General features: G+C 43.2%; 1 protein-coding gene across 1 annotated transcript; it reads left to right on the forward strand.

Annotated features, from left to right (window-relative positions):
• The first annotated feature begins 94,455 nt into the window (after window positions 1–94,455).
• Window positions 94,456–202,924, forward strand: LOC126209867 (luciferin sulfotransferase-like). The gene is made up of 7 exons (XM_049938992.1): window positions 94,456–94,547; window positions 108,404–108,622; window positions 132,736–132,835; window positions 132,917–133,058; window positions 176,788–176,908; window positions 184,668–184,762; window positions 202,616–202,924. Exons 2-7 carry the CDS (start codon window positions 108,418–108,420, stop codon window positions 202,922–202,924), a joined length of 972 nt encoding a protein of 323 aa, XP_049794949.1. The 5' UTR covers window positions 94,456–94,547; window positions 108,404–108,417.
• Window positions 202,925–271,635: the final 68,711 nt, after the last annotated feature.

The raw sequence follows: 271,635 nt of genomic DNA on the forward strand, positions 1-271,635 counted from the left end.
AAATGAAACAGTTTCTCAGTAATTTACAGGAAGTGTGGACATTAAGATGTAACTGTGATTAGTGGGTCACTCGTTACAGTGCAAATGCTGCTGACGTGCTATGCAATGACCAAGGAATCCAGCGGACAATGGTTACTGATGGAAGCAGTATGGAGGCAGATCCAGCAAACGAAACAATCTACATGTTAAATATACCAAAGTAGATGAACAAACACAGAACAGATACTGTGGTGCTTTTAGTAGTATTAGTAACTGCATAACTGGTTAAGTGTTTTATTGTAGTTTTGTAGGTGTAGAAGTAGTTGTAGTATTTAAAAAATTAAGTATCAGTAACAAATGATTAATATATAAACATATCATTATTCAAGAAAATGAGAAATGTGTGGCATATTTTAGCTTTTCAAATAGGCTGTGATTGTGATGAAGAATAAATAACAATCCAAAACTATTGTACAACTCATCCTACAATTTTTCTCTAGTCTCTAGGGTGTGGGAGTGATACAATACAGGACTAAGAGGGGATACTGAACATGTATAAAGAAGTGTGACAGGTTTGTTTGACTCACAGGTGAATGTCACAGACATGTTGAATAACCTTAGTTGCAGACACTCAAGATGAAGGTAACTATGCTGTGAAAGAAATATTTTTTAAATTCTATTCTTCACCCTTCTTTCAAACAGTGTAAAATATTTTTTATGTATAGTCACTGTGTTTCCTAATGCTTTTCTAGACTGTGTCTCCTGAGAAAGGCTACCCTGGAATTAGTTATATACCAGAAAATGAGCTTATAACCAGAACCTGGGTCGTGCATTAACAATAAAGTTTGTGAAACAAGGCTAAAAACGTGTTTCATTCACTTAATAAAATTTACGGTGTTCTTCTAAGAGCCTACAGTTTAATTATTTAAAAAGCTGCTTACAGAGTTTCCAGAACCAGCATTAAATGAGGGGTCTAGGAATATGCTGCACCCCCCACATGTCATTCACATATGTAGGTACTGCCCATATCAGAATAACAAAGTCACTGACAACCAGTTTCTTACAAGAAAACTACCATAGCAACAACAAACCAGAAAACAAGGGTTGTCATGCCTTCCATGTACAACAATTATGACCTCAAATGTAACTTTCTGATATGTTTTTGCCATGTGTTTTGTTTCTTCATGCAGATTTTCTGTAATGCTGTACACAAAAGAAAGTCTGTAGCCAAAAGCAAAATAAGTATTGCAGGTTGATGGGAAACATATGAAGCAATTCAGTACTGAACCCCACAGCTGTTGCTGCCTTGGTCACACCCGCTGTGCAGCTAATGCCGAACTGACAATATCATCATCCATTTTCGTCAGTAATTTTGTTATTATTCAGGTATAATTACAATGTATACATAGACATTTAAACAGTCTTTCTTCCCAGACTCCATGAGTGAGTGAAATGGGAAGAATGCCTAATAGCTGGTACAATGGGATTCACCCTCTACTGTGCACTTGACAGTGGCTTGCAGAGTATGCATGCAGATACAGCTGAAACATAGTGAGTTACAAATTGAGCAGACAATTTGGGTGGTGGCATGGCTTCATCAGAATGGAGAAGCATTAATTGTGAAGTGCTACAAGGATCTATTCTTGGTCCTTTACTTGACTGTGCAGTGCCACAAGAATCTGTTCTTGGTCCTTTACTGTTCCCGGTACTTACAAATAATTTATCTCATTCTACAATGATACAATGTAATTTTACTATCTTTGTAAATTACACTAAGATAACAGTTAATGGTTGCAAATGTGAAAATGTTCAAGAGTCTTAATAATATTCTTATAGATTTAATTCAATGTTTTACTGCCAATGGTCTTTCACTAAACTTTAGTAAGACTAATTTCATTCAGTTCACCCCCAATGCCAAAACTGTGGAAGAAATAACTGTTAAATATGCCACATAGGTAATAGAAAGAGCTGAAGTAACAAAGTTTCTGGGTGTTGAGATTGACTGTAAAGTAAACTGGACTCATCGTATTTCATATATTTACAAGAGACTCAGCTCATCAATTTTTGCACTGTGATTTATCTCTTACAGTGGAAATTTAAGCACTAAAAGGCAACATACTATAGTTACTTTCATTCTTTGATGCCACATGGAATCATTTTCTGGGAAAATCAACCTCTATCAAAGAAAATAGTCATTGCTCAGAAGCACATTGTAAGTGTGATGTGTGGCATAGACCATAGACGTGGTTGCAGAAGCCTATTTCAGAAACCTGAAGTTATTACAACTCTTTCTCAATACATATATTCACTTATGTGATACATCAGTAAAACCCCTGTGATTCTTCAATTTCTCCAGGCGTATTTTATGATAAAATATATCTCGGATGAACAGCCTGGTATGAGTGTGCACAGGACACAATATTTCGGCAATCAACCACGTTGCCATCATCAGGTGCACTGATGTACTGACCGGTGGTGTGCCGGTGCCATGTGTATATAGGACAATCCCCCTCCCGCTCCTCCCTCAGGTGCTTCCTACGAATCGGTTCAGTCCACACCCCGTGTGCGGTCCAGGTACAGCATCCGTTCTCCCACCGTCTGGGCACTGCGTCCTAGGTCTTGTCGTTCAGGAGGGTCTGTCAGCACCACTATCGTTATTCTTCCCTCCTCCCCCGAAGTCGGTACACTCTGGGAAATATCCTTTTTCTTCTTAATCTGGGAGATCGCGGGTTCCCACACCTTGCTAAGGATGTAACCGCTGTCACGATTTAGTTGTGGCTCCCTTACTCTGATCTCCCAGTATTCGGAAGTCTGTGTCAGGACTTTGGTTTTGTCATAATTCATGCTGTGGAGTTCCAACAGGCTATGCTCAGCGATTGCCGACTTACTGGGCTGTTGCAGTCTAGTGTGCCATTGATGTTCTCGGCATCGGTCCTCAGTGGTACGAATGATCTGCCCAATGTATCCACTACCGCATTGGCAATGTACCTGATAAACCCCAGAGTTATGTAGACCAAGGTTGTCCTTGACACTACTGAGAAGGCTCTCGATTTGCTTGGAGGACGGAAGATGGTTTTCACTTGGCGTTTACGTAAAATGCGTCCAATTCTTCTGGATAAGGCCCCACAAAATGGAATAGTAGCCAAGGCCGCCTTCTCCTGAGGTTCATCCTCAGTTTCCACCATTGCTGCAGTTGTGGGATGTAGAGCCTTCCGAATTTGCCCTTTCTTGTAACCATTCCTCCGAAACACGGTCTTCAGATGGTCCAATTCTTGTTGGAGACTGTCCCTGTTGGCGATTGTGTGCGCTCTGTGTACAAGAGTTTTGAGCACGCCATTCTTTTGTGTCGGGTGGTGGCAGCTATCCACATGTAGGTACAACTCTGTGTGCGTCTTCTTCCTACACACGCTGTGGCCCAAAGTGCCATCAGATCGTCTTCTAATCAAAACATCTAGGAAAGGGAGCATCCCGTCCATTTTGATCTCCATGGTGAACTTAATATTCTCGTGTCTGGAGTTGAGATGTGTGAGGAAGTCTGCCAGTTTATCTCTTCCATGTGGCCAGATAATGAAGGTATAATCCACATATCTAAAGAAACAGGTGGGTTTTAGATGTGCTGATTCAAGAGCTTCCTCCTTGAAATGGTCCATGAACATATTTGCAACAACGGGTGAGAGTGGACTCCCCAAGGCTACTCCTTCTGTCTGCTCATAGTATTCACCATCAAATAAGAAGTAAGTTGATGTTAGAACATGTCTGAAAAGGTTGGTGGTCTCTTCGTCAAATTTCTGGCTGATGAGTTCCAAGGATTCTTGTAAAGGAACTTTAGTGAATATACCACGTCAAAGCTCACCAGTATGTCAGATTCCTGACGCATGAGGTTATTGATGCATCCCAGGAAATCCACAGAGTTACGGATATGGTGTGTACATCTCCCAACGCAAGGGCTAAGCAGTTGTTTGAGGTGCTGGGTGATAAGATACGTTGGGGCACCGATATTACTGACAATGGGATGTAACGGAATCGATTCCTTGTGCACCTTCGGCAGTCCGTAAAGTCTAGGAGGAACAGTGGCCCTCAGGCGTAGCTTCTTGGTAATCTCGTCATGGAAGCTGGAATCCTTGAGAAGCACCAGAGTCTTCCTCTTGACCCTCTTGGTAGGATCGGTGTCAATCTTGCAGTATGCGTTGTCACCAGGTAGGCCCCGGATCTTCTGAGCATAATCCTGTCGGGATAGGATCACTGTTGCGTTGTCCTTGTCTGCAGGTAATATTACTATGTCTGGATCTTCACTTAGCTCCCGTATGGCGGCCCTCTCCCTGTAGGAGATGTTCGGTTTCATCAGCTTTGTTTTGGTTAGCGCTCTGCAGGTTTTGCGATGAACTTCTTCAGCAGCTCACATTGACTGGAATTGGCAATGATCCTTTATCTTCAACCCTTACACTACTATCTGAACAACACAACAAAAATATTATGAAAAGGAAAGTTGCTACTCACCATATAGCTGAGCCGCACATAGGCACAACAAAAAGATTATTCCAAATAGAGCTTTCGGCCCATAAGGTCTTCATCAAAATTAGACACACACACACACACACACACACACACACACACACACACAAACACAACATGTGTCTGAGTTGCATTTGAATGAGTGTGTGTGCATGCACATCTCTGTGTGTGTGTGTGTTTACAAGGGTCGTTCAATAAGTAACACCCCACATCTTTTTAAAAAGCCATTAATATACATAGACAAACATCTTTATTGGCGCTTCACATTTGATCTTTGTTCTGTGCGCCAGTGAAGTTTTGAACCATTCTGGCAGATGGCAGAGTGTCAAAATGGGATCTAAATATGACTCACGTTACAGGCAGCATGCTGTTGTTGAATTCTTGTGTGCAGAAAGAGAAACTGTGGTAAACATCCATAGACATTTGTGTGCAATGTATAGCGATGCTGCAGTTGATAGGAGTACAGTTGTGTGATGGATAAAGAAAGTAACAGCTTCAGGAAATGCAGAAACAGGGCTCCATTATCAGCCACACTAATGCAGAAACAGGGCTCCATTATCAGCCACACTCGGGATGTCGTGACAAAACCACTGCTCCAGACATGCTAAACTGTGTGGATGCCATTATTTGTGCCAACAGGCACATGAGAACTTAACAATTGGCTCTACAGTTGTCTGTCATGCAGTGAAACATAGCTACCCCAACAGGACAAGATATTTTACCAGCGGGGAATACATGCTCTTCCACAACATTGGCATATGGCCATAGAACATGATGGAGACCATGTAGAAAAATAGAACATGGACAAGACATGTTGACATATATTGTCACCAAATTCTGACTCTTAACAATAAGTATGTTCTGAGGGGGAAAAAAAAAAAAATGTGGGGCATTACGTATTGAATGACCCTCGTATTTTTGATGAAGGCCTTACAGGCCGAAAACTTTATTTGGAACAGTCTTTTTGTTTTGCCTATCTGCAACTCAGCATCTCCACTATATGGTCAGTAGCAACTTTCCTTTTCATAACATTGTTACATTCCACCCTGGATTTTCCATTGTTTGATTTTTATTTTTATTAATAATGCAAATTATTGTTATTGCAACTGTTATGTAATATTTTTGTATGTGTTATTCCTGGTCAGATGTAAGAGAGGGTCTCATGGCCCTAATCTGGACAGGCTAAATAAGCAATAAATAAATTAAGTAGATTAACATACTGATATTTGACATATAAAAAACAGGACTGTTTACAGCACTGTCAAAAGTAGTGCAAAAATGAACCTAGTGTAGCTTGCAAAGATGTCAGTTAGCTTGATGGCATACTCCACACATTTTATTTTTTGCATATTGTTTTCAGTTGCATCAACAGAATATAGTAGGATATGACTGTGTACAGTATCCAATATTTCACATCTACTGGGAACATCTATGCTTTCTTCATCTTCTCCTTCTTCTTCCTCATCCTTGTGTTCTACTGTTTTACAACTCTCATTTTGTCCGGCATCGATGATGTCTTTATCCTTTGCGATGTCTGAAATCAGTTCAGTTTTGATGGGTGTCCATGGTTCTTGTCTTCAGTTCATTGTTGCCTGCAGAATATCATGTGCATACTGGATGTCACTGCTGCTGAAATCTGTAACTGCATTCTTGGCTTGTTGCATTTTCTTCAATAGAACACCTCTTTCAGCAATTTATAATAGTGGTCAAATTGATGTTTCACCAAACCACGCATACTGAATATGCAACAGTCTTCAGATTTATAGATTTCAACAACATTTTCAGAGTCTTACAATGATTATAAGACAAAGCCAAGGGTGAGTGCCATTATGCCTATCCATTTTGGTTATTGGTTTCAGGCCTGCAAGGCTGCAAATTATACCACAGAAATGCTACATGCAGACTGTAATAAGATTTTTGGCACCACATTATGTCTGAAACTGTGTTATGTCATACAGCAGTGTATCAGACTCTCACTGTAACAATACTATCATGACAAACTGAGCACCAAAATGTGCATACACCACACCATTGATAGGATCACAATGCCTACAAGTTTTCAAATAAAAATCAAGTGTTGTAAACTAAACTCAAGGCTTCATGCATTTAACTTCTGCACAGCGCAAGGAATAAAGCCAAAATTTCCAGATTCATGCATAGCTGAAGTAATGGAACAGAAATTCAACCAGTGTTTTGGAAATAAGCATCCTACATTGCAAAAGAACAATGTCTGGACCATTTAATGTTTTATTTGGATTGCTGGTTATGGCCTGAAAGACATCTTGAGATCTACATAATTATTACTGTGATCAAACTTTTTGATCTTTAACAGATGAATTACCTGTACAATTTCCATACTCATGAATCCTCACCTTACTGATAAGCTGTGCTACCCACCAATAAAGAATCGAGACATGCATGTGAAAAAATTGTACAAGAAGAGAAAAAGAAGAGCTGGATATGTTTCACAGAAAATTTACTGGAAATATTATGGGAAGCTACAGGGTTTTGAATGGATTGATAAAGAACAGAGCAAAAAAATAAGAAAGGTTGTTAAATCAGACACAGGATAGATACTGAGGTAAAGAGATGATACTAACATTTTCATTTCTCAAAATTGTTGAATGTTAAATACAGTGAGCCGATAGATGAAAAGGAAAAAGAAAACATAATTAAAGAAGAACAAAAAATGAAGTATCTACGGAGTAAGGAAACCCCGATGGCATTCGAAACAGTTTCCAGTCATCTCAGAACGGATAAATACAGATACTATGTAGTTTACAATGCAATCTTATACCATACTTACTACAAAATAGGGGTCAGTCCAGGTAATGACGATGGAGACGGATAGCATCACACACTCATCTCTTCAAAGTAGATCACAAAGGCTCAATAATATTGGGATATGGTGACTGGTGGCCAGGGGTGGTGCAACAATTCATCTCCAGCTTCAGAAAACAAATACTGGATGATGGAAGCTGTGCGAAGAGGGATCCTGTCTTCTTGGAACACAACTTCACCATTGGGGAACAAACATTGTAACATAGGATGAAGCTGATCAGGTGAAATGGTCACGTAAGCAGTGGCAGTAATGTGACCCTGCAGAGCAGCATCCCATTCTTGGGATGTAAACCCAGCCAGAAGTTGGAAACATTTTGATGCAAGACCCATTCAACACAGTGACTTTCTCCCATTGTGCCACAGCTCCGGTTTTATGGTTTCAACACCACATTTCCCTGTTATGGGTTAGATTAGATTAGATTAGTTTTTCATTCCATAGATCCATGCTGAGGAGATCCTTGTGGATGTGGAACATGTATTTTTTTTTAAGCTGAAATAATAATACTAATAGTATGAATATATACAACATTTGTTTCTATTAAAAAATTCATCAATGGAGTAGAAGGACTTGGCCACTGCTAGGGCTTTCAGGCTCCTTTTAAACTGATCTTTATTTGTACCTAAATTTTTTATGTTTGTTGGCAAATTATTGAAGATGAGTGTTCCTGTGTAGTGGACCCCTTTATGAACTAAAGTAAGTGCTTTTAAGTCCTTGTGTAGATCATTTTTGTTCCTGGTATTGTATGTATGAACTGAGATGTTTGTTGGAAAAAGAGATATATTTAGGGAAATTTTCATTAAGGAGTAAATATACTGAGAGGCAGTAGTTAGTATATGCAGTTCTTTGAAGAGGTTTCTACCGGACGTCCATGAATTTACTCCACAAATAATATGTATTACACGCTTTTGGACTCTGAAAACTTTTGTTTGATTTGAAGAGTTACCCCAAAATATTATACCATATGACATTATGGAATGAAAGTAGGCAAAGTATGCAAGCTTTTTCATTTTTATGTCGCCTATGTCTGCTAACACTCAAATTGCAAATACAGATTTGTTAAGGCGTTTCTGCATTTCTGTGGTGTGCTCCTCCCAACTGAATTTATCATCAAGTTGTAATCCCAGGAATTTAAGACTCTCAACCTCTTCTATCTGCTCTTCTTCATACTTTATGCATATGCTGGGTGGAAACCTATTACAGGTTCTGAATTGCATATAGTAAGTCTTTGCGAAGTTTAATGTCAGTGAGTTGGCCTTAAATCATTTATTAATACCCATGAAAATATCATTGGCAGATCTTTCTAGAACTACACTTGACATACTATTTATTGCAATACTTGTGTCATCTGCAACATTTGCATCACTGATGACTGACTTTGGAATTCCAGCTCAGCAATTCCCTGATTATGGAGCCTCCCTTAAGGTTGTTTTTGTGCTTACATTGTTCACGAGTGCAAACATTAGTTCTGAACCGACTTTTGTAACTGTCGTCGTCTTACTCTTCACATTATCTTCTTCAATGACTATCTGTTATAATCGCTCACCACATCCTTTTGTCCATGTTGCGACTTAGTGAATGATGTTCTTTCACTCTCCCTGGACAAGGTATAAATCTCTTAAAATACCAAACACTTTGGCTGCCTTGGTTATTCATTTCATTCATTCAGTTATTTATTCATCCAGAAATCTTGTTGTGTTATTACACACAGATGTAGGATAAGTTACATTTAACATGCTTTGATATATAAATATACTTATTTTGTAGGTATTCAGTTACAAGCATAAGTATAGACATTCTTAAGATATACATTTAAATAAATTATATGCTGTACATAGCGAATCATAACTTTCTTGGTATGTTACGTACAGTCATCAGATAATGATTACAGAGTAACACTACTTACATTGTGTTATCATTTAAGTGCAGATGAGCCATAACAAGGAACAGTTATATCTGTGAATAGAGTCATATAAGTCAGTTGAAAGTAATATTTTAACACATGCAGTAAAATACATTATAAAAATTGTTTTAGATTACTATTCATAAATTCTTCCACTGAATAGCAGTGCTTCTGTAGGATTGACTTTATTTTGGATCTGAATCCTTTCTGGCAAGACCTGACATTTTCAGGTAGCTTCTTGTACAGAAGTACTCCCCTGTGCCTTACACTACTGCGCCCTTTATGTAGCCGTTGATCAGCTATAAATAAGTCATTGGAATGACAAGTATCATGATGGTGAACATCTCTATTTTTTGTAAATATATGGAGATTTTCATGAATGAAACACACTGATTCATGAATATAGATACAAGGCACTGGCAAAATACTGAGCTCCTTAAAGAGATGTTTAGTGGTGGAAGACAGGGGTACTTGTTTCATTGTCTTAATTATTCGCTTCTGCATAATAAATACATTCTTATGGGAGAAGCCCCAAAAAGGAATACAGTATGTAATTATTGGGTGTACTAATCTAATGCAAAGTAGGCACATTTTAGGGTTTCGATATCACAGATTTTACTTAAAATACTAAAAGCATAGCATAAACTCTTCATTTTACTTAATAATTTATCTTTATGTATGTCCCACTATAGTGTGTCATCTATCCACACTCCAAGGAATTTTGTGGCTCTTTCTCATTGTATGGGCACATTCTCAATCCCAATATCATCTATCACAGGCGATACCTTTTGTGTCGAGCGGAAATTTGTATACACTGTTTTATCTTTATTTAGGAGAGGTTTGTTTTTGTTCAACCAGTTTACCAGACTACAATTTGTATCAGCAATTGTGGAGTTGAGTTGATGAAGACAGTGATTTGAAAACAGTATATTGGTGTCATCAGCAAACATTACCGGTAGACCTTCCTGAATGATTTGGGGGCAGATCACTGATGAATATTAGAAATGAAAGGGGACCAAGTGTAGAGCCTTGGGGAATACCTTGTCATACAACTTGCTCCTCTGACTGAGCATTTTCACCAATTTTTGATGTAATCACTACTTTCTGTACTCTGTCAGAGATATGACCTAAACCAGTCATTGCAATTTCCCCTAATCCCATAATGTAGTAGTTTCTCCAAAAGTAATTCATGGTTGACAAGACTTTCTGGAAAGTTAAGTAGAAAGAGACATTGAGGAAGACTCAGTAAAAGATGAGCAGACGAAGTGCCCATAGAAGAGGGGAGGAAACCAGAAGACATACTTACAAAACAGGAGAGAAGTGATGGAGAGACAGATAGCCAGGTGTGTTTAAGTGCCACTTCCAGGACGTGGAGGTGTGCCAGTCTGGGGTCTGTGTGTTGGCCAGTCTGGATATGGTTTTTAGGCAGTTTCTCACATCCTGCCTGGTACCAAAGTCTCACTGATTTACGACCATTTTGAAAAGATTTGCTCCGTTTCACACAAATAACACTACACGCAGACAATTGGGGGTGAACATATTCCATCCCCTGGGGTAACGGGATTGTGACAAATCCATTAATAACAGTGCTGATCCTTTGCTGACACAGCACTAAGGCACAAGAAAAAGAAGAATTGCTGGAGAGACAGGTAAGGTCCTTGATTCATAAAGTGACTTAGGAAACAGCAAAAGGGGAATGAAGAAGAAGCGATTCAGACATAGTGTTTTCTCGCTGTAGCTATAGTGATCATTTGAGCCTGGATTTTAGTCACAAGCTATATTTTTTCTCAACTTAAGGGAGAAATTTTACAACAGTTTGTGCATGAATCCAGGTATTGTAGTGTAGAATTGTTATTGTGCATATAAAGTCATATTTAGTAATAGGTCATATTTTGGCCAACTTTTGCCAAAAACGCTTAAAAACATGTAAATGTTGCTCACATGACAACATTTCAGGTGATATTGTCTCAGATTAATACAACAATATCTATAAAACTTTATTTATGAGAACTATAGTGGACAAGCAGCGTAACACACTAGTCGGCCACAGACATGAGACACTGTTGCACAGGGTCGACAAAACACTTCTGAAGCCAACAAAAGCAGCTTCCGATGCAATAAAATACCCACATCTGGTCACACTATACAATCTTAATATAAACTCAGTCTGGTTTGATATGCCAAAAGGAAACTGCTCTGACAGCCTGATTTTGGAGAGAAGTCCTTCAGCACAGATGGATAAATATTATTTTGTAAACTATGTGAAGTTGCAGTTAGTGCAGAAAAGCACTGTAATGTGCAACAATACTGTAATACCAACAAACATAGCAGCTGTGTGAGGACAAGCATAGAAAATGACAGTGTGTATGGGCTGTTATTTGAACAGACAAATCTATCTTTAACTGTGCAATCATTCATCAAAGACTTGTGTGAGAATCAACATCTCATTGCAGAAGCTGAAGAATCTATACTTCAGACAGTTCTTGGAGAAGGAGAAAACACGTCTAGTTTCAGATAAAACTGCATTGAGAAATAATTATTTATCTGTGTGCTATGAGGGGGTGCTCATAAAAACACAAATCAGTGTTGTAACCAAAAGATCTGGGTGTCCTTAGATGAAACTACCAATGCAGGTGAGTGTTATGTTGCAAAGAGTGTTGTTGGTATTCTAAAAGCTGATGGTCCTGGAGAAATGTTCCTCCTAATGCGTGAAGCTCTCGAGAGAGTAAACAGCTCGACAATTGCCATTTTGTTTGACAATTCTGTGAAGCTACTGTTGCCAGGTAGTATGAACAGAGACAATATTTTACTGCTAATAACAGATGGCGCTTCACACGTGGCTAAAGTAGCCAAGGGGCTTCAGGTTCTCTACCCCAGTATGGTGACTTGCACATGTATTACAGAGAGTCACAGAAGAGGTGCAAGCAAATTACCCTTATGTAGCCAAATTAATTTCCTTTGGCAAGAAAATCTCAGTGAAAGCTCTGCTATGGGTGCATCAATTCAAGAAACAAACGCATTCCCTGCCCCTCTCCCCTCAGCCTGTTCTCACATGATGGGGCTCTAGACTTAATGCTGCTGCACCAACTACACCAAAATCAACACAATCTTTTCTGAGCTTGACAGCAATGAATCAAGTGCTATCAAAGCTGTGAAAGAGGTCTTTACAGACACCTTGTCTAGAAACTTCGCATAGATCAATGCCAACATTTTAGTTGGTATCAAAAGCCATCACATGACTGGAAGTTACTGATACTCAACTGTGTCAAGCCCTGGATATATTACAACACATGGCGAGTGAGTTTGGCTGAGCTCATGGTCGTGTGGCTGACAAAGTGAGCAACAAATTGCAAAGAGTTCTCTAGCAAAATGCTGGATATTCTACAATGTGCAAAATTAGTAACAGTCTTCCTGGGAACACCACAACATATGAAGATAATGAACCACAGTGACCTCACTGCTTACAAAAACACTCCTGTGACATCCTGTAACGTGGACAGGAGCTTTTTACAGGTACAAAACTATCCACAGCATCAACTACGGATCTTCGAATATGGAAGACTGAAAATGCACCTTGTGATTGAATGCAACTCTGCAGAAACTGAAGATCGACAGGACATGCTAACTAATTAGGAATACTGTAAACAAGTGGCAAGCAGCAGTAAAATATGGTTTTATTGTTTGAATAGATGTTGTTATTTTCACTCTACTTCGTTTTATTTCAGGCATCTGCTAACATTTCACAAATAAGTGCTAGTTAGTTTCAAACACTGGAAAGAGTAAATACTATACTCAAAATTTGTTCAGAAATGAATTTTGTCTCACATGCTATATAAGAAAATCAACAAGAACATTTTTTAAATAAAATTATATAAAGTCATATTTCATTTTTAAGATCATAAATTTGAGGTCATAGACGCTTGCATATTTCACAGTTCCTTTAGGTCATTAAAATATGTGCCCTGGTGATCACAGTTGCCAGAAATATCATTTCTTCAACTCAGACAAACTGTCCTACTGAGTTAGGTGAACAGTTTAAAGATAAAAATACGTATGTATGCTATATCAGACAAAATGTAAGTCTATGACTGTTTTCAACTACTGCTTGCAAACACTATGGCAGTTTGCAACAATAAGGGCTACTTGTGATAAGTCAGGACAGATGGGAACCCTACCCACAAGGTAACAATCTTTATCGTTCTTTTCATGTGGAACAGCTATGGGTGGGGGCTGCTCACCTATCCATGCTGAAGATACTGCAGCAAGCACATGTCTGTTACCCTCCAGACAATTCAAGGATTGTTGACTGTCATCCACATCCACACAATTACTCTGCAGTTCACACTGAAGTGCTTCGCAAGGGTACATAGAACAGCTTTAACACTACATATCAGTTCCACTCTCGAATAACAAGTACGAAAATTGAACATCCAAATTATTCTCTGTGAGCTCTGATTTCTCTTATTTTATTATGATGTTCCACTCTCGAATAACAAGTACGAAAATTGAACATCTAAATTATTCTCTGTGAGCTCTGATTTCTCTTATTTTATTATGATGGTAATTTCTCCCAACTCAGGTGGGAGTCAACAAAATATTTTGGTATTTGGAGGAGAAAGTTGGTGACTGAAATTTCAAGAAGCTATCTCATCATGAGAAAAAATACTTTTGTTATAATGAATGTTACTCCAAGTCACTTATCTTGGCAAAGTGGCTGAGGGACTGCGTCAGCTTTCAGACAACACTACATACAAAGTTTGCCAAGGTAATCCCATTCCTGATGTCCAGGTGGAGCTTCAAGGAATCCTCAGAACCTTAGGTCCCCTACAAAACCTTTCACCTGACTCCATCAACCTCCTGACCCCACCGACACCCTGCATCCCTACCTTATACCTACTTCCTAAAATTCACAAACCCAAACATCCCGGCTGCCCCATTGTAGCTGGTTACCAAGCCCCCACAGAACGTATCTCTGCCTACGTAGATCAACACCTTCATCCCATTACATGCAGTCTCCCATCCTTCATCAAAGACACCAACCACTTTCTCAAACGCCTTGAATCCTTACCCAATCTGTTATCCCCGGAAATCATCCTTGAACCATTGATGCCACTTCCTTATACACAAATATCCCGCACGTCCAGGGCCTCGCTGCGATGGAGCACTTCCTTTCACGCCGATCACCTGCTACCCTACCTAAAACCTCTTTCCTCATTACCTTAGCCAGCTTCATCCTAACCCACAACTTCTTCACTTTCGAAGGCCAGGTATACCACCAATTAAAGGGAACAGCCATGGGTACCAGGATGGCCCCCTCGTACGCCAACCTATTCATGGGTCGCCTAGAGGAAGCCTTCTTGGTTAACCAAGCTTTGGACATACCAAAAAGAACAGACACCAGACACAACAATTACAGACATTAGCTGTGAGCAGGCATTGATTGAAATCAATGGCGAAGGTTGAATATTTGTGTTACATCGTGTTTCGAATCCAGGTCTCCTGCTTACTAGGCAGATGCTCTGACCACTAAGCCATCCAGACACATAAGATAAAAATCAGTATTAACTCCACTATACATTGCTCAGTTTTGAAATTTTTTCACACATATCTCACAGAATACTAATTATTTGGTTAATGTTCTGTTCCAATATCTATAAAAGTTTTTGAGTTATTATATTTCAGAGTACTAGAAAAAACTGCTGGCCATGATGTCCAAGCCCCCTTAGGCATTTCTGTAAGTAACTAGTAGTGCCCATAAGTTTTAGTCTTACATATACACAGACACACACAGCGATTGTTGCAACTGCGCCCCCCATCAGACCCAATTTTTCAACTGATCCACAAGTGCCCCTGTGGTGCCCCTTTACATTATTCACATTCCTTGTGGCATTTCACTGATTCCCATGACAGTTGGAGCCTGGTGTGCATAGGCACTGAAAAGACCATTGACCATCTTGCCATACATATATATTTGTTGGGGACAGTACATTTGCAATAAACAGATATACGCCAAGGTGACACGTCATGGGATAGTGATATGCAGGTATACAGATGGGGGTAGTATTGCTTCAGAAGTGCATTAGCAGAGCTGCCATTTGTACTCACATGATCCGTGTGAAAAAGTTTCTGAAGTGATTATGGCCACACAACAGGAATTAACGTGGAATGGTAGTTGGAGCTAGATGCATGGGACATTCTGTTTCAGGAATAATTAGGAAATTCAATATTCCGAGGTCTACAGTGTCGAGAGTGTGCAAAGAGTACCACATTTCATGTAGTGACCAATAGCCTTAGACAGCAACGGGGTTTGCGTACAGTTGTCAGTGCTAACATAAACGCAACACTGCATGAAATAATGACAGCAATAAATGTGGGACATATAATAAATATATTACTTAGGACAGCGCAGTGAAATTTGTCATTAATAGGCTATGGCAGCAGATGACTGATGCAGGTGCCTTTGCTAGCAGCACGACATTGCCTGCAGTGCATGTCCTGGGCTCACATAGCGAGTAATCTCTTCTACTCACTATAGAACTCATGCCCATTTCGGTTGTACCCGAGGCAGTTTGTAAACTGTGGTCTGACTCCTTATGTTCTATATTATTCATTCATCATTCAGCATTATTACATGCAATAGACTTCATCAGTTCACTTAACCTATTAATTTTATAAAATAAATTTTTACATATTTAAATTGATATTAGGTATCTCTAAAAATTCTTCTAATGAATAGAATGGGTTAGTTAACACAAAGTTGTGTTAACTTATTCTTAAATACTTTGATTGGCATGCTTGAGGCATGTTTAGACAATTTGTTACATATTTTAATTGCCATGTACTTATGACTAATGTTAGTTTTTGCTAATCTACCGGGTGATCAAAAAGTCAGTATCAATTTGAGAACTGAATAAATCACGGAATAATGTGGATAGAGAGGTACAAATTGACACACATGCTTGGAATGACATGCGTTTTTATTAGAACCAAAAAATACAAACGTTAAAAAAATGTCTAACAGATGGCCCTTCATCCGATCAGAATAGCAATAATTAGCATAACAAAGTAAGACAAAGTAAAGATGATGTTCTTTACAGGAAATGTTCAATATGTCCACCATCATTCATCAACAATAGCTGTGGTCGAGGAAACAGCACTGTAAAGCATGTCCGGAATTATGGTGAGGCATTGGCATCAGATGTTGTCTTTCAGCATCCCTAGAGACGTCGGTCTATCACGATACACTTGCGAGTTCAGGTAATCCCAAAGCCAATAATCGCACAGACTGAGGTCTGGGGACCTGGGAGGCCAAGCATGACGAAAGTGGCGGCTGAGCACACGATCATCACAAAACGTAGCGCGCAAGAGATCTTTCACGCGTCTAGCAATATGGGGTGGAGAGCCATCCTGCATAAACATCGTACGTTCCAGCAGGTGTTTATCAGCCAGGCTGGGGATGATGCGATTCTGTAACATATCGGCGTACCTCTCAACCGTTACGGTAGCAGTTTTTCTGTCCAGTGCCATCTGTTGGACATTTTGTGAACTTCGTTTTTTTTTTTTTTTTTTTTTTTTTGTTCTAATAAAACCCCATGTCATTCCAAGCATGTGTCTCAATTTTTACCTCTCTATCTACGTTATTCCCTGGTTTATTAAGTTTTCAAATTTATACTGACATTTTGATCACACTGTGTTTTGTGGCAAGAACAGAGAAGTACAGATTCTTGTATTGTAATCATGCCTTTGATTCATTACCCTTAAATTCAGTTGTTCAGAGAGTATACAGTTCAGTATATATATATATATAGGGAAACATTCCACGTAGGAAAAATATATCTAAAAACAAAGTTGATGTGACTCACCAAACGAAAGCGCTGGCAGGTCGACAGACACACAAACAAACACACAAAATTCAAGCTTTCGCAACAAACTGTTGCCTCATCAGGAAAGGGAAGGAGAGGGAAAGACGAAAGGATGTGGGTTTCAAGGGAGAGGGTAAGGAGTCATTCCAATCCCGGGAGCGGAAAGACTTACCTTAGGGGGAAAAAAGGACGGGTATACACTCGCACACACACACATATCCATCCACACATATACGGGTATACACTCGCACACACACACATATCCATCCACACATATACATGTATATATATAAACATGTATATATATAAACAAAGATGATGTGACTTACCAAATGAAAGTGCTGGCAGGTCGACAGACACACAAACGAACACAAACATACACACAAAATTCAAGCTTTTGCAACAAACTGTTGCCTCATCAGGAAAGAGGGAAGGAGAGGGAAAGACGAAAGGAGATACATTTTTCCTACGTGGAATGTTTCCCTATATATATATATATATATATATATATATATATATACTCCTGGAAATTGAAATAAGAACACCGTGAATTCATTGTCCCAGGAAGGGGAAACTTTATTGACACATTCCTGGGGTCAGATACATCACATGATCACACTGACAGAACCACAGGCACATAGACACAGGCAACAGAGCATGCACAATGTCGGCACTAGTACAGTGTATATCCACCTTTCGCAGCAAGGCTGCTATTCTCCCATGGAGACGATCGTAGAGATGCTGGATGTAGTCCTGTGGAACGGCTTGCCATGCCATTTCCACCTGGCGCCTCAGTTGGACCAGCGTTCGTGCCGGACGTGCAGACCGCGTGAGACGACGCTTCATCCAGTCCCAAACATGCTCAATGGGGGACAGATCCGGAGATCTTGCTGGCCAGGGTAGTTGACTTACACCTTCTAGAGCACGTTGGGTGGCACGGGATACATGCGGACGTGCATTGTCCTGTTGGAACAGCAAGTTCCCTTGCCGGTCTAGGAATGGTAGAACGATGGGTTCGATGACGGTTTGGATGTACCGTGCACTATTCAGTGTCCCATCGACGATCACCAGTGGTGTACGGCCAGTGTAGGAGATCGCTCCCCACACCATGATGCCGGGTGTTGGCCCTGTGTGCCTCGGTCGTATGCAGTCCTGATTGTGGCGCTCACCTGCACGGCGCCAAACACGCATGCGACCATCATTGGCACCGAGGCAGAAGTGACTCTCATCGCTGAAGATGACACGTCTCCATTCATCCCTCCATTCACGCCTGTCGCGACACCACTGGAGGCGGGCTGCACGATGTTGGGGCGTAAGCGGAAGACGGCCTAACGGTGTGCGGGACCGTAGCCCAGCTTCATGGAGACGGTTGCGAATGGTCCTCGCCGATACCCCAGGAGCAACAGTGTCCCTAATTTGCTGGGAAGTGGCGGTGCGGTCCCCTACGGCACTGCGTAGGATCCTACGGTCTCGGCGTGCATCCGTGCGTCGCTGCGGTCCGGTCCCAGGTCGACGGACACGTGCACCTTCCGCCGACCACTGGCGACAACATCGATGTACTGTGGAGACCTCACGCCCCACGTGTTGAGCAATTCGGCGGTACGTCCACCCGGCCTCCCGCATGCCCACTATACGCCCTCGCTCAAAGTCCGTCAACTGCACATACGGTTCACGTCCACGCTGTCGCGGCATGCTACCAGTGTTAAAGACTGCGATGGAGCTCCGTATGCCACGGCAAACTGGCTGACACTGACGGCGGCGGTGCACAAATGCTGCGCAGCTAGCGCCATTCGACGGCCAACACCGCGGTTCCTGGTGTGTCCGCTGTGCCGTGCGTGTGATCATTGCTTGTACAGCCCTCTCGCAGTGTCCGGAGCAAGTATGGTGGGTCTGACACACCGGTGTCAATGTGTTCTTTTTTCCATTTCCAGGAGTGTATATATATATATATATATATATATAACTGTTAATATTCTGTATTTAATGAACAATGTGTCCTACGAGGGCCATTCAGAAAGTAACCTCCGGTTGATTTAAAAAAATACACCAAGTTAAATAAAAATATTTTAATATATACATCTTACAACTACATCTTTGCACTATTTTTCTACATAGTCTCCATAGCGATTGAGGCACTTATCGTATCTCTTCACAAGCTTTGAAATTCCTTCTGCATAAAAATCACCCGCTTGTGCCTGGAGCCAGCCTGTGACCGCATCTTTGAGCTCTTCGTCGTCATCAAACCGCTGTGACCCGAGCCATTTCTTCAAATGCGTGAAGAGGTGATAATCACTTGGCGCCAGGTCTGGGCTGTAAGGTGGATGGTTGACAACGTCCCACTTGAAGGACTCAAGAAGGGCCGTTGTTCTGCGAGCAGAGTGAGGACGGGCGTTATCGTGCAAAAAAACGATACCGGAAGTCAGCATACCACGGCGTTTGTTCTGTATAGCCCGTCGTAACTTTTTTATTGTTTCACAGTACACGTCTTGATTAATGGTCGTACCACGTTCCATGAATTCAACCAACAACACCCCTTTGGCATCCCAAAACACTGTTGCCATCAGTTTTCTGGCAGAAAAATCTTGCGAGGCTTTTCTTGGTTTGGTAGGCGAATTTGAATGTGCCCACATCTTTGATTGTTCTTTTGTCTCAGGGTTCACGTACTTAATCCAGGTTTCGTCACCAGTCACGATTCTGTTTAACAATGGTTCTCCTTCGTCCTCATAACGTGACAGAAAGTCTAATGCAGAGGCCATTCTTTGAGTTTTGTGGTGGTCGGTAAGAATTTTGGGCACCCATCGTGCACAGAACTTACGGTAACCCAATCTTGCTGTCACTATCTCGTACAAGAGAGTCTTAGAAATCTGTGGAAAACCAGTAGACAACTCCGACATTGAGAAACGTCGATTTTCACGAACTTTTGCATCAACTGTCTGAACGAGTTCGTCAGTCACCAATGATGGTCTACCACTCCTCTCTTCATCATGAACGTTTTCTCGTCCACTTTTAAATAAACGTACCCATTCACGGACAACTCCTTCACTCATAACTCTTGGTCCATACACGGCACAAAGCTCACGATGAATAGCTGCTGCAGAATATCCTTTGGCTGTAAAAAACCTTATGACAGCACGCACTTCACATTTGGCGGGGTTTTCTATTGCAGCACACATTTCAAACTGCCACAAAAACTAAAATAGCGCAGGTACGACGTTCACTCGACCACGGCTTGATGCCGACTGACCTGTTGAGTGCGTGAACGCACAGATGGCATCGCTACTCCCCCCACAACCCGCACTGTGACCAATCGGAGGTTACTTTCTGAACCGCCCTCGTATTATCTAGTTTTGCCATTACTCTGATTGCTTTTCTCTGGATCGCCAAAATCTCAATCATTTTTTTGCTTTTTCCCCAGGTTATTAACCCATAACTTAAAACTGAAACGAAGCAAAGTACACCATCTGTACATATACAAATGTCACACAGCACATCAGTCTCTTCAGCAGATATATAACTCTTGACAGCCCAACCACTATGTGCTCAATATGAGAGTTCCATGTTAGTTTATTGTCAAGTACGATACCTAAAAATTTCACATTTTGTTTTTCTACTTTTTTTTTTTTTTTGCAGTTATAGATAAACTGAACCACATAGTCTGGGTCTTCTTCTCATTTAACAGTAGGTCATTTGCATTAAACCACGACATTGCATTTTCTGGTAAGATGAGTCCCGATTTGAGTTGGTAAGCGCTGATGACAGAATTTGAGTGATCCCACAAAGCCATGGATCCAGGTTGTCATCAAGGCACCGTGCAAGCTGATGGTGGCTCCATAATCGTGGGGGTTGTGTCTAAGTACCATATCACCAGGCAGTAACTGTTAACTACTGGTTTAAAGAACATTCTGCGTAATTCATGTGAATTATTTGGCTACCCAGATCATCCAACACGAATCCCATCGAACATTTATGGCACATAACTGAGAGGTCAGTTTGTGCACACTTTCTCAATTATCAACAGCTATAAAGGCAACATGGCTCGATATTTGTGCAGGTATCGTCCAAAGACTTGAGTCCATGCCACACCCTAAGCTACACTGGGCAAAGGTGGTCTGACACAATATTAGGAGGTATCAAACGACTTTTGTCAACTCAGTGTGTTATAAGCCTTTTACACTGATAAATATTACCAAAGGGAAATGAATTTTTAATTACAGACTTGATCAAGTAAGGAGAGCTGTTAAAAATGTGCTTTGCATGATGATATTGAGATTTTGTGTTCTGGATCACACTCTGTCTGTCAATTTGTAAGCAGTGGACAGTGTTATTCGTGCAAACTAAGTTCACACTCGGCACAGTGGCCGAAGGGAGCGATCATACAGCATTTCCCATTAGTCACTCCCACGAGCCACCGCACCAAACGTCGATTTAGTTTGTGCAAATAGTACTGTACTTGTGTGCTGTGCATTGCACAACTATGTACTGAGGAGAAATAAAGCATACGTATCTGGCTGTAGTTTTGACAGACAGGACCACGAGTTGAGCACTTGTGCCAGGTGACGTGTCAGTTGCAATCTCCGAGTGGATTGAAGAAGGGACAGAAATATGGTTGGTATTTATGGATTATTTTAACAGTGAGGGACCGGTCCCATTATAGAAAACAATGCTGAGAAAGAAATCGGGTCAAAATAGCAGAGCCCTGGTATACATATGTGTTCTGTTCCTGCTCCTGAGGATATCAGTTAATCCCTTGCAATAGTGAAATTAGTGTACAATCTTCAGAAGAGAAGAAGTCTTGAAATCCGCAGTACTATGCAAGTATCCCAGAAACTGGGCAACAATGTCAGTTGCACATTCCCTATTTACCAGCCTCCAGGAACAGAAAAATTTGGATTTCAACATTGTACATAATTATTGACATAATATTAACATCTATAATGCTATCATGATCTACTAATTAAAAGGTAAGATTAGCCTTCAAGGTTTAGCATGATAAGACAAACATTACAGTTAGAAGCTGTATATATGTCTTGGGGCAGAACAGCTCACTACAAGCAGATTGCCCCGAGTTTGCTCATTCAGCATTTGAGAATGAGTGCACTTAGCAACTTTCAACAGACTTTAACATAATTTCAAGGCTTTACAAAAATATTACTTGCTGACACTCGTCACAAAATTAAGAAAGGAAACGAGTTTACCATTATTACATTTTCGCCATTCATAGAGTACAATATCAATGCCAGGAACACTGTTTCAGTTTATTACTTCATTACTTTTAACTTGATTTAGAACACAGTTTGCAGACAGTATTGAGCCATGCTACAGTTCACGTTGGTGCCATGTGTAGATTTTTGCCAGACCGTATCATTTAGTTGGATGGTTGCATCGTTTGTCTTCTCCTTGTGTTCACTGGTGCCACTCGGTTTCGTAAGCGTTGCCTGTCCGCTAGTGGCAGCAGCGGTGCTTATCAATATGTAGTTCTTTTGCCCTATCTCAGGAGTGACCTCGTTCCTTTTCCGTGTGGTGGGAGTGTGCAGTTTGGTTGGGGATGCAGGAGCAACGGGTCTGCACAGAGCGGCAAAACGCCGGGACTGCTGGCGGCATGTACGGACTGCCGGATTTAAAGGCAGTGGTCACGAGGGTGCGTGACCTCGTCGAAACCAGATCCTGCACCTTTAAGTTGAGTGCATTGCAATTCACATAGAGAAACCTCCACCATTGTGACATCTCGTGATTCTCCAGTGTCTCGGGTTTGTGTTGCCGCTCGTAATGTCGCCGAGGCGAAAAGCCGCGAGTGGACTACCCGGGGAAGGCGGATCTGATAAGCCGTCCTGAGCTTCTAATTACTATTTACTATTTTTAGCTTCTTACATTGTTAAGTTCAACCAGTGGTATTTTTCTGTCTTGTGGCTGCAAACGTCCGTTACCTACCCTGGGGGCTACCCTCCCTGTTTTCCTTTCCGTGTTGCTTCATAACCTGGGTTGTGAGTAACTGAATCTACTTTTCCCTTCTTCCCTTTCTTTCCCCTCTCTCCTCCCTGATGAAGGAACATTTGTTCCGAAAGCGAGGAACGTAAATTTTCGGTTCTGTTTTTTGTGTATCTATCAGCTGTACTGAGCTGAGGTAAGTACTGGCCAGCCCCTCTATCTCTTTGTTAGTATTTGTTTCACATCTTTATATGAGATTTTACCATTAATCAGTTGTAAAATAGTCAGACATTTGAAGCTGTTGGTTGTGTGCTACTCACTGCAATCAGATCGCTGTTTTTCCTACAGGAATGTACTTACCTTCGTCAACTCTTTTTTATGTGCTGAACACATTTTCCAGTTTCTGCATTACTAACCAGTATGGTGTTTATTTATTCTTTTATTTATTAACATGTCAAGTTCCATAGGAACAAATTGAGGAGCAAATCTCCCAGGTGATTTAATGTGTCAGTACATGAAATTACAACAGAAAAGTAATAACAGATAAAAATAAAACGTTTATGTACTCGAAAAAAGTCAGTCCTTATTTAAGTAAAAGCAATCAACAATACAGCAAGAATCAGCTTACCTTTTCAAGGAACTCCTTGACAGAATATAAGGAGTGACCCATGAGGAAACTCTTCAGTTTCGATTTCAAAGCGTGTGGATTACTGCTAAGATTTTTGAATTCAAGTGGTAGCTTATTGAAAATGGATGCAGCAATATACTACTCACCTTTCTGCACAAGAGTTAAGGAAGATCAATCCAAATGCAGGTTTGATTTCTGCCAAGTATTAACTGAGTGAAAGCTGCTTACTCTTGGGAATAAGCTGATATTGTTAACAAGAAATGACAGGAAGGAATACATATATTGAGAGGCCAATGTCAAAATACCCAGACTCGTGAACAGGGGTTGACAAGAGGTTTGTGAACTTACACCACTTATTGCCCAAACCAACCATTTCTGAGCCAAAAATATCGTTTTAGAATGGGAAGAGAATACAACATAGGCAAATGAAAATAAGCAACGTAGATCACTCACTTCAGACACCGTTCGAATAATAAAACTGGCAGCATTAAGTGTTTGAAAAAGGTCCTGAAAGTGGACTTTCCATGACAGTTTACTATCTATCTGAACATCTAGAAATTTGAATGTTCAGTTTCACTAATCATATGCCCATTCTTTGAAATTAAAACGTCAGGTTTTGTTGAATTGTGTGTTAGAAACTGTAAAAACTGAGCCTTACTGTGATTTAGCGTTAGTTTATTTTCTATAAACCATAAACTTAGGTCATGAACTCCACTATTAGAAACCGAACTAATGTTGCACACAACATCCTTTACTACCAAGCTAGTGTCATCAGCAAACAGAAGTATTTTAGAGTTACCTGTAATAATAGAGGACATATAATTTATATAACTAAGGAACAGGAGTGGCCCCAACACTGATCCCTGTGGCACCCCCTCTTAACTGTACCCACTCAGACCCCACATCACAGTCATTTTCAATATTGTGAATAATGACCTTTTGCTGTCTGTTGCTGAAGTAAGAGGTGAGCCAATTGTGAACTATTCCCCGTATTCCGTAATGGTCCAACTTCTGGAGCAATATTTTGTGATCAACACAATCAAATGCCTTAGTTAAATCAAAAAATATGCCTAGCATTCGAAACCTTTTGTTTAACAAATCCAGTACCTCACAGAGAAAAGAGAATATAGCATTTTCAGTTGTTAAGCACTTTCTGAAGCTGAACTGTGCATTTGATAGCAAATTGTGCGATATAAAATGATCAATTATCCTTACATACACAGCCTTTTCAATAACTTTAGCAGACACTGACGGCATAGAAATAGGTCTAACATTGTCTACATTATCCCTTTATAACTTGTTATTAAGTGGCTTTACTACTGAGTACTTTAATCGCTGAGGAAATTGACCATTCCTAAAGGAAAAATTACAAATATGGCTAAATACAGGGCTAACATGTGCAGCGTACTGTACACATATCTGATTTATCAGTAACAGAAATATTTCTACTGCAAACTGACTTTATATTGTCAACCTTGTGCTGCTGACCAGACACTTCCATCACAACTGACCATATGGTTTTAATTTTACCCTGTGAACTAGCTATTCTATTTGCATACCACATGTTCTTTCATTCATAATAACATTTTTAAGCACCTTACAATACTGTCCCCCCCCCCCCATTAAACATGGACCTTGCCGTTGGTGGGGAGGCTTGCGTGCCTCAACGATACAGATAGCCGTACCATAGGTGCAACCACAACGGAGGGGTATCTGTTGAGAGGCCAGACAAACGAGTGATTCCTGAAGAGGGGCAGCAGCCTTTTCAGTAGCTGCAGGGGCAACAGTCTGGATGATTGACTCATCTGGCCCTGTAACACTAATCAAAATGGCCTAGCTGTTGTGGTACTGCAAATGGCTGAAAGCAAGGGGAAACTACAGCCGTAATATTTCCCGAGGGCATGCAGCTTTACTGTATGATTAAATGATAATGGCGTCCTCTTGGGTAAAATATTCCAGAGGAAAATAGTCCCCCATTCAGATCTCTAGGCAGGGACTACTCAAGAGGACGTCGTTATCAAGAGAAAGAAAACTGGCGTTCTACGGATTGGAGCGTGGAATGTCAGATCCCTTAATCGGGCAGGTAGGTTAGAAAATTTAAAAAGGGAAATGGATAGGTTAAAGTTAGATATAGTTGGAATTAGTGAAGTTTGGTGGCAGGAGGAACAAGACTTTTGGTCAGGTGAAAACAGGGTTATAAATACAAAATCAAATAGGGCTAATGCAGGAGTAGGTTTAATAATGAATAAAAAAAATAGGAGTACGGGTAAGCTACTACAAACAGGATAGTGAACGTATTATTGTGGCCAAGATAGACACAAAGCCCATGCCTACTACAGTAGTACAAGTTTATATGCCAACTAGCTCTGCAGATGATGAAGAAATTGATGAAATGTATGACGAGATAAAAGAAATTATTCAGGTAGTGAAGGGAGATGAAAATTTAATAGTCATGGGTGACTGGAATTCGACAGTAGGAAAAGGAAGAGAAGGAAACGTAGTAGGTGAATATGGTTTGGGGCTAAGAAATGAAAGAGGAAGCCGCCTGGTAGAATTTTGCACAGAGCATAACTTAATCATAGCTAACACTTGCTTCAAGAATCATGAAAGAAGGTTGTATACATGGAAGAACCCTGGAGATACTAAACGGTTTCAGATAGATTATATAATGGTAAGACAGAGATTTAGGAACCAGGTTTTAAATTGTAAGACATTTCCAGGGGCAGATGTGGACTCTGACCACAATCTATTGGTTATGAACTGTAGATTAAAACTGAAGAAACTGCAAAAAGGTGGGAATTTAAGGAGATGGGACCTGGATAAAACTGAAAGAACCAGAGGATGTACAGAGTTTCAGGGAGAGCATAATGGTACGATTGACAGGAATTGGGGAAAGAAATACAGTAGAAGAATGGGTAGCTTTGAGGAATGAAATAGTGAAGGCAGCAGGAGATCAAGTAGGTAAAAAGACGAGGGCTAGTAGAAATCCTTGGGTAACAGAAGAGATACTGAATTTAATTGATGAAAGGAGAAAATACAAAAATTCAGTAAGTGAAGCAGGCAAAACGGAATACAAACGTCTCAAAGGAAGTGCAAAATGGCTAAGCAGGGATGGCTAGAGGACAAATGTAAGGATGTAGAGGCTTATTTCACGATGGGTAAGATAGATACTGCCTGCAGGAAAATTAAAGGGACCTTAGAAGAAAAGAGAACCACTTGCATGAATATCAAGAGCTCAGATGGAAACCCAGTTCTAAGCAAAGAAGGGAAAGCAGAAAGGTGGAAGGAGTATATAGAGGGTCTATACAGGGGCGATGTTCTTGAGGACAATATTATGGAAATGGAAGAGGAGGTAGATGAAGATGGAATTGGAGATATGATACTGCATCAAGAGTTTGACAGAGCACTGAAAGACCTGAGTCGAAACAAGGCCCCGGGAGTAGACAACATTCCATTAGAACTACTGACAGCCTTGGGAGAGCCAGGCCTAACAAAACTCTACCATCTGGTGAGCAAGATGTATGAGACAGGCGAAATTCCCTCAGACTTCAAGAAGAATATAGTAATTCCAGTCCCAAAGAAAGCAGGTGTTGACAGATGTGAAAATTACCAAACTATCAGTTTAATAAGTCACAGCTGCAAAATACTAACACGAATTCCTTACAGACAAATGGAAAAACTGGTAGAAGCTGACCTCGGGGAAGATCAGTTTGGATTCCGTAGAAATATTGGAACACGTGAGGCAATACTGACCCTACGACTTGTCTTAGAAGAAAGATTAAGGAAAGGCAAACCTATGTTTCTAGCATTTGCAGACTTAGAGAAAGCTTTTCACAATGTTGACTGGAATACTCTCTTTTAAATTCTGAAGGTGGCAGGGGTAAAATACAGGGAGCAAAAGGCTATTTACAATTTGTACAGAAAGCAGATGGCAGTTATAAGAGTCGAGGGACATGAAAGGGAAGCAGTGGTTGGGAAGGGAGTGAGACAGGGTTGTAGCCTCTCCCTGATGCTATTCAATCTGTATATTGAGCAAGCAGTAAAGGAAACAAAAGAGAAGTTCGGAGTAGGTATTAAAATCCATGGAGAAGAATAAAAACTTTGAGGTTCGCCGATGACATTGTAATTCTGTCAGAGACAGCAAAGGACTTGGAAGAGCAGTTTAACGGAATGGACAGTGTCTTGAAAGGAGGGTATAAGATGAACATCAAGAAAAGCAAAACAAGGATAATGGAATGTAGTCGAATTAAGTCGGGTGATGCTGAGGGAATTAGATTAGGAAATGAGACACTTAAAAGTAGTAAAGGAGTTTTGCTATTTGGGGAGCAAAATAACTGATGATGGTCGAAGTAGAGAGAATATAAAATGTAGAATGGCAATGGTAAGGAAAGCGTTTCTCAAGAAGAGAAATTTGTTAACATCGAGTATTGATTTAAGTGTCAGGAAGTCGTTTCTGAAAGTATTTGTATGGAGTGTAGCCATGTATGGAAGTGAAACATGGACGATAAATAGTTTGGACAAGAAGAGAATAGAAGCTTTCTAAATGTGTGCTACAGAAGAATGCTGAGGATTAGATGGGTAGATCACATAACTAATGATGAGGTATTGAATAGAATTGGGGAGAAGAGGAGTTTGTGGGTCAACTTGACTAGAAGAAGGGATCGGTTGGTAGGATATGTTCTGAGGCATCAAGGGATCACCAATTTGGTACTGGAGGGCAGCGTGGAGGGTAAAAATCGTAGAGGGAGACCAAGAGATGAATACACTAAGCAGATTCAGAAGGATGTAGGCTGCAGTAGGCACTGGGAGATGAAGAAGCTTGCACAGGATTGAGCAGCATGGAGAGCTGCATCAAACCAGTCTCAGGACTGAAGACCACATCAACATACAATACTGCCTGTAACTGGCTACTGTAGCTTGATTGTGATTACTTATAACTTTTTGATATAATTCCCACTTTGTTCTACATGACGTACTTCCCAGTAGTCGGCCATCCAGGCTGCCTATTACTGCTAGTACCCCATTTAGAACCTCCTAATGGTAAGCAACTCTCAAAGAGCATGAGAAATGTGTTAAGGAAAGCATTATACTTATGATAATATGTTATCAGCACTATAAACATCCAGCCACTCTTGTTCCCTGACAAGGTTTAAGAAACTCTCTATTGCTCTTGAATTAACTTTCCTACATAGTTTGTAATTACATGTGACATTTGAGTACAAAAGCCTTTTAGTGTTAAAATTTGTGCACCACTGTCTGAAAGGCCATTCTCACTTTTACTAACAGAATGCCCAGCTAGTAATGAAGAATGAATAAAAATATTGTCTATGGCTGTGCTACTGTTCCACTGCACCCTAGTTGGAAAAAACACAGTGTGCTTCAGATCATATTATTTTAGGAGATCTACCAACAACCTCCTTCTTGCACCATCATAAACAAAATTTATATTGAAGTCAGCACATATAACTATTTCTGGTACTTCCTGCAAAGTGAATCAAGAGCCGTCTCCAGCTTGAGCAGAAATGCTCTGAAGTCAGAGTTAGGGGACCTATAAACAACAATTAGAAGTTTGGTTTCACTAAATTCAACTGTCCCTGCACAACATTCAAATATCTGCACAATGCACTGCTGTGACAGGTCTATGGACTCAAATGGAATATGTTTTTATGTACATAGCCACTCCCCCACCCCACAAGGAACTCCCTTGAAAAACAGCTAGCTAATCTGTATTCTGGTAAAGGAAGCCTCTGAATTGTCAAATTATTTAAGTGGTGCTCTGACATACCAGTAATTTCAGAGTCAACATCTGTAAGCAGTTCACTAACTTTGTCTCTAATACCTCTTATATTTTGATGAAATATGCTAATTCCTTCTCTACTTGGAAACATGACATCGTCTGAAGGTGAGCCGATAGTTAGAGGGACTTCCTTTAAGCAGGTATACCTATCAGCTGACTTCAATCTGAAAAAGGTGCACCTCTAACACCAACTACTACAGGAATTTTTCAATGAGTGATCTCACCACCACCCACTACATTGTCACCTATAAGCTTTGCCAGCCTCCCCTTCCCATACCTATTGAGGTGCAGGTCATGCCTACTGAAACCTGAACTGCTGATAGACCCAACTGGCACCACTGAAATGTGACCCATGCCCTCTGCCATCAGCGCCCTCTCCAGACCCATGTTAACGTGCCTAACAGTCACATTAAGATGAGGCCAATTGTGATGCTGAAACAGGAAGCAATGCAGCATTTCTCACTTCCCTTTTACAGAAAGGAGATATCTGTGCAACAGTGCATGTGAAAAGAACATTAAATTTCGCTAATAACTGGTTCATATGAATCCTATCACATTTAGATTCTACCATTTTTAGTACTTTGATTGAACAGACAAAGGCTTTGACAATAATAGGGCCACAGTAGAACTGACCATTGTTGCTGCAGGTGAAAACAATCTGCTTTTTGGATACCATGTCAGGCTTTCATAAACTGCTGGAAGTTTTTCACTGTATATTTAACTTTAGTGACAAGCAAGTTGTGGACACTAAATAACAAACATTTCATTGTTAGAGTAGGACAAGTGATTTATCACATTTTGGAAAGGAAATTTCTGGTATGCATCAAACATGGTTGCTTCTGGAACATTTTGCAGGAGCAACTACTTTTCTAGTTAGACAACCACACCCCACAAGGGGCTCATGTGAGCAACAGTCAGGGGCCTGAGTGGAATATTGACAGTTCACTGCCCTCAGTAAAGATGTAAGCCACAGGACAGCACAACAAAACTGGCTTTGGCTGTTTTCAATCAGCTCTCAGTTGTGCCTGGAGCATTGCATAGGCTGTTTCATTAAAATCTGAACAAAGAAAAAATATACTTGTCTTAATCTAAAGTTTTGTCTAAAATTGTCTGCTCAGCTTACAACTACTAGATTAGATGTTTAAGCATCACAGCATAGTACACCATAGAACAGATAGATGGCCCTGACAGTGGTGTTTCTTTTCTTTTTTTTTCTTTTTTTCTTTTTTGTTTTTTTACTCTGTGACATGTATTTTTAAAAGCTTAAGTCAGTAACAGAATTAAGCTCCGCAGTGTTATCTTTACAAATTCAAACCAACAGTGAATGGGATTTGTTAAGTTTGCTATGTGAACTGTGCACCTACTAACTGCATTCTGATTTTGTTTTGTTTATGAATAAAAATGACTAGAAAATGGTTGTCTTTCCGAATACATCAGAATGGCTAAAAGACTGAGGAATATGTGGTCTCAAGAATCCAATGAAAATAGTGAGTTGGGTTATTTTCGGGGAGGAGACCCGACAGCGAGGTCATCAGTCTCATCAGATTAGGAAAGGAAGTTGGCCATGCACCTTCAAAGGAACTATCCTGGCATTTGCCTGGCGTGATTTAGGGAAATCACGGAGAACCTAATTCAGGATAGCCAGACACAGGATTGAACCGTCATCCTCCCGAATGAAGATCGTGAGACAAAACTTGCCGTGGCTCTAGAAAATCAGGCTTCAAGCCACCCTTCGGAAACTCCTTCCAAAAATGAGGTGCATCTTCAACTCTGATTGAGAACATCATGCGCATCTCACTCCTCAGAATACTTCACTCGAAGGCTAAAGTTACATCACAGAAGCAGAAATTCTGACAGGAAGTGGCACAGACTAGAGAGTTCACATATCCTGAATACCAATTATTCCTCACAGTTTTCCATCTTGCTTTAAACATGTACAATGCCTGGTGAGCTTATGTTATGCCATGACCACAAACCCACAAACAAAGAACAAGGCCAGATGCTGTGTGTCGGGGTGCAGACCATAGTGCCAGTTGTTTTTTGAACAGTGAGCTCTCATGGCAGTTTCCTGTGTTAGTGAAGGAAACAAGCTCTTCGCTCATTTCCTTAGCTATATTATTTCAAATGTTGCAAGCCAAGCAGATTTATAAGCGAAAACTAGCTTCCATGTGCACATAGTCTTGATCACAGATATAGATATATAAATAGGCAACATCATGTTTCTCAGCTAGTCTGAAATAGTATTTGCTTGTCGATATACTCTTATCCACAATTACATCTGATCCTGATCATGAATGTTTATGTGATCTGTACCTAACTTGATCTGTCACTTGTGGTCACTTTCTGGTTTGATCATGTTATTCAAAGAACAGCATTACTGTTGGGCAATGAAGTATCATTGATCCAGTGTACATGATTTGTATACCTGTGGAACTCTGATGCTTCAGGATTCAATATGGATATGAAATATGGACTCAGTTTGCTCCATGCAATGAGAAGAAATAAAAATTGCCAGTACCTGATGGCACTTATGACAAAGTTCATCAACAGAACATACAGTTTGGCAATGAAAGAAATTCATCCATTTATTTGTAATAAAATAAAAGCCTTCTTCAGCTGTTAAATACAACAGACACTACAAGTGTAGCTAATACAAAATTTCTTGGGATCTAGCCCAAAGATAGCCTTAGATGGGATACTCACATTGATAGCATACATATAAGTGACTAATACCATGTGCTATTTATTGAGAGAGCTTGAAAACTGTTGTTTTAAGGGCTGTCTTATGACTCTCTAATATGCTAAAATAGTGCGAATCATGGCTGGAATAAAAAGGAACAAACTGTGGTGACTGCTGTTTAAAAGGATAGTAATTCTTCCTCTTCCACATATTTACGTCTTTGAAACGGTAACATTTATTAAGAAATGTTTAATAACAAATACTACTGTCCCTTTCAAAAACGAAAATCTGCACCATCACAACACAAGACAGAAAACTGACTTTCACATGCTTTAAATAAAAACCAATTGGTGCTGAAAAGGAACATTACACACAGTAAAATTATTTACAATAAGTTGTCAAAAGAAATTTAAGTAATAAATGATCTAAAAATTTAAATCAATATTAAAAGAAAATCTATTAATGCATTGCTCCAATAGCCTGGCAGAGTTCCTCCAAAATCTTTGACAGTCTAAGAAAGTTAATGTTAAGTTTATAAGCCACATTGTTTATCACTTACAAAACTATTGTGTAAATATGACTATTTGTAGCATACAAAGACTACAGTCATTAATATTAGTTTATTCATATTTTCAGTTGTTAATTTTCTAGCTAAAGTGCTTTAATTGCAAGTCTGAATGAAAGAAAATGTATTCATTAGTAAACATGACGAGATATTTGCATTGAACTGTCCACTATATGATATACTGTACTGTACTGTACATGTAAGATTTACTGGACCAAACAAACATAAATACAAATACAGAAACAGAATCAGGTGGAGAATTGGGCCATGGCTACATCTCACTGCTGCAATTTCTCAAAGTCTGGATGTACAATACTTCACATCATTCCCAGAGAGCTCCTGTACTGTTCATTATGCTGATCAGATTGTTTCCAACAGAGCTGTGGTGGGGGAAGGGGATGGCAGTTCCATTTCTGAGGAAGCATTGACATGGGTGGAATTAGTTCCTGAAATTTATTGTGCAGTATCTGCACAGAATAAATTATAATCATAAATTCAAGTATTACCCTTGATGAATGACCTTGTGGAACAACCACATTAACGTAAAGAACAAAACAACTGCAACAAATTGTGTTTAACCATATCAATATTTTGTAGTAACAAACATATCAAAACTCACTTGTTCTGCCTAGTCAGCATTTAACAGTCCCTTTGTGGGACCAAAAGTAGCCTAAATTTTGTCTGCACAACCAATGCACATACACTCCTGGAAATGGAAAAAAGAACACATTGACACAGGTGTGTCAGACCAACCATACTTGCTCCGGACACTGCGAGAGGGCTGTACAAGCAATGATCACACGCGCGGCACAGCGGACACACCAGGAACCGCGGTGTTGGCCGTCGAATGGCGCTAGCTGCGCAGCATTTGTGCACCGCCGCCGTCAGTGTCAGCCAGTTTGCCGTGGCATACGGAGCTCCATCGCAGTCTTTAACACTGGTAGCATGCCGCGACAGCGTGGACGTGAACCGTATGTGCAGTTGACGGACTTTGAGCGAGGGCGTATAGTGGGCATGCGGGAGGCCGGGTGGACGTACCGCCGAATTGCTCAACACGTGGGGCGTGAGGTCTCCACAGTACATCGATGTTGTCGCCAGTGGTCGGCGGAAGGTGCACGTGCCCGTCGACCTGGGACCGGACCGCAGCGACGCACGGATGCATGCCAAGACCGTAGGATCCTATGCAGTGCCGTAGGGGACCGCACCGCCACTTCCCAGCAAATTAGGGACACTGTTGCTCCTGGGGTATCGGCGAGGACCATTCGCAACCGTCTCCATGAAGCTGGGCTACGGTCCCGCACACCGTTAGGCCGTCTTCCGCTCACGCCCCAACATCGTGCAGCCCGCCTCCAGTGGTGTCGCGACAGGCGTGAATGGAGGGACGAATGGAGACGTGTCTTCTGCCTTGGTGCCAATGATGGTCGTATGCGTGTTTGGTGCCGTGCAGGTGAGCGCCACAATCAGGACTGCATACGACCGAGGCACACAGGGCCAACACCCGGCATCATGGTGTGGGGAGCGATCTCCTACACTGGCCATACACCACTGGTGATCGTCGAGGGGACACTGAATAGTGCACGGTACATCCAAACCGTCATCGAACCCATCGTTCTACCATTCCTAGACCGGCAAGGGAACTTGCTGTTCCAACAGGACAATGCACGTCCGCATGTATCCCGTGCCACCCAACGTGCTCTAGAAGGTGTAAGTCAACTACCCTGGCCAGCAAGATCTCCGGATCTGTCCCCCATTGAGCATGTTTGGGACTGGATGAAGCGTCGTCTCACGCGGTCTGCACGTCCAGCACGAACGCTGGTCCAACTGAGGCGCCAGGTGGAAATGGCATGGCAAGCCGTTCCACAGGACTACATCCAGCATCTCTACAATCGTCTCCATGGGAGAATAGCAGCCTGCATTGCTGCGAAAGGTGGATATACACTGTACTAGTGCCGACATTGTGCATGCTCTGTTGCCTGTGTCTATGTGCCTGTGGTTCTGTCAGTGTGATCATGTGATGTATCTGACCGCAGGAATGTGTCAATAAAGTTTCCCCTTCCTGGGACAATGAATTCACGGTGTTCTTGTTTCAATTTCCAGGAGTGTATTATTAAAAAAGTCTGTACCAAGAACTGTAAATCTCACTGCATAATCTGGTACATTACATTGGTCAGACTGTTGTCATGCTGTTAAGGCCTTCAGTTATGCAGATCACAAAATGTTATTTCACTGTAGCATTATAGCACTAAATGTATCCCCCTTGAATAGATTGAGACCCATCACCGGAAATGGTTGTCACTCACAGCAAACAGCTTAATTTTGCAATTCCAAACAAAGACCCATAGAGCCCAATGAGAACAAGACTTTGTAGGTGGGTGGCTGAGTGGGTGGGTGGCTGAGTGGGCAGATGGGAGGTGGATGGGCAGGTGGGTGGGTGGGTGGGTGGGTGGGCGGGCAGGTGGGTGGGTGGGTGGGTGGGTGGGTGGGTGGGTGATAATCTACAAAGATATTCATGTGTCAACATATTTACTCCCTAAATGGTAATTGTTAATATCAAGAGCAAAATTAATATCAATAGATACAGAATATTAAAAGACTAGCATAGCATCAAATACCAGCAGAAGGTGAATAAAAACTATTTTCAGTTCGTTTAAACCTGGGGTTGCTATACCTCAAAAATATTTTGTGTGTCTGGGTTTAGAAGAGACTCACATGCCAACCTGGATGTCTCAGTTCTGAAAATTAGCAAATTGAGGTCCATGGGAAAGAAACTTCACAGCCAAACAAGAAAGGAATACCACATTAACAGAACAAATGGAACAAAATAGGTAAGCAGTTCAGTACAGCCAACTTTTCTACAGATTTCAATACTCTTCACCATGGAGCAATTGTGCCCTTTAAAATCTGTCTAATAAATGAAGCAGGGAAAGTTGTTCTGTGGAACATCACACTTTAAATGTAACATGAGGTTATAAAAATGGAAACCCTCAAGCAAATCTCGTTGATACCACATAAAGATATGATTTTCTCACAATGTACCCTAACACAGGGCCATTGCAAAGATACTGTAAATCTGTGGCATTCCGTGTGCCAATCAGCACTTTTGTAGGCCATTTATGAAAATAATTTGGCAAGTGATCTGAACCAAAATCCATTTCTCTAACAAGGGAAATTAGCACTGAACATTTCCTGCATTTTTATCAGCATACCTCCAACCAGAATCAATTTATTTGATGACAGTGCTCTTAATGTAGCAGCGTTCGTAACATGGGAGACACTTATTAACAATTTGTTATTTCGGATTCACAATTCATTTTTCAAAATTTGCACAGTGAGGAGACGAATGTGTTATTATAGACTTGATATAGTGCTCTTGGATTTTTATTACACAGCTGGTTTTTATCTGGTTGCAAAATTGCTACCAATTAATGTGGAAATATGTTGAGGCACTTTCTGTAGCAATGCACAACACTGTTCACACATAGGCGAAAGCTCACAAAAATTTGCCTAACATAAAGTAAAGCACTGGGCTATGCAAATTTCCCAGAGGTGTCCCTATCTGGAGTGAGCAGAACACAGAATAGACAATGTTAATTTCACAGTACTGCATTTTGCAGTCTTTTCAGAAGTGACCTGTATGCCTACGGGCCATAATTGGCATATTAACAATGGGACAGTGAAGCTTTTCCTTTGGAAAGAAAAGTTATTCTGACAATGTACTCAATTGGCAACAGAACGGTGTCATGAATGACTGCCCAATTCACAGAGTTGCCTAATATTTTTTTAAAAAAATGAGGTTCATCAGTAACAATAGGTTCTGTTGACCATAGACAGCATCCAGTATACCCAAGCAATCTACTTTTAAACCAGAATAACAAAGCTTCTCCTAATAAAATTATAAACAGCCGACCAGTTGCAATGGATGAAGAAATTCTTTACCTAGGTTTCGACAAATATAAATGTGTCTCCTTCAGAAGGTAACCTAAGGACAATGAACATCATAGCTTACATTAGAAAAGTATGAAACTTATAAGCCAAGAATAAATTTTAACACAAATTAGAGAACTCTTGCACTACAGAAGTATGATAACGACGCCTGGCACTTACAATTTTACATTAGTAAGGACTAATGTACCATCGCCGTTTTTACAATTGTCGGCATAGATCCATGTGTCAAAAATAAAATATAGCCCTAGAATTAGGGTTTGTCACGTTAATATAAAATAGCTCATGGATCTTGCAGAGCTCACAGCCCATTGAGCGTAATTGGCAAGCGTAGTTGCTCTGAAAACAGGGTAGGTGTCGCTCGTGCTAAGAAACACGTGCAAATTGGCATACAAAGGCAACATGTAAATTATCAGTATTAATAACATCCTTAGATAGAGTAACAATAAAAAAGGAAGGAAATTAACACTCCCGTTATAATAGTATGGGAGCACTGGTACAAATAATGTAGTTATACATAAAAAAAAGACAGGTGACGCTTACGCTGAGAAACTCACGCCCAGTGGCATATACAGCCAAAATATAAAAAATTACATTACTATCTATATTAGTGAATCCCACAAACGGTATACATGTCAGAACTTTAAAATTGAAAATAATGGCTCTTGTCAAGAAAGAATTATGAACACTGGTACATGATCTTGTTAATACACATTCACAGGAAAAACCAAATTTCAGAGCCAGGCAAAAATCACATAAGGGCCGATGTAGTAGCAAACATACATCGCGACAAAACCACCATTACATAAGGGGCAGTGAGCTTAAAGCACTGAAGGTGCATCATAGCTTCCTGAGGAAATAAACCACTAAGGTTACCATCATTAATGTTATACCGTAAAAAGTACAGGTTTAAAGCCTTCGAAAAATTGTCTACAAGCAAGGTTCAACTGGTCGTTCAGCAATATTATACTGGCAATATGAGACTCTAGTTCTCAGTTTGTTGAGAGCATTCCAGGTTGTGGAGGATTTGTCACTTCCAGCCTCAAGTTCTTCCTTCAGCTCTGGGACAGGATTTCATTTTTCCTCCTTCCATAGCTGAAGCCTCATGTCTTTGATGATGACATTGACTGGCTCTGACGTCCAAAAGATGCTCTTCCCCAAGTGAAGCCAGCTGGGCTGTCGTTGATACCCATCTGGAGAGTGACGATTATCTGCCATTGGTTTCTTCATCTCCACATCAGCAGCTACTTGCTGCTTTACACTTGGGGGGCTTTCTTTATGAGAAGGCAGATCTTCTCTATCAGAGTGGGCCTCCAGCACCCTGATATGATGTGGGAGGACTCATTTATGGCTACATGAATGTGTTCCATGTTAGTTGAATTCTTCCACACAGGCACAGCATCTGTGGCTGCTGAAAAAACTGATTGCAATGGCTGTTGTTCAAAGAACTTGTGGGTCAGTACCCCAGTTTGTTAAGTCAGTTTATGACTGTTATTATTCCTATCACTGAACTTTTGCTTAGTGTCTAAACAGTGCTGTTTAAATGACAGAGTTCTGTCTACTTCACGTTTAAGTATTTGGGAGTTGTCCTTTCCAACTCACATGGAGCTTTCTTTCGGCTTCCTTATTCCTCATATGGAAACTGTAAACTTGTGTCTTTGCTGGGTTTGGTTTCAGGTGGTTTTGGTGATAGTAATACCCAGAACTTGGAGGCTGTTAGTTCTCCTCTACTTCCTCGAAGGTGCCTGCTTGGGCAGCCATGGCTGTGTCATCGGCGTATATGAACTACCTGGCCATCAGGATGCTTTGCCTGGTCATTGCTGTTTATATCAAACAGCAACACAGCTAATGCATTGTCTTGAGTGAGACTTTATTTTTTTTTTTTTTTTTTTTTTTTTTTACAGTTTCTCCACCACTATGCTTTTCTTACATGGTAACACAGAAGCTCCTATTCTGTAGTATACACTGCACAAATCTTGAAAATCCAAAATCCTTAGTCACCTGGTAAACCTTATACATCAGCCTACTGTGATTAATAGTATCGAAGGCTGCACCTGCACTCAGATCAATGAAAGCGACACCAGTTACCTCCCTTCTTTCATCTTCAATGTACTGGCTTAATTTCAAAATTTGCCTAGTGCATGAGCGTCCTGGTCTAAAGACAGCTTGTTGAGGCCCTAGGACCTCATCTACAAGTTTGGATATTGTGTTCAGTACCATTCTCCCTGGGGCCTTAAACAGGAGGCACAACAGAGATACTGGACAAAAGTTCTTAAAACTATTGGATCCTTCCCTGGTGTTAATAGGGCTACCACTCCTGCTTACTCCAGATCCTGTGGATCTGCGTGGCATTGATGCAGTTGTTCATTAGGTCCACTAGCCAGATAAGAGTTTTTGGCCTACAGTGTTTAATTTGTTCAATTCTTAAATCATCTTGGCCGGATGCCTCACCATTTTTCATTTTGTTGTAATATCTCTTTATATTCTACTAATTATCCCTGCACAATTCTATGAGTGAATTACATTTCCTACTTGACCATCTATATACTCGCATAATCGATGTGCGAAGTAGTACAGTACTATTACTGTTCCATGAACACATAATTACTCTTTGTAATATTCTCTCTGGTGTGTTGAGAGGACTTCTAGATTCTTCTCCGTGCCGAATAACCGCATTGAATAATTGTAATTTTGCCATCGAGATTACTGGAAGAAAGAGATTGAAAATATATTGTATGCTACTCAAGAAAATATATACTGAGCATTTACATCAATGGTGTGTAAGGAATTTCATTATATATGTATTCTCTAATTGGAAATTTGCACGGAGGTGTCATTTCATTGGTAATCAGAAGGGAACTTCTGATGAATTGGAAATGAACCTGCAATTATTAGATCTAAGAGATCCATTATTTCATCAGATAATTAAACTCTATCAAAGCAAACTTTCCGCTTGATCTGAGGTTTCCTGACTGACTACACAATGCAAGAAAACCAAGACATTTTATTTACACAGGATTGCAGGTCACTTCGAATCATCGAGACTGCAGACAAGGAGAGTCATCGTCCGATTCTGATTAAACAAATAAAGCTTAATTATAACTTTCTTGAGCGACTGTGATATGGCTGCTTATGAATGAGATCATTAATAAAATATTAATAAGTAACTTTCCTCCTCACCAGCAACCAGTATAAACACAATATTAATTAAATTGTCTGTTACCATCTGCAGCTCCTCAACTGTGAAAGGTGCATCAAGTGAATGGCATTCATTTTCAAGGTTTCTTATGGTAGAAAGCAGGGGCAATCTGTTGATGGTTTTCTCATTAAGTAGAAGCTAACTGGTGATCTGGTTTTGGTGAAACACCAGTCTCAAGTGTTTCGGAGCTTGTTGAATCATTGCCAAGATTCCTGAGTAGACTCCATGTTTGTGTGGTGTTCTGTTTCATGTCCAGCCATGTGACTACTTCTCCATTCTGTTAATGACTAAGATTCAGAGCATCTCCTCTCCAGTCTCCAAGGTGTCATCAGAGACGGGATCAGTATTGTAAAGCTGCTTATACTTTTCCAAGTTTGTCTGCACGTTACCATTAAGCCCAGCTAGGTACTGCTTCTAGCAACCTCTAGGGATGTATTCATCTGGTGAGCTGTCATAGGAGCTAGTCACTGGAAGTATCTTATCGTCCAGGTGTTCTGTGAAAAATCTCCAATATTCCTTCTTGAAGATTAATCACATTTTAAATGTGACATTATTTGGGCATGCTACAGCTTTTACAGTTAGTGTGAAGGCTCTGTCATATCTTCAGTAGCATGCCTTCTACTGACTTAACTGATTGCTTAGCTATCCGATATGTTGCAAATACGTTGTCAAGGTTGTATCCACATCCCCATTGTCCAGAGCTGAAAGAGGCTGATAATTTGAGACTGTGTAACAACTTGAGCTCAGATCTCTCTACCCACCTTTTGACTTCTTGCTTGTTGCAATCTGTCTCTTTGTAACCCCATGTTGTGCTGTGACTATTGAAATCTCTGATTATGAACTTGATTGATTGGTTTTTCAAGTTACTTTGTTTTCTGAACCTGAAATTTGCCCCAGGTGGCTTGTACAATGCTGTGCACAACTTTAGTGGAATTGTTAAAAGTTCTATTTGTGTCATCGCCACTGAGTGAACCGTAAGGCCGGACTTTGTGAATATTGCACTTCCATTTTGTTGGTGCAGTCTTTCTGAAACTAATGTTGCACCTATGGTTTTTAATCGGTGGGTAGAGTGTCCTCTATGGATTTCCTGCAAGATTAAAATATTGCACTTGCATTTGCTGCACATGTCAGAGAGTAAAAGTTCTTTATTTGCAGATAAACCTTCATTTTAAGGGTGGTTCTGAAACAGACCTTTTTTTCACATTCATGCTTCTCCTCAGTGTGCTGGTTTTAGAAGGATTAGCTGGCTACATGTCATTTCCAGGGACACCCAATCTTTATTTCGTCCACGAGTTTCATTCAAATGAAACCTGGTCAGTGCGTCTACCTTTGCCTTACATATAAGCTGGTACCACGTAACTCTGGGTATGGTGGCGCCATCTATTGATAAAGAGACTGATGTGTGCACACCGTTTGATGTTGCATAGCGCAAGTGTGGTTTCACTGCGAAGAGGTGGTGGTCACGCAAGTTACCGTCCACTACCGAACATACAGGCAAGTAAGCAGGAACAAGAGAGATTTGAGTTTTGGCAGTGGAGGGAGTTGGGGGACATGAAATGTATTGACGTATTAAGGCTGTGTACGGTGAGCAGAGTCTGAGTCATTCACGTGTTGTGGACTGGCGCAAACAATTCCTTGAGGGGAGCAAGTCAGTGGAAGACGATACTCATTCTGGACAGGCTCATTGTGTCATCGCACCGGAAATGGTTGCAAAAGTGAATGCTTTAGTCTTGGATGACCGCAGAATCACCTCTAAAACAAGCTATTCATGGACATCAATTCACAACAGACGAAATGTGTGACTGGGTCCACGCCTGGATCCGAGAGTAGCCTACTAGCTTCTTCATGGATGGAACTGACCAGTTAGTGTTGTAATGGGATTAATGTGCCAACAGTTTTGGCAACTATTTTTGAGTATGTGTACTGTGTATAACTACATTTTTGAGTTAATAAAATCGTTTACACTAGTGACCCGCTTTCATTAGAATGCCCATTATACTAATGGCTCCTTCTGTGTCCCCATAATTTTAATCATGTAGCATAAAGAAGTATCAGGAGATTTTTGCTCTATACTATATTAGTTGGATAAAGAGGAAAACCAAAAAGTTTGTCATCTGATCAAACTTATGCATTAGAAACTGAAGTATCACTAATACCCACGAAAATCCTGCTGACAAATTTCAAATCTCCCACTTCTCATTAAATCTGCTGTCTGCAAACTGTATTCAATATTCTGCAGTGATACACAGCACTAGAGTAACTTTGGTGAGAAACCTCAGATCAAGCATAACGGTAAGAGGACACTCTTCAGAAGCTTAGGAAAATCCTGCAGATTCCAGAGATGAAAGTGAAGGTGTAGACAGCCACATATTTCACCTTTTTCTTTCACTGCAGTTTCCTCAACAACACTGAAAATGCTCAAAAACATCAGTATGGTGTTCACCTCTAACACAAGTAACCACTTAGTATTCACAAGAGGTGGTATTAAAAAGCTAAGCCAGGTCATGGCTCTCGGTTTGCCAAGAAAATCTTTAAGAAAGAGCTTTCAAATCTAAGAAAACAGATATACAGCAGTGAAATAGCTCAATCAGACAATATAGCCAAGACCTCATGGAGAATTGTAAATCAATTTCGCAAAGCCACACCGAAGCCAGAAACTGAATTTTTAATTATAAGACATGAAGGAAACACAATTAAAGATCCTAATAAAGTCTGCAATGTTTTCAATAAATACTTTATATCTGCAGCTGTTAGTCCAATTAATAACACAGTTGTGAGTAGTGAGGTAAAGCTCTGCCCATTTGAAGAGCCGCCTTTTGAATTCAAACAAGTAAGTGAAAAAGAAATAGGCAGGATAATAAATAACCTAAAGAATAAGTTCTCAACTGGATGGGATGGTTTGAGTAGTATCGTGATTAAAAAGTGTAATAAGGAATTAGTTAAAATAATCACCCACCTGGTAAACTGCGGTATCAGAGAACATACATTTCCAAATGTATTGAAATGGAGCAGAGTTAAACCAGTGCATAAAAAAGGATCCAAGGAAGAGGTTTCAAATTTCAGGCCCATATCATTAATACCTGTCTTCAGCAAAGTATTTGAAGTTGTGCTGCTGACACAACTTAGTGACTATTTCTTGAAAAATAAGTTCCTAACAGAGACACAACACGGATTCCGAAAAGATCATAGTACTATGACAGCAATTACGGAATTTCTTCACAAAACGTATGGTGCCCTTGATCAAGGAATGCAAACAGCTGGCATATTTCTAGACCTTACTAAAGCCTTTGACTCGGTAAACCATGAGTTACTTTTAAGTAAACTTGAGTCATACAATGTAAATGCCGCATCCATGCAATTGCTGGCTACATATTTATTTAACCGCATGCAGTGTACAATGCTGACTTACAAAATCAATAATCAGATCATTAATTTTCAGTCCAAATATGAGACAGTCACACAAGGTGTACCCCAGGGCTCAATTTTGGGCCCTTTCCTTTTCCTAGTGTACATAAATAATATAGAGCAACCATTCAACTCCCAATTGGTAACCTATGCAGACGATACCTCACTGTTATTTCTTGGTAAACAAAATGATGAGTTAACGTTGGTAGCCACTGAGGGACTACAGCAAATAACTACTTATTTCCAAGATCAAGGTTTGAAAGTTAATATCAGTAAATCTCAGTTATTGCCATTTAAACTTACAAACTCACACCAAACCTCTATCAGTAACATAGGTGGAATTGAAGTAGTGGACACAGAAGGCTGCAGATTTCTAGGTATTCACCTAGATGAAAATCTAAGATGGGTAAACCATATCAAATTTTTATGCAATAAAATCAGCAGTTCATTACATCTAATCAGCCAGTTATCAAAGGTAGTTCCACATCAGACATTAAAAACAATTTATTATGGAACCATTTTTCCACAGATTAATTACGGGATAGAGATATGGGGTTGTGCTGCCGACATACATATGAACAGAATATTAACCCTACAGAAAAGAGCAATCAGAATTATCCATGGATTAGGGTATAGAGATTCATGCAGGGAAATCTTTGTCCATCATAAATACCTAACAGTCTACTCACTGTATCTTTACAAATTAATTATATTTTTTGTGACACATCAAAACAAAGAAACAAAGTGCTCTGATATGCATGCCTATAATACAAGAAATAAAGACTGCTACTACAGACAAAGAACAAAATTAAAAACAACAGACCATAGTCCATGCATTAGTGGTCAAATATGGTACAACAGATTACCGAGCTCTATAAGGTGCCACAAAGGGAACTTATTCAAAGTGAAACTGAAACATTTCTTGATTGACAAATGTTTATACTCTTTAAGTGAATATTAATATTAAACTAAAATAAGTTATTATATATATATATATATATATATATATATATATATATATATATATATATATATATATATATATATATATATAACAGAGGGAAACATTCCACGTGGAATAAATAAATCTAAAAAGAAAGATGATGAGACTTACCAAACAAAAGCGCTGGCAGGTCGATAGACACACAAACAAACACAAATATACACACAAAATTCAAGCTTTCGCAACAAACTGTTGCCTCATCAGGAAAGAGGGAAGGAGAGGGAAAGACGAAAGGATGTGGGTTTTAAGGGGGAGGGTAAGGAGTCATTCCAATCCCGGGAGCGGAAAGACTTACCTTAGGGGGAAAAAAGGACAGGTATACACTCGCACACACACACATATCCATCCACACATACAGACACAAGCAGACATATTGGTCTTTAAATATGTCTGCTTGTGTCTGTATGTGTGGATGGATATGTGTGTGTGTGCGAGTGTATACCTGTCCTTTTTTCCCCCTAAGGTAAGTCTTTCCGCTCCCGGGATTGGAATGACTCCTTACCCTCCCCCTTAAAACCCACATCCTTTCGTCTTTCCCTCTCCTTCCCTCTTTCCTGATGAGGCAACAGTTTGTTGCGAAAGCTTGAATTTTGTGTGTATATTTGTGTTTGTTTGTGTGTCTATCGACCTGCCAGCGCTTTTGTTTGGTAAGTCTCATCATCTTTCTATATATATATATATATATATATATATATATATATATATATAAAAAGAAAGAAAGATGATGAGACTTACCAAACAAAAGCGCTGGCAGGTCGATAGACACACAAACAAACAAACACAAATATACACACAAAATTCAAGCTTTCGCAACAAACTGTTGCCTCATCAGGAAAGAGGGAAGGAGAGGGAAAGACGAAAGGATGTGGGTTTTAAGGGGGAGGGTAAGGAGTCATTCCAATCCCGGGAGCGGAAAGACTTACCTTAGGGGGAAAAAAGGACAGGTATACACTCGCACACACACACATATCCATCCACACATACAGACACAAGCAGACATATTTAAAGACCAATATGTCTGCTTGTGTCTGTATGTGTGTGTGTGCGAGTGTATACCTGTCCTTTTTTCCCCCTAAGGTAAGTCTTTCCGCTCCCGGGATTGGAATGACTCCTTACCCTCTCCCTTAAAACCCACATCCTTTCGTCTTTCCCTCTCCTTCCCTCTTTCCTGATGAGGCAACAGTTTGTTGCGAAAGCTTGAATTTTGTGTGTATATTTGTGTTTGTTTGTTTGTGTGTCTATCGACCTGCCAGCGCTTTTGTTTGGTAAGTCTCATCATCTTTCTTTCTTTTTAGATATATTTTTTCCACGTGGAATGTTTCCCTCTGTTATATATATATATATATATATATATATATATATATATATATATATATATATATATATATATATATATATTGTACTAAACTTGTAAAAAAATGCTATGACGTTTGCAAAAGACACCAGTTGGTGTCTCCATGCAAAAAAAATACAATAAATAAATAAATAAATAAAAAATAAATCTAACAGCTTCCAGAGGCAATAAAATTTGTTTTTTTATATTTTACATAATTAACTAAAATTAAAAATTTGAAATACTCTCACGGTATGCTCATTGAGAGATATACCATCATGATCAAAGTTTAACATAGTAAGACAAGTTTTACAGTTACAAGTTGAACATTCTCGAGGTAGTGTAGGTCACAATGCACAAATTGCCTGTACTATACTCATCCGATAGTTGAGAATGGGAGCACTTGCTGCCTTTCAACAAACTTAAACGTAATTTCAAACCTTTTCTAAAATTTTACTCACTTTCATGCTTAATGCCAAATATTTAAGGTATTAACTCATTTCTTAAGCAAGCAAACATGTGAAGCTGTTTTAGACATGGTGCAAATATAGCAGATAATTATTGCAGTGCTCAATTATGTAGTTTAATGGAACTATAGCCTGCATAAATATTACCTGTATGACTAAAATGACACCACATACATACACACTTCAATGCACATAGTGACCTTGATCAATTCTCTGTGGTTCGCCAACTGGGTGGGAGTGGGGGTGACTTTGTCTATAAGTCATCTAAGTGTGCAATCTGACACCAGGTGAGTACCCTAACACCAGATGTGATGAGATCATTGTCTCAGCTTGAACTCGCCCTGCTATCCAACTGCTTACTGGTTGTGGTGTGTCGTATCACAAGACTGTATTGATAACACAGCTGCAGAAAATGATGTGGTGCCCCTACGTTTACCAATCCTAATACCAACTCTTTGTAACCACTCTCTTGTGTACAAGAATCAAACTGAGGAAGTCCAACTAATATAGACTGATCTTTCAGAAAGCAAAATGTCCCATGGTACCGCAAGTCTACACATGGATGAACTGGATGATGTGATCTTGATTTGTAAATCTGTGCCACCACAAATGTCGACTGTAGATAGGATAGAGTACCAAGCATGTTGAAAAAAAAGGTGAACTCTTCTCTCCTACAGAGTTTAAAAGTTTCCAGGAAGTGGCTAGCTGTCCTATAAAAAGGCCCTCCTCATAGCAAAATGACACAAAAAAATTTGTCCCCTAAAACTAGAGGTAGAAAAGAGAATCTCCACATTAAAAGATATTTAAAAAAAAGTTGCCACAGCTATCTCTTGCCCTGTAAATAGAAAGTCATCATGATGGACATCAGTTACATTCACATAAACCTGCAGACATACCGTGCTATTGCATATTACCTTTTGCGGTTTATACGATTTAGAAAAAAAGAACAGTAAAATGTTTTGCTAAACGATTTCTCTAAGAGTAAGAAATAAAAAATATCAAAGAAACATTTCACACACTTCTGAATGGTGCTAGAAACCGTGTATAGCAATTTGAGCAATGAAGTGAAAATGTGGTAGACATGCTTTGCAAAAGCAAATATTTAAATATTTACAATCATAAACAGAGAACTGTAGCAGGTGGAATGGCCACAGGTTCGTTATATGGGGTGAACACTAAGTAGAATGCACAGTCCAATTGTAAGTGTTCTCTGGTTTATGATTTCAATTTTTACTATTATCTGTATTCATTTTTTTTATCAGGAAAAGTGAGTGAACAAGAACAATGATGTTGACTGCACTTTTAAGGGGGACATTACTTCTCATACCTCACTCATTCTCTTTCCTGGTACTTGAATGATTCTTCCTTCAAACACAGATGATAGAAACATGTCAGAGCTACACAACAGCGAGACTGCACCATATGCTTAACCAACCAGACAAAAATATTCTTTAGGACTCTTTGGAATTCTGTCATTCTAAGTTAAGCATTGAGCTATAAGTTCTCAATTGGTACCTCATTTTCTGTACATGATTTCGAGCACTGTTTGAAGATACGTCAAATGTTTCTCTCATCTGTTTTATTTCTTACTTTTAGACAATTCATTTCACACAACATTTGGCTGTTTTCTCTAAATTTTCTTTTTATTTTCTACTTTCATGTTTAGTTCAGAAGGCATGAAACATAATATTTTAAAATGTTGATTACTAATTAATTAACACCAGTTGTTATTAAGAGTGTGTAGGTCAAGTTAAAGTAAATTAGGTGTTGGGAATTTAAAGTTCAATATTTAACTTGGAATTTTAAAGAAGACTTGAGGATATTTCTCTAGTGGATGTTTCTTAATTACCCTTATTTCAAACAATTAAATGTTTTCCAGTTTGAATTTTATTTCTGCAGTGGAATGTACATTGATATGAAATTTGCTGGCAGATTAAAACTGTGCACTGGACCAAGATTCGAATTTGGGACCTTTGCCTTCTGTGGGCAAGTGCTCTACCAACCAACCCACCCAAGCATGACTCCTGATCTGTCCTCACAGCTTTACTTCTGCCAGTACTGCAATATTCACTGGAAAACTTCTGTGAATTTTGGAAGGTAGGAGACGAGATACTGGTGGAGGTAAAGCTGTGAGGACTGATCAAGAGTTCAAAAATAGTTCAAATGGCTCTGAGCACCATGGGACATAACACCCGAGGTCATCAGTCCGCTAGAACTTAGAACTACTTAAACCTAACTAACCTACGGACATCACACACATCCACCTCCGACCATAGCAGTTGCGCGGTTCTAGACTGAAGCACCTAGAACCACTCGACCTCCGCAGCCGGCTTGATCATGAGTCATGATTCATGCTTGGATGACTGAGCTGGGAGTACACTTGCACACAAAAGGCAAAACGTCTGGGGTTTAGGGACTTACCTTGTAACGTGCCGGGACATTATCCTTACATTAGTGCCACTTAAAGTTCACATCACAACCGGATGTATTGAAACATTTCCTCAGCCGGTAAATAGTGCGCAGTGTTCCCGACCTACCTTGCTTTGTTTATTCAATATTGTCTTCCTGGTAGCTGCGTCCATCTCACCTAAATCACAGTGAAATTAAGAAGCCAGGATCCTAGATTAAGTTTTCCTAAATCAAAAGTCAAGACCGTATTCATTGTTGAACATTTATGACACCCACAGTGCGATATATTTGTTATCACTCACACACACAATATTCATGTGACCAGGCCTCTTGCACTTAATCGTCACATTAGGTAGGTCAAAAACTTCCAGTCTTTAACAATGTTCACAATTACACAATTTTGGTACCGACCGGAAAAATTAACCAACTTGCCCCACTTTTGCACCCAGAGAATGTAACCGAGAACTAACGGAGAACTGCACCAGCTCGGACATTATATAGACGAGCGCCTGAATATTTGACTATTTCTGTTAATATATTATAGTTTATAATTTCCCAGGGTTTAAATGATCCTTTCTAATTGGTTTTGAAGTTAACTATTGGATTTTATTACGTAAATAACATGAGTGAGCTGTATCAATTTAAATACGCGGAACTAACTTATGCTTCCGCAGTGGGAATTCCCGACTTATAACCATGGCAGCCCTCTTGAACAATAATTTTTACTTTTTCAAATTTACTTAATTATCAATTAATGCACTTACAAAGTTGATACTGGAGTCATTTTACGTAGAAAAATAAAGGCAGCAAAAGTATCGAAACAGATCTCGGAATTATTTAGTAGTTTGGTCACAATTGGCACTGAAAGTCATACCGGCTACAGATTTTAAGTCTTAATATCTATTTAACTAATAGACTTTAGGTTAATTTAAACACTTTGCTGGAATCAGTAAAATTTAGGCTTTCTTTTGGATGCAGTCTTATAGCTGAATTCGATCTATTAGCTCACTCGAATTTTTCTTAATATGTATCGCACAATATACTTCATTGGAGGGCAGCGTGGAGGGTAAAATCGTAGAGGGAGACCAAGAGATGAATACACTAAGCAGATTCAGAAGGATGTAGGCTGCAGTAGGTACTGGGAGATGAAGAAGCTTGCAGAGGATAGAGTAGCATGGAAAGCTGCATCAAACCAGTCTCAGGACTGAAGACCACAACAACAGCAACGTCATTGTTCGTAACTGTTAATATGATGCATTTCCAATAAAACTAATTAGCTCATTACTTTCCGAATAGACATTAGAATGTAATGAAATAATAGATTTTACTAGGAGAATTTTATTTAAACTATTACTGAATTCTGTACTATGAGGATGAAGGCCACAGAATCTGTAGTCAGAATCTGAGTAGTGAAAATGAAAAAAAAAAAAAGTTCATTGCTTAACTAAGTTACTGAAGAAGTGTAAAACCAAAACAGGATAGCAGTGGGCAACCCCGCTTCGTTACAATCTGACACATAGTTTTAAACTGTTAGTAAGTTTCAGTTAAATACACACATCAAAAAAAGTTTTGCATCACACTGATTCCCAAAACTCCTGAAGATAGGCGTTGACTCTGGATATTGCATCACAGACACAGTCCCTGTAACTGTTCAGATATGTCACTAAACACGCCCAAAGATGTAAACAACCACGCATGAGCAGCGCCTATTAGATGGAGGGGGTTCGACAGCCGATCAGTTCCAGTCATTCCACCAGGAAGGAGGTACACGGCTCGTGTTCTGTAGTTCAACAATGCCTAGACGGTCAATACCGTGGATCCATTGAGTCTGCATTGTTACTTTCTGCCAGGAAGGGCTCTGAACGAAGGAACGCCACCATGTTGAATAATGCTTTTCGTGCAGCCACAGGACACTCTGTTACAACTCAAACTGTGCGCAGTAGGTTGCATGATGCGCAACTTCACGCCCGACATCCATGGTGAGGTCCATCTTTGCAACCATGACACCATGCAGCGCAGTACAGACGGGCCCGACAACATGCCAGATGGACCGCTCAGGATTGCCATCATGGTCTCTTCACCGATGAGTGCCGCATATGCCCTCAACCAGACAATCGTTGGAGACGTTTTGGAGGTAACCCGATCAGGCTCAACACCTTACACACACTGTCCAGTGAGCGTAGCGAGGTGGAGCTTCCCTGGTGCTTTGCGATGGAATTATGTGAGGATGACGTATGCCGCTGGTGGTCATGGAAGGCGCCGTAATGGCTGTACGATACGTGAATGCCATCCTCCAACTGATAGTGCAACTATATCGGCGGCATATTGGCGAGGCATTCGTCTTCGTGAACGACAATTCGCGCCCCCATCGTGCACATCTTGTGAAGGACTTCCTTCAGGATAGCGACATCGTTCGACTAGAGTGGCCAGCATGTTCTCCAGACATGAACCCTATTGAAAATGCGTGGGATAGATTGAAAAGGGCTGTTTATGGACGACGTGACCCACCAACCAGTCTGAGGGATCTACGTCGAATCGCCGTTGAGGATTGGGACAATCTGGACCAACAGTGCGTTGATGAACTTGTGGATAATATGCCACGACGAATACAGTCATGCATCAATCCAAGAGGACGTGCTACTGGGTATCATAGCAATCTGGACCACCACCTCTGAAGGTCTCGCTGTACGATGGTACAAAATGCAACGTGTGCTTTTCATGAGCAATAAAAAGATCGGAAATAATGTTTATGTTGATCTCTATTCCAATTTTCTGTACAGGTCCCGGAACTCTCAGAACCGAGTTGATGCAAAGCTTGTTTTGATGTGTGCATTTTTTTGCAAAACTAGACATCGAACTCGTCAATTTCATATCGAATTTGTCCGTTTTCCATTATTCATTTGGCTACAAAAATTCGGACATGAAAGCATCAGCACCATCTCAGTGTACTGAGGAAAATATCCTATTATGAACAGCACGAAAAGATTACCTGTTTGTGTTTGGCTGAATAGGCCTAACACGTCCACCTCAATGAAATTGAACAGTTCCATTGTTTCTGGCATCCTCTGTAACAGTACCTCTTTCCGACTCAAATCCACTCACTGTGGACAATCCACACAATTCGTGACGTAGCGATCGACATCATGTTTCCTTCCCTTCCACGAACACTTTTCTGCCTGCCACTCTCTGATTTGTTGCCTGACATCCCCCATGACCTGATAAAATGTGATAGTGCAGCTCACGTAAGACTTCTCACTTCAGCTTGATTCGGTGCATCACATGATAATATGAACTTCTTTTCAAAGTCTGGAAACACCAACACCGGACTCGACATTTATACTTTCTTCATTTCGGCGAATGCTTCCTGACGTTCTTCCACCCATATTAACTCAATCCCCTTCTTTAGCACCTGCAAAAATTGAGAAAAGACTGTAATTCCTTGGTTGTTTGTGGTACCAAAAACTCTTGCACCCCTGTATTGACTTTGGCTAGGTCCTAACTCCATCCCTACTAATGATATGGCCCAGCTGATTAACTTCTCCCAGCGCAAAGTGACATTTTTCTGTGTCAGCTGTCAAATGAGCTGCTCGTAATCTTTTAAATACTTTCCTCAGATGTTGTATATGCACTTGCATATCCCTTGAAAAGATGATTATATCATCAAGATATCCAAGACATTGATGCGGTTTCAGTCCTGTCAGTGCTCCACCCAGCAACCACTGGAATGTTGCTGGTGCATTATTCAACTGAAAGAGCATCCTTATATAATGATAGTGTCCCAAAAGGTGCTGAAAACGCAGTTTTCGGTCTATCTTCCAGAGCAGCTTCTAACTGATGTCATCCACTCCTTAAGTACACTGAAGAATTACCAGCTTTGATGGGTAGGCATCTGTCGTAGTCTTACTATTCAAATGGTAGTAACTGCAACACTGCTGTTTCTTTGAGCCTTCCATACGCTTTTTTGGCTTAATCAGAATTTCTGTCCCCTCAAGGACTAGCACTCTATTCTATAATTCCATTAGCCAAATGTTGGTTTGTAAATTCCACGAAAACTGCTTGCAGTGATCGTGGGATTCTGTACAGACTCCAATAAAATGGTGTTCTGTTTCCTGATAGAATCCTGTGTTGTGTTGCTGGCATAGCAGGCAATGACCCTACAGCAAAAAACAGATCTTGAAATTCTAGCATCAGGTCCTCCATTTGCGACAAATCCATTCCCCTTAAATGCTTTAATTTCTCATTAAATGCAGGCCGGGCAGCATCCTATGCCTCATCACAGCCAACTTCCCCTGTGTGGCAGTCTTCCTCATCCGGAATCTGTAACGTACACAACAAAGTTCCCTTTAACAGTCTAACTTCTTCAGCACCAAAATTATACGTATTGACTGGTACTACTTTGCCTTTGCCCTCTCTTGTACACATACAATACTACGCTACACCAAACAACACACTGAAGACTATATCCGACTACCATCTACCTTTTCTATTTCACATAATGTATCAGCTGGTAATTCAGGCTTCACACTCAGCCATAGCGATTTCCCACTGCCTCCTGACACATAGTCATGTGAATCAGGCTTTAACGTCATTACTCACGTTTTAACTGGATTGTTTTGCACATCAGACAGTCCTCATGGCAGATCACATCAACAACAGTTTCCCCTTGTCGTAATGTCGGACAACATGATTGTGGAGATGAAGCAGCGATTAGTACGATTAATCAATTATTCAAAAACAGTCTTAATCGCATTTATTATTATTATACCGCCAACCGGTTTCAACCCGACGTAGGGGTCATCTGAGCTTTTACACTGTGAAATTATAGATATCCGTCAGAAAGATTCCATTATACAACAGCTAAAATTACGTAAATTTAAAATATGTTACCCACTGGTCGACTTCTGGTGGTGTCACTCCTGTCTACATAACGGCAGTAAACTATGCGAGACTAACCCTTCGTATGGGCTTAAATAGCGTGCTGAGATCACGTGAATAGAGGGCAACATCCCCAACGGCGATCAACGGCATTTAATACAATTTATTATACAGGGTGTTACAAAAAGGTACGGCCAAACTTTCAGGAAACATTCCTCACACACAAATAAAGAAAAGATGTTACGTGGACATGTGTCCGGAAACGCTTAATTTCCATGTTAGAGCACATTTTAGTTCCGTCATTATGTACGGTACTTCCTCGATTCACCGCCAGTTGGCCCAATTGAAGGAAGGTAATGTTGACTTCAGTGCTTGTGTTGACATGCGACTCATTGCTCTACAGTACTAGCATCAAGCACATCAGTACGTAGCATCAACAGGTTAGTGTTCGTCACGAACGTGGTTTTGCAGTCAGTGCAATGTTTACAAATGGGGAGTTGGCAGATGCCCATTTGATGTATGGATTAGCACGGGGCAATAGCCGTTCCGCGGTACGTTTGTATCGAGACAGATTTCCAGAACGAAGGTGTCCCGACAGGAAGACGTTCGAAGCAGTTGATCGGCGTCTTAGGGAGCACGGAACATTCCAGCCTATGACTCGCGACTGGGGAAGATCTAGAACGACGAGGACACCTGCAATGGACGAGGCAATTCTTCGTGCAGTTGACGATAACCCTAATGTCAGCGTCAGAGAAGTTGCTGCTGTACAAGGTAACGTTGACCACGTCACTGTATGGAGAGTGCTACGGGAGAACCATTTGTTTCTGTACCATGTACAGCGTGTGCAGGCACTATCAGCATCTGATTGGCCTCCACGGGTACACTTTTGCGAATGGTTCATCCAACAATGTGTCAATCCTCATTTCAGTGCAAATGTTCTCTTTACGGATGAGGCTTCATTCAAACGTGATCAAATTGTAACTTTTCACAATCAACATGTGTGGGCTGACGAGAATCCGCACGCAATTGTGCACTTACGTCATCAACACAGATTTTCTGTGAACGTTTGGGCAGGCATTGTTGGTGATGTCTTGATTGGGCTCCATGTTCTTCCACCTACGCTCAATGGAGCACGTTATCATGATTTCATACGGGATACTCTACCTGTGCTGCTAGAACATGTGCCTTTACAAGTACGATAAAACATTTGGTTCATGCACGATGGAGCTCCTGCACATTTCAGTCGAAGTGTTCGTACGCTTCTCAACAACAGATTCGGTGACCGATGGATTGGTAGAGGCGGACCAATTCCATGGCGTCCACGCTCTCCTGACCTCAACCCTCTTGACTTTCATTTATGCGAGCATTTGAAACCTCTTGTCTACGCAACCCCGGTACCAAATGTAGAGACTCTTCGTGCTCGTATTGTGGACGGCTGTGATACAATACGCCATTCTCCAGGGCTGCATCAGCGCATCAGGGATTCCATGCGACGGAGGGTGGATTCATGTATCCTCGCTAACGGAGGACATTTTGAACATTTCCTGTAACAAAGTGTTTGAAGTCACGCTGGTACGTTCTGTTGCTGTGTGTTTCCATTCCATGATTAATGTGATTTGAAGAGAAGTAATAACATGAGCGCTAACATGGAAAGTAAGCGTTTCCGGACACATGTCCACATAACATATTTTCTTTCTTTGTGTGTGAGGAATGTTTGATGAAAGTTTGGCCGTACCTTGTTGTAACACCCTGTATAGACAAGAGTGACACCACCAGCAGTCGACCAATGGGTAACATATTTTAAATTTACGTAATTTTAGCTGTTGTATAATGGAATCTTTCTGCCGGATATCTATAATTTCACAGTGTAAACACCCAGAAGATGACCCCTACGTCTGGTTGAAACCGGTTGGCAGTATGATAATAATGAAGGCGATTAAGACTGTTTTTGAATAATTGATTTCTTCCCTTTAAGTTCTACTATACGTCATCAGAGGTCAATTATGACATGATACTAAAGCAGAAAGTCGAACACTAGGATCACGCTGCAGCCTTCACTTACCCGAGAAACATTTGTACGCAGTGCTTTAACCTGGTTGCCCCAAACCAAAAACCCTTCACTGCTGACCACAATGGCTGTATATCACTATCCCATACCCCACACAAATTATAATGTGGCGGTCGCAAATACCTCATTCCTGCTAACTTCCTTGAGGTCATTGACACATGCACTCCCGTGTCTAACATATCGTTATATTTTATACCATCTATCACACCCATTTCACACATTCCGCCTCAACATTTATTCTAACTCCATTTGCTGTTACTGTGAACTTCTGTAGATGGTACCGGAGTTTCCTAAGTTTACTGCACCTTTCCTCTCCCCTGGAGCACCTCTATTACCGACCCTATATCCTTGCCCGTGACGTACGCCTACCCCATTACCATTTCCATTAAATTATTGCTCACTTTTATTAATCCCGTCACTCCTTTGTGGCTGGCGGCACTGTTTCTACATATGTCCTCTTTGTACACAATTAAAACACTTCACATTTTATGCAAATACCCGTATTTACTCGAATCTAAACCGCACTCGAATCTAAGCCGCGCCTGAAAAATGAGACTCGAAATCAAGGAAAAAAAAATGTTCCCGAATCTAAGTCGCACCTGAAATTTGAGACTCGAAATTCGAGGGTAGGGAAAAGCTTTAGACCGCACCTCGCAATCGAAGCAAAGTTGGTCCATTGTAGCATGAGACACAATTTAGGTCGAAAGGATGAAGATACAGCTACAGTAGTTTGGTTCGAGTCGTAAGCTTAACAGTAAAGATTTACCAAGTAGCCATTGCTATGTGTCAGGCGCTCCGTCCGTATTTATACGGGTACCCTTCCTTTTTCACGTGCTTCGTCTGGTTTGAATTGATTGCTTATTTTGCTTTGATCTGATATGTGTCGTTCTCTTTATTATTGGTGTTTACGTCACTCTAAGCTGAAAATGCATTATTGTACTGTGTCATGCATTGTTTGTCGCATTCTAATAATGAGTGTTTACGACCTGTAGCCGCTCGCGGCATGGCTCGCTTTTCTGTGCGCTACAATAAAAAAAAGAGAGGAATGTTCTCACAAGCGAAACAAAAGCAATAGACTGCTATTTGTTGTTACTTACACTGCTGCTTTCTTTGATAATGATCAACAAGAACCGAATGATAGACTGCGTATGATAGAAGATGTTCTGAACGAGAGTTTAGCGAAAATTTTTCTCCGTTTGAAAATCTTTGCAGACGCCTCTTTAGTACATTACAATCTGCACAGAAATTAGAGACATTTTAGATTTAAAAATCTAGTCAGTTGCCGTACTTCATTTCTGACTGTATCACTATTCAGCATAAGAATAATACGAATATAAACATGACATGATACGTAAATTCTTCCGCGTTTGCTGTTGTCTCACTCTAGCTTCGTAGTTTATTAGGCAGACAGGATTTAAATGAGATAGCAGCAAGCACGAAAGAATACACGGCATAATGTTTACATTCTTCTACCTTCTCTTTTAATTTATTTGCTAACGCAGAGGTTTTGGTGCAAATATTTATCTTTGTGCCTGCAAAGCATCCCTGTGTAGCGCTACATATATTCGACGGCAGAAGTTAACTTGTGGCGGCACCTACCAACATTTTTCAGAACTTCTGCTTACTTTGCACTCGATTCTGAGCCGCAGGCGGTTTTTTGGATTACAAAAACCGGAAAAAAAGTGCGGCTTAGATTCGAGTAAATGCGGTACATGTCTTCAGTCCTTCACCCCTGTTGATCTATCAGTTTCCTCGTTTTCCAATCTTTAGGCGCCTCATTACACACACCCCTAGACATCTTTGGTGCAAAAAGCCTCACAAAAGCGTACAGTTCTCACTGCTCGGCTTACTACTGCACCACTTTCTTCAGCTTCTCATTCTACGATAACTCATACATATACATAAACATTTAACTTCATAATCCTATCCGCAGAGCCCTCCACCGCCTCATTACACCTTCTGGACACAATACCGAACAGCTCCCAAAAACTCTACACACTATGATGATCCTTGTAGCGTTGTTCCAACCCCTGTCCCAGCTGATCAAAATTCTCTGCATTATGGAACGCTCCTGTTCACCTTATGAAGAACTTTGCTTCCCCAAAAATCTGCAATAACTGCTTATCCAACAACCCCCTAAATTAGCCAGTCACCTGAGCTCTTCCAAATATGCTACCACATCCTCAGTCGCCCTACCAGAGAAGGGAGAAACAAAGCAAGCCACATTATCCACTCTCAGCTGGGCTACCTGATACACTAACGATTGCAAAGTCTCCTCGATGGCGACGCCTTGTGTCTCTGATTTTCCCTGTCCTCAGTCTTCCTCATTTTCACGACCCAGACACACACAGCAATAACACAAGTAATATAGATAAAACAGGTAGTTAAAAAATGGTTCAAATGGCTCTGAGCACGTTGGGACTCATCTTGTGAGGTCATCAGTTCCCTAGAACTTAGAACTACTTAAACCTAACTAACCAAAGGACATCACACACATCCATGCCCGAGGCAGGATTCGAACCTGCGACTGTAGCGGTCTCGCGGTTCCAGACTGTAGCGCCTAGAACCGCACAGCCACTCCGGCCAGCAAAACAGATAGTAACAGAGTGGTCTATCTAGCTACTCCTTCAGTCTAATTATGACTCACCTGGACTCCCTACACTGTCTACATGTTAAGAAGTTCACTGCTAGCAATTCATTACACGGAGCAGAGAGCCCAACCAAGTTACAATGAGAGCACAGGTACCAAACACCCATCTCTAGAATTTCCCTTCAGCTCTGATAAGTGGGCTTGCTTTTCTGGTCCTGTAAAAGTAGACCCCATATAATTACATCTCCTTCATCTACATCTATATACATACTCCGCAATTCACCATACGGTGCGTGGCGGAGGGTACCTCGCACCACAACTAGCATCTTTTCTCCCTGTTCCACTCCCAAACAGAACGAGGGAAAAATGACTGCCTATATGCCTCTGTACGAGCCCTAATCTCTCTTATCTTTGTGGTCTTTCCACCAAATGTAAGTTGGCGGCAGTAAAATTGTACTGCAGCCAGCCTCAAATGCTGGTTCTATAAATTTCCTCAGTAGCGATTCACGAAAAGAACGCCTCGTTTCCTCTAGAGACTCCCACCCGAGTTCCTGAAGCATTTCCGTAACACTTGCGTGATGATCAAACCTACCAGTAACAAATCTGGCAGCCCGCCTCTGAATTGCTTCTATGTCCTCCCTCAATCCGATATGATAGGGATCCCAAACGCTCGAACAGTACTCAAGAATAGGTCGTATTAGTGTTTTATAAGCGGTCTCCTTTACAGATGAACCACATCTTCCCAAAATTCTACCAATGAACCGAAGACGACTGTCCGCCTTCCCCACAACTGCCATTACATGCTTGTCACACTTCATATCGCTCTGCAATGTTACGCCCAAATATTTAATAGACGTGACTGTGTCAAGCGCTACACTACTAATGGAGTATTCAAACATTACGGGATTCTTTTCCCTATTCATCTGCATTAATTTACATTTATCTATATTTAGAGTTAGCTGCCATTCCTTAAACCAATCAAAAATCCTGTCCAAGTCATCTTGTATCCTCCTACAGTCACTCAAAAACGACACCCCGTACACCACAGCATCATCACCAAACAGCCGCACATTGCTATCCACCCTATCCAAAAGATCATTTATGTAGATAGAAAACAACAGCGGACCTACCACACTTCCCTGGGGCACTCCAGATGATACCCTCACCTCCGATGAACACTCACCATCGAGGACAACGTACTGGGTTCTATTACTTACGAAGTCTTCGAGCCACTCACATACTTGAGAACCAATCCCATATGCTCGTACCTTAGTTAGGAGTCTGCAGTGGGGCACCGACTCAAACGCTTTCCGGAAGTCAAGGAATATGGCATCCGTCTGTAACCTTCATCCATGGTTCGTAAGATACCATGTGAAAAAAGGGGAGTTGCGTTTCGCAGGAGCGATGCTTTCTAAAGCCGTGCTGATGCATGGACAGCAACTTCTCTGTCTCAAGGAAATTCATTATATTCGAACTGAGAATATGTTCGAGAATCCTGCAACAAACCGATGTTAAGGATATTGGTCTGTAATTTTGAGGATCTGTCCTTCTACCCTTCTTATATACAGGCGTCTCCTGCGTTTTTTTCCAGTCACTCGGGACTTTACGTTGGGCAAGAGATTCGCGATAAATTCAAGCTAAGTAAGGAGCCAGTGCAGTAGAGTACTCTCTGTAAAACAGAACTGGAATCCCATCAGCACCTGGCGATTTATTTATTTTCAACCCATTCAGCTGCTTCACAACCCCAGGGACGTCTATCATTATGTCCTCCATACGGGAATCTGTACGAGACTCAAACGGCGGTATGTTTGTACGATCCTCCTGCGTGAAAGATTTCTCAAATGCTAAATTAAAAATTTAAGCTTTCGTTTTGCTGTCTTCCGTTGCCAGGCCAGATTCATCAGTGAGTGACTGGAGTGAAGCCTTCGACGCGCTTACCGACCAGAATTTCCTTGGGGTTTCAGCAAGATCTTTTGCTAAGGTATGACGGTGGCAGTGGTTGAATGCTCCGCGCATCACTCTTTTTACAGCACCACTAATCTCTACTAACTTTTGCCTGTCCTCATTCTCCCGATTTTTCTTGTACCGCGAGTGCAACTGTCTTTGCTTCCTAAGCATTCTGCGAATTGCGCTGTTAAACCACGTCGGTCTTTTCCGTCCGTAACCCACTTTTTCGGTACATACTTGTACAATGCGTGATTTACAATGTGTTTAAAATCTGCCCATAATTCTTCCACTTCCATCGTACCGGAAGTAAATGAAGTCGATTCATTTACTAAGTGGGATGCTAACAACTGCTTATCTGCTCTTTCTAGTAAGAATACTCTCCTAGCCTTCTTGACCGACTTTTTAACTTTCGTAACCATAGTCGTAATGACAACATCATGATCACTAATCCCTGTCTCAACACTGACACCGTCGATGAGGTCTGGTCTGTTCGTGGCTACCAGATCTAAAATATTTCCATTACGCGTTGGCTGTCGATATAGCTGCTCAAGACAGTTTTCGGATAATGTGTTCAAAAGTAATTGGCTCTGAGCACTATGGGACTCAACTGCTGAGGTCATTAGTCCCCTAGAACTTAGAACTAGTTAAACCTAACTAACCCAAGGACATCACAAACATCCATGCCCGAGGCAGGATTCGAACCTGCGACCGTAGCGGTCTTGCGGTTCCAGACTGCAGCGCCTTTAACCGCACGGCCACTTTGGCCGGCCTCAAAAGTAATCCACACGACGAGTTGTCTGTGCCACCTGTAATGAATCCATAGACATCCCAGTCTATACTAGGTAGGTTGAAGTCGCCTCCGACTAATATAGCATGATTCGGGTACTTCTGCGATACAGAATGTAGACTCCCTTTGAATTATTCTAGAACTGTCCCGGCGGAACCTGGTGGCCGGCAATAACACCCAACAACTAACTTTATTTCCCCTAGCCCTGTTAAAAGTGTCCAGATAACTTCACAATCACACTCTACTTTGACGTCAGTAGACACAATATTTTTGTCAACTGCAATGAAGACACCACCTCCTACGGTGTCTTATCTGTCTTTCCGATACACGTTCCAACCCTCACTAAATATTTCAGAACTTCCTATCTCAGGGTTCAGCCAGGTCTCAGTCCCGAGAATAATTTGCACGCCACACGCTTCCTGGAGGGCAGTAAATTCAGGAACTTTATTCCGAACACTCTGCAAATTTACTGCTAATATCTTGATAGCTGAAGTGTCTTTACACTGAGCGCGTCCTGATTTCCCTGCCTGCACGTCGACTGGTGAGTGTTCATCAGGACCCCTCGCACTACTGCCTAGCCTATACTTAGACCTCATTAGTATCACCACACACAAGGGAAAGAATCGTCTCACTCACCCTAATAGTGTGGACTGTGGCTCAGGTGATGCGCTGCAGGGGTGGCACCCCTCCACTGTCGATTTTGGGAATGTCAGACCACCTGACACCATTCTGTAGCGTGCTGACACACTGGGAGGATGAATGAGTGGTGGTGACAGGCCTTTGGGCCGAGGCAAGCAGTGTTAACAATCACAAGGAACTTAATAGAGCTGGGTATAAGGCTTACAAGGGGAGGCCGCCAATTGTGAAATTCAGATTCGATTCATACTGCGCATAATAAAAGCTCATGGCCAGAGGTGTAATGTGGCAAAGCACCAAGATGCACTTCTCAGCCGTTGTCGAGAAAATCGACAGTTAAAAGAAACTGTTGCGGTGAAATACTCTCTACGATTAATAATTTTCTACAGCGTCGTGGCGCAGCGGTAAGAGCTCGGGCTCGTAATCCGAAGGTCGCCGGATCGAATCTCGCGCCATGCAATTTTTTTTATTATTAGTTTTTTGTAATTCAAATGTATTAATGAATTGCTTATGCATGTTGGTGAAGGCGGATCGCTCTCCAATTGTACGGCCTCCATTTTTCCGTTTGTTCAACAGGGTGTACCAAAGCTCTCCCGTCCGCACTGATTTTCGACGATGTTATAAGTTGCGCTAGGGACCGCATCTACCTTCTTTCGAAGTTAGCAGGCAACTACGCTGTCATGCGACGGCTCGTTTCGGTCCATTCAATATCTGTCCTTCAAGTGTTACGAGCGAGTAACGGAGTTTATATTTCACACCTGCCACAGCAAATTTGTGTTCGTGGGGTTTCTGTTTTAATTCGAACGTTTGACTTACGCTATACGTATTAGTTTCGGAATATCGTTTCTACGTCTTCCGTTAACTATACGTGGTTAACATTATGAAGACAATTAATAACATTTGTGAAATACAACTTTGTTTGCGGAAAACATAATGATGTTCGAAGTCGCCAGTTTTTCCACGACAAACGACTTTCAACAACTTATTATATGCATAATTGTTGCAACTTGCAACTGATTGCCGGGAATTATATATATATATATATATATATATATATATATATATATATATATATATATATATATATATATACACACATACATTTGAATTACAAAAAACAATTACTAAAAAGAAAAAAAAAGGGTTGCATGGCGCGAGATTCGATCCGGCGACCTTCGGATTACGAACCCGAGCGCTTACCGCTGCGCCACGACGCTGTAGAAAATTATTAATCGTAGAGAGCATTTCACCCCAACGGTTTCTTTTAACTGTCGATTTTCTCGACGACGGCTGAGAAGTGCATCTTGGTGCTTTGCCACATTACACCTCTGGGCATGAGCTTTTATTACGCGCAGTATGAATTGAATCTGAGTTTCACAATTGGCGGCCTCCCCTTGTTAGTGAGGCAGGCACTCTTCTCACTGATCCTAGCTGGTGCCAATAAACAGGAGGCAGCTTCTTCCTGACTCTGGTGGGCCAGTACCTTGTGCTACTGAGCCCGGCAGCCTCTGTATGCCACAGGCGTCGAGATCAGTGGTGCGGCGTGTCCTGTTGCGATGGTGCACCACTTGGGAAACGGTCACTCGGCTCCGTACGTGGCCGCGGTGGCAGTGTGAGGAGATCGGCGTGCACTTCACTCAGTGTCGTGTAAGCCCAGTGGCCCCTCTCCGCACTCGTGTCACTGTGGCGAGATGTGAAGGTGGCTGTGCACGTGATATGACTCGCTGCTCTCAGACAGTAGTCGGCTGCTGACCAGTTTTGTGGCACCGAGTCCTACTACGAACCCAGAGTCGGCAGGAGCAGACGGCAGATTGGCGGGGCTGTGACACCGAGTACTGTTGGTTGGTTGGTTGATTCAGGGCGATGGGACTATACAGGGAGGTCATCGGTCACATTGGATTTGGGAAGGATTGGGAAGGAAGTCGGCCGTGCCCTTTCGAAGTAACAGTCCTGGCATTCGCCGTAGAGATGGGTAGTTTGCGAACGAACGGGTGCAAACGAACGGTTCACCAAGATGAACGAAAGGACCGAGGAACGAATTCCAAGGAACGATCGGTTCATAGTTCACTTCGGTCGCGGCGGTCTACTTATAGTTCCCGGGAACGAGGACCGATCGGTTCATATTTCAATTCGGTCTATAACACTGCAACTGCATTTACGTAGCTTATATAATCAAATACCAAGTTTGGCTTATTACGTACTATGCCTCAACAGAACAAATAGTCCTGTCACGGAAAAGCCACGTATAACACTCCTGTCTGCTACTGCTGTACCATAACCTTAAAGTTGTAGGCAGGTCGTGAAATAAAACTATCTCGTTAAAGCAATTATGGTATAAAGCAACAGAGCAGTGTTACCCTCTGAGAGGAATTTTGTTATGTTGACCGTGTTGTACCTAACGGGGGTGGCTTATCGGAAATGAAAGTCAGAATCACGTAAATATTTGAACAGTAACAAACAAAATTTTGCCTATCTGCACTGTTTAACGGATAAAGAAAACGGTCGCCAGCCTAACTAGGCAAGAGAATGATTAACATTCTCGTTCAAGAAAATAGTTATTAGTAACTTTAATGGATAAACACAACCTATACTTTGTCACACGCGAGTGCAGTGAACTCTGACACATACATATGTTTACGGTAAGATTGAAACTAACAGTTAGAGCAGCACAAACTATTTGCAAAATTATAACAGATACCGAAACACACTATTACTTTCAGGGCTTACACTAACTGAATGGTTTTTATAACATTATTACTAATCACTGCGGAATCATTAATTGGGTATAGGTTAAGTCTCTCTCAGTTAAATACTTTACTATTTAAAATGAAAGTTAATTGGAATCCACTAACAGGTTGCTTCTCACTATCATTTGAATAAAGAAATTATGGTTTTCATAATTAGTGGTCTTTCCGTTACTTGTTACCGAGCATTAACACAATAGACAGAGTGACAAACACTTAGCAAACATGAGTATATAACGTTTCAAAACTGCAGTTTTCCACTTTTACTACAGTGAGAGACAAAATTAACACATATGTAAGATAATGACTCACCTTCTGCGATTTACAACAGGCAGTAATGTGATCATTTACTAAGCAAAACTTTATAAGCCTCAGTCTTAAGAACTTTTAATTTGAAGTTGGCAACAACACATCAATAAGCAGTTTTACTAGGAAAATTATTTTCAGCAAGCATCATTAACTTTAACTCACTCTCTTGCCACATTAACTTTAACTTTCTTTTTACTATGTTCAAGAGGCATCAATTAGCAAAACACTGGCCTTTAATGTCCTTTCAATAAGGACACTCGGAAATCACTACAGTTCAAACGGAGAGGAACCCGAGAGGTGTTATGATAAGGAGAAAAATCAAGGTAGGTACATAAATTCAGTTATAAATTACCTTATATTTGAGCACACTAACACATCCATTAAGCTGATCCTTCACTGTACATATACTATAGTGCTCCATTACAGTGATTGCGCAATGAGGTGGCGATTCCATGTTGGTGGGTGGAATTGCAGGTAGAATTGCTGGACTCTGTCATTTCTAGGTGGCGATGATAGATACAAATTCCAGAATAGTTCCAGCTATTTATCCATCCATCCGAGGCATTGGAAAACGGCAGGAAAAGCCTCTCTCGGAACCAGCACAATATGCAACATTTATATGGCAGTGCACAGTTTGGTAGCTCGTACCCAACTGACTCTTGTTCCACCTTTTCTACCTAGGCCACCCACAATTTGCGCGCGCTACATAGTTTCGTTCCCGAGGGGAACCACAACAACTTTTACATACAGGATGACTAAGAACCCTAAGTGAGGATCAGCAGTTTACACTACAGCAAACAAACATTTTAAATAAAACAGAACATTTGCACATATTAGTATTTCTACAAAAAATTATTCACACAGAAATTACAATTATATATAGTTCCCTCCAAATGGGACAAAGAATTTAAATGACAGATATACCACAATGCATAGAATCCAACCATAACATCCAAAGTTTTAACAAAGAAAGGAGTATACAATTTTATGTTATCGATTCAATCAAACATACACTCCTGGAAATGGAAAAAAGAACACATTGACACCGGTGTGTCAGACCCACCATACTTGCTCCGGACACTGCGAGAGGGCTGTACAAGCAATGATCACACGCACGGCACAGCGGACACACCAGGAACCGCGGTGTTGGCCGTCGAATGGCGCTAGCTGCGCAGCATTTGTGCACCGCCGCCGTCAGTGTCAGCCAGTTTGCCGTGGCATACGGAGCTCCATCGCAGTCTTTAACACTGGTAGCATGCCGCGACAGCGTGGACGTGAACCGTATGTGCAGTTGACGGACTTTGAGCGAGGGCGTATAGTGGGCATGCGGGAGGCCGGGTGGACGTACCGCCGAATTGCTCAACACGTGGGGCGTGAGGTCTCCACAGTACATCGATGTTGTCGCCAGTGGTCGGCGGAAGGTGCACGTGCCCGTCGACCTGGGACCGGACCGCAGCGACGCACGGATGCACGCCAAGACCGTAGGATCCTACGCAGTGCCGTAGGGGACCGCACCGCCACTTCCCAGCAAATTAGGGACACTGTTGCTCCTGGGGTATCGGCGAGGACCATTCGCAACCGTCTCCATGAAGCTGGGCTACGGTCCCGCACACCGTTAGGCCGTCTTCCGCTCACGCCCCAACATCGTGCAGCCCGCCTCCAGTGGTGTCGCGACAGGCGTGAATGGAGGGACGAATGGAGACGTGTCGTCTTCAGCGATGAGAGTCGCTTCTGCCTTGGTGCCAAAGATGGTCGTATGCGTGTTTGGCGCCGTGCAGGTGAGCGCCACAATCAGGACTGCATACGACCGAGGCACACAGGGCCAACACCCGGCATCATGGGTGGGGAACGATCTCCTACACTGGCCGTACACCACTGGTGATCGTCGAGGGGACACTGAATAGTGCACGGTACATCCAAACCGTCATCGAGCCCATCGTTCTACCATTCCTAGACCGGCAAGGGAACTTGCTGTTCCAACAGGACAATGCACGTCCGCATGTATCCCGTGCCACCCAACGTGCTCTAGAAGGTGTAAGTCAACTACCCTGGCCAGCAAGTTCTCCGGATCTGTCCCCCATTGAGCATGTTTGGGACTGGATGAAGCGTCGTCTCACGCGGTCTGCACGTCCGGCACGAACGCTGGTCCAACTGAGGCGCCAGGTGGAAATGGCATGGCAAGCCGTTCCACAGGACTACATCCAGCATCTCTACGATCGTCTCCATGGGAGAATAGCAGCCTGCATTGCTGCGAAAGGTGGATATACACTGTACTAGTGCCGACATTGTGCATGCTCTGTTGCCTGTGTCTATGTGCCTGTGGTTCTGTCAGTGTGATCATGTGATGTATCTGACCCCAGGAATGTGTCAATAAAGTTTCCCCTTCCTGGGACAATGAATTCACGGTGTTCTTATTTCAATTTCCAGGAGTGTATTTACAGAAGCTCAACGAAGTAACATTAAATAAGAGCAAAAGGCAAAATAAATCCGTACAGCATAAGAGCTATGGTGTTACAGGTCGCGGCGGTCTACTTATATTTCCCGGGAACGAGGAACGATCGGTTCATAGTTCACTAGTTCACTTCGGTCGCGGCGGTCACTTCGGTAGCTCTCGTTCCAGCCTCGGTCGCGTGCTCCTCTCCGTCTCGGTCTCCCTCTGCCGCACTCGTCGTTCTTCGCATGACCACCTGTCTCAGTTCCACTGTCAACTGCTCCTAGTATCCAGTTGTTTGTTTCGTTCACTGCGCTCGCCCATTTTACATGTGCTCCAAACTGTTCTTGCACTTGGGTCTGGCTATTCAGCGTCCACGACCAGTAATCAAAAAGTATTTTATAGTTGCGTAAATTACATAAAAATTTCGTTGTAAGTAATAGGTACGTCTTTTCAGGTAACAAAAGGGCATATCAGCTCACTTCATTATATCGATGAACAGCAAAAGACATACTTATAACAAGGCAAGTTTTTTTGTTATTGATATATTTTTTGGTTTCATCGACTTGATTTAGCAACTAACTATCAATAATTTGCTTAATTTTTAGCGTAAGAAAATTCATACAAAACGATTCTCGTGTATCTTTCATATACAAAACATTACATTTAGGAATGCTCTAATTATGTTTAAGTTTGGTTGTTTCCAATTTGCTTTACCTGCTAGTTTGGTTTCTTTGAAAGAAAAAAAAGTGGGTTGTGGGTCATTTTGGCTCAGTTGGAAAGACATAGATGGCCATAAAATCGTATTTACTTATTATCTCAAAAACATTTGTTCAGAAGGAGCTTTCAAACCAAAAACTTTATTACTGTGAACTTAATTATTATTATTTTTGCTGCATTAACTTTAATAATGAAATATAAAAACCTAATTTTTACTAAGCGTGTGACGCAAGTATGACGAGAAAACCACATTTTATTTTATGTTTCCATAAAGTCTACTTCGCCTACGAACTCAGAGACAACATGAAGTATATATAGGGTGTAAACGGTTATTGTTTACAACGTAGCATAGCTATGTAGTAGAAGTCGAAACGAAGAATTTTATACAAGACACTTGTGGTCTGTTAAGTTGGGAAACAGCCACCAACTCGTCGCGTGAGATTTTCATGTTCTCTTCTCCAGCTCTCTACATATTGTCATCGATTGTTTCGCCATTGTTGCTTGCATTAACTTGTTATTTCTTCACTGCCTAATTATTACATGCTTGTCTGTTTGTTGTATCTGCTCGTAACGGGCAACACATCGTCCGTAATTGGCGAGCAGTCTGTATTCGGGGCCGGTTTTCGGTGCGCCACCCTATATTATTTCCCTGCGATCAGCCACACAACGCTACAGTTGGCTAAACGAGAGGTTCTGCAGAATCACAGAAATTACTTCTAAAAGTGTGTAAGAATTCTGTAATGAATAAAAACTCTATACTCCAGGGGGGGGGGGGGGGAGGCAAGTGCCCCCTCTTGGTGCCCTCCATCCTTCAGTCACCGACACTACTAGTTTTCAGTTTTTCATAAGAACCATATACCAAGCACAAATGAATGGTGGACGAGTAAAAATGAACCGTTCCCAAAAAAGAATGACCAGCAGTGAATTAGTTCCCAAGGATGAACGAGTTTGCCCATCTCTAATTCGCCGGAAGTGATTTAGGTTCAAATGGTTCAAATGGCTCTGAGCATTATGCGACTTAACTTCTGAGGTCATCAGTCGCCTAGAACTTAGTACTAATTAAACCTAACTAACCTAAGGACGTCACACACATTCATGCCCCAGGCAGGATTCGAACCTGCGACCGTAGCGGTCGCTCGGCTCCAGACTGTAGCGCCTAGAACCGCACGGCCACTCCGGCCGGCGAAGTGATTTAGGGAAATCACGGGAAACATAAATATGGATGTCCGGCCGCGAATTTGAGCCAACATCCTCTCGAATGCGAGTCCACCGTGCTAGCCTCTGTGCCGTCCGCCCCCGGTATCTGAGTGGTCAGTGCGAAGGACTGTCAATCCTAAGGGCCCGGGTTCGATTCCCGGATTTTCTCCGCTCTGGGACTGGGTGTTGTGTTGTCGTAAGCATCATCATTTCATCGCCATCGATGCGCAAGTCTCAGAAGTGGCTTCAACTCGAAAGACTTGCACTCGGCGAACTGTCTATCCGGCGGGAGGCCCTAGTCACACGACATTTACATTTATTTGCCACTGTGCCACCTCACTCGGTACACCGAGTACTGTGAAGGACTCGGTGCAGATGGCAGGCCCATCCCATTCTTGAACCTGTGGCTGCAGCTGGTGGGGTCCAGTTGTCTCGCTGTCCGGCATGGATCTGGCGTTGTGATGGTACTGCCCGCTTCCGTCGATGAGAATTGATCCCAACCTTAAAGTCCAGACTTATTTTTATGCCTCCAGTACCCATTTGTTCCACTAAAACCGAGCACCCAGTCACGTTGCCACACCAAGGGACTTGCCCGGGCGTGGTGACAATCCACTGATGGGTCTGCTTGTAACCCACACATTACTATGCTTGCAGCTACCGACCAGCGGCTATTAACGCAACACTCTATGGAACTTCCACTTTACCTTACTTTTGTTAAAGACATAACAATTTTCCAATCGTAGATTGTATTGCAGCATTAGATTTCGATGGGAACGTGTTGCAATAATAGCCCGCATCTCGTGGTCGTGCGGTAGCGTTCTCGCTTCCCACGCCCGGGTTCGATTCCCGGCGGGGTCAGGGATTTTCTCTGCCTCGTGATGGCTGGGTGTTGTGTGATGTCCTTAGGTTAGTTAGGTTTAAGTAGTTCTAAGTTCTAGGGGACTGATGACCATAGATGTTAAGCCCCATAGTGCTCAGAGCCATTTGAACCATTTTTTTTGCTGCAATAATAATCTCAAACAAAGGAATAAACGCAATATACCGGGTGATCAAAAAGTCAGTATAAATTTGGAAACTGAATAAATCACGGAATAATGTAGATAGAGAGGTAAAAATTGACACACATGCTTGGAATGACATCGGGTTTTATTACAACCAAAAAAATACAAACGTTCAAAAAATGTCCAACAGATGGCGCTTCATCTGATCAGAATAGCAACAATTAGCATAACAAAGTAAGACAAAGCAAAGATCATGTTCTTTACAGGAAATGCGCAATATGTCCACCATCATTCCTCAACAATAGCTGTGGTCGAGGAATAATGTTGCGAACAGCACTGTAAAGCATGTCCGGAGTTATGGTGAGGCATTGGCGTCGGAGGTTGTCTTTCAGCATCCCTAGAGATGTCGGTCGATCACGATACACTTGCGACTTCAGGTAACCCCGAAGCCAATAATCGCACGGACTGAGGTCTGGGGACCTGGGAGGCCAAGCATGACGAAAGTGACGGCTGAGCACACGATCATCACCAAACGACGCGCGCAAGAGATCTTTCACGCGTCTAACAATACGGCGTGTCTTTTTTTGGTTCTAATAAAACCCCATGTCATTCCAAGCATGTGTGTCACTTTTTACCTCTCTATCTACATTATTCCGTGGTTTATTAGGTTTTCAAATTTATACTGACTTTTTGATCACCCGGTAGTTGAATCAGTATTCAGATGAAGATACTGTGGTGGCAGAAATAACAATGAAACACTTACAGTTCTATGTGATTATCATGTATTTAGATATAGCATAGAGTCATATTTAGTAAAAACTGAAATCTGTTAACATTTCGCTGGACGCACGTCTCTTACAAATTTATTCGCTTGGCGCCGGCAGCGCTAATTCGGATTACTTGACTCGTCGTGACCGCTTGTCACCTTTCTGTTGATGACAAGCTACGAGTACAAACACATTGACTTTTGTGCGTTTTAATTTTTCCGGAAATCCTCTATTTTGTCGTAAGTTCCACAAACTTGAATTTTCTTTTCAAGTAACTTCTCTGCAAGTTCTACACTGTTATAATAATTATCCATGTAGACGTGATGCCACTTGCCATAAGAAGGTGTCAATAGTTCCATCACAGTTTTTGCTAAAGGTTGTCCAGGGCCGGAATATATCTTGAGTAAGGAAATGTATCCCGTACTCGAATCACACAGCATCTGAGTAAGTTTGCCATATTCCGTAATTTTCGACGGATTGTTAACTTTAAAATTTCACCGTCCACGCCACGGTATCATTCCTTCATCAACTGAGATGTTCTGACTTGGATTAAGCGTTTCTTTAAACGTTTTGGAAAAATAATCAATTACAAATTGCACTTTCAAAAGCCGTTCAGCATTATCCGGTATATTGTTGTTGTCGGATAAATGTAAAAGTGATAATATTTGTCTTAATCGGTTGCGGGACATCGTTTTGCAAAATATCGGTGTGTCTATCAACGGATTCGTTGACCAATTATCATCGAGCCTTGCTTTTTTTACAGCTTCCATAAGGATAGCAAGCCCAAACGATTTTCCAAGTTCGGGTCCCGTAACTTCGACAAATTTGTCATTCTTTTTATCCAGGTTCCTTCTACTGCAATTCTGACTGTAATACTTGTTGGTTTCGTTGCTAATATGTTCAAATAGATCGAACCCAATATATAATTCTACGATATGCACGACGCTTTGTGTACCTTTGGGAAATATGTGTGGACCCGGAGATCCTTCAAATTTATTATTGGGTCCTCAGTAAATTATAGGCTGTCTTCTATGTCTGATTCATCCAGATCAGTTGTGTTCGCCGAATTCTTCTTGAAGGTATTTCACTATCTTCCGACGATGCTGCTTCACTTTCATTTTTTTGATATGCAGTGTCTTCTTCAAATCGGCCAAGTCGTCCGGAATGTCAGACAAGATGCTCGCGCATTCATCGTAAATAATTGTATCGTCTCTTTCGTCCGCCATGATGAAAGTGCACAAGTACTTATAAAAACAAAAAACCTTGTTGACGTGTGTAACTTATTGTTACCTAAAAAAAACACAAACACAATGAAAAAAATACTAAAGTGGTGTCGCCAGCCACTGAGCGATACTATGCACACGATACCACTGTGGTGGCGCCGGACGGCGTAGTGTTAATAAAGAGTCTGGTATTTTGAATGCCACATAGAATAGCAAAGCAAGGTTGAGCGTGTGGCATGATTCTATAGCCAACAATGGAGGTAAAGACATGGAAAAAAAAAAACTTGAACGCCAGAGACTTGTTCATTATGAGTGAAACCAGTAGCACAACAACTTTCGAAAGAAGAGCTCTTATAGGATAACTCGGGCCCCTGCGTGAAAACACAGTCTCGCTCTCGAGAATGGGCGGGTCGACCAAACTGTTCTGAAGGCGTGACTGGCCACAATCAGTTTTCACCTGCCCCGCTGTGCACTTCCGTTGTGAACGAAAAATTCTGTCCCCACCTTGGCTACACGGCGGGAATGGAGGTGTGCGCATACTGGCTGCTCTACAAGGTTTCTCAAACCATTTTAAATAAACTATTTGGTAAGAAAAAATTGACTCACATCTCATTTCCTCACTCATCAGCTTTTCGATGAACTAGATTTCACTTCTTTGATGGTTGTAGTACTGCTATGAAAAATAGGGATCGCTATGATTTGGCATTTGGTGGATGTTATTTCATAAATTGCTGCATACGAAATGTATGTAATATATCGAATTTTCCTTTAAACTTGAGACAAGATCTACATTCATGTGGTGCATTTGACCTGCAGTCGTCGCACGGGGGCGCTGGCAGCAGTGTACATACGCAGAGGTGTGTTGGTGCATGTCAGAGTACGGTACAGCTAGTAAGTGTGCAGACGTTTTCAGACGTGCTAATGGTGACTGTGTGTTGAAAATGGCTCAGAGAACACATATTGATGACGTTATGAGGGGTAGAATACTAGGGCGACTGGAGGCTGGTCAAACACAGCAGGTCATAGCACGGGCCCTCCGTGTGCCACAAAGTGTGATCTCAAGACTACGGCAACGATTCCAGCAGACAGTCAACGTGTCCAGGCGCTACAGTACGGGACGTCCACAGTGTACAACACCACAAGAAGACCGATATCTCAGAAGCAGTGCTCTCAGACGGCCACGGAGTACTGCAGGTAGACTTGCTCGGGACCTTACCGCAGCCACTGTAACAGTTGTCTCCAGATACACAGTCTACGGTCGACTGAACAGACATCGTTTATTCGCCCGGAGACCTGAAAGGTGCATTCCACTGACCACTGATCACAGGAGAGCCTATAAAGCCTTGTGGCAAGAACACAGCACATGGTCATTGGAACAGTGGTCCCAGGTTATGTTCATGGACGAGTACAGGTATGGTCTGAACAGCGATTCTCGCCGGGTTTTCAGATGGCGTGAACCAGGAACCAGATACCAACCCCTTAACGTCCTTGAAAGGGACCTTTATGCAGGTCGTGGATTGATGGTGTGGGGTGGGATTATGATTGGTGCACGTACACACCTGCACGTCTTTGATAGAGGAACTGTAACAGGTCAGGTATATCGGGAAGTCATTTTGCACCAGTATGTCAGCCTTTTCAGCGGTGCAGTGGGTCCACCTTCCTCCTGATGGATGATAAAGCACGACCCCACCGAGCTGCCATCGTGGAGGAGTACCTGAAACAGAAGATACCAGGCGAATGGAGTGGCCTCCCTGTTCCCTAGACCTAAACCCCATCGAGCACGTCTGGGATGCTCTCGGTCGACGTATCGCTGCACGTCTTCAAACCCCTAGGACACTTCAGGAGCTCCGACAGGGACCGGTGCAAGAATGGGTGGCCATACCCCAGCAGCTGCTCGACCACCTGATCCAGAGTATGCCACCTTACAGATATGTGTCGTGTGTGTTCCCTATGTGCCTATGCTATTAGCGCCTGTTTTGTGTAGTGCCACGTTGTGTGGCACCACATTCTGCAAGTATCCTTAATTTATGAGCAGGAGTGTATATCTACAGTCTCGAGAAAATATGTTGTACGTACTCCACTCACTGTCTGTTGTGCACACAAATGGTAGAGTGGAAGTGAATTGTTCATAGCATCCCTCCTATCTCATAAATGGTTCAAGACGTTGACATGAATTTTTGGTAAATGGTAGCACACAAACTGCCATATAGTTAACATGCGCAGCTTTCGTACCTACTACAACATAAAAGGAACTCCTGATTTTTTTTCTGTGAAATGATGTAACTATTTTATGGGCCATCGATAGATGGTGAAATGAGAATTAGTGAGCTTTAGTAATAATGAAAGTGAAGAAATCACACATTTATTTTTGTACTGATTATGAAATTTTCGTATATTACTGACCTGCATTGTCCTCAGTTGTTTCTTCAATAATAGCCTGTTTCAGGATTTCGCCGCAATTGTAAATTCATCAAGAAGTTAGCGAGATAAAATTGTGTAAACCTCAATGTGTTTTTGCAAAAGAAGCTAACTGCAGTGTGGCGACAAGAAAAAGGAAAAAGGTTTATAAGACAGCCGACAATAAATAGCTTCTTGTCTTACAATTTCAGCGTAATCGTGTAACCATTGTGTTTCTAGTAATAAGCGGTCGACTTGTCAAACTACTAATCGTCCTGGCATAACCTGTCAATATCATCGTTTGCGGACTCAACAGCTTACCTTACAAGTTCTGTGAGGTAGGCGTTTGTGTGGGAAGTTCAGCTGTAGAACTACACCACCCCTACCGCGTTGTACCGTCGGGATAGCGCAGTGGTTAGCACACTGGATTCGCATTTGGGAGGATGGCGGTTCAAACCAACGTTTACCCATCCTGATTTAGGTTTTCCGTGATTTTACGAAGATAGTTACGGTTCTCGAAAGAACGGAGACCAGTGATGACCGTGCAGCTTCTCTAGAATAAATGGTAATTAATTGAAACCCTCAGGTGCCGACAGGTGTTGTTGACATATCTTGATGTGGACAGCTGAAAATGTGTGCCCCGACCGGGACTAGAACCCGGGATCTCCTGCTTACATGGCAGACGCTCTATCCATCTGAGCCACCGAGGGCACAGATGAATAGCGCTACTGCAGGGACTTATCCCTTGCACGCTCTCAGTGAGACCCACAACTGTCCACAATCTGCATACGTACTGCTCCGAATAGATACACTACTGGCCATTAAAATTGCTACACCACGAAGATGACGTGCTGCCGGCGCGAAATTTAACCAACAGGAAGAGGATGCTGTGATATGCAAATGATTAGCTTTTCAGAGCATTCACAAACGGTTGACGCCGGAGGCGACACCTATAACGTGCTGACATGAGGAAAGTTTCCAACCGATTTCTCATACACAAACAGCAGTTGACCGGCGTTGCCTGGTGAAACGTTCTTGTGATGCCTCGTGAAAGGAGGAGAAATGCGTACCACCACGATTCCGACTTTGAAAAAGGTCGGATTGTAGCCTATCGCGATTGCGGTTTATCGTATCGCGACATTGCTGCTCGCGTTGCTCGAGATCCAATGACTGTTAGCAGAATATGGAATCGGTGGGTTCAGGAGGGTAATACGGAACGCGCTCGATCCAAACGGCCTCGTATCACCAGCAGTCGAGATGACAGGCATCTTATCCGCTTGGCTGTAACGGATCGTGCAGCCACGTCTCGGTCGCTGAATCAACAGATGGGGACGTTTGCAAGGCAACAACCATCTGCACAAACAGTTCGACGACGTTTTCAGAAGCATGGACTATCAGCTCGGAGACCATGGCTACGGTTACCCTTGACGCAGCATCACAGACAGGAGCGCCTGCGATGGTGTACTCAACGACGAACCTGGGTACACGAATGGCAAAACGTCATTTTTTCGGATGAATCCAGGTTCTGTTTACAGCATCATGATGGTCGCATCCGTGTTTGGCGACATCGCGGTGAACGCACATTGGAAGCGTGTATTCGTCATCACCATACTGGCGTATCACCCGGCGTGATGGTATGGGGTGCCATTGGTTATACGTCTCGGTCACTTCTTGTTCGCATTGACGGAACTTTAAACAGTGGACGTTACATTTCAGATGTGTTACGACCAGTGGCTCTACCCTTCATTCGATCCCTTCGAAAGCCTACATTTCAGCAGGATAATGCACGACCACATGTTGCGGGTCCTGTTCGGGCCTTTCTGGATACAGAAGATGTTCGACTGCTGCCATGGCCAGCACATTCTCCAGATCTCTCACCAATTGAAAACGTCTGGTCAATGGTAGCCGAGCAACTAGCTCGTCACAATACGCCAGTCACTACTCTTGATGAACTGTGGTATTGTGTTGAAGCTGCATGGGCAGCTGTACCTGTACACACCATCCAAGCTCTGTTTGACTCAATGCCCAGGCCAGAGATGGTTGTTCTGGGTACTGATTTCTCAGGACCTATGCACCCAAATTCCGCGAAAATGTAATCACGTGTCAGTTCTAGTATTATATATTTGTCCAATGAATACCCGTTTATCATCTGCATTTCTTCTCGGTGTAGCAATTTTAATGGCTTGTAGTGTACTTTGCCCAGCCAGTGGTAACTCGCGCCCAGTTAAGTTGACGCTACCCGTAAGAGTTCGGACAACCTGTGCGCACTCGCGCTGAGAAGGTCAATGGCCGGGTAGCCATTTAACTGTATATGAAGATAAAAATCTCTCGGTGTACATGCCGCGTCAATTCAGGATAAAACTCCAAGCTTTCGACCACTACCTCCATGGTCGTCGTCAGGGCTAAAACTGACTGTCGTGAACTAGCGAGGTTCCCACTTTTATATGCCAAGGACGGCTTCTGATTGGCTGGAATACGTCATAGCAACAGCGATATGGCGCGTAGTGAAGTGGTGCCCTCTACTTCCATAGATGTAGTTTCTATCCAGCGTTGCTTGCAGCACCATCCCTTGAATCAGGAGGTAAAGTGCGGGAAGTTTTTCTCTGCGATTTTTCTTTATCCAGTGCACTCTTCCAAGTGTTGCTAAGTGCATAGCCGTTGTCTCTGTTAAAGTTATTATCGCTAAGTCTAATTTCGACTGCTTCCCGGATCACAGAGTCCCAGTAATTCGATGCGTGGGCTATTACTCTGGTTTCTTCAAATAAAATCTTATTCTTGTTAAGCAGGCTATGTTCAGCCACCGCTGATTTTTTCCAAATACCTGTATTTTAGGTGGCGCTGGTGCTCGATGCAGCGGTCGGCAACGGTTCTTACAGACTGGCGCACGTAATTCTTGCCGCATTCGCAAGGAATAGTATAAATTCCCGGCACTCTTAAGCCGAGACTGACTGATCTCAACATTTCCTTAATTTTCCTAGGTGGTCGGAAAACTGGTTTTATTCCTTGCCTCTTCAGGACTCTGGCTATCTGGTCGTTGCAGCACCGCAAAAAGGAAGCCGCGCTATGTGTTGGTCCTCTTCTTGTATATGGCCGGCATCGTGTCTTACTTTCTTGGACAATACTGATTTAATTTCAACGGCAGAATAACCATTCCTCTTAAAAACAGTCGTCAAATGGTTAATCTCGGGACCGAGGTGGTCCTTGTCGGAAATAGTCCTGACTCTGTGTACTAAAGTATTCAGCGTAGCTCTCTTCTGAGACGGATGATGGAAGCTATGGCTATGCAGATATAAATCTGTCGTCCACTCGGCTTTCGCTCTACCAACACATTTTAGCCCTGGCGACGACCATGGAGGTAGTGGTCGAAAGCTTGGAGTTTTATCCAGAATCGACGCGGCATGTACACCGAGAGATTTTTATTCAAGAAATACGTCGCGAAAGACTTCGTAGCCATATTAGTTTCCTCTACGGGGAGGATATAGCGCGCAGCGTTCGTCACCTGGAGAAGCTGCGCCTGAAACAGTCTCAGTTGCTGAGCAATCTGGCTTTTTTACAACGCTGTCGTGACAAGGAGGTAGTACCGAAGTTTGCAGTCGTCAAACACCACATCAGAACCGCTGCAGTAAACAGAATTTTACGAAAGACCAGCCATGCTATTGTGAAAGAGAGGATACGTCATACCAGGTATGAACTAGACATGAACGCTCGCCTGTTATTTAGTTGCCATTTACTTCTGGCCGGAGTCCTCTCACCATTGGACTGGGAATGGGTGGATATGACTTTGGCGGCACACCAACGAGCCAATTTAAGCAGGACTACGGCGAAACAGGCCGATAAATTTGAACGGCTTAACCGCGATCAAGAAACTACTGGGTCCAACGGCATTGACTGCACTGTTATCAACTTCTCTGACAAGGAACTTGATGAAGCTACCATCTCGGCTCTCGGTAAAGGATTGAACTTTGCCCCAGCTCCACGTAAGTTACCGGTGGTTGAGATTATTAGTGGAGTGGAACAAGCAGTTCGTCATCTTCCTCAAGAAGCAGCGGATGACGTAAGGTTTGCTACTAGCCGGATTTTAGCGACATCCAAGCCGCCTAAGTCAAACATCAGCAGAGAGGAGAGACAAGGACTGAAATTGTTGCAGAAGGATGAAGATGTAGTTGTTTTACCTGTTGACAAGGGGAACGCCACGGTAATCCTCAATGCTACAGATTACCACAAGAAAGTTGGATTATTACTGGTGGATAGCACATACCGGATTCTCAGACGGGATCCCACATAGACGCTCAGCAGGAAGACAAGGGAGCTACAAAAAAACTCTTGCCTCTCCGACGAACTGGTGAAGAACTTACGGCCGAGAGCACCTAGGCCACCAAGACTGTACGGTTTGCCAAAGGTTCATAAGGAGAATGTCCCGTTGAGACCGATTGTTAGCGCTATTGGCTCTCCTACGGACAGGCTTGCAAAACACTTAACTAAATTGTTGGTGCCTATAGTTGGTCACTGCCCACATCATATTAAGAATTCAAAAATGTTTGTTGATATCATAAAACAGATGAAGATAGGCCCAAGTGATATCATGGTCAGCCTCGACGTGGTTTCTGTGTTCACCAAAGTACCTGTGGATGACACCTTACAACTGTTGGCTGCTCATTTTTCCTCAGAAATTTTGAAGTTGTTCCGGCATACCTTGACGACCACTTACTTTTTATACAGTGGAAATTATTATGAAATGACGAATGGAACAGCCATGGGTTCCCCACTGTCACCAGCAATAGCGAATTTTTTCATGGAGGACTTTGAAGAACGAGCGTTGAGCAGTGCTCACCTCCGCCCATCATGCTTCTACAGATACGTCGACGATACTTTTTTAATCTGGCCACACGGCAGCGACACGCTGCAGCAGTTCGTCGAACATTTAAATGGTGTACATCCATACATAAAATTTACATTGGAGGTAGAGAAGGAAGGGAAGTTACCTTTTTTAGATGTGTTGGTAGAGCGAAAGCCGGATGGACGACGGGGCCATTCTGTGTACAGGAAGCCAACCCATACAGATTTATATCTGCATAGCCATAGCTTCCATCATCCGTCTCAGAAGAGAGCTATGCTGAATACTTTAGTACACAGAGCCAACACTATTTCCGACAAGGACCACCTCGGTCCCGAGATTAACCATTTGACGACTGTTTTCAAGAGGAATGGTTATTCTGCCGGTGAAATTAAATCAGTATTGTCCAAGAAAGTAAGACACGATGCCGGCCATATACAAGAAGAGGACCAACACACAGCGCGGCTTCCTTTTTGCGGTGCTACAACTAGCAGGACAGGCAGAGTCCTGAAGAGGCAAGGAATAGAACCAGTTTTCCGACCACCTAGGAAAATTAAGGAAATGTTGAGATCAGTCAAAGATAGTCTCGGCTTAAGAGTGCCGGGAATTTATACTGTTCCTTGCGAATGCGGCAAGAATTACGTGGGCCAGTCTGTAAGAACCGTTGCCGACCGCTGCATCGAGCACCAGCGCCACCTAAAATACAGGTATTTGGAAAAATCAGCGGTGGCTGAACATAGCCTGCTTAACAAGCATAAGATTTTATTTGAAGAAACCAGAGTAATAGCCCACGCATCGAATTACTGGGACTCTGTGATCCGGAAAGCAGTCGAAATTAGACAGCGATAATAACTTTAACAGAGACAACGGCTGTGCACTTAGCAACACTTGGAAGAGTGCACTGGATAAAGAAAAATCGCAGAGAAAAACTTCCCGCACTTTACCACCTCATTCAAGGGATGGCGCTGCAAGCAACGCGGGATAGAAACTACATCTATGGAAGTAGAGGGCACCACTTCACTACGCGCCATATCGCTGTTGCTATGACGTATTCCAGCCAATCAGAAGCCGTCCTTGGCATATAAAAGTGGGAACCTCGCTAGTTCACGACTTACCCTCCATCTCTACACCCTACATCTCCTTTCCCAAAGAGGCTTCCATCAACTCCCCCTCCCGGATGATGCCCTCTCTCCCTCCATTTATCCCTCACCTCCCTCCTTTTCTCTGTCCTTTTCCCGGACTCCGTCTCCCCCGTTCCATCCTCTTTCTTCTCCACCTCCCCTCTCTTGCCCCCTTCTCTCCTCCGAGTCCTTTTACATTTCCCTCCTCTGCCTCCTCTCATTCCCTCTCGCGTCTGCCCTTCTCCCCCTTTATCAGTCCTCTCCCTCCATGGTTCCCCCCCCCCCTTTTTTCGTTTTTTTTCCTTCCTCCCTCCTTGTTCTTCCCCCTCCTCCAGGTCCCCCTCCGCCATCTGCCTTTGGATCGGGAGTGTCATCTTTGTGCCGCCACTTTCTTGCAGTGTTCTACAGTGAGTGTTCTACAGTGCGTGTTTTACAGTGAGTGTTCCGTGTTGTGTTTTTTGGGAAGTGTTGCGAACAGCCATCATACTGTCGCTGGGTGTGCCTTTTATCTCTTGCGAACAGAAACCAGACTGTCACCGTGTTTTTTTAATTGTGTGTGTACTATCTTACTTGTCTGATTCCTGTGTCTTTTATTAACGTTGCCAACCCATTTTGCTTTCTGTTTTAACTTTCCGCATTTTTCCGCCATTTTTCACTTGACGTCACCGTTTTATCGCCTGTTTTTCTTGTTTCTTTTCTTCTTCGGTTCTTTAAAACAAAAGTCTGTAGGCTGTAGAGCAGCGTACTAAGCTGCTGCCAGCCAGCCCCCCTTCGGGGGGGATTGATAATCAATAAAGGAAAAAAAATAGTTCACGACAGTTTTAGCCCTGACGACGACCATGGAGGTAGTGGTAGAAAGCTTGGAGTTTTATCCTGAATTCAAAATTGTTGAGGCTTTCGTGGCCACTTGTTGACAAACTGCCTATTGGCTTCTGTCTCGGGTTCTTCGGCCGACGTTCATCTAATGATTTTTCTGACGTTTCGCCAGCACGAGTGGCTGGCATTGTCAAAGCTTCACCCTCCATTGCCGGTGGTGAACTGGAGCCGAGCTCGCGGGCGCAGGCTATATGTACCTGGCGCGCCAACGTCCGAGGGCTTCTCCGCGGTCATTTCCGGTGCGGTTCTCCTCTTGCTACCTGCGACGGTCGTTCGCTGCAGTACGGGAAGCCAGGATCCGTTGATCTTAAGGCTTTCCTCTTTCTTGTTCAAACTGTTCGCGTGTTTTTGTATTTCTACAGCTTCTCTGAACAAGCGCGTGTGATAGTGCTTCTCTACAGCCAGAACTGAATTGACGCGGCATGTACACCGAGAGATTTTTATTCAAGAAATACGTCGCGAAAGACTTCGTAGCCATATATATGAAGATAGTAAGTAACGGCTCTCGAAAGAACAGAGGGATAAGTCCCTGCAGTCGCACTATTCATCTGTGCCCTCGGTGGCTCAGATGGATAGAGTGTTTGCCATGTAAGTAGGAGGTCCCGGGTTCGTGTCCCAGTCGGGGCACACATTTTCAGCTGGCCCCATCAAGGTATGTCAACAGCACCTGTCGGCAGCTGAGAGTTTCAATTAATTACCATTTTTACCGTGATTTCTCGATTTCCCTAAATTGCTTAAGGGAAATGCCGCGGTGGATCCTTCGAAAGGGCACGGCCACTTCCCTACTCCATCCTCCCGTAATACGAGCTTGTATTCCGTCTCTAATGACACACTACCCTCGTCCTCCTTTGTCCCCTCCCCTAGCACAGCTTGGTGCCAAGTAATATTGTGCGGGCTCTGTCGGACGCAGTCACGTACTAATTATAATACTCGCACATCAATAGGAATGTGTCGAAGAAGAAATTTGTTCAGATCATAAACTCATCCGCTTCAGTTCAGGAAAACATGTACCTAAGCGTCATGAAAGCTTCATTCGAACACATTCATCGTCCAAAAAGAGAAATTCAGTGAATTTGCCTACAAATATTTCCGCACTAGCGTCGCAATGAATGTAACTGAAATACTGTAGCCAGTAAGATGGCCACTTAGTAGAAATTGCATTCTTCCATTCGCATCTGAGTTATGGAATACTATTATGGGGCAATTCCGTAGGCTCAGAGTTAGTATTTAAATGGCGAAAGAAAGCCATAAGGTGCATAGCAGAACTTGTTTGTTGTTGTTGTAGTCTTCAGTCCTGAGACTGGTTTGATGCAGCTCTCCATGCTACTCTATCCTGTGCAAGCTTCTTCATCTCCCAGTACCTACTGCAACCTACATCCTTCTGAATTTGCTTGGTGTATTCATCTCTTGGTCTCCCTCTACGATTTTTACCCTCCACGCTGCCCACCAATACTAAATTGGTGATCCCTTGATGCCTCAGAACATGTCCTACCAACCGATCCCTTCTTCTAGTCACGTTGTGCCACAAACTTCTCTTTTCCCCAATCCTATTCAACACTACCTCATTAGTCATGTACGCCGGCCGGAGTGGCCGAGCGGTTAAAGGCGCTACAGTCTGGAACCGCACGACCGCTACGGTCGCAGGTTCGAATCCTGCCTCGGGCATGGATGTGTGTGATGTCCTTAGGTTAGTTAGGTTTAAGTAGTTCTAAGTTCTAGGGGACTTATGACCACAGCAGTTGAGTCCTATAGTACTCAGAGCCATTTGAACCATTAGTCATGTAATCTACCCATCTAATCTACAGCATTCTTCTGTAGCACCACATTTCGAAAGCTTTTATTCTCTTCTTGTCTAAACAATTTATCGTCCATGTTTCACTTCCATACGTGGCTACACTCCACACAAATACTTTCAGAAACAACTTCCTGACACTTAAATCCATACTCGATGTTAACAAATTTCTCTTCTTCAGAAACGCTTTCCTTGCCATTGCCAGTCTACATTTTATATCCTCTCTACTTCGACCATCATCAGTTATTTTGCTCCCCAAATAGCAAAACTCATTTACTACTTTAAGTGTCTCATTTCCTAATCTAATACCCTCAGCAGCACCTGACTTAATTCGACTACATTCCATTATCCTCGTTTTGCTTTTGTTGATGTTCATCTTATATCCTCCTTTCAAGACACTGTCCATTCCGTTCAACTGCTCTTCCAAGTCCTTTGCTGTCTCTGACAGTATTACAATGTCATCGGCGAACCTCAAAGTTTTTATTTCTTCTCCATGGATTTTAATACCTACTCCAAGCTTTTCTTTTGTTTCCTTCACTGCTTGCTCAATATAAAGATTGAATAACATCGGCGATAGTCTACAGCCCTGTCTCACTCCCTTCCCAACCACTGCTTCCCTTTCATGTTCCTCGACTCTTATATATACCGAGCGAGGTGGCGCAGTGGTTAGACACTGGACTCGCATTCGGGAGGACGACGGTTCAATCCCGCGTCCGGCCATCCTGATTTAGGTTTTCCGTGATTTCCCTAAATCGCTCCAGGCAAATGCCGGGATGGTTCCTTTCAAAGGGCACGGCCGACTTCCTTCCCTGTCCTTCCCCAATCCGATGAGACCGATGACCTCGCTGTCTGGTCTCCTTCCCCAACACAACCAACCAACCGACTCTTATAACTGCCATCTGGTTTCTGTACAAATTGTAAATAGCCTTTCGCTCCCTGTAGTTTACCCCTGCCACCTTCAGAATTTGAAAGAGAGTATTCCAGTCAACATTGTGAAACTCTTTCTCTAAGTCTACAAATGCTAGAAACGTAGGTTTGCCTTTCCTTATTCTAGCTTCTAACATAAGTCGTAGGGTCAGTATGGCCTCACGTGTTCCAATATTTCTACGGAATCCAAACTGATCTTCCCCGAGGTCGGCTTCTACTAGTTCTTCCATTCGTCTGTAAAGAATTCGCGTTGCCATTTTGCAGCTGTGGCTTATTAAACTGATTGTTCGGTAATTTTCACATATGTCAACGCCTGCTTTCTTTGGGATTGGAATTATTATATTCTTCTTGAAGTCTGAGGGTATTTCGCCTGTCTCATACATCAGCAGATGGTAGAGTTTTGTTAGGTCTGGCTCTCCCAAGGCCGTCAGTAGTTCTAATGGAATGTTGTCTACTCTGGGGGCCCTGTTTCGACTCAGATCTTTCAGTGCTCTGTCAAACTCTTCACGCAATATTATATCTCCCATTTCATCTACATCTACATCCTCTTCCATTTCCATAATATTGTCCTCAAGTACATCGCCCTTGTATAGACCCTCTATATACTCCTTCCACCTTTCTGCTTTCCCTTCTTTGCTTAGAACTGGGTTTCCATCTGAGCGCTTGATATTCATGCAAGTGGTTCTCTTTTCTCCAAAGGTCTCTTTAATTTTCCTGTAGGCAGTATCTATCTTACTCCTAGTGAGATAAGCCTGTACATCCTTACATTTGTCCTCTAGCCATCCCTGCTTAGCCATTTTGCACTTCCTGTCGATCTCATTTTTGAGACGTTTGTATTCCTTTTTTGCCTGCTTCACTTGCTGCATTTTTATATTTTCTCCTTTCATCAATTAAATTCAATATTTCTTCTGTTACCCAAGGAGTTCTACTAGCCCTCGTCTTTTTACCTACTTGATCCTCTGCTGCCTTCACTACTTCATCCCTCAAAGCTACCCATTCTTCTTCTACTGTATTTCTTCCCCCAATTCCTGTCAATTGTTCCGTTATGCTCTCCCTGAAGCTCTGTATAACCTCTGGTTTAGTCAGTTTACCCAGGTCCCATCTCCTTAAATTCCCACCTTTTTGCAGTTTCTTCAGTTTTAATCTACAGTTCATAACCAATAGATTGTGGTCAGAGTCCACATCTGCCCCTGGAAATGTCTTACAATTTAAAACCTGGTTCCTAAATCTCTGTCTTACCATTATATAATCTATCTGAAACCTGTCAGTGTAATCATGCACCAAATCTGATCACGAAGTGAGTCAAAATACAGTAAGTTTGTTACGCAGCGAATCTTAAACATTAAGATGATTTGCACTAGTGAATAGAAACTGTACTTACCGCACACATGCGAGAGTCTCTTGTGGGCTGCCAGTTGGCTCTGCTGATTTTCATCACCTATATTCTCCTTCTTGTTACACCTGTACAGTTTTCCTACCGTTTCGTCTCGAAACGAACAGCCAAAAGCACAACACTGAGGCATTATTCTACTTAATACTTCGAAAATATACAACACTTCCTGTGCTTCACACGTAACGCTATGGCCCACAATGGCTGCTAATGTCACGTGACACAGTTTCAGCCAGTCCTGAACTGCGGGCAGGGGAAAGGATTTTTTTTTCCTTTATTGTGATTTCATTCCCCTGCCCCATATGGGTAGGGGAGGGCTGTCAGTGGCACAATCCGCCCCTCTTCAGCCGAGTGACATGACAACTTAAAATAAGAATAAAATGGTACATACATAAGGCGATAAAGGGAACTTAAAACAGAATAATGGGAGAAAACGGAGGTAAAAAAATATAGACAAACACGGAGACGTTCGTGGAGGACAGTTAAAAAAAGTCACCAGAAAGTTAAAAAACACAGTTGGCGATTCTTAAAAGACAGAGAAGACACTGAATGCACATGCACAGGTTAAAAGTCGGCCACAGTATTAAAAACACTCCAGAACAACACACTTAAAACCCACTTGGAGCACACACGACGAAGAATAAAACTGCCAGGTGGGACCTGCCGAGGGAAAGGTCAGAGAGGATGTGAAAAGGAGGGGAAAGCAAGGGGCATTAGGGGAAGCGGCAGGATGAAGAGAGGAGGGGCGTCAGCGTGGACACTAAGAGGCAGGAGACACGTGGGGTGCGAGGTGAAGAGGGAAGACAGGGCAGGAGGGAGTGCAGAGACACTGAAGTGGTGTACGAGAGAGGGAGGGGGAGTAGGAGGGGGAAGCCGCTCAGGAGGAGGGAGGGGGAGGAGAGGGAGCCCTGAGGAGGAGGCTGGAAGATGGGGTTAGAGTTGGTAGGAAGGGTCGATGTCAGGGAAAAGGATGGCCATACTTTGCTTTATACAGAGGTTTGGCGGGCAAAGCGAAGCAGCAATATCTGTGACTAGACACGCACACCAACCGAGCGGCGACGATTCCACTTCCACGCTTCCGCGACACCAAAAGGACTGAAGCACATCCAGTCCTGCTTCCCTCTGGCGACTGCAGCTTTGCGTGAGATGTACTAAGAAATGGCGAGTGTCGCAAAAAGGCAAAGAACAGGTGATCTGTGTTCTCAAGTCATTTAAATGCGATAAGAAAATGAAATTTTTATTTACAACAGTAGGTGAAAACAACTCACAGTGTTTGCTGTGCCGCTGAATAATAGGCGGTCAGCACAAGTTAACGATTGACCTTCCAACACCCAGGCAATCATCGAAGGTCATACCACTCACTCATTCCGGCTCCTGGATTTCTCCCTTTCCGTCTGCGCCCATCCTGTTTGGCTCGCCCCCACCCTCATCTACCTTGGCCTCACCATTGACCGTCACCTCGCCTGGATCCCTCATCTCCGCTCTATCCAATCCAAAGCCCACAACCGCCTCTGACTCCTCAAACTCCTCTCTGGCCGGACATGGGGATTGCACCCCTCTACCATCCTCCACACCTACAAATCCTTAATCCGTCCCATCCTCTGTTATGCCAGTCCCGCCTGGATATCTGCCCCACCCCCAAAATTCTATAAGTCCCTCCAGATTCTAAGTGCCATGCACTCCGCCTCAGCTTCCGTATAAGCTTCCTGTCCCCCACGCGGATCCTCTACGACCAGATTCCTATCCCCCATCTGTTCCTTTTCCATGAACATATTCGTGTGGTCTACACCTCCTGCCGCCTTGATCCTCCTCATCCCCTGGTTGCTCCTCTCCTCTCCAACCTCTGCCCTCTGCTGCACCTTCACCATTGTGTTCCCCCTATCCTCCACCTCTACACCCCTGCATCTCCTTTTCCAAAGTGGCTTTCATCGACTCCCCCTCCCAGATGATGCCCCCTCACCCTCCTTTTATCCCTCCTATCAACTCTGATCCTCATCTCCCCCTCCCTTCCTCTGTCCTTTTCCTGGGCTCTCTCCTCCCCCCCTCCCTTCCTCTGTCCTTTTCCTGGGCTCTCTCTTCCCCCCCTCCCATCCTGTTTTCTCCCTGCCTACCCTCTCTCTGCCCCCTTCTCTCCACCGAGTCCCTTTGCATTTCCCTCTTCTGCCTTTTCCCGTTCCCTCACGCATCTGCCCTCCCCCCCCCCTTATTAGTCCTTTAGCTCCTTCATTTCCCCTCCCTTTCGTTTTTCCTCTCCTCCTTGTTTTCACCCTCATCTGTCCAGGTACCCCCCCCATCTACCCTTGGCTATGGCGTGTCATCTTTGTGCCGACATTTTATTGCAGCGTTTGCAGTGAGTGTTCAGTGTTGTGTGTCTTTTCCGACGTGTTGCGAACGGACATCATACTGTCGCTGGGTGTGATTTTTATATCTCTTGCGAACAGAAACCAGGTTGTCGCCGGGTTTTTTTAATTGTCTGTCTATTATTTTACCTGTCTGCTTCGTATGTATTTTATTCGCATCATCATCCCTTTCGTCTATGTTTTAAGTCCCACGGTTTTTTCCCCATGTTACTATTTACGTCTCCGATTTTATCGTCTGTTTTTATTATTTATTCTCTTCATCTTTTTGAAACAAAGTCTGTAGGCTGTAGGACTTGAAATTCAATAAAGAAAAAAAATTAACGATTGACTGTCTCTGACTCCTCAAACTCCTCTCTGGTAGTACATGTGGGTTGCACCACTCTACCATCCTCCATACCTACAAATCTCATCCTCTGTTATGTCAGTCCCATCTGGATAAGGGCCCCCCCTCCCCAAATTCTAAGTCCTTCCAGATCCTCGAGCGCCATGCACTGCCTTGCCTTCCGAATACGCCTCCCGTCCCCCACGTGGATCCTCTGTGACCCGATTCCTTTCCCCCATCTGTTCCTTTTCCTCGAACATATTCGTGTGGTTTGCACCTCCTGCCGCCTTGATCCTCCTCATCCCCTGGTTGCTCCTCTCCTCTCCAACCCCCGCCCTCTGCTGCGCCTTCACCATTGTGTCCCCCCTACCCTCCACCTCTACACCCTTCATCTCTTTTTCCAAGGTGGCTTTCATCGACTCCCCCTCCCGGATGATGCCCTCTCTCCCTCCATTTGTCCCTCCTATCAACTCTGATCCTCACCTCCCCTCCCTTCCTCCCTCCTTTTCCTGGGCTCCCTCTCCCCCCTTCCGTCCTGTTTTCTCCCTGCCTACCCTCTCTCTGCCTCCCTTCTCTTCCCCGAGTCCTTTTTGCTCTCCCCTCCCCCGCCTTTCCTACCTTCTCGCGTCTGCCCAGCCTCCCTTTTTCTATATCCCCTCTCTCTGACGGCTCCCCCCTTTTTCCTTTCCTCTCCTCCCCCGTTTTTCCCCCCTCGTTGGTTCAGGTCCTCAAGCCCCCACCCCCTCCAATCTGCCGCCGTGTCGCCTGTATAGTGCTGTTTTAAGTGAGTGTTCAGTGTTGTGCATCCCCTATGTTGTGTTTTTTTTATCTCGTGCGAACAGAAACCAGACTGTTGCTGTGTTTTTTAATTGTGCCTGTCTATTTACTATGTGTTTTAATCAGCATCGCCAACTGTTTTGTTTTTATATTTTCTTCGTATCTTTTTCTCCATGTTTCAGTTTTTACCGTTTTATCGCCTGCTTTTATTTGTTTTTCATATCTCCTGATTCTGTTTTTTAAGTTTTCTGTAGGCTGCAGAGTGACATATTGTGCTGCTGCAGCCCGCCCTCCGGCCCCCCGACCCAGCCCCCCCGCTGGGGAGGGGAGGGGGGGATTCGAAATCCGACAAAGAAAAAAAAAGTTAACGATTGAGACACACTACAACTCATGTCGCAAAGACGAGTGTAGTGAAGAACGGCAAGTGAAATCAAGTGCGCCTAGAAAAATAGATGAGGCACATCAACAAGTTTTTAATATAAGTCACAACTGATAACTCTCGAAATCTTCGTTTTTTGTGTTGCATTCGTATCTGTTTTACTACACAATGAACTGTTTTCAATTTTTCATAATGACAATCAAAGATCATCTTCACTGCAATCAAGTTTCAAAGTTGCATTAAGGATAGCAAGAGCCGGGAAGGTGTTAACGGAAGATGTGTTTGTAAAAGACTGTCTCATTAATGCTACGGAACGTTTGTGTCCTACGAACGTTAACAGGTTTCAAGAAATCGGCCTTTCCAAGCAGTGACACGGAGTGTCAGTGTTATGGCCGGCAACGTGCACAGGCAGTTAATAAATGAGGCTAACTACTTTATTGCTTTCTCTGTTGCGTTGGATGAAGCAACAGATCTTACAGATACAGCTCAGGTAGTGATATACATAGGAAGTGTGTAATAGGGGGCGTTTTAAACTTCGTGTCTTTGAAGCGGACTACAGGTGTAGACTCGCTCCAAGCTATCGAGCAAGCTATTGATGTTATCGGTATGGACTGGATTCAGAGACCACGGATGGAACATCGGCAATGCGAGCCCATCGGAGAGGACTCACAGCACTGGTGGGCAAAAAGCTAGGACGCACAGAAGAGATGTTGTACGGAATCCACTGCATTCTACACAACTGGCCATTAAAATTGCTACAACACGAAGATGACGTGCTACAGACGCGAAATTTAACCGAGAGGAATCAGATGCTGTGATACGCAAATCATTAGCTTTTCAGAGCATTCACACAAGGTTGGCGCCGGTGGCGATACCTACAACGTGCTGACATGAGGAAAGTTTCCAACCGATTTCTCATACACAAACAGCAGCTCACCGGCGTTGCCTCGTGAAACGTTGTTGTGATGCCTCGTGTAAGAAGAAGAAATGCATACCATCACGTTTCCGACTTTGATAAAGGTCGGATTGTAGCCTATCGCGTTTGCGGTTTATCGTATCGCGACATTGCTGCTCGCGTTGGTCGAGATCCAATGACTGTTAGCAGAATATGGAATCGGTGGGTTCAGGAAGGTAATACGGAACGCCGTGCTGGATCCCAACGTCCTCGTATAACCAGCAGTCGAGATGACAGGCATCTTATCCGCATGGCTGTAACGGACCGTGCAACAACGTCTCGGTCGCTGATTCAACAGATGGGGACGTTTGAAAGACAACAACCATCTGCACAAACAGTTCGACGACGTTTTCAGAAGCATGGACTATCAGCTCGGAGACCATGGCTACGGTTACCCTTGACGCAGCATCACAGACAGGAGCGCCTGCGATGGTGTACTCAACGACGAACCTGGGTGCACGGCCGGCCGAAGTGGCCGTGCGGTTAAAGGCGCTGCAGTCTGGAACCGCAAGACCGCTACGGTCGCAGGTTCGAATCCTGCCTCGGGCATGGGTGTTTGTGATGTCCTTAGGTTAGTTAGGTTTAACTAGTTCTAAGTTCTAGGGGACTAATAACCTCAGCAGTTGACTCCCATAGTGCTCAGAGCCATTTGAACCTGGGAGCACGAATAGCAAAACGTCATTTTTTTCGGATGAATCCAGGTTCTGTTTACAGCATCATGATGGTCGCATCCGTGTTTGGCGACATCGCGGTGAACGCACAATGGAAGCGTGTATTCGTCATCGCCATACTGGCGTATCACTCGTCGTGATGGTATGGAATGCCACTGGTTACGCGTCTCGGTCACCTCTTGTTCGCATTGATGGCACTTTGAACAGTGGACGTTACGTTTCAGATGTGTTATGACCCGTGGCACTACCCTTCATTCGATCCCTGCCAAACCCTACATTTCAACAGGATAATGCACGACCGCATGTTGCGGGTCCCGTACGGGTCTTTCTGGATATAGAAAATGTTTGACCGCTGCCATGGCCAGCACATTCTCCAGATCTCTCACCCACTGAAAACGTCTGGTCAATGGTGGCCGAGCAACTGGCTCGTCACAATACGCCAGTGGTATCGTGTTGAAGCTGCGTGGGCAGCTGTACCTGTACACGCTATCCAAGCTCTGTTTGACTCAATGCCCAGGCGTATCAAGGCCGTTATTACGGCCAGAGGTGGTTGTTGTGGGTACTGATTTCTCAGGATCTATGCACCCATATTGCGTGAAAATGTAATCACATGTCAGTTGTAGTAAAATATACACTCCTGGAAATTGAAATAAGAACACCGTGAATTCATTGTCCCAGGAAGGGGAAACTTTATTGACACATTCCTGGGGTCAGATACATCACATGATCACACTGACAGTACCACAGGCACATAGACACAGGCAACAGAGCATGCACAATGTCGGCACTAGTACAGTGTATATCCACCTTTCGCAGCAATGCAGGCTGCTATTCTCCCATGGAGACGATCGTAGAGATGCTGGATGTAGTCCTGTGGAACGGCTTGCCATGCCATTTCCACCTGGCGCCTCAGTTGGACCAGCGTTCGTGCTGGACGTGCAGACCGCGTGAGACGACGCTTCATCCAGTCCCAAACATGCTCAATGGGGGACAGATCCGGAGATCTTGCTGGCCAGGGTAGTTGACTTACACCTTCTAGAGCACGTTGGGTGGCACGGGATACATGCGGACGTGCATTGTCCTGTTGGAACAGCAAGTTCCCTTGCCGGTCTAGGAATGGTAGAACGATGGGTTCGATGACGGTTTGGATGTACCGTGCAGTATTCAGTGTCCCCTCGACGATCACCAGTGGTGTACGGCCACTGTAGGAGATCGCTCCCCACACCATGATGCCGGGTGTTGGCCCTGTGTGCCTCGGTCGTATGCAGTCCTGATTGTGGCGCTCACCTGCACGGCGCCAAACACGCATACGACCATCATTGGCACCAAGGCAGAAGCGACTCTCATCGCTGAAGACGACACGTCTCCATTCGTCCCTCCATTCACGCCTGTCGCGACACCACTGGAGGCGGGCTGCACGATGTTGGGGCGTGAGCGGAAGACGGCCTAACGGTGTGCGGGACCGTAGCCCAGCTTCATGGAGACGGTTGCGAATGGTCCTCGCCGATACCCCAGGAGCAACAGTGTCCCTAATTTGCTGGGAAGTGGCGGTGCGGTCCCCTACGGCACTGCGTAGGATCCTACGGTCTCGGCGTGCATCCGTGCGTCGCTGCGGTCCGGTCCCAGGTCGACGGGCACGTGCACCTTCCGCCGACCACTGGCGACAACATCGATGTACTGTGGAGACCTCACGCCCCACGTGTTGAGCAATTCGGCGGTACGTCCACCCGGCCTCCCGCATGCCCACTATACGCCCTCGCTCAAAGTCCGTCAACTGCACAAACGGTTCACGTCCACGCTGTCGCGGCATGCCACCAGTGTTAAAGACTGCGATGGAGCTCCGTATGCCACGGCAAACTGGCTGACACTGACGGCGGTGGTGCACAAATGCTGCGCAGCTAGCGCCATTCGACGGCCAACACCGCGGTTCCTGGTGTGTCCGCTGTGCCGTGCGTGTGATCATTGCTTGTACAGCCCTCTCGCAGTGTCCGGAGCAAGTATGGTGGGTTTGACACACCGGTTTCAATGTGTTCTTTTTTCCATTTCCAGGAGTGTATATTCTATCATACATTTTTAGTCAGAATTCTGTGACCATGTTATAGAATATAAACCATTCTTTGACTTAAATTCTGAGGAAGACACTCCTAGCAGAGTCGAAACCAGGATAATTTGTTAAAAGTAGTCACCGAGGGCTGATTTTCTTTCAATTGTAACTATTTACGGTCTCTGAACGTGCAGCCATGTACAAGATTTTGCACTCCTCAAATCTTTTCTCGTGAATCATCTGAGAAGCCGACCTCGGGAAGATCAGTTTGGATTTCGTAGAAATATTGGAACACGTGAGGCAATACTGACCTTACAACTGATCTTGGAAGGAAGATTAAGGAAAGGCAAACCTACGTTCAAAGCATTTGTAGACTTAAAGAAAGCGTTTGACAATGTTGACTGGAATAATCTCTTTCAGATTCTGAAGGTGGCTGGGATAAAATACACGGAGCGAAATGGTATTTACAATTTGTACAGAAACCAGATGGCAGTTATAAGAGTCGAGGGACATGAAAGAGAAGCAGTGGTTGGGATGGGAGTGAGACAGGGTTGTAGCCTATCCCCGATGTTATTCAATCTGTACATTGAGCAAGCAGTGAAGGAAACAAAAGAAAAATTCGGAGTAGGAATTAAAATAAAAACTTTGAGGTTTGCCGATAACATTGTAATTCTGTCAGAGACAGCAAAATACTTCGAAGAGCAGCTGTACAGAATGGACACTGTCTCGAAAGGAGGGGATAAGATGAACATCAACAGAAGAAAAACGAGGATAATGGAATGTACTCGAATTAAGTCGGGTGATGCTGAGGGAATTAGATTAGGAAATGAGACACTTATAGAAGTAAAGGAGTTTTGCTATTTGGGGAGCAAAATAACTGATGATGGTCGAAGTAGAGAGGATAAAAAATGTAGACTGGCAATGGCAAGGAAAGCGTTTCTGAAGAAGAGAAATTTGTTAACATCGAGTATGGATTTAAGTGTCAGGAAATCGTTTCTGAAAGTATTTGTATGGAGTGTAGCCATGTATGGAAGTGAAACATGGACGATAAATAGTTTGGACAAGAAGAGAATAGAAGCTTTCGAAATGTGGTGCTACAGAAGAATGCTGAAGATTAGATGGGTAGATCACATAACTAATGAGGAGGTATTGAATAGGATTGGGGAGAAGAGAAGTTTGTGGCACAACTTGACTAGAAGAAAGGATCGGTTGGTAGGACATGTTCTGAGGCATCAAGGGATCACCAATTTAGTATTTGAGGACAGCTTGGAGGGTAAAAATTGTAGAGAGAGACCAGGAGATGAATACGCTAAGCAGATTCAAAAGGATGTAGGTTGCAGTAGGTACTGGGAGATGAAGACGCTTGCACAGGATAGAGTAGCATGGAGAGCTGCATCAGACCAGTCTCAGGACTGAAGATCACAACAACAACAACATCTGAGTCCATATGACATCTCCTTCAATTCGCTGTCCTTTCATACCTTGTGTTCGCAATACTACCCCCACCCATGTGTGTGCATACCGTTATCCCATGACTTCATTACCTCAATGGAAGTCACACGTCCTGGACTGTGATTGTGCACCCAGAGCAAACGAGTGGGACAATTACCCCAAGCGTCTTCATTCACAGAGGAAAATTACTGCGGCTGAATGGGGAAGCATTACAACACGCAGCAAACAAACACGTTGATGAGGCATCCTTGTTGACCGATAGTCTTTTGTTAGCCGCTCGCCTTTGTTTGATACGAGGAGCGACGGGAGGGCTGGGGTATTAAATAGCGCTACGCTTGAGAAACAACGTATGTGGGTGTTTTGTATGGCGTGAGATTCTGGGGGGCGGTATTTACTCGCGCTCGTAAATTAGCTACTTTGCCGCGATAAGATCTCTCGGGGTCATATTAAGGAACCAGAAGACGATTCACACCGGAGACCGACGGCGTTTCGTCGCATCAGTTTTTGGTGAGTGGAAACTACAGTTTTCGCTAGTCCTGAAGTGTGCTTAGATCTTTGGAACGTCTCGAATTATCCGTCTTTTCGATTTATTTATTAATAATCAACCTCTGATCATTGATATGATATGGGTTTCGCCGGTTAGCCAAGGGCCTTGCCGCAGTGGTAACACAGGTTCTCTACATCTACATCAACATCCGTACTCCGGAAGCCACCTGACGGTGTGTGGCGGAGGGTACCTTGAGTACCTCTATCGGTTCTCCCTTCTATTCCAGTCTCGTATTGTTCGTGGAAAGGACTGTCGGTATGCCTCTGTGTGGGCTCTAATCTCTCTGATTTTATCCTCATGGTCTTTTCGCGAGATATACGTAGGAGGGAGCAATATACTGCTTGACTCCTCGGTGAAGGCATGTTCTCGAAACTTCAACAAAAGCCCGTACCGAGCTACTGAGTGTCTCTCCTACAGAGTCTTCCACTGGAGTTTATCTATCATCTGCGTAACGCTTTCGCGATTACTAGATGATCCTGTAACGAAGCGTGCTGCTCTCCGTTGGATCTTCTCTATCTCTTCTATCGACTCTATCTGGTACGGATCCCACACTGCTGAGCAGTATTCAAGCAGTGGGCGAACAAGCGTACTGTAACCTACTTCCTTTGTTTTCGGATTGCATTTCCTTAGGATTCTTCCAATGAATCTGTCTGGCATCTACTTTACCGACGATCAACTTTATATGATCATTCCATTTTAAATCACTCCTAATGCGTACTCCAAGATATTTTATGGAATTAACTGCTTCCAGTTGCTGACCTGCTATATTGTAGCTAGATGATAAGGGATCTTTCTTTCTATGTATTCTCAGCACATTACACTTGTCTACATTGAGATCCAATTGCCATTCCCTGGACCATGCGTCAATTCGCTGCAGATCCTCCTGCATTTCAGTACAATTTTCCATTGTTGCAACCTCTCGATATACCACAGCATCATCCGCAAAAAGCCTCAGTGAACTTCCGATGTCATCCACAAGGTCATTAATGTAGATTGTGAATAGCAACGGTCCTACGACACTCCCCTGCGGCACACCTGAAATCACTCTTACTTCAGAAGACTTCTCTCCATTGAGAATGACATGCTGCGTTCTGTTATCTAGGAACTCTTCAATCCAATCACACAATTGGTCTGATAGTCCATATGCTCTTACTTTGTTCATTAGACGACTGTGGGGAACTGGATCGAACGCCTTGCGGAAGTCAAGAAACACGACATCTACCTGTGAACCCGTGTCTATGGCCCTCTGAGTCTCGTGGACGAATAGCGCAAGCTGGGTTTCACACGATCGTCTTTTTCGAAACCCACGGTGATTCCTACCGAGTAGATTTCTAGTCTCCAGAAAAGTCATTATACTCGAACATAATTCGTGTTCCAAAATTCTGCAACTGATCGACGTTAGAGATATAGGTCTATAGTTCTGCACATCTGTTCGACATTCCTTCTTGAAAAAGGGGATGACCTGTGCCCTTTTCCAATCCTTTGGAACGCTACGCTCTTCCAGAGACCTACGGTACACCGCTGCAAGAAGGGGGGCAAGTTCCTTCGCGTACCCTGTGTAAAATCGAACTGGTATCCCATCAAGTCCAGCGGCCTTTCCTCTTTTGAGCGATTTTAATTGTTTCTCTATCCCTCTGTCGTCTATTTCGATATCTACCATTTTTGTCATCCGTGCGACAATTTAGAGAAGGAACTAGTGCAGTCTTCCTCTGTGAAACAGCTTTGGAAAAAGACATTTAGTATTTCGGCCTTTAGTCATCCATCGTCTGTTTCAGTACCATTTTGGTCAGTGTCTGGACATTTTGTTTTGATCCACCTACCGCTTTGACATAATACCAAAATTTCTTAGGATTTTCTGCCAAGTCAGTACATAGAACTTTACTTTCCCGTCAGATCACGGAAGTTAAGAGCTGTCGGACTTGGCTAACGCTTGGATAGGTCACCAGCGAGGTCTGTCAAATGCTGTTGGCAAGTGGGGTGCACTCAGCCCTTGCGAAGACAGTTGAGGAGTTACTTGGGTGAGAAGAAGCGAACCGGTCACGAAAACTGACAACGGCCGAGAGAGCTATGCGCTGACCACATGCCCCTCCCCATCTGCATCCGATGACGCCTCAGGGTTGAGGATGACGCGGCGGCCGGTCAGTAACGTTGGGCTTTCAGAGCCTATTCACGATTTTTTTGTTTGTTTTGTCAGCTACATCTATATTTTTGGGTATATGCCTATGTGAAGCATACATACCAGTTTGTAGATTCCTATATCCGAACTCATTTACGAACAGGGGTTGCACAAAGATATGGAAACACCGAGAGAAATGCTTGTTTGAACATAAATGCAGATGCTACCCGAGCCTGTAGGTTGTGCTGTTGCACTGGATCACAAATTGCACCTGTACAATGTTCTCAACACGTTGCAAGTGTCAACCGTGATCAGAACAGTGTCGCCGGTATAGTGGCCGAGCGGTTCTAACCGTTTCAGTCCGCAACCACTTTGCTGCTACGGTCGCAGGTTCGAATCCTGCCTCTGGCATGGATGTGTGTAATGTCCTTAGGTTAGTCAGGTTTAATTACTTCCAAGTCTAGGAGACTGATGACCTCAGATTGTTCAGTCCCTGTATTGTTTTCTTTCAATTGTTGCGAGCCAGCGATGGTGCAATACTGTTCGCTTTCAAGTCTACACGTTTATAAAAATCAGGTCCAGGAAACACTTTTGTGATCGTGGTTGTGATTTAGACGGCATTAGCGTAATTGTACTGATTAAGAGTTATCATTTCCGAAGGATACAGGTTCGATTAAAACTGTGTGCCCTTTTGGGCGTAACAAAAAGTAACATGCGAATCACAATCGTGCTCAAACGAAGAAAATATATGACATAAATGTTCTTCGCTGTTATTTAGGACAGGTTTAGATTAAACACCGCAATTTTCAGTCTTTAGAAATCACAAGACGATACACTTTAGAGATATTTGTTTTGAATAACTTGTATTTATCTTTACTTATACAATATGGTGATGTCCGCAAGGATTATCTCTCTCTCTCCTTTTTATAGCCTTTATGCATTCACATTGCATACATCGATTAAGAAACTTTTCTTTCTCAACCGACCAGTACGAGAACAAAATCCGCCCAGACAAAATGTCTTACATAGAATCAGTTGTCACTTAACAATCATATATAGTTTCGTAGTACAAACAATGCTAGTTTATTCCGTGCACTAGAAAGTCTTTGATTCACTGCGCACAAAAATTAAAATAATAAAATTATAATTACATTTTAATATCGTCAGTTCCTCTTTATATCATGAAAATAAGGTTTGACATCGTCGTAATATTATTTTTCATCGTTGTAGCACAATACAACCCCCCCCCCCCCCCCCCCGTCTCATCTAAGACAGTTTTTAGGAAAAAAATTATCGCTTAATATATCCACTGGAAAACAATTAGAACATTATGTGCACGTATATAAAATATCTGGGCATTATAAATTGTCCAATTCCAAAGAAAGCAGTTGCTGACAGGAGTGAATATTACCGAACTATCAGTTTAATAAGTCATGGTTGCAAAATACTAAATTCTTTGCAGAAGAATGGAGAAACTGGCAAAAGCTGATCTCGGGGAACATCAGTTTGGCTTTCGGAGAAGTGTAGGAACGCACAATGCAACACGACCCTACGAGTCATCTTAGAAGATAGGTTCAGGAAAGGAAAACCTACGCCTATAGCATTTGTAGGCTTAGAGAACGCTTTTGACAATGTTGACAGGAGTACCCTCTTCGAAATTCTGAAGGTAGCAGGGACAAAATACAGGGAGCGAAAGGCAATTTACAGCTTGTACAGATACCAAACGGCAATTATAAGAGTCGATGGGCATGAAAGGCAAGCATCGTTTGAGGACGGAGGGAGACAAGGTTGTAACCTATTCCCTGTGTTATTCAATCTGTACATTGAACAAGCAGTAAAGAAAACAAAGCCGGCCGTTGTGGCCGAGCGGTTCTAGGCGCTCCAGTCTGGAACCGCGCGACCGCTACGGTCGCAGGTTCGAATCCTGCCTCGGGCATGGATGTGTGTGATGTCCTTAGGTTAGTTAGGTTTAAGTAGCTCTAAGTTCTAGGGGACTGATGACCACAGATGTTAAGTCCTATAGTGCTCAGAGCCATTTGAACCAAAGAAAGAAAACAATAAAACATTGGAGTAGCAATTAAAGTTCAGAGAGAAGAAATAAAAACATTGAGGTTTGCCGATGACGCTGTAATTCTATCAGAGTCAGCAAAGGTCTTGAAAGAGCAGTTGAAGGGAATGGACAGTGTCTTGAAAGGAGAACATAAGATGGACATCAACAAAAGCAAAACAAGTGTAATGGAATGTTGTCGAAGTACATCAGGCGATGCTGAGGGAATTAGATTCGGCAATGAGAGACTTGTAGTAGTAAATAAGTTTTGTTATTTCGCTGGGAAAATAACCGATGACGGCAGGAGTAGAGACGATATAAAGTGTAGACTGAAAATGGCAAGAAAAGCGTTTCTGAAGAACAGAAATTTGTTAACATTAACTATAGACTTCAGTGTTAGGAAGTCTTTTCTGGAGGTATTTGTCTGGCGTGAGCCATGTACGGAAGGGAACATGGACGATAAACAGTTTGGACAAGAAGAGAATAGAAGCTTTCGGGATGTGGTGCTACAGACGAATGCTGAAGATTAAACTGGTAGATTACGTAACTAATGAGGAGGTACTGAATAGAACTGGGGAGAAAATAAGTTTGTGGTGCAACCTGACTAGAACAAGGGGTCGGATGTTAGGACACATTCTGAGACATCAAGGGGTCACAAAATTGGTACTGGAGCGAAGAGTGTAGATAGGGAGACCACGAGATGAATACAGTAAGCAGATTCAGAAGGATGTAATTCCAGTAGTTATTTGGAGATGGGGAGCCTTGCACAGCATAGAGAAGCATGGAGAACTGCATCAAACCAGTCTTCGGACTAAATATCACAACAACAACATAAGTATGATAAGGTGCACACCTTTTATCTTTCGTCCGCAAAAGTCATCCTTGGAGCCGCGCTGGATTAGCCGGGCGGTCTCAGGCGCTGCAGTCATGGGCTGTGCGGCTTGGTCCCGGCGGAGGTTCGAGTCCTCCCTCGGGCATGGGTGTGTGTGTGTTTGTCCTTAGGATAATTTAGGTTAAGTAGTGTGTAAGCTTTGGGACTGATGACCTTAGCATTAAGTCCCATAAGATTTCACAGACATTTGAACATCATCCTTGGAATCGAAGGAAGAAATCCTTGAATCCACCATGTCAGAATCTGAAACCTTGTACAATAAATTATTATCTGTAACACCAAATGCATTGTTGATTCCATACTTCTAAAACAATTTAATCACTGTTTCAGTTTTTATAGAGCACCATGAAGCTTTGACCCACGTACAAACTTGGGAAATGCTATGCCTCTTACTCCTTCCTGGCGGTGTGGTTTCAAAATCTGCGGACTGCATCCATCTGCTCCACTCCTCTTTCGTAGGTCCCTTAAATGGTCTGTTGATAAATGGCTCTAATGTTTGAAGTAAACTAGCTAGCCCTCCTGGAACTGAGTCTTCATTTCGATCAGTCTGTTTTTAACGTCTTTTGTTCTGTGAGAATACAGTAAAGCTGATTCGTTACAGACAGGGCAGGTTTCTCCAGTAGGCCTCCAGGTCGGCTGGACCAAATTTTATCTGTCCACAATCTCTTTCCTCCTCAATCGATGCAATCTTTATTGCGTTCATGGACAAATACTACTTTCGGCAATTGTTCCTTAGGAAGCGTCTTTCTTTTAAGAATAAAAAAATGGCAGTAATTTTTTTTCTGTCAGCACAGTGCGGGCTTTCAAGAAAAAAAATGGTGGCTGTAAACTACGTACCCTCAGACTCAGAGTTGAAATATTAAAACTTTTGGCTCGTTTCGTTGTCTAGGGGCTGGGATACGTAGTTGCCGCATTACAGGCCAAATACTGCTGAGTCTACAGTATACAATATGAATATACACATGAATCGAGTGGTCGAAGGTTCCTATCACTCCGCAATTGCGAATTTTGAATGTAACATAGAAATTTATAAATGGAATACTGCAATTAAATAAAATCTGCAGGTACTATTTTAACGAATATAAATGATGAGTACGATAGCAGAAATACCTTTAAGAATGCCCTTTATTACTGTAAAACACTTACTGGTGTCGATGGTCCAGCAATTAAATAAAATATAGGTTGAATAACAGGGAAACAATAGATTCCTACTTCACGTAATTAGTTATGAGCAACAACATATCTCACGAGATATTCACTTCTAAACGCATACTACGTCTTCACTGCAGAAGCCATGGAAATCTCAGAAGTGCACCTGTCGGCACTAGGAACTATTTCTATCTCCCGCGACCATGTGTAAACTGCTCAACACTCTGGAGGTATTTACCGCGACCGTCGGTTGCGCCTTCCCGTGCAGCACTCCCCCGTCTCGTGCGAACCGATACTCCTCCCCCACTTCCATACAGTCTCTCCATTGCCTTCGGTAATTGCCTACTGTAGTAAGGAGCGCTGGGATTGGCTAGAGCGCTCCCGCCATGTCTCCAAGCCAATGCACACCCACAAACATATTGAATGGATTTACATTTAAATAACTTGAAATTAAATAAATATTCCTGTGGCTGGACCATAAACACGCACTAGCAAATATTATTAAATACATAAACAAATTAATTAAACATATATCAAAGGAACAGAAGCAAAAGTAGCTCAGTAGCCTAATGCCCCTGCGCTTTCTAAAACACAGCAAATATTTGACCAATTTCTTCATGAATAGTATATATCGGATATAAACAAAGACATAGACGAATAAATATATTTATAAGCACGCTGCTACCGTTTTTTCGAGTAACTGTGGAGTCCTTATGGCCTGACGCGATCAATAATAATCGGGCACTTTGACCTCCAATAACTCATGTACTATTCAAGTTACATGCCTGTAATTCATACGAATTAGGTTTACACTAATAGCTTTCTAGAGACATGTCGATCGACAAAATCGGATGAACCGTTGCTGGGTGTTACTTGTATAATTTACAGTCAGATTGTTTGTTGTTGTGATCTGCAGTTCTGAGACTGGTTTGATGCAGCTCTCCATCCTACCCTATCCTGTGCAAGGTTCTTCATCTCCCAGTACTTACTGCAACCTACATCCTTCTGAATCTGCTTAGTGTATTCATCTGTTGGTCTCCCTCTACAATTTTTACCCTCCCTGCTGCCCTCCAATACTAAATTGGTGATCTCTCTATATCTCAGAACATGTCCTACCAACCGATCCCTTCTTCTAGTCAAGTTGTGCCACAAATTCCTCTTCTCCCCAATTCTATTCAATACCTTCTCATTAGCTATGTGATCTACCCATCTAATCTCCAGCATTCTTCTGTAGCACCACAGTTCGAAAGCTTCTATTCTCTTCTTCTCTAAACAATTTATCGTCCATGTTTCACTTCCATACATGGCTACACTTCACACAAATACTTTCAGAAACGACTTCCTGACACTTAAATCAATACTCGATGTTAACAAATTTCTCTCCTTCAGAAACGCTTTCCTTGCCATTGCCAGTCTAGATTTTATATCCTCTCTACTTCGACGATCATCAGTTATTTTGCTCCCCAAATAGCAAAACTCCTTTACGACTTTAAGTGTCTCATTTCCAAATCTAATTCCCTCAGCATCACCCGACTTAATTCGACTACATTCCATTATCCTCGTTTTGCTTTTGTTGATGTTCATCTTATACCCTTCTTTCAAGACACTGTCCATTCCGTTCAACTGCTCTTCCAAGTCCTTTGCTGTCTCTGACAGAATTACAATGTCATCGGCGAACTTCAAAGTTTTTATTTCTTCTCCATGGATTTTAATACCTACTCCAATCTTTTCTTTTGTTTCCTTTACTGCTTGCTCAATATACAGATTGAATAACATCGGGGAGAGGCTACAACCCTATCTCACTCCCTTCCCAACCACTGCTTCCCTTTCATGTCTCTCGACTCTTATAACTGCCATCTGCTTTCTGTACAAATTGTAAATAGCCTTTCGCTCCCTGTATTTTACCCCTGCCACCTTTAAAATTTTAAAGAGTTTTCCAGTCAACATTGTCAAAAGCTTTCTCTAACTCTACATATTGCCTTACGTGTTCCAATATTTCTACGGAATCCAAACTGATCTTCCCCGAGGTCGGCTTCTACCAGTTTTTCCATTCGTCTGTAATGAATTCGTGTTAGTATTTTGCAGCTGTGACTTATTAAACTGATAGTTAGGTAATTTTCACATCTGTCACCACCTGCTTTCTTTGGGATTGGAATTATTATATTCTTCTTGAAGTCTTAGGGTATTTCGCCTGTCTCATACATCTTGCTCACCAGATGGTAGAGTTTTGTCAGGACTGGCTCTCTCAAGGCCGTCAGTAGTTCTAATGGAATGTCGTCTACTCCCGGGGTCTTGTTTGGACTCAGGTCTTTCAGTGCTCTGTCAAACTCTTCACTTAGTATCGTATCTCCAATTTCATCTTCATCTACATCCTCTTCCATTTCCATAATATTGTCCTCAAGTACATCGCCCTTGTATAGACCCTCTATATACTCCTTTACAGCCAGATACTAAACTTTAAACCAATAAAGATATTGAAAATCTGATTACACCACCAGAATCGTCACGCAAATAATGGTAATGTACCTGTTTCCTATTAAGGTATCGTGATTCCTCTGGCTATTATTAATTTCTACATGAACTGTGAAATGTCTGCCATTATGGTTTCACAAAGTCCGCCATCTTTGGCACTGCCGGCATACAAATCTCCGTAATCACGAAGCACAGTTCTCGACACAGCGTCAGCATGAAATTCCCCGCCACGCAGTCAGCCTGGAGCACGCGCTGGGGACTACCCCTCTTGCTCCAACTATTGTTCGGCACCACATGGTTGCTGACGAGCCAGAGCTTGCAGAGCCCCGTGCGGCCACGCCAACTCCGAATTTAGAATAATTTCAGGTCGCCACAACTCGCCCGTTACCTCATAACAGCAGGGTAAAACCACCGTGTAATGAGACTTTGCTTACCCGTAAGTTTTAACAATAAAGCATTTAGTGTTCTTGGAATCCACATTTCTGTTAGAAGGCACAGAAAAGGTTAGCAGAGTCTCGTCCATGTTTCCAATTTTTCCATGTCTTAATGGCAAGTAGATGAAATTCAACAATTTGTTCTTCCTACTCGGCTGACATCTTCTGTGATATTTTTGCCTTGGTCCGCATACGAAACCGATACCTTTTCATCAATCTTGAACACCATGATGTCCCAATTACATCGGCGATTCTTTTGTTACTGGATACTGTTTTGACTTTATGAATGATCATTTTCATAGAAACTGAAATTCCAGCTTGTCTTTTCTCTAAAATCCAAGAACTTACTTCTGCTTTACGCTATAGCCATTTAACAGTTACAATTCTCAGAATATGTTTACTGCGATGTGCTTTCTTTAAAACATCTTCCTGATTCCGCCAAGTTCTTATTATTTTATCAGTTACAGGTGACCCAAAATGCCTTTCTGTAGCCCCGTTTCCATGCTCGTCAGCAAATGCAATCACTTACAGCTTAAATGCAATAGAGACGTCATTTTTCAACCATAGTTTGCAAATAAAACCACAATATAGATACCACGCAAGTGGATCACCACACTAAACACAATAAGTGAAGCTTGAACGAACAATACAAAAACTGTTAGCGACGGCATAAGTGCATCCACTGGACTTTTCAGAACTGGAATGCTCGAAATTCGCAAGAAAGCTAACAATAAATTTCTTCAAGCTGCAACGTAGAAATTTTGAAGAAATGGAGCTTACAAGGTACGTACCTTAACTTGCTACCAGCGTATATGACACACCCAGCTCTTGGACCTATTTTCGAAGGAATAATGTGCTACTTATACGTCGACAAATACGGTCTTTCCTCTGTTTACGCATATTTTTGTATTGTGTGGTATCATCTGTGAGGGACTTTTGTTTCTTGTGTCATGGGATTGGCGATCGAGGATTTTGTTTAGGGGGTCTAACTGCTGCATTGTGAAACAAGTCGAACTAATTACGCATAGGCGTGCTAAGGGCAGGATTTTAAGCCGTTTGAAAAGTGGCTTACATCGCTCATTCACCTTTTCAAAAGAACTCTCATTGCTTGCGTCTGTAATTTAAAAATTGCGTGATATTCAGAGATATTTCCCCAGAAAATGAGGACATAGCCAATAACAGACTCAAAGAAGTGTCTACATTATATTATGAATGAAAACATACACAACACTGGTGTAATACCCTACAATATTTATTATAGGCTAAATGGTTGAAATGGCTCTGAGTACAATGGGACTTAACATCTAAGGTCATCAGTCCCCTAGACTTAGAACTTCTTAAACCTAACTAACCTAAAGACGTCACACACATCCATGCCCGAGGCAGGATTCGAGCCTGCGACCGTGGCAGCAGCGCGGTTCCAGACTGACGCGCCTAGAACCGCTCGGCCACAACGGCCACTTATTATTTTCCTTTACAAACAGGTTTCTGGCTGTTACGCCATCATCAGGTACAAACATATAGATGTGTACCAGTGAAATTCTGTGGGATGAAAGATTTTAAACTAGCGCGTTTAAACAGGTTTCTGGCTGTTACGTCATCATCAGGTACAAACATAAATATGTGTACCTGTGAAATTTTGTGAGATGAAAGATTTTAAACTAGCGCGTTTACTGGGTACGGCAGCTTGTTACCAAACATGACAGTTGTTATTTAGGACTAACACGAGAGGAATTATTTCAGTAAACATGCGGTATATAACAGATGAACGTTGATAAAATACATGACACATTATCTAATGAACTGTATAACAAATTACAACTCTTCTGAGAAGGAAATGTATTGAACAATAAAATTTGGGGACGTGTTCCAAGTCAGTTACTGAACAAAGTAATCTTGTCTTTATCAGGTTCAAAATTGGTTAGATATGGAAGTGAGATTAAGCAGGTAAGTGAGCAGCTGTTGTTATACAAAGCAAGTTTTTTTAACGAGGCAAATGCAAGTATAGTAGAAGAAATAAAAGAAAAATAAGGCACGCAAGTAGGAGTTATTTGCAACATGGTCTGACAGGAATGGTGAGTAGTATCTGCAGCTATAAATGGCGAGAAGGGAAACTGTGGCTGCTTATTCAGTTTTGGCATATCTTTATTAATTCTTCCTCCATTTATGGATGTGATGTAGGTCTTCAAGTTGTGCCTTGTAACTATGGCCTTCTTTAACCACATGGTCTGCCAAATTAGAGTCTCCTAGGTTTCCAGCATCTATGGTGTTCCTTCAAGCAGGTGCATATTGTCCTCTTGGGCTGACCTATATAGGGTTTGTCTCAATTACAAGTGATTTTGTATATTACACTGTCTTCTAAAGCTGAATTTCTGTTTGTATACCATTGGGCAAAAAGTAGTCACATTGAGAGAGACTTTTCCGAAAAGTGGAGTGTGAAAAATTTATTGAGATATTGAGATGGTGGATCGAGAACAGGGTAAAGAAGAGAGGAGATGTATTTCTGTTTTTTATGCAATGTATAGTCCACCAACGAGACAGTGTGGCCGTTGTTTAATGCTACTTGTATGATGGTATTTAATTTGGTGTAGAAGTTGTTACCACTCATGGGGATGGATACTGAATGATGTATCATTGAATGAAATGCAGGAACTACAAAGTCTGTAGTGATAGGTTTCATGTAAACAATGAAAGTATCAATGTGATCACTGATATCTATGGTGAGATCTAAATAATTTATGGAGTTACCTCCAAACTCCATTGTGAATTGGATACTGTTGTGTTTAGAGTTAAGCTACGCGAGGAATTTTTGGCGTTGTCTGGTAGTACTTCTCCATATGCACAACACATCATCAGCACAGTAGCGAACCTTGGAAGAGAGTGAATTATTTTCCAATAACTTTTTTCAAAATTTCCCATATCTGTATTAGTTACATCTCTTACTGATCGCAGTAAGAAACCGACTTTGCATACAGACACGCTGTCAAAAAGGCTTAGCAGTTCCCAGCTTAGTATCCCACTGATGTGCAATCCAAGAAATTTCGTGTAATCTACCGTGGAAATGTGGTTTCCAGCAATATGTACACCTGGACCGGATCGAATCATATTTTTTCTTGCGTGAAAGCTCAGGTTTATTGTTTTTGTGCATTTATCAATAGTTCATGACTTGAGGTGGATAGCGTTTTCCTGGCTTATTTTATGGAGTACTCCCTTGCAGCCAGTTGTCAGTATATTTGTGTCGTCCGTTTATACGAACGAATTGGCTTTCGGTATGTGTTCTGGAAGATTGTTTACAAACGGTATAACGAGAACAGGACCAAGAACAGAGCCCTGTGGGATAACATAACTTGTAGCTTCTTTAGAGTTATGGATTTCAACGAACTGTCTCCTTCCATTTAAATAGTTTCAGAACCAGTTGTAAGTAGTGCCTCAAACCCCATATCTCTCAGTCATTTTAAAGAACAGTCCATGCTTAACAATGTCAGTTGCTTTTGATTGGTCAATAAATATGCCCACTGCCAGCTCCTTGTGATCCATTAAACTTGCACATATGTCAAAAAGTCATGCGTGGCATCGATGATGGAACTACTTTTGCGAAATGTGCATTGAGAAAGTGAAATAATGTTGTTATTACGCCAAGCTAATAAGCTAATAGATTTTTAATCTTTGAGATAGAATGTCTCTAAAATTGATTATGTTGCTTAAAAGATGCATATCGCCTTCTTTGAGCACAATGTCTCAAAAAATAATTTCTGTCGTAATAGATGTCTTTGTAAAATGAACCTTTTCATAAAAACCGAACAAAAGTAAAAAGACTGAATTAAAGGGTGGGAGAGCAGTGCATGCTTGACAATGTCAAATGCTTTCGTTTGGTGAAGAAAAATGCCTACTGCCGGCTGCTTGTGATCTATAAAACTTGTACATCTGCCAAAAAAGTCATGCATGACACCGATGGTGGAACTACTTTTGCGAAATCTGCATTGGGAAGGTGAAATAATGTTGTTATTATGCCAAGCTAATAGATGTTTAATCTTTGAGATAGAATGTCTCGAAAACTGATTATGTTGCTTAAAAGATGTATATCACCTTCTTTGAGCACAATTTCTCAAAAAATAATTTCTGTCATAATAGATGCAATGAAACTTTCCATAAAAACTGGAAAAAAGTAAAAGGGCTGAATTAAAGAGTGGGAGAGAGAACTTTTATATTTCTTATTACTATATCCCTTATGTGTGTTTTGTAAATTATTTCCGCCATTTTTCATAATTTGCCTGGGGTACGTGGCGACACAGCATCCTCTACCCTCAGTGACAGCAGGTGCTGGCTCTGCCCACAAAAACAGGGTGCAGACTGTGGCCCAATTTCCACGAAAACTTCCCACCTCCCTTGGGAGGCTTCCTTTCCTAACGATATTCATTGATTGCCTTCCGCCAACAAACAGGAACTTGAGATCACATGAGGAGCGCACCTTCTCAGTGGGAAAAATACAACGCATTCCTCCCTAGACAATTGTACATACAATAAAATAGCCTCATAATAATGGAAGAAGAATGAAATAATATTGCTTGGCGATTTCTGACAGCAATGTCACAACGTTTTTCACCGTACTTTTATCCTGCAGCATTTAATTGAATCACGGTGCAAGATGCCTCTGTACTAATTGCTGTGTCTATAGTGAATGGTTATACGTGAATGTTTTCACACAGGAAGTTGAGCAAGCATGTCGTCAGTGAAGGCGGAGTTGCTGACGTCACCGGCAGCCGTCAAGTTCAAGGACAGCATGGGGGGCCAGTACGATGAGGGCTACGTCAAGATCTCGCCCCCAGGACACGTGCAGCCGGCTGGCTTCATGGACGACCTGCCCAAAATCCTTGACTTCCAAGTCAGGCCCGATGATGTCTGGGTGGTCACATTCCCAAAGTGCGGTGAGTGCGCGCTCAGAAGTTGCTCATATCTAACGCCATAACCTTTGTTCATACATGGTAGATACAAGTAAAGAGTACAATGGTATCAGCGCCATCATCATCATCATCAAATATTACAGTGTCCAGCCGCTAGGCAGGTCTGTCTGGAACGTAACCCTCTCCATTGTCTTTTGTCTTCCCACCATCTCCACATTGATCGAATCTCCTCCTATCTTTCGCATTTAGTCCTTTACTCCTTTCAACCATCTTTCTCTTGGTCTTAATCATTATCTTCCCCCCCCCCCTCCCCCCTCGTGCCCTTGTATCTCATGCATCTTTGTGGGTCTCTTCTTCTTCTCCATTCCCTCAATCTGTCCATACCTTCTAAGCCTCGCTTCCTCTGTGCAATCCGGTAATGGCTTCCTCCTTCCCTATTTCCTTGATGCTCTCATTCCTTAACCTGTCCATCTTTGTCACTTAAATACTATTTATCAAGAATTTCATTTCACTAGTTTGTACTTTGCTTCTATATATATGAGTCATGTCAGACTCGGATCGTAACATGCCTGATATACAATCGTTTTGCTGTGGGGACCCCTTTGCTCGATATTACGCTTCTAACACTCTTCGGGGATGCTTCTGCTTGTCTCATCTGCTCATTTATACCTCTGTCCTACCTTGAATCCTCCTTTATGAAGCTTCCGAGTTACTTTAATTCCTCCATCTTTCTCAGTCATTTTCCAACAGTTGTTATTGCAGATGTGACCCTCCCCTTCTTCGAGGTTGTGATCGTCATTTGACACTTACGCTAAATCTATCTATCTATATTCGGATCCCGCTCCAGCTACTGCCGGGTCTGGGTGCTGACGAGTCCTCTCCATTTGGCTCGGTCCTCCCACCACTTTTCTTCCTCCACTCGCTTCCAGGTGACACCTCTCCTTTCTACAGGTATGACTCCCATTTTCCACCGTGTTCTTGGGCGCCCTCTAGGTCTTTTCCCATCCATCTTTAGTTCTTCCATAATTTTGGGGAGTCGCTGCCCATGCATCCTTTTAACGTGCCCATACCATCTTAATCTCTTTTTTCAATTTATTCTCTCATACTTTCTTATTTAAGGTCCTTTCTAATCTCTTTCGTCCGTAATGCGAAAATAATGACTGCTTCAGTCTGAGTTAGTGTCCAAAAATTAGAATACACCACTTGTGAAAATTTAATGATCTACAATGACATGAGAACACAGTTCAGTTCAAGCGAAGCGATTTGACTTCAACATATGACACTGATTTAGCGTTCTGACTGATCATGTAGTAGTTCAAATATCACAAAATTAGCATTTGCATCATATGATGGCACACTAGTATAAAAACAAGATTCATACCAGTCACTTTCATGAAGCTCATACACATCACTATGTGTACCTGAACATTGTTGCACACAAAATTGCAACACAAAACTGAGTCCAAATGTCTTTAGAAAACAGATGGTCCCACATTCATTATTTATTCACGCACATCATTTCACTATATAAACAGACAATAGTACGCTAAACTACAACAGATATTTGCATGATTTGCAGCTCTAGTTTTGTATGTACACTCCCATGTCGAAGTCTGCTGACTCTTCCTACAGAGGTAGGTTCCCTTGCAATAAAAAAGGAAACTAAAGAGAAAAGGATAGACAACTCACCATGGAATAACTGTCTTCTTTTATTTAATAGACAGATATAGAAGGTAAAGAAATGAATGATATGTGTCGTAATTTGGTAAGAAGTGCATATGCTGTGTGTAGGTTACGTAGGAACAGGTTACGTATAATCTTCACTGACAGGAAAACCTTAATGTTACTGACTTAAAATTACGTAGAAAATAATATAAAACGAATTCTTTGTAACATTGCTACATGCTCATAAGATTCTATTTACATGCTACATATGATAACGTAATGATCAGTGGCATTGCACCATCTAAACTTCTGTATATGTCTGTATTTGCCAGCTTTGACAGGCAGAGAAAGAAAAAAAAGTTGACGCTACCTCAAACTGCCCCCCATGAACCATTGACCTTGCCGTTGGTGGGGAGGCTTGCGTGCCTCAGCGATACAGATAGCCGTACCGTAGGTACAACCACAACGGAGGGGTATCTGTTGAGAGGCCAGACAAACGTGTGGTTCCTGAAGAGGGGCAGCAGCCTTTTCAGTAGTTGCAAGGGCAACAGTCTGGATGATTGACTGATATGGCCTTGTAACAATAACCAAAACGGCCTTGCTGTGCTGGTACTGCGAACGGCTGAAAGCAAGGGGAAACTACAGCCGTAATTTTTCCCGAGGACATGCAGCTTTACTGTATGATTAAATGATGATGGCGTCCTCTTGGGTAAAATATTCCGGAGGTAAAATAGTCCCCCTTCGGATCTCCGGGCGGGGACTACTCAAGAGGACGTCGTTATCAGGAGAAAGAAAACTGGCGTTCTATGGATCGGAGCGTGGAATGTCAGATCCCTTAATCGGGCAGGTAGGTTAGAAAATTTAAAAAGGGAAATGGATAGGTTAAAGTTAGATATAGTGGGAATTAGTGAAGTTCGGTGACAGGAGGAACAAGGCTTTTGGTCAGGTGACTACAGGGTTATAAACACAAAGTCAAACAGGGGTAATGCAGGAGTAGGTTTAATAATGAATAGGAAAATAGGAATGCGGGTACGCTACTACAAACAGCATAGTGAACGCATTATTGTGGCCAAGATAGATACGAAGCCCACACCTACTACAGTAGTACAAGTTTGTATGCCAACTAGCTCTGCAGATGACGAAGAAATTGAAGAAATGTATGATGAAATAAAAGAAATTATTCAGATAGTGAAGGGAGACGAAAATGTAATAGTCATGGGCAACTGGAATTCGAGTGTAGGAAAAGGGAGAGAAGGAAACGTAGTAGGTGAATATGGATCGGGGCTAAGAAATGAAAGAGGAAGCCGCCTGGTAGAATTTTGCACAGAGCATAACTTAATCATAGCTAACACTTGGTTTAAGAATCATGATAGAAGGTTGTATACATGGAAGAACCCTGGAGATACTAAAAGGTATCAGATAGATTATATAATGGTAAGACGGAGATTTAGGAACCAGGTTTTAAACTGTAAGACATTTCAAGGGGCAGATGTGGACTCTGACCACAATCTATTGGTTATGACCTGTAGATTAAAACTGAAGAAACTGCAAAAAGGTGGGAATTTAAGGAGATGGGGCCTGGATAAACTGAAAGAACCAGAGATTGTACAGAGTCTCAGGGAGAGCATAAGAGAACAATTGACAGAAATGGGGGAAAGAAATACAGTAGAAGAAGAATGGGTAGCTTTGAGGGATGAAGTAGTGAAGGCAGCAGAGGATCAAGTAGGTAAAAAGACGAGGGCTAGTAGAAATCCTTAGGTAACAGAAGAAATATTGAATTTAACTGATGAAAGGAGAAAATATAAAAATGCAGTAAATGAAGCAGGCAAAAAGGAATACAAACGTCTCAAAAATGAGATCGACAGGAAGTGCAAAATGGCTAAGCAGGGATGGCTAGAGGACAAATGTAAGGATGTAGAGGCTTATCTCACTAGGGGTAAGATAGTTACTGCCTACAGGAAAATTAAAGAGACCTTTGGAGATAAGAGAAACACTTGTATGAACATCAAGAGCTCAGATGGAAACCCAGTTCTAAGCAAAGAAGGGAAAGCAGAAAAGTGGATGGAGTATATAGAGGGTCTATACAAGGGCGATGTACTTGAGGACAATATTATGGAAATGGAAGAGGATGTAGATGAAGATGAAATGGGAGATACGATACTGCGTGAAGAGTTTGACAGAGCACTGAAAGATCTGAGTCGAAACAAGGCCCCCGGAGTAGACAACATTCCATTGGAACTACTGACGGCCTTGGGAGACCCAGTCCTGACAAAAAACTACCATCTGGTGAGCAAGATCTATGAAACTGGCGAAATACCCTCAGACTTCAAGGAGAATATAATAATTCCAATCCCAAAGAAAGCAGGTGTTGACAGATGTGAAAATTACCGAACAATCAGTTTAATAAGCCACAACTGCAAAATACTAACACGAATTCTTTACAGACGAATGGAAAAACTAGTAGAAGCCGACCTCGGGGAAGATCAGTTTGGCTTCCGTAGAAATACTGGAACACGTGAGGCAATATTGACCTTAAGACTTATCTTAGAAGAAAGATTAAGGAAAGGCAAACCTACGTTTCTAGCATTTGTAGACTTAGAGAAAGGTTTTGACAATGTTGACTGGAATACTCTCTTTCAAATTCTAAAGGTGGCAGGGGTAAAATACAGGGAGCGAAAGGCTATTTACAATTTGTACAGAAACCAAATGGCAGTTATAAGAGTCGAGGGACATGAAAGGGAAGCAGTGGTTGGGAAGGGAGTAAGACAGGGTTGTAGCCTCTCCCCGATGTTATTCAATCTGTATATTGAGCAAGCAGTAAAGGAAACAAAAGAAAAATTCGGAGTAGGTATTAAAATCCATGGAGAAGAAGTAAAAACTTTGAGCTTCGCCGATGACATTGTAATTCTGTCAGAGACAGCAAAGGACTTGAAAGAGCAGTTGAAGACTTAGAGAAAGGTTTTGACAATGTTGACTGGAATACTCTCTTTGAAATTCTAAAGGTGGCAGGGGGTAGCATAACAAAGTAAGACAAAGCAAAGATGATGTTCTTTACAGGAAATGCTCAATATGTCTACCATCATTCCTCAACAATAGCTGTAGTCGAGGAATACTGTTGTGAACAGCCCAGTGGATTAACGATGAGGGCCGGTATGCTGGCTAGCCTGGATGTGGTTTTTAGGCGGTTTTCCACATCCTGCTAGGTGAATACCGGGCTGGACCACAGGTTCCGCCTCAGTTACATGGCTCGCAGACATTTGAAAATGTTCGGCCTATTCCATAGCTTACAGTAGACATTGACAGCTGGGGGTACATTCATTCTGTTTGGAATGACATGGTGTTTTATTAGAACCAAAAAAATACCAAAGTTCAAAAAATGTCCGACAGATGGCGCTTCATCTTATCAGAATAGCAATAATTAGCATAACAAAGTAAGACAAAGCAAAGATGATGTTCTTTACAGGAAATGCTCAATATGTCTACCATCATTCCTCAACAATAGCTGTAGTCGAGGAATACTGTTGTGAACAGCACTGTAAACCATGAACAGAGATATGGTGAGGCATTGGCGTCGGATATTGTCTTACAGCATTCCTAGAGATGTCGGTCGATCACGATACACTTGCGACTTCAGGTAACCCCAAAGCCAATAATCGCACGGACTGAGGTCTGGGGACCTGGGAGGCCAAGCGTGACGAAAGTGGCGGCTGAGCACACGATCATCACCAAACGACGCTCGCAAGAGATTTTTCACGCGTCCAGCAATATGGGGTGGAGCGCCATCCTACATAAACATCGTACCAAACAGTAGTGTATGGAATGCCGGTACGGCGTGCGACTGCACGAGCGCTGACTTTCCCGTGCATAGACGAACCCGCTACAGTCTCCATTTCTTCCTGAACTGCCTCAGCAGCATTACGCCATGTGCTCGGTCGGCTACTACGGGGTCTATCGTCTAAACAACCCGTGGCTTCGGACCTCGAAATCATTCTCGCCACAGCTGCATTTGTCAACGGACCTTTACCTGTTCGAATCCCCTTCCTATGGCGATAGGATTGTAACGCTCAACTAGAACATTCCCAATTCTGATAATACAGCTCCACTAAAAGCGCCTTTTCAGGTAACGTCAACATGCTGCGACTGTTGGCGCGTCTGATTCTCTCTTACATTACAGCTCCTTTTATACACGATTGTCATGTGCAGTCACTGACGTTTTGCTGTCCTGCGCCATCTGTCGGACATTTTGTGAACTTTGTTTTTTTTTGTTCTAATAAAACCCCATGTCATTCCAAGCATGTGTGTCAATTTTTGCCTCTCTATCTATATTATTGCGTGGTTTATTAAGTTTTCAAATTTATACTGACTTTTTGATTGCCCGGTATACTGAAGTCAAATCGCTTCGCTTGAATTGAACTGTGTTGTCATGTCATTGTAGATCATTAAATTTTCACAAGTGGTGTATTCTAATTTTTGGACGTTAACTCAGACTGAAGCAGTTATTATTTTCGCATTCCGGACGAAGGCACTGTACTCTGAGATTTTTCACCCAACTGAAATTTCCACAGTAGATGCTGCACGATTCTCTGGAGATTTGGTATGTGACAATATCTTCCAATCTTCTTTGTGTACAGAAAGATTTCACAAAGACCCTATACTATAGAGGGTATCCCATTTACCTTGACCACCCTAAATAACTGTTTGTCCAGATGAAAATTACAAAATGTTTCAAGCAAACGTTCTTTAGCCGTCAGGGGGACATCAATCAGCGTGATTGCCTTCGTCGTAGCTTTGTTTTTTACAATGACACGCTGCATTTTTTATTCGGTAATTCATTTCCTGTCCTAAGGACCTGTTCAAAAATGTATCGCAGTCTACCATTCACTGAAACACAACGTTATTAATTACATAAAACAATATTGATGTAGATGTTCCGAGCGCTTAGTGCAGGTACTCGGTGTAATGGAACACGTCCACGTGCTGACATTACAGAGGACAAATGTAAACCATCATTCCGTCAACCATCCTCAGTTGAAGCGTTGTGTGAGTAGAACGTACACCAACGAAGAGAAGGTAGAAATGCTACGCATCTGTGGGGGATGTAAGTTATCAGAACAGTAATTGCAACACCGTTTTCTTATGTACAGGTACATTTAGTACACTAGTTTAGTCCTTTAAAATACTGTAGTGTACAGTAGGCATACAGTAAAGGCTGTCCTTCCTACAAACAGCATCGACATAACGTTTCTTTTATTGTTGTTGTTGAAGGTAGGCGAAATGCTACGCAGGCAGCGGAACTGTACAGAGAGCGATATCCTGACAAGAACCCACCTTCCCGGCGGATGTTTTGTCGTCTTGTTTCGACGCCTCAGGAAACGGGAAGTTTCAACCCACGACAACGCAATCGTCGTAGCACTCGCACAGACGAAGCTGCCGAAGTTACTGTTCTCGCTTCCGTTGCTATGAATCCACATGTGAGCCCACGACAGCTTGAACACGAGACTGGCATTCCAAAAAGCAGTGTACATCGTATTCTTACAGGTCACCGGTTCCATCCTTATCTTGTACACCTACATCAAGAATTGCATGGGAATGATTTCCAGAATCGTGTACAGTTCTGTTAGTGGGCACAGCAGCAAATCCTCGCCAACCCGAACATCTTCTCCAATGTTCTATTTACCAATAAATGTTCCTTCTCAAATAAAGGACCGGTAAATACGAGGATTATTGGTCCCGCGACAACCTACGATGGCTTAGACGAGTGGAACATCAGCGTCAATGGAGAGTTAATATCTGGTGTGGGATGCTTGGTACTACAATTACTGTACCTTATTTCATGAATGGTAGTCTAAACAGCACAGCGTATGCCACCTTCCTCAGATGAATTCTTCCTCCTATTTTGGATTAAGTGCCGCTAGGAACCAGAATGCTTATATGGTGTCAACGCGATGGATGTCCAGCACATAATGCCTTGCGTGCACGTCGTGTTCTGAACCGAAGGTATCCTGCCAGATGGATTGGTCGAGGAGGAACAGTTACTTCGTCTGCTAGGTCTCCTGATTAAATCCTCTGTATTTTCTGTTTGGGGATGCATTAAAGACGTTGTCTATCGCGGTAGTCCAACAACTCTACCGAGCGAGGTGGCGCAGTGGTTAGCACACTGGACTCGCATTCGGGAGGACGACGGTTCAATCCCGTCTCCGGCCATCCTGATTTAGGTTTTCCGTGATTTCCCTAAATCGTTTCAGGCAAATGACGGGATGGTTCCTTTGAAAGGACACGGCCGATTTCCTTCCCAATCCTTCCCTAACCCGAGCTTGCGCTCCGTCTCTAATGACCTCGTTGTCGACGGGACGTTAAACACTAACCACCACCACCACCACCACCACCACCATCAACTCCAGAGGACATGAGGGAACGTATCGTGCTTGCTTGTAATTCTCTTCAGCAGGCAACACTGGAAGCAGTAAATAGTTCTTTCATTCAACGAGTGCACCAGTGTTTCGGTGTCCAGGGTCACCACTTTGGGCACCTTTGAATGTTCTACTCCTGGGCAATGGTACAGGAGGGTCAAAGTCAATTTAGTGTTATGTTTTTACGTGGTTTTCATCTGTTTTCTGACAACTCCAGCAAGTGGACAAGTTTGTGAACCCGGGCTCAAAGTCAATGTTGTGTTATGTAATTAATGACGTTGTGTTTCAGTGAATTGTATACTGTGATACATTTTTAATAGGTCTTTACGAGAGGAAATGAATTACCGAATAAAAAATACAGGGTGCCATTTAAAAAAGTCATACCACTACAACGAAGGCAATCATGCTGTTTGATCTCCCCCTGATGGCTAAAGAACATATGCTTGAAACATTTTGCAATTTGCATCTGGACAAACAGTTATTTAGGGCGGTCATGATAATGGGACACCCTATATATATATATATATATATATATATATATATATATATATATATATATATATATCCAAATTAACTTTTAACATACTCATCCGGAATGCAAACATACCAATGCTCTGTAAGAGGACTCCTCCAGTGAAATAATGCAATCTTTGGTTTGCAGCTTGTTTGAATTTGTTGGATGAACTCAATATTCCGAGATCCACAGTGTCAACAGTCTGCCAAAAATGCTAAATTTCAGGCATTAACTCTCACCACGGACAATGCACTGGACGGCGACCTTCACTAATGGACCGAGAGCAGCGGCGTTTGCATAGAGTTGACCGTGCTAACAGAATAACAACACTGCACGACGTAACCGCAGAAATCAAGTGGAACTTACGACGAACATATCCGTCTAAGTATCTACCTGGCTGAGTGTGGATGAAGAAATTTACAGGCACACAAAAAGCTCAGTGCTTCGTGATCATAGAATACTTGGATATAATATAAGATAATAATGAAACTTACTAAATTGTCATAGAACTGCCAGTGCTTCTAGCTCTGCAGTAGTGCACAGACGTTCACAGTTCGCAAGAGATCAGCTGGCAAATGCTATGCACACAAGTGATCCATTAACTAATTGAACCTGGAGCAGGAATGACCCTAGTCCATATGATGACACATCAATCATTACTCCAAAATGTAGCGCCATATCTGGGTGGTGTAATATTTGCACATTGACTCAGGCATTTTTGGTTTTGTCAAATGCCAACTGACAATCATGAGTCTACATCTACATCCATTGGCATGACAATTTTTTCTTCAAATTCAACTACGTCTCAGAGTTTAAGGCTTGAGTGGGAACAATGTAGAACAAAGCAAATTCCAAAAATCCTTTTAATTGATTTCTATATGGCATTGATCTTTTTAGCTGGCAAAATGCCATAAGAAAAAAATTAACCGATCCATGAAGTTAATCTCTATGAGGGCAAACTTTGAGTTGTTTAAGTTGGTAGCAACATATAGATATTTTGCAGTGTGTGTTAAGACAATACCAGCATTCTGACGTTACTGCCAAGTTTGGGTTGCAATTAACTTCTCATCTATTAACAGTATTACTAAATCACATAACTCATGACCCATGACTATGTTTAGTGCAGAAATAAAGACACCAGAGCTAACATTAAGGCCAAACGGTAAATGTTAACTGCACCCTGAGTGGATAAATGCAGTGTATTTTCTTTAGTCCAAATGTAAAAGTTCTTATGAAATGTAAAAATTTTAACACCACGCAATTTTTGAATGAGCTCTTCAATGTTTGGAGGTCTTGTCTTCACAGGAATAATGACTTTATTTGTATCCCTCAAACACTTCCGTCTAATTTTGTACCATCAGTAATGGACTACAATATAGACTATCTGATGGGTCTGTAATGCCTAGATAAGCATTCGCTTGATTTCAGAGTTGGTGGCATAGCTTAGCGCCCTGGGGATGCAGTAGTACCTGTGATAGTAAGTTTTGTGCGGTGTCACAGTTAGAAGGCATCCTTTTATTAAACCTGGATTGTTATCGAATCCAGTAGCACAATACTGTAGTAACTGTCGTATCTACATATATACTCCGCTAGCCACCTATAGTGCGCATCATTTACGACGGCGGCCGAGTTTAGGTTCGTTCTGCGCATCTGACGTCACAAAACACAGTCAGCCAATGAACAGAGAACGACGTTGCCAGAGCTCGATTGCAGTGCAGAGCACGGACGAGTGCCTTCAGTTTTAGAAACGTTCAGTCATAAATAAAGTAATTGAACAAAAGCAATGTCTTGATAGCAGACTTTCTTTTACAAAAAGTTTGAAAAAAGCATTCTTTATACCAATTGCTTCATATTCTATTAATTAATTAAACCAAACAAGCAATAAGATTTCCTAATTCAGGCAATAGCAAGAAAAGATGTTTGTATAGTTCTCACGAACCGCTTTTTCGCAATAAAGAACGGCGGTAATTGTTTATTTCCTATTGTACTCCGACGAAACGTCAGTCCTACGAACAGTGTTTGTCGGTATTTTGTGTGGTGTTTTTACAGGCCTCCAGGAGTTCCATTGAATGACGAGCTGTGTTAGCGTAATGGTTAAGGTGTTGGCCGGCACGGTAGCTCAGCGTGTTCGGTTAGAGGGTTAACAGCCCTCTGTAATAAAAAACTGAGCTAATCGATCAAAAACGAACTTAAAAGGATGTCTTACGACGTTCGCCCCGAGCAGATGCAACGAACAAAAGCGAACAAAATGAGATTAAAAAAAAAAAAACAAAAAAAAAAACAAAGGAAAGGTGTTTGGTTGCCAAGTGCAAGGTTCAGAGTTCAAACTTTGTTCAGTACTTAATATTTTCTTTATTTAAAAACAATATCGAAGTGTATAAAGTCACGAATTTTATGCGTTTGTGCGTAATTTTTTGAAATATCTAATGCTTTATCTCTTCATTATAATCATAATAAGTTTTCGGTTTTTCTAATTTTGTCCTACAATATTTCTTTTCACAGCAATTAAAAACAATGAAAAGGCACACATACAATATTCATGCTATCTGTTTTGTTTGTATATCTTCTCTTCCGCAGTCGCTGTTTTACTATTCATATTGCCGGCCGAAGTGGCCGTGCGGTTAAAGGCGCTGCAGTCTGGAACCGCAAGACCGCTACAGTCGCAGGTTCGAATCCTGCCTCGGGCATGGATGTTTGTGATGTCCTTAGGTTAGTTAGGTTTAACTAGTTCTAAGTTCTAGGGGACTAATAACCTCAGCAGTTGAGTCCCATAGTGCTCAGAGCCATTTTTGAACTATTCATATTGAGATATATAATCTTTTGCGGTAGTATTAAAAGTATTATGTAGAGCAGAATTTCGGCTCGTACGTTGCCGAGCTACTTGATTGTCTGACGCAATTCTTTGCTTCGCTGCTTTGGCAAGATCATAGTCAATGTTTTCGTCGACCTATGTTTTCGCAAGTATTTGCTGTTCGTTGTGACAAACACAAACTGTTTACGCACTGCGCCTCACTGACACTATTTTAGTTTCTATGTTTTATTACGTCCACAATTCAGTTTTGTGTACTTCGCCAACTTTGTTTTAATCACAACGTTTTAGAAAAAATCGAAATGACTCTGCTATAAATAAAAGTTTTATTACAGTCGCGAAAGACGGAATGTTTCTCAATATTACATACGACACCTATATGGTACTTAAATTAAATGAGGTATTGTTATACAGTAAATTTTATATGAAATTTAGGTATCTTCTCCACATTTCATTCTCAACATTGTGGCAACTAAAATCGACCATACGCTATGGACTTTTACCTCTGCAAACTCTTCAAAATTTCGTGCAATGGTTTACTACAGTTAATGCTGCACAATACCTGCGTTGAACATCGAAACAAAATTAAGTCATTTATGGGGGGAAGGCATCAGTCAAGAAGATGTGTAAAAATCAAATTTTTGGGCCAAATAGTTTTTGTGAAATCGAATGATAAGTGTGTCAAAGCAGTCGGAACACCATGTGTCTGCGCAGGCGAGCAGTGCAGTGATGACAAAATCGCGCACAGCGCGGAATGCGGGGAGCACGTCTCTGTAACAACGAAAGGGTTAATGCGGCCATGGTGGCTTTACTTCATGAACTGCGCGCTTCCCCCTAAACGTAAGTTTGCGAACTATACTATACTACGGCGCTGCATCTCTTGGCGCGTGCGTCGTTTGCAACTGGCAATGCAGCAATCTCCCGCGTTTGGGCGGGCATGCGCGAGCCGCCAAGATAAAAGAATTGAACTATAGCGGTGTGTGACAGAGGGCACAATTCGCGCCAAAGTCAATTACCCCTCCCCTCCCCCCCCCCCCCCTCCCCCTGTTCCACTCGCGGATCGCGCGAGGGAAAAACGACTGTCTCAACGCCTCAGTACGAGCTCTAATTTCCCTTATCTTTGAATGGTGATCATTGCGCGATTTGAAAGTTTGTGGTAATAATATATGCTCTATATCCTCGGCGAAGATCGGATTTCGGAATTTAGTGAGCGCCCCCTTCCGTTTAGCGCGTCGTCTATCTGCAAGTGTGTCCCACTTCAAACTTTCTATGAAATTTGTAACGCTCTCGAAATGGCTAAATGTACGAGTCACGAATCTTGTCGCTCTTCTTTGGACCTTCTCAATCCTTTGAATCAGACCGAAATGGTAACGGTCCCATACAGACGAAAAATACTCTAAGACTGGACGAACTAACTAACTGTAAGCTACACTCCTGGAAATGGAAAAAAGAACACATTGACACCGGTGTGTCAGACCCACCATACTTGCTCCGGACACTGCGAGAAGGCTGTACAAGCAATGATCACACGCACGGCACAGCGGACACACCAGGAACCGCGGTGTTGGCCGTCGAATGGCGCTAGCTGCGCAGCATTTGTGCACCGCCGCCGTCAGTGTCAGCCAGTTTGCCGTGGCATACGGAGCTCCATCGCAGTCTTTAACACTGGTAGCATGCCGCGACAGCGTGGACGTGAACCGTATGTGCAGTTGACGGACTTTGAGCGAGGGCGTATAGTGGGCATGCGGGAGGCCGGGTGGACGTACCGCCGAATTGCTCAACACGTGGGGCGTGAGGTCTCCACAGTACATCGATGTTGTCGCCAGTGGTCGGCGGAAGGTGCACGTGCCCGTCGACCTGGGACCGGACCGCAGCGACGCACGGATGCACGCCAAGACCGTAGGATCCTACGCAGTGCCGTAGGGGACCGCACCGCCACTTCCCAGCAAATTAGGGACACTGTTGCTCCTGGGATATCGGCGAGGACCATTCGCAACCGTCTCCATGAAGCTGGGCTACGGTCCCGCACACCGTTAGGCCGTCTTCCGCTCACGCCCCAACATCGTGCAGCCCGCCTCCAGTGGTGTCGCGACAGGCGTGAATGGAGGGACGAATGGAGACGTGTCGTCTTCAGCGATGAGAGTCGCTTCTGCCTTGGTGCCAATGATGGTCGTATGCGTGTTTGGCGCCGTGCAGGTGAGCGCCACAATCAGGACTGCATACGACCGAGGCACACAGGGCCAACACCCGGCATCATGGTGTGGGGAGCGATCTCCTACACTGGCCGTACACCACTGGTGATCGTCGAGGGGACACTGAATAGTGCACGGTACATCCAAACCGTCATCGAACCCATCGTTCTACCATTCCTAGACCGGCAAGGGAACTTGCTGTTCCAACAGGACAATGCACGTCCGCATGTATCCCGTGCCACCCAACGTGCTCTAGAAGGTGTACGTCAACTACCCTGGCCAGCAAGATCTCCGGATCTGTCCCCCATTGAGCATGTTTGGGACTGGATGAAGCGTCGTCTCACGCGGTCTGCACGTCCAGCACGAACGCTGGTCCAACTGAGGCGCCAGGTGGAAATGGCATGGCAAGCCGTTCCACAGGACTACATCCAGCATCTCTACGATCGTCTCCATGGGAGAATAGCAGCCTGCATTGCTGCAAAAGGTGGATATACACTGTACTAGTGCCGACATTGTGCATGCTCTGTTGCCTGTGTCTATGTGGCTGTGGTTCTGTCAGTGTGATCATGTGATGTATCTGACCCCAGGAATGTGTCAATAAAGTTTCCCCTTCCTGGGACAATGAATTCACGGTGTTCTTATTTCAATTTCCAGGAGTGTATATTTGTAGCATAGTCAACATATAATCTTACGGGGAGACCATCTGGGCGAGGTGCCTTCCTGGCGTCTAAGGATCTTAACTGTTAACAATCTCAGATACACTAAACACTACGTCAGCCATCCTTGCGTTTGTTAGATAATTGAAAGGGGAAATGGAGCTGCAGTCCTCTACAGTAAACGAGTTTTCGAAAGCTAGGTTTAGAATTTCGGCCTTCTGTTTATCATCATCCGTTACAATACCCGCACCGTCAGCAACAGAAGGTATTAAATTATTTGTAGCATTCATAGATTTTACGCACGACCAAAATTTTTTGGAGTTATTTTTAGAATCTGCAGATAAAATATTGCTTTCAAATTCATTAAATGAATCTCTCATTGACCTTTTGACAGCTGCTTTCATTTCGCATAATTTCTGTTTGTCAGCGGGGCAGTGACTACGTTTAAAATTCTCTGCTTTCTCAGCAACTTCCTAATATGTCTGTTGTACCAAGGTGGATATTTTAGCTAGGCACATACTTCTCTAGCACGTGGTGAACAACACTTTTAAATTCCTGATGTTGTTCTGGCACTACAACATTCGATTTAGCAGCTTTTTTGCTCACGTACACTCAAAACAGAAACACTAGCAGGTCGTTCTTCTATCTGTCACGAGTCATCATTTTAATCATGATTCCTTGACAGTAGAATCCATGTAATTTGTCATTTTGAACTAAGTGTTACGGGAACTCAATCTTTCGTTAACATCACTTTTCTGGAGGCAAAGTCTATTAGTTCATTCATCTCTCTTAGTAAATCATGTCCTACAATCAAGTCCACCACAAGATTTGGTACTGCTTGGTAAGTGCATTCATCACTCAATTACTGAAGACAATGTTAACACTTTGTCTATAGTTTAATGCAAAAGAGCGTCCTCCGACAGCACCTAGTATCCCACAGGTTGCCAAGGGAAAGGTCGGCAACTTTGCTCGTTCCTGAAGTCTCTTGCAAAGAGCCATGAATACATCTTCAGCTACCATATGGTGTATGGTAAAGAGTGCTGCGTACTGTTACTAGCTGTTTCCCTTCCTGTTCCACTCACAGTTAGAAAGAGGGAAAAACTACTGTACATATGCCTCCACATGAGCTCCAATTTATCGTATCTTATCTTCGTAGCCCTCAAGCTAAATGTATGTTGGTGGCAGTAGGGTTTGATGCAATCAGCTTCAAATGCTGGTTCTCTAAATTTTCTCAAAAGTGTTCCTCGAAGAGAACGCTGTCTTCCCTCCAGGGTATTCCATTTGAGCTCCCAAAGCATCTCTGTGGTGCTGGAACCTATTGGTAATAAATCTACCATTGTGACTCTTCAAGGCTTTCCCGACGGATCTGTTGCGAATACACTTCTCGGGTTTCCCGGCGCATTGTATCGTGTAAATCCCCCAATATTTCATCGATGCAACTGCTCGACATCTTCAGGTGATGATAGCTGGTGCTGTCTCTGCTGCAAGACGTGTCTTGCAACAGTGATAGCAACAGCTACCGCCACCTGAAGATGTCGAGCAGTTCCATCAATGAAATATTGTGTGATTTACACAATACGATCCAGTAGCAAACCCGAGAAGTGCATTTTCAAATCTATCACTCTACCTCTGAATTGATTCGATGTCTTTTTTTAATCCGACCTGGTGCGGATCCCAAACACACAAGCAGTACTCACGAATAGGTCACACTAGCGTCTTCTTTACAGATGAACCTCATTTTCCTAAAATTCTCGCAATAAACTGAAGTCAACCGTTCTACTACCCTACGGCAGTCCTCACACGCTAATTCCATTTCGTATTCCTTTGCAACGTTAAGCCCAGATATGTAAACTATGTGACTGTATCAGGCAGGACATAACTAACGCTGTATCCGAACATTACAGGTTTGTTTTCCCCACTCATCCACATTTAGAGCTAGCTGCTGTTCATCATACCAATTAGATATTTTGTCTAAGTCGTCTTGCATCCCCCTACAGACACTAAACTTGGACACCTTCTCGTACAGCACAGTATCATCACCAATCAACATCCATTGCTGCCGACCCTGTTCACCAGATCATTTACGTATATAGAAAACAACAGGAGTCTTATCACACTTCGCTGGGGCACTTCTGACGATACCCTTGCCTCAGGTGACAACGTACTGAGTTCTGTTACTAAGAAGTCTTCAAGCTACTCAGATATGTGGGAACCTTCATTAACAGTCTGCAGTGAGGCAGCGTGTCAAATGCATTCCGGAAATCTAGGAATATGGAATCTGCTTGTTGCCCTTCCTCCACGTTTAAACGGACGGACATATTCAACGATCAATGTAAACGTCTTCCATCGTATTTAGAAGATGTTCCTCTGTCGGTCCGCCAGGTGATGTGATACCAACATGGCGGCACACAACCGCCCAGCGGAAGCCTCCAGATGCTGATGTATCCGCAGAGGTGGATTAGTCGAGGTGGTCTACTTCCCTGGTCAGCTCGTTCACCACATCTTACCCCTCTAGATTGTACGAGGTGCATTCAAGTTCTAAGGCCTCCGATTTTTTTTTCTCCAGACTGGAAAGAGATAGAAACATGCGCATTGTTTTAAAATGAGGCCGCGTTCATTGCCAATACGTCCCAATGATGGCAGCACCGTACGGCAGATGGAATTTTACCACCAGCGGCGAGAATGAGAACTGTTTTAAATACTTAAAATGGCGACGTTTTCCTTACTTGAACAGCGTGCAATCATTCGTTTTCTGAATTTGCGTGGTGTGAAACCAATTGAAATTCATCGACAGTTGAAGGAGACATGTGGTGATGGAGTTATGGATGTGTCGAAAGTGCGTTCGTGGGTGCGACAGTTTAATGAAGGCAGAACATCGTGTGACAACAAACCGAAACAACCTCTGGCTCGCACAAGCCTGTCTGACGACACGATCGAGAAAGTGGAGAGAATTGTTTTGGGGGATCGCCGAATGACTGTTGAACAGATCGCCTCCAGAGTTGGCATTTCTGTGGGTTCTGTGCACACAATCCTGCATGACGACCTGAAAATGGGAAAAGTGTCATCCAGGTTGGTGCCACAAATGCTGATGGACGACCACACGGCTGCCCGTGTGGCATGTTGCCAAGAAATGTTGACGCACAACGACAGCACGAATAGGACTTCCTTTTCGTCGATTGTGACAATGAATGAGACGTGGATGCCATTTTTCAATCCAGAAACAAAGCGCTAGTCAGCTCAATGGAAGCACACAGATTCACCGCCACCAAAAAAATTACGGGTAACCACCAGTGCTGAAAAAATGATGGTGTCCATGTTCTGGGGCAGCGAGGGCGTAATCCTTACCCATTGCGTTCCAATGGGCACTACGGTAACAGGTGCATCGTACGAAAATGTTTTGAAGAACAAATTCCTTCCTGCACTGCAACAAAAACGTCCGGGAGGGGCTGCACGTGTGCTGTTTCACCAAGACAACGCACCCGCACATCGAGCTAACGTTACGCAACAGTTTCTTCGTGATAACAACTTTGAAGTGATTCCTCATGCTCCCTACTCACCTGACCTGGCTCCTAGTGACTTTTGTCTTTTTCCAACAATGAAAGACACTCTCCGCGGCCGCACATTCACCAGCCGTGCTGCTATTGCCTCAGCGATTTTCCAGTGGTCAAAACAGACTCCTAAAGAAGCCTTCGTCGCTGCCATGGAATCATGGCGTCAGCGTTGTGAAAAATGTGTACGTCTGCATGGCGATTACGTCGAGAAGTAACGCCAGTTTCATCGATTTCGGGTGAGTAGTTAATTAGAAAAAAAATCGGAGGCCTTAGAACTTGAATGCACCTCGTAAATATGGGGGCATGTGAGGAAACTTGCAGACCTTATAACAAATTTTACATTTTTCAGGAGATCGAAAAAATGTAATAAATGGTTGCATAACATCTTGCCGTCAATATGACACTGTAATAACTTATCTTTCAGCTTAGCTAATATGTATTTACTATACAGAAGAGCCAAAGAAACTAGTATACGTGAGTAATATCGTATAGGGCCCCCGCGAGCACGCAAAAGTTCCGCAAAACGATGTGGGATGGACTCCAGTAATGTCTGAGGTAGTGCGTGAGGGAACTGAAACCATGAAGCCTGCAGGGCTGTCCAGAGATCCGTAACAGTACAAGGGTGTGGAGATTTCTTCTGATCAGCAGGTTACAAGGCATCCTGAATATGCTCGATAATGTTCATGCCTGGGGAGTTTGGTGGTCAGCACAAGTGTTTAAGCTCATAAGAGTGTTCCTGGAGTCACTCTGTAGCAATTCTGAACATGTGGGGCTTCGCATTGTCCTGCTGTCCTGCAGGAAGTCCATCTGAAAGCACAATGGACATGAATGGATGCAGGTGAGCAGGCAAGATGCTACCTATGTATCACCTGTCAGAGTCGTATCTAGACGTGTAAGGGGTCCCATATCACTCCACCTGCACACACCCCACACCATTACACAGCCTCCACCAGCTTGAACAGTCCCCTGCTGATACACAGGGTCGATGGATCCGTGAGGTTGTCTCCATACCCGTACACGTACACCCGCTCGATACAATTTTAAACGAGACTAGTCCGTCCAGGCAACAGGTTTCTAGTCATCACCAGTCGGATGTCGGTGTTGACTGGCCCAGGCGAGGCGTAAAGCTTTGTGTCATGCCGTCATCAAGGGTACAAGAGTCGGCCTTAGGCTACGAAAACCCATATCGATGATGTTTCGTTCAATGGTTCGGACGCTGACAGTCTCTAATGGTCCAGCATTGAAATGTGCAGCAATTTTCAGAAGGGTTACAATTCTGTCACGTTGGACGATTCTCTTAAGTCGTCGTTGGTACTGTTTCTGCAGGGTCTTTTTCCGGCCGCAGCAGTGTCGATGATCTGATGTTTTATCATTTTCCTGGTTTTCACAGAACAGTCGTGAAATGGTCGTAAGGGAAAATCCCCACTTCATCGCTATCTCGGACACGCTGTGCCCCGCCGCTCGGGGGCCGACTATAACACCACGTTCAAACTCAAATCTTGATAACCTACTACTGTAGCAGCAGTAACCGATCTAGCAACTGCGCCAGACACTTGTCATATGCAGGCATCGCCGGTCGCAGCGCCGTATTCTGCCTGTTTACGTACGCTACTGGCCATTAAAATTGCTACACCACGAAGATGTGCTACAGACGGGAAATTTAACCGGCAGGAAGAAGATGCTGTGATAAGCAAATGATTAGCTTTTCAGAGCCTTCACACAAGGTTGGCACCGGTGGCGACACGTATAACGTTCTGACATGAGGAAAGTTTCCAACCGATTTCTCATACACAAACAGCAGTTGACCGGCGTTGCCTGGTGAAACATTGTTGTGATACCTCGTGTAAGGAGGAGAAATGCGTACCATCACGTTTCCGACTTTAATAAAGGTCGGATTGTAGCCTATCGCGATTGCGGCTTATCATCGGGTCGACATCCAATGACTGTTAGTAGAATATGGGATCGGTGGGTTCAGCAGGGTAATACGGAACACCGTGCTGTATCCCAAGGGCCTCGTATCACTAGCAGTTGAGATGACAGGCGCCCGCATCTCGTGGTCGTGCGGTAGCGTTCTCGCTTCCCACGCCCGGGTTCCCGGGTTCGATTCCCGGCGGGGTCAGGGATTTTCTCTGCCTCGTGATGGCTGGGTGTTGTGTGCTGTCCTTAGGTTAGTTAGGTTTAAGTAGTTCTAAGTTCTAGGGGACTTATGACCACAGCAGTTGAGTCCCATAGTGCTCAGAGCCATTTGAACCATTAGATGACAGGCATCTTATCCGCATGGCTGTAACGGATCGTGCAGCCACGTCTCGATCCCTGAGTCAACAGATTGGGACGTTTACAAGACAACAACCATCTGGACAAACAGTTCGACGACGTTTGCAGCACCATGGACTATCAGCTCGGAGACCATGGCTGCGGTTACCCTTGACGCTGCATCACAGGCAGGAGCGCCTGCGATGGTGTACTCAACGACGAACCTGGGTGCACGAATGGCAAAACGTCATTTTTTCGGATGAATCCAGGTTCTGTTTACAGCATCATGATGGTCACATCCGTGTTTGGCGGCATCGCGGTGAACGCACATTGGTATTCGTCATCGCCATACTGGCGTATCACCTGACGTGATGATATGGGGTGCCATTGGTTGCATGTCTAGGTCACCTCTTGTTCGCATTGACGGCACTTTGAACAGTGGACGTTACATTTTAGATGAGTTACGACCCTTGGCTCTATCCTAAATTCGATCCCTGCGAATCCCTACATTTCAGAAGGATAATGCACGACCGCATGTTGCATGTCCTGTACGGGCATTTCTGGATACAGAAAATGTTCGACTGCTGCCCTCGCCAGCAAATTCTCCAGATCTCTCACCGAATGAAAACGTCTGGTCAATGGTGGCCGAGCAACTGGCTCGTCACAATACGCCATTCACTACTCTTGATGAACTGTGGTATCGTGTTGAAGCTGCATGGGCAGCTGTACCTGTACATGCCATCCAAGCTCTGTTTGACTCAATGCCCAGGCGTATCAAGGGCGTTATTACGACCAGAGGTGGTTGTTCTGGGTACTGATTTCTCAGGATCTATGAACCCAAATTGCGTGAAAATGTAATCACATGTCAGTTCTAGTATAATATATTTGTCCAATGAATACCCGTATATCATCTGTATTTTTTCTTGGTGTGACAATTTTAATCGCTAGCAGTGTATACCTGTATTGGAATACGCATTCCTATACGAGTTTCTTTGGCTCTTCACTGTACAAGCATCAGCCACGGCTATGTCAAGCTGGTACCCGACCTCTGTCAGGGGGAGTCTCCGGACAGGTCTTCACTCGTCGTTGGGGACCAGCCGGCGCGGTATAGGTTAGGAGAAACTATGGGCGTTATAAATAGGAATACAGAGTGTCCTAAAAAGAATGTCCCGATTTTAAATAGAATTGTTTATTAGGAAGAAGGGCTTAACACCAACAAATTGCATACTAAATTACTCAGAAAAGACAGAAGTTCATAAATGTTCATTATGCCCTCCGTTGGCTGCACGGATGACTCTAGCTGATAGCGGAATTCATCCTAAAATGAGCGTAAGGTGTCTTGTCACTGAAGCTAAAGCAGCTGATATTCTGGTTGTTAGTTCATCAATGTCACGAGGTAAGGGAGGAACGTAAACACATTAACATATCCCCACAGGAAGAAATCACATGGTGTTAAGTCAGGGGACCTAGGAGGCCGAGAGTGTAAAACCTGGCCTTGCGATCCTATCCAACGTTGAGGCACGCTGGCATTGAGGAAACTGCGCACATTGTTGTGCCAGTGCGGTGGTGCTCCATCTTGCTGATAGATGAAATTGTCAGAGTCACGACCCGTAGACTTGCGAGGGCTCCGCTCGAATGCTCGTCGGATTTGTTCCACTGTATGTTGAGGAACGCTTGGCCGGCCAGGACTTCGGCCTTTACAGAGGCACCCTGTTTCTTCAAGCTGTTTATACCACCGTCGAATGTTCTTTGGTGATGGTGGTTTAGCACGAAATCGAATAAGAAGCGCCCGCTGAACTGCGATCACTGATTGAGTACGACTAAATTCAATAACACAATACGTCTTCTGATGCGCGGACGCCATATTGCGTGAGACTGGCTGCACGCTCCAGGTCAGCGCTCGTAGCGACGTCTAGAGGATTTTTTCTGAAACTCTAGACCATGCCGATTACATCTAGCTCTGTTTCAGTTACCTAGTGACATTAGTCTCAATATTATTACCTGTTAAAATCGGGTTATTCTTTTTGGGACACCCTGTATATCTCAGATGTGACTATTATTTTTACCGATTGTCTTTCAATAAATGTTTTCCTACTTTTTATCCCAACATTCCTTGTTGTCATTCACCATTTGTGTGTCCGCCAAGAGCTGTTAACCGTCTTGCCGCCAGGAAGACGCAGCACGCGGTGTCATCGCCTCTTGCTATTACGTATAAACCAGAGAAGCGGAATGTGAGGTTTTCAGGTTCCACTTTACGTCAGTAACTGTTTACTTGGTTTTCGTCCAAGTAGAACATCCCTCCATTTTATTTTATTGCGCCCACTTCTTGGTTTTTCATGCTAGCTACAAATCAGATTTTAATAGTTTTTCATTTAATTTCATCTCAAAAATGAATCACTCTAGTATAATTTGTTTAGGACTAATCCACCACATTGGACTGAGATCCGGCTGTTTTATTCAATGATGTACCGTCTTTTACCGGTGTTTTGTTGTGACAGACAACAAAGCTCTAAGGTTTCAGTTAGTTGGTGGATTGATTGATTTACGGGAGGGGACCAAACAGAGAGGTCATCGGTCCCATAGGATTAGGTAGAGGTTGGGAAGGAAGTCGACAGTGCCCTTTCAAAGAAACCATCCTGGCATTTGCCTGAAGCGATTTAGGGGAATCACAGAGAACCTAATCAGGATGGCTGGATGCAGGTTTGAACGTCGTCCTCCCGAATGCGACTCCAGTGTGCCAACCACTGCACCACCTCGTTCGGTAGTATTTTAGTTATGTGAGTACAAATATTTAAAATTTCTCATCTAAACGTTTTCAATGTTGTTGTTGTTGTTGTGGTCTTCAGTCCTGAGACTGGTTTGATGCAGCTCTTCATGCTACTCTATTCTGTGCAAGCTTCTTCATCTCCCAGTACCTACTACAGCCTACATCCTTCTGGATCTGCTTAGTGTATTCATATCTTAGTCTCCCTCTACGATTTTTGCCCTCCACGCTGCCCTCCAATACTAAATTGGTGATCCCTCGATGTCTCAGAACATGTCCTACCAACCGATCCCTTCTTCTGGTCAAGTTGTGCCACAAACTTCTCTTCTCCCCAATTCCATTCAATACTTCCTCATTAGTTATGTGATCTACCCATCTATTCTTCAGCATTCTTCTGTAGCACCACATTTCGAAAGCTACTATTCTCTTCTTGTCCAAACTAGTTATCGTGTATGTTTCACTTCCATACATGGCTACACTCCATACAAATACTTACAGAAACGACTTCCTGACACTTAAATCAATACTCGATGTTAACAATTTTCTCTTCTTCAGAAACGCTTTCCTTGCCATTGCCAGTCTACATTTTATATCCTCTCTACTTCGACCATCATCAGTTATTTTGCTCCCCAAATAGCAAAACTCCTTTACTACTTTAAGTGTCTCATTTCCTAATCTAATTCCCTCAGCATCACCCGATTTAATTCGACTACATTCCATTATCCTCGTTTTGCTTTTGTTGATGTTTAGCTTACACCCTCCTTTCAATAGGTTTTTAAATTTTTTTTAAAAACTCTTAAAATAATTTTAGGAAATTATCAAATCAGTAGATGTTTCACGGTTTTATTCCTTCTGGGTTTTTTTGATATACAGATGTTTCTCCTGAAGATGATGTCATGAAATCGGTAGTGATCTAAAAGTAAAGGACTAAATACAGCTGAATCGACTTATTAGTACCCAAGGTAATTACTCATAGCTGTCGTTGTCTGCAGAATATCATTTGATTTGTTTTCATAAACTCTGTAATGATCACAGTGTGACGATGATGATGATGTTTGGTTTGTGGAGTGCTCAACTGTGCGGTCGTCAGCGCCAGTACAAAGTCCCAATTTTTACGCAGTCCAATTAGCCACTGTCACGAATGATAATGATGGTGATGAAAAGATGAGAAGAACACAAACACCCAATCTCCAGTCTGAGAAAATCCCCATAGCGGCCGGGAATCGAACCCGGGACCCCATGATCCAGAGGCAGCAACGCTAGCAACTAGACCACGAGCTGTGGACTGATCAGTGTGTTCATTGTGTGATGTGATTGTTGCAGGTACCACATGGTCTCAGGAACTTGTGTGGCTGCTCATGAACGACCTGGACTTCGACCAGGCGAAGAAAGTTCCGCTAATCGACAGATTTCCTTTCCTGGAGTAAGTCTAACACCAGACAAACGAGCGTAGCCGAAAATGAAGTTAGTGAATTTCGCTCAGATTTCACCGTGACATTTTCAGGGCGTCGACGATCATCCCTCAGGCAGTGAAGAAGCCGCCACACTCGCTGGACGTGGTCGGTGGCATGAAGTCGCCGAGGCTCATCAAGTGCCACCTGCCCGTGGAGCTGCTGCCCAAGCAGATCTGGTCGGTCAAGCCCAAGGTACGGCTCAGCGGCGTCTACAGCGTGGTTATAATTAAACACGTTATAACTCGGAAACTAATTGCCGCATGGGTACCAAACTTGGCGGCATTAATGTCATGGGGAAGGCAAAAAATGCAGAATCAATTCAATTGAAGCACTTTTAATATGCTGCTACGGTACATCATACCATCATGTACTGGGACCATTACTGCTACAAAGGGGGGTCAATATGGCGCCCATCAGAAGAGTCTGAAAGCGCTGGATTGCATTCAGCACAGCAGAACGAAGTTTGTCCGTATGTGTGTTGGCTACCTCTTTCGATATGCTGCGTTGCAGATCAGCACATTTGTGAATGAAATTACAATGAAATTAACACCCTTAGCTGCTTACAGGCGTTGACATACGTCAGCGGGTACAGATGAAAATGTGTGCCCCGACCGGGACTCGAACCCGGGATCTCCTGCTTACATGGCAAACGCTCTATCCATCTGAGCCACCGACGACACAGAGGATAGCGCGACAGCAGGTATTTATCACTGGCACGCCTCCCGCGAAACCCATATTCTCGACGTATTGTCCCGCACTACATTCGTAGTGCCCCCGCCGATTATATTCAACACTCGCGGCGCGTTGCCGATTCCCGTAAGATTTCGGAAGATCCCGGGTTCGAGTCCTGGTCGGGGCACACATTTTCATTTGTCCCCGTTGACGTATGTCAACGCCTGTAAGCAGCTATGGGTGTTCATTTCATTGCAATTTCATTCTAACGGACATGTCCGAAAGAACAGATACCATCTTAGTATATATACATAGTTAAGGCTCACCGGCCACTTGGCCATCTTCTTATTCTGTGCGAATGCACAAACAGTGCCCGAACTATTACGGGAATCGGCAACGCGCCGCGAGTAATGAGTATAATGGGCGGGGGCACTACGAATGTAGTGCGGGACAATACGTTGAGAATGTGGGTTTCGCGGGAGGCGTGCCAGAGATAAATCCCTGCAGTCGCGCTATCCTCTGTGCCCTCGGTGGCTCAGATGGATAGAGCGTCTGCGGAGATCCCGGCTTCGAGTCCCGATCGGAGCACACATTTTCATCTGTCCCCGTTGACGTATGTCAACGCCTGTAAGCAGCTAAGGGTGTTCATTTCATTGTAATTTCATTCTAACGAGCTGCATGGTCACCGATGGTATCTGTTCTTTCGGACATGTCCGTAAGAACAGATACCATCTTAGTATACATTTGTGAATGTTCCCTGGTAAAGCCTGTCCTTCAGATAGCCCCACAACCAGAAAGAACAGGGAGTGAGATCAGGTGATCGCGCCGACCAAGCATTTGGAAACGATCGGCTGATAATTCTATCGTTTGCAATGTGTTTCTGAGGAGCAGGTGAACTACACGAGCTATGTGCCGTGGGGACCCATCTTGCATTAAAACTGTTGACTTCGATGCGTCTCTCTCCTGTAGGGCTTGTACGACATGCTGGCGAAGCATGTCGCAGTAATGCTGGCCAGTCACACTGCACGTCTTTGGTTCTTGAGCGCCAACCTGTTCAAGAGAGATTGGGCCGAAGACGAAGATAGCTGCGAAGCCACACCTGTGACACGTTCACAGTACAGAGGAACTCCATGCACAGTGACTGGAGGTGAAGATCCCCACACTCGGCAATTCTGTGTGCTCACCTCACATGTCAGAGAAAAATGAGCTTCGTCTGTTCATAGGATGGTCCTGGGCCAGCCCTCGTCAACTTCAATCCTTGTGAGAAACTGGAGAGCAAAATCAACACGTCGTTGTGTGTCCTTAGGTGCAAGCTGCTGTACGATGTGGATCCTTTATAGATACTATTTGAGAATGGTTTGAAGCACCTTCCATACAGTGGACCATGGTACGTTCAACTGTCGTGACACATCATGCGCACTGCCTAACAATCGGGAATTGCGCGCAGCGTTGTCTGTCATAGCAACAGCGATTTTATCAACCATCTGTGGTGCAACCGGTCGTCGACCTCTTCCCGGAGCGACGGCAAGTTCACCAGTTGATTCAAACTTCTTCATAATGCTCCGCATAGCACGTGGAGAAACAGGACCCTTCTGTCATCCTTCCAGCCGGCGATATTCTCGAAGTGCAGCTGCAGCATTGCTGTCGTTTTGGCAATAGAGCTTCACCAATAATGCCGTGCTCGTTTTGTCCAAGCTCATGTTGACACGTCAACAAGTGCACTGTGACTGGTCAGGTGTGTGAGACTGTGAATCACGATGACTGATCACGGCAATTGGTGGCCATAACTGGAACTGGACGGTGGCGCTGTGATTCATGGAAATCATGCACCCCATATTCTGGACATTAATGCTGGCAGGTTTAGTACTCGTACGGTAATTAGTTTCCGTGTTAAACAGGGACAGTTTAATTATAACCAAATCTACACAAAACGGTGTACACTGCAAGGAGGAGGGTTCATCCTACCAATAACATCGATAATGATCGAAGCAGATGAATGAATTAAAATTTGTGCTGCGGCCGGGACTTTTGTTTGCTAAAGAGAAATGCTAACCATTACACTACCACAGCCGGATGGTCAACACTGCTGCATGAACTACCTAAGCCGAGTGCCGTCCCCAACACAAACTTCATTTTTCCCTTATACAGTATATTGTCACTACTGCCAGGGCTCTCCGATATTGACAATATAATGGTTGCCTAGTCGTAGATATTGCTATAATCGCACTATTTCACTCCCATTTACGGAGCTTGTTAGCACTTGATGTTAGGTTGGCGCCATTAAAATGCATTGTAGTAATCGCTGCTGCTTGCTGGATCGCTGCTGTGTGTCGATGCTAATGCTGGCTCTAAATCTGGTTGTCTAGCGGTAAAAAGATGAGGTCCCGTGTTTTTGATGATAAATAATGAGCGAAACCAACAAATATTTAAACTTCAAATATTTATTACTCTGGTGGCCATCTTAATTCCACTGTCCACCAAAGACAATGACAACACAAAGTAGCACTTCTTTTACATGTTCTTTGCAATGTTTTCCACCCCGAATAATAACACACACACACTTTACCAAAGTGACATTCAGACTCCGCTCCCGACCCTTCTTTCTGCTTGTATTTATAACCTTGTCAAAGAACTACTAAAACGAGATATAGTTTATAAGTCACATGTACATCTGTTATCGTAATTTGTGCAGAAAAGTTATTAATTTATATCGAGTGACATAATTTAACAGGTTATTAAAATGACAGATTTGTTGACTTGACAGCATTATTCTTTGTTACAAAAAAGCCGTTTTTTAGAAGTTTCTTCTCTAATTTGCATAAATAAGTAAATAACATGAATTATTAAGAATTACATTGGTTTTCGTCTAAAATAAGAGTGTTTACGTGAATACTGAGTGAAAACCCTCCTAGTGAACAAATAGGTTTCACTGGGTGATTTTTATTTAAGGAGATCCAAAATACCTAAGTTGGCCACTATTTTTCGTACTTCATATTAATTATTTAAGATGAACTTAGTGTTTTTACATGATGACATTTGCTGTATCAGTGATCAAGTGATATTAACTTTTGTGTGGGTCAGTTATTCAGTATAATTTAATGGGTTGACTGTTTATGGAGACATGTTATGCAATCATTGTTAACATACACAATAACTTTTCTATTAATATAAATACTCGTTAAACTGGTTGAATTTGGAGGGTATCGCATACTTCGGTAAAGTAAAGCCTTTAATAGGTTCCGTTACAACAAGAACCCCAGCATTGGACGTAATGGGTCATCCTTGTACCATTGGTGATCTTATAGATCTTATGATTATTATTGTAGATAGTAAAAAGAGATTTAAATGTCTCAGGGAAACATTTAACTGTAAGATCTATAATAACATCGATGTTCTTTCCTATTTCATTCGCATATTGACCGAGGGAAAACTGCTCTCTGTGCAGTAGCTGATCAAAAGTATCGGGACACCCAATATAACATGGAATGGGCCAGTAGATGTCACGAGATATGGACTCTCAAGTACAGGGGAGGCGCAGTTCGAAGTAGCCCGCCTCCACTTTGAATACGGATGCAATATTTCGACTTCTGGAATAAACAGCTACAACAAAATGGCTCTGAGCACTATGCGACTTAACTTCTGAGGTCATCCATCAGTCGCCTAGAACTTAGAACTAATTAAACCTAACTAACCTAAGGACATCACACACATCCATGCCCGAGGCAGGATTCCCCGAGGCAGGATTCGAACCTGCGACCGTAGCGGTCGCTCGGTTCCAGACTGCAGCGCCTAGAACCGCACAGCCACTCCGGCCGGCAAACAGCTATAACAATGGACGGTTTTGTGCAATAATCTATTGTTAGCATTCTTCTGTCAGCATTTCAGTTTATTTCATCAGTGAAGATATACGAGGGCCGTTCAGAAAGTAACCTCCGGTTGATTTAAAAAAATACACCAAGTTAAATAAAAATATTTTAATATATACGTATTACAACTACATCTTTGCACTAATTTTCTACATAGTCTCCATAGCGATTGAGGTACTTATCGTATCTCTTCACAAGCTTTGAAATTCCTTCTGCATAAAAATCACCCGCTTGTGCCTGGAGCCAGCCTGTGACCGCATCTTTGAGCTCTTCGTCGTCATCAAACCGCTGTGACCCGAGCCATTTCTTCAAATGCATGAAGAGGTGATAATCACTTGGCGCCAGGTCTGGACTGTAAGGTGGATGGTTGATAACGTCCCACTTGAAGGACTCAATAAGGGCCGTTGTTCTGCGAGCAGAGTGAGGACGGGCGTTATCGTGCAAAAAAAACGATACCGGAAGTCAGCATACCATGGCGTTTGTTCTGTGTAGCCCGTCGTAACTTTTTTATTGTTTCACAGTACACGTCTTGATTAATGGTCGTACCACGTTCCATGAATTCAACCAACAACACCCCTTTGGCATCCCAAAACACCGTTGACATCAGTTTTCTGGCAGAAAAATCTTGTGAGGCTTTTCTTGGTTTGGTAGGCGAATTTGAATGTGCCCACATCTTTGATTGTTCTTTTGTCTCAGGGTTCATGTACTTAATCCAGGTTTCGTCACCGGTCACGATTCTGTTTAACAATGGTTCTCCTTCGTCCTCATAACGTGACAGAAAGTCTAATGCAGAGGCCATTCTTTGAGTTTTGTGGTGGTCGGTAAGAATTTTGGGCACCCATCGTGCACAGAACTTACGGTAACCCAATCTTGCTGTCACTATCTCGTACAAGAGAGTCTTAGAAATCTGTGGAAAACCAGTAGACAACTCCGACATTGAGAAACGTCGATTTTCACGAACTTTTGCATCAACTGTCTGAACGAGTTCGTCAGTCACCAATGATGGTCTACCACTCCTCTCTTCATCATGAACGTTTTCTAGTCCACTTTTAAATAAACGTACCCATTCACGGACAACTCCTTCACTCATAACTCTTGGTCTGTACACGGCACAAAGCTCACGATGAATAGCTGCTGCAGAATATCCTTTGGCTGTAAAAAACCTTATGACAGCACGCACTTCACATTTGGCGGGGTTTTCTATTGCAGCACACATTTCAAACTGCCACAAAAACTAAACTAGCGCAGGTACGACGTTCACTCGACCACGGCTTGATGCCGACTGACCTGTTGAGTGCGTGAACGCACAGATGGCGTCGCTACTCCCCCCACAACCCGCACTGTGACCAATCGGAGGTTACTTTCTGAACCGCCCTCGTATGTTTCACTTTGCGGTCTACAAAAGACTTTCTCGGCAGAAGAAAGAATTCAAATTGTGGAAGCACATGTGAAAATAGGTTCGATTAAGGAAACTCGCGAAATTTAGAGGGTCAAGTATCCGGATACAGGACTGCCAGCAAAAAAAGCAGTTCGGAGTCCGTATAAAAACTGGCGCACCTACGGATCTGTGTAAAACGTAAAACGACAAAGAATTCCTTCATCTGTGCTGATCCGTCATCGACAGGGGGCATCGGTTAGTTAAGTAACTGTCAATATCTATTAAATTTTCGAACATCCGTGTAAATGAGATGTTATTTTATTTCATTTTGAAGGCTACCAGTTTCGGCATTCCGCTGTGCCATCAGCAGGTCCCATATGCATCTCTCCACATCAACGATGCCATAAATCCCTGGATGTTGTGAATTCAATCCTTTCAGTAGTCTTTCATTCGAAGACTTGATAGCAACTCATCTCAAATCAACTTTACAGTTGCTATCAAATCTTGGAATGAAGCACTATTGAAACTCCTGAATTCACGACATACAGGGATTTATGGCACTATATGACAAGACAGAGATTTAGGAACCAGGTTTTAAATTGTAAGACATTTCCACGGGCAGATGTGGACTCTGACCACATTCTATTGGTTATGAACTGTTGATTAGAACTAAAGAAACTGCAAAAAGGTGGGAATTTAAGGAGATGGGACCTGGATAAACTGAAAGAACCAGAGGTTGTACAGAGTTTCAGGGACAGCGTAAGGGAACAACTGACAGGAATGGGGGAAAGAAATACAGTAAAAGAATGGGTAGCTCTGAGGGATGAAGTAGTGAAGGCAGCAGAGGATCAAGTAGGTAAAGACGAGGGCTAGTAGAAATCCTTGGGTAAAAGAAGAGATACTGAATTTAATTGATGAAAGAAGAAAATACAAAAATGCAGCAAGTTAAGCAGGCAAAAAAGGAATACAAACGTCTCAAAAATGAGATCGACAGGAAGTGCAAAATGGCTAAGCAGGCATGGCTAGAGGACAAATGTAAGGATGTAGAGGCTTATCTCATGAGGGGTAAGATAGATACTGCCTACAGGAAAATTAAATAGACCTTTGGAGAAAAGAGAGCCATTTGCATGAATATCAAGCGCTCAGATGGAAACCCAGTTCTAAGCAAAGAAGGGAAACCAGAAAGGTGGAAGGAGTATAAAGAGGGTCTATTCACGGGCGATGTTCTTGAGGACAATATTATGGAAATGGAAGAGGAGGTAGATGAAGATGAAATGGGCGATATGATACTGCGTGAAGAGTTCGTCAGAGGACTGAAAGACCTAAGTAGAAACAAGGCCCCGGGAATAGACAGCATTCCATTAGAACTACTGATAGCCTTGGGAGGGCCAGCCCTGGCAAAACTCTACCATCTGATGAGCAAGATGTATGAGACAGGCGAAATACCCTCAGACTTCAAGAAGAATATAATGATTCACATCCCAAAGAAAGCAGGAGTTGACAGATGTGAAAATTACAGAACTATCAGTTTAATAAGATACGGCTGCAAAATACTAACGAGAATTCTTTACAGACGAATGGAAAAACTGGCAGAAGCCGACCTCGGGGAAGATCAATTTGGACTCCGTAGAAATGTTGGAACATGTGAGGCAATACTGACCCTACGAATATCTTAGAAAATAGATTAAGGAAAGGCAAACCTGCATTTCTAGCATTTGTAGACTTAGAGAAAGCTTTTGACAATGTTGCCTGGAATACTCTCTTTCAAATTCTGAAGGTGGCAGGGGTAAAAATACAGGGAGCGAAAGGCTATTTACAATTTGTACGGAAACCAGATGGCAGTTATAAGGGTCGAGGGGCATGAAAGGGAAGCAGTGGTTGGGAAGGGAATGAGATAGGGTTGTAGCCTCTCCCCGATGTTATTCAATCTGTATATTGAGCAAGCAGTAAAGGAAACAAAAGAAAAGTTCGGAGTAGGTATTAATTGGAAGAGAAGTTGAAAGGAATGGACAGTGTCTTGAAAGGAGGATGTAAGATGAACATCAACAAAAGCAAAACGAGGATAATGGAATGTAGTTGAATTAAATCGGGTGATGCTGCGGGAATTAGATTAGGAAATGAGACGCTTAAAGTAGTAAATGGGGTTTGCTATTTGGGGAGCAAAATAACTGATGATGGTCGAAATAGAGAGGATATAAAATGTAGACTGGCAATGGCAAGGAAAGCATTTCTGAAGAAGAGAAATTTGTTAACATCAAGTGTAGATTTGTCAGGAAGTCATTTCTGAAATTATTTGTATGGAGTGTAGCCATGTATGGCAGTGAAACGTGGACGATAAGTAGTTTAGACAAAAAGAGAATAGAAGCTTTCGAAATGTGGTGCTACACAAGAATGCTGAAGATTAGGTGGGTAGATCACATAACTAATGAGGAGGTATTGAAAAGAATTGGTGAGAAGAGGAGTTTCTGTCACAACTCGACTAGAATAACGGATCGGTTGGTAGGACATATTCTGAGGCATAAAGGGATCACCAATTTAGTATTGGAGGGCAGCGTGGAGGGTAAAAATGGTAGAGGGAGACCAAGAGATGAATACACTAAGCAGATTCAGAAGGATGTGGGCTGCAGTAGGTACTGGGAGATGAAGAAGCTTGCACAGGATAGAGTAGCATGGAGAGCTGCATCACACCAGTCTCTGGACTGAAGATCACAACAACAACAGGACATATCGTTCATTTGGAGAGACGCATAAGGAACCTGAAGATAGCATAGTGAAATGACAAAACTGGTAGCCTTCTAAATAAAATAAAATCTTAGTTACACGGCTGTTGGAGAATTTAACTGATATTGACAACTAAGAATTCCTTCAGTTGTCACAGCTGTACTTATTGTAGACATTCGCCGAAGAATTATACGGAGCCCAAAGAAGCCTGCACGTTAATCGGCCCAACAGGCGCATGTAAGTTAGAGGAGTTGCCAGCGGATATCGTAAAGACTTAACCTAAAATCTTATCGTGTGACTGTTGTGAAGTAATCGCGGAAAAATGACAGTCAGAAACGTGTTGGTTACTGGATGTGGCTTTTGAGTAACATCAACGATGGTTTGTTGGTCACTTTCCATTGCTTCACGACTGATGAAGCATGGTTTCATCTTTCCGAAAATTGTGAATTCACAGAACACGAGGTACTGGATAACGGAGAATTAACATTGTGTATCAGCAATCAAACCACGATGCACAATCAGCATCTTGTACAGTGTAACAGGAGCTCTCATCGTTAGACCGACATTTTTTGACATTACACTGAATATGGTTACATATATTGAAAGTTTTGTTACATTTTATGCTCAGCTCACTGAATATGTAAGGCAATACTGCTTCTTCCAGAAAGATGGAGCAACGTGCAACACATCTAAGATATCCCTGAAACGGGTCGGTGATGTTTTCACTGAGGGACGAAACAAACATTTATGGCCACCACGTTCGCCTGATGTGGTAACATGTGATATTTTCCTGTGGGGACGCTTGAAGAGCAAGATTTATGAAAAAAATCCACACATAATACAGGAACCGAAAGACAACGTCACCCGTGAAGTTGCCGCTATCGATATCCGAACTGTATGCCGGGTGTGGTGTCACCGCTAGACACCACACTTGCTAGGTGGTAACTTAAATCGGCCGCGGTCCTGTAGTACATGTCGGACCCGCGTGTCGCCACTGTGTGATCGCAAACCTAGCGCCACCACATGGCAGGTCTCGAGAGACTGAGGAGACCTCGTCCCAGTTGTACGGACAACATAGCTAGCGATTGGACGTGCTAAGCCTTGCTCTCATTTGCCGAGAGATAGACCGTAGAATAGCCCTCTGCTAAGTTAACTGGCGACCACCTAGCAAGGCGCCATTTGTATCAGTGCCTATAGCTTACTAATATTCAAGAGAGATGTATTCCAAGGACTAATTAAAAGTTAAGTAACAAGCATCTACGTACTTTTCTTCTTATTCATTTATAAGTCTCATGTTCCAGACTTCACGCCCGTCTGCGTTAGCATTGCGTGCCCTATCGGCTACAGCATTGTGTCTAGGCTGTATGGTCTAGACACAACACCGGGTGTGTCTGAGTATGCTTAGACATGCACAGCCGTGTACTGATGTTGCAGGGGGTCACTTGGGACATCTTCTATAAATTTGTTTTTCACTGTATTCTTCATTGTAAATAAATGGTAAGTCCACTTCAACTACTCGTTTCTGTAATTTCACTGCATTTCCTTTATACACTACGTGATCAAAAGTATCCGGACACCCTCAAAAACATACTTTTTCATTGTGCTACCGCCTGCTGCCAGGTACTCCATATCAGCGACCTCGGTAGTCATTAGACATCGTGAGAGAGCAGAATGGGCCGCTCTACAGAACTCACGGACTTCGAGCGTGGTCAGGTCATTGGGTGTCATTTGTGTCATACGTCTGTACGCGAGATTTCCACACTCCTAAACATCCATAGGTCCACAATTTCCGATGTGATAGTGAAGTGGAAACGTGAAGGGACACGTACAGCAAAAGGTGTACAGGCCGACCTCGTCTTTTGACTGACAGAGACCGCCGACAGTTGAAGAGGGTCGTAATGTGTAATAGGCAGACATCTGTCCAGACCATCACACAGGAATTCCAAACTGCATTAGGATCCACTGCAAGGACTATGAAAGTTTGGCGGGAGCGAGAAAACGTGGATTTCAAATACTAGCGACTGCTCATAAGCCACACATCACGCCGGTAAATACCAAACTATCACCTCGCTTTGTGTAAGGAGCGTAAACAATGGACGATTGCACTGTGGAAAAACGTTGTGTGGATTGACTAACTACGGTACACAATGGGGGGGATCCGATGGCAGGGTGTGGGTATGGCGAATGCCCGGTGAACGTCATCTGCCAGCGTGTGTAGTGCCAACAGTAGAATTCGGAGGCGGTGGTGTTATGGTGTGGTCGTGTTTTTCATGGTGGGGCCTTGCATCTCTTGTTTTGCGTGGCATTGTCACGGTACAGGCCTACATTGATGTTTTAAGCATCTTCTTGCTTCCCATTGATGAAGAGCAATTCGGGGATGGCGATTGCGTTTTTCAACACGATCGAGCACCTGTTCATAATGCACGGCCTGTGGCGAAGCGGTTACACGACAATAACATCCGTGTAATGGACTGGCCTGCATAAAGTCCTGACCTGAATCCTATAGGACACCCCTGGGATATTGTGGAACGCCAACTTCGTGCCAGGCCTCACCGACTGACATCGTTACTTTCCTCAGTGCAGCACTCCGTGAAGAATGGGCTGCTACTCCCCAAGAAAACTTCCAGCATCTGATTGAACGTATGTCTGCGAGAGTGGAAGCTGTCATCAAGTCTAAGGGTGGGCCAACAGCATATTGAATTCCAGCATTACCGATGGAGGACGCCGCGAACTTGTAAGTCATTTTCAGCCATGTGTCCGGATACTTTTGATCACATAGTGTACTTACACGGGTTACTTTTATCTGCGCCACCCGATATAAAAGGAAGTGGAAGGACAGAATTGGTCCATCAGAAGAGCTTAGTGACTTCGAAAGTGAACTAGTCATTGGATGTCACCTGAATAACAAATCCATCAGCGACATTTCATCCCGTCCAAAGCTGGCTAAGTGGACTGTTCTGATGCCGTTGTGAAGTGGAGACGTGAAGGAACAACGCATATTATGTCAAAACCAGGCAGGCCCCATGTAGTAACGGATAGAGACGGTCGAGCTTGCAGAGGGCGGTTGTAATAAATCGCGCGAAATCAATGTCGTGAGTTCTAAACTGCTATCTGCGGTCCAGCTTACACAACTACTCTGCGTAGGGAGTTAAAAACAATAGTGTGCAATGGTCGAGTAGCTCCGAACAAACTATACATTTCTGTAGTTAGGCATGAGGTGGTGTAACAACCTACGCCATTGGACAGTGGGTGAAAATGATTTGGAGAGATGAATCACGCTATACCCCATGGCAATCCGATGGAACTGTTTGGGTTGGCGCGTGCCTGGAAAACGTTAGCTGCCATCATCTGTAGTGGCAACAGTGAAGTACGGAGAATGTGGAGTTGCGCTTTTCGTGGTTGGGGATGTAGTCCCCTTATTGCGGTTAAGGAAACACTAAATGCAGAAGGATATCAAGATATTTTACAGTATTTCCTACTGCGTTCACAGGAGCAAGCGTTTGGAGACGATGATTGTACCAGCATCCTGTCATAAATCAACATCTGTGAGAATGTGGTATGTGGACAATGACATACCTGCCCTGAACCCAATGGAACACTTTTGGGGTGAGTTAGAACGTCGACTCCGCACCAGCGTCCATTATCACTACCTCCTCTGGTATGGGCTCTCCAATCACTCCGTTGAACGAAACTGTCCCCCGGAGAATTTCACCCGTCATAAAGCGAAGGATATGAACCCGTGGCCTGGGGGTAGCGTCTTTCATCATTAATCAAAATGTCATCGTTCCCAGGATCGAGACCCGCCACCCCTCAAATTTTGATTAATAATCAACATTGGCGGCCGAAGACGTCAGGCATAAGAGGTCACCCTCATTCTGCTGAGGGCAGATGAGGGTACAGAGGTTCTGAGCACTCTCTTGTCCTTGTGGTCGGAAACTGCCCCTACAGGCAGAAATGATCAATGTCATGGGGATGAAGAGGCAATGGAAACCACTGCATTAAAGAAACATAATGTGGATCCGCAGGACATGAGGCCTGTAATTGAAGAAGTGTCATGATGATCTCGCCATTGGTAAAAGATTCCAGAATAGTCCCCCATTCGGATCTCCGAGAGGGGGAGGTGACCATGAGAAAAAGACTGAAGAATCAACGAAAGCATAACGTTCTGCGAGTCGCGGCTTGAAATGTCAGAAGCTTGAACGCGGTACGGAAGCTAGAAAATCTCAAAAGCGAAATCCAAAGGCTCGGTCTAGATATAGTAGGAGTCTGAAGTAAAATGGAAAGGAGACATCGATTTATGGTCAGATGAGTACAGGGTAATATCAACAGCAGCAGAAAATGGTATAATGGGAGTAGGATTCGTTATGAAGGCGGGGCAGAGTTACTGTGAACAGTTCAGTGATTGTTCTTATCAGAATCAACAGCGACAATGATAGTTCAGGTATACATGCCACGAAATGAAAATCTAATTATCATGGGGGACTGGAATGCTGTTGTAGGGGAAGAAGTTGAAGAAACGGTTACGAGACGTGGGACAAGGAATGAGAGAGGAGAAAGACTAATTGAGTTCTGTAACAAGTTTCAGCTAGTAACAGCGATTACTCTGTTCAAGAATCACAAGAGGAGGAGGTATACTTGGAAAAGGCCGGGTGATACGGGAAGATTTCAATTAGATTACATCATGGTCAGACAGAGATCTCGAAATCAGATACTGGATTGTAAGGCATACCCAGGAGCAGACATAGACTCAGATCACAATTTAGTAATGATGAAGAGTAGGCTAAAGTTTACGACAGAACGCAAGGAAGTGGGAGAATTACTAAGGAATGATGACATACGCTTGAAGTTCTCTAAGGCTATAGATACAACAGTAAGGAATAGCTCAGTAAGCAGTACAGTTGAAGAGGAATGGACATATCTAAAAAGGGCCATCACAGCTGTTGGGAAGGAAAACATAGGTGCAAATAAGGTAACTGCGAAGAAACCATGAGTAACAGAAGAAATACCTTAGTTGATTGATGGGAAGAGGAAGCACAAAAATGTTCTGGGAAACTCAGGAATAGAGAAATACAAGTCTCTTAGTGTTGTGTACATAGTTCCGCAAAGTCAGCGCGTACACAACTTTCCCACTAGAGCACGCCCCGCTAAGCACAACAGCGCGGGCGCACGCTCGTCCATCTCCGCACTACGAGATGGCGCTGCCTTAGAGACGGACCAAATTCTGCTTCCGCCGATCCGCGTATTAATATGTAACGCAACCAATGAGATTGCTGCTAACGTAGAACCTTTTCTCCTCGTGGATCACACTCGCGCAGTGATAGATGAACGCGCGAGGTATTATAACGAGTGTACAGACCTCCGATTAATCAGTCTGCATTTGTCTGCATTAGTCTGTACGAGTCCTACATTTGTCTGTACCAGTCTATAGTCACGTTTCAGTCTGCGCCTAATAATATTACCATATTCCTGTATATAGCCATGAAGATAAATGTATAGACACTTTTGTCAAGTATCAGAGATATATGTGAGAATAAGATTAACGTACCAATACCAAAGGAACTTCAGATTGTCAATTGTAAATAGCATCCAGAACCAAGTTAAGTAATTTTTATGCTTGTTATTATTTTAATAAATCTGTGTGAAAATTAATCAAGTTCTGTTTAAAGTTGGTCACCGTCAATCTGCTACTCTAAGCGTGCAAGTGGCATTTCTATCGTCTGACCTAACGGCAGAAGATAAACACGCCATGATAAGGCCACGAGACATATTGCTGACACTCGCCTACTTCGTTTGAGCGACAAGTCAAATAATCTGATGGTGTGTGTACTGAAGGTCTTACAGTACGCACACCACACTGAGGAATGAAATAAATAGTGAGTGCAGGGAAGTTAAGACGAAATGACTATATGAAAAATGTGAAGAATTCGGAAAAGATATGATTGTCGGATGGACTGACTCAGCAAACAGGAAAGTCAAAATAACCTTCCCTGAAATTAAAAGCAACAGTGATAACATTAAGTTTCCAACGGGAATTCCACTGTTAAATGCAGAGGAGTGAGCGGGTAGGTGGAAGGAGTACATGGAAGGCCTCTGTGAGGGTGAAGATTTGTCTGGTGTGATACAAGAAGAAAACAGGAGTCGATTTAGAAGAGATAGGGCATCCAGTACTAGAAACAGAATTTAAAAGAGCTTTGGAGCACTTAAGATCAAATAAGGGAGAGGGGATAGATAACATTTCGTCAGAATTTCTAAAATCATTTGGGTAAGTGGCAACAAAACGACTATTCACGTTGGTGTGTAGAATGTATGTCTGGAGACATACCATCTGACTTTCGGAATAATTGCATCCACACAATTCCGAAGACTGCAAGAGCTGACAAGTGCAAAAATTATTGCACGATCGGCTTAATAGCTCATGCATCCAAGTTGATACATAGAATAATATACAGAAGAATAGAAAAGAAAATTGAGGATGTGATAGATGACGATCAGTTTGGCTTTAGGAAAGGTAAAGGCACTAGAGAGGCATTTCTGACGTTGCGGTTGTTAATGGAAGCAAGACCAAAGAAAAATCAAGACACGTTCATAGGATTTGTTGACCTGGAAAAAAGCGTTCCCTATTGTAAAATGGTGCAAGGTGTTCAAAATTTTGAGAAAAATAGGGGTATAGGGAGATGGGTAATATACAGGTTGATCGAAAAGTCAGTATAAATTTGAAAACCTCTTAAAGTTGATACCGCTTTTCAGACCAATAATACGCTGCGGTTTAAACTAACAAGGGAACCTCCCTATCGCACCCCCCTCAGATTTAGTTATAAGTTGGCACAGTGGATAGGCCTTAAAAAACTGAACACAGATCAATCGAGAAAACAGGAAGAAGTTGTGTGGAACTACGACAAAAATTAGTAAAATATACAAACTGAGTAGTCCATGCGAAGATACGCAACATCAAGGACACTGGGAATCAGGGAGCGCCGTGGTCCCGTGGTTAGCGAGAGTAGCTACGGAATGGGAGGTCCTAGGTTCAAGTCTTCCCTCCAGTGAAAAGTTTAATTTTTTATTTTCAGTTTATGTGACAAACTCTTATGTTTTCATCACTTTTTTGGGAGTTATTATCACATCCACAAGAAAACCTAAATCGGGCAAGGTAGAAGAATCTTTTTACCCATTCGCCAAGTGTACAAGTTAGGTGGGTCGACAACATATTCCTGTCATGTGACTCACATGACGTCACCAGTGTCGTATAGAATATATCAGACGTGTTTTCCCTTGGAGGAATCGGTTGACCTATGACCTTCGATCAAATGTTTTCGGTTCCCATTGGAGAGGCACGTCCTTTCGTCTACTAATCGCACGGTTTTGCGGTGCGGTCGCAAAACACAGACACTAAACTTATTGCAGTGAACAGAGACGTCAGTGAACGAACGGACAGATCATAACTTTCGGAAAATAAAGAAAGTAAAATTTTCAGTCGAGGGAAGACTTGAACCAAGGACCTCTCCTTCTGCAGCTACTCACGCTAACCACGGGACCACGACGCTCCTTGAGCCGCGTTCTCCTTCATGTTGCCTATCTTGCGCATGTACTACTCAGTTTGTATATTTTACTAATTTTTTTCATTGTTCCACACAACTTCTTCCTATTTTCTTGATTGATATGTGTTCAGTTTTTCAAGGCCTATCCACTGTGCCAACTTATAACTAAATCTGAGGGGGGTGCGATGGGGAGGTTCCCTTGTAAGAAATAATTTACAGCAGGAAAGCGATAAATGTGAGAGAGCTGGGGTCTATAAAATTCAGTGTAACACGTGCAAGGCAAGCTATGTAGGCCAAACTGGTAGGTCCTTTGAAGTACGTTACAAAGAACATAGCGATGCTTTCCGGCTTAATAATTTCGAAAAGTCTGCTGCAGCCACGCATATTTTGCAAAAGGGATCAGGAAACGGAGATCAGTATCTCGTTATTTTACACAGACAGGACAAAGACAAAAAGCTGGATCTACTAGAACAGCTGGAAATTACGATACATAGCGTAGATAATCAGAACACTGAATGAACAGCTAACTGCTGATACAAATAACCTTTTCAAACATTTCACTGGTTTCTTTTAGTAACTACATTTTTAGCAATTGGCAAGATACCATCATTTCGGCCGGCCGAAGTGGCCGTGCGGTTAAAGGCGCTGCAGTCTGGAACCGCAAGACCGCTACGGTCGCAGGTTCGAATCCTGTCTCGGGCATGGATGTTTGTGATGTCCTTAGGTTAGTTAGGTTTAACTAGTTCTAAGTTCTAGGGGACTAATGACCTCAGCAGTTGAGTCCCATAGTGCTCAGAGCCATTTGAACCATACCATCATTTCATGAGGTCCTTGGAACATGTATACGTTATCTGTTTGTATAGATATCTCTGTGACTTCCTTGTTTACTTGCGCGTGAGCTCACTCGCGTTTCAGCGTCGTGTGTGGTATCAACGAAGACGCACGGGCGGTTTACGACGATAGAGGAGATAGCCACGTAGTTAGATGTTGAACGCCATAGGCGACACTGTTTTAGAATTTTTTATATTTGGACGACTATGTGGAGATGCACCTTGGAAGACACGGCTGCAACAAGGGAAGTAGCCACGCTGTTTTAATTTTATTATCAGTTTTATTGTGCCTGGTGCATGTTCCATTTTAGCGAGTTTTAACAGGTTCTTTTACTTTTCATTATTCTAATGATGGAAGCTTGACTTCCGAAACGAGTCAATCTTAGTGTTTTATGCTATAAACAAGTGGTTGAGCCGATATATTTTTTAATATTGACATTCACAACGACGACCTCTCATCCAGTATGGATAAAATCAACTGCGGACATGCTTTACAGTGCTGCTCACAACATTATTTCTCGACTACAGCTATTGTTGAGGAATGATGGTGGACATATTGAGCGTTTCCTGTAAAGAACATCATCTTTGCTTTGTTTTACTTTGTTATGCTAATTATTACTATTCTGATAAGATGAAGCGCCATCTGTCGGACATTTTTTGAACGTTTGTATTTTTTGGTTCTAATAAAACCCCATGTCATTCCAAGCACGTGTCTCAATTTGTACCTTTGTATCTACATTATTCCGTGATTTATTCAGTTTTCAAATTTATACTGACTTTTTGAATACCCGGTACAATATGTACAATAGCGAAGAGGGAATAATAAGCGTGGATAATCAAGAAGGAAGTATTGGGATTAAAAAGGGTGTAAGGCATGGATGTAATCTTTCGCCCCTAGTGTTCAATCTGTACATCGAAGAAGCAATAATGGAAATAAAAGAAAGGTTCAGGAGTGGAATTAAAATTAAAGTTGAAAGGGTATCAATGATACGATTTGCTGATGACATTGCTATCCTGAGTGAAAGTGAAGAAGAAAAAACATGATCTGCTGAATGGAGTGAACCGTCTAATCAGTACAGAATATGGATTGGGAATAAATTGAAGAAAGACATAAGTAATCAGTAGTAGCAGAAATGAGAACAGCGAGAAACTTAACATCAGGATTGATGGTCACAAAAGATATTTCGTTAAGGAATTCTGATGCCCAGGCAGGAAAATAACCAATGACGCACGCAGCAAGGAGGACATCAAAAGCAGACTATCACTGGAAAAGAGGGCATACCCGGCCAAGAGAAGTCTACTAGTATCAAATATCGGCCTTAATTTCTGAGAATGTACGTTTGAAGCATAGCATTGTATGGTAGCGAAACACGGACGGTGGGAAAACGAACAGAAGAAAATCAAAGCATTTGAGATGTGGTGCTACAGACGAATGTTGAAAATTAGGTGGACTGATAAGGTAAGGAATAACGAGGCTCTGCGCAGAATCGGAGAGGAAAGGAATATGTGGAAACCACTGACAAGGAGAAGGGACAGAACGATAGGACTGGTACGGTGGTCTGATCATTTAATATTAAAAGACTACGGCCAAGATGTAAACGAGGCCAAGGAACTGACATACCAGACGTGATTTAACACATAAATAATTTATTCATAACATACAGTACATAACACCAACTACGTAAATCCTGCTTCGATGCTTACAATTGCCCAAAATGGGAGGGCCACCACTTTCGAATTGGAAAGGCTTTAATTTAAGAAATTAAAACGGCTATTATAATTTTTAAAAATAATAATAACACAACACGTAAGTAAGCGCTAAGTGAACGCACTCTTAAATCTTTAATTATTAATCACAAAGCGTGGGTTTACCACATTTAAATTCTCATTGCAATATAAAACATAAATACATGAATTCACAACACAGCATGGCTTCAAAATTTCTACCTGGACAACCTATGGTCCTAAAACTTTCGTATTACATTCCAGCCAATCACATTCAAATGGTTCAAATGGCTCTGAGCACTATGGGACTCAACTGCTGTGGTTATCAGTCCCCTAGAACTTACAACTACTTAAACCTAACTAACCTAAGGACATCACACACATCCATGCCCGAGGCAGGATTCGAACCTGCGACCGTAGCAGTCGCACGGTTCCGGACTGCGCGCCTAGAACCGCGAGACCACCGCGGCCGGCGCCAATCACATTAATAACTTATAAACACGGTTGATAAAGTACAAACGTTTGCACTATAATCTATTTTAATAATCCACAATGGGACTAATGACCTCAGAAATTGAGTCCCATAGTGCTCAGAGCCAATAATCCACAATCACTCAAAAACATCAGAAGTTCGATACGGAGTATGTAAGCCTGTTTATACAATCTTTCGGACCAAAATAGGCACGAGGGCCACCATAACAGAAGTGCGCTAGTTGCTTTTGGGATAGGTGCTCCCATTAGCTTAATCACTGAGCAGATATTTACTTAAGCGACAGGTAAGATAGTTAATGCAAATAGAAGGTATTTCGAAAGTTTTTTTTTCCTTCCTCCCTTTTAACAAGAGGGGTTTTAGTAAAGTGGAAATTACACTTTGAGGAGACGCAATAGCAATCTAGCGGGCAAGCCTTCACGAGGATGCCATGCCACTACACACGTACTAAACTAGCCGCGTATCCACTGTTCAAGCCAAACATTAACAACACAGTTCCATATTCCTCACACCCAAATAGTCGGCATCAAAACAAAACCAAAAATCACAAGAGCGCAAGATCCAGCATAGTTTCAGAACAGATCTTACTTCATGCGGTTGCCTTCACAAATACAGATATCGAAATGAAAACAAGAACATTTAACAACATTCCCTAATCAGCACAATGTTCTTCTTTAGGTCCCGGTAGCGCTAGACAACGCTGACATGCCAATGTTAAAAAACCTCTAAGGCAACACCCTCCAACTGACAAGCCGAAACCAATGTTACCCCTTATCAGCTCCGTGACAGGACACGAACCCCCAACTGTCAGTGCCACTCACTTAGAATAAATACAGCGCAAATAGTATGGCGGACACATATACCCAGGGATTAACAGAACACTAGACTGAACTAGAATTAACCTTAATAAGACACCACTAGATCTTGGGAGACAAGGACTAACTCCCCACCGCCGGCCGGTGTGGCCGTGCGGTTTTAGGCGCTTCAGTCTGGAACCGCGTGACCGCTACGGTCGCAGGTTCGAATCCCGCCTCGGGCATGGATGTGTGTGATCCCTTAGGTTAGTTAGGTTTAAGTAGTTCTACGTTCTAGGGGACTGATGACCACAGATGTTAAGTCCCATAGTGCTCAGAGCCATTTGAGCCAACTCCCCACCCGAAATACTGCAACCACAAAGCGGGAGGATGAACTACCAAAACATAGAAGTGTAAACGTACACAAATAACTACCAAAATACACCACTACACCGGTTAGCAACGATGCGTGGAGGAATCTGCACTGTCAGAATTGCACCAGTGAACAGAACAGAGGATTGCCACAGCGGTGGCCACAAGGCGGGAAAGACGATCCTGGATGAACTCAATCCCAATGGACGATCAACTTGAAACATTCACACTTAACTTCTTTTCTCTTTTCCCTCGGCGCACTTCGTCGTTTGTCCGGGACTGCTGTGCACAATTCTGAGCCGTCCCCAGTCGTCCCGGCAGACACCGACCCAGCCGAACTGCTCCCGGACTCAAACCCTCGCCGAACGGCGGCTCCACTGCCCCATGATGGTTACTGTTTGTTTGCCTTCGTCGACGCATGCGATGATTAGACTGCCATCCGCCTCCCGCGGACAACCAGTGAAGAGCGGACAGAGGGGCCCAATCCGGCCGGTGTTCCTCCACGGATAGAAGTGCGGGTTCGATAACAACACCCGTACGCAGAAGGCAGGATGTCGACGTCACCAGAGCTGACACGAAGGCCACTGCGCGACAGCCTCCTCCAGCTTTTTTTTTTATATTTTTTTCCTTTATTGAAATTCAATTCCCCCCGAAGGGGGCGGGCTGGCAGCAGCTTAGTATGCCGCTCTTCAGCCTACAGACTTTGTTAGAATGATGAAGAGAAGAAATAATAAAAACAGGCGATAAAATCTGAGACTTAAAGAGTAACATGGCGAAAAGAAACCGTGGAACTTAAAACAAAGAACAGAGGGATGATGACGCGAAGAAAATACATACAAAGCAGACAGGTAAAACAATAGACAGACAATTAAAAAGACACGGCGACAGTCTGGTTTCCGTTCGCAAAAGACATAAAATTCACACCCAGCGACATCATGGTTTCTGTTCGCAACACAAGAAAGACGAACAACACTGAACAGTCACTGGAACACTGCACTAAAAAGTTGGCAAATGTGACATACCACAGCCGAGAACAGGTGGGGGGAAACTGATGATGGGAAAATAAAAAAAGGGGGGTGGGAGCCGGGAAAGGAGCTGATGGAGGATGAGGACCCATAAGAGGGGTGGGGGGCGCTGGGCAGACGCGACAGGGAGTGGGGTAGGCAGAGGAGGGGAATACAAAAGGACTCAGGGGGGGGGGGGAGAAGGAAGGTAGGGAGAGGTTTAGTGGGGAGAAAACAGGACGGAAGAGGGGAAGAGGGAACCCAGGGAAAGGACAGAGGAAAGGAGGGGGAGTGAGGATCAGAGTTGATAGGAGGGATAAATGGAGGGAGAGAGGGCATCATCCGGGAGGGGGAGTTGATGGAAGCCACCTTGGGAAAGGAGATGCAGGGTGTTGAGATGGAGGGTAGGGGGGACACAACGGTGAAGACGTGGCAGGGGGCGGGGATGGGAGAGGAGAGGAGCAACCAGGGGGTGAGGGGGTTCAAGACGGCGGGAGGTGTAGAGGATGCGGATATGTTCGAGGAGTAGGAGCAGATGGGGGAAAGGAATGAGATCATAGAGGATCCGTGTGGGGGACGGGAGGTGTATACGGAAGGCGAGGCGGAGTGCATGACGCTCAAGGATCTGGAGGGACCTATAGAATTTGGGGGGGGGGGGGGACAGATATCCAGGCAGGACTGGCATAACAGAGGACCTCCTCCAGCTTGACCGCGCTCGCCTATAAATAGTACAGGCCAAGGAGTCTGCTGCAGTAAACACGTGGATCGGTCGTGTTACCAACCTACGGTTTCTAAGTACACCAAAGACAGAACTCGCAATCGATAGTGGGTACACTACGGGCGGGAGTTCAACGAAAGAGCTCCATAAAAGACCAACCCTGAACAACCGCGGAAAAACGAAATAGAAACGAAGCAATAAAAGACAGCAACGAGATGCTAGAGCCCGATCGCGCCCAATCACCGTCGATTACCAAAGATATTGGCTCCACACGACGCTCAGGAAACGAGCCGTGGAAAGATGGAAGTATACACGGTTCGAGAACATCTGTTAAGACATCAGGGAATGACTTCCATGGTACTAGAGGGAGCTGCAGAGGGCAAAAGCTGTAGAGGAAGACAGAGATTTTTTTTGTTTCTTAAAAAAATTATTTATTTTCATAACAATAATAATGATACAAAATGACCCACCACCTTAATGATTAGTGGGTCCTATATTTCTTAGTGTTACAATAGCAGCTTCTACATTCTACTTGACTACAGACAGTACTATATTTATTATTAGGCAGACTACTTCTAATTTTACTAGTGTTAGCATAATTTCTAGTATCTACGAACAGTTAGTATTGACTGCCTGCAGCGTTACAGTTGTGCCAGTGTTACCTACTTGTGTGCCTAGCCCATAGAGCTAATCCCTATGAGCATGCCCCTGGCACAGGGCAGGCAAGAAGTTATTTATCGCTGCAGGTTCCTAACTTACTATCCTATTCTATTTAACTGAATCTACCACCTATTCTACGTCATAGTTGGTGCGTTGTCTCAGTTCGTGATGAGGATCATCCCAGTCCCACTAGTCCTGCACGTGGCGGATTCCAACTGTAAGTCGACCTATCCACGAACAGGCGGTACGGGACTGGGGTGGTGGTCGCAATCGGTGATTTCTAGTTATCTAGTCACGAAGGTCTCTCAGAAAAGTTGTTAACACTTTTTGTGATACCTCGTTGGCGTCTCTGAAAGGTCTCCTCTTGTCTTAGTAGGTCACAAGTGTCTGTACTTGGTAGTTGTCGTCTTAGTGTGTCTGCTACATCATCGAAAAGGGGGCACTCGTAAACCACATGGTCAGGAGTGCCCTCCGATGCGCCACAGTCACAAGCGTGCGTAGCCCTTTCCCCAAACCGACATAGATAAGTCGGATAGGGGCCATGACCAGTGAGAAAGTGGAACAGTCCCCGAGATGGCTCGAAATATTTCATTTTCATTTATTCCTTAACATCTGGTAGGAACTGACAGGTTCTTCTACCAGCTTCATCTGACTCCCATAACTCCTGCCATAGATCTTCACCCCTTCCCCTTAACTCCCCTTTTTCCCTAACTGGTGCCCCCATAATTTCCTCCACTTTTGTGATATTATCTTTGCTGGTCCAGTACCATGCGGCCTGTTCCCTTATCTTTATATACAGGGGACAGAGCCCCATTATGATTAACAGGGCTCCTCCCGGAGATGTTCTGTATGCTCCCACGGACCTTAGTAGCATGTTCCTTTGTACTCTTCTCACCGTCACGGCGGGCACCACCCTCGTCAGCCTGTGAGCCCAGACTCCCGAGCCGTAACCCACTATTGACGTCAGTATACTATTATGATAAAGATTAATTAGATGAGGCGGAAGGTGAAATCTATGTCCGATGGAAATCAGGTTATTTAGTAGTTGTAATGCTTTCTGGGTTACGGTTTCAATGTGCCTTGCAAAGTTCCACCTTTCATCGATGATGATTCCCAAGTATCGCGTTTCTCGTCTCCGAAGAACCGGCGTACCGTCAATTCTCACGGTCGGATTTCTCATTAGCTGTCCTTTGAGTACTAGATAAGTCGACTTGGTTGGTGAAATAGTCATCTTGGTGTTGCGGCACCATAGTTGTAGTTTGTCTATTACTCTCTCTATTTTCGGTTCTATGTCCTCGCGACTTCGGCCGCCGACCAGCAGGAGGAGGTCATCAGCGTAGGCTATCACCTCTAGCACCTCTTTGCTCTGTTGCAGGCTGTCCAGAAGAGGCTCCATGTGGAGGTCCCAGAAAAGGGGACCCAACACAGAGCCCTGGGAGCAACCCTTGGTGATAGTTTTCCCGACCTTCCCGCTAGGGGATGATAGCCATACCTCCCGATCCTCACAATAGCTCCTCAGACAGCCATATAGTAGCCCTGGGCACTCTTTCTCCCGAAGGCAGGAGAAAAGCGAAGGCCACCACAGGTTGTCAAAGGCGCCACTGATATCCACCATGATGCCAACAATATACTTACACGGGACTGAGCCGCAGACCTCGGCCGCCAAGGCGATTGCATCAGATGCCGATCGCCCTGGCCTGAAACCGAATTGCCTGTTGCTCATCCCATGCAGCATGCAGTGTGCAGTCAGTCTGTCAGCTAATAATTTTTCGAGAAGTTTGCCAAAGCCATCCAGCAGACAGATGGGCCTGTAGGATTTGGCCTCAGCAGGGTCCTTCTCAGGGCCCTTCTTAATGATCACCACATTTGCGGCTTTCCATATTTTTGGAAATCTGCCCTGCCTGAGGCATTCGTTGAAGAGATGTGTGAGCGGCGCATCTAGCTATGGGGCTAAGAACTGCACCACCTCCGCCACAATGCGGTCTGGCCCGGGGGCTTTTCCTTTCTTTAGAGACTTAATGAGAGCGGCAACCTCTTCCTCAAAGAAGGGGAGGACCGCTTCATCATTTTCATACCTAATAAGGTCTTCATTCCGTAATTGACGCTGCTCTTCAGTGTTGTCATTCCTGTCATCGTCAGGCAACAGGGACCGGAGGAGGACCTCGGCAGTTTCCTGCCAGGATTCCGTCATCCCGTCCCCGTGCCTGATCGTTGATATCATCGTTGGGGAGCGGACCTTCTCCCTCACCAATCTATATGGTACACCCCAAGGGTCGAGGGCCAGCTGGTTGGTTACAAAAGTTTCCCAACTTTTTATTCTGGTCTTCTGTAGCTCTTTTTGGAAGTTATCTTTTGCCTCCCGGTATAACTGCAGCCATCTTTGCTTTTCCCACCAGACGACACTGCGCTGGTAGTGATTCCTCAGTCTTCTGACAGACTGACGCAGTTCTTGTAGCTCGGCTGACCATGGTGCCGGTGTGGCCGCCACGGCCCTCCTCCTGGTTGGTACGGCCGCCTTAATCGCCCTTGTTATTGCGCGTACCAGCCCCTCGGCTCTGTCGTCCACGTTAAAGTCCTGTCGTGCGTCCCCTTCTGGTAATGGAGGAATGTCGCACTCTCTGGCTAGGCGTTCCCAATAGAGGGGATTTGGCGTTTATGTCAGCAGTTACGATGATTTTGCGTCCCCGCAACGCCGTGGCCACACTCACTAGATGGCCTATGTGCTGTTCGATTCTGTCTCCGTACTGGAAGTACGTGTTAATGGTAATTACAATTCCAGCAGGAGATTGTATCTCCACGACGTTGCAGTGACTATTGGAGTACTGTGACACAGGTGTTACGCGCAGTGCGGTGTTTGTTACCAGGATGGCCGCTCTGGTGGTATCCGCACTGCTGACGGTTTGCCATGTTGCGGCAGTGAACGCAACTTTTCCAGCCAGAGAGTACGGCTCCTGTAAACAGAGTATGTCCAGTCTCTTTTCCACCACTCCCTTACGGAGCTCCTGCATTACTAGTCGACTGTTGTGAGTATTGAGTTGTCCTATTGTTATTTTGGTCGTCATGGAAAGTAGGTGTGTATGTGATCATGTGGCCAGGTTTTTTTCCAATCATATGCTAGTCGTCCGTTTGCCATCACTGATTGATGGTAGATTTCATCCAGGTCAAATTTTTCTCCTCGTCTTTCAGAAACCTTTTTGAGTAGGTCGCGCAGTGCTCCGAAGTCAGTGGGGAGGTTCACTGACTTTAATTGTATTTTGTCCACAGCCTCCATCACCGAGAAGGTTACCCTCCGTCCGTTCTCATGTCCTACTCGGACCACATGTCGTAAGGCAGTGGTCAGGGTAGTCGGCTGCCCCAGCCTGGCTAGTTGCACGGTGTACTCGAGATTCGGGTGCACCCTCACCGGATCTACAGGTGGCAACCTGACCACCGGGCTGTGTTGTGTGACGGAGCTGGCGGTGGAGCTTGTTGTCTTGTTTTCTTGAAGAGGTTTTGCAGCTTTATCTATCGCTACCACAGGATGCTCTTGCCGTTCTGGATCTTTAGTCGGCAGCGTGTCCCGGCATTGGGAGGAGGGTGCTCTGACCACTGGAGGGAGCTCAGTTTGAATGCCAATGTCCCCAGTGGGGGACTCTGTTTGTATTGATTTGTCGACTGTTGGTGCGTCAGCGCTGGAAAGCGACTTAAGGAATTTCCTGAATCTGCTTGCTCTCATAGCATCCCTCCTCCTTTTGCTCGGGGATTTATGCTTTGGCATCCTGCTTGGTATGCCGTTTTCAACCATAATCAATTCGTGATATTAGTCTTTGTTCGAGCATCCTGTACGTAGGGCAGTTCCGTCCTGTGGCTCCACAAGACTTTTTGCCACGACTCTTGCAGGGGATGCAGACGCCTGTGGCCTTGCAATCTTTTCGGGTGTGACCACTATCACCACACTTGGAGCGGGCCGACCCCCTGGTGCAGTGCCTCAGAATGTGGTCCAAGTCGCCGCAATTGTGACAACGAGGTACCACAATGTGGTCTCTGGTGTTTGTTGCGTGGAATCCCTCGTATAGTCTGCCCATAGCTGTAATTAGCTTCCACATTGTTGCGGAGACCTCGGCAATATGATGTACGACATCATGGTCCCCAGGACCCGTCTTAAATCTCAATTTGAAGCTGTTTTTAAAATCATTTTCATTCATGCTCTCAAAGTTTTGCTTTCTAATTGCTTCACATAGTTCCTCGTTTGTCATTACTGTAGGAACATCGTACAGTATGACTAAGGGGTTCCTCTTTTTTGATGGTTCACACTTTACAACTGCGTTTCATTTCGGGTTCTCAAGCAGCTTGTTTTTGTCCTCCTCATACGCTACTTCTACAATCACCGAGTTTCGGCTTGGTTTGACTCGCTTAATCTTTATTTTGTCTTTTGCAGAGTCAATCGTGATGGTTAGGAGTTCCTGGATTCTTTTGACGCTTGTATTTTGTCCAGGCAAGGTCCTGAGAAAGACCGCCGTCTCTTGTTTCTTAGTCACCCTGTCTATGGTCTCTTTCGTGTTGCTCTGTTTAATGGGGGCTTGTGCAGGCACAGCCGCCCAGGTCTTGCTCTGTTGTTGTTGTCTCAATCGGGTATTCTCTTTCTCTAGCTCCTCTACACGTCCTTCGACATTTGCGTGAGCAATTGCCCATGCAGCTAATTTATTTTTTATTTGCGAGATTGCTGCCTGGCTTATTTTTCCATTTTTTATGCTTTGCCCCAGGAGCAGCGTAATTTTAGCGTGCCTCTTCATTACTGTGTAATCCTCCTCTGCCTGTCCCACCTCGTCCTGTGGAGAGGGGTCAGGCGCAAGAGAAGCTCTCGAAATAATCGCACTTGTATCACTCGTTTCTGGTGTCACCATTTTGTACGAGTGATAAAAAGGAGGTGGGAGCCCGTCTCTTACCCCGGAACGGCTTCTCTGGCATGGGGGTGGGGGGGGGGGACTTTCGCAGCTCGCCCACCGACCTCGCCCCTAGGTCAAGGGCACTTCCGAACTGCCGGGTTCAGCGCACCGTCGCCAGTGCACTGGTCCCCCTCGGTGACCCCGTCATCGACGATTTCACGCGACGCTCGTCGGCAACTGCACCCCGCACTCCGGAGAGGCAGATGCGCCCCTCGCCCTTCGCCGCCTACTTGCCCGAGCTTCCACCTGACGGCCAAGGACACACACCTACTCAGGTGGTGGGTCGGTCACCCAGTCGTTCGGCGGTCTGGACCCATCTAACCTGGCCCAGGCGATGTCACCACCTCCTGGGTTTGGCAGAACACGCCACGGTTACCCAGGGGTGCGCCGAAGCACCCTTGCCTACTCGCGCCGCGATCCCTCGCCGACAAACGAGATCGCCGGCATGCAGAGCACCTGCTGGTCTGTGCCCTGCGAACACAAAGGCACTGGTGTTCGGTCCCTCGACACAGCTCCCCCTGTGCACGCACCCTTCGCTTTCGCATCGGGTTGGGTCGCAGCTCTCCCTTTTGTCGCAAGGCAGAATGCCGAGCTTAACATCTGGCACCACGGGAAGCCGGAAAGAGCCACTTGGGAAGGAGAGGCTATGAGAGACGCATCACTTCCCCTGTGAGGACTGCCGCGGCACGCCCGACTGGAAGCGATACGCCCCAGTGCGAGCCTCCGTGCCTTACGGCGAGCCGGCAACGGGCAGGGCCGCGCCGAACGCGCCGTCAAGCGACCGACCTCACGCCAGACAGAGATTGGAATACATCCAGCGAATAATTGAAGAAGTAGGTTGCAAGTGCTACTCTGAGATCAAGAGGTTGGCACAGGAGAGGAATTCGCGGCGGACCGCATCAAACCACTCAGAAGGCTGATGACACAAAAAAAAAAAAAAAAAAATTATACAGTTCTGTCTTATGTCAGTACTTTGCTGTCATGTGTTTCGTAAAGACATGCACTTTATTCACGATGAAACCTATCAACAAGAGAAAAAAAAAAGCGAAGGTAGTAAGTGAACTGAGAGAAGACAAAAACGGAGAAAATGAGAAAGTTGTAACATACCTTTCCAGAATAGGAAACTAAAACCTGTTAATATAGTTAAAGTCTATAAAATAATATTATAGGGGTTGCTCCATACTGTAGGTATATGTGCTCTATGCCCCTGTGAGCCTCTTCCCCAAGAAATAAAAAGCAGCGCCCTCTGAGATGGTCAAAGAATTTGACGTCCTTTGGATGCTCAACACTAGCGAATCATCGGCCATAGAAAAAAAAAATGTGTAACGTAAAGCTTAATAATAATAATTACAACAAAAATAACACATTAAACATGGAAGATCCTGATAAGGTTCATACGTGCATATGACTTAAAGATTTGTGCACCGTGTACCTATAAGCTCCAATGCAGCACAGGGTGGCAAGAGGGTCCACGGTGATGTCACAGGTCACAGCCTACCTGCGCGTGACCCATACCGTGTATGTTGGTGGAACCAATAGGGATCCTTGAAAACCGTCCGACGAAATTTGAATGTGACTCATAGCAGCAAGTCGGCTCTCAGCCGTGGCAGCGTGCGGACGGCCCCGCGCGCCGGCCAGTGCTCCGCTGCAGGGTTTGTTTACTTCCGCGTCGTAGCTTTAAGGCTTGTGTCCGTCCACCGTGAACAACATGTCGAGCGCTTACCGCCGTGCGACCCTTAAAGTTTCCTTCCCAGCTGAACATGCGCGACCTCGTGCACATGAAGTTGAAACGTTCATACGTGAAGAAGTTCGTTTAGATCCTCACCACGTTATCGGAATCCATTTTTCGATCACGAGTAGTGTCGTTCATATTAAAATGACAAACACCGAGGTGTGTGAAGATGTTATTCGCCGCCATGCCAATGGACTTAAGTTCAAATACTCTGACGGTCACGTTGGAGCTGTAACACTTGAACTCGCAGAGTACGGTCAACGCACGATTAGGGTGTTTGAACTACCTTTTGAAGTGCCGAAGGACGAAGTTGTCTCTGCGTTACAACCATACGGTAACGTCATCGGTTACGTAGAGGAAAAATGGCAAACCTTCACGACCTACCATGTCCTTAATGGTGTGCGTCAGGTCAAAATTGAACTGAAAAAACATATTCCATCTTACCTGACCATTGGCGGGGTGCGAGCCATTGTCATGTACGACGGCCAACCCCGAACATGTGCGGGTTGTGGACAAGAAGGCCACGTCCGATCCGCCTGCATGCGACGCCGCCTGATCCAGACGCCGGTCGGCGAGGAAGCGTCCCCAGCGGTGATGACTCAGATCCCTCTCACATACGCCAAGGTTGCCCAGGAAGGTAGCACGTCTACACAGAGTCTTCCTGCTCCGTTGACGTCGTCTGATCAGGTAGATGCAACCGCTCCTGAGATTCCTTCTGATGTGCCCCAGACGCCAGATCCTAACCTGCCGAATCATCGCAGCACTGTGACTGAAAATGCTACTGAGATGGACGTTGATCCGGGAGTGGTACCTACTTCTGCTTTCCTTCAGACTGGTCCAGAGTCAGACGAAAGCTACCCGCAATCGGACTCTGAACGACATGTTAGAAAACAAGGGTCGACACGAAAGAGAAAGAAACGTAGCCGTACACCCCCTGATGAATCCATTCTACGGATGGATACCAGGGATGCAGACCCGAAGATGGACGACAAACCGCTCTTTGATGACCAAAAGTCTGATGCGAAAGACCCGCCACAGGCGACCACTGGCAACGAACACCCCTCCTTACTGGCGCCGTCGCCCCCACAGGTCGACGTTGAAGAGAGCCTATCCGATGAGACGAAAACTACGTCTCCTCTCCACGTGGATGACGTGCACAGCCGATGCCCTACCGCAGTATCAGTCTCCTGGGCAGACGACGTGGAGATCGAAGGGACTGGGGTGGGCGCTGATGATGATGGGGCACCCCCATCGGTTGCGCCCGCGCCCGCAAACTCTCCACAATAGCAGCCTCTTCAGCGGACCGGCAAGATCGACGACCTCTCGCTCCTGAAGAAGAAGCCCCACCTGTGCCTGTGGGACTCCAACACCAGCATTATCGTGTCGCAACGGTTAACCTCGCGACCATTCGTGCGCCCCACAAACTAGCGCTGCTCCGCGATATGATTTATGATGCGGACATAGATATTGCGCTTTTTCACGAAGTGCATGTCGCCGATTTTTCACCACCACATGGCTTCACGGTGAATCTTTCTCCCGCTTCGGACACCGGTAGTGGTGTTGCCATCATCTTACGCGAAGGTCTTCCTGCCGAAGATGTCCTATACCTCCCCAGCGGCAGAGGTATGGCCCTTACTCTCTTTGGTGTACGCGTCGTCACCATTTATGCGCCGTCGGGCTCCAGCTACCGTCGTGAACGCAATGCCTTCTTCGCGAATGAAGTCACACCCCTTTTTATGGGACCACACGATGACTGGGTCATGGGTGGAGACTTCAACTGCACCCAGCGACCTCAGGATCAATTGCCGCGTCACTCACCATGCGCAGCTCTGGAAACAGTCGTCACGCGGCTCCAATTTGTCGACACGTGGAGACATGTTCACGGTGATCTTTTGGGCTTTACGTACTACACTGCGCACTCCTCTAGCCGACTGGATCGCATCTACATCTCGCGATCCCTAATTCAACACACTCGACAGGCTGAAATCTGGCCTGTTGCTTTCTCAGACCATGAGGCTTACTTCTGTGATGTTGTTCTCACAAGACAGGCAGTATGGCACGGACGTGGTTTATGGAAACTGAACACGGCACTTCTTAATTCACCTGACTGTCGACTTCTAATAGAAGACACTTGGATTACATGTAATAGACGCCGACCCACGTATCCGTCTACCATATCCTGGTGGATCCAGTGTGCAAAACCTGCTCTTCGAAAAACTTTAATCCGGTATGGCAAAGATGTTGTCGCCTGGAGGAAGAGCACTATGGACTTTTACTACAGGGTCCTACGAGAATGCTCCACGATGCCAGCCTCCCCTGAGCGCCATACAAGGATGAACCAAGCTAAGGCCCAAATCTCCAATCTCATGCGACGGCATTTGGAAGGAGCGATAGTACGATCTCGTACTGCTGATCGCATGCCTCATGAACATCCGTCGATGTACCATATCATCCAAGAACGACAAAATCGACGCCGAAAATTGATTCACGTCCTAACGGATCAAGAAGGGCGTCGCTACGTAACCCAATCTGCAATAGGGAATGTGCTTCACGCCCACTACCGGCAGTTCTACGCCGCAATTCCACATTCCCCAGAGTTGATCGAGGAAGTCTCACAGCTCAACTTCGGTGGTATCCCAGGAGATGCGGCGATTGACTTGATGTCGGAGGTGACTGATGAGGAAGTCCGCGATGCGATCCGGGCAGGCACCATCAATCGCTCCCCAGGACCCGACGGTCTTCCCCTTGAATTTTATCGCACCTTCCGTGATTTGTTAGAGTCCACCTTCACCTCCATCTGTCGAGAAATGATGTCTCCGGAAGTACCCGTGCCGTACGCTTTCATGGAAGGAATTATTATTCCTGTACATAAACCGCACGGTGGCAACAATATCAGTGATTATCGGCCCCTCACCCTCCTTAACAGTGATATGAAAATCTTCACTCGCGTTTTGGCAGCACGACTTAAAAACGTTGCCCGATATGTTGTGTCGCCAGACCAAGCATTTTTGGGAGGAGATAATAACATTCGCACGGCTTTATGCCGCTACAGGGATATAATCGCCGTTACCCAGGCACAACGCCTCTCTGGGGCACTTGCGTCTTTGGACTTTAGTCAAGCTTTTGATAGGGTTGACCATTCGTTCCTTACGGCCGTTCTCCACCATATGGGTTTCCCAGTCGCCATCATGGTAGTGATGCGCCTTCTGCGGGGTGCCTCATCCAGGATTATGTACAATGGCAGACTCACTCCACCGATAATAATAGGTCGATCTGTACGTCAAGGTTGCCCTCTATCGGCAATTTTGTACGCCTTTTCCTTGGAATCCTTGCTATGTGGACTAAGACAACGTTTGGTAGGGTTGTCCATAGATCGCTACCGATTCTGTTGCACGGCCTATGCTGACGATTTAGTCATCTGTTTACGTCATGCCGACGAGGTTCGAGCTGTTTTGACGTGGGTAGCGACTTATGGTGAGGCGTCGGGTAGCTCTTTAAACCTACGTAAGTCACAAGTTATGTTCATTGGCACGGGACTTCCCGTGGAGTGCGTTACACCTCTCACCATCGTTGATACCATTCGTTGTTTGGGAATAGATTTTTCATCTGATCTCCGGCGTTCAGCCACCATCAACTGCCGACGCCTCCTTTTAATGATCAGAGCAGGTCTTATGGACCATCGCCTTCGATCCCTAGATATTCTCCAACGAGCTCGATATGTCAATACATATATCGCATCCCGAGTTCCCCATGTAGCGCAAGTTCTACCTTTCCCGCTTACTGTGGCACGTCGCATGTTGGCAGCGATGGCATCTTTCCTCAGCTCTGGGATGTTGTTCAAAGTTAACTATACAACCCTTACTCTTCCCCGTGAACGAGGTGGGATAGGTCTGTTTCACGTGCCGGATAGAGCTCGCGCCCTATTTGTCAGCTCCCAGATGACGGTATGGACACGTTGCCCAACGAGCCTCACTGGTCTCCTCCTGTCGGCATACTCGCCGGTCTCACTGTCAGCCCCAGTGATGATCTCGGATGTTCCGGCCCAGTTCCATTATATACGGTACTTCTTTCTGGAACTCAGTTATCTACGCCTCACCTTACTAAGACAGCTTTTACTCAAGACAAAGGCAGTATACAATGTCCTCCAATTAGGTCGTCCGCCTAACCCGATTGAACAAAAGTTCCCCCAGGTTGACTGGCGTCATGTATGGCGCGCGGTGTTCGCCTGTTACCTTGACACGAATGTTCAATCTGTCTGGTACCTAACTGTCAGTGGTAAGCAAATCAACCAATTTCGCCTTCATCGTATCCACCTCGCCCAATCACCTCTATGCTCCACGTGTGGAGTGCCAGACAATGATGAACATCGGTTTGTTTGCGGACCGGCGGCGGAGGTTTGGCACTTGGTTCGACGTATTGTGGCTTTTCTAACGCGGGACATTCCGGATCGGATTACTCCCCTTTCATTATTATTTCCGGAACGTGGATATTTTCCTCGGACAAAGACCAATGCTGTGAATTGGATTCGCAGACATGCCATTCACTACTTATTTGGACAAACTGTAGACTCTGTACTCGATTTTTGGACATACCTCAATGACCGTCATTATGTCGTTGTCCGTCACCCAAAATACAGACAATTTTTCTCGAACTTCCTTGGGAGTGCTTTCCACGAGCCGCCTCGCAGCTGGAATGTGTTAAGCCAAGAGAGAAGAAGGTTTCCTGTTTGAACCAATGAACATTTCTGAACAATTGAACGGAACACATCAATTTCGAGAAGACGTGACAAAACATATTACCAGCGGGGCGCAGAAGGCCTCTGATCAATTAAAAAAATAAAAAATAAAAAATAAAAAAAATAAATAAATACAAAAAAAAAATTAAAATAAAATTCAGAAAAAGGAAGATTTTGTTTTGTTTGTAAGGATAGCCCTAACCTTGATTTCCCATATTTCCCCTGGTATATAGGCAGCTCTCTGGGGTAGGTTTAGTCAGGAGCCAACGCCTGAAGTGGCCCAGATTTTTTTGTTATAGGATTAAAAGTGGCGGTGGCACTTGTTTTTTTTAGTTCCATTTTATATAAAAAAAGAGGTTTCCTTGTAAAAAAAAGAAAAAAAGAAAAAAAGTGGTTAAGGCGAAAATAAAAAAAATAGCAGCAAAGCGTGTTCGTGCTTTTTCATCACCGAAGTTAAGCGCTGCCGGGCGTGGCCGGCACTTGGATGGGTGACCATCCGGGCTGCCATGCGCTGTTGCCATTTTTCGAGGTGCACTCAGCCTCGTGATGCCAATTGAGGAGCTACTCGACCGAATAGTAGCGGCTCCGGTCACAGAAAACCAGCATAACGTCCGGGAGAGCGGTGTGCTGACCACACGCCCCTCCTTTCCGCATCCTCAGCTGAGGATGACACGGCGGTCGGATGGACCCGATGGTCACTTGTGGCCTGAAGACGGAGTGCTTTTTGCTGTAATCATGGGACGGGGAGGAGAGAGGGGTGTGTGATTGACACATGTGTGAGTAGAGTGGCAAAGGGTCCCTCTGAGACCCATCAACTCAGCAACACTCTCGGGGCCACCTGCGCGTCTTTGTTGGGCCCTTTAAAAACGTACCTACACAGGGACAGACAGCTATTGATTCCCAGGCGCCGGCATGACAGGCATACCTTTCAACATCCCTTAGATCCCTCATGCGCCCAGTAAACGCTAGTTCAGCGATGGTCCATGGTCCATGGATGCAAATTTATCGGGCCTCTTTCCAATGAGCATAGCAGTCCTGAAAACCATGAATTCGATACTATTATCGGTCGTTATCGATTATGTTTACACGTCACAGCTTCTCGCTCCCATACTGTGTTAGGTCTGTAGGTCGATTTTGGAATAACTGTGCTGGGAGACAGCTCAACAGCTAACACAAAGAGTATGAAACGGCATGAAACTTATGTAATGAGAGATAATTACTACTTGCAGTACTGGAATTAAAGCATGAATTCTTGTTGTAACTAAACTGGTTCCATGAACAGTCTTCCTCGCAGCGTAAGAAATATACAGTGCAACATACCAACACTGAAGTCACACAAACCATATTTTGAAGCAAACTTGGTGCTTGACAAAAAGTCAATTGATCTGATTATTACACACACATTATATAAATTTGTCCAGCTATGGACCGCATACAACTTAAGACTTATGGTGTTTCTTTTTCTTCCGTTCTTCCCAGTACTTCTTCATTTTCTCGCCAACTGCTCGTCTCTGCTCATCTGTCCACATTCTCTTGGGTCGAGGTTTTGCCTCATCTTCTTCATAGTTTGCGTTTTCTATAAGTAGCCTAAAGTTATTCCTGTCACGTATTATTTCTTCTGTAACACCTATTTCTGTAACACCTATTTTGTTGGCGTCTTTCTTTACTGCTTCTATCCATCCTACAGTTTTTTCAGCTTACTAACGTAATTAAAAATTTTCTTTGTAATCCGTGTTTCTTCCATTCTTTTAAATGTCCATAAAATTTTAGCCGTCTCTTCCTCATTGTATCTGTGATCTTTTCTGTATTTTTGTATAGGTCTTCATTTCTCCTTTTAATCCACCTATTTTCCTTGTTTTTCTCAGGACCTAGAATTTTTCTTAATATTGTTCTCTCTCTTTTTTCTAGTTCTCTTCATTCGCCTTTCTTATTCAATGTTAGGCACTCTGATCCATACGTTGCTTGTGTCCTAACAACTGAATTATAATGTTTAATCTTTGCTTGTATGGATATTGATTTCTTATTGTAGCAGTTTTGTGTTAATTTGTATGCAAATTCTAACTTTTTTATTCTTTCTTTATTTGTTGTGTTATCCAGTCCATTGGCTTGGATCCACTCCCCCAGGAATTTGAATCTATCAACTCTTTTAATTTTTCCATAGTTTGTTTTGATAAACTTTTCTGTATGATGTTTGTGTTCTATATACTCGGTTTTTTCATAGGATATTTTTAGCCCAGTCTTTTCAGCAATCTCGTGTAACAGATCAAGCATAACTGTTGCGTCTGTTCGGTTTTCAGTTATCAATGCCATATCATCCGCGAAGGCTAAACATTTCACTTCAAATTTGTTCTTTCCTTGGCCCATGCTTATACCCTTTGTGCCTCGGTTTTTTTAATGTGTTTTCCCATATATAAATTCGCGCACTCGGGCTTCGCAGCGCGGCTCCTCACAGGCCAACGATAAAAACATGTCGCTCACAAAATTTCGTCCGGCGAGTACATCCGGCAGGAAAAGAAGGACATTAGAGAGTGGCAATCTGGCAAAACTTTAACCACATATATGGTAACTATCTCTGTCGGCATAGATTAGTTGTGCTGTACAGTTGGTGCAATAGCCAGAGTTTTTTGTGTTAGCGTATAGGAGGTCGAGGGTTCGATCCTGCGTTGGAGGGCCTTTTTTTATTTGTTAATTTCATTCTGTCATTTACTGCTGTAATATACACCATTTCTTTGGTTACATGTCTCCTAAATTTACATTTTGTAGCCAGCCGGTGTGGCCGAGCGGTTCTAGGCGCTACAGTCTGGAACCGCCTGACCGCTACGGTCGCAGGTTCGAATCCTGCCTCGGGCATGGATGTGTCTGATGTCCTTAGTTAGGTTTAAGTAGTTCTAAGTTCTAGGGGACTGATGACATCAGAAGTTAAGTCCCATAGTGCTCAGAGCCATTTTTGAACATTTTGTACCGCTGAACATAACAAATACGTGGTTAGTCAAATAAGAAGTAGAGAATTGAAACAAATAACCTGTCATACGACAGAATAACTACAAAATCAATATTAGTTTCGAGATGTTAAAGATGATAGCACAATACAGTAGCACAACATTTGCTTCTCATTTATACTACATGTAATATGAGCGCTCAGATGTTGTACATTAGCAACCAGTGACAATAATAATGTCCATATTAATGACTGCATGACCTTCACAACAGAATACGTTGTCCTCAGACCAATAGATGCTCAAAGAGACCTCCCCACACGTCCACACATTGCGCAACCCGCCGGATCGTACAGCTCTGGACCCATTGCAGCAAAGGGGCGTCCACAGTAACAAGAGCAGCATGAACACGCCCTACCAATTCTTGCACATTCGAAGGTGGAGTAGAGTACACGTGCTCGTTCAGGTGTCCCCACAGGAAGAAACCCAGGGGATTTGCGTCACGTGAACGTGGTGGTCATGCAACTGGACCTCCACGTCTGAGCCATCTCCCTGGAAATGTTTTGTCCAAATACTGTTGTTGTTGTTGTTGTGGTCTTCAGTCCTGAGACTGGTTTGATGCAGCTCTCCATGCTACTCTATCCTGTGCAAGCTTCTCCATCTCCCGGTACCTACTGCGGCCTACATCCTTCTGGATCTGCTTAGTGTATTCATCTCATGGCCTCCCTCTACGATTTTTACCCTCCACGCTGCCCTCCAGTACTAAATTGGTGATCCCTTGATGCCTCACCAACGGAGCCCTTCTTCTAGTCAAGTTGTGCCACAAACTCCTCTTCTCCCCAGTTCTATTCAATACCTCCTCATTAGTTATGTGATCTACCCATCTAATCTTCAGCATTCTTCTGTAGCACCACATTTCGAAAGCTTCTATTCTCTTCTTGTCCAAACTATTTATCGTCGATGTTTCACTTCAATACATGGCTACACTCCATACAAATACTTTCAGAAACGACTTCCCGACACTTAAATCAATACTCGATGTTAACAAATTTCTGTTCTTCAGAAACGCTCTCCTTGCCGTTGCCAGTCTACATTTTATATCCCCTCTACTTCGACCATCATCAGTTATTTCGCTCCCCAAATAGCAAACCTCATTTACTACTTTAAGTGTCTCATTTCCTAATCTAATTCCCGCAGCCTCACCCGATTTAATTCGACTACATTCCATTATCCTCGTTTTGGTTTTGTTGATGTTCATCTTATATCCTCCTTTCAAGACACTGTCCATTCCGTTCATCTGCTCTTCTCTTTGCTGTCTCTGACAGAATTACAATGTCATCGGCGAACCTCAAAGTTTTTATTTCTTCTCCATGGATTTTAATACCTGCTCCAAACTTTTCTTTTGTTTCCTTTACTGCTTGCTTAATATACAGGTTGAATAGCATCGGGGAGAGGCTATAACCCTGTCTCACTCCCTTCCCAACCACTGCTTCCCTTTCATGCCCCTCGACTCTTATAACTGCCATCTGCTTTCTGTACAAATTGTAAATAGCATTTCGCTCCCTGTATTTTACCCCTGCCACCTTTAGAATTTGAAAGAGGGTATTCCAGTCAACATTGTCAAAAGCTTTCTCTAAGCCTACAAATGCTAGAAACGTAGGTTTGCCTTTCCTTAATCTTCCTTCTAAGATAAGTCGTAAGGTCAGTATTACCTCACGTGTTCCAACATTTCTACGGAATCGAAACTGATCTTCCCCGAGGTCGGCTTCTACCAGTTTTTCCATTCGTCTGTAAAGAATTCGCGTTAGTATTTTGCAGCTGTGACTTATTAAACTGATAGTTCGGTAATTTTCACATCTGTCAACACCTCTTTTCTTTGGGATTGGAATACTGTCACACATTAATTCCAGAGTGTGGAGGTGCACCATCATGTTGGAACCATATCCTCTGCCGAACATGTAGTGTAACATCTTCCGGTGCATCAGACAGATAGTTTGAGACGAATGCATGATTCCTTCGTACAGTCAACCAGTCAGGCAACATGTAGGGGCCCAAACGCCTATCGCCCAAATTCCGGCCCGGATGTAGATGCCAAATCGAACTTGCTATCCACGGTCGCGGGTAACGTCCAGGTTAACCTCACAGAAGTGGTGGGCATTGTTCATATTAAAGATACCCTCACGAGTGAATGCTGCTTCATCCGACCGTATTACGCTGTTCGCAAAGTCATCGTTGGCTTCCTGGTGTTGTTGGAATCATTCACAGAACTGCATCCGCTGATGGCGATCTGTAGGATGCAGGTGTTGCGTGGAAGCATAATGATAGGGGTGCAGCCCATGCTCGTGCAGCACCTTAACGACCGTGCGTTGCGAGACACGCAGCTGCCTTGCTACGCTACGTGTACTTCTCTGAGGTTCTTGGTACGAGGTTTGTCCGGAAAATACGTATAAAAGTTGAATCACAACTTTATTTTGCAATTATTCAGGTATTACAATATGGTCTCCTTCAAAGTACTCGCCCTGAGACGCGATACACTTCTGCCAACGCCGTTTCCACTGTTGATAACATTGCTGAAAGTCTTCATTTGTGATGTTGTTCAGTTGCCGTGTCGTTTCGGCCTTGATGGCTTCCACATCTCCCAAGTGCCGCCCCCGAAGCACCATTTTGCATTTCGGGAACATGAAGAAGTCACACGGGGCTAAATCGGGTGAATAAGGCGGGTGGTCTGTCACGGTGATTGAGCTTCGGGCCAAAAACTCGCGCACAACGAGCGAAGTGTGAGCGGGCGCATTGTCGTGATGAAGCATCCACCTGCTCCCTTTTGCCAACTCCGGTCGAACTCGGGCCACACGAGTCAGAACTTCAACGTAAAAATTTCCGTTCACTCTCTGGCCGGGAGGGACAAATTGCTTGTGAACAATGCCTCTGGAATCAAAGAAAATAATCAACATTGTCTTCACATTGGATCTTGATTTTCGCGACTTTTTTGTTCTCGTTTCTCCTGCTAGTTTCCGTTCCTTGCTTTGAGATTTGAGCTCCACATCGAATTCGTAAAACCAGGACTCGTCTCCAGTGATGACTCAGTTGAGAAAGTCCCCTCGTTCCTCTGCTTCCAACCAATCCTCACAGCACTCGACCCTCTTTGCTTTCTGTTCTGGCGTCAAGAGATTCGGTACGATTTTCGCACACAATTTCTTCATTTCGAGTTTTTGTGTCAGGATTTCGTGAACGATTGTTTTGGGGATTGACAGCTCGTCAGCAATCATTCTGACTGTCAATCTACGGTCTTTAAGAACACAAGCCCGAATTCGTTCAACATTTGCATCGGAACTAGATGTCGACGGGCGTCCTGGGCGAGGGTCATCGTGAACTTTTCTCGGCCATCCCGGAACCTTTTTAACCACTTGTTCACGGTTGGTTCCTTCAGATAATTGTCTCCGTAAACTTGTTTCAAACACTCAAAAATCTCACGGCCGTTCTTGCCTAGCTTTGCAAGAAACTTGATGTTGACGCGCTGTTCCTCAATCAGAGAGAGCTCCATGGCGACGGCAGGAGACAAAGGGTGACTGTCAACAAGCTGCCGCACACTCCCACCTTCACGCAGAGTGCTCTGACTCGAACTGAGCGTTGATGGGATTGATTACAGCAGTAGTCCCACCTGGCGGTGACTGCAACCTGTAACATAAAGACATTATTCAACTTTTATACGTATTTTACGGACAAACCTCCTATATGACCTCCAGAATAGCTTCCTCAGTAGCTGGAGTATGGCGAGTCCGTGGATGACCTCTGTCACGCGATGGTGGAAGGAGAGAACCTGACACCCGAAGGCGCAGCTCCAGACGCCGAAACACATTTTATCTGTATGGCGTCGATTAGGATATCTAGCAACATATTCACGAGTGGTAACACCAGCCTGGTTATCAGATGCACCAAAAAACGGAAGCATATCCACATAATCATCGTTTGTGTATGCCATACGTCTGTCGGGAGTACCGCAAGGAAGCGTGATAGGACCTTTATTGTTTACAATATACATAAATGACTTAGTTGACAACATCGGTAGCTCCGTGAGGCTATTTGCAGATGACACGGTTGTCTACAAGAAAGAGCAACATCAGAAGACTCGTACGTACTCCAGGAAGACCTGCAGAGGATTAATGAATGGTGCGACAGCTGGCAGCTTTCCCTAAACGTAGATAAATGTAACACAATGCGCATACAGAGGGGCAGAAATCCATTCCAGTACGATTATGCCTTAGGTGGTAAATCATTGGAAGCGGTAACGACCGTAAAATACTTAGGAGTTACTATCCGGAGCGATCTGAAGTGGAATGATCACATAAAACAAATAGTGGGAAAAGCAGGCGCCAGGTTGAGATTCATAGGAAGAATTCTAAGAAAATGTGACTCATCGACGAAAGAAGTAGCTTACAAAACGCTTGTTCGTCCGATTCTTGAGTATTGCTCATCAGTATGGGACCCTTACCAGGTTGGATTAATAGAAGAGATAGACATGATCCAGCGAAAAGCAGCGCGATTCGTCATGGGGACATTTAGTCAGCGCGAGAGCGTTACGGAGATGCTGAACAAGCTCCAGTGGCGGACACTTCAAGAAAGGCGTTACGCAATACGGAGAGGTTTATTATCGAAATTACGAGAGAGCACATTCCGGGAAGAGATGGGCAACATATTACTACCGCCCACATATATCTCGCGTAATGATCACAACGAAAAGATCCGAGAAATTAGAGCAAATACGGAGACTTACAAGCAGTCGTTCTTCCCACGCACAATTCGTGAATGGAACAGGGAAGGGGGGATCAGATAGTGGTACAATAAGTACCCTCCGCCACACACCGTAAGGTGGCTCGCGGAGTATAGATGTAGATGTAGGTGTAGATGTCAAACTGGTTTAGAGGTTTATGATGAGAAAATTCGATACGTGTACGCATTTACGTTGCAATCTGTCACGGGCGCGTTAATTCTCTCGCAACTAGTCCATGTCTGGTGGACAGCACATGCAGTATAAATACGCCATCAGCCCTCAACACTGTTCCACATAACGCACATTACCGCTCTGACAGATATGATTCTGTATGATTCATCCCGACACCGCTAATTGTGAAATGTTCAGCTTCAAATTACGTTGTTCCCTAATGGTAATAGACGATGTCACCACAATCCCATCGATAGAATAATAATAATAATAATAATAATAATGCATTGAGAAACGGACTAAACAGCATGCGTTTACCAGAATCAGTGTTGAAAGGCATAATTATTGGGACCATGGTGATAACACATAGAAACAGTAACCGAGTTTGGACATTATTCGCAAAGCACGTTCTAGACCTAATGGTAATGAATCCAGGTTCTGTTTACAGCACCGTGATGGTCGCATCCGTGTTTGGCGACATCGCAGTGAACGCTCATTGGAAGCGTGTATTCGTCATCGCCATACTGGCGTATCACCCCGCGTGATGGTATGGGGTGCCATTGGTTACACATCTCGGTCACCTCTTGTTCGCATTGACGGCACTTTGAACAGTGGACATTTCAGATGTGTTACGACCCGTGGCTCTACCCTTCATTCGATCCCTGCGAAACCCTACATCTCAGCAGGATAATGCACGACCGCATGTTGCAGGTCCTGTACAGGCCTTTCTGGATACAGAAAATGTTCGATTGCTGCCCTGGCCAGCACATTCTCCAGATCTCTCACCAATTCAAAACGTCTGGTCAATGGTGGCCTAGCAACTGGCTCGTCACAATACGCCAGTCACTACTCTTGATGAACTGTGGTATCGTGTTGAAGCTGCATGGGCAGCCATCCAAACTCTGTTTGACTCAATGCCCAGGCATATCAAGGCCGTTATTACGGCCAGAGGTGGTTGTTCTGGGTACTGATTTCTGAGGATCTATGCACCCAAATTGCGTGAAAATGTAATCACATGTCAGTTCTAGTATAATATGTTTGTCCAATGAATACCCGTCTATCATCTGCATTTATTCTTGGTGTAGCAATTTTAATGGCCAGTAGTGTAGTATAAAATAGCAACAGACTTCTGAATTTCACAGGTATTTTTCATTTTTCAATGTCTAAACACTTTAATCACATTTACGATCATTTTCGGTGTTGCAAATCGGACTTTTGAGAAGTATCATAAATTTTCAGGTGTGTAAGTTCATCATCACTGTAAACACGGTGACATACTCATACAATTTATGAATTTTTTAAATAAAATGTGGAACGCTGAAAAAGTAATGAGTTGTTACACGAATCATGTAAAAGTAACTGATGCCCCTTACAAAGCAAAACGTAGTGTTGTTGATTCAAATCTGTCTGTTCTCGGTCAGAGTATTGAAATGTGATAGAAGTTAATATAATACAGGGTAGCTAACACCCATATATGAAATGTGCGTTGCATCGCTACTTGAAAAATTAAGCCGACCTCTGTGGCCGAGCGGTTCTAGGCGCTTCTGTCCGGAACCGCGCTGCTGCTGCGGTCGCAGGTTCGAATCCTGCCTCGGGCATGGCAGCGTGTGATGTCCTTTGGTTGGTTAGGTTTAAGTAGTTCTAATTCTAGGGGACTGATGACCTCAGATGTTAAGTCCCATTGTGCTTAGAGCCATTTGAACCATTTGAAAAATAAAAATGAACTGTTCGATGCCCCTTCTCGACAACCTATACTGGATTATACTGTACTACTGATAATCGTACAACTTTGAAGGGTTATAAATCATAGAAGGAGTATTTCTTGTCAAGGTTTTTTTATTCTGTTCATCTCGATAAACAGCCTAATTTGCTATTGTATTGTGTTACAGATAATTTACGTGGCTCGCAACGCAAAGGATGTCATAGTATCTTACTACTATCACCATCGCCTGTGGAATGAGTGTACACTGACACTAGACGAGTTTGCAGAATGTTTCATGGAAAACGTAGGTAAGTAATCGACAGTACATCCAAAACACTCAAATTAAGAAAAAAGCTAATGAAGATGTCTACCCGTACTTCTAGGCCACGAGTCTTGGCTATTTTCTAGGTAAATTTGATGCAAACCTGAGCAATTTCCCAATATGAACAGGCTGTCTATAATTAAAGTTCCAGATTGAAAACGCCGTAGAAAGAGAACCAATGCTCGGAATGACGTTAAATTTGAAGAGCATGTTATTGATGCAGGGGGTAACGTCATGGAAAAAAATAATGAAAATTTTACCAACGGATGATGCTGTAAGCGTCTTAACATAAACAAACCGAGCGAGGTGGCGCAGTGGTTAGCACACTGGACTCGCATTCGGGAGGACGACGATTCAATCCCGTCACCGGCCATCCTGATTTAGGTTTTTCCGTGATTTCCCTAAATCCTTTCAGGCAAATGGCGGGATGGTTCCTTTCAAAGGGCACGGCCGATTTCCTTCCCCATCCTTCTCTAACCCGAGCTTGCGCTCCGTCTCTAATGACCTCGTTGTCGACGGGACGTTAAACACTAATCTCCTCCTCCTCCTCCATAACTTAAACAGTGCTTGACAAATGAACCACAATAAAACAGCTATGGTTTGAGTTGGACACCACACCAATCGGGCAGGTCAGTGTGCATAACTGCCAAATTCCAGAGTCAACAGTTGTGACAGTTTTACCTAGGTAAGCCAGTCCACCACGCCTATGCCGTACCAGAGCCAATTGGAAAAAATAGGTTTTTAATTATCCTGGGGCCAAAAATCGCATAAACAGCAAAACGACATCTGTTTCTACGAGGGTTGAATGAAAAGTAATGCCCTCACTTTCGTTAATTGAGATTGGATGGGAATAGTTTAATAAATCAAACGCAGATATAATCCTTAGAGTGCGATCTTTAATTACCGGTATTCTCTTTTCCACATAATCGCCAGCCAATACATTTCTGACAACGATGAACAAGTTTTCTAAAGTCGTCACGGAAGAAGTCGATACTGTGTTTCCGCAACCACAGTCTCGCAGTTCTCTCAACATCTTCATCAGAAGCATAATGATGTTCCCACACATCGTCTTTCGTTATAGGAAACAGATGGAAGTCAGACGGTGCTAAATCTGAACTGTATGGAGGATGCCGTACGGTGGTGAGATTCAGTCTCTGAAGTACTGCATCCGGGGTACCCATCGTGCACAGATCTTCCGATAGCCAAGCAAAGCAATAATGTGAGCCACACGTTCTTGTGAAATGCCAATAGTGCTTCCAGTTTCTCTGTGAGTGATACGACGATCGTCCTGAATCAATCTGTCAACATTTTGCTTGTGAAACTCGCCTGTTGCTGTCACAGGACGTCCAACTCTTTGTTTGTCACTTGGATCAGATGTTCCCACCTCAACATCTTTAAACTTACTCGCCCAACGACGCACAGTACTCACATCAACACAATCACCATAAACTGCTTTCATTCTCTGATGAATGTCCTTTGGGGTGACACGTTCTGCTGTGAAGAATTCAGCGGGTGCACGTTCCTTAAGGGGCTCCGGAAAGGCTCAAAATCATGAAAAGTTCAATTTTTACTTTTTTGCGTTTTCTGAATCTGCAGACTATTACCTTTTAATAGATATTTATACAATTCCGAAGACTACAACTATTTTTAAATTTTTTTTTAAATGTGTTCTACATGGGCGTGACCCACTGTGGCGCTGTTAAACTGCTGTCAAATGGTGTTATTATTAACGTCCGTGTTCATCAGGTACATTTTAGTGATGTGAGATAAAGTATGTGTTGTGGCTAACCTGTGATGGTTCAATATATATCGCTGGTGTGATTGTCGATTGTTTCATGTTTATTTACTCTGTCGTTATCTCGAAAATATTCGTAATTAATTCTGTTTCTTGAGTCTCTGTTTTGTTGAAGTATAATAATGAGTAAAAGTAAAGTTATTAGAAATCCTCTGAAGGCTTTTAAGAAAAGGAGAAATGTTGGAAAGCCAAAGGTATTTAGAAATATGGGAATGAAGATAGGTTCTAACATGGTACGAGCGATGCTTGCTTTAGACAAGGAACGCCTTCGGGCTGCAGACAGGGCTGTAAAGAGTCTAGAAATACAAGCAAGAGTAAACAGGAGGAGGAACAAGAGGAAGCTGGAGGAGGAGTTTGCAGAGGATGAAGATAATCCATCCTATGGACCTGGAATGCACTAAAAAGTTAATCCAATCTTTGTCGCTCGATTCCCAAAACTTTTATTTTCTCATACTAATTACATGTTTTCTAAGGATCTTCCAACCATATTTGTTTCAAACTTTCAGTAAATGTTACACAGTACCTTCTGCATAATTTAACACAGCCTTTTTCCAAAAAACTGTATATTTTTGACTATAAATAAAAAATTGCAAAAAAATGTTGTGAATTTTCATTACAATTGAAAAAAAAATCATCTTTAATAACTGAACTAAAATTTTGTAAAATCCCTGTGTTAAGTTGTAGCCCATATTCCAATAAATAATCTGTAAAAAGTTCAACTTCCTACCTCAAATACTTTGTGAGGAAAGATGTAATTTATAAGCGTTATTTTAACATTGCAAATATAGGGCGTTCCGGAGCCCCTTAAATCGCATTGACCGACCGCCTGCACAGAGTTCCACACTTTTACATTGTAACAACACAACCGTTCGATGCTAAGGCTTCCCGACTGGGAAACCGTCGCCTGGTCAGATGAGTCCCAATTTCAGTTGGTACTAGCCGATGGCAGGTTTCGAGTGTGGCGCTGATCCCACGAAGCTTTAGTCCCAAGTTGCCAAAAAGGCACTGTGCAAGTTGGTGGCGGCTCCATAATGGTATGGGCTGTGTTCACACGGAATGTACTGGGTCCTCTGGTCCACCTGAATGGTTATGTTCGGCTACTTGGAAACCATTTGCAGCCATTCATGGACTTCATGTTCCCAAACAATGTTGGAATTTTTATGGATGACAATGTGTCACATCAGTGGGCCACAACTGATCGCGATTGGCTTGAAGAACATTCCGGCAGTTCGAGCGAGTGATTTGGCAACCCATATCGCCCAACATGAATGACGTGGAACATTTATGGGACATAATCAGGAGGTCGCTTCCTGTACTAAACATTCATCGCCAACATTGTCGCAATTATGGACAGCTATAAGAGAAAGCATGGCACAATATTTCTGCAGGGGACTGCGGGCTCTTAAAATAATAATTGAAATGATGGTGTGGTGGTGGCCCTCAACTACGTACCCTCCGACTCAGAACTGAAATATTAAAAGTTTTGGTTGGTCTCGTTGTCTAGGGGCTGCGATACGTAGTTGCCACATTACAGGCAAAATACTGCTGAGTGTACAGTATACGATAAGAATACATACATGAATCGAATGGCCGAAGGTTTCTGTCACTCAGCAATTGCGAATTATGAATGTAACATATAAATTTATAAATGAAAAAATTGCAATTAAATAAAATCTGCAGGTACTATCTTAACGACTTTAAATGATGAGTACGGTAGTAGAAGTACTTTTGAGAATGTGGTACATTTCTGCAAAACACTTATTGGTGACGGTGGTGCAGCAATTAAATAAAATATAAGTTGAATAACAGGGAAACAATAGATTCCTACTTCACGTAATTAGTTATGAACAAGAACATAGCTGGCGAGATATTCACTTATAAAAGCGCACTACGTCTTCACTGCAGAAGCCACGGAATTCACACAAGAGCACAGGTCGGCACTCTGAAATATTTCTCTCCTCCGCGACCACGCGCAAACTGTTCCACTGTCCAAGTCTTTCCACCGACCCCGCGTCCTTCGCATCGTCGCGTCCAGCACTTCCTGTGTCCTGTGCTGAACTCTCCATCGCGCCGCACTGTTCGAACTACCTCGTGTCCTCTCTGGAATCGATGCTCCTCCCAAACCTCCGTACGTCTCTCGAAGTAACGAGCGCTGTGATTGGCTACAGCGCTCCCGCCATGTCTCCAAGCCATCATCCACTCATAAACATATTGAAACACACACCAAATACTGGATTTACATTTAAATAACTTGAAATAAAATAAATATTCCTACGGATGGGCCATAAACACTCTCTAACACACATTATTAAGTACCTAAACAAATTAAATTAAACATATATCAAAGGAACAGCACCAAAAAGTCGGTCAGTAGCCTAATGTGTCTGTGCTTTCTAAAACACAGTAAATATTTAACCAATTTCTTCGTGAATAGTATATATCGGATATAAACAAAGACACGCCGGTCGGGTTGGCCGAGCGGTTCTAGGCACTACAGTGTGGAACCGCGCGACCGTTACAGTCGGAGGTTCGAATCCTGCCTCGGACATTGGTGTGTGTGATGTCCTTGGGTTAGTTAGGTTTAAGTAGTTCTAAGTTCTAGGGGACTGATGACCACAGAAGTTAAGTCCCATAGTGCTCAAAGCCATTTGACCCATAACGAAAGACATAGACGAATAAATATATTTATAATCATGCTGCTACCGTTTTTTCGTGTAACTGTGCAGTACTTATGCCCTGACGCGATCGATAGTCATTGGCACTTTGACCTCCAATAACCCATCTACTATTAAAGTTACATGCCTGTAACTTATACCAATTTAGGTTTATACTAATAGCTTTCTAAAGACAAGTCGATCGACGAAATGGGATGAAGCGTTTGGATTTTGGAAATTCGTTGCTGGGTGTTACTTGTATAATTTATCGTCAGATACTAAACTGTAAACTAATAAAGATATTGGAAATCTGATTACACCATCAGAATCGTCGTGCAAATAATGGTCATGTACATGTTTCTTTTTGAGGTATCATGATTCATCTGGCTACTATTAATTTCTATACGAACTGTGAAATGACTGCCACTATGGTTTCACTAACTCCGCCATCTTTGGCACTCCCGGCGTGTCTCCTCCACCTACACAGCTTCACCATGGAATTCCCATCCGCGTGGTCCGGCCGTTGTGCGGCATCACGCGGTTGCTAAGTCAACGTTCGGCACCACGTGGCTGCTGCTGGGCCGCTCGGCCACGCTGACTCTGAACTTAGAATATTTTCAGGGCGCTACGACTCGCCCGTTTCCTCACAGGACTTCCAACGACTTGTTGAGTTCATGCCACGACTCTCCACTAAGCCGGGCAAAAGGAGACCCAAGGAGGTATCCCATGATTTCTGCCACGTCAGTGAAGTTAGAACAATATTTCTGCAATTAATTGATAACCTCTGTAGTGAAATTTAGTGAGCACACTGGCGCCGTAAGCTAGCAACATGCGAAATATGAACATATTCCAGAGTTGGTCTTCTTTAGAGTGAATCTGCTGATCTACTGATGGCTTTTTGCTGAAATCCCCTCGGCAGTTTATCACGCGGTTAGATCTGTTCGTGTAGCGTAGCGCGCAGAGCGATACCTTTTGGGACATCGACCAAGCGAGGTGCTCCACTGGTTAGTACATTGGACTGGCATTCGGGAGGACGACAGTTCAAACACGTCTCCGGCCATCCAGATTTAAGTTTCCGTGATTTTCCTAAATCGCTCCAGACAAATGCTGGGATTCTGCTCTGAAACGCCGGCCGGGGTGGCCGAGCAGTTCTAGGCGCTACGGTCTTGAACCGCGCGACCGCCACGGTCGCAGGTTCGAATCCTGCCTCGGGCATGGATGTGTGTGATGTCCTTAGGTTAGTTAGGTTTAAGTAGTTCTAAGTTCTAGGGGACTGATGACCTCAGAAGTTAAGTCCCATAGTGCTCAGAGCTATTTGAACCTTTGAAAGGACACGGCATATTTCTTTCGCCATCCTTGATACAATCCAAGCTTATAGCTTGTGCTCCGTCTCCAATGCCAATCTCGACGGGGCGTTAAACCCACTCTTCATTCCTTTTTTCTTTCGTGGGACGCGGACGTAGGCTGGGAACAGTTCCCCGGTGGACTAATGACCGTCATTCTGGTACACCGGTTCCCCACGGTCGTTTAGGCAAAGGGTGGACTGCTACCAAAACGCTAACTGAATACATACGATACACGAACAGCTACAACACGATAACACAAGAGACAAAGTTCACACGATTCATAGCCAGATGGTGTCCTATCCTTAGGTTCATTAACCACTACGGCACCCGACCAAAAAGTTAAACAAAGATAAATTTTGCCAAATCGTGAAAAAAGCGGATCGTGTGCTAGACGGAATAGACGCTAAAGAAAAGTGTGAAAGACTGAATCGTACGTTCGTTTTAGGGTATAAGGGATGTCATACAGTACTGGCCATAAAAACTGCTACACCACGAAGATGACGTGCTACAGACGCGAAACTTAACCGACAGGAAGAAGATGCTGTGATATTCAAATGATTAGCTTTTCAGAGCATTCACACAAGGTTGGCGCCGGTGGCGACACATACAACGTGCTGACATAAGGAAAGTTTCCCACCCATTTCTCATACACAAACAGCAGTTGACCCGCGTTGCCTAGTGAAAAGTTGTTGAAATGCCTCGTATAAGGAGGAGAAATGCGTACCATCACGTTTCCGACTTTGATAAAGGTCGGATTGTAGCCTATCGCGATTGCCGCTTATCGTGTCGCGGCATTGCTGCTCGCGTTGGTAGAGATCCAATGACTGTTAGCACAATATGGAATCGGTGGGTTCAGGAGAGTAATAGCGAACGCCGTGCTGCATCCCAACGGCCTCGTATCACTAGCAGTCGAGATGACAGGCATCTTATCCGCATGGCTGTAATGGATCGTGCAGCCACGTCTCGATCCCTGAGTCAACAGATGGGGACCCTTGCAAGACAACAACCATCTGCACGAACAGTTCGACGACGTTTGCAGCAGCATAGACTATCAGCTCGGAGACCATGGCTGCGGTCACCCTTGACGCTGCATCACATACAGGAGCGCCTGCAATGGTGTACTCAACGACGAACCTGGGTGTACGAATGGCAAAAAGTCATTTTTTCGGATGAAGCCAGCTTCTGTTTACAGCATCATGATGGCTGCATCCGTGTTTGGCGACATCGCGATGAACGCACATTGGAAGCGTGTATTCGTCATCGCCATGCTGGCGTATCACCCGGCGTGATGGTATGGGGTGCCACTGGTTACACGTCTCTGTCACCTTTGTTCGCATTGACGGCACTTTGAACAGTGGACGTTACATTTCAGATGTGTTACGACCCGTGGCTCTACCCTTCATTCGATCCCTGCGAAACCCTACATTTCAGCAGGATAATGCACGACCGCATGATGCCGGTCCTGTGCGGGCCTTTCTGGGTACAGAAAATGTTCAATTGCTGCCCCGGCCAGCACATTCTCCAGATCTCTCACCAATAGTAAACGTCTGGTCAATGGTGGCCGAGCAACTGGCTCGTCACAATACGCCAGTCACTACTCTTGATGAAGTGTCGTATCGTGTTGAAGCTACATGGGCAGCTGTACCTGTACACGCCATCCAAGTTCTGTTTGACTCAATGCCCAGACGCATCAAGGCCGTTATTACGGCCAGAGGTGGTTGTTCTGGGTACTGATTTCTCAGGATCTATGCTCCCAAATTGCGTGAAAATGTAATCACATGTCAGTTCTAGTATAATATATTTGTCCAATGACTACCAGTTTATCATCTGCATTTCTTCTTGGTGTAGAAATTTTATTGGCCAGTAGTGTACTTTTAAAAGACTTTATATAAAATTGCTGCTTTACTATTTCATTCTGTTCGTGGTATGTTCTTTTGCTTCATGTTCCAGTTTCGTACCTGCCTTTCTGGGACCACATCCTCGCATTCTGGCGGCTGAGGAATGAACCAAACATCTTGTTCTACAGTTACGAGGATATGAAAACCGTACGTACATATGTACATATTATGCACCAGAAAAAATAACTGCCGGCCGAAGTGGCCGTGCGGTTAAAGGCGCTGCAGTCTGGAACCGCAAGACCGCTACGGTCGCAGGTTCGAATCCTGCCTCGGGCATGGATGTTTGTGATGTCCTTAGGTTAGTTAGGTTTAACTAGTTCTAAGTTCTAGGGGACTAATGACCTCAGAAATTGAGTCCCATAGTGCTCAGAGCCATTTGAACCATTTTTAGCCAAAAAATAACTTATGACGAGAGATACAGCATAGACGGAAGAAATCTTTTCTTTCCTTTCAGAAAAACTCTTTATTCGTCCTTCTCACTACATATAAAGACAATTAGGTTGTCAACTAACGTTGCCCACATCAAAGTATTTTGAAACTCACCATTTATCTAAACATATCTGCTACGATGGCGTGAGTGCGCCTCTTTCTGCGTGAGCTTAGTTTAGCACACACCAGGAGAAGACAACTTAATTTCCGTCTGCTCTCTTCATTCATGTAAGACAACTGATAAAGAGATGGCACCGGAGATAAGATTGCTCAAGTGAGCGACTAATCCGTGGTAAAGGATACCTAGCGAGGAAAATGACGGCGGCAGATAAAACATGAAAACTACATGGAAAGTTATATACGCTGCAGGGAGGTGCCATGTATTGCAGGGTCCACCTTTGCAAAATACAGCTATTTATGCTTTTGCTTTTATTTCCGAAACATATTTGAACACAGCTGCGTCATCTTCTGTTCGTGCTGTTTATCGATTGATACGTAATTCTATTCGGGGTGCTGCATCAGTGAAAGCATTCAAATACACTGAAGCGCCATGGAAATTGGCACACGCATGCGTATTCAGATACAGGGGCATGTAAACAGACAGAATACGGTGATGAAGTCTACAACGCTGAATGAGACAACAAATGTCTGTAGCAGTTGTTAGATCGGTTACTGCTGCTACAATGGACGGTTATTAAGATTTAAGTGAGTTTGAACGTGGTGTTATAGTCGGCGCATGAGCGATGGGACACAGCATCTCCGAGGTAGCGATGAAGTGGCGACTTTCCCGTACGACCATTTCACGAGTGTACTGTGAATATCAGGAATCTTGCAAAACATCAAATCTCCGACATCGCTGCGGACGGAAAAAGATCCTGCAAGAACGGGACCAACAACGACTGAAGAGAATCGTTCAACGTGACAGAAGTGCAACCCTTCCGCAAATTGCTGCAGATTTCAATGCTGGGCCATCGACAAGTGTCAGCGTGCGAACCATTCAACGAAACATCATCCATATGGGATTTCGGCACCGAATTCTCACTTGTGTACGCTTGATGACTGCACGACACAAAGCTTTACGCCTCGACTGGGCCCGTCAACATCGACATTGGACTGTTGATGACTGGAAGAATGTTGCCTGCTCGGACGGGTCTAGTTTCAGATTGTATCGAGCGGATGGACGTGTACGGGTGTGGAGACATCCTCCTGAATCCATGAACCCTGCATGTCAGCAGGGGGCCGTTCAAGATGGTGGAGGCTCTGTAATGGTGTGGGGCGTATGCAATTGGCGTGATATGCGACCCCTGATAAGTCTAGATACGACTCTGACAGGTAACACACACGTAAGCACCCTGTCTGATTACTTGCATCCATTCATGTCCATTCTGCATTACGATGGACCTGGGCAATTCCAACAGGACAATGCGACACCCTAAACGTCCAGAATTGCTACGCAGTGGCTCCAGGAACACTCTTCTGAGTTTGAACGCTTCCACTGGCCACCAAACTCGCCAGGCATAAACATTATTGAGCATTTCTGTGATGCCTTTGCAATGTGCTGTTCAGAAGAGACCTCCACCCCCTCGTACTCTTACAGATTTATGGACAGCCCTGCAAGATGGTGTCAGTTCCCTCCCACACTATTTCAGACATTAGTCGTGTTGCGGCACTTCTGCTTGCTCGAGGAGTCCCTACACGATATTAGGCAAGTGTACCAGTTTCTTTGGCTTTTGACTATACGTTTCGCGATTAATTTAATTAATTCGATAAAATGTGGAATTTGGCAGTGCTAATAGTTAGCCATCATAGACAACAACACTGTCCCCTTTGTCGACCATAATTTGACACACATCCTCTACAGAGAGAGCAACGGTAGCGTAGGAGGTGTGTTCAAAAAGTGACGGCAATTTTTTGATTTCGTTGGCTTTCCCATATTTTTATATTTTGTTGGTACACGTTTTCCTGATATACGTTTGCATTTTCAGCTGTTTTGAATATTTAATTTATTGTTGACATTCGGAAAGGTTATAGGTGTTTTCCTACGATCGGTGAAATATTAATTTCGAAAAAAATGGATCTTTGCAGTTAATTTTGCTTTAAAAATGGCATAAAGTGCTGCACTGCATTCGAAATGTTGACTGTGTTTTTTGGCGAATGTAAGGCAAGAGTATACGAGTACTATAGAAGTTTCTAAGAGGGTCGAGAAGACGTTGAAGAGAACGACCACCCTGGTCGCCCTAGTATATCAGTTACTGACGACAATGTGCAAGAAGTACCGGAAAGAAAATGGTTCTGGAAAATCGCTGAATCAGCATCAGAGACGTTGCTAATGACGCTGGCACATTCTTTGGCTCATACCGAGCAATTTTTTCGGATGTTATGGGCACGAAACGTAAACAAAATTTGTTCCGAAATTGTTGAAGTTCGACCTAAAGCGATATCGTATAGGCACCGCTCAGAAATTGCTCAATGAAGTCGACAACGATCCATAACTTCTAAAGAAGGTTATGGCATGTGAGGGAACATTGGTATTTGGGTATGACGTCGATATCAAGGCCCAACCGCCCCTGCCGGCCGCGGTGGTCTAGCGGTTCTAGGCGCTCAGTCCGGAACCGCGCGACTGCTACTGTCGCAGGTTCGAATCCTGCCTCGGGCATGGATGTTTGTGATGTCCTTAGGTTTAAGTAGTTCTAAGTTCTAGGGGACTGATGACCACAGATGTTAAGTCCCATAGTTCTCAGATCCATTTTGAACCCAACCGCCCCAATCGAAACTGCTTGAAGAGCCAGAACCGAAAAAAAAAGAAAAAATCGGCAACTTCGATCACATGTGAAGGTTCTTCTCACTGTTTTCTTCGATTACAATGGGATAGTGCATCAGGAGTGTCTGCCTTATGGTTGTACAGTCAATCAGGAATACTAGCTGGAAGTTAGGTGCCATTTGCGTGAAGCAGTCCGAAGAAAACGGCAAAAATTGTGGAAAAACCACTCGTGGAAACTACATCACGATAATGCTCCCACTCACACATCAACGCTTGTTCGTGGTTTTTTGCAAAAAAAAAAACAAACATGTCACCTTTCGTTAGCCACCGTATTCACCGGACATGGCCCCCTACGACTTTTTATCTATTCCCGAGACTGAAGAGAACCATGATAGGATGTCGTTTTTGATGATACAGAAACAGAATCACTAAAGAAGCTGAACATTATAACGAAAAGTGAGTTCCAGAAGTTCTCCCAAGATTGGAAAAAGTGCTGACACAAGTGTATTATATCCGAGGGGGATTTCTTTGAAGGGGACGAAGTTGATGTCCATGAATAAATATAGGTTCTTTAAGATAATCGTACATTTACATTACTTTTGATCACTACTCGTATATCTCTCGTGCCCATTTCTTCCGTTTTCATCTTTCGCGTACGCCAGCCCACTTATATCGCCCTACCAGTATAGGAGGTGGAAGGGAGAGTTCTCGGTATCAAACTGGACGAGAGGTTGACATTTGAAGATCACGTCACTGACATTTTCAATAAAAGATTCGGCTTGCTCTTTAGCCTATCGCCTTTTATTAGGGGAGAAAGTTTTATCACTACAAAAAAGATAATTTTCGAAAAAATCCTCCTACCAGTAATTATGTATGGTCTCGACATAAGGTCGATGGCCTCCGATACTATCATCTAGGTTCAACGAATCCAAAACAGCTTTATCAGAAATACCATGGATGCCAGTTGGTACGAACCCAACAAAACTGCTACATAAACCTCAACATTGACAAAATGCTTCAAATCATTCAGGCTACGTCACAAATCTTTTTCAGTAGAACACAATTATTCCCTTTACCCTCCCCCGAAATATAGAAATCAGTCCCCCTGACATCAGATAATTGTTTCCCAAAATGACGACAACAGACTCTTTTGTATTCCGTAAATCTTCAGTCCAACTATAGACCAAGTAACACTCATGACGCTAGCATAGAGTCATTTTCGTACCCGAATTAATTAGATAATAATGATGGATATAAATTGATGTGACTGCGATCGTTCGAGACAACAGAGGTCCTAGACCCATCAGACAAGCGATTCGTTCTCCCCCCCCCAAACTCTTCGGTCACTTTTAAAGCTCGCTCTGAAGACCATCTTACAGCTGGAAGTTTTATGTATTACATAAATACTAGTTTTCTCTCGTCCCGTAAAAAACTTTAATATTTGTGAATGACTATAGGACAGGCGTCTTACATTTTGTAGTCTCCAACAGCAATGATTTAGTTTACATTATTTAGACGAGGAAATGTGCGGTAACTTTGAATTTCATTGCTCGTAACAGAGATTTAAAATCAGAAGAAGCTTCAATACGTTCTTTTTACTAAAATCCAATAATATCAAATACCAAAATAGTTGCAAATGACAAACTGCAATATCGAGAACATTGCCAATGAAACAGAGACTTAATTCAATTACTTGAAGAAACAGAGAAACACTTTTTGTTTAGCTTTATTTTATGAAACGACGCATGGCTTTCATCCATTTTCAACTTCCGTAATCCATTTAGGTCTTCATCGTTTTTCTGGACTGCAATTTCAACCTTGCAGCCGCCCTCTGGATAGGGATGGGGTGTACCAGTTCTAGAAATGTTCATAGACCAATCATTTGATTTTCACCAGACCTTCTGTGTTGTACCAAAGCTACATAATTTCAGCAATCCCTTGTAAGACGCAATCCCTCCACCATCGTAACTTTCAACAGTTGGCAGCATTGGTATGCAGCAGGTACTGGCTTGTTCCGTAGTCTCTTCTCTACAGCTCCAGTTGGCGGGAAGTCTTAGCATTGAAAGGTTGTGTTGTTACAGTGTCAAGTATGGAACACATCGCAGACGGTCGGGCAATGCGATTTAAGCAATGTGCACCCGCTGAATTCTTGACAGCAGAAGGTGTCACCCCTAAGGAGATTCAGCATAGAATGAAAGCAGTTTATGGTGATTGTGTTGATGTGAGTACTGTGCGTCGTTGGGCGAGTAAGTTTAAAGATGTTGAGGCGCGATCATCTGACCTACGTGACAAATAAAAAGTAGGACGTGCTATGACAGCAACCAGCGAGTTTCACAAGCAAAATGTTGACACATTGATCCAGGACGATCGTTGTATCACTCAGAGAGAAATTGAAAGCACAACTGGCATTTCACAAGAACGTGTGCCTCACATTATTGCTTTGCTTGGCTAATGGAAGATCTGTGCACGGTGGGTACCCCGGACGCTGACTACTGAAATGAAACCGCACAGACTTGAAACTTGCCAGGAACTCTTCTCGCGTTATGAGAATGAAGGTGACGCCTTTCTCGGTTCAATTGTGACAAGAGACTAAACGTGGGTACACCATTACGACCCGGAGACGAAACGTCAGTCTAAGGAATATCGACACGAAGACTCGCCTCAGGAAAAGAAATTCAAGACGCAGCCCTCAGCTGGAAAAATCAGTGTTCTGGGACGCAGGTGGTGTTATCCATGTTGATTTCCTTGATCGTGGAACAACGAAAAATTCAGAGTATTACATCATAACGCTGCGAAATATGAAACGACGGCAAACAAGGATCCGAAAGGAAAAGGAAACTTCCTGGCAGATTAAAACTGTGTGCCGGACCGAGACTCGAACTCGGGACCTTTGCCTTTCGCGGGCAAGTGCTCTACCAACTGAGCTACGATTCACGCCCCGTCCTCACAACTTTACTTCTGCCAGTACCTCGTTTCCTACCTTCCAAACCTAACAGAAGATCTCCTGCGAACCTAGCACTTCTGAAAGAGTCGTGCTTGTGTAGCTCAGTTGGTAGAGCACTTGCCCGCGAAAGGCAAAGGTCGCGAGTTCGAGTCTCGGTCCGGCACACAGTTTTAATCTGCCAGGAAGTTTCATATCAGCGCACACTCCGCTGCAGAGTGAAAATCTCATTCTGGAAAAAAGAAATGTTTTCTTGCAGCCTGACAATGTCAAACCACACACGTCACGTACCACGACAGCAGAACTTCAGAGACTTAATCTTCCATACAGTCCAGATTTAGCACCGTCTGACACCCATCTGTTCCCGATAATGAAAGACGATCTGCTGGGACATCATTATGCTTCTGATGAAGACGTAGACAGGACGGTGAGACGGTGGTTGCAGAAACAGAGTGTCGACTTCTTCCGTGACGGCTTCAGAGAAGTTGTTCAGCGTTGGCAAACATGTATCCAATTGGCTGGTGATTATGTGGAAAAGTGAATACTGGTAGTTAAAAATCACATTCTAAGCATGATGTTTGCGTTTGATTTGTTAAAATATTCCAGCCAAACCCAATTACCGAATGTGGAGGCATTAGTTTTCAGTCAGCCCTCGTACCTTTCAACCACTGAGATTAAGAAAAGAAGAGTATATCCTTTTATGAGCAAAGCACACAAAAGTTCAAATAATGTTTTGTTTACCAGTGATAACTACTACATTCCTCATATTTTAGGTCTGAATATACACTACTGGCCAGTAAATTGCTACACCACGAAGATGACGTGCTACAGACGCGAAATTTAACCGACAGGAAGAAGATGCTGTGATATGCAAATGATTAGCTTTTCAGAGCATTCACACAAGGTTGGCGCCAGTGGCGACACCTACAACGTGCTGACATGAGGAAAGTTTCCAACCCATTTCTCATACACAAACAGCAGTTGACCGGCGTTGCCTGGGGAAACGTTGTTGTGATGCCTCGTGTAAGGAGGAGAAATGCGTACCATCACGTTTCCGACTTTGATAAAGGTCGGACTGTAGCCTATCGCGATTGCGGTTTATCGTATCACGATGTTATTGCTCGCGTTGGTCGAAATCCAATGACTGTTAGCAGAATATGGAGTCGGTGGGTTCAGGAGGGTAATACGAAACGCCGTACTGGATCCCAACGGCCTCGTATCACTAGTAGTCGAGATGACAGGCATCTTATCCACATGGCTGTAACGGATCGTGCAGCCACGTCTCGATCCCTGAGTCAACAGATGGGGACGTTTGTAAGACAACAACCATCTGCACGAACAGTTCGACGACGTTTGCAGCAGCATGGACGATTAGCTCAGAGACCATGGCTGCGGTTACCCTTGACGCTGCATTACAGACAGGAGAGCCTGCGATGGTGTCCTCAACGACGAACCTGGGTGCACGAATGGCAAAACGTCATTTTTTCGGATGAATCCAGGTTCTGTTTACAGCATCATGATGGTCGCATCCGTGTTTGGCGACATCGCCGTGAACGCGCATTGGAAGCGTGTATTCGTCATCGCCATACTGGCTTATCACCCTGCGTGATGGTATGGGGTGCCATTGGTTACACGTCTCGGTCACCTCTTGTTCGCATTGACGGCACTTTGAACAGTGGACGTTACATTTCCAATGTGTTATGACCCGTGGCTCTACCCTTCATTCGATCCCTGCGAAATCCTACATTTCATCAGGATAATGCACGACCGCATGTTGCAGGTCCTGTACGGGCCTTTTTGGATACAGAAAATGTTCGACTGCTGCCCTGGCCAGCACATTCTCCAGATCTCTCACCAATTGAAAACGTCTGGTCAATGGTGGCCGAGCAACTGTCTCGTTACAATACGCCAGTCACTACTCTTGATGAACTGTGATATCGTGTTGAAGCTGCATGGGCAGCTGTACCTGTATACGCCATCCAAGCTCTGTTTGACTCAATGTGCAGGCGTATCAAGGCCGTTATTACGGCCAGAGGTGGTTGTTCTGGATACTGATTTCTCAGGATCTATGCACCGAAATTGAGTGAAAATGTAATCACATGTCAGTTCTAGTATAATACATTTGTCCAATGAATACCCGTTTATCATCTGCATTTCTTCTTGGTGTAGCAATTTTAATGTCCAGTAGTGTACTTTGGACGAAACCGACGAGCACAAGGTAAAAGACTCACGATTTTCACTGTGCTTCAATCATACAACCACAAAACAAGGCAATTGTTTTCTCCTGTTAACAGCGCCACTTGTCTCTAAAAGAAGACCCCTTTATTTTACTGCATATCGCAGGGTTTTTTCCTGGGTTTTAGCTATGGCACTAAGAATATTGGAAGACGGAGTGTTACTGGAATGCTTTAGAGTATATTATCAGCATACAGATGATTAGTCCCGAATAAAACATTACCAGACTTCTTGCCACTTCAATGCTGGGTATACGCTTTCGGCGATAACCTAGGGACATAAACTCGACCAGAATCTGGAAATAGTATGAAACAAGACTTATCTGGCCAAATTACTTTACCGAGCGAGGTGGCGCAGTGGTTAAACACTGGACTCGCATTCGGTAGGACCACGGTTCAATCCCGCGTCCGGCCATCCTGATTTAGGTTTTCCGTGATTTCCCTAAATCGCTCCAGGCAAATGCCAGGATGGTTTCTTTGAAAGGGCACGGCCGACTTCCTTCCCTGTCCTTCCCTAATCCGATGAGACCGATGACCTCGCTGTTTGGTCTCTTCCCCCAAACAACTCAACCCAACCAAATGACTTTCTTCCATAACTCTATAGTACAGATTTTATAGCTTCTGCACCACGTTTTCCTATTATGGGCAATCCAGCATGTTCTTCAGTTCCCAGTTCATGGAGCTCCGTTCGTGTTCTGGTGCTGACAGGTTCGCGAGCGCGACATTCAGTTCTGTAGCGACTCTTTCAGCTGTTGTCGTCTTATCTATCTTCAAAAGCCCCTGCAATGACCGTTTGTCATCATCACTCGACACACAATATCGTACACGTTCCCTAAACGCAGTGCGAGTCTTCGATATGGTGCCTCTTGAAAATACCAATCACTTCCATTGCCTTGGTTGCGGGAGCAGCCATCACACGGGACCCAATAATTCGCCTACATTCGAATTTACTTAGATCCGACACAACGCACTCACAACTTCACAGAACAGTGTTCTGACCGCGACCCACAGTTGCACCGTGTTGATGACATCTCACAGGTGCTGCTCGTGGTCCCTGCAGCGTTGGCTAACAGCTCCGTTTATTTTGAACCGTGGATTTCTCGAGGAGTTCCCATATTTTTGTCCAATCACTGTACACTAGCCACCACCCAGTCCAATGAAATTCTTCATGCAACACAGTTTTATTTTATAAAACATAACATATAATCAAAATATCCACGAGTGTACTGCCGGTCTATAGTGTCCAACGGGCACAATATTTCGGCGATCATACATGTCGCCATCATCAGGTGAACTAACGGACTGAGCTCCTGTGAACGTGCCGGCACGGAGATCCGTACGCTATGGCTGCTCAGAGGGAACTGGGTTCGGTCGCGGCGGCCGCCGATTTAAATACCCTCCGCCCGCGGCGCGCTCCCTCCGCCGTCCGCGCTCCGCGCCGCGGTCGCCCGGTGCAACAGATTGCGACGGCGTCTGAGATGACGTCGGTGTGATGGCTCTGTCCGCCGTGGTCGTCACAACTATACGTTTGCTCGATTTACTCTTGATTAACCCAATCGCTGGTTCCCAAGCCTCGCTAAGATTATAGTCGTCATTGGTGCGAATTTCGATGGCCTCTCTAACAACGCTGTCCCAGAATCTCGATGTCTGTACCAGAATCCTCGTGCGTTCATACTCCATAGCGTGATTTTCCGACAAACAATGTTCAGCGACCGCCGACTTGCTCGGATACATCAGTCGAGTGTGCCTCTGGTGTTCACGTCATCGATCCTCGACGGTACGCATCGACTGACCAATATACGACTTGCCACTTTCACACGGAATCTGGTACACGCCGGCCTTCCTCAGACCGAGGTCATCTTTGGCGCTTCCCACCAGTGCACGTGTTTTATTAGGAGAACAAAACAGAGTTCCGACCCGGTGTTTCTTCAAAATGCAGGCGATTGTCCCCGAGAGTGCGCCTGTATATGGAATAAACGCTGTGCCCACCTCCTCCCTCGTCATTTCATCCATCTCCACAGGTTGTGCTGTAGTGGTTGGGCGGAGGGCACGTTGAATCTGCTCAGTCCGTCAGTTCACCTGATGATGGCGACATATATGATCGCCGAAATATTGTGCCCGTTGGACACTGTAGACCGGCAGTACACCCGTGGATATTTTGATTATCAAATACGCCGGGAGAAACTCAAGAATCATAAATAACATATAATTCGTTTATATTGACATATAAAAATATGCAACGAAAAGTTGTTTTAGGTAGAACTTTGTTGTACTAGCAAATTTTTCTCAGACTTGTTTCACACGCTGATGAGCCAAAACATTATGACTGCCTGCTTGATAGCTTGTTAGTCCATCTTTGGAACGAAGTACTTCACTGATTCTGCGCGCCAGGATCCAACAATTCGTTGGTACTTTTGTGGAGGCATGTGGTATTAAATGTCTGCGCACAGGTCACATAATTGGCGTAAATAACGGGCCGGTAATTTGCGTATGCGGTGACGGCGCCCGATAGTGACCCACATGGGTTCCACAGCATTTACATCAGGCGAATTTAGTCGCGGAGACATCAACGTGAGTTCACGATAATGCTCCTCAAACTACTGCAGCACTGTTCTGGCTCCGAGACACGGACAAGATGAATCGCCGTCGGGGAAGACATCAAGCATGAAGGGATGCAGATGGTTCGCAGCCATCAGCGTGCCTTCGATTACTACCACAGGTCCCATGCATCTACATCTACATCTACATCTACATGATTACTCTGCAATTCACATTTAAGTGCTTGGCAGAGGGTTCATCGAACCACAATCATACTATCTCCCTACCATTCGACTCCCGAACAGCGCGCGGGAAAAACGAACACCTAAACCTTTCTGTTCGAGCTCTGATTTCTCTTATTTCATTTTGATGATCATTCCTACCTATTTAAGTGGGGCTCAACAAAATATTTTCGCATTCGGAAGAGAAAGTTGGTGACTAAAAGTTCGTAAGTAGATCTCGCCGCGACGAAAAACATTTTTGCTTTAATGACTTCCATCCCAACTCGCGTATCATATCTGCCACATTCTCTCCCCTATTACGTGATAATACAAAACGAGCTGCCCTTTTTTGCCCCCTTTCGATGTCCTCCGTCAATCCCACCTGGTAAGGGTCCCACACCGCGCAGCAATATTCTAACGGAGGACGAACGAGTGTAGTGTAAGCCGTCTCTTTGGTGGACTTGTTGCGTCTTCTAAGTGTCCTGCCAATGAAACGCAACCTTTGGCTCGCCTTCCCCATAATATTATCTATGTGGTCTTTCCAACTGAAGTTGTTCGTAATTTTTACACCCGGGTACTTAGTTGAATTGACAGCCTCGAGAATTGTACTATTTATCGAGTAATCGAATTCCAACGGATTTCTTTTGGAACTCATGTGGATCACCTCACACTTTTCGTTATTTAGCGTCAACTGCCACCTGCCACACCATACAGCAATCTTTTCTAAATCGCTTTGCAAGTGATACTGGTCTTCGGATGACCTTACTAGACGGTAAATTACAGCATCATCTGCGAACAACCTAAGAGAACTGCTCAGATTGTCACCCAGGTCATTTATGTAGATCAGGAACAGCAGAGGTCCCAGGACGCTTCCCTGGGGAACACCTGATATCACTTCAGTTTTACTCGATGATTTGCCGTCTATTACTACGAACTGCTACCTTCCTGACAGGAAATCACGAATCCAGTCGCACAACTGAGACGATACTCCATAGACCCGCAGCTTGATCAGAAGTCGCTTGTGAGGAACGGTGTCAAAAGCTTTCCGGAAATCTAGAAATACGGAATCAACTTGAGATCCCCTTTCGATAGCGGCCATTACTTCGAGCGAATAAAGAGCTAGCTGCGTTGCACAAGAACGATGTTTTCTGAAACCATGCTGATTACGTATCAATAGATCGTTCCCTTCGAGGTGATTCATAATGTTTGAATACAGTATATGCTCCAAAACCCTACTGCAAACCGACGTCAATGATATAGGTCTGTAGTTCGATGGATTACTCCTACAACCCTTCTTAAACACTGGTGCGACCTGCGCAATTTTCCAATCTGTAGGTACAGATCTATCGGTGAGCGAGCGGTTGTATATGATTGCTAAGTAGGGAGCTATTGTATCAGCGTAATCTGAAAGGAACCTAATCGGTATACAATCTGGACCTGAAGATTTGCCCGTATCAAGCGATTTGAGTTGCTTCGCAACCCCTAAGGTATCTACTTCTAAGAAACTCATGCTAGCAGCATGCAAGCACAGAAAACTGTCTGAAGTATCCCACCAGTCTGTCTCCTTGGCACGCAACACATTTCTGAGGCGCCGTTCACCTCTTGACGGCGTTTATGGAGACGACCATCCACCAAATGCAGAAAAAATGCGATTCACCTCGAAGATCCGATATATTTCCATTGACCAACGCTTACGGTCTATCCGATAACATATGCGGTTGGACAGAAAGTTTTCTAACAGGAAGCAGTATGTCCTCCTGAACGGGGTGACTTCAACAGAAACAAGAGTAACTTCAGGTGTGCCCCAGGGCAGCGTAATAGATCCTCTGCTTTTTACGATTTGCATAAACGATCTGGTTGATGGTATTGACAGCGGCCTTAGGCTGTTTGCCGATGATGCTGTAGTCTACAGGAAAGTAGTGTCACACGAAAGTTGTGAACAAATCAGTGAGGATTTGCAGAAAATAAATGCGTGGTGTAATGACTGGCAGTTATATCTCAATATTATTAAGTGTAAATTACTGCGTATAACGAGGCGAAAATCCCCATTAATGTACGAGTACAAAATAAATGCCCAGTCTTTGGAAGCGGTAACGTCCGCCAAGTATCTGGGTGTGACTATTCGAAATGATCTCAAGTGGAATGATCAGATTACACAAGTAACGGGTAAGGCGAACTCTAGATTGTGTTTTATTGGTAGAATCCTGAAGCGATGCAGTCCTTCAACAAAGGAAATAGCTTACAATACGTTAGTTCGTGCAGTCTTATTGTTCGTCTGTATGGGACCCTTACCAGTTGGGTCTGATTCAAGAGATTGATAAGGTGCAAAGAAGAGCGGCAAGATTCGTGACTGGTACATTGAGCCATCGCGAGAGCGTTACAAATCTCATAGAAAGTTTGAAGTGGGACACACTTGTAGATAGACGACGCGCTGAACAGAAGGGGCTGCTCACTAATTCCGAAATCCGATCTTCACCGTGGATATAGAGCATATACTATTACCACAAACTTTCAAATCGCGCGATGATCACCATTCAAAGATAAGGGAAATAAGAGCTCGTACTGAGGCGTTCAGACAGTCGTTTTTCCCTCGCGCGATCCGCGAATGGAGCAGATGGGGGGGGGAATATGACTTTGGCGTGAATTGTGCCCTCCGCCATAAACCGCTAGGTGACTAGCGGAGTATACATGTAGATGTAGAATGCCGATGGTCCCTTGGCCACTGCACTCGTAACTGACGATGTCGTTGTGACGACATGTGAACACGTAGGAGTAGTCTGCTGCGGAGATCCATGTTCAACCATGTACGATGAAAGGTGTGCTCCGAAACACTAATGCGTGCCCCAACATTGTGCTCTTTCGGCAGAAACACGACAGATCACCATCTGTCCTAATTTACAGAGCAGACAAGCCTTCGAAGCCCACGTTCTGTGAAGAGATGGACGTCCAACCATTTAGCGCCTAGTGGTAATTTCACTGTCCTGCTACCTCTTCCCTTGGTGCTGATGACAGTAGCACGTGAACATTTGACCATCTTCACCATCATCATCATCATCATCAACACCATTTAAGACTGATTATGCCTTTCAGCGTTCAGTCTGGAGCATAGTCCCCCTTATAAAATTCCTCCATGATCCCCTATTCAGTGCTAACATTGGTGCCTCTTCTGATGTTAAGCCTATTACTTCAAAATCATTCTTAACCGAATCCAGGTACCTTCTACTCGGTCTACCCCGACTCCTCCTACCCTCTACTGCTGAACCCATGAGTCTCTTGGGTAACCTTGCTTCTCCCATGCGTGTAACATGACCCCACCATCTAAGCCTGTTCGCCCTGACTGCTACATCTATAGAGTTCATTCCCAGTTTTTCTTCGATTTCCTCATTGTGGACACCCTCCTGCCATTGTTCCCATCTACTAGTACCTGCAATCATCCTAGCCACTTTCATATCCGTAACCTCAACCTTGTTGATAAGGTAACCTGAATCCACCCAGCTTTCGCTCCCATACAACAAAGTTGGTCGAAAGATTGAACGGTGCACAAATAACTTTGTCTTGGTACTGACTTCCTTCTTGCAGAAGAGAGTAGATCGTAGCTGAGCGCTCACTGCATTAGCTTTGCTACACCTCGCTTCCAGTTCTTTCACTATGTTGCCATCCTGTGAGAATATGCATCCTAAGTACTTGAAACTGTCCACCTGTTCTAACTTTGTTCCTCCTATTTGGCACTCAATCCGTTTATATCTCTTTCCCACGACATTACTTTCGTTTTGGAGATGCTAATCTTCATACCATAGTCCTTACATTTCTGATCTAGCTCTGAAATACTACTTTGCAAACTTTCAATCGAATCTGCCATCACAACTAAGTCATCCGCGTATGCGAGACTGCTTATTTTGTGTTCACATATCTTAATCTCACCCAGCCAGTCTATTGCTTTCAACAAACGATCCATAAATAATATGAACAACAGTGGAGACAGGTTGCAGCCTTGTCTTACCCCTGAAACTACTCTGAACCATGAATTCAATTTACCGTCAACTCTAACAGCTGCCTGACTATCTATGTAAAGACCTTTAATTGCTTGCAAAAGTTTGCCTCCTATTCCATAATCTCGTAGAACAGACAATAACTTCCTCCTAGGAACCCGGTCATATGCCTTTTCTAGATCTATAAAGCATAGATACAATTCCCTGTTCCACTCGTAACACTTCTCCATTATTTGCCGTAAGCTAAAGATCTGGTGCTGACAACTTCTAAGAGGCCTAAACCCACACTGATTTTCATCCAAGTTGTCCTCAACTAATACTCGCACTTTCCTTTCAACAATACCTGAGAAGATTTTACCCACAACGCTGATTAAAGAGGTACCTCTGTAGTTGTTACAATCTTTTCTGTTTCCATTTTTAAGGATTGGTGTGATTACTGCTTTCGTCCAGTCTGATGGAACCTGTCCCGACTCCCACGCCATTTCAATTTTCCTGCGTAATAATAATCTACCCTTCGTCAAAGTCGTCTATCTCGAAGGATTTCCTCATTTGCAGCCCATATCTTCGCTTGTCATCCCCCGGCCCTTGTCTGCTGCACTTACATACTTTTGTTACCGCGCCAAGTGCTTCGTCGTTTCAGAGATTCTCGTTTTCAGCCGCAGCGCCACAACAATATGCCCTTTGTGAAAACCGCTTAGATCAGTGCATTTCCGCATTTGCGGCCCGTATCTTCGCTATGGCTGCCGATCCGTCTCTCCCGCTTGCATTCTTTCCTTACAGCGCACGTGTCCGCAACACCTCCAGGAGGCATTCATAATGTCTGAGCTCATCATTGCGGTCCTTGTGCGTCTTCTTCCTATAGACGCAGTGACCCAACGTACCGGCCGGATTTCTCTTGGTCAAAGTGATCAAGAAGAGTTGGCATCCGTTCTCTTCTGTCTCCACAGTGATATTGCCACGTATCAAGCTGACTAGAAGGTCCGTCTCGTCCATGCGTAACCATCAGAACAAATTCTGTCGAGTTCTTGACACGATGTGGTCAGTGAACAACGAGTGGTTTTAGTAACTGCGCTAGATGCTTCGCTATCCCATATGTCGGTGAATTTATGGTGTTCAGTATAAGACGCAGTGGGACATTCTTCTTATAGATCTTCGGGAGGACATCCAGGTGCCAGTGCCTCCTGATGCTGTTTATGTCAAGTCCTGAGCTGTTGAGAACACGCCGAGAAAGCGTGCAATCACAGGTTCGGTTTAATTATTGTTTTCTAATAAAAGTGTCATTTCTTTTCATCTCATTGCTTATTTATTTCAGTTACATTCTGCACTATATTTTAGCAGTTCTTTCTATGTGTGGTCCAAGTTTCATCGAGGTATGTTACATTCCAGTGAAACATCACGCGAAAGTTAATTTCGTCGTTAAATTTTGGACACCAGTGTATTTACGTACACTACTGGCCATTAAAATTGCTACACCAAGAAGAAAAAAAATGGGTCAAATGGCTCTGAGCACTATGGGACTTAACATCTGTGGTCATCAGTCCCCTAGAACTTAGAACTACTTAAACCTAACTAACCTAAGGACATCACACACATCCATGCCCGAGGCAGGATTCGAACCTGCGACCGTAGCAGTCGCGCGGTTCCGGACTGAGCGCCTAGAACCGCTAGACCACCACGGCCGGCCACCAAGAAGAAATGGAGATGACAAACGGGTATTCATTGGACAAATATATCATACTAGAACTAACATCTGATTACATTTTCACGCCCTTACAGTACCTGCAACATGCAGTCGGGCATTATCCTGCTGAATGTAGTGTTTCGCAGGGATCGAATGAAAGGTAGAGCCACGGGTCGTAACACATCTGAAATGTAACGTCCACTGTTCTAAGTACCGTCAATGCAAACAAGAGGTGACCGAGACGTGTAACCAATGGCACCCCATACCATCACGCCGGGTGATACGCCAGTATGGCGATGACGAATACACGCTTCCAACGTGCGTTCACCGCGATGTCGCCAAACACGGATGCGACCATCATGACGGCTTAAACAGAAGCTGGATTCATCCGAAAAAATGACGTTTTGCCATTCGTGCATCCAGGTCCGTCGTAGAGTACACCATCGCAGGCGCTCCTGTCTGTGATACACCGTCAAGGGTAACCGCAGCCACGGTCTCCGAGCTGAAAGTCCATGCTGCTGCAAACGTCGTCGAACTGTTCGTGCAGATGGTTGTTGTCTTGCAAACGTCCCCATCTGTTGACTCAGGGATCGAGACGTGGCTGCACGATCCATTACAGCCATGCGGATAAGAGCCTGTCATATCGACTGCTAGTGATACGAGGCCGTTGGCATCCAGCACGACGTTCCGTATTACCCTCCGGAACCCACCAATTCCATATTGTGCTAACAGTCATTGGATCTCGACCAACGCGAGCAGCAATGTCGCGATACGATAAACCGCAATCGCGATAGGCTACAATCCGACCTTTATCAAAGTCGGAAACGTGATGGTACGCATTTCTACTCCTTAAACGAGGCATCACAACAACTTTTCACCAGGCGACGCGGGTCAACTGCTGTTTGTGTTTGAAAAAAGGGTTGGAAACTTTCCCCATGTCAGCACGTTGTAGGTGTCGCCACTGGCGCCAACCTTGTGTGAATGCTCTGAAAAGCTAATCATTTGCATTTTACAGCATCTTCTTCCTGTCGGTTAAATTTCGCGTCTGTAGCACGTCATCTTCGTGGTGTAGCATTGTTAATGGCCAGGAGTGTATATCTGTATTGGAATACGCATGCCTATACCAGTTTCTTTGTCGCTTCAGTGTAAATACGCACTGTGGTGAGGTTCCCACGAAGCTATACGGGTGTACGTCTGACCTTGCAGGACCTGGCTGCCGTGGTCCGCAAGGTGGCGGACTTCCTGGAGAGGCCGGTGCCGGCCGAGAAGCTGCCGCAGCTGCTGGACCACCTCAGCTTCCAGAAGATGCGCGACAACCGCGCCGTCAACTTCGAGGGCCTGGTGGACGACCAGCGCGTGGGGGTCGGACTGCGGCCCACCTCCTCCGACCAGACCTTCATGCGCAGCGGCAAGGTGGGCGACGGCCGCGAGAAGCTCTCCCCGGAGATCCAGCAGCGGGTGGACGCCTGGACGCGGGCCTGTCTCGAGGGCTCCGGATACGATGGGCCACGCTGACACCGGCCGACGTTCCGATCCTCACAACGCTTCCAGCCTTTCACCCTCTCCTATTTATATTAACAAACGCAAATAAAAGTATTTTCTGTAAACAATGGTGCACAAATTCAGTATACACAACTGGACATTAAAATTGCTACACCACGATGATGACGTGCTACAGACTCGAAATTGAAGAAGATGCTGTCATATGCAAATCATTAGCTTTTCACAGCATTCACACACGGTTGGCGCCGGTGGCGACACCTACAACTTGCTGACATGGGGAAAGCTTCCAACCGATTTCTCATACACAAACAGCAGTTGACCGGCGTTGTTGTGATGACTCGTGTAAGGAGGAGAAATGCGTACCATCACGTTTCCGACTTTGATAAAGGTCGGATTGTAGCCTATCGCGATTGCGGCTTATCGTATCGCGACATTGGTGCTCGCGTTGGTCGAGGTCCAATGACTGTTAGCAGAGTATGGACTCGGTGGGTTCAAGAGGGTAAAACGGAACGCCGTGCTGGATCCCAACGACCTCGTATCTCTAGCAGTTGAGATGACAGGCATCTTATCCGCATGGCTTTAACGGATCGTGCAACCACGTCTCGATCTCTGAGTCAACAGATCGGGACGTTTGCAAGACAACAACCATCTGCACGAACAGTTCGACGGCGTTTGCAGCAGCATGGAGTATCAGCTCGGAGACCATGGCTGCGGTTACCCTTGACACTGCATCACAGACAGAAGCGCCTGCGATGGTGTACTCTACGACGGACCTGGATGCACGAATGGCAAAACGTCATTTTTCCGGATGAATCCAGGTTCTGTTTACAGCATCATCATGGTCGCATCCGTGTTTGGCGACATCGCGGTGAACGCACATTGGAAGCGTGTATTCGTCATCGCCATACTGGCGTATCACCAGGAGTGATGGTATGGGGTGCCATTGGTTACACGGTCACCTCTTGTTCGCATTGACGGCACTTTGAACAGTGGACGTTACATTTCAGATGTGTTACGACCCGTGGCTCTACCTTTCATTCGATCCCTGCGAAACCCTACATTTCAGCAGGATAATGCTCGACCGCATGTTGCAGGTGATGGTACTCATTTCTGGATGCAGAAAATGTTCGACTGCTGTCCTGTCCAGCACATTCTCCAGATCTCTCACCAACTGAAAACGTCTGGTTAATGTTGGCTGGGCAACTGGCTCGTCACAATACGCCAGTAACTACTCTTGATGAACTGTGGTATCGTGTTGAAGCTGCATGGGCAGCTGTACCTGTACACGCCATCCGAGCTCTGTTTGACGCAATGCCCAGCCGTATCAAGGCCATTACTACGGCTAGAGGTGGTTTTTGTGGGTACTGATTTCTCAGGATCTATGCACTCAAATTGCGTGAAAATGTAATAACATGTCAGTTATAGTATAATATATTTGTCCAATGAGTACCCGTCTATCATATGCATTTCTTTTTGGTGTAGCAATTTTAATGGTCAGTAGTGTACTTAAAGAACGGCAACTTGAAACCACCAGAAGCTGCATTAATGTGTGTTTATTTATAAACAAACAATCTGTGGTAAAGCGACCATCTTCAAGTCACGCAAGTACTAACAAGGAGCCTCTTGAGTGTGAGATCGCAAAAGGGAACTGATATTTACGCCTTTCGAAGCCCCAGATATTGTCTACCACGCTACCACAATATCGGCTGCTAATGGCACAGAGGAGGGAACTCAAGGTAATCAGTGGTGAGTACAGCATGAGGCTACGGAGCGTAGCTGAACTGCTTAGTCTACTAGTAACTCATAACAGCGATACAGTGCTAGTGGCGGTGATGCGAAGCAGAGGAATAGCAACGATAAAAAAGCAAACTTTGCATTGCATCTTGTAACACTCCCTTATAATTTGGTGTATCCGCTCGTTCGCGGTTCTGAATAGCAGCCCAAATAAATAATTAATTAATGTGACCGTGTACCTAATGGGGCTGGCAAATCGGAATGGACTGCTACGGAGATGTTACATTCCATCTTTGTCCTTCTCAAATGCTGTAATAATGAACTGTCTGTTGGCAAGAAGAACAGCAAACACAGCTTCACTAATCAAGACCTATATTCGTATCAAAAACACAAAAATAAGGAGACAGCCACTGCCTTCGTCATACACTGTTAATAACGGCTAATCTCAGCACAGGTTTCTTCGTTATTCATAATCGTCACACGCAAAATACAATCACTGTAATCCAACACTGCAATCCAAATAATGCCGGCGCGGTAGACGCGGAATCTCAATAACGGCACCCAAATATCACTGATTACACTTGTAATTAAACTTCTTCACTTTCCCGTATAATACTAACACAAAGGGGTTAAACCGCGGCGATGGGCACTCCCTTTGTCGGTAATTTGCATTATTTCAACTGCTGGCTTCTGCACAGCTCTGCCCGCCTCGCGGGAACCTACCCAACACACACTGACTACTACTCCACCCTCGCTCTCGCGACCTGACACACTAATCGATAGTTGCCCTGTCGACCTGTGTGAGTGCAAACTTAGTAGTAAGGGCCTGCGGACCCCTTACATCCCCGCCCTCGAAAACTTCTTTAGAGCCGCAGGCGAAAAAGAATCGGCAAGGGATTTAAACATTGCTACATTTGAACAAACACACAGTGTAAATAATTAATGAAATTACAATTCACTAAATAATCCCTCGACTCCGGTAGTGGGCTGCCTCCACAATAATTTTACCAAAAGGTTATACATCTCATAAACATGGCATTGTCCAAATTACAATTTTTATATCAACCAGCAATAGTCCTCTCTAGTCCAATATTGAATGAAACACACAACATATACACTCAAAAATTATTACTTAAACACAGGACATATGAATTACTATACTACAAATTAGTTATTACAGGTTTTATACTCATTCTTAGATAATTTTCGACATGAAATATGCAATTCTAATTGTAACACATCACAAAACACAATGCAAATAAACCTTTCCCTCTTTCAAATGTGCATTTTACATCTAAATGTTCTAACCATGTCCTACCCCACTACATCAAGGAGCTTGAACACTCTCAGTTCAGACATTGGCCCTAATCGAGTTCATCTCGTCTGGGTTATTTCTGCTCTCGTGTGAGTAGTACCTTTTTATGTTTTCCACATGCTCCTTACCATGCACTCTCTTTGTCCGTGCATATTCCAACTCCACAGTGTTAGGATGACCAATTTTTATAATCCTGTACGGTCCCTTATAAACGTGGTTAAACTTATGTATTTCAGAGTTTATTTTCTTTGATCTAGCATGAACCTTTACTAATACCAGGTCTCCCACTCGGTAAGTTATCGGTTTCACTAGCTTGTCGTGTCTTTCCTGTCTTTTCCTAGCCTTCTCCTTCATACTTAATTCCACCAGCTCCAATTTCCTTTCCCAGGTCAATGAACTTCCTGGTGGGTAGACTACCAACTCACGAAAAATACTATCGGGTTCTTGATTGAGCAATACTTCACATGGGGCAAACCCCGTAGAATAATGTGGGAGGTGATTCCTAACCCGCTCAAATTCTTCCAGATATTCTTTCCATGAACCATGCTTCCTATGACAGTAGGTTCGGCATAAACGGTTCAAATCCTTCATTGTTCGTTCCGCCGGGTTAGAAGCTGGCCTATACCTAGAAATGGCAATTTGCTCTATTCCGTGCTCCCTTAGCATCTCTGTCCATTCCTTTGACCTGAACTGTGACCCATTATCACTCAAAATTCGCTTAGGAATACACAGCTTTTGAAAATAGTCTTTCTCAAAATGGTTAATGATGGCTCTACTAGTAGCTTTCTTCAATGGGTAAAATTTTATATACTTGGAAACCAGTTCTTCCACTACTAAGATTTGTGTGTAATTCCCTCGTGAGGCAGGAAGTGGCCCAAAGAGATCCACTGCAACTATATCCTTAATTGCTGTTGGTACAATTGGATGCATATATCCTTTGTGCTGTACTGTCGTCGTTTTAGATTTCTGACAGGTGTCACATGTACTCAGTATTTTACGTATACGCCTTCCCATGTTGTTGAACGCACAATCTAACTTCAACTTTTCCAGACACTTCTTCGGTCCATAATGCGCATTACTATAGTGCGTATACCAAATTAATTTTTCTACCACATGCTCAGGCACACAGAGTTTCCAGTTCTCCTCACTCTCCCTGTTTCTTTTATAAAGTATCCCATTGTGAATATAATAAAATGTGCGAATTCTTTCCTCTCCTGCACACCTGTATTTGTTTTTAATTGTCTTTAATTTCTCGTCCTCGTTCTGTTCCCTGTGCACATTCTTTAGGAACTTCCTTATGAATTCTTCATACTGTACTCCCTTCATTAGGTTAATCCTAACTTCTTCTCCTTCTGGCCTGTCCACCAACATTCCCCTCGAGTCAGCTGGCAATCTTGACAAAGCATCAGGTATTATGTGTGTTGCTCCTGGTTCATAAATTATCTCGAAGTCATAGTCCTGCAATGCCAGGGCCCATCGCGTCAGTCTGCTATGCCTCAACTTGCTTGTAGTCAGAAATGTAAGGGCCTTATGGTCAGTCACAACTTTCACATGCCTCCCGGCCAAATAATACCGGAAACGCTTAAACCCCCACACAATTGCCAATGCTTCCCTTTCAGTAATCGAATATTTCCTCTCCCAAGCATTTAAACTTCTGCTACCTAACGCTATTGTTCTTACACTCTCACCATTTCCGCTCCTTTCTATTTGGTACAAATGTATTCCTAGTCCATAGTCAGAGCTGTCTGCTCCTAAATAAAAATCCTTGGAAAAATCCGGGTGGTACAATATATCTGCATTATATAGTGCTTCCTTGATATTCTCAAACTCGGTTTGGCACTCTGCACTCCAATGCCACGGCATCCTCGCCTTGGTCAATTCCCTCATACTCGGGGCATTAAGTACAGATCCTTTGACAAATTTTCTATAAAACTCACAAACCCCGAAGAATGCTCGCAACTGTTTCTTACTATGGGGGGTCGGAAAATTTCTAATAGCCTCCATTTTACTGGGATCAGGATAGATACCCTCCTCGGATATTATATGGCCCAGAAATTTTATCTTTGATTTGCCAAATTCCGACTTGTCCAGGTTTACAGTTCCCCCGGCGGTTTCAAAAGCTGCCAAGATTGCATCCAGTCTATTCAAATGTTCTTCCCATGATTCGCTTGCTATCAAGAGGTCATCCATGTAGACGGTGACCTTCTTAAATAACTCCTCGCCTAGTATCTTATCCATCGCTCTTATAAATTCAGACACCGACACATTTAGCCCAAATGGCAACACTCTAAATTGATAGCACCTTCCTCCATAAGTAAATGCCGTATACTGGCGAGACTCTGTGGCCAATGGTATCTGCCAGTAACCAGCAGTCAAGTCGATACTACTAAGCACCCTTGCCCCTCGAAATTTTTGAATCAGTTCTTCTATAGTCTCTGGTTTGTCCCTCTCCGGTTCGATGATTTTGTTCACTGTTCGTGCATCCAAAACTATCCTCACCTTTCCATCCTTCTTATCAACGACAAATAGGGGGTTGTTGTATTGACTATTGGCCCTTTCTATAACACCAAGGTCCATCATCCTCTGTATTTCTTCATCTACTGCTCTTCGTTTCGCCTGGGGAATGGAATACTGTTTTATATTGAACGGTTTATGGTTCTTTATCTTTAGCTTACACTCCACCCCTTTCATGATACCTGGCCGTTGAGAAAATACTTTACAACGCCTGTATAATACTGTGGCTAATTTCTTCTTAGTCCACTCATCTAGGTGTGTCATCTCCTCCAACTTTTTACTGATCTTATCCTCTTTATGTTTCTCCTCTCGTACTAATCCCTCAAGGTATATCAACACTTCTTCTCCTAGTTCCTCTTCCCCGTATCCCATGGTGGGTTCCTCTTCATGACACAAATTTATTCTTCTGAATTCTTCCTCTTCTTCGATTGCACTCCCCTCAGCAAACTTTAACCTCTTCTCTTCTCCTTTTCTTCCTTTGACTTTGATAGTACCTTCATCAAAACTCACTACTGCATCAACTTCATTCAACCAATCTATCCCTAAAATAATTGATGTGTTCAATCCGGCCACCACCAGAAATGTTGCTTCGTATTCTTCTCCCTCTATCTCGAAGGTAATCAACACTTGTTCTTTAATAGGTTTACTCCTTGCACCCAACGCGTTCACAATTCTCACTCCACTCACTGGGAAACTAGGCAAGCTAACATTCGCTTTTAGTATCTGTTCATATAACCTTTTGGATATTGCACACGCTTCACTTCCAGTATCGACTAATGCCTCGATATTCAGTCCACATAACTTGATCCCTATCATGGGTAGCGTGGGTTCTTTGGGAATCCCACTTCTTTCCTCCAGTAGATCTTCTCTTAGGTCTCCACCATTGTCGTGTCTTAGTAGGTTTACCCTAGTCCTCGTAGCTCTCACTCCCGATCGGACTCATCTGGAGTGTCATTCAGTTTTCCGGTCTCTCCACCTCTTCTATATGCACTGTGTCATTCATTCGCCTATCCCATCTTCTCTCATGATCTCTTGGTTCTTCACTCCTTCTCCAATCATTTCTCCATTGACGTTCACCACCATGGTTCCTGTATCTATGACTGCCACCTCTTCCTCTATAATTAGACGAATTACCAAAATGATTCCTTGGGTCATTACTTCCCCCTCGGTTTTGATCATTAGCCTGATTGTGTCCCTGTGATCGAACAGATTCCAACTGTTCCAGTATCTCCATCAGGGCCTCCCTATTTTTAATTAGGCTCCCAGATATCGTTTCTTGCATTTTCTGATTCAATCTTCTTTTTATCGCCGATATCACTCAGGGGTTGTTCCAAGGTCACGTTCAATTCCCACAAATGTTCGGCAAACTCTCTCAACGTTCCCCTCCATGTACTAAGTGATTTGCGATGGAGTAGGTCCTCAATTGCTGCACATTGATGATTTGTGGACCAGTATTTCTTCAAGAATTCCTCTTCAAACTGATCATAACTAGTAGTCCCTTCCTTCTTCCTGACTCCCCAAGTGAAGGCCTCACCTTCCATTCTATCTATTGCAAATTGAATCTTGTCTGAGTCCTTAAGATGTGCTGGGAAAACTCCTTTTAGCAATTTCATAAATATCATTGGGTGCAACCCTCCTTTCGGTCTAAATTTCTGCCCTGTATTATTTTGGATGCACCGATTATCACTGCTCATCAATGTAACGATCTTACCTCCCCCAATGGCTAAGGTGGCATTGCTAATTCGTTTATCAATTTCTTCTGTCTTGCTCTCCAATTGCTGCACTCCCTGTTGTAACTGCTTGACCTCCATTTCAACCCTCTTGTTATCCTCTTCCCGTTGCACGGCTATAGCACTTCTCAGATTGACAGCTAGTTGGTTCTGCCTATCTCCTATCCCCTTAACCGCCTCATTGCATTGTCTCTGCATCTGCGTCACCTCAGCGATTCGATGATTGCAATTTGTTTCCACTTCGTTAATTCTTTCTCCCAATTCGGCTTTCGTTTCTTCAATATCGTCTTCTATCTTTTTTGTTAACTTTTCTTCCACCTTCTCCACGTCTTCCTGGATTTGGTCTATGTTCTTCTGTAGCTTCCTCTCTCTCTCGTCGATGTCCATCTTCAGTCGTTCTTGCAACTCCTGCATTTCCTTCTTCAAATTACATTCCATCTTCATTTGTGATGTTTTGATCTCTTGTAAATCTTCCTTTAGTGATTCTCTTGTTTCTTGTGAACTCTTCTCTAACGATGCGTTAGTTTCTTGTAAACCCTTCTCTAACGATGCGTTAGTTTCTTGTAAACCCTTCTCTAGCGATTCTCTGAGACCTTTCTCTAATAATTCTCGGGATATCCTTCCCTCTTCTCTAGTTTCTTGTAAATCTTCTTTTAGTGATTTGGTCCCCTTTAGCAACTCTGCTAACATCCACCGCATATCTGCATCCTCTGAAATTGGCTTATCTCTCGTCGTTTGTCTCGGTGTTTCGGGATAATTAGTTGAATGTGCTGATGGGCTTCCTAATGACAATCCACAATCACTAATTCCTGAATCATCTCTGTCTTCCTGTCCTATCCCTTTCCTTTCAACTACTGCCTCACAGACCTGCTTATCTTCCGTAGACATGTTTGGTTTATTTTTAATACACAGGCAAGTAATACAAAATAACCTCTAGTAACCCAAAAACACTCCTAATTACCATGAAACTAATCAAACAGTACCTGCAGTCTTTTCAGTTAATCCTCAAAATGATACAACATGCATGAGTACCGAACATCACAACTCTCAAAAACCTGATACTTTCCAATAACAATTTTCACATTCACCGTTTATGTAAAAATGTTTTAAACCAGATAATCACAACACTCACAAAATCTATAAATGTAAAATCCCCAAAAACAATTATCATTTAGACAGTGCAGTGTGCATAAATAAGTATGCAATATTTAAAAGTATGTGGCGCAAACTTTTCGGAAATTACTATAATTGGGCACTTTTCCTAATGTGAAATTCAGTTAAAAACTTTTTATTTATCGCGAAGACTGCACACTGCAATTTAATGTTATGTCAACCAGTCGTCTTCACTCACCAACCGACGTTACCGCGAGTCGCGATGTTTTGACGTTTGAGGTGGGCGTGGCGCTGTACTGCCGCCGGAGCTGCGTGAAGTTGAAGATCTGCGGCGAGACGACGTAGTTCTCCGTCGGCCGCTCCGTGGCGCTGCAGACGGGCGTAGTTTGTAGTTTGGCCGCTAGATGCCGGGACTGCGCTCGGTGTCTCGAAGTCGCGTCGCTCCGTGGTGGGATGTCGTGTGAAATCACCTCGCGGATCGAAGCTCTTTGGTGCAACTGCTATACAGGTCTGCGTGACGTCACTCAATAATTGCGTCGCCACAACACATTGTCGTCTGCCTAACAGTTTGTGGGTCCACACGAAGCTGTCCGATTTTCACTGTTCAAAAAGCAATTTCAGTCAAAATACTACCGCTAAACCCTTTTCTTAACAACTTTCGTGACGAAATCTTAGTTTGTTTTGCTATTTTACTGTTCACACGTGTCTTTCTTTGGCGTTTACTTTTCACAGTTTTTCGCGCGGATTTACGCGTTTGCACATTATAACATAGTCTATTGACACTATTATTCTCATCTAATATGACAAGAAAAAAGTTTAGTCACAATCGTAAGATATTATTACTTCGTATTGTTCAAAAATACACTGTTCTTTGTCGCGATTTTAAAGTTCCTACTCTGTCTCGATCCAAATTGAGAAAACACTTTCTTGCGTTAAGCAAAGTAAAATTACCTATTGTTCTTTATGATTCGTCCGAAAATTGCACTTGTCCTTTCACGGTAAGCCAAGGGTGTAACACTCCCTTATAATTTGGTGTATCCGCTCGTTCGCGGATCTGAATAGCAGCCCAAATAAATAATTAATTAATGTGACCGTGTACCTAATGGGGCTGGCAAATCGGAATGGACTGCTACGGAGATGTTACATTCCATCTTTGTCCTTCTCAAATGCTGTAATAATGAACTGTCTGTTGGCAAGAAGAACAGCAAACACAGCTTCACTAATCAAGACCTATATTCGTATCAAAAACACAAAAATAAGGAGACAGCCACTGCCTTCGTCATACACTGTTAATAACGGCTAATCTCAGCACAGGTTTCTTCGTTATTCATAATCGTCACACGCAAAATACAATCACTGTAATCCAACACTGCAATCCAAATAATGCCGGCGCGGTAGACGCGGAATCTCAATAACGGCACCCAAATATCACTGATTACACTTGTAATTAAACTTCTTCACTTTCCCGTATAATACTAACACAAAGGGGTTAAACCGCGGCGATGGGCACTCCCTTTGTCGGTAATTTGCATTATTTCAACTGCTGGCTTCTGCACAGCTCTGCCCGCCTCGCGGGAACCTACCCAACACACACTGACTACTACTCCACTCTCGCTCTCGCGACCTGACACACTAATCGATAGTTGCCCTGTCGACCTGTGTGAGTGCAAACTTAGTAGTAAGGGCCTGCGGACCCCTTACAATCTAAAACAGTTGCCGAACTTGACATTTCGTCAGAAAGGTACCCAAGTAATACCACAGAGTGAGAAAGACATGGCAGATGAAATATTAGCATTTCTGCAAGATTAGTCAGTGGAATGTATGATGTCGTATACCTTCGACTGTACTGACAATGTGCAGGAGGAGTACAATGACGACGATACGTGCTTAACAAGTGAAGGTGAGATTGAAGCAGGCGTCGAGCCAAGTAGTTCATTAACAAGGGATTTCTGATCGATTCCATATTTCTCGATTTCCAGAAGGCTTTTGACACTGTACCACACAAGCGGCTCGTAGTGAAATTGCGTGCTTATGGAATATCGTCTCAGTTAAGTGACTGGATTTGTAATTTCCTGTCAGAGGGGTCACAGTTCCTAGTAATTGACGGAAAGCCATTGAGTAAAACAGAAGTGATTTCTGGCGTTCCCCAAGGTATTGTTATAGGCCCTTTGCTCTTCCTTATCTATATAAACGATTTGGGAGACAATCTGAACAGCCGTCTTAGGTTGTTTGCAGATGACGCTGTCGTTTATCGACTAATAAAGTCATCAGAAGATCAAAACATACTTCAAAACGATTTAGAAAAGATATCTGAATGGCTGTTGACCCTAAATAGTGAAAAGTGTGAGGTCATCCACATGCGTACTCAAAGGAATTCGTTGAACTTCGGTTACACGATAAATCAGTCTAACCTAAAAGCCGTAAATTCAACTAAATACCTAGGTAGTACAGTTACGAACAACTTAAATTGGAAGGAACACATAGAAAATGTTGTGGGGAAGGCTAACCAAAGGCTGCGTTTTATTGGCAGGACACTTAGAAAATGTAACAGACCTACTAAGGAGACTGCCTACACTACGCTTGTCCGTCCTCTTTTAGAATACTGCTGCGCGGTGTGGGATCCTTACCAGACAGGACTGACGGAGTACATCGAAAAAGTTCAAAGAAAGGCAGCACGTTTTGTTTTATCACGAAATATGGGAGAGAGTGTCACAGAAATGATATAGGATTTGGGCTGGAAATCATTAAAAAAAGGCGTTTTTCGTTGCGACGGAATCTTCTCACGAAATTCCAATCACCAACTTTCTCCTCCGAATGCGAAAATATTTTGTTGACACCGACCTACATATGGAGAAACGATCGTCACGATAAAATGAGGAAATCAGAGCTCGCACGGAAAGATATAGGTGTTCGTTCTTTCCGCGCTGCTATACGAGATTGGAATAATAGAGAATTGTGAAGGTGTTTCGATGAGCCCTCAGCCAGGCACTTAAATGTGATCTGCAGAGTATCCATGTAGATGTAGATGTATTTCTTCCTTGTTCGGAGCCACAAATCCCATCTCCAGTAAAGGACAATCGCTATCCATGAAGTAGGTACTAAACATAATTATGTACATGGAAGTTCGTCCGAAGCATAGTAAAAGAACAATTATGAACAGATTTTGAATAAGTCAGCAACAATATGACCGTGGAGTGCATAAGAGAAACTACGGATATTCAAGGGAGGACAGGGCGCACTTGTTACAAAAACTGATGTTTGCGCGTTTCAAGGATGCTCAACAGGCCGGCCGGAGTGGCCGAGCGGTGCTATGCGCTACAGTCTGGAACCGCGCGACCGGTACGGTCGCAGGTTCGAATCCTGCCTCGGACATGGATTTGTGTGATGTCCTTAGGTTAGTTAGGTTTAAGTAGTTCTAAGTTCTAGGGGAATGATGACCACAGCAGTTAAGTCCCATAGTGCTCAGAGCCATTTGAATCATTTTGATGCACAATATAGATGTGGAAGACGTAAGATAACGAATTTTCAAAGTGTCAACTTGGCGCTACACAGAAACTACGGAATCGACCCGAAAATTTTTAGGAAAGGTAAACAAACTTATTCCATCGTTCAGCAAGGAATTTGTTTTCAACTCCGACCATTCAGGATTTGAAAAGGAAATGTATATGAAAGGACACCTGGAAATTAAAGATACCATGAGAAGTGTATCAAAATCAAGTAACACCAATGCCTCAACGCTTTCATATACAATTATGCCGCCTGTTAATATCGATGGTGAAGGAGACCTGGCAGTTAGACCTACTAAGAGAATTGCACCAAGATCAACTAACATCGATCCTTTAACACTTTCGTATACAGTTATGCCGCCTGTTATTATGGTGATAAATTGCCTGGACAATTGTTTATTGAGCTGCAACAAGTTGGAGGTGTTCTGACCCTATGATTCTTTCTCGTGTGTCAGTAGGGAAACTCTGGGTCGCAACAAGAAAGAGTGGGAAAATGGGCATAAGGGAATTATAACTATGGTATGAGCACTGATTTTGGCCAATTACTGGTCAAAAAATTCGCTTTTGCTTGATTCCTGGTCTGTGTATAAAAATCACATTCCTTTAGAGCAAGGCATCCCTCCTGGAAAGTATGTGACGTTGAGTTTCATAACACCTGGAACCACTGGATAAATTCAGCCTTTGGATGTTCGCTTTTTCCCGTGCCTATAAAACACATTATCGCACTATCCGCAGCTGCGCGTTAAAGGATAGCCAGTTTCACTATAAACTCCACGGCAGACTGTGTTGCATACGGTTGCATTCCATCAACTCCCATTACCCCGTCACACCAACATGATACCATCTGTATTCTGTAAGAGTGGCGTCTTAGCTGAACGCCCTGCACCCCAAGGAGTTCGCCTCCGCAGTTCATGGTGGGAACCCTTGTGATCACCGTGGCGCGCCAGTTCTTATTCGGTGTTCACGATGCAAGTTAATGGTTTGTTTTGAAGTTTCCTTGAATGTTGACGACGTGCATGTTGTTAAGTGTAATGCATCCATCGCATCTCTGCACCTCCTGGATAGCCATTGTCTCCTGATGCACCTGGTGAGAAATCAGCAGCTACCATCTTACTGTCGTAGTTGTTAACACAACGCCTTCAGATGAACCTCACTAAAGGGTGAACTTATGATCTCGCACGCAAGGGGCTCCTTGTAATTACCTCTGGGATTTGATAAGACGACTGCACAAAAGACCTAGAAAACATACCAGAGGTAACAGCATCTCTCCAAGTTCGATTTGTAACATGTGCCGTGTGCCACAAAGTGTGATCACAAGATTATGGCAACGATTCCAGCAGACAGGAAACGTGTCCAAGCCCTACAGTACGGGACGTCCACAGTGTACAACACCACAAGAAGGCCGATATCTCACCATCAGTGCCCGCAGACGGCCACGGAGTACTGCAGATAGCCTTGCTCGGGACCTTACCGCAGCCACTGGAACAGTTGTCTCCAGACACACAGTCTACAGACGACTGAACAGACACGGTTTATTCGCCCCGAGACCTGCTAGGTGCATTCCACAGCCTGTAATGCCTGGTGTCAAGAACACAGTGCATGGTCATTGGGACAGTGGTCCCAGGTTATGTTCACGGACGAGTCCAGGTATAGCCTGAACGGCGATTCTCGCCGGGTTTTCATCTGGCGTGAACCAGGAAACAGATACCAGCCCCTTAATGTCATTGAGGTCGTGGTTTGATGGTGTGGGGTTGGATTATGATTGGTGCACGTACACCCCTGCATGTCTTTGACAGAGGAACTGTAGCAGGTCAGGTGTATCGGGACGTCATTTTGCACCAGTATGTCTACCTTTTCAGGGGTGCAGTAGGTCCCACCTTCCTCCTGATGGATGATAATGCACGGCCCCACCGAGCTGCCATCGCGGACGAGTACCTTAAAACAGAAGATATCAGGCGAACAGAGTGGTCTGCCTCTTCTCCAGACCTAAACTCCAGCGAGAACATCTGGGATGCTCTCGCTCGACGTATCGTTGCGCGTCTTCAAACCACTAGGACACTTCAGGAGCTCCGACACGAATTGGTGCAAGAATGGGAGGCTATACCCCAGCAGCTGCTCGACCACCCGATCCAGAGTATGCCAACCCGTTGTGCGGCCTGCGTACGTGTGCATGGTGATCATATCCCATACTGAGCCCTCTATCCCCCACCCACGACGGAAACAGTGGCGTTTTGTAGCACATGTGTTTCAGGACAGTTTTCTCAACTTATCGCCAATACCTCGGACTTACAGATCTGTGTCGTGTGTGTTCCCTATGTGCCTACGCTATTAGTGTCACGATGTGTGGCACCACATTCTGCAATTATCCTTAATTTATGAGCATGAGTATGTATAAACGTTTTTCCCCTCCACATTCCTCTGAACATTCCCTTTCCCCCTCTCTCAGAATATCTCCTCCTCCTCTCTCTCTGCCCCTCCTCACCTCCATTCTCTCTCTGCCCATCGCCTTCTCCCTCTTCTCTGTTTTGTCCACCAGCTAGGTGGTTCTTATCGCACAATACTTATCAGTATGCGTGCCAAATTTTGTTGACATCGAGCTAGTGGTTTAGGGGGAGATGTGGAACACACACACACATTTTTATACACAGGGTCATTTTTTCAACCGTGTACAAACTGTAGAGATTGATGTACGAGAGGATACGGAACAAAAAAGGTCTAAGGAAATTATGTGTGGAAATGCATGGTTTCCATGCTAGAGACCATCTATTCAATCGCACTTTGTTACAGAGGCTGCGGTCTAATACACATGTACCATGCATCCACAGTTACAGTATGCTTGGTTTCCTCCTAGAGGATGATACTGTTCCTCATACGTCATGCCCTAGAGCCCTCTCCTGACACAGCAATTGGCAATGTTGTGTCCGATCCACTTCTCTTGCTAACTCACCTTGTAGCGGTTGTGACACAGCGTTGTACACAGTGGTTCCGTATTCGAATCGAGAGCTTCCCGACATGGTGTTTGCTTACGGAAAGACAAATGGCAACGGGCGGCAAGCAGCAAGGTTGTATCAGGAGACCTATCCCCGCCGACAACAACCACAGCATTCAATGTTTGCAACAGTGTTTCGCCGTTTCTCTGAGACAGGGTCGTTTCGGGAAGCAGGAAATCACGAAAGACGTATGCGAAATGTTCGGACACCAGACTTGGACGAGAATGTGATTAGCACTGTGGGAAGGCGACCGCCGTGTCAGGACCAGGTAGTTGGCCTGCCAGTACAGGGTAAGCCAGATGACCGTGTGGAACATTCTCCACGATAATTGTTACTACTCGTATCACTTTGTACAGGGCTTGCTAGCGACACATTTTCCACATCGTGAGCAGATTTGTCACTCGTTTCTTCACCAGGCAGCCACGATTCCAGGATTTGTGTCATCCCTCCTATTCACAGATGAGGCCACCTTTATGCAGAGTGGTATCTTCAACTTTCATAACAGTCATCTGTGGGATAGTATGCAGAACCCCCCTGGTATGGTGACAGCGAATCATCAGCGTCAGTGCAGCCAGAATGTGTGGACCAGGATAATTGGTGACTGTATTTTGGAACCAGTCTTGCTTCTACGTCGCCTAACCAGTCGGAACTCTCACGTTTCTTGGAGGTAATTTGGCTCCTGCTGGAAGTGCCATTGATGATTCGAAGGGTTATGTGGCTACTACATGATGGTGCTCCAACCCACTTCGCCATTAACATCTGGACGCTTCTCAGTCGCGTTTTCCCTGGTCAATGGACTGAGTGAGTGGATCCAGTTGCGTGCTCTACTCGTTCACTGGACCTCAACCTGTGCGATTTCTGGTTATAGGGCCATCTCAAAAGTATAGTGTATCCAGAGCCCATTCCAGTTGTGGACACACTGGAGCAGCGTATTCATGGTGCCTTTGACATTGTTCAGATGCAGCTCGGCCGACGTGTACGTGAGGGACAAAAATACTACGTCTCATACATGCATGTATTGATGCACACGGAAACCATTGTCAGCACATACTGCAACTGTGGCTGCATGATACAGCGTATATTAGACTGCAGTCTCTCTAACAATGCATTATTGGTCTCTAGCATGGAAGCCATGCATTTCCGGACATAAGTTCATTAGACCTTTTTTGTTTCTTATCCTCTCATCGATCAATCCCTAGAGTTTCTACACGCTGGGAAAATCACCCTGTGTAACCCGTGAACGATAAAACTTGAAGAGGTAGGGTAGATTGCATGCTTCTGTGATACAGGTAGCTGTACAGAAGGTTCAGCCACAATGGACAGATATCTGTTGAGAGGTCAGACAGATATTGGTTCCTGAAGAGGAGCACCAGACTTTTCAGTACCTGCAGTGGCAACAGTGTGTATGGTTGACTGGTCTGGCCTTGTGAGATCAGCCAGCACGGACTTGCTGTGCTGGTACTGAAAACAGCTGTAAACACAGGGAAACTACAGCTGTTATTTTTCCCTGAGGGCATAGAACACTAGTGAATGGTTAAATGATGAAGGCATCCTCTTGAGTGGCCGCCCAGTTAGCCATCAGGTCTGGTCCCCGGCGGACTCGTGTCGAGGTCCGGTGAGCTGGCCAGTCTGTGAATGGTTTTTAGGCGGTTTTCCATCTTCCTCAGTGGATGTGGGCTGGTTCCCCTTATTCCACCTCATCTACACTATGTCGGCGATAGCTGCGCAAACAAGTTCTCCACGTATGCGACACCACCATTACTCTACCATGCAAAACATAGGGGTTACACTGGTCTGGTGTGAGACGTTCCCTGGGGGGGGGGGGGGGGCGGGGGAGGGGGGTCCGCTGGGGGCTGAACCGCATAATAACCCTGAAAGAGTGGTTTGGTGTGGGTCAGTGGAGGGGTGAAGTGGACTGCGGTATTCGTCGTGGGGTTGTGGACCACTGCAGCTGCAGTGGGGATGGAGCCTCTCCATCGTTTCTAGGCCCCGGTTACCATACAATGCAATACAATTTTCTTGAGTAAAATGTTGTGAAGCAAAATAGCACCCCACATGAATCTTCATACATGGACTACTCAGGAGGATGTTTTCATCAGGAGAAACAAAGTTGGCACTCTACAGGTCAGAGTGTGGAATGTTATATCCCTTAATTGGGCAGGTAAGTTAAAAAATTTAAAGTGGGAAATTGACTGGCTGACGTTAGATACAGCAGAAATAATTTAAGTTCAGTGTCAGGAGGAACAGGACATATGGTCAAGTGAGTATAGGGTTATAAATACAAAATCCAATATAATTAATCCAGGAGTAGGTCTAATAATCAATAAGAAAACAGGAATACAGGTAAGCTTCTATTAACAACATAGTGAACACATTATCATAGCCGAGATGGACATATAACCAACACCAATCACAGTACTACAAGTTTTTATGACAACTAGATCTGCAAATAATGAAGACATTGAAGTAATGCATGACAAGGTAAAATAAATTATTCAGATAGTTAAGGCAGAGGAAAATTTAATTACAAAGGGGCACTGGAATTCTGCTCTGAGCATAATTTAATCATTGCTAACTCTCAGTTAAAGAATCATGTAAGAAGGATGAATACGTGGAAGGGACGTGGAGACATCAAAAAGCTTTAGATTGATTACACAATGATAAGACGGAGATTTAGGAACCAGAATTTAACTGTAATAAACTTCCAGGGGTAGATATGGACTGACCACCATTTTTTGGTTATGAACTATAGATCAAAACTGAAGAAACTGCAAAAAGGTAGGAAATTAAGGAGATGGGACCTGGATATGTTGAAAGAACCAGCGGTTGTTGAGAGTTTCAGAGGGAGTAATAGGGAACGATTGCCAGAAATAGTGGAAAGCAGTACAGCAGAAGACGGTTGAGTAGCTTTGAGAGATGAAACATTGAAGACATCAGAGGAACTAATAGGTAAAATGACAAGCCTAGTACAAATCCTTTGATACCACCGGAGATATTGAATCTAATTGATGAAAGAAAAAAATATAAAATGCAACAAATGAAGCAGGCCATACAGACGTCTGTAAAATGAGATTGACAAGGGGTGTAGAATGTCTAAGCAAGAATGGCTAGAGAAGGGGAAGGATAGATATCACCATAAGTAAATTAGTCTTTGAAGAAAAGAGAAGCAGTTGTGTGAATATCAAGAGTTCAGATGGAGAAACAGGACTAAAGCAAACAAGGGAAAGCTCAAAGGTGAAAGGAGTATCTAGAGTCGCTGTACAAGGGAAATAAGTTTGAAGGCAATATTACAGAAAAAGAATAGGACGTAGATGAAGGTAATATGGACGATGTAGTACTGCAGGAAGATTGTGACAAAGGACAAGAAGAGATCTAAGTCGTTCTGTCAGTACTACCCCATCTGGGAGAGCCAGCCATAAGAAAACTCTTCTATCTAGTGCGCAAGATGAATGAGACAGGAGAAATACCTCAGACTTTGCAACTTCTCTTACAAGGGAACCTCCCCATCGCACCCCCTCAGATTTAGTTATAAGTTGGCACAGTGGATAGGCCTTGAAAAACTGAACAGAGATCAATTGAGAAAACAGGAAGAAGTTGTGTGGAACTGTGAAAAAAATAAGCAAAATATACAAACTGAGTAGTTCACGGGAAGACAGGCAACATTAAGGACAATGGGAATGCAGGAGTGCCGTGGTCTCGTGGTAACGTGAGCAGATGCGGAACGAAAGGTCCTTGGTTCAAATCTTCCATCGAGTGAAAAGTTTAATTTTTTATTTTCAGTTTATGTGACAAACTCTTATGTTTTCATCACTTTTTTGGGAGTGATTATCACATCCACAAGAAAACCTAAATCGGGCAAGGTAGAAGAATCTTTTTACCCATTCGCCAAGTGTACAAGTTAGGTGGGTCGACAACATATTCCTGTCATGTGACGCACATGCCGTTACCAGTGTCGTATGGAATATATCAGATGTGTTTTCCTGTGGAGGAATCGGTTGACCTATGACCTTGCGATCAAATGTTTTCTGTTCCCATTGGAGATGCACGTCCTTTCGTCTACTAATCGCACGGTTTTGCGATGCGGTCGTAAAACACAGACACTAAACTTATTACAGTGAACAGAGATGTCAATGAACGAACGGACAGATAATAACTATGCAAAAATAAAGAAAGTAAAATTTTCACTCGAGGGAAGACTTGAACCAAGGACCTCTCGTTCTGCAGCTGCTCACGCTACCACGGGACCACGGCGCTCCTAATCTCACGTGTCCATAATGTTGCTTATTTGGCCCATGGACTACTCAGTTTGTATATTTTGCTTATTTTTTCACAGTTCCACACAACTTCTTCCTGTTTTCTCAATTGATCTGTGTTCAGTTTATCAAGGCCTATCCACTGGGCCAACTTATAACTAAATGTGAGTGGGGTGCGATGGGGAGGTTCCCTTGTTAGAATGTAGGTTAAGGAAAGGTAAACCTAAGTTTACAGCCTCTGTAGACTTAGAGAAAGTTTTAACAATTCAGACTGGAACAATCTCCTTTGAAATTCTGAAGGTAGCAAGGGAGGTTATTTACAACTTGCACAGAAATCAGACCCCATTTGAGAGATTCATGGGGCACGAAAAGGGAGCAGTGATTGAATAGGGAGTGACACGGGATTGTAGCAATCCCCACTGTTATTCGATCTGTGCAATGAGTAGCCAAGGAAAACAAAGAAAAATTTGGAGAATCAATTAGAGTTCAGGGAGAAGAAATAAAAACTTTGAGGTTTGCCGAAGACGTTGCACTTCTGAAATAGAGTACTTTGAAGATCAGTGGAACGGAAAAGACAGCGTGCTGTAAGGGGGCAGAAGCTGAACTCAACAACAGCAAAACAAGGGTAACGAAATTTAATCGAATTAAATCAGGTGACGCTGAGAAAATTAGATTAGGAAACGAGACACTTAAAGTAGCAAATGAGTTCTGCTGTTACGGCCCACAGCGAACCAAGGTAACAAAGTTTTAAATCTTGACAAGTTCGCTTCCTTACTTAAGTAAGGAAGCATCTGGCTGCCATGCAGCGCGCACGGGTTCGATTCCGGCCGGGTCGTAGATTTTTCTCATCTCGGCGAATGGGTGACGCGTTGTCCTCATCATTTCGTTCTCATCGACACGCAAGTCGCCCTATGTGACTCAACTGAAAAGACTTGCAACTCGGCGGCCGAACTTCTCCAGATAGACACTCCCGGCCACCGGACGGTCACTTCATTTTTCGGCCGCGAAAATATGTAATCGAGCCAGTTTATCCGAGACAGTAACATTTTTTTCTTACAAATTTTACATCCGTTGATTTTTCGTAAATTTACGAGATTTGTTCAAAAAATTCCAGAACGTTCGTAATTTCGCGCCAGTGGTTTCTTGGAGCTAAATCCAACTGACATCTCTGCACACGGCTGTGTTTAAGGGGCTACGGAAAGGCTCAAAATCATGAAAAGTTCAATTTTTACTTTTTTGCGTTTTCTGAATCTGCAGACTATTACCTTTTAATAGATATATAATTTATTCAATTCCGAAGACTACAACTATTTTTAAATTTTTTTGAAATGTGTTCTACATGGGCGTGACCCACTGTGGCGCTGTTAAACTGCTGTCAAATGGTGTTATTATTAACGTCCGTGTTCATCAGGTACATTTTAGTGATGTGAGATAAAGTATGTGTTGTGGCTAACCTGTGATGGTTCAATATATATCGCTGGTGTGATTGTCGATTGTTTCATGTTTATTTACTCTGTCGTTATCTCGAAAATATTCGTAATTAATTCTATTTCTTGAGTCTCTGTTTTGTTGAAGTATAATAATGAGTAAAAGTAAAGTTATTAGAAATCCTCTGAAGGCTTTTAAGAAAAGGTATTTAGAAATATGGGAATGAAGATAGGTTCTAACATGGTACGAGCGATGCTTGCTTTAGACAAGGAACGCCTTCGGGCTGCAGACAGGGCTGTAAAGAGTCTAGAAATACAAGCAAGAGTAAACAGGAGGAGGAACAAGAGGAAGCTGGAGGAGGAGTTTGCAGAGGATGAAGATAATCCATCCTATGGACCTGGAATGCACTAAAAAGTTAATCCAATCTTTGTCGCTCGATTCCCAAAACTTTTATTTTCTCATACTAATTACATGTTTTCTAAGGATCTTCCAAACATATTTGTTTCAAACTTTCAGTAAATGTTACACAGTACCTTCTGCATAATTTAACACAGCCTTTTTCCAAAAAAACTGTATATTTTTGAATATATAAATAAAAAATTGCAAAAAAATGTTGTGAATTTTCATTACAATTGAAAAAAAATCATCTTTAATAACTGAACTAAAATTTTGTAAAATCCCTGCGTTAAGTTGTAGCCCATATTCCAATAAATAATCTGTAAAAAGTTCAACTTCCTACCTCAAATACTTTGTGAGGAAAGATGTAATTTATAAGCGTTATTTTAACATTGCAAGTATAGGGCGTTCCGGAGCCCCTTAAAGTGTAACTGCCGGAAGTTTCATTGTTATGAGTCATTTAATTATTGTTCAGTGCTGTATTGAATGGTACGTTGTGTTGCAGAGTTTGCAAATTTCGAGATGGCAGAGCTAGAGAAGCAACGCGTCTGCATTAAAGTTGGCGTGAAACTCAAGAAACCCTTTACAGAGACACACTAAACAATGCAGGAAGCCTGATGTGTGCTTAAGCCGTAGTCGGTGTTACGAATGGTTCACACGGTTTAAAATTTGCCGGAGTAAGTTAAAGATGGCCCTCGTCCAGGACGCCCTTCGACTCCTACCGACGACGCTCATGTCAGAAACGTCAACGAAACTGTACGTGCCAATCGAAGGCCGTCTGTCCGACAGATTACAGAAGAATGTAACATTTCAATTGGACCTTGTCATGAAATCCAGACGCAGCAACTTCGAATGCATAATTGAAATGTGTTTTCTTATAGGACAACTATCCAAGGAGTTCCACCCAATAATATCCAAACAGCAGACTCTGTACACAATTTATTAAATTGCCAATACTAAACTCTTTTAAATAACAACAAATTCATATAACTTACAAAACTTAACAAATGGTTAAAGAGTGAGCTTTAAAAACAATAACGGCGGCTTGCCACCATAAAATCAAGAACGTTTTACAATAGTGCTTTTAGAGTTTATCCAAAAGACAAAATCCAATAATAAGTTAACTTGGCATTACAATTTAAAATGATTTATATAAAAAACTTTGAGAAAGATAATGGTACTTGGCACCATAAGATTAAAGAAGCGCAACACACAACCAATAAATATAATAACAAAATGAGAATTTGATACAACCAAAGGGCGGGGGCAACTCCCACGCAATCACAGACGAGCGAGCTCTCAACACTTCGGAACCTTCCCACGAGAAACGGTCCCCGAAATAAACCGCGGAGAGCTCCCCGACATGCCTCCCACAACTGCCCATCACTTACGCACCTCGGTTATGTTCTGTAACACACGATAGATAATATCAACATAAGATAAAATTCAAAAATACAGTATAACCACAGCGCCGTCAACTCGGACGCTCTTAACAAGTGCTGGAAGCCAACACACACAAATCTCAAACAATTCTCGCTTCCTAAAACGAAACATTAATAGTCAAACCACAGTCTTAGAAGTGCCTTAACGACACCAAACGCGACTATTCCACCACGTTAATAATAACACAGTAAAAAAATACAGAACATACCATCCTGGGACTTCTGCTGTTCCTGATCTATATAAATGACCTGGGTGACAATCTGAGCAGTTCTCTTAGGTTGTTCGCAGATGATGCTGTAATTTACCGTCTAGTAAGGTCATCCGAAGACCAGTATCAGTTGCAAAACGATTTAGAAAAGATTGCTGTATGGTGTGGCAGGTGGCAGATGACGCTAAATAACGAAAAGTGTGAGGTGATCCACATGAGTTCCAAAAGAAATCCGTTGGAATTCGATTACTCGATAAATAGTACAATTCTCGAGGCTGTCAATTCAACTAAGTATAATATTGTGGGAAAGGCGAGCCAAAGGTTGCATTTCATTGGAAGGACACTTAGAAGATGCAACAAGTCCACTAAAGAGACGGCTTACATTACACTCGTTCGTCCTCTGTTAGAATATTGCTGCGCGGTGTGGGATCCTTACCAGGTTGGATTGACGGAGGACATCGAAAGGGTGCAAAAAAGCGCAGCTCGTTTTGTATTATCACGTAGTAGGGGAGAGAGTGTGGCAGATATGATACGCCAATTGGGATGGAAGTCATTACAGCAAAGACGTTTTTCGTCGCGGCGACATCTATTTACGAAATTTCAGTCACCAACTTTCTCTTCCGAATGCGAAAATATTTTGTTGAGCCCAACCTACATAGGTAGGAATGATCATCAAAATAAAATAAGAGAAATCAGAGCTCGAACAGAAAGGTTTAGGTGTTCGTTTTTCCCGTGCGCTGTTCGGGAGTGGAATGGTAGAGAGATTGTGGTTCGACGAACCCTCTGACAAGCACTTAAATGTGAATTGCAGAGTAGTCATGTAGGTGCTGTTACACAACCAAATTGACTAGATCGTGTTGTTCAGGTCCCAGAAGACCACATATACCAAGCAGCAGTAATCCACTATGTATATACTGTACAAAACTGCTCTTCTTAGGCAGACTTTACCTAACACATCGACTGCCAAATGTACCATACGTGAACGCAACTCCAGGCAGGACACCAGTTAAGCAAATAAATTAGTACCAACAAATATCATAACGAGACACACACACAGCAAAAAGTTCCAACAACACCGTCCCACATCACAAAGTTCAGAAACCACTGCTGGAGCTTCCAGGGAAAAATCTGAAGAGCCAACCCAGCCCACACCCTAACCTGGCAGACGACTCCAAAATTCAGCAACTAGTTGTTCAAATGGCTCTGAGCACTATGGGACTTAACATCTGTGGTCATCAGTCCCCTAGAACTCAGAACTACTTAAACCTAACTAACCTAAGGACATCACACACATCCATGCCCGAGGCAGGATTCGAACCTGCGACCGTAGCAGTCGCGCGGTTCCTGACTGAGCGCGTAGAACCGCTAGACCACCGCGGCCGGCAGCAACTAGTTGTCTCCGGGCCAGAGTATCACAGGACCCCACCGACGTGCACATTAGACAGGCAGGTAGAACAAGTACGCCGACTCCAATTAATCACCGCCGCATGGCCAGCACAGCGGCGAGTCGCCTCCGCCCCAGACCACTCTGCTCATATTGCGAGGCACAACAACCTTAGCGCGTCACCAGCAGGTCAGGCAGAGCGAACTTCACGTTCCGTGCAATACCCGGAAAACCGACTACCCTCTCGCTTTCCGCCGGCCATCGCAAACACACGCCAGCGACGTCATAGCAAATCGCCACAGGAGCGCCACCCGCATCAGGACAGCGAACTAAAATCGATTATACTGCGCGCTCTAAACAAGATCACAGGATAGCGGCGCGCGCCATATCAATAATGTTGCCACCAAGTTCGACCCACGGCGCATGAATCAAGACCAGAAAAATCTTCGCCTCGCAATCTGTGAAGAACTTTTGGATAACGCAAATGAGAACGAGATGTTCCTCAAGAGAACCATAACTGGTGATGAGATGTGGCTCAACGGTAATGGGTCGGGAAAGGTTCTCCAAGACCAAAAAAAAGCTCGTTAGGTCAAGTCAAATGTCAAAGCCATGAAGGATTAGTTAATCATGAATTCGTGCCACAGCGACAAACTGTTAATCGTTGGTTCTACCGGGACGTGTTGTGACGCCTGTGAGAAAATGCGAGAACGAAAGGGCCTGAAGTATGGCGAGACAATTCATGGCTCTTGCATCACAAAACACACCCGCACCCTCATCCCCTTTGGTGCGTGACTATTGCACAAAAAACAAAATCACTGTAATGCCTCATCCTCCGTACTCTCCAGATCTGGCCCCTGCGGACTTTTTTATTTCCAAAGTTGAAAACTCCGGTTAAAAGACAAAGATTTGCAACGATAGACGTGATAAATTCGCAGACGTCGCATCGCGCGATCTAGCAAGAGGCGTTCCAAGACTGCTTCCGGAAGTGGAAACGGCGTTGAGAGCGGTGTATGAACTGTGGAGGAGAGTATTTCGAAGGAGATCATGCACTATAAGTAAAAAAAAAAAAAACATTTGTGGACTGTGGTGTGCATACTGTAAGACCTTCGGTACACACACCATCAGATTATTTGACTTGTCGCTCTAACGAAGTAGGCGAGTGTCAGCAATATGTCTCGTGGTCTTATCATGGCGCAGATGATAGAAATGCTACTTGCACGCTTAGAGTAGCAGAATGACGGTGACCAACTTTAAACAGAACTTGATTAATTTTCACACACATTTATTAAAATAATAAAAATCATAAACCTCACTTAACTTCATTCTGGATGCTATTTACAACTGACAATCTGAACTTCCTTTGGCATTGGTACGTTAATCTTATTCTCACATATCTCTGATACTTGACAAAGTGTCTATACATTTATCTTCATGGCTATGTACAGGAATATGGTAATCTTATTAGGCGCAGACTGAAACTTGACTGCAGACTAATGCAGACCGACTAATCGGACGTCTTTACACTCGTTATAATACCTCTCGCGTTCAGGTATCACTGTGCGAGTGTGATCCGCGACGAGAAAAGGTTCTACGTTAGCAGCAATCTCATTGGCCGCGTTACATATTAATACGCGGATCGGCAGAAGCAGAATTTGGTCCGTCTCTAAGACAGCGCCATCCCGTAGTGCGGAGACGGACGAGCGCTGCGCCTGCGCTGTTGTGTTTAGCGGAGCACACTCTAGTGGCAAAGTTGTGTACGCGCTGACTACGCGGAGCTATGTACACAACATGGATAACGTTCTGGAATTTTTTAACAGTCTGATTCTACTCACTGCTGACAACCGCCCTTAGGACAATTTCAAAGAGACAATTAATATGCTGTATATGTAATTTTGTTTCAAAATAAAGCAAAGCACTCCGTCATCAGGCCATATGCGGCCCACTGGTACCATCCGACCGCCGTGTCATCCTCAGTTGAGGATGCAGATATAACGGGCGTGTGGTCAGCACACCGCTCTCCCAGTCGTTATGATTGTGTTCTTTGACCGGAGCCGCTGCTATTCGGTCGAGTAGCTCCTCAATTGGCATGACGAGGCTGAGTGCACCCCGAAAAAGTGGCAACAGCGCATGGCAGCCCGGATGGTCTCCCATCCATGTGGCGGCCACACCTGACAGCGTTTAACTTCGGTGATCTGACGGGACACTGCAGCAAGGCCGTTGCCTTGTTTCAAAATATATCTATTTTATCACATCAAGGGCGTCGCCGTTCCCAGAGATTTTTTACGGTGTGTTAAGAATGTTGGGGGAAAAACAGTAGTGAGCGAACTTTTGACAATACAAAGGAGGGGCCTAACTAGTGTTTGTATAGATGTATAAATGATGTAATGGGTAGTGCAGGCATAAATTAGATGGGTGAGCGGGTAGCCACTCTATATGACCAAAACTTCTTCCATCTTTACCTGAAATTATATGAATTACATCAACATGTGCTGTCTGTTCTTTCGAACACCATGCAGAATCCGCAGCTGTGAAACATTATGTGTGTAAATTGAAGGAGGATCACTGCTGTCAGCTAAAGCAGGACATTGAGTGGAATCAGCGGCGACGAGCGAAAATGTGTACCGGTCCGGCATTCGAACCTGGGATCTTCCTGCCTACGATGAAGGTGCACTAACCACTGCGCCATCTGGGACGTAGTGTAATCGCAACTACATGGACTATCTTGTGGGTAGATGGCGCTCGGCGGGAGTTAGATCGGCCTTGAGGCGTGCCGAGATAGTACGTGCAGTTGCGACAGCGCTTTGTCCCGGATGACGCAGTGGTTACCGCACCTGCCTCGTAATCAGGAGATCCCGGGCTCGAATCCCGGCCACGCTCGTCGCTGCGGTCGGCTTAATGCCCAGCTACAGCTGACAGCAGTGATCCTCCGTCAATGTACCTGCAACATTGTTTTCTGTCACTGGTACGAATAATCGTCACTCTATGAAACTTCCTGGCAGATTAAAACTGTGTGCCGGACCAAGACTCGAACTCGGGACCTTTGCCTTTCACGGGCAAGTGCTCTACCAACTGAGCTACCCAAGCAAGACTCACGCCCCGTCCTCACAGCTTCACTTCTGCCAGTACCTCGCCTCCTACCTTCCAAACTTTACTGAAGCTCTCCTGCGAAACTTGCAGAACTAGCACTCCTGAAAGAAAGGATACTGCGGAGACATGGCTTAGCCACAGCCTGGGGGATGTTTCCAGAATGAGAAAAATGTTTGTAAGTTAGGAGGCGAGGTACTGGCAGAAGTGAAGCTGTGAGGACTGGGCGTTAGTCGTGCTTGGGTAGCTCAGAGGGTAGAGCACTTGCCCACGAAAGGCAAAGGTCCTGAGTTCGAGTCTCGGTCTGGCAGACAGTTTTAATCTGCCAGGTAGTTTCATATCAGCGCACACTCCGCTGCAGAGTGAAAATCTCATTCTCATCACTCGATGTTTTCCATATACATGCAATAAATGACGCATGACATAGAGAAGTCATATATACGAAGACAGGTAGATGTGAAATCTGAAACACAAATTTCCTGAGACTTAGATGTGAGTAACGTATAAAGAGTCAGTTGTATTCCTGACAATCTGGTCGAATAATCGGTCATAGAACTGTGTCGCTATAGTTCTAATAATTGAACACCGACGTACGCATTCGAGAGGTTGACCTACATACTATTAGCGAAGTGACAGATATATAAAATTACTAAGATAGAGCGACATGGAATCAGCCCACCATCATCCAGAGAATTAATGTGGATATAACTGGACGGAAGTACGTCGACCACTCCAAAATGGACTACTGAAATTATTGCAAATTAGCAACGAAATTAAAGGAAGGAATATGAAGTAAAGAACCAACACAATTAATAAATTCTTTCGAAGACATCATCGATAGCGGCTACACCACGAGGAAAGATAATGTACCACTCTTTCCACCTAGTTCTGCTTTCCGCAGCTGTAAAATTTCTGTATTCGAGGCTTTAAAAGTAGAAAATTTATTCAATGGTAAAAGTTGTTAAATACTACACAAACTTTATAAAAGAAAGCTGCAGCACGTGAAACCTGGCAGTCAAGGAAGGCAGGATTCGGTTACGATTGTGAACGGGTCCGTAATCAGTTACTATTGGTTCCCTTTTGCAATTACACACTTTCATTTTAACACAGCTATTCTAGACTCAGCAATAAATCAAGATATCACACGTTATTAGTGAAGGAATAAACAGGTGTGTAATTAATAGTGCTTTGAGTGCGTTACAATTTGCCAAATGAGCATAAAATACACATACAGCAAATAATGTTTTAAAAACAATCAAATGTGATCCCAATTAGACTTTTAAGGCAAGTAACCACAGTCACAGTTGAAGGCCTATAACGCCAAGAACAGCATATTTAAAAAAAATTAACAAACACACTGTTTTACAGTGTGTTTGTTAATTTTTTTAAATATGCTTAATTTAAAATGACAGGCAACTGATACCAAACGGGTGAGACAAAATGATGGTAAACTTCATAGCACAATCATTTAAACCTGCCGTAACGCCAATAATGGCAATTATATAAAAAAATTTAGAAACATACAATAAACAGCAAATACAGTAATAAAACACAAGGGCCAGTCACAGACGGTGCACCAGGAATCGACCTCTGAGTTGTTGTTGTTGTTGTTGTTGTTGTGGTCTTCAGTCCTGTTACTGGTTTGATGCAGCTCTCCATGCTACTCTATCCTGTGCAAGCTTCTTCATCTCCAAGTACCTGCTGCAACCTACATCCTTCTGAATCTGCTTAGTGTATTCATCTCTTGGTCGCCCTCTACGATTTTTACCCTCCACGCTGCCCTCCAATGCTAAATTTGTGATCCCTTGATGCCTCAGAACATGTCCTACCAACCGGTCCCGTCTTCTTGTCAAGTTGTGCCACAAACTCCTCTTCTCCCCAATCCTATTCAATACCTCCTCATTAGTTATGTGATCTACCCATCTAATCTTCAGCATTCTTCTGTAGCACCACATTTCAAAAGCTTCTATTCTCTTCTTGTCCAAACTATTTATCGTCCATGTTTCACTTCCATACATGGCTACACTCCATAAAAAATACTTTCAGAAACGACTTCCTGACACTTAAATCTATACTCGATGTTAACAAATTTCTCTTCTTCAGAAACGCTTTCCTTGCCATTGCCAGTCTACATTTTATATCCTCTCTACTTCGACCATCATCAGTTATTTTGCTCCCAAAATAGCAAACCTCCTTTACTACTTTAAGTGTTTCATTTCGTAATCTAATTCCCTCAGCATCAACTGACTTAATTCGACTACATTCCATTATCCTCATTTTGCTTTTGTTGATGTTCATCTTATATCCTCCCTTAAAGACACTGTACATTCCGTTCAACTGCTCTTCCAAGTCCTTTGCTGTCTCTGACAGAATTGCAATGTCATCGGCAAACCCCATAGTTTTTATTTCTTCGCTATGGATTTTAATACCTACACCAAATTTTTCTTTTGTTTCCTTTACTGCTTGCTCAATATACAGATTGAACAACATTGGGGACAGGCTACAACCCTGTCTCACTCCCTTTCCAACCACTGCTTCCCTTTCATGCTCCTCTACTCTTATAACTGCCATCTGGTTTCTGTAAAAATTGTAAATAGCCTTTCGCTCCCTGTATTTTATCGCTGCCACCTTCAGAATTTGAAAGAGAGTATTCCAGTCAACATTGTCAAAAGCTTTCTCTAAGTCTACAAATGCTAGAAACGTAGGTTTGCCTTTCCTTAATCTATTTTCTAAGATAAGTCGTAGGGTCAGTATTGCCTCACGTGTTCCAACATTTCTACGGAATCCAAACTGATCTTCCTCGAGGTCGGCTTCTACCAGTTTTTTCCATTTTCTCTGAGAAGGTCTGGCAACAAACACTTCTCGCGAGTGATGAGATAGGCAGCCAAGAGTTGCATTCACTTCACAAGATGGTAACTCAAACCAGTGGCAGTCTAACGAATGACTAATGATAACCTTGCTGAGGCTACCTGACATCCAATAAACCAAATTCAAAGATATAAAAACGCCAAAGCCGGAACTGGAGGTCTGGACTCCGCCCGCAGAATACTGTGTTTTGAGTGCCCAGAACAAGAGAGGAATCACTACCACCACAGTAGAATAATCGCCAACCAACCTACAATCAAGAAAGCTGTCAAAACAACACGCCTCGCCGGACAACAGCGGCAAGGCGAGGAAATGTACACTGCCATTACATACACTAACGCCAGGGCAGGTAACTGGGGTGTTAGTGGCCACGAGGCAGGAAAAATGCCGCTGGTTGAAGTTAACAAATAGTAACAAACTGAACGCAATAAATAGTAATTAGAAGTCCTGGAAAACTAATCAGATCCGCCTTCCCCAAGCACTCCACTCGCTGCTCTTCGCCTCGGCAACACTTCGAGCAGCAACACGAACCCGAGTCACTGGAGACTCACAAGATCTCGCAATGGTGGAGGTTTCTCTACTTGAATCCAAATGCACTCCACAATGCTTGCAGGATCCGGTTTACGACGAGGTCGTACACCCTCGTGACCACGGCCCTTCCATCCTGCAGTCCATGCGTGCCGCCAGCGGTCCCGGCGTGTTCTCACACTGCGTGGACCTGGCTCCTCATGAGTCCTTAACCGAACTGCACACCGACACGACACGGAAGAACAACGACGTCGCCCCAAAGATAGGGCAACAGTTACTACACATCGATAATCGCCTCTGCTGCCACTAGCAGACAGGCAATGCTTGCGAAACCGAGTGGCGCCAGTCAACACGAGAAGAAGACCAACAACCACAACCATGTCAACTAAACGATAGTCTGGCCTCTAGCAGAGGACAGAAATCTACAAACAGCAGCAACGCGAGCCGCAGCACGGCTTCGTATGGCTGATAGTCGTAATTAGGCGTGTGTAGCTTGTATTGCGGGTTCCCGCGCGTTTGCCGTTCGCCGTGACGTCACTGGGCGGCTACAGCTTGGTGTTTACAGGACTCAACGCCGTTATTGATAGTGCCGTAATCTCGCTTTCTTGAGTGTGGTTCGTGACCTGTGGTGTATTCCGGTACCAAGTAATATCTTCAGTAATCATGTGAGCATTTTCCGAGTGAAATGAGCACAAACACGCCGTATTGTGCTGTTGCTAAAGCTGTCGGCACACAGAACGTGGACGTGGCGCTCTAGGAGTTTTGTGACGTCACTTCCTGGCATTTCACTTTGAGGCGCCATTTCGCACGGAGATAGAAAAAGAAGGGAGGTGACACTATAGACTATACGTTGTTTTGAAGAGGGACCTCACGCCGTTTTAAGTAGCCCGAAACGTTAGCAGACTACCGTTTACGAGTGCCTCTTGTTCATTATTTCTGTCGTGTGCAGGCAACAACTGTTTTAAATAGTAAAAATTATGGAACTTAGATGATTAACACAGTGTCAGGGAGACAATTTCGAACGTTTTCCTGTTCTTGAATGCGTATTTGCCCTAGTAATACGATACAGTCAAGGCGAAGCCCTGTAGAAGTGTCACCGCAGTGTATGATCGGGATGAACCTAATGTCTTGGGCTAGTTAAGATGGCGGACATCGACTTCAAGTTTGCGACGGACTGCCAGCTCCCCTCTTTATTTACCTCCATGCCATTTCGTCACGTGAAACACAAAATAAATTCTGCGATATTTCGACGACGAGTCACATAAAGTATGTTGTATTTGTCGTGTTCAGTAGAACTCATATTCGGTGGGTTTTATTTCATACCATACACTCCATGGATATATGCTGTTCCTAAGCACCATTACACCCAATGTCTGGAGAACGAATCATTATTGGTCCGATTTGTTTAGTTATTGTCGCGTTGTATGCCCTTACTCGCGCGTTATTAGGGTACGCAGTTTTAAGGCTAGGACACACAGAAGGTTCACTGGAAAACGTCTTCTTAGGATTTGTTATAATTACATATAAACTAATAACATTTCGGTGATTAAATCCTATAGGAATGTATAACGTAAAATACATAGTCACTTATTACGAAGTTGTATTATAGTGTACTGAGATGAGGCTCCATGTCAATCGGTAGATCGTTCTAGTCCTGCTCCAACTGACCTTTTGCCCCACTTTTGCGGTTTCCAAAAGGTTGTGGGACTTTCTTAAGGAATAATTTCTGTAGTAACTGATGTAATACTGATGTTATGTGAGTATACGTGCGTCCTGTTTCAGGAGTGAGTTTATTCAATTAGATGAACTTATGTAAGCTGATGTCCTTATTGACTGTTCACGTAAGTTATGTTTTTGTTTTATTACATGTTCACGGATATTGAGATGTTTTTTTGCGTTTACCACAGACAGAAGGAAGGAGTATATAGAGGGTCCATACAAGGGCGATGTACTTGAGGACAATATTAAGGAAATGGAAGAAGATGTAGATGAAAATGAAATGGGAGATATGATACTGCGTGAAGAGTTTGACAGTGCACTGAAAGACCTAAGCCGAAACAAGGCCCCGGGAGTAGACAACATTCCATTAGAACTACTGACGGCCTTGCGAAAGCCAGTCCTGTCAAAACTCTACCATCTGCTGAGCAAGATGTATTAGACAGGCGAAATACCCTCAGACTTCAAGAAGAATATAATAATTCGAATCCCAAAGAAAGCAGGTGTTGACAGATGTGAAAATTACCGAAGTATCAGTTTAATAAGTCACAGCTGCAAAATACTACAGCGAATTCTTTACAGACGAATGGAAAAACTGGTAGAAGCAGACCTCGGGGAAGATCAGTTTGGATTCCGTAGAAATGTTGGAACACGTGAGGCAATACTGACACTACGAGTTATCTTAGAAGAAAGATTAAGGAAAGGCAAACCTACGTTTCTAGCACTTGTAGACTTAGAGAAAGCTTTTGACGATAATGACTGGAATACTCTCTTTCAAATTCTAAAGGTGGCAGGGGTAAAATACAGGGAGCGAAAGGCTATTTACAATTTGTACAGAAACCAGAGGGCAGTTATAAGAGTAGAGGGGCATGAAAGGGAAGCAGTGGTGTGAAAGGGAGTGAGACAGGGTTGTAGCCTCTCCCCGGTGTTATTCAATCTGTGTATTTAGCAAGTAAAGGAAACAAAAGAAAAATTTGGAGTAGGAATTAAAATCCATGGACAAGAAATAAAAACTTTGAGGTTCGCCGATGACATTGAAATTCTATCAGAGACAGCAAAGGAATTGGAAGAGCAGTTGAGCGGAATGGACAGTGTCTTGAAAGTAGGATATAAGATGAACATTAACAAAAGCAAAATTAGGGTAATGGAATGTAGTCGAATTAAGTAGGGAATTAAGTGGGGAATTAGATTAGGAAATGAGACACTTAAAGTAGTAAAGGAGTTTTGCTATTTGGGGAGCAAAATAACTGATGATGGTCGAATTAGAGAGGATATAAAATGTAGACTGGCAATGGCAAGGAAAGCGTTTCTGAAGAAGAGAAATTTGCTAACATCGAGTATAGATTTAAGTATCAGGAAGTCGTTTCTGAAAGTATTTGTATGGAGTGTAGCCATGTATGGAAGTGAAACATGGACGGTAAATAGTTTGGACAAGAAGAGAATAGAAGCTTTCGAAATGTGGTGCTACAGAAGAATGCTGAAGATTAGATGGGTAGATCACATAACTTAAGAGGAGGTATTGAATAGAATTGGGGAGAAGAGGAGTTTGTGGCACAACTTGACAAGAAGAAGGGACCGGTTGGTAGGACATGTTCTGAGGCATCAAGGGATCACAAATTTAGCATTGGAAGGCAGCGTAGAGGGTAAAAATCGTAGAGGGAGACCAAGAGATGAATACACTAAGCAGATTCAGAAGGACGTAGGTTGCAGGAAGTACTGGGAGATGAAGAAGCTTGCACAGGATAGAGTAGCATGGAGAGCTGCATCAAACCAGTCTCAGGACTGAAGACCACAACATCAACAACAACAACAGACAAACAACATGACTACCATATGGAAAAGGCAGGAAATGTGCGTTATAATAGAGCTAATATAGGAATTTTACAAGCGCCTGTGTTCGTGAATAAAACCGTGTAGTCTGCTAGCCAAATAAAGCCGACAACTGCCGCTGGTGGGCGCTGAGAAGGCAAAATCACGTTAACCAGATCGGCCCGTGTGCCGACAGTGCTGTGTCTCATGACGTGGAATGTCCCAAAGTATAGTAATTCTGGCCGTAGAATCGTGGGCATTCTTTACCTTCAGTTTCCGAAAGACTTAGAACTCCAACGTGAATGGTTGTCTGGTTGTAAGCGTGAGGACAAGACTAATATTAAAAATGAAAGGATATGTTTCGATGAGTGTTGGGTTTACCTACAAGAAAGTTGTTGAAGTGAGTTGCAGTTCCGTTCCACAAAATACCTAGCTGGAATGGAAATAAACCTGTTGCTGCAGGTTCTGCTTGGTCTGTGATATTCTTCTTTTATATGATCTGTAAATGTTGAATGGTTTGTCAGAGCATTTAAATATGGCACAAACCTTTCAACATTTGCAGGTTATCTAAAACAAGAATATCATAGGCCAAGCAATATTGAAAAACCAACGAACGTCATAAGAACCAGTAAAGACAGACACCTCCTCCCTTTCCAAGAAAATTTCCACATATGCAAAGCATTAACACAAAATAAACAGTTGCTCAGTGACCAAATAAACTTTGGAAACCAGACACTACATAAAATAATTGAAGAAATTACACGAAAAAGACATTCATCCTCTCCCACCCCAACCCCCTTCCCCAATCCCAATTTCATTTCACTTCTTGCTCCTCACCTTCTCCTCCAACTCACAATCGATCAAACATCACATTGCTACACGCTTATGACCATTCATGATGGCTGCTCCCTCCCCCACCTAAAATAAATACATAATTAAAAACCACTCCATCACTATTCCTTCACTACTCTTACACAGTACATGAATACACAGTGACATAATTAAATGGAATTACACATATACAATCAACTAAAATACAGAAAAAGGTATAGGTCAAAGACAAGCATGTTATGTTGGCAACACTAAAAAACACAAACCGCAATACACACTTAGTAGTATAAAAATAAACGGAAAACAGTGGTGTGCGAAAAAGTCTGCTGTGTAAAACATCAGAAGTGAATCATTCTGCAGAAAAACTAGAAATTAGGCTGTCTAAAGAAGAAAAATACCAAAGGTGTGCTAGCAGACTCTGCTTCTTGATGTGGGCCAGAAACCAAGCAGAAATCACCGTAATTAAAAAGCAACATATTACTAACGAACTGTTTTTCGATCTCAAAAACAAATCAAATCGTATATTTCTTTAATTACAGACCACTGATGAGGCTTTATATCAATAAAGCGAAACGCGCCTGGTGAAAAAAAAAAAATTCGTATTCTTGTAGTTGCTAGATACGTCCTCCATAAAGACCGTGAAGGTAGCTCCACTGAGTTGTAAACGGCGTTTTCGATGTGTTAAACTCAAGGTACACCCAAGATCAAGAAGCACGATCAGGAAGCACTTTTTAGAAGTGGTTGTATAGTTTCAACCTCAGAAGTCAAGAGAATTCCCTGAAGATGGTTTTGGGAATTTGCTCGAACATCCGAATAGGGAAAAGGAACAGTCTCCCGCTGTTTCAAAAAGGATTTGTTAAATCAATAAATTCACTTTTTGGACTTCTTTCAGATGTTAAAAATGCGGGAGAAACCTACGTCCTGCCTGCCAGAATGAATCAAAATTGTCTCGAAAATTTCTTTTCTACAATTCGTGGTCTTGATGCATTTTATAATAATCCTACGCCCTTTGAGGTAAAAAATAGAATTCGTCCACTAATGCTGACTGGCAATATACTTTTGTCGCCTGATGCTCCCATTTCAGTGGACAAAGATCAATATTCTATAGAAGAAATAGTGGTTGAATTCAAGAATTTTATTTCTAGTGAGCTGCGCAACAAAGTAGCTGACACATCACATCACGATACTTCAGATGAAGAAGATTTGCTTGGAGACTGCAAATTTAGTGATTCAGCGAGCTCCAGTGCAGACGATGGAATATGAATCCATAGTGTTTGAAAATCTACAGAAAGTTGTATAAATTACAACATCTCTGTGATGTGAACTCTATCTGTTGTCCGTGTTTCTTCTTCTTTCACTTCGTTTGTTAGTTTTCCTTCTCCTTGCCTTATACTGTCGCACATATTGATGTAAATTTCCAATGAGAAAATAATTACACATTTTTTTGTCCAACCATTGTGTTATAGACTTTCATCTATACTAATGTCGCCCTTTATGTGTTATTAACAAGTTTTGTAGCGAAATGCTGCTGAATCTTGTTTTATGAACGCTGATAGCCGGCTTGGACGAATTTTGCAGAGCTACCATTACGGCCACATCAACGAAATAAGTACAAATTTTAGTAATTGCTGAGAGCCTGCATATCATTTGATTTTAAATGTCTGACTGCCCAGTGCGAATCAAAATAGTGCACTTGAGATATTGGAAATCTTCACAGTCGAGAAAGTACGAAGCCAAGCAGTTATTCAGAGAGCGTACTATTTTGTCTTAGAGATTTTAAATCTGTAGAACTTTCATTCAGTTTGACTCGTCCCGTTCTAATTACGGTGAGTTAAAGTATGTGATGAGACTACTGCCCTGTATGCACGTTAACAGCATGATTCCTTTAATCAGTCCTTCCTGATTCGTACGGCCTTTGTCAGATGGTCAGTTTTATTGCGCAATAATAGTTTGGACAAGAAGAGAATAGAAGCTTTCGAAATGTGGTGCTACAGAAGAATGCTGAAGATTAGATGGGTAGATCACATAACTAATGAGGAAGTATTGAATAGGATTGGGGAGAAGAGAAGTTTGTGGCATAACTTGACCAGAAGAAGGGATCGGTTGGTAGGACATGTTCTGAGCCATCAAGGGATCACCAACTTAGTATTGGAGGGCAGCGTGGAGGGTAAAAATCGTAGAGGGAGAGCAAGAGATGAATACACTAAGCAGATTCAGAAGGATGTAGGTTGCAGTAGGTACTGTGAGATGAAGAAGCTTGCACAGGATAGAGTAGCATGGATAGCTGCATCAAACCAGTCTCAGGACTGAAGACCACAACAACAACAACTTAGCAAGACGCAACCAACACCTTAAGTGTGCGATAGCGATGTTAATGCTACCAATCACAGGGGCCACTACGACGGAGTTAATAAATACGGTTTTCCAAAATTTCTTCACCAAAGAAGGTGAAGTAAATATTCCAGAATTCTAATCAAGAACTGCAAGAATTAGGGGAGTAGTTTCATCACGTATTTTAACTCGCCGTAATTAGAACCGGTGTGAGTTAAGTTGACGAAGGCCCTGTGTATTTAAAATTTGTAAGACGAAACACATTATTTTCTTGGAATAACTGGCCTGGCTTCGTATTTTCGCGACCGTGAAGATCTGCAACATCTCAAGTGCAATATTTTGATTCGCTTTGGGCAACCAGACATTTTTAGTCAAATGATATGCAGGTTCGAAGCAATTACTAAACTTCGTAGCTATCTCGTTGAGATGGCCATAATGACATGTCCGCAAACTTCGCCCAAGCTGGTTATTGCCGTTCAGACACCAAGACTCATCTGCATTTCCTTACAAAACATGTTAATAACATTTAAAGGGTAACATTAGTATTAATGTAAGACCATAACACAATGTTTGGACAAAAAAGAATAATTATTTTCACTTTGGAAATTTAGACTAATATATGCGTCTTGACAGTACAAGGTCAGGAGGAAGAAAATTAACGAATGAAGTGGCAGAAGAAAAAAGACAGACAAAATATTGTGGTTACATCGCAGAGATACTGTAATTCATACCACTTCCTCCTGATTCTGAAACACTGTGCATTCATACTTCATAAATAAGACGACTTTCTTTGTTTTTTATGGTTCGGTGCATAAGTAATTCATTATAGTTAGTGAAAGTAATTTTAGCAGCACAAGAAAAACAAGAAAAAATACTGATATGTCGCTATACAGGCAAGGAAGTAATATTTGGCAAGGCAAGGAAGTGATATTTAAAATCTTTCACTAATTCCAAATGTCCATAAATGATAAATATGTAGTATCTTAAATAGACCAAAAGTTCAAATAAGTACTTAACCATTGGCAGTAAAAAAAGTTTTTCACTGTTTTCGTTATCGAACCCACACGTTGTTCAAGTGCATATAGATTAAGGTAAGGCTATCATTATATTCACTAGTCTTAAATTTCAAGAAGTCACAACATTTAGCAAATTAACACAAATACTTCCTTGAAATATTTAAATAAAATTTGGTTATCTGTATTACTCATTAAAATTTTCATTAGGAGTTGCAACTGGCTAGATTAATAATTGTTTGCTCTGTACACGTACATCACATGTACATATTTCCATCCAATTTAGATAATTCCTTCGTGGTGCGTCTTTTTTTTGTCTTGGAGTGTATCTTTTATCGAGATATGTGATTCACGGTAATTTCAAATGTTATTCAGAAAGTCAAAACGTTTACTTAGTACACTTAAAGAACATTTAAATATTTATAAATAAGATTAGATTAGATCAGATTAGATTAGTTTTTCGTTCCATAGATCCGTGCTGAGGAGATCCTCGTGGATGTGGTGAGTCTTTTTTTGTCTTGGAGTGTATCTTTTATCGAGATATGTGATTCACGGTAATTTCAAATGTTATTCAGAAAGTCAAAACGTTTACTTAGTACACTTAAAGAACATTTAAATATTTATAAATAAGATTAGATTAGATCAGATTAGATTAGTTTCTCGTTCCATAGAACTGTGCTGAGGAGATCCTCGTGGATGTGGGACATGTCATTTTTTTTAATAAAAAGCTGAAATAACAATACTAGTAGTATGAATATATACAATACATCATTTGTTTCTATTAAAAAATTCGTCAATGGAGTAGAAGGAGTTGGCCACTAGTAAGTCTTTCAGGCTCCTTTTAAACTGATCTTTATTTGTAACTAAATTTTTTATGTTTGCTGGCAAATTATTGAAGATGAGTGTTCCTGAGTAGTGGATCCCTTTTTGAACTAAAGTAAGTGCTTTGAAGTCCTTGTGCATATCATTTTTGTTCCTGGTATTGTATGCATGAACTGAGCTGTTTATTGGAAAAAGAGATATATTATTTAGGACAAATTTCATTAAGGAGTAAATATACTGAGAGGCAGTAGTTAGTATACCCAGTTCTTTGAAGAGGTTTCTACAGGACGTCCGTGAATTTACTCCACAAATAATACGTATTACACGCTTTTGGACTCTGAAAACTTTTGTTTGACTTGAAGAGTTACCCCAAAATATTATACCATATAACATTATGGAATGAAAGTAGAAAAATTTTGCAAGCTTTTTCATTTTTATGTCGCCTATGTCTGCTAACACTCGAATTACAAATACAGATTTGTTAAGGCGTTTCTATGGTTCTGTGGTGTGCTCCTCCCAACTGAATTTATTATCAAGTTGTAACCACAGGAATTTAAGACTGTCAACCTCTTCTATCTGCACCTCTTCATACTTTATGCATATGCTGGGTGGAAACCTCTTACAGGTTCTGAATTGCATATAGTGAGTCTTTTCGCAGTTTAATGTCAGTGAGTTGGCTTTAAAGCATTTATTAATATCCATGAAAATATCATTGGCAGATCTTTCTAGAACTACACTCGACATACTATTTATTGCAATACTTGTGTCATCTGCAAACAAAACGAACTCTGCTTCTGGCAATGTAACTGATGAGAGATCATTAATGTACACAAGAAAAAGGAATTGCCCTAAGATGGATCCTTGTGGGACACCACATGTAATTTCTTCCCATTCTGATGATGATTGATGACTTAATTCACTAGTCCCTTGCAATGAAACCCTTTGTTTCCTGTCAGCGAGGAATGACTGGAACCATTTTGTAGCACTGCCCGTGACACCACAGAATTCTAATTTATTTAAAAGGATGTTGTGGTTCACACAATCAAATGCCTTTGACAAATCACAGAAAATATCTGCTGCTTGTAACTTGTTATTTAATGAATTAATTACATTTTCACTGTAGGTGTAAATAGTCTTCTCGATATCAGAACCCTTCAGAAATCCAAACAGTGTTCTTGATAATATGTTATTTGTGGTCAGATGGTTGAGAAGCTGCCTGTACATTACTTTTTCTAAAATTTTTGAGAATGCTGGCAAAAGTGAAATCGGTCTGTAGTTAGATGGTATCTCTTCATCCCCTTTCTTGAATAGAGGCTTAACATCTGCATATTTTAGCCAGTGAGGAAATGTCCCAGTTATAATTGACTGGTTACACAAGTAACAAATATATATATATATATATATATATATATATATATATATATATATATATATATATATATATAAACTAACGGACCTGAAGCGTAACATGTGCAGTGAGGATCGAAATGATGAAATACCTCCTTCAAATGGTGTATTTTTTTGATTAATGGAGATAATGACTTTAACGTCTGGCACTGTTTCTCTGTCACATGGAAATTATATCTCCTTGTTACGCGTCTTTCCTGGAGTACAGAAGCCTCGGGACGTATTTAAAGCCATGTTTCTCCCCTCATTCCATATTCTCCTTATCCTTCGATGGTAAACGTCAGTGGCTGCTGCAGACCTCTCTAGTACACTTCTGAATGGGATGTTTACTCCTTCATCTGCCTCTTCTGACATAAATTATATGGTGCTGCACACAATGTACCGTGCATGATATAAGCAATTTCCCTGCACGTGTGATGCGTGGAGGCTCCGCTGCTTTACTCTGTGGAAGGTAACGCACACAAGTGAGGTGGCCGCCCCTTCAGAACATACTATAGGACTCGTCCAGAGGACAGAGCGAGAGTGTGTTTCGCCGCACGGGATGCGCTATCTTGTCTCTGGTGATGTTGGCACCCAACTTTCGAGAAACATACATTTTCTTCCGAATCAAATCAAATGAAGTCATATTATTCCATCTTTAAATATTTTACATTCCAATTGATGTCGTCGTAAAGAAGTAGGTTAAATAAGGTACACAAAATAAAATACATAGAAAATATGTCGACATTATATGCAAAGAATGTGAGCTGCAGTATGTTGATTAAAATATTTGCAAATCAGAACTACATGATTCTAACTTTCCCACAGATAAGAGAGTCAGTAAATAAGTTCATCTTTACAGCATGCACAAAACTCTCCTAGCATAGAAAAAGGTTCACCTTTTAGCCATTTCTTTGTAACATTTTTAAAAGCAGATTATATAAAATCATAATGAATTTAAAAAAAACTTTACTTCTAAATAAATTTGGCCATTAATTCTCTTCTGAAGCCTACTTGCAGGTATATCTCTGTTTTCTTTGCCATGGACCACGTAGATGAAATAATTTTCTCAGGGTACATTTGTACTGATACTTAATGTGTATCAAACAACTGAACATAAATAATTATGGGATGGTCAGTATTTTCTGCAAGCAGCCCTACTATTCCTAAGATGCATCGGATGGCTTTATGTACCAACTAAAAAAACTTAATAATTTTTTCTTATTCATAAACGTATAGATAATTATTCGACTCTCGTACCAAAGATTCATTTGAAAAGTATTTAACACTGACGGACAATAGACGAGTTACCTTTCGTTGTTCTCATGTCCTGGTGGTAAGACGTATACAGGAAGTGCTCTGTAATTTCAAGTAAAATTGTGCTAAATAATGAAAGCAACTTCTAAAACAATACGATTTTCTCATTTACGATGCCATTGATCTCAGCTCCTGTAACTCTGAAGACTAAATTATTTTAATTTTGTATGGAGAATTTAGATGGAGTCGACGATCTTCATGACGACGCTGCTCAACAATAGTGGTACGTGAATGTGTTCATCTCTTTCCTATCGTGACCGCCAATGTCAATTTCAGTATTTAGGTCATATTTGCCGAGACATTCAGAACGTGCAATATTTCTTTTCATTTAATTACGAAGTCCGATTATTTTCTTCCTCTGATGTATAGACGCACTTTAACCACACTTCTTTTTACCCAGACCAAGGGGAATTATAGAACTTTGAACGTACGTGCCTCTATCGCGATCGTACGTTCGCGTACAACTGAGTGTACACCGATGTAACGATACTTATGACCCATTTCCTTTACAGTATTAATTCTCATTTTGAACCACTCACTCGCGAATGTATGTGCCCTCTTATTTTGTACAATCAGTTGTGTGTATTCCTTAATGTTACTTTTAATATTCAGTGGCTTAGTTTCCACAATTGACCTTTGCTTCTATCCTAATGGCGCTTCACGCGAAATATTTACTACGCGACATTCATTCTAACAGACATTTCAAAATTACGACACCGACTGACTAAGTTTTTAACAATTTAACTGGGCGGTCACAATTTGTTTTTTAATTTTTATGTGTAATAAACAACCGACTGTAAATAAGGTAAGATCGACGGTATTTCTAGCTTGTTAAAATGTATTCTGCAAAGAGCCCTACAATCAGAAATTCCTAAGATGCGTCTGATGGCTGTTTTTGCCAAATAAAGATTTTCTTTGGTCCTGATGAGTTACTCCACAGCAATACTCCATATGTTAACTATGTGTGGAATAAGGCACCTTACAAAGTAAATAAAATATTATCACTAACACGTGTTCTAGGTCTACCCAATAAATGACTCTTGCCAGTGCATATAAAATTCTTGCGTGCCTCCCATATTAGTCTTGAGTCAAAGTGAATACCAAGGAGCTTCGCTGATTTGTTAATGTTTCTATACTACATAGACTGAAGAGAAGATTTATTGTTTTGTCAGTATTTATTCCCAACTGATTGATTTCAAACCAGTCATTAGCTGCTCAGAGTTCTTGATAGATATGCTATAGGTCTAGAGTTCTTTGTACAATAGTTGAATAGTTCTGCAGAAATTCTGGAATAAAATAATAAAATTATATTGTGAACAGCTGAACAGCTCTGACGTCGGCACCCAACCTTCGAGAAATACACTTTTTTCGGAGTTCTTGATGTTGTTGTTGTGGTCCTCAGTCCCGAGACTGGCTTGATGCAGCTCTCCATGCTACCCTATCCTGTGCAAGCTTCTTCATCTCCCAGTACTTACTGCAACCTACATCCTTCTGAATGTGCTTAGTGTATTCATCTATTGGTCTCCCTCTACGATTTTTACCCTCCACGCTGCCCTCCAATGCTAAATTTGTGATCCCTTGATGCCTCAGAACATATCCTACTAACCGGTCCCCTCTTCTCCCCAATTCTACTCAATACTTCATCATTAGTTATGTGATCTACCCATCTAACCTTCAGAATTCTTCTGTAGCAAAAATGGTTCAAATGGTTCTGAGCACTATCGAACTTAACATCTGAGGTCATCAGTCCCCTAGAACATAGAACTACTTAAACCTAACTAACCTAAGGACATCACACACATCCATGCCCGAGGCAGGATTCGAACCTGCGACCGTCATCTGTAGCACCACATTTTGAAAGCTCCTATTCTCTTCTTGTCCAAACTATTTATCGTCCATGTTTCACTTCCATACATGACTACACTCCATACAAATACTTTCAGAAACGACTTCCTGAAACTTAAATCTGTACTCGATGTTAACAAATTTGTCTACTTCAGAAACGCTTTCCTTGCCATTACCAGTCTACATTTTATATCTTCTCTACTTCGACCATCATCAGTTATTTTGCTCCCCAAATACCAGAACTCCTTCTTGATAGGTATACTATAGATATACTGTAGGTATACTGCACTGAGTCGAAACAAGGCCCCAGGAGTAGACAACATGCCATTAGAACTACTGACAGCCTTGGGAGAGCCAGTACTGACAAAACTCTACCATCTGGTGAGCAAAATGTATAAGACAGGCGAAGTACCCTCAGACTTCAAGAAGAATATAATAATTCCAATCCCAAAGAAAGCAGGTGCTGACAGATGTGAAAATTACCGTACTATCAGTTTAATAAGTCACGGATGCAAAATACTAACGTGAATTCTTTACAGACGAATGGAAAAACTGGTAGAAGCCGACTTCGGGGAAGAACAGTTTGGATTCCGTAGAAATATTGGAATACGTGAGGCAATACTGGCCCTACGACTTATCTTAGAAAATAGATTAAGGAAAGGCAAACCAACGTTTCTAGCATTTGTAGACTTAGAGAAAGCTTTTGAAAATGTTGACTGAAATACTCTCTTTCAAATTCTGAAGGTGGCAGGGATAAAATACAGGGAGCGAAGGGCTATTTACAATTTGTACAGAAACCAGATGGCAGTTATAAGAGTCGAGGGGCAGGAAAGGGAAGCAGTGGTTGGGAAGGGAGTGAGACAGGGTTGTAGCCTCTCCCCGATGTTATTCAATCTGTATATTGAGCAAGCAGTGAAGGAAACAAAAGAAAAGTTCGGAGTAGGTATTAAAATCCATGAACAAGAAAAAAAAAACTTTGAGGTTCGCCGATGACATAGTAATTCTGTCAGGGACAGCAAAGGACTTGGAAAAGCAGTTGAACGGAATGGACAGTCTCTTGAAAGGAGGATATAAGATGAACATCAACAAAAGCAAAACGAGGATAATGGAATGTAGTCGAATTAAGTCGGGTGATGCTGAGGAAATTAGATTAGGAAATGAGACACTTAAAGTAGTAAAGGAGTTTTGCTACTTGGGGAGCAAAATAACTGATGATGGTCGAAGAAGAGAGGATATAAAATGTAGACTGGCAATGGCGAGTAAAGCGTTTCTGAAGAAGAGAAATTTTTTAACATCAAGTATAGATTTAAGTGTCAGGAAGTTCTTTCTGAAAGTATTAGTATGGAGTGTAGCCATCTATGGAAGTGAAACATGGACAATAACTAGTTTGGACAAGAAGAGAATAGAAGCTTTCGAAATGTGGTGTTACAGAAGAATGCTGAAGATTGGATGGGTAGATCATATAACTAAAGGGGAGGTACTGAATAGGATTGGGGAGAAGAGAAGTTTGTAGCACAACTTGACTAGAAGAAGGGATCGGTTGGTAGGAGATGTTCTGATGCATCAAGGGATCACCAATTTAGTATTGGAGGACAGCGTGGAGGGTAAAAATCGTAGAGGGAGAACAAGAGATGAATACACTAAACAGATTCAGAAGGATGTAGGTTGTAGTAGGTACTGGGAGATGAAGAACCTTGCACACGATAGAGTAGCATGGAGAGCTGCATCAAACCAGTCTCTGGACTGAAGACCAGAACAACAACAATAGGTATACTATAATTCTAGAGTTCCCTGTAACAAAATTTGAATACTTCTTGCAGAATTTCGAAAAAAATATACAGAAAATCTCAATGAACTTTTTTATGCAAGTAATGGTCTGTGAGGTAATGAGGGACACATTTTCACAACATCAAAAAAGAAATTCGTATAACAGTTCTGATCTCAGTTCTAAATTGTGTCCCAAGAGTTCTGGCAAAAATGATCAGTTAAAACTCTTATTTGAACTCGGAAAGCTTTGTACTCAGAACAGTCCAATCCCCCAAATGGTTAGACATCTCTGCAATATTACGTAATGTTTCGTTTTCTAATTTAACTTGGCCATTTAAAGTAATACTGTGGCAAAGGTAGATTTTGTTACGTTTTAATTATCATGACAATGTATATTTAATCTGCAATGCGATGCATTCTAGAATCTGAAGTGCTATGGATATGCTGTGGTAAAAATTTGAACTGCTCTTTTAATTTATCTACTGGAAGCAGCGGAAACTTATTTTCAAGTCTGGAAGACAATCACGACCACACACAAGTTCGAGAATAAACGGGAAAATCTCATGGGATTCTGATAAAACAAAAGGCGAAGATTTGGATAACATGTTTTAAAAGGAGGATGTAACGTATATGTTGCAAAAATGCAAGCTTTTATACAACTGCTGATTGTGGTTTTGTGCTTTGCTTGTCAAAAAACAACAAACAAATTGACAACAAACATTTATTTCCATAACAGGATGAATATATTAGGTACGTAGTTTCCATATGTATAGCACAGATGCTCATGATCACTACTCAAGTCCTCAAGTTGACTATTTCTAAAAGTGTTGCCACTTTCAACAGTTCAATGATTCAGTCTAAAGGTTCCAACTTTTCTGTCTTTTATTTCTTGCTTTTAATTTCTCCAGTGTTATTGGTATGTAAATAGGAATGATTATGTAAAGCTGCTTGTGTATTTCACGGCTACTGTGTTATTCGTGTCTTTGGCTAATGGTTCAAATGGCTCTGAGCACTATGCGACTTAACTTCTGAGGTCATCAGTCGCCTAGAACTTAGAACTAATTAAACCTAACTAACCTAAGGACATCACACACACCCATGCCCGAGGCAGGATTCGAACCTGCGACCGTAGCGGTCACGCGGTTCCAGACTGAAGCGCCTTTAACCGCACGGCCACAACGGCCGGCTATTCGTGTCTAATTTTGTTTTTTATGGTGTTGAATGGAGGTTACGAATGTAATCAGGTTTGAATGGCATGTGTATTGCTATTGTTCTGAGAGTATCTCTTTTTAATCAGCCACCACCATCTTATACACCTCAAACAGTACGTTCATTCCCCGCACACCAGCATATAAACTTTGAATGCATCTCGGTGTGCAACACTGCTCATGTCTGGCCATATCTATATCTACATATGCCTTATGTTTACACAATTTCAGATAATACATATTACTCATACAAAAATATATAATAATAAGCCTGATGATGAGGTGTCACCTCGAACGTGTCGCTAAATAAATAATTTACTTGTCAACAAATATTGTGACTGGTGGCGGTATTTGGAAACCATTTCATATTTTTGAAACAGTCACTGTCGATGAATAACATCGGCTTGCGTCCGATGCCCCTCGACTCATAACGGCAGTTTGGTTACTGTGCAAGTTGTACATAGCCTTTCCCTCCCTGTATTTTAGTCCTGCCCTCTATTCAGTTCGAATGCGTGCATAAACCAGTGGCGGTATTACAGTTCGACTAAATTCTCTGTACTGCATATTTTGGATCAGATGGTTGGAACAGAAATCTATAAATCGGTTCCCACATTTCCCGGCAGCTCCGTTATTTAGCTTGATAATGCTATTCGGAAATTTGAATTTGGCGAATTATTGGTCGTACTGACGTAATCTATAATGCAATCGTATGCAGACTAGTTAGCTGTTGCACACAAGTTATGCGAAATATTTCAGCATGGCAGGGGTAACAGTCCGATCAAAAAATGAATAAACAGATGGTTTAGTTCTCAATTCCGACTAGGTGGCACTGCCTACTACATTACCCTGTCACTTGAGCGAACTGGTTCTTTTACCATCGACAGCGGTTTGTCAACACAAGCCGTGTCCATTCTCACGAAGTTCTGAAATTCCTGCTGATCTCCAGGCCTCAATTCCATCATTAATAGGAAAAATGTGCCACTGTCTTTGTCCCTTCTCCCCAGTCAGGTTTTAGCTCAACAACGTCTGGCTTTTCGTCGTCGTTATCCTGCGCTAGTCCTAATGGTTAGACTGTGCGGGGATTCGTTTATATTTTAAGCTACCTCGCTGTAGTCTTCAGCTCGCAGCAGTGTGCGAACCATCGACTCGTTGAATATTCTTATTATCTGTAGAATAACTTGATTTTTATTAAAAACCAGTACTTCGCAACTCCAATCTTTTACGGCCTTTATAGCGACTTTAAATGCAACACATTAGATGATAAATATCTTGTTCCAAGAGCGCTTCTGGGTAACGATTAACAAGTGTTTCTTCAATACATACATATATACATTACTGATATGAACTTCTGGTCATTGGTATTCCTTGGCAGCGGGGCTGGCGCATAAGACTCTTTGCAGCGTTTGACTACTTTCCCTGTCAAGACTTGGAATACATTACACAAATAATAAAATACACAAAAAAGGATTTGTCCCTTAATAAATCTTCTTATATAATGATTCTGAGCGATTATTCGGGGTAACAAAAACGCAAATAATTCTGCTAATAAAGCTTGTTCATTTATATTCAAATTTAGGACGAAATTTCACTTCTACTCAAAGAAATTATTTATTTCCAAACTTTGGCTACAAAATATCTGGAAAATCTCATACCCTCACAACTCAACTGCCAGGGCAATAACGTCAAGAACAACTGCATCTTCCATGTGCAAAATGCTGCATAAACGTAAATTTGAACAAACATATTCTTGTGCTACAGAGTGTCACAATACAAAATGGTTCTAAGCACTATGGGACTTAACATCTGAGGTCATCAGACTCCTAGACTTAGAACTACATAAACCTAACTAACCTAAGGATATCACACACATCGATGCCCGAGGCAGGATTCGAACCTGCGACCGTAGCAGCCGCGTGGTTCCAGACTGAAGAGTTTAGAACCGCTCAGCCACAGTGGCCGGCCCAATCACAGTTCAGACATACAAGGCGTATTCTGAAAGTAAGGTCCGATCGATCGCAATATGGAAACCACAGTGAAAATCGGATAAAGCTTTGCACAGGTGTGTTGGACAGTGTCTCTAGCATGCCTGTTGATCGCGTCACGTCTGTGTGAGCAAGTAAAGATGCCTAGAAAACAGCGTCTCCCGCCAAATATGAGCGCCCGTGAGAGATTGCGCCTGATCTGACGCAGCCCGCACAACATAACTGTCATGCATTTCCATCTACGTGACAGATCTCGGCCACACTCTGCACGGGCAATGAGGACAACCCCCCCCCCTCCGCCCCCCACCACCACCACTGCAGCGTTTTCGATGAGAAATATTTGATGGCCCTCCATACAACCAGGACTTTGATCCCTCTGATTTTCATCTCTGCTGACGTGAACCGCTGGCTATGAAGTAAACGTTTTGGCACAGACAACGAACTGCAGATCAGTGTAGACAGTCGGCGAAAAGTGCAGGTGGCTGCCTTCTATGACGAGGGTATTGGAAAGTTGGTACAACACTACGACAAATCTGTCAGACAGACTGGCGAATATGTAGAGACGTTGCTGGAAGGTATAGCTAACTATAGCAAATAAAACACTTTTGATATTCACTTTGGTTTCCATTTCGCGACCAGTCGGACCTTACTTTCGGAATACGCCTCGTAAAGTGTTCAGAAATATAAAATTGTGCACTTCACAAAACGAAAAAACATAGTTTGCTATGAATATAATACCAGTGAGTCACAGTCGCATTGGTAAACTCATACAAATACTTGGGTGTAACGCTCAGAATGGACATGAAATGGAACGACCACATTGGCTCTCTCGTGGGTAAAGCAGGTAGCAGGCTTCGGTTTCTTGATAGAATACTGGGGAAGTGCAGTCAGTCTACAAAGGAGGTTGCTTGCAAATCACTCGTGCGACTGGCTGTAGGATATTACTGCCAAACAGGACTAAAGCAGGAGATACTGAATGTATACAGAGAAGGGCAGCACAGATGTTCACAGGTTTGTTTGACCTGCAGGAGAGTGTCACAGAGACATTGAAAGTACTGAACTGACAGACTCTTGAGGATAGACTGAAACTATCTCGAGAAAGTCTACTAACAAAGTTTCAAGAACTGGCTTGAAATTATGAGTCTAGGAGTATTCTACAACCCCCTGCATACCACTCCCATGACGATCGGTAGGACAAGATTAGATTACAGCACGGGGAGAGCCATTTAACGACCATTCTTCGCGCGCTCCACACATGAATGGAATAGAAAAACCCCTAATAACTGGTACAGAAGGATGTACCCTCTTCCATGCCCTTCACAGTGGTTCACAGAGTATAGATATAGGAAACGAATGGTTCAGCCCAGAATTCAGAACAATAATAAGATAATTCCGTGATAGTTACATAACAGGACAACGGTTACTTAAATAATAATAACAACAGAAAATAAAGAACAGTTACTTATGAAGTCTTTGGGCTAGCAGGGCAGAGCGGATGAGGTTACATTTGTGGAAAGGGGCCAAAATAAGTTACTGTCAGTTGCACTCACCATATAAACTTTATTTGTTAAAACACACAACTACACAAGCAAGAATCAAAACTCTCAAGCCTTCAGTTAAAACTTCCACCTAACGAAGACGAACGGAGACGAAACGTTAGGTGGAAATTTTATACATCGACCACGGCCTCTCAGCCCGGAAGTTTTAATTGAAGACAACACAGGCCGCGAAAGCCTACATTGTATGAAAACTCTCAAGGTTTTAACGAAAGACCTCCTCTTATTTAATTTAGATCAGCTGAAGACAACGTCGAAAATCCGAGGCACAAGGCCTAAGCAGGGAACTGAGGTACAGGAGTTCTTCTGGAGGTTTCACTTCTTTAGAAAAAAAATTATCTTCAATATAATTAGGCTGAAAGCCTTAGCTTAAATTTTTTTTCACAGAACTCGGCTAAAGCCACATATTAATCAAGAACAGTGTTACAGCTTAAGGCCGAGACAAAGATTTTCAATTGTTTAATCTAAATAGGTTGAAAATTAAGCTGAAGGCCGCATATCAACAAAACAATTTAATGGCTTAAGGCCTAGGAAGAAGAGCTTTCAATTTGAAAAGGCTCAAGGCCTTATCTTAAAATATTTCGTGTAAAACGCGGCTGAAGGCCTCATGCAAAAGAATAACAATATTATGACTTAAGGGCAAGACAAAGATTTTTAATTTAAGAGAGATTAAAACTCGGCTGAAGGCCACACACCATGCAGAAAACAATTTTACGGCTTAAAGCTTCTAAATTTCAACTAAAATAGGCTATAGGCTTTATCCTAAAATGCTTCACATAAAACTCGGCTGAAGGCCACATATGAAACCCAAACAATCTCATGGCTTAAAGCCCAGACGAAGAAATTTCAAATTTTTAATTTAAGTCGGAAAACTCGGCTGAAGGCCACATAGAAACTAGAAAATATTTCTTACGGCTTAAGGCCTAGAAAAAATTTTCAACTTTTGATTTGAAAAGGCTGAAAACTTGGCTGAAGGACACATACCAACTTGAAAACAATTTACGGCTTAAGGCCTAGGCACAAGGAATTTTCAATTTTAATTTTGAAAGACTGAAACTCGGCTGAAGGCCACATACTAAACAAGAAACAATTTTTTTTCTACGGCTTAAGGCCTAAGAAGAAAAGTCTTGCAATTTTAATAAGCTAAAACTCGGCTGAAGGTCACACAGAAAGGAAATCAGTATGTAAAACACAAGGAACGGCGCTCAGAAGGTTCCAAGGATCGACCTGGGAAGGTAACACTAACGCACGTTCAGGTGAAACAGGCAGCCAGACCGACAATCAGAAGGCAACCCAACTGAAAGCCAGCCCATGAACAAACCGACAAGATCAGTTCTGCTCCACCCGACCAGCAAAACGACAACAAGGTGTCAATAGCACAACGTTCTGGATACTGATGGCCAATCCAGCCAAGTCAGAATAAACGCCGAAAACTACCAACAACACCTCAGCTGTCGAACTACACGCCGTGCTGGACAGCATCAACACGACGAGGAAAATACACTGCCAAAAACCACGTCAACGGCCAGGGCAAGTAAACGGAACGTCAACGGCCACAAGGCAGAAGATACCGCTGGTCACTTCATTAATGAAGGAATGAATTAAATTAAGTTAAACACCACACAGGAAGACGGCTGCAATTCTAGTCGACTTCAATGCACACACGTTGTTGCTCGCATGAATCTCCCAGAAAGCGACAACCAGAATCAAACGAAGAGATATGATAGCAGTTGAGACTTGATAGTACAGGGTGTCCGAAAAGTCTTTCCCTGATTACTTAAATTGATAACAGGGGCCGCGCGGGATTAGCGGAGCGGTCTGAGGCGCTGCATTCATTGACTGTGCGGCTGGTCCCGGCGGAGGTTCGAGTTCTCCCTCGGGCATGGGTGTGTGTGTTTGTCCTTAGGATAATTTAGGTTAAGTAGTGTGTAAGCTTAGGGACTGATGACCTTAGCAGTTAACTCCCATAAGATTTCACACACATTTGAACATTTTTGAATTTGATAACTCAGGCTAGAAGTAAGATACAAATATGAAACTGGTGTCTAATTGTTTACAAACTATCAAAGTTTTTTCACACATCAGTAAACTTCCACATGAGCACCCTTGGTAGCACGTAGCACATCTAGGCGATATTCAATTTCCGTCCACACATGATGCTGCGAACAGCGTCTTCCTCGTCCTGGGTGTGACCACGAATCAAATAGTTGTGCGTAATGGACCGAATATCCAGCCTTTGTACTGAATACAAATACGTTGCAATCATGTATCTGAAATAGAAGAGAATTAACACTTTAATCAATGAGACTTCTACAATAGAAACATTTTGTTACAAGATTTCTGCGAATCACAGTCTGAGTTTATGGTACTTACTCGTTCTTCAGTTGCCATCCACAATTTTCGGAGTAAAATACGACATCCGTCCCAGGAAGGGTCTTGGATAACTCTTCAAGATATTGTAAGACACAAGTTGCTATTTCTACCACACATTTGTTTCAAATAAAAAATAAATAAAAGTAGTTTTGTCGTTACAATCTGTGACCTGCAAAAAAAAAAAAAAAAAAAAAAAAAAAAGTAGAAGAGACTTCGAGAGTAATAATATATAGCGAAAAAATGTATGTATGGACGCTTACTGTAAAACTGTAACAGTTGAGCCTCTACTTGTAAAAAAAGGCAGACGTTTGTCCCGTCGGTACCGGTAAGACAGCTTGTAAATCATAAACAGCTAGTTGTATCTTCTTATTTTGAACCAACTCTTTATCCAGGTTGTTTTCTATGCGACTCAATTCTTTTTCTTCCGGGTGTTCTTGAAATTTTGTTCGCACTAATCCTTCTTTGGGACAAAAAAATCCGATGTTAAATTCGATATTGAATATACAGGGTGAAAAGTATTTAAACCGACAAACTCTGGGAGGTTGCAGGGCACATCAAAACAAATATTTTTCCATAATATCATTTTTCCCTATGAGGAGTATTTAAACCGGTAGAGGAAGATTTCTTTGGCGGCAAATTAATTAAACCAACAAACACTTTTCCATTTTTTTATAACCAAGAGACAATACATTAACACAACCCAATTTCAATCACAGCAGATTTTCAAAATTGCCTCCATTGACACGTAAACAAAGGTTACACCGTCGGATCATGTTCTGTCTGACACGGGCAGAAACCCCAGGGCTACCCTGAATTGTTCATGCGGCTGCTACTATCCGGACAACCAGATCCTCTTCTGATGCAACAGGAAATGCGTAAACAAGGTTGCGCATCTCTCCCAACACAAAAAGTCCAGAGGGGACACGTCTGGGGATCGAACAGGCCACGATACAGGACCACCTCTGCCAATCCACGTTTCTGGGAACCGTCGGTCCAGGAATCGACGCACACGACGACTGAAATGTGCCGACGCCCCGTCATGTTGGAACCACATGCGTTGTCTTGTAGGGAGCGGGACGTCTTCCAGTAATTCTGGCAATGCTCTGGCGAGAAAACTGCAATAGTGCCTGCCATTTAATGGCCTAGGTAGCAGATACGGCCCAATTAAACAATCCCCAACACCGACCCGTACATTAACGAAGAACCGCTCTTGATGAGCGCTAGTAACTGTGGCATGTGGGTTATCCTCACTCCAAACATGAGAATTGTGCATGTTGAAAACTCCATCACGCCCGAACGTTGCTTCATCGGTAAACAACACAGAGGATATAAATGTAGGATGAATCTCACACTGTTCCAGGTACCACTGCGAAAACTGTGCTCTGGGTGGATAATCAACTGGTTCCAGGTTGTGGACACGTTGTATGTAAAATGGACGTACCAATTGCTTTCAAAGGACTGTTCTTACATTCGTCTGATTCATCCCCATGTTACGTGTAATTGCACGAGTGCTGATTGAAGGACCCCGCACCAAATGCTGCAAGACAGCTTCCTCAAATTGCAGCGTTCTTACCGTGCGACGACGTCCCTGTCCAGGTAATCTGCAAAATGACTCGGTCTCACGCAGATGTTGGTACACAGCAGCAAAGGTCGTATGATGCGGGATACGGCGATTAGGATATTGTTGTTGATAAACCCGCTGTGCAGCTCGTCCGTTGTGGTGCGCTGCGTAGTACGCACCAACCATATCAGTGTACTCACTCCAGGTGTATCGCTCCATTAGTAAACAGAGACAACGCGCTACTACATTGGTGGACAGCAGCTGCCTACAACTGAAGAGCGTAATAATCCCTCTAACAACTGAAGATCGTAATACGGCCTCTAGCAACTGAAGAGCGTAGTACGGCCTCCACCGGTTTACATAATCCTCATAGAAAAAAATGACATTAGGGAAAAATATTTGTTTTGACGTCTCCTACAACCTCCCAGAGTTTGTCGGTTTAAATACTTTTCACCCTGTATGCGTGTTGGCGTCATAATTTGCAGCTGGCAGGTTAGCGCAAGATCGCTCTGAAGAGTAATTTATGTGCATTTCTGCGATGGATAAGCCACTATCGAGGAATACTCTTGTTGTGCCACTTCTTACATAGTGACTCTCAATATGGGGAATTCAGTTTGTGTGATTCCTAACTGTATCCAAGATTTCTGGATTAGACTTATGGTGTTTTCCATGTTGTCCCCTTTTGTCCACAGGTGCCATCCCACTTCGTCCTTTTATCTTCGATAACAGTACGGAGCTGCATTTCGGTTATTCCCAAAGCGTTTATCAGAAATGTTTTACACACACGAATCTTCTGCTCATCTTTCACCGAGTAGAAATCGCAATTTAGCTTTCTAGGTTCTTGGCAGTAATGCGACGATATTTGAGAAGTAGCGTTTCAATGCATGTATTTAGAAAATCCCGTTGTCTTTGTAGCGATCCCAGTGCCCAGTAATTCGTGAACATCTGACATCTATAACCTTCTGTTACTTTCTTTGTGCAAGAGAGGATACATTTATCAGTACACGGAGCACCTATTTTTCGAGCCTTGACAATTTTTCCAGTACGTGATGTATAACTTTTCCCACTGTTTCTCAACGTTTTAGCTTTTACTCTGTCCCTGTTGCTAACATTTCGAATCCTTTTTTAAGGCTTTTTAATGGGAGATTTTTCCTTATGGACGACTGATTTTTCACGTGAATTAGACGATTCATCGCTGCTTGATGGATGATAATTTTCACTTGAGCCAGAGGATAAATCTGAACTGCTATCGGAAGTGCAAACGGACACCCTTTTCAAAACTGATTTTGTCGCGCTTGCCCTAACTCACATACACATTTGAAGCTTCTGGCAATTGTGAAACATTGCATTTTCGTTTTGATGATGATGCCTGTACCTTACTCACTTGCTTGTCTGTTAATTCACAGTGTGGGCTTCATAGTTGTTACTCTGTACTGCTCACCCGTGCTTCTGGTTCACTTATCATGGAACAGTTTACTTCCCGTGTCCCTTTGTTACCCTCCGCTAGCCCTTGAAGAGCAAGTCGCATAATCTTCTTTGCTCGGTCACTCATTTTTACCCCTATAAGACGGAAATGAAACTGACCTAAATGTATTAAAAAGCCATTTTGTTCACCAACAATGACGCGAAGAACAGTTATGACAAAAAAGTGATTTAAAAGTTGAAGAAACAATGACGCTATGAACAATTACGACGCAGAAATTATTCAAACATCGGGAAAACAATGACACAATATACACTTACGTCGTCACTGCACCAAGGATTCTGGTCGTATGTGAAGTATGTTAGCGGAAAGAAACAATCAATGCCTTCTCTGCACGATAGCAATGGAGATAGTATCGAAGACAGTGCTGCCAAAGCAGAGTTACTAAACACAGCCTTCCGAAATGCCTTCACAAAAGAAGACGAAGTAAATATTCCAGAATTCAAATCGAGAGCAGCTGCCAACATGAGTAACGTAGAAGTAAATACCCGCGGAGTAGTGAAAGAACGTAAATCACTTAATAAAAGCAAGTCTTCTGGTCCAGACTGTATACCAATTAGGTTCCTTTCGGAGTATGCTGATGTATTAGCTCCATACTTAGCAATCATATACGACCGTTCGCTCGACGAAAGACCCGTACACGAAAGACTGGAAAGTTGCACAGGTCACATCAATATTCAAGAAAGGTAGTAGGAGTAATCCACTGAATTCTTCTTCCTCGTCCAGGGTGTGACCACGAATCAAATAGTTGTGCGTAATGGACCGAATATCCAGCCTTTGTACTGAATACAAATACGTTGCAATCATGTATCTGAAATAGAAGAGAATTAACACTTTAATCAATGAGACTTCTACAATAGAAACATTTTGTTACAAGATTTCTGCGAATCACAGTCTGAGTTTATGGTACTTACTCGTTCTTCTGTTGCCATCCACAATTTTCGGAGTAAAATACGACATCCGTCCCAGGAAGGGTCTTGGATAACTCTTCAAGATATTGTAAGACACAAGTTGCTATTTCTACCACACATTTGTTTCAAATAAAAAATAAATAAAAGTAGTTTTCTCGTTACAATCTGTGACCTGCAAAAAAAACAAAAATAAGTAGAAGAGACTTCGAGAGTAATAATATATAGTGAAAAAATGTATGTATGGACGCTTACTGTGAAACTGTAACAGTTGAGCCTCTACTTGTAAAAAAAGGCAGGCGTTTGTCCCGTCGGTACCGGTAAGACAGCTTGTAAATCATAAACAGCTAGTTGTATCTTCTTATTTTGAGCCAACTCTTTATCCAGGTTGTTTTCTATGCGACTCAATTCTTTTTCTTCCTGGTGTTCTTGAAATTTTGTTCGCACTAATCCTTCTTTGGGACAAAAAAATCCGATGTTAAATTCGATACTGAATATACAGGGTGAAAAGTATTTAAACCGACAAACTCTGGGAGGTTGCAGGGCACATCAAAACAAATATTTTTCCATAATATCATTTTTCCCTATGAGGAGTATTTAAACCGGTAGAGGAAGATTTCTTTGGCGGCAAATTAATTAAACCAACAAACACTTTTCCATTTTTTTATAACCAAGAGACAATACATTAACACAACCCAATTTCAATTACAGCAGATTTTCAAAATTGCCTCCATTGACACGTAAACAAAGGTTACACCGTCGGATCATGTTCTGTCTGACACGGGCAGAAACCCCAGGGCTACCCTGAATTGTTCATGCGGCTGCTACTATCCGGACAACCAGATCCTCTTCTGATGCAACAGGAGTTGTGTAAACAAGGTTGCGCATCTCTCCCAACACAAAAAGTCCAGAGGGGACATGTCTGGGGATCGAACAGGCCACGATACAGGACCACCTCTGCCAATCCACGTTTCTGGGAACCGTCGGTCCAGGAATCGACGCACACGACGACTGAAATGTGCCGACGCCCCGTCATGTTGGAACCACATGCGTTGTCTTGTAGGGAGCGGGACGTCTTCCAGTAATTCTGGCAATGCTCTGGCGAGAAAATTGCAATAGTGCCTGCCATTTAATGGCCTAGGTAGCAGATACGGCCCAATTAAACAATCCCCAACACCGACCCGCACATTAACGAAGAACCGCTCTTGATGAGCGCTAGTAACTGTGGCATGTGTGTTATCCTCACTCCAAACATGCGAATTGTGCATGTTGAAGACTCCATCACGCCCGAACGTTGCTTCATCGGTAAACAACACAGAGGATAGAAATGTATGATGAATTTCACACTGTTCCAGGTACCACTGCGAAAACTGTGCTCTGGGTGGATAATCAACTGGTTCCAGGTTGTGGACACGTAGTATGTAAAATGGACGCACCAATTGCTTTCAAAGGACTGTTCTTACATTCGTCTGATTCATCCCCATGTTACGTGTAATTGCACGAGTGCTGATTGAAGGACCCCGCACCAAATGCTGCAAGACAGCTTCCTCAAATTGCAGCGTTCTTACCGTGCGACGACGTCCCTGTCCAGGTAATCTGCAAAATGACCCGGTCTCACGCAGATGTTGGTACACAGCAGCAAAGGTCGTATGATGCGGGATACGGCGATTAGGATATTATTGTTGATAAACCCGCTGTGCAGCTCGTCCGTTGTAGTGCGCTACGTAGTACGCACCAACCATATCAGTGTACTCACTCCAGGTGTATCGCTCCATTAGTAAACAGAGACAATGCGCTACTACATTGGTGGACAGCAGTTGCCTACAACTGAAGAGCGTAATAATCCCTCTAACAACTGAAGATCGTAATACGGCCTCTAACAACTGAAGAGCGTAGTACGGCCTCTACCGGTTTAAATAATCCTCATAGGAAAAAATGACATTAGGGAAAAATATTTGTTTTGATGTCTCCTACAACCTCCCAGAGTTTGTCGGTTTAAATACTTTTCACCCTGTATGCGTGTTGGCGTCATAATTTGCAGCTGGCAGGTTAGCGCCAGATCACTCTGAAGAGTAATTTATGTGCATTTCTGCGATGGATAAGCCACCATCGAGGAATAGTCTTGTTGTGCCACTTCTTACATAGTGACTCTCAATATGGGGAATTCAGTTTATGTGATTCCTAACTGTCTCCAAGATTTCTGGATTAGACTTATGGTGTTTTCCGTGTTGTCCCCTTTTGTCCACAGGTGCCATCCCACTTCGTCCTTTTATCTTCGATAACAGTACGGATCTGCATTTCGGTTATTCCCAAAGTGTTTATCAGAAATGTTTTACACACACGAATCTTCTGCTCATCGTTCACCGAGTAGAAATCGCAATTTAGCTTTCTAGGTTCTTGGCAGTAATGCGACGATATTTGAGAAGTAGCGTTTCAATGCATGTATTTAGAAAATCCCGTTGTCTTTGTAGCGATCCCAGTGCCCAGTAATTCGTGAACATCTGACATCTATAACCTTCTGTTACTTTCTTTGTGCAAGAGAGGATACATTTATCAGTACACGGAGCACCCATTTTTCGAGCCTTGACAATTTTTCCAGTACGTGATGTATAACTTTTCCCACTGTTTCTCAACGTTTTAGCTTTTACTCTGTCCCTGTTGCTAACATTTCGAATCCTTTTTTAAGGCTTTTTAATGGGAGATTTTTCCTTATGGACGACTGATTTTTCACGTGAATTAGACGATTCATCGCTGCTTGATGGATGATAATTTTCACTTGAGCCAGAGGGTAAATCTGAACTGCTATCGGAAGTGCAAACGGACACCCTTTTCGAAACTGATTTTGTCGCGCTTGCCCTAACTCACATACACATTTGAAGCTTCTGGCAATTGTGAAACATTGGATTTACGTTTTGATGATGATGCCTGTACCTTACTCACTTGCTTGTCTGTTAATTCACAGTGTGGGCTTCATAGTTGTTACCCTGTACTGCTCACCCGTGCTTCTGGTTCACTTATCATGGAGCAGTTTACTTCCCGTGTCCCTTTGTTACCCTCCGCTAGCCCTTGAAGAGCAAGTCGCATAATCTTCTTTGCTCGGTCACTCATTTTTACCCCTATAAGACGGAAATGAAACTGACCTAAATGTATTAAAAAGCCATTTTGTTCACCAACAATGACGCGAAGAACAGTTATGACAAAAAAGTGATTTAAAAGTTGAAGAAACAATGACGCTATGAACAATTACGACGCAGAAATTATTCAAACATCGGGAAAACAATGACACAATATACACTTACGTCGTCACTGCACCAAGGATTCTGGTCGTATGTGAAGTAGACTTGGCCACTGTTTCTATGTTTCGATACAGTGTATCGATACGTGGAACTGTTTCAGTGTTTCGGAACGGCTGTGGTTCACTGTTTCGAAACAGTGGTGTTTCATTCCGCCCCCGTCTCGGACCAGATTCGGTCTCGAGCCAGACACAGAAACTGTATCGTTGTTTCAAAATAAGGCTGTTTCAGTCCACCTGTGCTTGGAACGGACTAATTGTATCGAAACAGTGATGTTTCATTCCGCTCTGTGTCGGACGAGATTCGGGCTTGGCACAGGTACTGAAACACAACATACCACTTCGTGAAACACTTTCAAGAGTGTCGAAATCTTTTTGACATGCAATAGCATAAAGCTTAAGATATCCGAAAATAAAGCTTCGTTTCTATTTCACTGTCCTATTCCGAAATGGCGTAACATCTGCTTTATAAACACTAACCAAACAATAAAACAACGTATACTATTCACATTCAAAATAATAAATATGTGAAAATCATTCAGTTAAATTACACTTTTTTCATAACATACGTTTCTCTGGTCATCCACAGTAATCATATTAAGAAACGCAAGTAAGCCTACAACATTTTGAATAAAAAAGGGCGTAGAGTGACAGTTATTAGACATATACATAAATTTGATGTAGGTATAATTGCATGCAATCTGTTTGACATATCACTGATAGTGTAATGGTGAACGGGAAGGGCTGGGAAGCATGGTGAACTTATAGTAACGGTTCGAAACACCTCGAAAGACAATTTTTTTGTTATATTTTGTTACTTATTCGAATTATTTGGCATTATTTGTGAGTCTATAGTCACTGCCTATTATCCACAATGATTCCCTTTGTGCGCATGGAAATTAGCAAGATGGGTATATTACCCATACTAACGGAATGTGGGAATCATAGTAGCATATCCGTTGTTTCTGCAGTTTGCTCCCACCTCCAGTTCCGTTCGTGGTGGTTCTTCTGTGTTCAGCTATGGCTGTCCTCGGCCAATTGAAAAGTATGAAAGTCACACGACCCGAAAGCAGCGCATTTGCTGAAGGAAATACGAAACTGCCAAGACGCCTAAGTGGTAGTTTCATACTTTCTACGATATGATTAGCGCTCTCGCACCTCATTTATGTTTATGTGGACATACTTATACAGCAGACATTCAAGATGATAAAATGTGTAGATTTATTAGATTACAAAACACAAACTGTTTCACTGTTTCGAAACAGCGTATCGAAACATTACATCGTACTGTTTCATTTGTTTCGAAACAGTTACGTGTTTCAGTTTGCCCATCTCTAATGTGAAGTATGTTAGCGGAAAGAAACAATCAACGCCTTCTCTGCACGATAGCAATGGAGACAGTATCGAAGACAGTGCTGCCAAAGCAGAGTTACTATGCACAGCCTTCCGAAATGCCTTCACAAAAGAAGACGAAGTAAATATTCCAGAATTCAAATTGAGAGCAGCTGCCAACATGAGTAACGTAGAAGCAGATATCCGCGGAGTAGTGAAATAACGTAAATCACTTAATAAAAGCAAGTCTTCTGGTCCAGACTGTATACCAATTAGGTTCCTTTCGGAGTATGCTGATGTATAGCTCCATACATAACAATCATATACGACCGTTCGCTCGACGAAAGGCCCGTACACGAAAGACTGGAAAGTTGCACAGGTCACATCAATATTCAAGAAAGGTAGTAGGAGTAATCCACTGAATTACAGGCCCATATCGTTAACGTCGATATGCAGAAGGATTTTAGAACATATATTCTGTTCGAACATTATGAATTACCTCGAAAAAAAAACGGTCTATTGACACACAGTCAACGTGGGTTTAGAAAACATCGTTCCTGTGAAACACAAATATCTCTTTATTCACATGAAGTGTTTGTAAGTAGGCTGTTTAGGTTTTTATTTTGGTAACGTCACGTAGCACTCTGTATCAAAATCACTGGCTGCGCTGTGTGCAGCCTGTGGCTGGTTGGCATTGTTGGAATATTCGCTATTGTAGTGTTGGGCAGTTGGCTGTGAACAGCGCGTAGCGTCGCGCAGTTGGAGGGGAGCCGCCAGCAGTGGCGGATGTGGGAAGAGAGATGGCAGAATTTCGAGAGCAGACGATCTGGACGTGTGTCCATCAGAAAGAGTAAATTTGTAATACTGGATATCATGTATGATGACTTTTGAACACTGTTAAGGTAAATACATTGTTTGTTCTCTATCGAAATCTTTCATTTGCTAACTATGCCTATCAGTAATTAGAATCTTTTATTTAGCTGGCAGTATTGGCGCTCGCTGTATTGCAGTAGTTCGAGTAACGAAGATTTTTGTGAGGTAAGTGATTCATGAAAGTTAAAGGTTATTGCTAGTCAGGGCCATTCTTTTGTAGGGATTATTGAAAGTCAGATTGCGTTGCGCCAAAAAAATATTGTGAGTCAGTTTTGTAGTGGACTGACAAGGCAGCCAGTCCACAGTGAAGTAGCCGAAAGGGCACACGTACACACACGCCGACTGGCGCGAAGTCTGGAACAGGATTCGTAATGAATGTGATAAAGAAAAGAACGTAGCTACTAGAACACTTAACTTTTATATCGTCCTTTGGTATACAGCATTCTTGATGATACAAGTGAGACTATCTTGAGATACATGCAATGGTACAAATGGCGCCTTGCTAGGTCGTAGCCATTAACTTAGCTGAAGGCTATTCTGTCTCTCAGCAAATGAGAGAAAGGCTTCGTCAGTGTAGTCGCTAGCAACATCGTCGTACAACTGGGGCGAGTGCTAGTCCGTCTCTCGAGACCTGCCGTGTGGTGGCGCTCGGTCTGCGATCCTGACAGTGGCGACACGCGGGTCCGACATGTACTAATGGACCGCGGCCGATTTAAGCTACCACCTAGCAAGTGTGGTGTCTGGCGGTGACACCACAAGTTTAGTGTTGATCAGAATAAGTAAAGAGAGAAATGTCTGAGTACGTTCAGTTCTGCTCAGCTGTTTGAAAATCAAATAACGTAAGGGGTTTTCCAGCACTGTCATTCTTAAATTTTCCAAAGGGGACGTTTCATGTTGAGTGCTGTTGACAAGGGATGTCTGATCGATTCCGTATTTCTGGATTTCCGGAAGGCTTTTGTCACTGTACCACACAAGTGGCTCGTAGTGAAATTGCGTGCTTATGGAATATCGTCTCAGTTGTGACTCCTTTTGTGATTTCCTGTCATAGACGAAAAGTCATCGAGTAAAACAGAGGTGATTTCTGGCGTTCCCCAAGGTAGTGTTATAGAACCTTTGCTGTTCCTTATCTATATAAACGATTTTGTTTGCAGATGATGCTGTCGTTTATCGATTAATAAAGTCATCAAAAGACCAAAACAAACAGCAAAACGATTTAGAAAGGATATCTGAATGGTGTGAAAAGTGGCAGTTGACCCTAAATAACGAAAAGTGTGAGGTCATCCACATGAGTGCTAAGAGGAATTCGTTAAACTTCGGTTACACGATAAATCAGTCTAATCTAAAAGCTGTAAATTCAACTGAATACTTAAATTGGAAGGAACACACAGAAAACGTTGTGGGGAAGGCTAACCAAAGACTGCGTTTTATTGGCAGGACACTTAGAAAATGTAACAGACCTACTAAGGAGACTGCCTACACTAAGCTTGTCCGTCCTCTTTTAGAATACTGCTGTGCGGTGTGGGATCCTTACCAGATATGACTGACGGAGTACATCGAAAAAGTTCAAATAAAGGCAGCACGTTTTGTATTATCGCGAAATATGGGAGAGAGTGTCACAGAAATGATACAGGATTTGAGCTGGACATCATTAAAAGAAAGGCGTTTTTCGTTGCGACGGTATCTTCTCACAAAGTTCCATTCACCACCTTTCTCCCCCGAATGCGAAAATATATTTTTGACACCAACCTACATAGGAAGAAACGATCACCAAAATAAAATAAAGGAAATCAGAGCTCGTGCGGAAAGATGCAGGTGTTCATTCTTTCCGCGCGCTGTACGAGATTGGAATAATAGAGAATTGTGTAGGTGGTTCATCATCATCGTTCTCATCGGATTAGGGAAGGATGGGGAAGGAAGTCGGCCGTGCCCTTTGAAAGCAACCATCCCGGCATTTGCCTGGAGTGATTTAGGGAAATCTCGGAAAACCTAAATCAGGATGGCCGGACGCGGGATTGGACCGTCGTCCTCCCGAATGCGAGTCCAGTGTCTAACCACTGCGCCACCTCGCTCGGTGTAGTTGGTTCGATGAACCCTCTGCCAGCACTTAAGTGTGATTAGCAGAGTAACCATGTAAATGTAGATAGATTTTAGTTGAAATGATTCTCAGTCCGCAGTTTTCATACCTTGTGTCGTTATATCAGCTACTACAAACTGAAACACGCAACTGACATTCACGGCAATGTTTCCCAACCCAAGTCACAACAATTGATTTCCACAAAGACGCAACTCTAGCGGCGCTATGTAGAACTACAGTTCTGACGATATTTCATTGCATGCGCTACCTTTTTCTGAGATGACTGGTGCAATAACGTCGATTTAGTGAATTTTGCAGTTGTGTCATTGTTCTTCCCGAAGAGCGATTTGTTCAGTTTTGAGAGGTTGGGCAACTTCTAGGAACGTTCTCTGCAACATCAGTAAAACATTTGTGCGAGGAGAAATTTAATTCAGTGACTAAAGAAGACTGGATTCCGTTGTGCAAACACGTTAAAAAAACTGAGCGAGAATACATGCAGTAAGAAATCTCTTTCGACGATGCAGTAGATAAAATAATAATACGCCAAGGTGGCGTAGATAGTGATTCTCACTCAGAAGATGATGGGGAACTGGAATGATAGTGACTGAAGTTGGGTACCGCAACTCTCCCCGTGACGTCACTCACACTTTCATATATCTAGCGCGGAGTGTACGTACTAGCGAAGCACAAACATGGCATGTCTAGCGGTGGTTTGGGAAGCAGGCATTTGCCTGCTACGTGAATTCGTAGGCAGGATGGGAAAGCAAACTCCGCTGCCAAGTGCCGTTAAGGACTCAGAGCACACAATACAAACCTGTTTTGAGCTTCCATTTAATGTTCATTACTGATCTGATAGTCAGCTAAAAAATTTTTGTTGGCGAAACTAAGATTGCCGTTTGTATTAACATGTTAAAATAAACCACTGACTGCCGACAATTTCGTATCGGTTATCAAAATAAATACGAATTTAGAAGTCAATGAGAATATAACTTTTGGCACAAGGAATAAAAGACTACTTAATCGTTTTTGAAAGTTACTAGATGTCACACATTTTAACTCTTAACCGGAATCGATATTTTGACGAACATAATTTTTTATTTTTTTTTTATTTATTTCGTATTCCATTAATCCGTATTGTGATAAATCACAAGGATGTGGAATGAGTCATGATTACATACAACAGATATAATACACATATATAAAATGACAAAAATGTACCATAAGATTATGAATAAGTTTGTAGGTTAAAATCAAATCAAAGGTATAGCTCAAGTAATATAAAACAATACCTAAAAAGGAAATATAGTACATTTTCCAAATTAAACAGTTAATGTGATCTATAGCAAACAAATTTTTATCAGTATAAAAAATCATTGCTTTATCTGTAGATACTCATCAAGAGAATAGAAGGAATTTACCATTAGGTATTCTCTCAATTTACATTTAAAAGTAGGTAAGACATTAATGTGATCTTTAATACCTGATGGAAGGGAGTTGAAAATTTTTGTGGCTGAATAATGAACACCTTTCTGAACAAGACTTAAATGTTTCAGATCCCTGTGTAGATCATTTTTAGACCTAGTATTATGATCATGACATTCACTATTAGTTTTAAAAAGAGATAGGTTGTTAGAAACAAAAATCATCAAAGAAAATATGAATTGAGAGGTAAGTGTTAATATTTGTAACTTATGAAACAGACTTCTGCAAGAATATCTTGGATGAACACCACTCATGATTCTAACAGCTCTCTTCTGTGCAGTAAATATTTTTTTGGCTAAAGGCTTGTTGCCCCAAAATATTATGCCATACGACATGATAGAATGAAAATAACCAAAGTAGGCAGCTTTAGTAGCGTCCTCATCACCAATGGGGGTGATTACACGCAGAGCATAAGTTGCCACACTGAGCCTTCTATGTAGGTCTAAGATATGCTCAGACCAGTTCAGCTTGCCATCAATTAGAATGCCCAAGAACTTAGATGATTCACAGTGTAGTATATTTTGGTTACCACAGTTTAAGTGGCATACTTCATTTTCTTGTTGAGATGTGTGAAATTGCATATACTGAGTTTTCTGAATGTTTAGAGTTAGTCCATTGCACTTAAACCAGTGTAGGATGTCAACGAGTACAGCATTACATTTATTTTCTAGGTCACTGTTAGTTCGACTTTCAAGCAGAATAGTGGTGTCATCGGCAAAAAGAGTAAATTTACACTCGGTGTCTGTGCAAAGTGGGAGATCATTGATGAAGATAAGGAAAAGCAAAGGTCCTAGGATGGACCCCTGAGGCACACCACACTTTAATGTGCCCCAATCAGAAGAAATGGGACTATCATTGGCACCATTAATTATCACCTTCTGTTTTCTGTTTTGCAGATATGATTCTATCCATCTACCAATGCTACCTCGCAAGCCATAAAAATTAGCCTTATGTAAGAGAATGTTGTGGTCCACACAGTCAAAGGCCTTAGACAAGTCACAAAAAATTCCAATAGGTGACATTTTATTATTTATTGACTCTAAAATTTCATTTGTGAGAGAAAAAATAGCCTGCTCAGTTGATCTACCTTTTTGGAAACCAAACTGGTTTCTGTTGAGTATGTTGTGGCTGTTAAGATGTTCTACAATTCTTGTATACATTAGTTTCTCTAATACTTTTGAGAAACTACTTAGTAGTGATATTGGACGGTAGTTAGATAAATTATCTGGAATCGCTGGTTCAAATGGACCCTTGAATAAAAATTCAACGTAATCCCCACACAAGATATAATTCATATGTAAAGGTGTAATGATTGTATTAAAATAAGTTTTATTTCAAATATAAATCAACTTTTATTGAGCAAAAATTTTACATTGTGTTATTTTTTTAACTTTGTGTCCTATGTCTCATATTTTACAAGAATTTTTAGTACCTTACTTTGGAATGCTACACGATTACAAAAAAGGCTTAAATTAAAAAAACCTAGGTATACTTTGGAGTTGCTCATAACTTCCCCTTACCTTAAATAGGAACTCTTTATGCCATCAGTGAGAAGCGAAACGAAACATGGAAATGTCCAAAATGTTGTATAGATCAGTACCTGAACTAAGAATGGCACTTGGTACACAACACTTTTTTTCTGCATGTAGTTTACAGACGAATTTAAAACATCTGTCGCATTTTTGTGGTTGTTTGCTGTCAGTTTTAGGAGCACATAAATAATATCTTCCGCTTTTTTGTGAGCCACTTTGATTACAACGTGAATTTTCTAGTCGTAGGTCATTTTGTGGTTCATCAGCTGCCCCTAAAAAATTATCTATCCTACTCTTCAAATCTACTGAAAATGGAGAATACTCTATCTTTCTTTCTGTGATAAATGGCCTTATCAAATTTAGTACAATTTCTTTTATGTAATGATTACGTTTCATACGTTTTCCACCATTTGATGCCTTTCATAATACGAATCCATTTGCACTCGCAACATTCAATATTGCTGAAAGAATTACACATGGCCATCGTTGAGTTCTTCTAGAGACTGAATAATTAGCGCATTTCTGATCTAATGTATCAACACCAACTTTTGTTCTGTTGTAAAATTCAATTATCTCAGGTTTTCCACTGTTTTCATTGACTGAATTGTCATGGTGCACTGATGAAACCACCACTACGCTTCGATTGTTTTTTGGGACATAAGATGTCAATGTTTTAACCATCATGAAACCAAATAACGTAGATCCTACTACTCGTTGTTTATTGGCTAAAAATTCTGGTGGCATTTCCCTTTTATTTTTGCGCATCATCCATTTTCAATCGGTTTGTCGACCACCTCCACAGAAGACAACCGGTTATCGGCAGTTATATTTCTGTCTGTTCCAAATAAAGGTTCTGCAAGCTGCAGTACATTCTGTGTTGGAACTGAAATTTGGCTTGTTTTATTAGTGATTGCTTTGCTAGTATAGATGAAAGAATGGCTATTTCCGCCATATTTACATCTACATACATACTCCACAATCCACCATACGGTGCGTGGCGGAGGGTACCTCGTACCAAAACTAGCATCTTCTCTCCATGTTCCACTTCCAAACAGAACGAGGGAAAAATGACTGCCTATATGCCTCTGTACGAGCCCTAATCTCTCTTATCTTATCTTTGTGGTATTTCCACGAAATATAAGTTGGCGGCAGTAAAATTGTACTGCAGTCAGCCTCAAATGCTGGTTCTCTAAATTTCCTCAGTAGCGATTCACGAAAAGAACCCCTCCTTTCCTCCAGAGACTCCCACCCGAGTTCCTGAAGTATTTCCGTACCACTCGCGTGATGATCAAATCTACCAGTAACAAATCTAGCAAAATCTACCAGTAACAAATCTAGCAGCCCGCCTCTGAATTGCTTCTATGTCCTCCCTCAATCCGACCTGATAGGGATCCCAAACGCCATATTGTTGACGTCATGAGTCAAAACAGACGAGTGGAATCGGACACTTCTGTAATCCCGAGTATTTTTATTTCTGATCACGTAGTTCTATGACGTTTAAATCGCAGTTGTGTCGCAGCAAGCGAATTAGTTTGCGGTCGATACGGCAATTGCATTCCGTTTCGTAGCTCACCTATTCTCCAGAATCAGGGCATATAGAAACTCTTTTGACATGCTCTTATCGCATCGGATTTTTCTCTTCTGCAGCCACACGCTATCAAAGATGCTTTCCTATCATAATGTATAGCCGGTTTGTTGACTTGGCTTGCGATACGGTGCATTGTCTATGATTAACACAG

Source organism: Schistocerca nitens, chromosome 10, assembly GCF_023898315.1.
Source record: "Schistocerca nitens isolate TAMUIC-IGC-003100 chromosome 10, iqSchNite1.1, whole genome shotgun sequence".
In the NCBI taxonomy this organism is placed as follows: Eukaryota; Metazoa; Arthropoda; class Insecta; order Orthoptera; family Acrididae; genus Schistocerca; species Schistocerca nitens.

What these genes read in the sequence shown, in the direction of transcription:
- LOC126209867 (XM_049938992.1), top strand. Translation starts at nt 108,418, where the DNA reads ATGTCGTCAGTGAAGGCGGAGTTGCTGACGTCACCGGCAGCCGTCAAG. An exon ending in GGTCACATTCCCAAAGTGCG is followed by an intron (nt 108,623 to 132,735) that starts GTGAGTGCGCGC and finishes TGATTGTTGCAG; the next exon opens with GTACCACATGGTCTCAGGAA. An exon ending in GACAGATTTCCTTTCCTGGA is followed by an intron (nt 132,836 to 132,916) that starts GTAAGTCTAACA and finishes TGACATTTTCAG; the next exon opens with GGCGTCGACGATCATCCCTC.